Genomic DNA, 288358 nt, shown 5'->3' on the forward strand with positions numbered 1-288358 from the left:
CAGCTTATCTTTGGTACTACCCCCCATGCGCTTCACAAAAGTGGGGCTGTAAAAGCCATGCTCAAAGCACTAACTGTAGAAAAACATGGGACACGTCAGCACTGTTACAATTTCACTTGTGAGCAGAGGGGCTGTTCTACCAGTCGTTAATGGAGTCTCCAACAACGCCCAGGAGATATAAATGTAAAGCACTTACAGGGACTGATCAGTGGAAAACAAAATGCCTGTGTATGCATTTTGGGCCAGATCCTCAGCTGATATTAACGAGCATGGCTCTATCAGGGATGCTCATTAACAGCAGATGAAGATCTCCACCTTTGAGTCTTAACACAGGTGGACAATTCATTCCAAGGCTGCAAACTTGGTCTCTGCTAAAATTTTCCGAGGCATGCATTGGTGCTATTTTTTCTCCCTCCCTCATTATAAATGCAAGGGGTACCTGTGGAGATGGTAAGGGCAACAGTTTATATGTATATTATCATGGTGTGCTGCTGGTTGCAATATCCATAATAAAAACTGTTCCCTTTCAGGCCAAAAACTACGCACCCCCCTCCCGAATGCCCAGGGAAAGTGAGTGAAGATAGGGCAGCAGAGTGGAGATACATGAGCCCGGACAGGTCTGAACAGCAGTGAAGGACTACACTACACAAGTATTAGCTCGGTTTCCCCCAAGCGGGAACTAAAGATGAAAAAGGGGGGAAACAAAATAGCAATACAATGGCCAGAAAAAGTCAACAATGGTAACTGTGCCAGGGCATGGCCAAGAGAGATAGGGCAGGAGGGTGCCGCCTAGGAAGGGAGGCTGGGCCATTCATCTACTGCATTGTAGATTCCAAAAAAACATGACGAACTACTCTCTCAGTCCCTCAAATCCACCCTAAGGCAGCAGCAGGCTGAAAAATGGTGGAGACATCATAGTCAGCCATGCTTGTGGGGGGCAAAGTCATGGAAAGAAACGTGGGGTGTACGCAGATGGGTTCATATGATCAATGCCGTGGAGAGAGAACTGCCCATCTCCATGTACGGCCAGAGAGTCTGGGCTGAGCGTGCACCATCCATTCCAGCCGCCGCACAAGCGGCCAAGCAGGTTCCTTTGAGAGAAATTGCTCTGAGGCTTCAAATGTGCCCAGTGGAAGGACGGCATGAGCCCGAGATGAAAGCACGCAGGCCTGGTTCCGCTCGCAGCTTGGAAGGAAGAGGCGGGGTGAGGCCAGTAGCGGATAACTACGCTGTGGGCAAGAGCCGCTCGTTCCGCGACAATGAGACAGCGAGGCGGGGTGATGAACACTTTTATTTACAAATATAATTAAAAGCTCTGACAGTTCCTCATGCTCTTCCTTGGAAGCTGAAAAATGGTTTTTTGTTGTTTTTGTTTTTTTAAAGTGCATGCAAAAGAAGGTAAAGCGTTTTTTTTTTTACTGCTTTTTATTGTAAGAAAATACACAGTTTGAAAGTGTGACTAATGCAGTATTTATGACTGAGATTCTGGGGAGGGAGGTGGGGGGGGGGGGGCGGGACAAAACAAGAAAAGAAAGATCAGGATGATCTGACCAAGAGACAGTGCTGAACTCCAACTACTGAACTGGAAAGTCAGGGGTGGGACGGCTGGGGATGGGGAGAGGGGAGAGGAAAGGAGTAAAAAAATTCTGATCAGAGAAACAGTTAAAATACAATATGAAAATAAGTAAAAGCTCTCCTTAAATTCCTTCTATACACAAAATACACGATTTGACAAAGCCCAATTTGTGCTACTGGGATCCTGTGGGCTCATTTAAGTGTATTCACATTCTCTGCAACAGCAGAAAATGATTATGATACAATCAAGAATATGCCGAAGGCAGAGGCCAAACCCCTACCTCGCCCGGCATGGTTCTTTTAAAAATCACAAGATCTCTTCACCCCGCCCCCTTCCCTTCCCTCCCCTGCCCCCCAAAAAGTAATAATATGTCACCACTGATATGTACATCACGATTAAGATTTTTTTCTGTAAAATGTATCAAATTTCTCAATCTTTAATAAATTTTTTATTTTTTTATTTAATTATTCCTGATGAATAAATACCAAAAAAATAAAAATAAAATAAAATTATGCAGCAGCTAGTTAAGGTAAGGCTGCGGATTTCGTCTCTCTCCCCTTGGGTTTTCATATATAGGGTTGGGGTTTTTTTTTTTTTTTGCTTGTACTTTCATTGATTGGTGGTAAAATGAGTGATTGCTCAAAAGCAACAGACATCCACTTTTGTTTGATTAGTTAAAATTGTCTCCAAAGCTTTCACTGAAACATTTGTCATCATTGCACAGAGACATCAATACTGTGACGTACTATGAAAAGAGACTGCCAGGAGCTGTCCCACACTGGCACTTGACGCAGGGGAAGGGGCCCTGACAGAGTAAGAACGTACAGGCACTAGTCCGACACAATGTCAGTAAGAGACAGAAAGAGAGAGAGCACGCCCGTTAACATGGGGAATGTTGGTTTTTTCATAATTTTGTTTGATTTTTTGAAAATGGCAAAAGAAATTTAATCTCATCTATAGTCCTCCTTGGGATAATCTAATGTGACCGAATTCCCAAAGCCCAGTCGCAGACTCTCCATGTCAAACGTTTCAATCTCTCGCTCTTGCTTTTCCAACAGAATCTTTATCCTCTCGCTGCGTTCCTTCTGGAGGGCAGCCAGCTCCTCTTCAATCTGAAACAAGCACAGTCAACAACCTCTTCAGCCAGCACCTCAAAGCACCCTGGAGCTTGACCAGCTGCCTGGCGTGCACCACTCTAGGGTGACCCCCCTGCTGGCTGATTTAGGAGCAGCATCTGGTCTCCCATATTGAAGTGGGAAACCATGATGTGCAAGATGGAAAGGGGGCTTAAGGACAGGAGAATTGCTAGGGATTCTCCTGGTCCTCCACCTTGGATGGCTTTGGCCTCTCTGGAGGCAGACGTACCCACTATCAGAACAGACAATCCAACTGTTGCCTAGGGACCACCTCACCAGAGCAGCTCAAGGCCTAGTTAGGGAGTTTGGTATCCTGGCTCCAGCACCAACCAGTGCCAGATACTTCAAGCCCTCAACTGCACCTAGCTGTTTAATATTACCATGCAGGGTAGTTTTCTTCCTGACTCCAGCTGGTGTTCAGCCCTGAAGCATGACGACTGATTAACCCCAGACCATAAAATTACAAGGGCTAACTGCAGGTGCTATCCTTCCTTACCCATGTAAATGAGTGATTCTTTAAGAAATCTTACTAGATTATGTGCCTCAACAAATAGGTAAGGTGTTCCACAGGTGAAGTACATGTGCCAGATAAAGCATTTATTTGTATCCATTTTGAAATCTGCCCAAATTTCCTTCAGCACATCCATTCTATTTAACCCTTCAGTTCCTGGCACTCATTTAACTAGTAACAAGGACAGCTCAGATGTTGCTAGCTCCAAGGAGCGATTCACAAGGGAGTGATTCAGATGTTGCCCGTCAGCACAGCTGAAACGTACCTTTTGTTCGAGATGGGCCCTGCGCAGAGACACCCTCTGCTCCAGCTTCTGGAGCTCTCGGTCATGCTGTGCTTCCGTCTGCATCTTGATTTTGCTCTGGTATGCGTTCAGCAGTTCCATCTCCTGCTGGAGCTGCAGCCTCAGGGCTTGGCATTCTGCTTCTTGAGCCTCATCTAGCCGTAGCTGCAAGATCATTCAAAAACAAAACATCAACTCAACCAGTTACTTCCCTGCTTTGGGGCTAGGTGGGCATGGGCTGCTCCTTGCCTAGGCTCACTGATGAGTTTGCACTTAAACCCTACCTAAATCCCAGCATCAAAGGTGCTGATGGCTGGTGGCACGCGACGTCTGCATTAGAAATGTCTGTCTTTCCAGTGGCTTGTGGGAGCAGCCATCAGACTGGAGGTCCCGGTTATACAGACACCTCGGGATTTGTGGGGTTGGGCTGTGTAATGGAAGCGATCCGCTTGCTCACTGGTGGAGGCGTGGTGCTGAAAGCATTACTTTAAAAGCCACTGTTGAGATAGCAGCATTACTGCTAACCCTACCAGCTGGTGAGCAGGAACACTGCTGGCTGGCAAGTGGGGGTCACTGCTGGCTAGAGAACAGGGGCTAGTTGTGTTAACAACAGCTAGGGAAAGTCAGAGAAATACTCTGTGTCTGGGAGCCCCACATGGACTTTGGGCTTTGTCAATGTCTCAATACCTTGGGAAGCAGAGAAAATGAGGAGATCTACTGGCAGACACACCCAGGACAAAAGAAGGAGCAAGGCCCAGAATGAGCTGGGAAAAGTTCTTCCATTAAGTGGATCTCCGAATCACTGCATTTCATTATTCACTTTCGGTAACTCAGGACAGTTACTTGTTGCAAGAGGTTTGCAGCGTCTGCCTCAAACACCCCACTCAACATACAGGTGCTGATCGTGCTAAAAGATGGTCAGTGGCTTCTACCGACTCAGTAAGGCAGGTGGCTAAGTACCACACCTGGATGTAAATGGAGTGAGTGTCTCTCTCTGGACACTGAGGACCTAGGATGTGGGCTGAGCAGCTTGGAGTGAGGAACCCTAGCCACATCCATGCCTTGGGAGAAGGCTTTTGTATTCTTTGTTAAAGGCAAATCCCAGGAAAGGGGTGAATTTGACCTTCACACACTGTGTACATTGTTTGATGAGCAATTTGGGGAAGGTGCCTGCTCTTTCACTGTAAACCTAATATCTGGGCAGCAGAGTGGTGAGGGCAAAGACCATCAGGCAGGAGACATCTGGGGATTTTACTGAGATCAGAAGCAAAACTCGTTTAAGAGTCTTTATTTGCTACTCAATTGACAACGATCCTCACCCTATAAACTACCACAATTTAGCGTGCCAGGAAGACTGAACAGGAGAGGCCCATGACTAGAAAAGCACGGGCCCTTCATGTCAAGCAGGAGGTGCACTGGCAAAGCTGCGTGGGGACCTACAGGTCATGCAGCTTAGGAGCGAGGTGCGCTGGCAAAGATGGAAGGAGAAGCTGTCACAGATGCTGCTCACATTATTGCTGGTTCTATCCCCTCCACTGCACTACGCTAATATTCATGCCCACGGTTCACTGCGGGCATGAATCCTGGCGTATCCCATTCACCAAGGAGATCTGAAGCTCTGGACTTTGCACTTACGGCTTGTGAAGCCATCATTTCATTGATGCTCTGCTCGTACTGCTCTGCCAGGATGGCAAGCTTTCTCGTCTGCTCATCTTTCAGACTCTTTAGGATCGTTTTGTGCTCGCTCTTTGGAGTAACTTCCAGCTGGTGATTCTTCAGCGCTTTATACTGCTTCGTCTGCACTTTGCACGTGTCCTGGAACTGCTTCTTGATTTGCATTTCCATGGCCTGCAGAAAAATGGGAGAACATGAAGATGAAGTGAGAGGTTTGGGTACTGAGAGGGCTGACAGGCAGGGCTATGGTACATCCAAAACAAACATATACAGGAGAGTACCAGCTAGTTATCAGCCAAGACATTACCATGCTCTCCATCATCTTATACCAGGGATCTCAAACTCGAATCACCACAAGGGCCACATGAGGACTAGTACATTGGCCCGAGGTCCACATCACTGACATCCCTCCCCCCAGGCTGCCTCCGGTCCCGCCCCCGCCCCACCCCTTCCATGAGTCCCTGCCCCACCTCTTCCCACCCCTTCTCCACCCCCATTCTAACCCCTTCCCCAAAGTCCCTGCCCCAACTCCACCCCCTCCCTGCCCCTATTTCAACCCCTTCCCCAAATACCCACTCCTGCCCCACCTCTTCACCTCCTCCTCTGAGTGCGTGGCTCCCCGCTCCTCCCACATCCCTCCTGGAAAGTGCTAAGTGCCGTCAAACAGCTGTTTGGCGGCAGGAAGTGCCTGGAGGTAGGCAGACGAGCGGGAACGCGGCGAGCTGGGGGAGAGGGGGAGGGGAGCTTGGTGGCCCGCATATTTGAGACCCCTGCCGTATACCCACTGTCTTACTTGGGTGACTAGCTGATCCACTAATACAAGCAGTATTGTCTTTCTGAGGGAGAAGAGGCTTCTGACTTTAGGCCTCTGTTCAGACAAGCACGTAAGCACATTATCAACTTTAAGTCGCATGGAAGATAATGGAAATTAAGAGTGTGCTTACATGTTTGGCTGAATAGGGGCCTTAACCAGTAGTATCCACTGGAGGCTAGTCAACCTAGAGCATTTTCTCTCTTTTACAATCACTGCTCCATGGGTCAATTGCCATATTCACTGACTTGCCAAGTGCCTTTGCTCCCCAAATCCTCCCCATCTTTCTATCCCACAAATACCTCCACAACCCACTTCCTGCCCCCACGATACGTCCACTGGAAGACTCTAGGATTTGAAAACATGGAAAGGCGCACGCTTGTCACCCACTGCTCCGAAAAGATGAAAGGAAAAGCTCCAGGAATGGCTCAGCAGGTTTTTAACTGTTCTGTAGCTGCATGAGCAGGATGCAGCCAAGGACCAGCCCCACCCACATTTATTTAGTTTTTTTGCCAACGTCAGAAGCAAGGAAACAGGACCAGAACCTTTCACCAATGGATTCAATACCGAGGCTGAAGGAAGGACAGAGCGATAGGAGCAAAATCGCTTGAACGCCTTGTCAGTTGGGAGTATTACTATCGAACATTTCTATAGCTACCTACATCGAAATGGCACTTAAAAAACAGAACCCGCCTTTCCCCTGGCCCAAGTGCTTACAATGTACACCAGACACAGGAGGCCAGCTCAGGGCAGGGAGCTCCTGGGGGATACCAAGTGTCAGGAGGAGAGGCTGCTTGGTGAAGGATGATGGAGGCTGGCCAGGGGGCAGAGAGCAAAGAGGAGGGGATGGGTGCAAACAGCCAACGAATACGAAGCCCCGCAATACCTTCAGATTTTTTGGCTGCTGCCGGAGTTCCATGAAGTGCTTCCTGTGCAGCTCCCTCTCCCTCCGCTTGTTGTACTCCAGCTGGTTCTCGAGCTCTGTCTGGTGCTGCAGACGGATCAGGTCCATCCGCAGCTTCTGCAGCGTATGCAGCTGCCTGTACTCCAGCTCGCGCGTCGACTCGTCGTGCCGAATCAGCATGGCGTGCTCCATTTCTTTCTGGGTCCGCTTTTTGTTCAATTCCTGCATAAGACACGGCGCAACAGAGGCTAGGGGCTGGAAGGGGCAGTCTCAGAAATAGGCAACATTCATTCTCCCTCGGGTTGCAAATCGCTTCCTGCCCAGACACAGCCGATGTGAGCACGTGGCCAGCCATGATAGGTATGGCCAGTCACCCCATTCATTTTGATGGACGTTCTGGAGAGCTGTATGGGCTGTGGGTCCAGAACAAATATGCTCCTAACCCTCTTTGGTCCCAGTTTGCCCCTAACCCCGACCCTGTCACTTTACCAGGCTACTATCACCAAGTATCCAGCAGATGGCGCTGACGGGCAACATGCTTTCTGCAATACTCCAGAGTGCAGGTACATCAGGGGTGGGCAAACTTTTTGGCCGAGGGCCACATCGGGGAATGGAAATTGTATGGCAGGACAAAGCACTGGAGTAAAACTTGCATTAATACAAGTGGGAGCAAAATTAGGCTTATGCGGAGAGCTTTTGAAAATCTTACCCATAGGGAACAATCCTGCCCTGGAGAATGGACCAGGTGACCCAGTAGAGCAATAAAAATCAGACATCATAAAATTTAGCTATGTATAGCACCAGCCCTCCATGGCAGGGTTCCCTCTGGCCCTGGCACAAACCCGCCACCACATGGTCTGGCAAATTTTCTCAGGATATAATCTGTACTAGCAAAAACTTTTCTGTTTTAATTATACCGGTATTGTTAAGAGCTACAATCCATCAGAGTGGAAGCAGCTCACAGACTCATTGACTTTAAGGCCAGAAGGGACCATCGTGATCATGTAGTTTGACCTCCTGCACATTGCAGGCCACAGAACCTTCCCTACCCACTCCTGTGATAGACCCCTAACCTCTGACTGAGTTACTGAAGTCCTCAAATCTTGATTTAAAGACGTCAAGTTCCAGAAAATCCACCATTTACTCCAGTTTAAACCTGCAAGTGACCTGCGCTCCAGGCTGCAGAGGATGGTGAAAACCCCCCAGGGTCTCAACCAATCTGATCTGGAGGAAAATTTGTTCCCGATCCCAAATATGGTGATCAATCAGACCCAGAGCATGTGGGCGAGACCCACCAGCCAGACACCTGAGAAAGAATTCTCTGTAGTAACTCGGAGCCCTCCCCATCCAGTGTCCCATCACCAGCCCTTGGAGATATTTGCTGCTGGCAGTTGCAGATTGGTGACGCCATCATAGGCTGTCCCATCATACCATCCCCTCCATGAACTGATCAAGCTCAGTCTTGAAGCCAGTTAGGATTTTGCACCTACTGCTCCCCTTGGAAGGTGTTCCAGAACTTAAGCCTAAGTTTGTTGATGGCCAGTTTATATCCATTTGTTCTTGTCAGCATTGGCACTTAACTTAAATAACTCCTCTCCCTTCTGGTATTTATCCCTCTGATGTATTTATAGAGAGCAATCATATCTCCCCACAGCTTTCATTTGGTTAGGCTAAGCAAGCCAAGCTCTTTGAGTCAGCTCCTTAAGTCTTCTCTTGTTAGCTAGGTTCTCCTTTCCTCTGATCATACTAGTAGCCCTTCTCTGCACCTGTTCCAGTTTGAATTAATTTCTTAAACATTGGAGACTAGGACTGCACACAGCATTCCAGATGAGGTCTATGCCAGCATAACTCATTCCAGTTCAAAAAGTGAAATAAGCTATACTGGTGAAACTGTTCACTAGGGCATATATACCACTATAACTACATCAGTAAAAAAAAAAAAAAAATCACATCCCTAATGAACACAGGTAAACCAGTCCATAGCGCAGACCCGCCTTTGGGGTAAAGCTGTGACAGCTTTAAGCTAGGAATAGAAAAGCAGGTTCAGAGCCATGGTTCATCTCTGGCAGGGAATCAGTACTGCCAAGTATGCAATGCCTACATTTAACTGAACTGCATCTGATGGCCTAGGTCACTAGCCAGACTCTCTGAGATACTGATGCCCTTTCACCCTCTTATCCAAAGGGATCCAGTGGATTTCAAGCACTCAGTACTTCAGGCCCTGGAATCAGAGATGTTGTGCGTCAAAAATCTGCACCTGGCACCCTCATAAAAGACTCACCAGAAACAAATGGATTGAACCCCTCCCACAGTTCTGGGTTCCAGTGCCAGCCAGTCCAGAATGAAAGGAGATGCCCCATTTTACACACATTGCTTTGCCCTTGCCATGGAACAAAAACCGCACTGATCACGGACGTTCTGTTCAAAGGTAATGGCCAAGCTTTTCAAAAACAAGTCCTGATTTTGGGTGTCCCACAAAGGGGCCTGATTTTCACTAGGGTTTAAGCACTTTCCTTCTGCAGATCAAGCTGTTTTTAAGGCAACTCCTGTGGGACACCCAACAATCAAGGTACCCAAAATTACCAGTCGCTGATGAAAATCCTGGCCTGCATGTGTATCTGTGTAGATACAGATTTGTGTCTCTATGTCTCCCAACCTGTGCGTGACAGCCTGACACTTCCTGTTACAAGAACCTGTTTTTAGTTGCTTATAGTCAACCTTTAGCCACCTGGGCTGAAGTGTTCCATGTCTCACCATTCTGCTGCCAGCAAATACTTGTGAAACCCACTGGCAACCTGTCCCGTTCCCCACTAGTGCCAGTCCACAGAGGAGGACAAGCTACTCCTGCTCTCCGTTACTCGATTAGTCAAGCGGCAGAGGTCTGTGCATGCATCTGCATGCATCTGCATGTTCCAACGCTGCTGCTGATCCATGTCAAGACGCTGCCACACAATGGAATTTGTTTTTTCAGTTGGCTTTTTGAAAACCCGAGGAAATCTCGCACAAGAAATACTCTGTCACAAGAACATCAGGCTTACAAAGTCAGGCACTCAAAAGCTAGGAAATGCTTGTGCAAGCTGAACTCTGCCCACTTGAGCAGCTGCATGATGATACAGTCTTTCATTACATGATGATGTACTATCTTCCATAGGACCCTTCCCTCTTTCAGTGCACAGGATGGACGGTGCTCACTTAATGAGTTTGTCGTCTTGTTGTTCAGTGCGTGGTCCCAGGCCTTATTTACACCACACTATTCAATCCCTGCTCGGAAGGCAGGATTTTTAATTTCCTCATGGGCTTCTCTACGATGCTCAAATGAGTGCTTCACAAACATCAGCCAACCTTCACAAAACCCCCGTGAGAGAAGGAGCCAGTGCTATGGGTCCCTGCATTTTACAGGAGGGGAACTGAGGCATCTACTAACTTTTGGAGATGCCCAGGACCTGATTTTTCGAAGTGCTTTGCATTATATAACACTTCCTACGTTCCAAGCACAGCTTCCCTTCATTTCCGTTGCAGCTGTGAGCTCCACACTTCTGCAAATCAGACCCTCGGGTCTCAAGTCAGGCATCCAGAAAATGAGGAACACACAGTTAATGACCACCTATGAAAAGCTGGGTGTAAGTGACTTGTGCCCAGTATCACATAGGAACTCTCTGGCAGAGGCAGGGATAGAATTAACATCCTCCTTTAGCACAGAATACTGATTAATCCCAGAGCAGGTCCAGTCTGTGCACTGAATGAGGCAGTGGTCCTGTGGAATAAATAGTTTTGAATGACATGATCACATACCATCATATTGCATACGCATGAGGGGGTTACATTAAGGTTGTACAGGCAATCTTAATAGTGCCATTTCTAACTTTTGAGTGCTTGGCTTTGCAGCTTTAATATTCTTTTAATGCTGTCTATGGGAGTAACATCTACTTCTAGCCATTTGACTGTTCATAACAAATCCAACAGAGTGAAAACTGGTCACATGACGCTACCGTGTGTATCACAGACTTCTCCCAGGGATACCCTTAACGAGGCTGGTACACACGGCAGCTGACTCTCTCGGGTCTCCTGCCAGAGAAGCCCAGTGGGGTCACCCAACAAATCCCATGCCAAGGAGACGTCTTCCACCTGAAAGCCTGACGACCAAACTCAGTATCTTCCCTTGGAGCTGCCCGCACCAGCAAGAGGAGCCTTGTTGCCACTACAGCAGTTGCTTACTTGGAACATTAACAGCCAGAACGTTACACGTCTTTTTAGCTCTTTATGCCATTTAGTAATTAGAAACGGGAAAAGCCAGTACCAGGGAACTAGCAAGAGCTCCACGAACCACCAGTCAGCCATACGCCCCCCCCCACTTCTAGAACCACTGCTTTACAGCCCTGAACACCACAGCGAAGAACGAACTAATCAAACAGTCCAGCAAGTGAGAGTGAAACAGCGCCAAACGTTAAAGAGTGACGTACCTCCCGAATGTTCTGCTGCTCCATCTCGTGCCTCTTAATCATGGTTTTCCGCCTGAAGAAGCGGCAGTTTTTGTCGTAGTAGAGCCTCTGCTGGCTGAGTAGATGGGCCTCCTCTTCGGCCTGCGTGTGCTGCAGATTCTCTTTGTGTTTGGAGATTCGCTCTTGCTTCTCCTTTTTCGGTGTGCTGTGGTCCTCGTTCATCTCCTGGGCGCGTGTGCACACACATAAATAATCAAGAAACCAGTCGCTTCTTAGGACCAACCTGCCTATCTAGGTGATGCCCACACGAGCCCTCTGGAGCCAGATGGTAGTGGTACCCTCACATGACTCTGCCCTACCCTTTACCTGCTTAACAACACACTGTACTCCTGTAAGTGCCTTTCAGCCTAGGCAAAGCCCTGGCTGGGATGATTTAGTTGGGGATCGGTCCTGCTTTGAGCAGGGAGTTGGACTAGATGACTTCCTGAGGTCCCTTCCAACCCTGATATTCTAGCATTCTATGATCTCAAAGTGCGTTAAAGACACTAACCCTCACACCCCCACTGAATTCCGTTTTACACAGGAGGATCTAGGGACAAATGACTTGCCCAAAGCCTACATAAGCAAGTCAGTGTGAAAGCCACGAATAGAAGCCAGAAAAGCTTGGATTCCAATTCTGTGCTCTAGCTACTTAGCCGCCAACACCTGAGTTCATGATCAAGGCAGTTCTGTTTATGATTCTTTGATAAGGATACTACCTAGCTTTTATATGGTGCTTGATGCTAAGAAGGACAGAAGAAGGAAATTCTGACTCCCTGAACCAGTTTATAAAGTACAGAAGTGAAACCTGTGTTGAGCTGTTAGCAGCGCAGCACACCCTACTGGGAGGCCATGTTCCTTGTACTGATGAATTGACACCTGGCTTCCTTTATTCCATCTGAACCAGCACCTGCAGCCTGGATAGTTCTTTAAAGCCACCAAGGGTTGGCAGTACCAACATTTTTAATGATTTCAAAAAAAGAACCTCAGGTATGTAGTGAAATGCTCCCCAGTCCAGTCTGGCTTTTCCTCAGGGGGTCGCCCTCACTCTGGGCCCAAATGAAACCATAGGTATTACTAATCCCAGTTTTTTAAATGGTACCAAGTATCCCATCACACGTGAAACTGGGCACTAAGTTGAGAGCCACTGCTTTCATTTGGTAACTACAGCTGGACTGGTTCCCGAGTCATTGCCAGCCTGGCTTGCTTGGAGACCCTTTGGCCGGTTTCTCAAGCACAAATGTATTACAAAGCTCTGTAGCATATGGCAAGAGTGGAACCCTGGGGTTCACAGGATCCCGATGGGTCCCCAGCCCAACCCCTCTCTAGCTGAACTATTATACACTGACTCCAGGGGGATCAGAAAGAGGAAAACTAAAATTACTGGCAGGGCAAACATCTATGGGGTTATAGAGAGCAATGATAAGAACACAATGTGACGGCATCCAAAGGGATTGCTAAAGAGCACTCCAGGAAGAGAATGGGTAGGACTCCTGGGTTCAATTCCCAGCTCTGCGACTGATTTGTCCTGTGACCCTGGGTAAGTCATTTAACCCTTCTATGTCTTAGTTTCCTCAGCTGCAAAATGAAGATGATCTATCTATCTATCCCCTCACCCCCACACACAAGGTTTTTGGTAGCAAGTTTAATAAAGGAAAGGTTTGCAAAGTGCTTTTGATTCCCAACTGCAAGTTGCCATGTAAATGCACATTATGTCATGTACTAAAATAGACTTGCAAGGCAAGCCACAAGAAGAACAGCACAGTTTGGACAGTTAGTGTACTTGCATTAAAGGCTATTTGAGCTGCAGTTTTCAGTGAAACACTTTTTCAAAATACACTTTTTTTTTTTAAGAGTTTCCACTGATTTAATGGTGTAACACCCCTTGAAAAACAGGATATTTGGGGAAGGTTTTTTCTGTTTGAATTTCAACCAAGTGTTACAGCTCAGTGAAGATAGGCTAGATGGGATGGAGACAGGCTAGCCTGCTTGTTCTCAGACACCCCTGAGGGCTGATTAGAGTCACTGTCTGGGCACGGTCCCCCCAAGGAGCGTGACGCGTGTTCAGCTCTGCTAAGAGATGGGGAATAGCAAAACAGTCCTTGTGGCAACACCAGGAACCCAGTCATTTAATGAGCAACATTATAGTGGTGCCAAATGGGCCCCCAGTCCAGGCTGCAGAGCGTGTTGGCCACAGCCTCAAGGGCATCTGGATACAGAATTATACCAGGGGTGTCTCAGGCATTTTTCCTTCCTGGGGGTAGGGACGTAGTTGGTTTATTTTCTGATCAGGAGTAGGCAACTCCCCCTTATACATCAGTCAGTGACTGGGTGGCTGACATGACGTTGTTTAGCCTTAGCATGCAAGGCGGGACGCGGTTCTGGAGATTCCTTGGGTCAGTCAGCTCATCACAGATAAACCATTGCACCTTAAAGGGCATTAATAAGTTGAGGCTGGAAGCAGGACTATGTCAGGCCAGGCTCTTTGGACAGGGAACACTCCGAGGACAACAGTCCTGCTGGCCGCCTTTGGAGCACTGAGGCAAAAGCCTGCTCATTTCTGCAGACTTCTCCTTGTCTGTATTTTCTTAAGCACACATTCAGCAAAGTACTTAAGTACATGCTCAAGTACTTTGCTGATTCACATCCTTAATGAGGCTCTCCTCCTGCTCCTCCTTTGCTATCCTTTTTCTCCCTGCACTTTATGGAAACTGGTCCCTTTGACCTGGTGTGGTGCCTGCCTTTATGCATGTGGTTTGGGGTGGGACTGGCTGTATATATAGGCAGGCCATTTATTGGCTTTGATTTTGTATTGGTAATTGTTGGGCACGCTGATGACGACTGGCAGGTGCCTTATCAATGGTTTAAATAAAGCTGATGGCCACGTGGGTGCTCTGTGATGGATGCCGGTGGGAATTCTCCAGGACCTCTCCTTTTCCCTATGACTTTCAGGGTTAAAGATCCTGCTTTGTGGAGATTCACCTGCCTGTAGTCAGCTGCTGCTACTGAGACTATTAGCAAATCACTCTGGAACACTGCCAGGCTCTCCCAGTTCCTGAAAGCCCAAGGAGTCAGCAATCTGAATTTAGATCGCCGTGTGGTAATGGGCATTAAATCACTGTGCAGGCCCAAATTTATCAAAAGCAAAGCTTGGACCATGCTTGCTCCAAACCTCTTTGAAATGTGGTGGTTCTTACCTCTTTAATTTTTTCCTTGCAAAGCTTGTATTGCTTCTTCTGACTTTCTAAAAAGGTCGCCAAGTCTTTCTTCTGCTGAGCCAAAATCTGTTGCTGGAATTTCTTCTCATCCGCTGCAGTCGCCTTTGCCTGACAGAGAGAGCATGAGCGAGTGAGCGCACAAAGTCTATCACCGAGCAATCTGTAATTGTGCATTCGGCCACTCAAACCCTGCGGAGCAAGGTCCTAGCCCATCAGTATTCAACCACATGGAAGTTTAATTGTAAAAATTTTACCACCCACATACACATTTAGGAATTTCTTCGTGTTTCCTGTCTCCTCCACGAAAATCGAATGTGAAATTGTTCATTCTCAAGGCCAGGACAGTGCAAACTTCTTTACCCTACCCAATTAACATGTATCATCCCATGACCTAGAACCACCACGTCTAGGGCTATGAGGGCAGTTCAGTCTTCAGGGCCAATTCTGGGAATGCCAGCCATGTTACTAGTCACTGCCAACTGGTGATTGGGGACACCCGTCCATTAGGAACTAGACTGAGATCCAGCTGGTTAGGGTAAAAAGCTACCAAAGCACCCTCAGACAGTAGCCACTTGCAGCTCCCAAAGTACATGTTTTAGATATGGTTGAACAGTCTTTCCCTGGAGATCACTTGCAATACTTTCCTGTTCAGTCTCCTGGCCCAGAGAGGTAATTCATTGAATTACTGACCTCCTTCTCCATGATAGCCACTTGCTTCTTGGCCAGCTTCTCCAGCTCAATGGACGAGTTGTTGGCATGGGTCTCCACCTCCTTCTGCAGCTTGAGGCGGTGCTCGTCCATCTCGGCCTTCAACTTGTTCTCCAGGGCGATCAGCTGCTTCTGGTGCTGGCGCCGCATCCGCTTGTAACCTGACATCTGTTCCCGCAACTCGTTCTCCTGCTCATGCTCATGGATCTGTCTTGTAACCTGATGTCATTGAGAAGGAAAAAAGGCATTAGAAGCTCCCTGGGCAGGCAAGTCTCCCCTTCACAGCTACTTACCCGCTAAGCAAACTCCCAGCACCCACACACGGACTCACCGGGAACGCTGCTCCAAGGTTTTACCGCGGCAGCTACTGTCTAACGTCAAACGGCCCGACACCGAGGAGTCCCACAGGCCGGGAACGCCTCTCGCCTCGGGTGCCCAGCCGGATTTTCCCGCATTAGTCAGGGGTTTCAGTGCCCATTCAATAACAGAAAGTGCCCTGTTCCTTGCAGGAAACGCCCAGCCATTTATGCAGGAGAGGGGCAGGCAGCTCGCTGATCAGGTTAGGGAACCCCACAGAGCACTTGGAAACAAAGGCAGCTCTAAGACCTACAGAGTCCCTCTTGGGCAGGGTTCATAAAATGGTCATGACATGGGGGGGAGAAACAAAACTCCTTGGCTTCTATCCCTTATTAAATGCTCCTTTCCTAGGAGGAGCTGCCTCATTCCAGGCTCCCTCCCAGAGCTCTGGAGGGCGGCTCACTTTTATCGTCTACCCCCACCCATCCATTCCCTTCCCCTACCCGCAATCTAACCTAGAGTAACACCAGAACAAACTAGGTCAGCACTTTTCATTATTAAATTGCCCCCACTCTGCGGGTTCACCTTGAGACTGCTGGCCCACAGCCTCCTTTCACTAAAACTCATGGTGGAAACCCTGCATCTGGCCATCTGCATCTTATATGTTACACCTGGTTTCCATCCCATAAGGATTCTCTACCCCTCGATTTTTATCTCCCCCCAGCGACTGCAATAGCCTTACATTCTTCCTTATGGGTTGTTCCTGAACGATGATCAAAAAGTGCTTGCCAGTGTTATTTTCTGCTTCCAGTGGATTCTATTGACAATCCACACACACAGGCAGATCTCCCTGCTCTCAGGTTCCCATGAGTGGCACACACAGAAACGAGGCGCTGGGTACAGCACGCTCTTTAAAGAGTGATCCCGCCCATTGGACCCAGTGTTCCAAACACAAGGGCGCACTGTTCCATAACCGAACAGTATTAACAAGGTGGATCATATGGTCTAAGCAGATTACAAACACTGTTCAGCTGAAAAACTCACAGGGTGCACATTGATTTCTGTGCTCCAAGTGCAGGCGTGTGAAGGAGAGGTAAGAGCTTCAGTTATGCCAGGAATTTTAAGGAGAAAATACCAGTTGCAATGCTCCCAGTTCAAAGGAGACCATTGTCACGCAGACCACAACCATCTTCATCTTGGTCAAAAGACAGGACCATAGGCTTGCCTAACAAAACCACCATCTCACTCCCTGCTGCTATTCACAGGTAGTGGCTAGGGGCGAACGCTAGGCCTGGCATGAATGGCACAAGGGCTACAGTCTCTGATCCCTGCAGTAGGCTTGCACTCCACACTCGCTCCACAGATGGAGCAAGAAGCAAATGGTGCTCAGACCTTTAATGGAGACTACAGAAACTGTACAAAACCACCCTTATTCTCATGCACAATGGCAACTTTCTCTGCAGTTTGGGGGACCCCAGGCTCTGTGGGTAGCTAAGCAGTGACCACAGCATCCACAGAGGGAGAAGTGGAAGGCACTGCATCATCACAGCTGCTAGAAGGTGTTAAGAAGCAACAGCTGAGCACTGACTTAGGATGGGTGTATCATGGGCCATTGGATGGCTTGTATTTTAACAACAGATGCTTTTGGTTATTAAACACTCATTGGCCAGTCCAGCATTTTAAGACAACTAGCTGGCAAGAAGCAGCAATCAACAAAACCATCTAAAGCAATAAAACGGCACAAGTTTGACAAGACAGCTGAGATGCCATTGGGAACAACAGTATTGGCTCTGTAGAGTGAAATCATGGTGGCTGCGTGCTCAAATTCATCCCAGTCAAACCATCTACCAGGGCTGTAGAGTTTTGTTCTGCAGTGGGATATGAAAAGCAGCTCTGGATGGAGGATAGGAAGAGTGCTGAAAGGCCGTTACCCTGTTGTGGGCTGAGAACAGCTAGCAGTATGGAATAATGAACCATCAGTAAAACTGGAGTCAAAGGCCCAGAATAACTGTTGATAAGAACAATGGAATTTATGGCACAAAATGGGCAACCTCTACCAATGCAGGAAAAAAAAAAAAAGAAACATGCAGTTAATTCAGAAGAATGTATCCACCTAGACCATCCATTTTCTGTCTAAATAAGGCTCCACTCCCAGGGAGAACTTGTGGCTGTGTTAAAGCCAACCATGTGCAAGAGAAAGAAACATCTCCTCTTTACATCAAGGATCGAAGGACATTACTCTGAAGTTAACTAGACTGATCATACACTTGCACACCGGCAGTAGGAAGCGAAACCAACTATGGCATGATGAGTGACAGTCTTCAAATGGATACGATGGGGGTGAAGGTCAGTCCGATGTTAATGACACAAAATCATGAGAACAGTGAGGAAGCACTATCACGACATGTTAATGGCGCCCTTGACTATACAAGGACATTAAAGTACTTTATGAACAACAGAATCCCACAGATTATAATGGATAAGGGAAGACGACTGATTTGTTCACGGCAAAATTATTTCCCAGGTGATCAGAAAATGTCAGAATACTTTAAAGCCAAACATACTAGAAGTTGTTAAAGTTCTGTGTTGAAATAAACATACTAAACAGTTAGGACAGCTACAGAATTGAATGGCTGAATAAAATACAACAGCTTTTACCAAGGCTTATTTGTTCCCCATTTTTAGTATGGTTAAGGGATGTGTAACCAGGTGTCTTTTCCAGCCTGCTCCCAACCACTCTACACATTATGCAGAATTCAAACTCATCCTCCCTGAGATTTGGTTTTATTAACCGATATTAACAGTAAGAAAGTTTAGCTCAACCCTCCTCCCCAGCTCTAGCTATTACTTGGATTCCTCCCTACACACTACTCAGCCTGCACACCATATCCTCTCCCCAGAGAGCCATGCCCACATCTCACATCCAGGTGAGATGAGCAACCAGAATCAACATAACCATCTTCCAGAAATATCAGCCCCTGATAGCAAAGGGGTAGAGGGGGTGTTTCAAGAAAAGATGCCCAGTCTTTTACAATGAGAAAAAGGACTATGAGAAGACAATAGTATCAACTGAAGACTTTGTAGGCAGGGGTTGAGGTACTATCAAGTCAGGTGATTCTGTCAAGAGAAACACACACCATGTGGATAGAATGCCATAGATTTTCAACAGACCCAGAGAACAGTATATTAATTAAAATAGACATGTCTGTATTTGGAATCCAACTGGCCTGATGTTATTTCAGTGGGCAGACCCATAGAACACTGCCTTCATGTACCAGATGCCTAAGGACTTTAAGGTCCCAGAGCGAGAATACAAGATTCCCTTGTCTGCATTTTGATTCCAAACAGAATAAGGCAGCCTTCAGTTGAATCCACATTGCTACTGTCACTAACGCTCTAGGATTTTAGGCACCAGAGGCCATCGTCTCAAAAAACCCATATTAAGTGAACAACTATGAAGGTAGGCACCCAAAAGTGTGGTAGGTCCTCAGAAAAAGGGGTTGAGCCCAAATAAATAAATAAAATCAAACAATATTGTTACCGTCATCCAACCCCATCCTGTCTCTAAATGCATGGATTTGACCAACTTCCTTTTCAGGGTGGATGCTGCCTGACCTTTGTGATCAAGATGCAGCATGTCCTGCATTCTTTCCAGGTGAGGGAAACTGGGGTTTTCCAAGCTCCAGAGCAGAGGTTCTTGAATTGTGGCCTGTGGACCACTGGTGATGTGCAAAACATGTGGTTCATTATCTGTGGAGAAGTGGCAGGGCACACAAGGCTGACACCTCCTATATTGCATTAAAATCAACAAAAAGCACATGGAACGCATTCTCCTTGCTGTCCCATGTAAGTGATGGCCCCTGTTGCCACAGGGATGTGACAGAATTGCAAATGGTCTGAATCATAAACAATGAGAAAGAAGGCGGCTCTTGAGATACACTGTTAAATAGCGGTCCACACTATGAACAAATCTGAGAACCTCGGTTCCAGAAGAGGACTAAAATCCTCCTTAAAAGGCACATCACATTCTTGCCTGAATAATTTTTACCTACTATTCTTACAAAAAATACCTAAGATCACTGTCTCTGAAAGAGATTAGAAAAAAAAAAATTCTGTTTTCACAGCTTGTTTCCTTTGTGCCTCCAGCAGCACTTTGTGGGTAGTCCATTTCACTGTTCCTCCTATAAAGTCAGTCAGTTTCTCTATTGTTTGTGTGGTGCTCCCATGCAGAAACAGGGCAAAAAACCACATTTAAAATCAATGGGAAAGTGTGACTGTATAACCATAACATTTATCATGGGTTCAGGGGTAGATGAACTACCTAAAAGGACTTTTAACTAATGTTTGGAAATGGACTACATTTCAAACTGACAGTGCCCTTTTAGAGACACTCATGTCCCCTGAGGGCCTGCACTACAGCAAAGTCAGACCAGGGAGAGCCTGAAGGTTCAGAGATCACAGATATTGTTCCTGAATTCAACCAGCTGGGACAGCGATTCTGCAATACACCCCCCTCCCTCCCCAGAGCAGAATGCATTCTATCTACAGTGCTGTCCATCTGTCAGGCTGGGAGTTTTGAGGGAGTCTCATTGGAAGATGATTTTTCACCCGAACAAAACAACGCGTATTTACACAGATGTTCTCATCCCAAGAGATCACTACTAACATCAGAGCAGTCCATGGCCTTTATGAAATAGTCATTATTTCTCTCACAACTGCATAACTCTTCAGGGGTTGGGGGGCAGAACCCAAAGAAAGCAACTGATGGATAGCAATGGGGAGTGGCCTGGGGTGGGGGGAGCAATCAAATCTGCTCTTATTTTAGAAGATGCCAATGCCATGGGATCTAACGTCCATGTAGGGAAGACAGGATACCTTAAGATACCTTATGGAAGCAACAGAGTGAAAATCAACTAGAAGAATGGAGAACCTTTGAGATCTGAATGGCTGGTTGCAGGGATGCTAGAAATCTCCCACCTGATGCTCACTAAGTAACCAACCCCCTTCTGGCAATTCTGAGCTTTCCCTCTGTACGCGCACCCTAAAACAGATCGGAGTGAGGATGAGTTATGAATCCTCCCAACTCCACAGAATTATTAACTGCAACTGTAGTGGCATATAACCACAAAAGAGTTACATAAATGAGGTCTTTGAAACAAAGGGGGAAAAGCCACTGATATAACCGAACTGAAAGAAAACAAGTATTCCCATTATAAAGTGAAATAAAACATACACAAAAGATTGTAATACCCACACATGCAACTACATCCCCTCTACCCCCGACGGGTTTTTATGGGGAAACCGTTTTAATCTTTTCCTTTGTATTCGGATAAGGGAGGAACAACAAAACCTCCACATGAGCTGCTACTGTATGTTGCTTTCCTGTCATTCCACTTCATTCCTGGCATAAGAAAGGACAGGGAGGTGTTCTCAGATACAGACACTGGAAGCGGAAGGATGGAAGCATATGGATGAAAGAAAATCCCACGCTTCACCTAAGAAGAGAGTGGTGCTGGTTGATATACTGAATGGATTTAACCGGTAGGTATCATCAGTCTCCTATTCACTCTTGCCAGAAGACACCATGGTGCGCATGCACGGCTGCACTCATGTGAACTCCAAACCAGCCCAGCATGACCTCAAACGTACTTTGCCTCAGGAACGTGCTCCGTATAAATGACAGGAAAAAAGAAAGTTCCCTACTCAGCCTCACAACCCCTTTAACTATATGGGGATTTGGTCACGTAGGCAGACAAGCTTTAGCAAATCCAAGTATCCCGAAGACCCAGTGCACACAGTATCAGCCCCAGAGGAGGCTGCCATGAAGTGGGGTTTAGGAGTGACCTTGGGATGTAAGCTGCCCTGAGCACAGGAGTTCAATGGGCTGTCTGGACAAGGCATTTCATCTTCACATGAGCACCCTCTACTGGCTGGCAGATGGCTCTCAAAAATCCTCCATCGCCATGGGATAACTTGTTGATAGCAGAATTCACTGAAGTACTGAGGCAAAGGAATAGAACCCCTGGAGAATTACAAAGCGAAAGAAAACAGGAATTATGCCCTCTGGTGTTGGAGTTAAGGTAGTGAGGAGCCTTCTATGGCGGGTAAAAGATATCAGCCAGCAAGATGCCAGTATATATATGGGGTGTTTTTTTTTTGGCTTGTACCATGACATGTTGAGTAGTTTATCGTTTGTCCCCCGACTCCAACTTGACTGGAAAGAGGGTTTCCTACGAGTTCAGTGCAGACAATTGCTTGGCACTGTACAGTCTACAAAAACAGACAGTCCCCAGCACGAGAATATCAGAGAAAGGGTGTAGGGTATCTCAGGTCCCTGTTGGGTCAGGAATGCTGGTACGAAGACCTCTAATGCACAGGTTTCTAGGTCACCCTTTGAATTTGGGGGGGAACAATCAGAGCGTGTGTTACTCAGAAGCACACCTGGGAAAAGAAACTCACTGCCCTAGATGCAGGCCAAAAACAGGAATGGTAGTGGTCTGAATTCCACTGCTTCATTTTTGGTTTCAGCAGCACAAACAATATTAATATCCCCACTGCCCAGGCTTTAACCTAAGGTTAACACACACACACACACAGGCTGGGGTTGTGGAGGGGAATCATCAAATGGTGGTGATGGGGAAGGGGGAATCATTCAGATACACACTCAAACAAAAAGGGGGAGGGTTACCCATTGTAATTTCTGGGTTGGCCTACGATGATGTCATAATAGGCAGCAAATGCAATTGCCAGACACTGGATACTTTGTAAATCTTCCTACCCATGTGACCTCCAATGTCAGTTCGGCTGAAATATTTAATATTTCAATTTATTTTCAGTTTAGGACCCCGTTTCTTGCTTATGCCATCTCTCTCTCCCTCTCGGAAGGCTGCTGCTGCTGATTTCAGGCTATGTGTATGAGAGAGACAGAGAGATGGTGGAGGAGGCAAGGAAACTAATTCTTCCAGCACACACCCCTTTTGCTACTACAAAGCCATCTACACGATCACATTTGCAATAGTACAAATGCTGCCAGATCCTGTCAACCCCTTCTCCTCTCTTCATAAGCCCACAGGCTGCTGTAAATCCTCATTTATTGGAGCCAGGCGATGTTTATGGGTTTGAATGGGGAAAAAAATGCAGTAAATACAGTTGCTTGAAATAAATAAATCAACGAGCCATATGTAGCCAGCAATTCATCCCTGGGAGATAATGGTCTCATTTTTTAAATGATTAAATATATCAGCACTTGGATTTTTTTTTGTTCAAAAACCAAAACCTATTACCTATACACGTGCAAATAAATATATATGCATGCACACCGATTAGTCTCTTACTAGTAGTCACCACTAACAAAAGAGAGAGATGCAATACAGAAAAAATCAGAGAGGAAATCAACTTCACCCATAAATGTGTTTGATTTTACATAGGCTAGAAACACACCCAGCATGGATTTTTTTTACATTTCTCTCTCTCTCTCTCTCTCTCTCACACACACACACACACACCCCTTTCTGTGCAATATCTAGTTGCTATGCCAACAAAAAGAAAAATGGGCGAGAAGAAAATTCTTAACCCTCTTCCCAACCAAAGAGACAGAGAGGAAGACTGGGGGGGTGGGGGTGGTGGTGTTTGCTTACCAAAGATGCTGATTTGATTGTGGCAAAGCGCTCTCGGTTCCGGTAGTGGAGGGCCTGATTCTGGACTGACTGGGTAGGCCGCAGCTCAGGCCTGTGATCCCTGTGGCCCACCTCATCCCTTATAAATACATGATCCTGCAGAAATGGATAAAAACAAGGAGAAAGTCCAGCTGTGCTCTTTCCTCACCGGCTGCCTCTTTCTCACCCCTCTTTCTGCACAAGCACTGGTGTTTGAAAGGCATAGTTTAGCTCTCTGCTAGCCCCTGCAGCTCCCACAGTCCAAAATGAATAAGCAACACATTGCAGCCTTCAGTTAAGAATGTCAGCTGATCGCTAGTGGGATGCCTTCTGAATCCCTGGCAGAATTTTTTTTTTTTTAACCTCCAGAATTACATATGTGCAAAAAAATGAAGCAAAAGCACAAAGCAATGCAGAGCAATCAGACTCTTCACAAAGGTTTGCTTAAAGCGCTGCAACCAAATAATCCCTTTAAAAATGTGATTTCCATGTCTAGCCAGGAGGATGCCGTTCCCTTTTAACACAGGAGCAAGATTTTGCCTCATTCCCTTTCAAGATTTGCTTTCTCCTTAATTTGATCTTTTTGTCTGCTAGCTGCTCTGAAGAAGGATCATTCTGCCTAAATACATTGCAGGCTTGCAGAGATCAGCTTCCCTATCTTGTGCTGGGAAGACTCAGTGACCACTCAGGGATCCTGCTTTCCAGTCATGATCGTGCACAGTTCTAGCACTTTCTCTCCACAGCCTCGCAAAGGGTTTTTTTTTTTTTTTTTTTTTTTATTATTTAAAGAGACAGCTCATAGGTTTACCACAAATGGTCTTCTCTGAAATCTCTCACTCTCTAGTTGTCAAAGGCTTAAGAACTAGTGATTTTGCAGCTGAAATACCATGCATTTAAGTGTTGTAACAAAAAGCAGCATTCTGTCGATCGCTCAAAATCCATGCCCTCTCCAGACAGGCCTGTGAAAGTCCATGACGGTTGACTTGTTAAGAGAAATGGCTATAAAGGTGACTTCTAAAAGGGAAAAGTATTTGCAAACTGTGTTCCCGGGTCAGCCCAGCCATGTCCAGCGTTCACTGGACATCTTGCCAAAGAATTCCAGCTGCTGCTCTCACCAGTGCAGAGTCAAAGGACCTAGCACAGCTGGAAGCTCTGGAGCAGACAGAGTTGCCAACTCTTGTCCTTTGGTATTTTCTTAAAGCCCCAGCTCCTGAAGTCAATTACATGAGAATCTCTGTTTTCGTTAAAAAAAACAGTTTCTAGACCTTGTGGCTATAGAGTAAAGGTTGAAAACGGGACTCATAAAGGCCCTCATACCAGAAGGCAAATAAAAAGATCCACAAACTAATTTTTAAAAAAAATCTCCTGATTTTCAGAGGCCTGATTCATTATTTTTTGAACACTCGGTAAAGGCAACACTGCAGATGGCCCCTGACTTCATAGCCATCCTGTCCTCTAGACCACGGCTGAACAAGATTAGAAACCACAGTTACTGGCTGGTCTTCACTAGTATTCCCACCAGTGAGTACTACTAGTACGAAACTATGAAAAAACTCTTAGTGCAGACAAGGTGTGTCTTGACATGCTTCTTCCTTGCCTCCTAGGAGCATCTCTCTCACACAGACTTTATTTTAGAACCATATTTATCACCATTTTACCCAAATTCATGGACTTTCTATATTGTGAACAATATGTAGCAGAAAAGTAAAGGATATAGGAAATGGATATAGCCAGATGTGAACCACACACCATTTTAAGGTGCTGAGAGCCAATAGTTTTTCTTGTGTCCCCCATTTTGAGATTTTGCACTCTCCGCTACATCTCACATTTGAGCTTTGGGCAGGGTGGGAGGAATAGCCAGGGTTGTCAAGAAACAGAATTTACAATGGTCCCTGTATTTTTAGCATCTTCCCTCAAGGCAAGAGAGAAGATGCTAAACAACCTGCCACCCCTAAATCAGGTGGGGACAGGGAAGGTTTAAAAATTGGAGAGTGGGCAAAAAGAGAAAGATTAATAAAAGGAAGTCTCTTCTAGAAATGGAAAGTCTGTGGACTGTTAGAAAAATTTTATTTTATTTTGTATTTTTGTCACCCTGATGCTGGACATTTTGTAGGCTTCCGATTACTTTTAACAGAGGCAAACACTCCGTAAGGTTAGAGAGCAGCCATGTTTGAAACTAGTCTGAATTTTAGCTTTCAGCTGTGTGTGCATTAGAGAGGGAGGAGGGTCTAAAATGTATATACATACCTGAATGAAGCTAAAGCTTAGATCCCAGTCTTTACTGAAATATCACGATTAAATATTTAAATTTCAAGAATATTTTTCAGCTAATTAGGTTCTTGTGGGTCTATTGGGGAAATATCAATCTATGAAGCTTTGTAGGATCAGAATGTTCTGGGTGATCAGGGGCTCTGTAAAAGACATTATTGATAGGATAGGCAACAGTGTTCCAAGCAGATGGATGAGCCACTAAAAATAAATCTTCTGGAATCCTAGTATGGAACATTTTTAGAAGTAGATTACGGAGGACTTCTGGAGTTCTCTACACTGCAATGACCAACCTAGGAAAGAGGGACAAGAGTGAGTGGCTGGGGGTGAAACCTCCTTTCCATTTTCCACAAGACAGCCTGAAATGATGCCTTCTCTTTGACACTGTTTCATTAGTTTTAATTTTCCTCCATACAAAATAGGCGGGTGAGACCCCTTGGATTCTCTAAGGGGTTGAGTATCAAGGGTGTGTCCTCACATCTTCATGTGCAACTTCCATTGACTTATGTGCAGCAGCATCTCAGGGCAGCCCAGAGAACAGTCTGCAAGAGGTGAACAACAAAATCTTTCAACAGGGCCTTTTTTGGATGTAGTTGAGGTACGTGGCAGTTAATTTGTAATCAAGCACACAAAAAGAATGGAAAATGTAATGGCTGGAGAACCTGGTGTAGACAAAAGCCCAATGACTGTCCTTGGAATCCCTGAGTCAGGGTTCGGGTCTTCTGCCTCATGCAAAATCTCCAGCAACCCTGGGTAAGCTAACAGGGCAACACACACAGAGAAATTTATCAGGTTGGCCAGAAAAAATATACATCCAATCTTTATAGCTGTCAAGACCAATGGGTGACATTTTTGTAGCAGTGACAGCTAGCACCAAATAGGTAAAAGGAGTTAAGACAAATGAGACATGAGGACCCCATTCTCCCTCTGCCAGTGAAGCATACACTGGGCGGTGAAGCCAACAGCTCCTGAGAGAGAGGTCTAGCTACAAGCACAAAGAATGGGTGTCTGTAGGTTCCATCTATTGCTTCCTTTCTGACAATAGCCTGAGCAACATCTATGAGTTTTCAGCAGACATGGGTCCAATCTGGAACCTGGTTCCAAGCCCCGTTGTATGGGTCTTTGAAGATGTTAGGAGCCAAACTTGGCATCTCAGGCCAACCTCTACAATCAGACCATTGGATCCAAACTCTCCAAAGTTTGGGCAAGTTTGGATCTGGGTCTATCCAGGCCTAAATATTGTTGACTTGGACAGCATAAGGCACATAACTGGGTTCAAACAGGCTCTATCTAGCTATTTATACGGTTCCCATCACCATAGCATCTGCACACCTTATACGCAATGACGACTATTCACGCAGCACACCTGTGAGGCAGTAAGGTACTATCGTCCCCACTTTATAGATTGGAACCTGAAGCACTGAGAGGTGAAGTGACTTGCCCAAGGTCCCACAGGCAGCATAAGGAACTGAATGCCAATCTCCAGAGTCCCAGTCCAGAGCTATCAACCCAAGATCATCCTTCCTCCTCTCTGCTCATTGAAAAACGATCTTTAAAAGCTAACCCACTACACTAGCGCAACATTCTAAGGACATCTCCATATTCACAGCACTCAGATTACTGAGTGTATTGTGCTAATAATATCCCCCCCAAATGCTCTGATCACAAAGTCTGATCAAGTTTTTTCCTGACCACACGCATGAGAATTAGCTTAATTGGGTTTGTTTTTGTTTTTTTTAATAAACTGACCCATGCCCAAGAGCATTAGTCACAGCTGCATGGACCAGGACACACTTTTGAAACAACCTTCGCACACATGCTCAAAATATCTGCAGAGCAGAAGCCAGCAACAGCTGGGGATGAGCAAGTTATAAACAAGGGTGAACTCAACATATTAAGTATATATGGTTTGAGCCTGTTCACATTGAAGTCAATGAGAATTTTGCCTTGGATTTTGATGGGAACATGAGCAGACCCACAGCTTGCCTTAAGTGTTTCAGTACATAAAATCATTGTTGCCCATGCAATTCTGTGAAAGGTGAAGCAGATATATTTAAGTGCAAAGAATCTAGGCAACACAACATTAGAGAAAAGTCTCCATGATCTTAGCTAAGACATTTGATTGGAGAAATTCATATACGTAGAAAAACTGCATCAACACTGATCACATTTGATCAGCAAGAAGCTAAATTCCCAAGCTTTCCTTTGCAAAAGAGCATTCACTGACATTTTGTATCTTGAGTGAGGCTAGGGGAAACAAGCAGTTGCACAGCAAGCAAATTCCCCTCAAACAGTTCAAGAGGACAGATACTACCTGGACAACAGCATCCCATAGACCCGGAGAACTGCCAGCCTTCTAGACACAAATAGGAAAGGGAGTGTTACTGAACTAACCAGGCTTAGGACCCTAAAGGGAACGTACAACAGAACTGTGATAACCTCCTCCATTTCCCAGAATTCAAAGGGGGAAGGAATAACACAATGAACCCCACCCCATTCAGTTGAGCACAACACATTGGATGCATCAACAACCTGCAAGTAGGGTCACAGTTCAACAAGGTTCAGAGGAACAGCCGTGTTAGTCTGTATTCGCAAAAAGAAAAGGAGGACTTGTGGCACCTTAGAGACTAACCAATTTATTTGAGCATGAGCTTTCGTGAGCTACAGCTCACTTCATCGTTGATACCAATGCTTGGAATCATTCAAGGCTGGTGGGCAAGTAACGACATCTTACGCTCCACACGCAGCCAGAGCCTCCAAAAGTCCCCACTCATCCTTCCCAACCAGAAGGAAAATCCCGGAGATCTTACTCGTTCTCCAGGGGTAAATCAGAAACCTCAGCCTGTAGGGCAACATACCCCTATATATCCATCCACTCTACATACACCGGCTGTGCACCCAGTATCCCCCCTCATCACTGGACCCAGCCAGGATGCCACACACACATCATGGAGCATATTTTGTTGTCATTTGTAGGTAATGATTTGGAAAGTTGCAACAGGTAGGTGGACAATGGGCAGAGAAAAGAGGAGTTGATTTGGTTTGTGGGGCTTAACGATGAATGTTCTCCTTTCAGATCTCGTTTTAAAAATGTTTTATACAAATGGGTATTTACAAGCTGACATCCTAAAGGTTTCACCAGACAAATAATATTATGAAGAAACACTAAGTGCTTAATGTTGGTAGCAGCACACCACTAGCAGCTCTTCACTGTGGTTGAACAAAACAACAATGTGGAATGTGATACTTAAAAAAAACAACCCCCCCGCCCCCCAAAGACTACACCTTTATTTGCAGTAAAAATGCTGTTCTCATTACACCCAATCTAGCTGAACTATTGTGATGTAATCTCCCAAGGAAGTGCTCCAAATCCTGTCTCTTGGCATATTTAGCTAGGACAATGTCTACCAAGACACTATAAGACACACGACTGCAGGGTCAGTTTGATGGCGTGGTTGACAATAAGTCATCTATTATGTGTGTAAGCCAAAAAGGAAGGGCGCGGATATGCTGCTGAACAGCACCCTGGTAAATATTAATGTACCAAAAATTTCCCCTTGCTGCTAATGCCGAAAGGGAACACACCATATGCTCTGTCTGGCTATGAAGAGTTACTGCCACAGGCAACATGTTTTATGCTGAAAGTGGCATTTGGAACGTCGTCATGCTTCCTGATGCCATTACTGCAATGGGTTTCAGTGCTTTATGTTTATGATGGCGCCAGCATCTATTCCTCCCTATAAAATAAAGGCAACTGTAACTGCTGATTAAACCCTAAGGCGGCAATTCTCAAATGCCATCCCTAGCTAGCATTATTCAGAAGTCCAAACGAGTAGAAGAGAGCATCTCTGGAGTACCATGCAAATGGTTATGTAGGATGGACAAATCAAACCTGACCAACACTTCGCATTTCTAATGCACACAGCAAAATAGTATCTGGATGCCATAAGGAAGGAAACAACATTCTGTCCTCCAAGCTCCCACTGATGGTATTTGGGCTTTGTTGTTCCTGGGTCATGTGGCTTTAGAAGCATAGAGCGAATTCAGAGTGCAACTGGCACAATTTCTGCCCCCTTCAAGATACAACTGTTTGGTCTGCACTAGAGAGGTCACTTTGCCTGCAATTCGTAACTTGAGTGAGTGACTGAATCCACTTCCAAAGGGAGATGACCAGGGGAATGTAGATCCAAAAGTAACATGATCTTCGGCTAGAGAAGTAGTTACCCAATGCTCTCTCTAAAGAGAGGTTGATCCACGTTTCCGCTAGTAAATTAGTGAGATGCCTCTCCATTACACTAGCCAGATTAACACAGCATACAGAGAGGCAAACACTTGGACAGTCACCCTGGGAAGGAAAGCTCCCAGGTAGCTTGTGGGAGCTGGATGGAGACATGACAGACATCTGGGCTTCTTTTAAGAAATGTGGTGTTGGTCACTAGACCAGCAGACTGGTCCCTCAGGAGGTCCTACAGCTGCAATGTGATTCAGGAAAGGGAGGCTGTGGAAAGCGTGCAGCTGCCTGCCACTCTAGCCCATTTATGTGTCATTGGCTCTGTTGGTACCAGCTGTGACAACTGGCTCAGCGTTGATATGAAGAACTACCCACCCTGTCTCGAGAGAGGCAGCCTTCCCCTACACTCCCATCTACAAACTCAGTCTTGCTCTGCTGGACTTTTAACAGATGAGCTCAAGTGGCCTTTATTCTAAACATAAGCATAGATGCTACTGACAGCCAAGGGCTTTAATTCTCCATCAGAGATTATGTCCCTAGGAAGGGCTTGGGACACACCTTCTCCCTGCAGAGCTTAATTATGTTCACAAATGTTATATGGCGTGAGTGAATTACCCACAAGTACCAAGAGTTACTATAACCAGAGCAGCTAGATGAGAAACACAAGGTCATTTCATTTATTTTTGGCCAGAAAGCATGCTCCATTTCTTCATTTTAAAAAATCTACGACTGTCTAATAGAGGTGAAAATGCCAGTGCAAGGCGTTTGGCCTGCTTCTTATGCTTCACTTAGAATTCAAAATAGCTAGTAACAACTGTGAGGCTTAGAATCTTTGCCAGGGGCACTCAAACTTTGCTCAACCAAGAACTTCATTGGTGTCTTGTCAAGAACCCAAGGCCTGCCTCTAATTTACATAAAATGGAATCAGTTGCAGCTCCTATCCAGACTGGCCTCTCAGATCAGGAAGGAGAACTGCATGATGGGACCTGTAGTTTTCATGACACCACTAAATTATTATAAACTTTTAAGTGGAATGTGTGTGAGAAGAGATTGATAGGTTTATAATATTTTAAGATGGATTTATTTAAAACATTAGCATCCTTATGTAATTTTGCTAGCTTGTGATGTTTTAATAGCTTTCAGATACATAAGATGGCATTATTATTAATAATCATTTACAGAGCATCAAAAATGCACATGGCACTTGTTTTATTTTGATAAGGGTCAAATCCATTGCGTGAAAGCATGTGAGTTAAGTGAGACTAGATGATGGCCAGATCAAGCTCAGAGACTTATTTTAAATCAGTATTTCTTTCTTTTGCTTTAGAAGTTGGTTAAACTGAAGATGAAGACTTCATTTTAACTGGACCTGAGCTCATCATGACTTGTGAGTGGTTAAGGCTCCTGAGTGACACTAACAACCTATTGTTCCCATGGTACTTTTTCAACAGCCAGTAGAAACACAAGTTGGTGTGGAATACTTTAGAGCACAGATTATACAGAGACATGATTAATATGGGCACTAAGCTAACAGGAAGTCTCAAACTTTCACTAGCAAACTTTTCAAAAGGAGGAAACTTTAAGAAACTAAAATGTCTATCTTCAAATACTGTAAATACACACGTATAAAGCCTATTTTAATTTAATTTCTATGTTTTAACCTCTGCAGTTAGCTTTTATTAGCAGGCATGTGCATTTATAACAAAATATAGCTAGATGTGAGAATTGCTATCACCAAACTAATAAAATACTGGTAAAATACATATAAAATATAACTTTAATGTAATATGTTGTACTGCATACCTATATATATATACACTCTGCATTTTCCTGTATACGCAGATATGGTAGAAGACAATAAAAAGTTAACATTTGCCAGATGTTACCAGAGATCTATCATATTGTAAGTATAGGGGGAGAACAGTGATTTTCTCAGAATATGTGCTGTGGTAACTGATGGCAAATGTTGATTTTTTAATGATAACCACTATACAAAAAGGACAATTAGCCTAAGAACACTTATATTTTCAGTGATCTACAAGTGGGCAAGAGTGCCTTAAATCACAAATATGAATGAGTGCCCAGGCCTCCTCCTTCACTTGTAAAGCTCTGAGAAAAGAAACACGCTCAGCTAGTTGGTGTCTCAGATGTTAATTTCATAGAGTGGGAGTGATGTGTACATGCAGAGTGCAACAATGAATTTATGCAAGAATATTCTCCCGGCCAACAAATATACCCATCATATCCACGTCACCAGTAATATACATGTCTTCAGTCATGAGCACTGCATCAACACTGCATGTAAGCCAAGAGGTATAGTGGGAATTTTCAAAAGGTCTAAGGAGTTAGGCACCAAATTCTCATTGGCATTACTTGAGATGGAAGATACTCCGCACCGGACATTGACAGCTGTACACAAATCCTGAAAAACTAGACCATAACCCTACCTATCATCCTGTATTTATACACAGGAATATGAAACTTTATTCTTAAAATGAAGAGCTACTCCATTCCTATAAAATAAATGCAATTCGTGTCTGATAGGAGCTGCACACGTTTTATTTTCATGAGCTGTAGTGACATTTACAAGCCAGTAAAATCATTGTAACTTATGAAAACAAACATCCACATCATCCCCCCTCAAAGTGTATCTTGTATATCTTGGCAATACATACAAATGCATAACAAGAAAGAATAAAAATATTTAATTTCTGAAACCTACATAGAATGAAAGCTCCAGCTACGACCAGGGACAGCATAAAGCCTCTGGAGCATCTTCTTCCCTCCATTAGGGGGAATATGTGAACTGGTGTTTCACACTTAACCTTTTTTAAGGAAACAGCGGTGAACGCTGAAGGTGGGGTTTCCAGCATATTTGAGAAGGTAAATCTGGGAGTACCCTTTAGCTTAGAACTAAATTATGTTACTTCCCTATCAGTACCTTTATAAATATACATTATAATTTATTGCTTGAAGGTCCAACTGAGTGCACACGAGAAAAGTCTTAAATTGCAGGTGCTGTCATTTTCAATGACAAACTGCAGTTTTATTTTTTTAGACAAGCTTGTTTAGAAGAATAAGCATTTAAATGGTTAAAACTAGGCTTTGCTGTTATCGTGCCAGTGAGAAATTCCCCCTTCTACTGTAGCACTGTACTGTGGGATGTTAGCTTCTCTAGCTGCAGAACATCCCCATATATACTTTTACACTCTTTGTACACACAGTTACAGCAACCACCTCGATTGTACTGTCCATCATTTGCGGACACTACCAGGGGTATGGAAAAGTTAACTCTGAATGGCAAGTGCAGGGTTAGCGCCTGGCCTGTATCCAGATGACTTCACCTCTGTAGCTGCCACTCTAATAAGCAGAGCAGATAATCCGTGAAAGAGACAATGAAAGAGCAGGACGGAGTGGAATTTTGCTTCAAAACTTACCTCGCAGGAGTGCTTCAGTGTGCTAAGCTCCCGTCCAGAGGGAGGAGCCAAGTACAACTCAGACTTTGGTCACAGACCATGACTGCTAAGTGGTACCTTAGTAGATGCAGCCACTTCAACCCACAACACACAATGTGGCACGACTGCTCAGAGGAGAATGAGGATCGGAAGCCTAAGAGGTGCTGGAGGCAAGGATGAAGGGGCCCACGCAGAGCTGGGTGAGGAAGCATGCAGGGAACCTACCTGCTCGACGGCTGGCTTTCGACAGTGCCGTCACAGCAACAGCTTTTTACGATTATTTTCAAAGATCATTTAATTGCTAAAGCCAGAAGAGAAACACCACAAAGAGCTCGATCCCACCGGAGTCTGCTGAGCCTCCTGCTCTCGCAGCAGGTTAGCGAGGGCACTCACTACACGCTGCTGGGTTGGGCCTTAAGGAACCTGAACCCACCTGAGGGACAGAAGCGGCTGCCTGAAGCTGCAAAGAGCCCTGGAGAACATACCTTCTTGTGCACCACGGAGGACGTGGAATTAATCGTGCTCTCGTCGTCATGCATCATGACCAGTTCAGGGCTGCTCTCATCCATGACTTCCTGCATGCTGTTCACACTGCTGCTCTGACTGCCTGTGCTCACAGACATACTTGGGATGGAATGGTTGCTGCCCAGACTGTCCATCTTCCGATTCAGGTTTGATCCATGCTCACTGTCCTGCAAAACAAGGGGCACCAGAGTTACAAACACTGCAGGAGATGAACTGCCTCGTGCATATTCCTGCAGTGCCCAACATTGCTCTGCAAGCCTGCAGAGTTACAGGATCTCTGCTGCTCTTTTCCAGCACCTAAATTCCTTGTTGTTCGCATCCTAAAGGCCAAACCAGACATCACCCTAAGGTTACAGAGGCTCTCAGTCAGTTTTCTCTTCTGTGCTCTGCTGCCATAGCATCTCAGGCTGCAAGCCAGTTTTCTCTCAAACTAAGCCAGACACAATTAGCATTTGACTGGGAACCTCCCAGGGGACATCGAGGTGCTGCTGTAAGTCGTGCCAGTGATAGAGAAAGGGGCTCTCTTCCCTCAGAGTCTGTACTGAAACAATGCTCCAGCCTCTACTAGCGGAGGTGCTGTGTATTGGAGATGTAAAAACTGGGGTCCCGACTGTTTGTGATCCCTTAGGAATCCCAAGGCACTTTTCCCAGGAGCAGGGCTTTTAACCTTGATGTCCGGGCCAAACAGAAATCACATTCTGTCAATGTAAATGACGCTTGTAGTTTCTATTAAGATACATCGAGTATCCTAAGCGCTTATGCAGGAGCTGCATACTTTTAAACAGCTAAGTTGCTCTGCAGAAGAGGCTGCACTACAATGGGTGAAAGCATTACATTTAATTACATGATCTCACAATTATTTCTCAAACACCACGATAAAACATGCCCTTTTTTCTACAAACTTAAATGCACAAAAGTAGCATCTTGCAATATTTTTCCTTCGCATGTGCTTGCACCAGTTGGGTAATCATAGTGGGCTAGTCTGACCTGTACTGGCTTACAGAGAAGAGAAGTTATATTAAGCGATCTAAGTCAAAGGGTTATCACCAGAGGAGGTGCCGCTGGCAGGTAATTCTCTATAACGGCCTTGGGGCTCCAGAATGCCCTCCAATCTCTAGTCCACAATAGCCCTGATTGCCAAAATTCAGTGCGTACTGCAGGGCAATCTTGGTCGGGCCTTTGAAGAGAGCTGGGGAGAGAGACTTTATTAGCCAAGGACTAGGCTGTTATCTGTAGTAAGAGCTGCTGTTTGGTAGAAGGGCTTGCTGACTAAAATTTGTATTTAGTTTTGTAATGTTAAGTAATTGGCAGAGCTCTCAGTTTGTGTACGGGTGCTTTTGGATTATACTAAACCAAATTAAAACATCCCATGACAGTGATACACACATACAAGAAAGAACAATTGTACACCAAGCTACACATATGTAGCGAAAGCTGCAGAAGAAACCACATATTATACTGCAACATTTGAGAAACAGTCCATGAGTATGAAATTAAAGAATGCATATGCACAAAGGACAGTGTTGAGGCTGCACATACAACCTGAACTTTCTTCACTTCCTGGCCTGAGTGCCTAAACATGCAACTGTAGCTTTCTCCTGATAGGTTTTGATGGGAGTTCCTTTAGAAAAAAGTTTCAAAGCTCCAAAATGTGGAACTCATTGGATATATACCCAGCGATGTTCACAATAGGGAACACATCTCCTGCACTCCCTAGGAAGCCTACTGGAGGGAACCCTTCCCTCCCTCCCCATCCAGGGTGGGCTTTAGGAGCTAGGCAGCTTTTGCGAACAAGATGAGCAGTGACTGAGGCCAGAGCTTCATTCATTGTGCACCCTCGCTAACGTCCTGTACTGCTAAGTTAGCCATGCATACATGTGCGACATGGCCTCCCTTAGCGACACACTGACAAGCTTAGTGAGAAAACTCAGTGCAACATGTGCTGTGGATTGTAACTCAGTGATATCAAAACCAAATTCTATTGGAATACTCCAAGGCACTTCTTGGTGATGGCTATTATCTTGATACATTTCAGCACTCTAACCCCAGCGCTAGAGCTATTAAACATTAAAATGGGGAAAGTATTCCCCTTCCCCTCTACTTGCTGTCCTTGAAATGATTTTGTTCAGACTTTCCCCGGGGGAAGAAGAGGAGGAGGAAGAGAACACTCCTGGGCAGAGACACAGCCTGGGAATTTCAGTCTGAAAGTGTTGGAAAATTCAGAGTGACTGACAACAGGGGAAATTCCTGCACAGCTCTACCTATCTGCTGCTCCCACTGTATAGTTACCAATCTCCTTCAAAGCAGACAGCCATGGCTCCTCCAACTGGAAGTACAGGCAGGTGTTTCTTCAAAAGTGCTATCAGTGCCATTCTGTATCTCAGCATGGACGCCCCCTCCTCCAAGCCTTTTCGTCCTCCCAAAATAGCACAACTGATCTACATAGGCCCAACAAATTAGCCCCAGCATGCTGAACTTTGGCCTCCCCGCTTCACATCTGCCTGCTGCATTGCTGGAAAAGGATACATGCAGTCAAGGCCACACAATGCCAATGGGCTCAATGGAAAAAGGTTTTTATGCACCAAACCATTAGATATTAGTTTATCCAAATGTGCCCATATCAAGTGACATTAAATAATTTTCCTTTAATATCATTGACAAATCACTGGTTTCCTTCTCTACAGCACAGTTAGTGTCAATTACTGCACACTGATTAATTGGGCTGTTTACAGCTGACGGTTTGAACGGAATCAGATTTTAATTTTATGCCTGGCTTGGCGTACCAAACAGTGGTTTTCATTTTTAGCATTAAAGAACTTTTTAAAAAAAGCATCTCTGCTTATCTGATTTCATTTTCAGTTCGTGAGAGGCCAATTAATTGATAGAAATGTCTCAGCAATTAGAAAAACTTTGCGATGGTGATATCAAACTGGCTTGCCTTTATGTAGAAAATAAGCATCTAGGCCACCAGTCACTGAAGGTAAAGCACATCGTTTTTGAAAGCTCATTCATCTGTACCCTTCACAAGCCCCAGCTGTACATTTCAAGCCACTGAGTGAGACTATGTCTTGGTGGAACTCACTTCCCAGGAAGGGGTGGCTTTCATGTCCCTCAGCTCTCCTTTACTTTCCCTGTGGGTTTCCCAGTTTAATCTCTTCATCCCTAAAAAGAGCTCTCCATAGCAGCTACTCTCTTTGTCAGATGATCAAAACCCATTACTGATGCTCTTTAAATCAGCTGGTGAGATCACTACTGAGTGAGGTCAGCTGGTCTCCTCTTCCACCACTAAGTGCCCATATCAAGCTCTTGGCATCCTTTACAGGATTTAAAACCACACCACTAAAATCTCATTAAACCTGCTGTCCACACAATTATTATTAAATCCAGCTCAATAACAATTATATCATGCCAATAAAATAACCCCATGCCACCCTGATCTCATTCCCTCCACAGGTGAGCTTTGTAGTGTGCCTGAAAGAGCAACAAATCCAGATTCTGGCAGTCTTAGGATGCGGGACAGACACAGTCTAAAGGCAGAATTTCCTCATGTTAAGGACGACAGTGACTTAGATGTATATATTTAATTCCTCACAGAGTTTTCTTGGCATCCATTTGTGAAGTGTGCACACAAACAAATTCTGTTAGGACCCCACTTTGGACTTAAAAATCTTGTGTCCCTGAGATCGGGGGTGGAGGTCTAACAGCATGTAGCAAGGTAAGAGGCCAAGTTGTAAGAGAATGCCTGAACAAACCTGCCCCACAACTGCAGTTTATGGGACTTAGGAAAATTTACTTCCCTCGTTCTAAGTATCTCCGAATCCCTGTTTGGCAAGACAGCTTCATTGCTCCACATTAAAACCTTGCCCATTCCCGCCCTGACCTGGCCTGTGAAGCCACGAACTTCTCATTCAAAATCCTCCTTAAGAGGAGTTTCTTCTGCGGAGCTCACAAGAAAAAAGTTGTTCCTTTGAAAGAAGACCAAAACAAAGCTTTCAAGTCACCAGCACGTGCATATACCTAACCTAATCTGAGAAACTGCCTTCTCTTGGGGCTGTCACCCATATCTGTCCTCACTCCATCTCTGCTGAACCGCAAGGCACACTAACAATTTACAGCCACATGGTGCGTGCTCCTTGGGGCAACAATCACAACATTCCACTTGCCCTGGAAAGCGCCCAGTCAGCTTTCGGATGCTGTCGATGTAATTACAAACAACAGTACCTCCTCCTCCTCCAGAGACTCCGTCAGCGGCCCGTTCCGCGCCTCCTGGAAAAGGATTTTCTTCATTTTCCGGTACTGAAGGTTATCCAGCTCGCGTACAGCATCTTTCGTCCTTTGTATTAGGTCAATTAGGACCCGGGGCGGCCGGTCTCGGCGAACAAAGTCATGCTGATTTTGAGATGAGAGAAGATATGTGGCCTCAGACACAGCACCATATGCGTTTTACGAGACAACATGAGCCATTGTAATTATTACATTAAAAGTCACCTGATATGGACATTTCTTCCCCCATCCTCAACACCATTAGGTACCAAAGCTCCCAAAATTCATTTAGCGCTGATTAGATGCACCGTACCTCAGCCACATCAACATAAGTGAGCAAGCTAGCCATGCGGCAGCCTGACATACAGCATTCAAATGAAATGCTTCATTCAACGCTTATAAAAATCGGCAGGAGTGCAGGACTCTGCCATGCAAAGGATATGGAGAAATATGGTCACTGCTCTACTTGACAAATCAGAGATCAACTCAGAGTGGGGGGGCTAGTGGGTAGGGCACTAGACTATATGCCAGGAGACCTGGGGTCTATTCCCACTCTGCCACTGACCTGCTAGGTGACCCTGGGCAAGTCACTTCACCCCTCTCTGCCCATTTTCCCCTCCCAGCTTTTGGTCTGCCTTGCTTGTTTAAACTATGTGCTCTTTGGGGCAGGGTCTGTCCTGTGCTTAGCACAACAGGGCCTAAATCTTGGGTGGGGCCACTGAGATACTGTCATACAAACAGTAACTGATCTGTTCCCTCCCTGTGTACATACACACAGACACACTCACTCCTCTTTCCCTCTCTTACACACACACACACACACACACACACACACACACACACTCACTAACTAGGTAATCCAAGGAGCAACATAATCAAATTTAAACAGCAGCCAAATTGCAGATTATATACAGTTTAAGTAAAGATGAATATATTAGGTACATAAATAAGTAGATACTCAAGGAGGAAGGAATTCTTACTCCTGTGACTGGAGACTTCCTGCCTACACCTCATGCAAAGATTTATCCTCTAGACCTTTCAGATTCATAAATAGGAATAATGGGAGGACTAAGGGTTTTACTGTGCTCCCAGTAAGTCAAATCAGTGGGAATAGAATCAGGTCTTTACATAGATCCCGGTTCAGAAAAGAACGTCAACACATGGCAGAGTTCATCCCTACTTAGGATAGCACTTAAAACGCATCTTTGAATGTGCTCCCTCCCGCACATAGTCAATAGGGACCATTGATAGAATTTGTGGCTAGCAGCCTTTTGATTGAAACGAAACATTCTGGATGGGTATTCATTTGCCAATATTCTGCACATCCTCCTTACATTAGCCTATGTTGCTTGTAGGCAACACAGTAGGATACATTTTTAAAGTGTTCTAAAGAGCAAGTGTATCCTATATATTTCTTCAGGCAAGGACAATGAAGCAAAGGGAAAAGATTCTGTCACCTGTAACCAGAAGGCCTGATGCAGCAAACACTCACTACTGGGACAGTGCAAAGTATTTTGAAGAGCCCTGTTGACTTCCATGGAACTAGTCACAGTAATAAGAACTACCCTGGGTTCATGATCTGGCCCATATTTGTTCTATTTGCAATATAAATCAAATCGTTACAAGAAATGACGCCAGGCAACATGATATGTGAAGATGAAGCACTCCTCAAGAGAGGAGTCTCATATCCATAAGGGCCATGAGGATCAAATTAACTTGTGTTAATGATCTGTAAACAGATGTATGCCAAAGGCTTATTTTTTAAATTTTTAAATAAATTACAGCTATTGTGCATTTGAGTTTTATTAAAAAAGATGCCCATTCATTTCAGTATCGAAGTGTCTTTTATTATAACTCAAGTTTTGACAGTCATTTCACAGGGAAGAAAACTGAATAATTTCTGTTCCTTTATATGCAGACACTCCAATTTAAGTTTTTTAAAATAATGTAAACACTGGCAAATGAATGAAGTCAACTTGCAGCTAATTGTGGGTGGAGATAAAATTACCATTTTCATCTCACTGTAGAGAATTTTTAAAATAGAAAAAAATGCATTTCAAACCATGTTACTGATTCTGGAAGTGTCAACATTAATCCACGCCAAATGCGCCCGTTCAGCCAAGTACTCAAACACGTGGTTAATTTTAAGCTTATATGAGTAGTCCCAGTGCAATATATGGGACTAATTGAATGCTTAAAGTTAAGCTGGTGTTTTAATACCTTATTGAATCAGGGCCCGAGTTAGACTGCAAGGTACATGCATAAAATGGAAGAGTAAGAAGTCATCCTTATCTAAATTATGATTATCTGTATTATAGTAGTATCTATAAACCCCCAAAAAGATCAAGACCCCACTGAGCCTGGCTCTGCACTCACACATATTAAGAGAGAGTCCTCGCCCCAAAGAGTTACAATCTAAATATAGACATGACAGCTTAAGGGTGGTAAGGGAAATAGAGGCAAAGAGGGGAAAGTGAGTTGCCCAAGGTGACACAGCAAGTCAGTGGCAGAGTCAGGAATAGACTCCTCATCTCCAAGTAACAAATGGTGAAAATCAAGCTAGATTTTAAAATTCCTTCCAGTTTAAAAAAAAAATCTAAGGTGACATATATGGTTATTTGTTTTGGTTTTTAAACTACACTTTAAAATTTAACTGTCCCTTTAACAAAGCTCATACCATATATTGAGCTGACATTGCATTCATCCTCAGAAGCATTTAATTCAACAATCACTTAGTACACTCCCCATAGAAAAATACCACCACAAACATAACCCTACATCCCTTCTTATGTAAAAGAGCCTGGACTGCCCAAAAAATGGCTCGAAAGAAGAAAGTATTGTATGCTGTAAGCTGAAGAACTTTGGGGCTGATGAAGAAGGGAACAAATTTGTGGCACAGCAATCAAAATCTTCCTATAAAGCAATTAAAAGGACAGAAAATGTGCAATCTATGAATGACAACTCAGCTCCAATTGTTTACACAGACTCCTGCCCAAGGTAACCATGAAATCATATCCTTCAATGAACTTGCACTATTACTAGAGAGCCAACGGATTGCCAAGCCACATGAATGAATCATCAAGAAACTAACAACATAAACCTATTAGCTGGTCAAAGGATTATCAATGTGCTGCAAGTGGAACCAGAGAAGAAAACACTGGTCTGTGCTGTACAGCACATACTCAGAGCACAGGGAAAAAATACACCGGGCTCTGAAGAGATTAAAAACGGAGCCTCATTTATCAGCATTTCCATGGAAAACCAAGCCATAGGAGTTAAATATATATACTATATGGTCCAGGTTTACAGCAAAGCCAGAAGAAAGAGCACAAAGCTGACTATGCAGTACAGAGTGTATGGTTTCGATTTCTTACTTCGCGAATCAAGAGGCTCTGATGCATCCATGAGAACACATTTTACTGAGCTGAAAGAGCAACAAGAGAAGCCATAAAACAAAGGCTGAATGGTAGCCTTAGAACAAAAATCAGCATCAAAAGGCTGCAAGGTAAGCACAGAGCAGCGATTTAACCAACTGTGGAAATGAAGCAAAACACACTATGGAGCTAGTGATTCCTCTGCCGAAATATTTAAGGAAAAACTGGGTCCCGTTTACCTGGTGTGGAACAGCAGCATGCCATGCAATTCTCACCAGCAGCCAGGCACTGCAACCAGAGGAATAGCAGGCCACTGATCAATTTTAAAGAAAGGCAATATGTAAAAAAAGCCTGATGGAAAAGGGGCCGGACAATTTTCACACATGGCTACCTTCTAAAGAAATGCTGCTCCTTGAATTTCCCAAAGATAAAGCCCCTGGAGTTACACAAGGCTCCTACACTTCTCAGGTAGGCTGTAGCCAGATGACATACGGAGTTGAATGTCTGATTTAGGATTCACTTCCTATCTGTAACGTCAATAAACTGGGGACATGACCTTCAGTATGTGGTCCCTGGCCTACTTTCATATTATAAACTGTAAACTGCTGCAAAGTAAGTGCAGCAAAGAACCTTTCTTTACTCCCAAAACAAATGGTAATTGATTAGGTTGGGAATGAAAACTGGCAAAAGACCATAAACAAAGGGCAATAATAAATGACAAGGTATCAAGTTTAGGGAAAGACTCTGACCAGTTGCTGTGGGAATTGGTGCTAAGTAAGTTTTAATTTAAGATCTTCATTAATAATACAGAAAAGGGCGTAAAAGGCATGTTAATGGTTAAGTCACAAAGCTTACTACATTGGGAGGAGTTGCTAGCACCAGTCTGGACAGAGAAATAATAGGGAGATGGAGAGATTAGAAACATGGATAGAAAACCAAAGGAGGAGATTCAACTTGAAAAAAATCTAAGACTTAAAAAAAATACTACATGCGAACAATAATGCTAAAAAAGACCTACGGGTAGCAGTTGACAGGAAATTAGACAAGATTTGGCAACAAGACAGGAGCCAAAAAGGCCAATGAAGTTTTGGGCTGTATGCAAAGAAGCATCATCATTACAGAGCAAAGAAGAAACAGCCCTCCATATGGCTCAAGTGTAACCAGACCTGGAACAGTGTTTTCTGCTGCAGGCACATCAATACCAGAAAGACGTGTCAAAATGGAGAGATTTAGAGGAGAAAAAAATGATCAGGAGGGCTGGAAGGACTGACTCAGGAGAAAAGAGCTGCATATCTATCGTTTGGCGAAGAGAAGAGAAAGCAGAACAATCAGGGAAATTGTAGAACACTACAAACATTTGAAAGGTGCAAACACCATGGGTGGAGAAGAAGTGAGCGAGTGCTTCCGGGTGGCATTACTGGGATTAATAGCATGAAATTGGGAAAAGGAAAATTTAGGCTGAAAATCCTCCTGACAGGCTGTGAAACAGTCTCCCTAGGGAAATGGTGGAAGAACCATTGCTGGGGCTTAAGACTAGATTGCTGAAGACTCTAGAGAATGCACCATACAGAATAATCCTGCTCTGGCTGGTAGATGGACCGGCTGACCTAGAAGATCTTTTCCATCCCTAATTTCTGTGATTAATCAGTAACTATCTGCAAAACTTGATTAAGGACTCAGGCCTCCGATCATGCACAATGTAATGCAGTGGTGGATCTTGGAGAACTGGTAGCTCCACATCTCCCAGAAACTCTGTGCAGCTCACTCAAAATCTAAATGCAACTAGTTATACTATCTTTTTAGATCTCCCACCACGCCCACAGAGAAAGCCTGTAGCACCAACCTTACAAATCTACAGTGCAACGCCATGGAATGGGGTAAGAGGAAACTGTCCATCGCACAACAGAAAGGTAACGTTTTCCTTCATGGGAGGATGAGGGAGAAAGAAACTTGGGTTGTATCAGAAGATTAATGGTCCCATGGTTTACAGAGAAGTTTACAGAGAAGTTTGTGTAAAGGCTCCAGGAAGGGCCTTTGTTAAGGAAGGAGATCCATACAGTAACAATGGATGATAGCCAGAGTATGGTTCCAAAAGAGAATGAGTCACTGGGTTACATACATCAGAAGTGGGGGAAAAGGCCTATGCTTTTGGTGAGGAAATCTCAATGGAGAGGAGTTAGTAAGTGAAAAGTGATACCTTGCGCTACCATCTTGCTAGAACACAAACCTCTTGTTGCAAAGACTGGCAGAGCATTGGACAAGGCAGGAACTGAGCTCAAAAGAAACAAGATTAATGTACAGGCAGTTCAGGGAAGTGTAGAAGAGAAGTCTGTGCAAACTGTACAAGGTAAGGGTCCATAAGCAGATCTGGCATCAGTAGAAGGGGAGCGGAACTGCCTCAGAAGAACGTGGATTGAGGTGGTGGAAGAGGTTTGTGGACAACACAGATGGGGAAAGCCCAGGACAAGAGAGGAATGGTGGTGGCTCTGATCAAGTGCAAATAGCAATCTGAGGTAAGAAAATGGTGCGTAAAAGAAAAACAACAACAACAAATCCATTGAGTGTAAATGAAAACAAATACAAAGAAGCAAAGCTAGCTACCAAGCAGGCAGTGAAAGCCAAAGAGTGGCCAAGACGATTTATATGCAAACCTTGTAAATGACCCACAGCTAGCTGGCAAAAATATCTATAGCATTACAAAAATGAGACGCAAAGGGACAGAGGATGGTATTGTAATACCATTAGTAAATGATGACCAGGGATACTACTAGTAACACCTGAACAAGTGAAGGAGAGGGGGAAAAAATACTTTGAGAGGGTCTTAAACGAGGCAAACCCCTTTAGGGTGGAGTGACCAACATGTGACCCGCATGAAGTGCCTAACCCTCACACAGCAGTGGGTGAGGGGAGATATAAAGTTCAGGTAATGAAGAATGGTACGCATCGAGACTCAATGTGACAGCAAACCCGGTGAAAGTCTTGGATGAGTGAGGCATACAATGCATAAGCAGAGAAGTTAAAGTCATAGGGTGAGACAAGACAATTCCTGAAGGCTGGTGCAAGTCTATCCTGGTCCCAAAACTTAAGAAGGGAAGTTTCCATGAATGTGAAAACTATTGAGGGATAAAACTAAGGTTGCATGGGATGAAGATACTGGAACAGACCCTGGGGATGCCAGGATTTGGAGAATGGTGGAACTTCTCCTGGAACAAGAACAGTTCAGCTTTAGGAAAGGACAAGGAACCACAGATGGCACGGCTGTAAATTGGCAAAGGACAGAGAGAAGTGGCTAGAGCACCAACAGGATAGTGTCTGGGCTTTTACAGACCTAGAAAAGGCATACAATAAAGAGGATAGAAGGATGCTCACACTGATGCTGAGGTAATACAGAGTGTCTGAGGATTTAGTAGCTATGGAGAATGCCCTACATAGATCACCTAAAACCGTGATCCAAACATGTTTTGTAACAACAAGTGCATTTGAAGTGAAAGTTGGACTGCACCTGTGGTTGGCCGCAAGTCCACTGCTGTTTACCATATTGATGGACTATATCAGCATGAAGATCCCAGTGGGAAAAGGGGAAAAGCTGCTCTATGCAGATGACACAGCAACCAGGGCACCCTCAAAAGAAGAGGCAGAGGAAACAGTAAGCCAGTGGTATAACCAGATAAGCTGGCATGTTCATGTGGATAACTAGGGGTGCCACAGGAAAACTGGACACAGATTAGTGGAGTGCGACTAAAGCAGACAGACCTGTTCAAGTACCTTGGTGGGTCAGGTGCAGAAAATGGTGAGCTTGAGTGCATTAGACAGTCCAGACTGAGGAGTGCTGGAAGAATGTGGAATAACATCTCAGGGATTACGCATGACAGGTGTATGCCACTAGGACTAAAAGCCCAACTGTATTGAAAAACGGTGGGCCTCACACAGCTGTGTGGTGCAGAAGCATGGGTGACACAGACGGCAGACTCAGTGCCTACAGGTGTTCAAGATGAGAGGTTTTCATGCCATAAGAGGAGTTACACGAAGAGAGATTTCAAAAGGAAAGTATTAGGATGGAAGTCAAAGTCCATGACGTGGCTGACAAAAACCAGGAAGTGCAACTTCACTGGTTCAGATACATGCAAGGGATAAATAAAAGGAGACCTGCTGAAGATAGCATGGCAGGAAAGGGACTCAAGAGGAAAGCCAAGGAAGCAATGGATGGATTGTGTCACAGAAGATGGTCAGCAGGTAGACTTTGGACAGACAAAGATGGAGGGTGTTTGCACAATGACCCAACGCCAGTTGATGGGATAAGGGGAAGATGGAAAAGAATACACACACTAATATCCAATTTCTGATTAACTTTCTTTTCCTCCCCCACTTCTAAGCCTATATACGAGCTCACCCTCCCTCCAGGCTAGAGATGGAGCACTCCTGTAACGCAGAACCCAACTCTGCTTCCTGCGCGCTCCATTGCCACTATACTAGACCAGGAGGCTGGTTTGCCATTTTGAACTAAATCTGGAGTGCAGAAATCCTCTCTCGCCCCTCAAAGCTTTTGAGCACTTACTCTTAAGTCTTGTCTATACAACAGAAACTACCCACTGGATAATTTAACAGTGAATGCCTGCAGCAGGTGCAACTAAACTAATGCTGGTGATGGTTTGTCCTTTCCTATGTTTATAGTTCAACTACATTCAGCGCTTCTGCAGAAATCACAATTAAATCCTTTATCCGCTTGCTGCTGACAGGCCCTTCCTTCAGCTAGGCAGGCTACTACATGAAACATAGCCTCATGAGACTTGCAACTTCCTTCCAGAACTCAAACACGTTCTCTGCAAAGCCCACTGGGGTGCAAGGGGGCAGGAGTCCTGTGACTGCTCCCAAACTAGTTCCTCACAACAGCATGAACCCTTTCCCCATGCAGCTTACCCACAGACCTCTCCAATAGCTTGAACCTCAGAGTTTCCTGTTACAACAGATGCATTTTAACAGGAGCAGAATGAAGTCTGAAAACAGAACATCAAGTGCCCTAATTCTCTAGCAATTCAAACAAACAAGGCCACTAGGCTTTTAAATTTCACACTGGTAGGTTGCAATTTTCTGCAGGAACAATGCAGCCAGATATCAAAAGTGATTCTCAGAACCAGCTGTTTTGCCTATAACAGGGTGGATTTCAAACGAACCATTTACATGAAAGGAGGCTTAAATGTGATGCTGTAGAAAGATGCATCAACAATAGTGGCAGCCAAGGTTGTGCATAAAGGATGAAATTCATCTCTGCGCAGAGGGCCAGTCCAAGGCCACGACAAAACACGCCAGTGCACAAGGGTGAGTTTCGCCCAGGTTAACCACAGCTGTCTGAAGTGCCATCTTATTCCACCCGACATTTGGCATTCCCAATTAGTATTGCAGACCGGCAAGAATCTGGTGGCAAGAGGTAGGGGACCATGAGTTCGTTCATTTATTGTCATGGTGACTTTTAAGGCTGTCTTGCAAAATTCTACTGGCCCAAAGCGAGTTTTAATTTTTGGAACCGACAAGTAAAATATCACCAATTTTCCACTAACATTGAAAAGTAAAAGGGTGGGCAAATGGGTTCAGTGCCTGGACTGGGAAATGAATCCTAGAATATCAGGGTTGGAAGGGACCTCAGGAGGTCATCTAGTCCAACCCCCTGCTTAAAGCAGGACCAATCCCCAACTAAATCATCCCAGCCAGGGCTTTATCAAGCCTGACCTTAAAAACTTCTAAGGAAGGAGATTCCACCACCTCCCTAGGTAACGCATTCCAGTGTCATGGTCATGATACTTTTGCAAAGCTGCTTTAAAAAGACCTTTGCTTAGTTCACCCATCCTTTATCATGTAAGCTGTGGGGAGGGAAACTGTTAAATAGAACAGAAGTGGAAATTACATTTCTAAATGCGACTGCATAGTGATCATAATAAAAAAGGGAGAATTCTCAGGAAAACCAATCCACAGGGTGCAAGTAGTCCTGACCTTGCAGCTCCTATGCCTCCCTGGATACACTAGAAAATGGCCTACTCCACTCTGCCAAGCGACGTGCTGTCCCACCACCAATACTGGTAACATTACTCCACCTCCGACCTCCCTCCCCTCAACTTCTGAAATAGAAAAGTGAAAAGTTACCCGCAACAGGTCTGCTGACGATGGCCTTTCCTGAGGTATTTTCTGCAAGCAGTAATCAACAAATCCCCTAAAGGAGTCCGTCCTGTATATAGAGAAAGATTTAAGGGGGGGGGAATCAATTCAGGGTCCGGAAGGCACACTGGTGACTTTCAAAATTTATCTGTATCAGTAAGAGAAAAAAAAATCTGTATTTCTTTGTTCTTAAGTTGTGGGACACGAGACAAACTGGATTGTTGCCAAGTGTACAGGTTAATTCCCTTGGTTCCTCAATGCAGGGAGAAATGCACAGACACTCACAGTGAGAGGAAAATCAGTGTGCATTGGACAGTAAGATGTTCTGTACTGGAGTTCAAGTCCTTTTACTCTAGTGAAGGTGAAGTTTGCACTAGCAGATGCATCGTCCACGAGAGAGATGCTTTCCTTTTAATACCTTGATGGTCTAGATCTCCATTTTATCCAATCATTACTGACAACGCATCAGCTGTGGCACTTATTCACGTTTCAGGGCCTTGCTCAACTGGGGCTGGTATCTTGAGGGATTCCCTACCTCCCCATGCCCCGGGAAAGAAAAATAGTTCCCTCCCTGCCAATGAAACTCAGACATTAACACATTTCAACAGGAGTAATATTTCTGTATGGACTACACTGATTTCCTTATGTTCTTAGTCTCTATCTGCATTTTTGGTGCCAATGTGAGGACAAAGGACAACAGAAAAGTCCATCACTAACAGGGATATTAATTCATATGCCATATTCACAGCTCTTGATACTCCACAGCAATCTTCCCCTCAATTTCACTAACAAGTCCTTTGGATTCTCTGGTGCTCCAGACCAGCAGATAGAAAGCCTGTGACAGCTTCACACAGATTCTAGTGACTTAGGACAATGAATATTACTCCTGCGTTATTAAATTTAACCTATTTTATTCTGCCTCTAGATTTTTTTTAATTTTCCATATGCTGTACATGAAACACAGTAGTTGCATAATAAACATCGCCAAGACAGAAGCTAGAGGTTTGGGTGGGTAGAAGATCAAGTTTTTGGCACCTCGAAAGGCGTGCAAGGCAGATTGGGATTATGGGACAAGTACATTAGCTGAATGTTTCCATTATGAAATAACTGACGTGACAATTTCAATGGCTACCATTAGGTTTCAGAGTTAACACACGCGCCGATAACAGGGCAAGTTCATACCCCATCTGTGAGCTATTGTTTCAGGCTGTCTGCAGATTGAGGCAACCTCCATTGCCTCAAACTCCACTTTTGGAGGGTTTCTTTTGCAATCATAAAAGAGCAAGACATTTTTAAAAATCAAAGCTTGGATTCTGGAACACAAGTGCGCACGGTGAGGCGTCTGCAGCCACAGAGCCCTGAATATTTGACAAAGCTCCAAAAGTAACTCCCAGAAAAAGCTAATTGAAGCTACCTATCTGCAGCTATCCTTTCTCGCAGTTTTTGCTGCTCAGTTTCACTCACAGTTCCTCCTTCAGCCAAGCACCATTCACACCTGGAAATTCTGTTGACACTGACTTAGGTTGACTTAATACACACACACAAACATTTTACTTCATGCAGTACCGACAGGCGCGTAATTAGTACCTGCACACATCGGACTGCAGGACAGCCGAAGTGACAGCCGGTCAAAGCTAAGCCTACCTACGAGAGAATCTCTGTGCAGCAGCAGACATGGAACTTGACAGCTGACAGTCAATCGCTACACCGGAACAAGCGTTTTCCTGGTCAGATATTTAACCATGTGAACGGTGCTGGAGAGGCCAAGGGTTTTCAGGAAAACAAAAACCAAGAGAGAACGGAGAGTAGCATGCTTACCATTCATTTGACTGTAACGTAGGGGAGTCATTCTGGGCTATATGATATAAGGCACTCATTGCATTCATGTTGAAAAGGGGAGGCTTCCGTTCGGCTGGAAAGACAAGAAAGAAGAGTGATAAAGCAGGCGAAGAAAACGGAGAAAGACAAGGAAGTTCAAGCACGCTAAATCAATAGCTCATTACTGTCGTCATGCCACATAAACCAATTATTTTAATCTCCGAGGTTAGTTCAGGACAGCCCTTTAGGGAAACCTGTTGCTTATCTCAATGCTGGATGGGACAGCTCCCGAGAAAGCAAGTGCAACCCAGTGGATTTTACCTGTAAAAAGGGCTCTAGTATCTTTTACCCTAGTGACATCTTCCCGAGTTTGGCCTGCTACAGTAAATACAGGACAAGAAAAAATTGTCTCCACAAGTGAAGCATGATCACCATCAGCCCTGGAAAAGCTGGGACCCGGCACCTAAAAACGCTGGGTGCTCTGACTGACAACATCTGAGGCTAAAGAAGAAAAGATGCAAGGACACCAAAATTGAAGGTAACTGCAACCAACTGGCAGAAGGACGACAATTTGCCGGCCTACCTGCTTCTTTGCTAAATTCCTCCTCAGCTCCCCTTAGCCATAGTCACCCCTGGGAGTGCACTTCTGAAGGGGTACTCAACTACTGTCTGTCTGTGCTCTCCCCAGAACAGGGCACAACTGCTGATCACAGAAACCAAGGCGGGAGAACAGTTTTCACCCTGGTCCAAGGTCAGACAGACCATGACTCAATGCAGCCAGATTTTTAAGTTCATGTCAGGTCAGAGCAGAGCGGAGCAGCTGCTTGTCCCTGACATGCAATGTGCATACAACTCAGTTTTTTTTTCCAGACAATTTTGCAACTCATTTTGGCTATGCAAGAAATTGGGTCCTCACCATCCTGGGTCAGACAAACACTTGAGAGCCAGGCCCCGGTAGCTGAATAAGAAAACTGGTACTTTCCAAGAGGATTAGCAACAACAAGAAATACTTTGTAAAAAAGCTTTGAGATCCTTGAATGAAAAGCTCCATGGAAGTTCAAATATTAATTCAGCCTCAATGCCCACGGGGGTCTATCGCAATACCCATTTTACAGTGGGGAAAACAATCACAGAGAGGTTAAACGACTAGTTCAAACCCACAAAGCAGGGCTGGGAAGAGAACCCAGGAGCTCTGATTCTCCATTCCTTAATTCTAAAATACAAACTGCATCAGGGTGAAGCTCGTTTTAGCCACTGAAATGCCAACCATCACACAGCATGGGACATGGAACTACCCCCTTTCTGTCGGAAACAACATTTCTCCCCATTCCTGGTCCTCTTTGCCAATCCCCAGGGTCTGCTGCCAGCTGAAGGTTTACCAGAAATTCCATTTTCAGGAAGCTTTCCCTTACAGCAAAGGGAACTTCTGATAGATTGCTACAAACACAGTTTTAAAATGGGTTATTTTTTCTTTGAAAATGATTCACTGAACAAATACAAAGTTAATTTTCAAACTTTAAAATGTGCACAGCCGTTCTACAGAACAGCTCCTGCAGCAACATATGCTAGTGCTAACTAGCCAAGTATTAGTTTCCATTAATTCCTTTTTGACCTATTCTCATTGAAACACTGACTACCCTGGTGTAGTATTCGGTTTATTAAAGCTTTCTTAAAAGCCAACTCTCAAGATACAGACGGTCCCACCATAACAGGGTACTGTCTGAATGCTTAACAACATTTAACAGCTATCACAGTGCAGGGTTTCACTGCTTATGTTTCATGTTTTTCTTATAACCCTTACTTATTTAATTGGCCCTGCACTGAGAATTATTGTGGTAATCGTCACTGAATATAGGGGAGAGGACATGTATTTTACCTGCTGGTGCAGACACTGAAGAAAACACAAGGGGTCCCTGATGAGGAGACTGGGATCAAGAACAGGAGAAAACAGAACAAATATGTCATGGCAGAATGGTGGGGGACAGAGGGAGGGAGGAGGAGTTATCTCCGAGGCCCCATTAAGAGCACAAGAGAATTTTTATCTTTGGGGTTTGTTGCTCATGTGCCATTTCTTGCAACATGCCTCAGCGGTTTTTCTTGCTGGCTGGGGCAGCATTTAGGTTTCAAGTGTGATAGGTTATGCTGCCCTCTCTGAAGATTTTCCAGTGCAGTCAGGAAGTTATCGCACATCATCCCACATTTAGCCATGTTGCCTGTTAATCAGCGTACACAGCATGCTAGGTCTCCCATCCATACAAAGCAGCCTTTGTATACAGAAGGGTGGGGTGCGCAATTCTCACAGAAATAGGCAGCTACTACAGCATTGCGCCAGGTGACCATTCTCTGGATGGTGAGGTGAGAAGCTGCTCGTAAGTTCGGTGTAGATGTTTGTACACTGGAGGAAAGGAACTGGTGCTTCCCTCAGCCTGAGGGAGTCAGTGACCCCACCACCACTAGCAATGGTTAGTAACCCAGCAAGAGCGACTCAGGGTCTGACAACTATTATAAAGAACACAGGACCTGAGTACTTGCGAGATGCCTTACTGCTTTATATTCCACTGAGCCCATGCAGGCTGACAGCACAGAACTGCTGACCACCCCCCCAAGACACCCCAGAGAGCACTGTGAGAGGCAGCATCTTCAAGAGCCCATTGCTGTGGAGCTCCTGTCTCCCACTGCCATATATGAAAGCACACTGGTGGCACCCTCCCTCACATCGAAACTCAAGGCGTGGTTTCCTTTTTTGAGCTTCGTTTCTCTGCCTCTCAAAGTTGGTTCCCACTGTAGCATCTTGTCAGGCCTCTTACCCAGGTCCTATGGTTATCCATCAAGTGCTGTGAACATGCTTGTCCCTCTACACAATATAGAAGAAGATATGGGTCCAGTCCTCCAGGCAGACAATTCAACTGTACGGACAGCGCAGGTCAGACACACAATACACGAGGTGAGCAATTTGAGAGTGGGACAGATAATCCCCTCTCAATGGTATTTTTAAGATGGCTTCTATGGATGAACACTGGAACGGTATCAGGGGAAAATCTGGTTTTAAGAAGGGATTTAAATGGAGCAGGCAGTGAAGCTTGCCGTAAGGGGCGGCAACGAAGAAGTCACAATAAAGAATGGAGGAGGACACATAGTGTGTGGTTAGGTGGTGGCTGGCATTGGGGAACAGGAGTGAGACAGAATGTCAGAAGAAATGAGAGCTATCAAGTATTGCACGCTGTATTTTAGTTTCCTTTAGTTGAGGCTCCCAGAGGCTGTTGGGCATGGGTGTCTGGAATGTAAAGACAACAATAGCAAGGTGCTTCCCAATACGCTTAAGATGCCATTCCACAATGGCTCCACACAGGGACAGGTCCCCAGTGTAGTGTCAGCACCACAGTCATCTCCAGGAGCGATCGTTCTCTGTGATTACGCCTATACTGCAGCGGGGAGCAAGCTTCCCAGCCCTGTTGGACAGACTTGCACTAGCGGGGCTTAAGCCAGCACACTAGAAGTAGCGTGGGCATTGCAGGTCCGGCGGGGACTCAGGATAGCCACCCAAGCTCAGACCCGGGGGTCGGGTGGGCTTGAGAGCCCCAGTCACACTGCTCGACCCACTAGCATAAGGCTCCCAGCTGCAGTCCAGAAAATCCCTCACTGTTGTAGCTTCACAGGCAGCCTGCACAGGGAATCAGCTGGAGTACTTTGATGGCTGAGGCTGAATTATCAACCATGTGTAGGCTCCACTCATCTGCTTGTTCAAGAATAGGATATTCATGCTCTTTCTTGGGCACAGGGTGAGGTTATTCGTTGTGGGTCTAGTGGAGTCATCCTAGGATGATACTGCCGTCGTACTGGGAAACGAGATGGACTGAAACAGCGTAAGAAGTGATGGCTGAGCGAGGAGTTTTCATACAGCAACTCCAACAGTTTGACAGAGTTTAAGGCATCTGTTTTTAAATCTGGGGTTGCAGGAGTTTATCATCTATATGTCCCAACAGGCCCCTTACCTGTAAGTGATTTCAAAAACGCAGGTCGGAATCTTTATTGTTAGCTGTTGGCTCTAGGCCAACTTCAACTCAGAGGACAATTCCCACTAACTTCATTGGAAGCTTCATCTGTGTCTACACCAGCACGGAATTTGTTTCTATATCAGGAACTTGCTACCAAAGGGCTCAGTCCCCTGGATTGTACAGTACCTCAGCTCCTATGGAAATCAACAGGAGTTGCGGGCATAGAGTACCTTCTAGCGACATTCAGCAAGACACAGGATTGGGTTCAATGGAAGGACCTGACAGCGTAAGGAGCAGTTCTCCTGTGAATCTACTGTGGGCTCATCCATGTGTTTCTGCTGGAAGCAAATAGTGAACTCTGGGAATAGGGGATAACTCATTCAGAACTGCAGAACCTCTGACAATTATAACCCACTGTCATCCAGGAGGAAGCTCAATTTCCAAACATAGCAGCCAGCTGAGACACCCAGATCCTACATCTGGATGCTTACACGGGCTTAGGTAGGGATGTAAATGCTCTCTTCCCGTTCCTACAGTAAATGCCAATTTGAGGAACCAAATGTAGGTCTGGGATGGTTGCTTAAGGGGCTCCTGTTTGAAAGCTGGGCCAGCAGAATCACATTTACAGCCTTGTCTTTTGCTTTCCTCTTGAGGAGCCTTGTAGCCAGAGGAACTTCAACATTCTAACTAGCTACAGCAGCTTCAGTGCTTCCTCCTCTACCAGCAACGGAGGATCTGCCCAAATCCAGCTCTGGCTAAACACATTAAAAAAGGCCAACCAAATCCTTTTTGTGCTCAGAGTTGTTATTCCCTGACCACCTCAGGGTAGAATAAAAACAAGCAGTGGTGACAGTTAACTCTTGATCTACCAGAGAGAATGAAGTGTTTGTAGGCAAGCATTTACCTGCAGGGTTTTCTAAGTGTGTCAGGATCTTTTTATTGAAGGAGAAGAATCTTCCAGTCTTTTAGGACACCAGCATAAAATCACAAATTCAGCATGATGGGTACTTGGCAATGGAGCAGAATAACGTATTTACTCACCTAACTCAATGCACGTGATCCCAAGAGACCAAACGTCTACCTTCCCATCATACTGGCCTTCGTCCATAGCCAAGATCACCTCTGGGGCCATCCTACCAAGCACAGCACAAAATACGCGGGTTATGGGGAAAAAAATCAACAGCACAGACCTTCTTAAAAAGACACCTTCATTGTCTTCAGTAGCGCAGCGGCCCCAGAACGTAAAGAATCAGCATGGAGCTGAGTAAAGCCATGCTGAAATAAAACAACGCTTGCCTGCATTAGCAGCTTCTCCAAGAGGCATTTTTAAGGAAAGAAAAGAAAACAAGAGGCCAACCTGGATCGTCTTGCTGTTAGCGCAACATGCTGGCACATGGGAGACCCACACCAATCTCAAAGGCATTGTACCTGGAGTCAGCCAGCAGGGGCTGAAGTGTCGTAAAGGCGTCACTTTCAGTCTCCCCAGAGATGGTGGGTTTTTTCCACTGGCACGCCAGGAGCATTTTCCAGCAGACATGTGCAGCCTGTGAGTGCAGCTATGAAAGGAACAGGGGAATCTGGAACAGAGTGGGGAAATATGGCGGTCCAGAATAAAGGGAGGGGTGAAAAAACAGGGGACCCGGCTTGGGAAAGGTTCAGCCTCTTAACTTGCTACTTCAGAGAGGAAGTAGGCTTCTCACCCCATGTACTTGTGCAGAGGTTGGGCGATCTCTGGCATCAATGCCCTGGAGCGTCTGCCATGAAATAAATGGAGCATAAAGCTATGCTGGGCCACTGGGTTGGGAACATTAATCAACTCAAATGAACATCCAACAAGTTTCTTCAAAACAGAGTCCTAAATTATTTACATGCCTATCCCTGCTGCACAGTCAGACTGTCAGGGCTCTGGCCCCCCTGGCACTAGAGTTTGTCCATCACCAAGGACAAAGATTAATTTGTTACGCTCTTGGCACTATGGTAATTGAAACAGTGACAGTGGCCACATCAAACTGGGCTGCAAAGGCCACCTTTTCTCGTGGGCACTCAGGAGGCAAGAAGAGCTGGGTGGGGAGGTTTTAAAAGGCTGCTCAGTTAATGCTACTGGTTGGAGGTTTTTAATGCCACATATCATTTGTGAAGCACCAAAAGTGAGAGCACGAGGCCCTAGGAAGACTAACGTGTTCCAGCTCTACTTACCAGTAAGGGGTCCCCACAAAGGAGTTGGCAGGAGAGACTATAGACGCAGACCCAAAATCAGCTAGTTTCACCTGACCCGGTTCCGTTAGGAGAATATTTCCCGCTTTAATATCCCTTGGGAACAAAAACGGGAGAAGTGCGGTTTTGGTTACAATTAAAAATGCAGAGACACTACAGTCCATTAGCCTTTCTGCAGAACAACAACGACCCAGCACCGGAGATCTAAAAGCCCCCAAAGAGCGATTATTTACTCATGTTTATGATGATAGTGCATCGGGGCTGCCAAGAATGAGCTCCATTGTGGTAGGCACTTTACAAACACGGGGAATATAGACAGACTCTACCCAAGAGAGACACAGGGTGGAGGAAAGGTTGTCACACACAAGCAGAGTGAACCAGGTCAGGGCAGCAAGTGACATTTGTGCCACTGTTTTAGTTAGGAGGGAATAAGCTAACTGGAGAGAAAAGCCAGGGGAGAGGGGACACTCAAGGGGAGGAGAGGGTAAAAGGGGCAGGTCTGGAGTGAAACTGAAGTAAAGAGACTGGGAGGGAAGGGTGGAGAGGGCTGGAGCAAAAAGCCAATCAGCACAGGGCACAGGAAGTCCAGTCAAAACTGTCTCTGAATGCCCCAGGTCCCTGCTTTGGCTGCTTCTGCGGCTGCTCCTATTGGCTGGAGAAAGGGACTCGGTAATCATGGCTTTCCTGGGAACAGGGAACTGCCAGGCACTAGAAAGGAGAAAAGATTAATGATGACCTTGTGGTTTAGCCGCTGCACTGAGACTTAAGAGATTTGGGTTCAATACTCAGCTCTGCCACCTTGTATGACCTCGGGCATGTCACGGCAGCCATCCCCTGACTCAGTTTCCCCATCTGAATGAGGATTCTACTACTTTCGTATCTCACAGGGGTACAGCGAGGGGAGGATTAATTAGAATTGTAGGGACTCCAATTATGGTTATGACGACCCTGTAAGTAGACAGACACAATGTACAGATATGAAACCATTAATTCTTAAGTGCCAGCAGCAAGGGGGTTACACTCAAACTTGTGAAATATTGCTAAAAGGTTAAAGCCATTCATTCCATGACACTTGGCTAAGTGCCTACACAGAGTTACAGATAACATCACCTAAACATGCTTTGCCCCCAAGCTCAGGACACAGGCAGATCTGTCTAGTCTTTGCTAAACTGGAAATGTTTCTTCTCCCACCTCCTTCTAATATAAAACTAGGAAAAAAAACCAACAACAAAAAGATTGTTTTAGGGCATCCAGCTCTCCTTACATGCTGCTAGCTGAAAGACGCAGTCTAGTAATGTACTGTAAAAACTGAGACAGCACTCGGATAATGAGGGGAAAACAGTACACCAGGGATGTTTTCACATGGCAGCATCTCAGTTATTTGCTTTTTGCAAAAGCAAGCCCCGGTAGAAATGGAAGGTGAGTTAAAAGTCCCAGCTGAGTCAGGCTGTTAACACTGTAGCTAACGGCAATGCCAAGTTCTATTTTTTCAAAAATCATCACAATACACAATAAACCACTTGAAGTCTGCAGTTTTTCCCACTCTGTGGCCCACTACGTATGCCCCCAAACAGCATAACTTTTTACATCATTATTTGTATTACTGCAGCTCCTAGAGACCTAAACATGTTGACGGTCCCACTGCAGTGGGCATGGTCTGAACACTGGCACGAGACAATCCCTACCCAGTAGTTCTCAACCCACAGCATGTGGGTTGCTTGCGGCCCAATCAGTACACAGCTGTGGCCGAGGTGACACCTTCAGGGCCATACAGGTAGTATATATACACTCTGTGGATGCGGCCCAGAAAACACACAGAGAGCTGCACATACAGTCCACAATGGTAAATAGGTTGAGAACCACTGTTCTAGACAGACCAGATGGACAGTGTGGGAGAGAAACAGACACAGAGGTAAAGCGACATGCCTAGGGTCACAGCAAGTTAGAGAATAGAGCTCAGGTCCCCTGACTCCCAGTCCAGAGGTCTATCCACTAGACCAACACTACTTCTCAAACCTGAACCTATAACTATCCCAACAACTTTTCTCTGGTCTTTCCGTACCAGTGTCCCAGTTAAGGGAGCACACTGAAACGTCAGGGTGCGCCTGTCTGTGCACAGAGTTCATTTCTATAGGGTACACCTACCGAGAAGGCATTTTACAAGCCTGTATGTGCAAAGACAGAACCCAGAAAAAGTGCACAATACTCAGGAAGTTCTTTGGACACCATTATGTCCAGTGCTATCTCCAGTTCACTCTAATCTGTGAAAAATTAACAGCCCTATGTCACCAGCAAAAAGCCTTCAATGAGTAACAACGTACTGCCCATATTATAGTTATTCTTTGCAAAGCTAGGACATTGGATTCACGGGGGTAGCAAGTGACAACACGCATAAAGAACTTTGGGTTCAGACAAATATATTTGCTCCTTGCTAGTTTATGGTTTATCCACTATCTGCAATTTAAAAGAAAAATAGCTTCATCCTATTGCATTCCACACAGTTCTGTTGGATGTCCTGTTAGAGAACAGGAGAGGATGCACAATTAGGAAACTGCAGTTCTTTTGTCTCACCACAGGGTGTCCCCCTTATGCCAAGTCGTGCTCAGCTTCTTTGCCTCTCTATGGGGCAGGAAAACAGAAGTTACATGCAGTGTTGGGCCCAGGATATTAGAGAGACAAGATGGGTGATGTAATATCTTCTATTGGACCAACTTCTCTTGCCAACACAAGTTGGTCCAATAAAAGAAGTGACATGGGCAGTCTGGTTTGGTGGTCACTCAGCCATGAGGTGTGTGCCACGAAGCGCTTTTGTAAAAGAAATTTTGCACGGAGCCAGACGAAAGCCAAGCTCAGTGGAGGCCTGCACTTTCCTCCAAGAGAAGCTGCCCTCCAGTTGCATTATTACTTATTACTCATATGACTGTAATGAGTAGAGCACCCACTATGCTGGGTGCTGTAAAAACACAGAACGTACACAGTCCTGGCTCCACAGAGCTTTCCGTGTAAGACAAGAGACAACAGGTGGAAACAGACAGGCAAATACAAGGAAATAATAAGACACTAACCAAGAGACAGATGACTCCATCAACACAATGCTCCTCTCTGTGAGCGAATGAGGCCAACCATATTCCTTTGTCTCCCATAATTTCAGACACTAGTGCAGGGCTGGCCAACCTGGGGCTCCAGAGCCACACGTGGCTCTTCAGAAGTTAATCTGCGGCTCCTTGTCTAGGCACCGATTCCGGGGCTGGAGCTGCAGGCGCCAACTTTCCAGTGTGCTGTGGGTGTTCACTGCTCATCCCCTGGCTCTGCCACAGGCCCTGCCCCCACTCCACCCTTCCCCATAGCCTGCCATGCCCTTGCTCCTCCCTCACAAAGCCTCCTGCATGCCACGAAACAGCTGATCAGGAGGTGCGGGGAGGGTGGGGTGGAGGACGCTGATCAGTGGGGCTGCCCATGGGCAGGAGGCGCTGGGAGCGGCGGGGAGGGGAGCGGAGCTGATGTGGGGGCTGCTGACATATTACTGTGGCTCTTTGGCAATGTACTTTGGTAAATTCTGGCTCCTTCTCAGGCTCCGGTTGGCCACCCCTGCACTAGGGTCCAGCAGAGAACCAGAGCACTCCTCTTGGCTCTCTGCCGAGTGCAGGAGCTGAGCATCCTTGAGGACGGTGCGAAGAGCCGTGGCTGAGAGCATAACAATAGTTCTGCCTCTGCTACTGCAGAACAGAGTCAACAAATTCCAACACAGTGGTTTTCATGAGGTAGCCAGGACGTGTTAACGCACCGGAACGTCCACAGTGTTTCTAAAGGAAACTCCTCATTGTAGCAGCCCCAGGATGTGCTAACGGCCTCTCTGCCAAATATTAATCTTGACACTACGCTATCAACATGGGGAGGATTTGAGCCCAATGACTGGTTTCAAACTGTCTCCGGGAATGGAGAATCTTCACCTTTGCTCACTAATTCTGTGCTAACCCAGATCACCCTGTTTCATAGCAATACCCCAACCTACGGGATTAGGAGTTACCAAAACAAGACCAGACACACAACGTGGGTGAAATCATGTTACGTTTCTGACAAAAGACAGGAGAGTCGGAAATTAAAATGGCCATACACTGGCAAACTTTACATCATGCAGGACAATTTCCCAAAACAGCCCGAGTCCAGTAGCAGGCCTGGGGGCTTCTGTTTGGTGCTTCAGAGGAAGGTGCCTAGTGTGCACACGCTGCTTGTGTGATGCTTTATCCTGGACAAGTGAAGTTTCTTCCTGACCTCTGCAGTGGTCAGCTGATTTCCTGAGGCATGATTTTATCTACGCAGATCTCAGCAAGTACAGTGTAACCGTTACTATTACTGGTCAGAAAGTTAATCAAGCTCTCTTAAATCTGGCTTATGTTTCACTTTACACACCCGTAAACTACCAGGTATCTTTCCTGTATTTCCTTTGTCTTCACTGATTCACCTAACTGCTTCCTCCCTAGGGTGAGCAGATGTCCCGTTTTGGGGGACTTTTTCTTATATAGGCACCTATTACCCCCCACCCCGACCCTTTTTTTCCACAGTTACTATCTGGTCACCCTATTCCTCCCTCACATGCGGCCCGTTTTGCCTGGCAAATTTGTTTGGTGACATTGAGAGTGAAAACCACTATCACAGAAAAAGAAATCAATCATTGGATTGTGGCTTCACTAATGATTGCAGCAAAAGAGCAGGCCCATTAACAAGGGGACCGCTTCTGTTTACAAACATACCCTGTCATCAGCAGTGCTGGGAAAGGGAATACTGAAAGATGACATCAGTGTGTCAGGAAGTTCTGGTTAAATATTACTGTTTTATAAAGGTTACCAGAGTGTAGCAGAGCAATTCTCTAAGGCATTCTCATCAGCCCTCAACCCAGAGCAAGATGAAACATGGCAGTACCGGATGGTACTCTTACCTATGAATCTTAGCATGAGAATGCAGGTAGGCCAGCCCCTGCAAGGCACCATGGGTAATGGCAGCAATCTCCACTTCCTGAAGTGGTTTCTTGTGAACTAAAGGGTTTAAACAACAAGATGAGGTAAGTTAGATTTGTTCCTTGCCAAGGAGTTACATAGCACTGGGATAGGAAGAGTTAGTCACATTCTTGGAACAACAACAACTGACCTTTGCAGGCCATGAGTAGGGTAATACCTATAGACACCTACGTATTTCCTATGGCAAAGAGGTAGGAGGAGGTTCAGGATGAATATAAATTAGAGGTGTCTAAGCAACATTCCATAGAGCCCTCAAATATGACCAGCACATGCCTGTGGCTGACTATATCTTAGATACAGAGGTGTGGCCCATAAAGTATGGCTTTTAGCTAGCTTGGGATGGGTTTCCTCCTCCTCTGTACAGGCACTGTGAATGCCTTGGGGTTTGGTTTTAGTTCTGAGGTCACACTAGCCTCCCGTACTGCAAACCTATCTGCAACTATTCCTTCTAACTGCAGGGCAAGAACAAAGCTGATCATTTGGAGGTTTCCATTATTGCTGAACAGACAACAAGCAGTTCCCATTTATCTATCAAGGAAGATACAAGCCCAAGAAAAAGGCTGCAAGCATTTATTTTTTCATTTTACAACATGTAAATGTGCCAGCTAGGTACAGCCCTTGGGCTCCTGGCAAATTCTCAGTGTGGCCCTTGACATCTTGAAGTTTGGGCAGCCCTGTTATAGATAGGGCCCTATCAAATTCACAGCCATGAAAAACATGTCACGGACCGCACAATCTGGTCTCCCCCTGTGAAATCTGGTCTTTTATGTGCTTTTACCCCCATACTACACAGATTTAATGGGGGAGACCAGCGTTTCTCAAACTGGGGGTCCTGACCCAAAAGGGGACTGCGGGGGAGGGGGGTGGGAGGAGAGGGGAGGGCAGGTCACAACTTTATTTTATTGGGATGTGTCGCGATATTGTCACCCTTACTTCTGCTCTGCCTTCAGAGCTGGGTGGCCGGAGAGCAGCAGCTGTTGGCCAGGCGCCCAGCTCTGAAGGCGGCGCCCAGCTCTGAAGGCAGCACCCTGCCGGCAGCCACGCAGAAGTGTGGCAATACCATACCAGGCCACCCTTACTTCTGCACTGCTGCCTTCAGAGCTGGGTGGACAGAGCGTGGCAGCTGCTGACTGAGGGCCTGGCTCTGCAGGCAGCAGCGCAGAAGGAAGGGTGGCAACACCATACCAGGCCACCCTTCCTTCTGTGCTGCTGCTGGCAGCGGCTCTGCCTTCAGAGCTGGGCTCCCGGCCAGCAGCCGCTGCTCTCCAGCTGCCCAGCTCTGAAGGGAGCACTGTCGCCAGCAGCAGCGCAGAAGTAGGGTAGCCGTACCGCAACCCCCCCCTACAATAACCTTGCGACACCCCCTCCACACAACTCCTGTTGGGTCAAGACCCCTAGAATTACAACACCATGAAATTTCAGATTTAAATCTAACTGAAATCATGAAATTTATGATTTTTAAAATCCTATGACCGTGAAATTAAACAAAATGGACAGTGAATTTGGTAGGGCCCTAGTTATAGAACATATAGGGCTTAGAAGACCCACACAGGACTTGGCCATGACTTAAGGCACTAGCAGGGTTTACTGGAAGTATAGACAGCCTATGACATCTGTGAAATGGTTTCCTGAGCACCCATCTCAGCCAAAAACCACCCCCCTCCAGAAAGTTGTATTCCGAACAAATATGTGGTAGAAATGATACTTCACAGCTTACCTTCTAGCAAATCAGAAGCCGATCCTAAGCAGTATTCCATCACCAACTGCGACAGAAATAAACACAAGCATTAACCATAAGGGAGGTAGAATAATGGTGAAACATGAGACAATCCGGAATGGCTGGGTTTCACACTGGCTCAGCACACCAAGGAATATGGAATCCTAGTGTTAAAGAATGACCCACAAAGGACTGGCATTTCCTCATCTCAGCTCATAACCATGATGTGATAATGCAGAAAGAGAATTTTGTGGGATTTTAAAACAGTTTACACAGGGCACCTCCCCCCGCAATTTGAGCGTATGATGCCATCTGCAGAGCTCTGCAGGAGCCCTGGCTTAATTCACCATCCTAGCTCAGAAAAAACCACAACACCTTTCAGCAAAGCTAAGGGCAGGCCCCTAGACCCTCTCCCATTCTCAGCTCATGGGAAGAGGCCCTAAGCATAGCAGTACAACGAGCCCCTTCCTCAGCCCACCACCTGCACAGTGAACCCTCCTTCCGAGGGCCATCACTGGCCGGAGACAAGGCATCTCCAACATCATCTCTATTTCGCTTCAGGGCCTGAGAAGAGTTGTGAACTAGGTGGTCCAATAATATTTGATTGGCCATGGGAAGGGAATGGGTAGCTTAATCACCTGGCGTTTGTGCTCGTCCATGGCAAGTTCCTGGCCCCTGGGTTGGCAGGAGCTGGGCGTGTGGCAAAAATGGCATATTTAATTTTGGCTAAAGGGGTGACTTGCACTGCTCAATAATTATGGAGCAGCAAGGGGGCTCTGTCCAGTTCGCTGCAACTGAAAGCCTGGTGGCTACAGTGTAAGGCCTTCAGGGGGGTCTCTGAGTGAGAGAGAAAGACACGGAAAGGAATGTCGGGAGGCAGTGTTCCAAGGCTTCTGCTGATTAGTGGAATTTCTGTGCTCTCACCTGCCTCAAGTCACTGAATGAAGGATGTTCTTTCTTAGAGACAAAAACGCAGCAAGGATGGATTCATATTAAATGTAGATCTTACAACTAACTGCATGAATTGCATTGCCTTTTCACTGGACTAAGATTGATTTGCATTGATATTTTGTGTCCAATCAATCTAGGAATAGAAACTAATCTGATTAACCATCTCAGAATTGGTAATTGAAGAGTTTATTGTAGAATGCTTTTTGCTCTGTTCTAGCCCCAAGTTGGTATTTTAAATATTTCATAGCCCAATGCATTTATCTGCTGAAAGCACTTTAAATAAAATAACTAAGACAGAGAGCCAGCTAGCTGTTTTAATATTTGTGAGGAAAATATGCAAAGAGAAATTCATTTTTCGTCTCTCCCCCATAAAATTTAGGATGCTGAGCTGTAAGTGCAGTCAGCAGGATTTCTTTGAGCAAAAAAAGTGAGCCCTAATGTGGATTTTCACAGCTGGAGCACGTTTTAAACATGTCCTGTTTATTCCTCCTCTTAATGAAATGTGAAAATCAAAAGCAGCTTGAAACACTCTTGCATGGAACGCTGAAGGCCATGAACACACTTAGCAGCATCCCCTTAGGGCCGGAGATTTGCACTTATTGCTTATTTGGTATTTCTCCGGCTCCACTATTTCCAATAACCCCATTCAGTCTGCTGGAGACAATGCATCAGCCCCTTTAGTACAGCCGAAGGGCAATGCTTTGCGGTGTCCTTTACTCAGCACACAGTGCAGGCCAGCAACAGCCAGCCAGGTGTGCCTTGGTTAGGGGTGGATGTAGCCTCCCAATTCAACTAATACACTGACTACACTAAACTGCTGAGGGGGCACCAGTCACCTTCACTACCCTTCACTCTGGCACCACAACCTTCACCCTGGCCTGGTGAGGAGGGGAGGCCCTAGGGCGGGGGAAGAGCAGGCTCACCCCACATTCACCCTGCAGTGGTGGCCCCCGCACCAGGTTGCAATGCCACAGAACCACTTAGGTTTCACCAGGCCACCACTCCGTCATAACCATAGTAAGATCGTGTACGTGTTAGATTTCAGAAGGGCTGGTCTAGGGACACACTGTACGTAGTCATGGATCTCAGCATCCACAAGTTTATGAAACCCAGAACCCTGAAGTTTCTTCGCCAGCCCACTAGGACAAATCAATGTAGCTCAATTGGGTCGGTGTCTGTTTTCCTCACCTAATTACACTACACATCGACATTGTTCTCAGTGTTTGTTTTAATTCACTTGATTCAATTCCTGCATGTTTTATATTCAGGCAGAGGCATGAGTTGTAGGATGGAATTGGAGACGTTTGTAGGTTATGGATGGCAAAGAGTTTGCATTTGGTTATAAAACTTGATTTTCAAGCTTCATCAGAGAATAAATGCCTCCTAATGTAACTGGTGCTACCTCAGTGATTGCCCCATTTTTCAGATCTTTAATAATCATAGTAATCACTACCAGGCCTATTACGGAACTTGAAATGTCCTGCTCTTATCAGTCTGCGTTGACGAAAATTACCAATTTATTCCTCCTCTCTTTTTCTCTTAGCCAGTTTTTGATCCATGACAATGTTGCCTCTTGCCCCATGACTATTATGTTTCTGTAGTAACTTCTTGTGAAAGTCCTTGTCAAAGACCTTTTGAAAAGCTAAGTGAATTACCTGGTTCTCCTTCATCCACTATTTTATGGACATGTTCAAAGAGTCCTAATGAGTGAGTGAGAGGAATAGTTTTCCTTTCCAGAGCCATGCCAGTTGGATCCTATCATATTATATTCTTCAAGGCGTTATTTTATTTTTCGTTAGTTATAGTTGCAACTAATATCCCAAGCACAAATGTAAGGATCTGTAATTCACTGGATCACCCCACTGACTTTCGTAAATCTACCACTATAAGCAGTCATTTATATGGAGGTTATTGTTTTAAAGACCCTAAAAAATTGGGCTTTCAGTACTTAGAAACTATAACATGTAAAGGCCTTTGGGCATGGACATCAACAAATTATGGGCTTGATCCAAATTCTACTGAATTCAACAGAAAGACTCGGACTTCAATGAGCTTTGGAGGAGATGCTACATAATCACCATAAAAGAGGTTTGGGCTGAAGGCTGAGAAACTGCAAAGAAACCCTGGGGTTGCAAGAAATACGGTAGGGAGTCAATAAATAAAACACTTCGACAAATTCTACCTTACAGTAGACTTACGAGCTAGATGAGGATTCTGGGATCAGGTTCAAATTACCTACCGACCCTTCGATCACACAGTCAAATCCCAGCAGAGTCAAGCAAACCCTTTGTTCTTCTGAAGCCGATTAGCTAGCTGCCATGATGTTGACTGTGAGGGGATGTTGGAGGAACTCTTATTACAAAACTAAATGCCCTGGCCAATCTGCGTGAACTAACAAGGTACTTTTATATAGAAGTAGGGATCTGCCCCAGTGTCCTTGTCCAAAATTTCCACTCCCCTTGTAAATAACTTTGAGGATCCTTCAAGATAAAAGACTACAAGGAATATTAAGTATTCAGTGTTGTGTGGAAAGACAGGATCATTTACCAGATATTCAGTCACCTACGGGCATGTGGTCCTGCCCGGGAATACAGGGACTTGACAACTGCTGGTGCTGTTACACAGTGCTACCGTGATATGGGTACCTGCCATCGTGCCCGTGCTCACTCTATTCAGATCATGAAGGTTTAGGAGATTGTTGCTAGCAAGTGCCATAGACCTGCAGGCAAGCAGTTCCATGATTCGAAAATCAAGTTCCCTCTGCCACACAGAGTTCTGTGTCGTCAGCACAAACCACGTTTCACCACCAGGAGACCAAATACATACTTCTAAATGCAAGAACCTCCTGTTTGCTCCGTGTTACAATAAAATTCTTATGGGGGAGGGCGGGGGGAGAGAAGGAGAGCTGGAAATGCCACGGGGCTCGCACTCACCCAGGCAGTGTGCTCTTTCAGGTAACAGCCCTTGTACTCTACGGTGTTGGGGTGCTTCAGCTGCCGTAGGAACTGGACTTCCTTGATGATATCCTGCCATTTCTATTGAAAACAAAATGGGAGGTATTCCCTCCTTACGTCAATCCCTCATCCCGCATTCTCCACGACAACCTGCGGCTCCTGCAGCACAGTCAGGTGTTACTGCAGATTTGGGAAGCGACCATGAGACAATTTTACTATTGGAGACGGTCAACAGAACCACCACCCCATTTTCTCTCCTTTTCCCAGCCTCCCAATTAACACCAGCCCTACCTCTCGTTGCTACCATCTCATCGTTCCCTTTCATTGTTTAAATTACTCGCTGGGACGACCAGTCAGTCATATCAGGAGAACTACGGGACCGATGCCAGGAAGTGGACGAAAGCTTTCAAAACCTCCTTGCGAACTCTGAGCTAGATGGGAGGGGGCAATCTAGCTCTGTTCATCTTACACAGAAGCAAAAAAATTCCCCAAAGGTGGTGTCACTTCTAATCACTGACCTTTGAAATCACCCTAGTTCAAATCATGTCAGCTGTTAAGAGATAAAATTAACTCACAATGCATTAAATATAATCAAATTGGTGAAGGGTTTAAATAAACCACACAGGTATCCAGCAACTGGCCAATGACAGGTAGATTTATTTTATCCCTCCATGACTAACTTAGAGATAACCAGTTCAGGGTTTATTTTATACCCTTCTCTCCATATGCCAAAACCTCAAGTACAGTCCCACCCTGAATCAACAGTTGCAAGAACTGATTGTATTGTAGTTGTCGAGGTCCATGTTGTACAAAGACAAGTAAAAAAAGAGTCAGTCAAAAAGAGGAAAACTTAGCTATTAAGGTCAACCTTTGGGTTCCCACCATACTATTGTGAGAGTTATTTTATCTGCAAAAAAACCGCTACTGTTCTACAGGCTATATTTGAAGTGCTAAGTTTTCTCAGATTTATTACGAAACCAGTGCTTCCAAAACCAGACAGCAGTAACTGAAAGCTGCCACGAAGGCTTGTGGTGTGAGAAGTCTGCTGTAACTTTATTAGGTTTTGATTCCTTCTGTAATGTAATAAAAGGCATACTGACATTTGAAATGTCAGAGGTAACAGGTAACACACATGCTGGAGACCAACACAGCAGAGTAGGAAAAACATCTGAAACTGCCTCTTCCTTATTAATAGCACAGAAGCCTGCTCTCTACTGCAAGTCCACCCATTAATCCAGCTAGATAACGTCTACTGAAGTAGCAAGCTTTACAAGAGAAGATCATCCAAGAAAGCAACAACTGAAGTGTTTAAAACCTTTAAAATCTACCATTCATCAGACTTCACACGGACTCATTTTCCTTTCCTATGGAAGTGAGTGACTATTACATGCACTAAAGAATCTGGTTTGCTAAGGCCAAAGGAAATCCCCAGCTAACCTCTCTGTACAGGTTTATATGGCTGCTGCGCACAGAGTTCACGTGAAAAACTAGCTCGATCTATCTTACCTCGTTCGTTTGCTTCCCACTGTAGGACATTTTCTTAACCGCCACCACTTCATTAGTGTGGGAATGTGTGGCCTGGAGCAGGGGAAAGAGAGAAAGAAATTAAATCAGAATTTTTTCCTATGGAGTCAGATGCGTCTTCGGCTGAATCCAGGCTTTCCCTTCTTAACCCACGTACTGGCAAGCTCACATGCTTAGGAGACTCCTTTCCTTTGGACTCTAATTTAGGATACCACCATTTGGACCCCAGCTGCCATATGGGCTCATCCATTTGTCTAATTTCAAGCTATCTCCCTGCCTGCTTCTGGGTATCAGCAACAGCTCTACTACCGTGCAAACCTGGGACCCGACTCTGTGTCTAGTGAGAGCTTTGCTACTGACTCTAGCAGCATCAGGATCAGGCCTCTGGGAACCGCAGAGCAACTTGGCAAAGCACGATGCATGCTGGCCCAGCTGACAACGGCTCTGCCCAGTAGCCACCAGACCCCAGCTAACACAAAGAGAATGAGTAACGGCTCTCCTATTGGATTGACCTAATATTTTATTCTCCCTGGACTCCTTGGGACATCCCCCAACCCCAGCAAATTGCAGATCTGGTAGCTGTTTGACAATATGAAAGCCTTCTCCTGAAGGGTAGCTGATCCCAAAGGCCACCTTCTGGAGAACTTCACTGGTCTAGACAAGGCCAGCAGGCAAGTGTGCCTTTGCAGTGGTTGATATATGGGTATGGAACTTCTGGCACCCATCTCAATCCCTCTATCCCCAGTTTCCAAGAGAACTCTGTTTTTTTCCTGGAAGGCCTGACAATCAAGAGAGATCAACGTTGGCCCAATACGTATTCCCCTTTCCTCCCTCCCACTGTTTCCAGTCCCCTTCACTGGCTTTGTTTTAAACGTTGAGGGAGATTTTATTATGCTTCATTTGTATTATGTATTAGCAGTACTGCACATGACCCTAATGCTTTGGGGTGGGGGCGGGGGAGACGGGGTATTTTAGTACCAACGTAAAGCTTTTTTTAAATGTAAAGGGCTTGGCACCAAAAGATCCCCTAGATTTGGTTCCAGAATCGCAGCAGTTGGAGATGAAAGCTGTATTAGGTTGTTACACCCCGCCCCCTTGGCCAGTGAAGGATCATGCCCTGCCCTATAGTCTTCAACACTTAGTTTAGTTTTAAAAGATTCAAGCAATGGAGCTCTCGTGACTTTCCTTGAAAGACTAACCTGCAGCCCAAGACATTGCACTGTTAGTAAGGAATAGACTCATCACAGATATAATATTATGGGGCAGTTTTACCGCATAAAGAAAAGGAGTACTTGTGGCACCTTAGAGACTAACCAATTTATTTGAGCATAAGCTTTCATGAGCTGCTCACGAAAGCTTATGCTCAAATAAATTGGTTAGTCTCTAAGGTGCCACAAGTACTCCTTTTCTTTATGCGAATACAGACTAACACGGCTGTTACTCTGAAACCTGTCTTTTACCGCATAGTAACCAAGAAATAATAAAGTTTCAGGAACGGTTTTGAAGTAGAGGGAGTAATCTACTTCACTTACCGGATGGGGTCACCCAATTTAGACAGCCTATGTGCACTTGTTTTCTTGACCGCTAACAGGCGCCATATTATGAAGCTGAACCATCTGTATCAGTTCAAGCACAAATGACTATTTCAAAACAGCACAGGGGCTTTGTTTAAAGACACCAAAAAATCCCCCCAGGACAATCAGATTTTAAACAGACCCTGTTAGGCCCCTAAATGTCCCCTACTTCATGCGAAGTGTAAGCCTTCAGACAAGTCTTACAACATTTGATACCCAACCCCAACACACAGAGGTCATCGGGTTTGCTATGAGCCTGAGGGTGCATGGATGTTCCTTGTCACCGTCCCTTTGTGCTATAGGATTGGTTCTCATGAGGCAGGTATTGCTATTTCCAAGAATCCTGTTCTTGGAGAGCTGATCAGAGTGACAGTGTCATTTGCTGGCTTGTGCATCCAAACCAAAGCTGGCAACGATTTTCAGGTCCAACACCCTTCAATTCTCCCTCCTTGCCAGGCCTCATTAAAAGCCTGATCCTGCAAGTTGTCAAGTGCCCTCAGCACCCAGGGAGTTCAGCTTGAGACAGGGATGATCAATATACATTGCAGGATTGGACCCCTAAATAATGAGAGGTGATGCTGAATCTTGGGTGATTTTTATACGTGTGCTACAATATTGTACCTAGGCAGCACAGGGAAGGCTCAGGAGAACACTTCAAAAGTAGCACAAGTTTCCTGCCTTTTGAAAGCGTAGGTTAAATGTTTAATGTTATTTCAAGGGAACAAGCTAGACATTAGACCATGTATTGTGAGCTAACTGCGTATTAAATATTTGTATTATCAAAGCCATTGAGTTTATGAAAATTGTACTTTTCTTTAGCTTGCATAACAAAAGAAGAGTTGACTGAAGCTTGAAAACTCATGGCTCCAGAATAAGTGATCTATTTGCCTGGATTGGCAACAAGCCACCTTGAGCTCTCCAAGAGTGTCAAACACAAAAAGTGAACAATTTAGTCTGAAACATGATTAAATGCTGTTATCTCTGTAACCACTGGAAATTTGAAGAACAAGATTGGCAACAGCTGAAAGCTCAGAATTTGCAATAAGTTAAAAGGGAGGCATAACAAACTTGGTGTTTCACTTGTGTGGACAAGTAATGTCCTTTCACAAATATATTAATCCCCCAAGATGTTTTGTAATGCAGACAGTGTCTTCAAGGGAAAATAGTGCTACACTGGGTCAACATAAATACCAAGAGAATTACTGAAGAGAGTTAATGGATTTAGACTAATGTCTGGCACAATGGAATAGGTAAAATTGTGTTCTGCCGTCAGAAGCATGAAGCCCTCATTGGTGAATTAAGGAAAGCCAGAAGAAACAGCTTTTGGATAAGATGAAAAGCTGTAGCCCTGACCACTTGAGATCCTAATTCACCATTAAAGATCTCAAGCACATTTTGCTTCATTGGAGTTAGCACTGTCATTCTGGAAAAATTTCAAATTAATTCTTTCTACCACCCCCATTATTGGATATGGGTTTCCTGCCCTGACTTGTTGCAAAGTATTGCTGTTCCGTGTTAAACAATGGCCATATTCCATCATAGCAGAGGGAAATTGTTGCATTTAAAGTGCTTTGGAATCCTTCAGACTGAAATAAGCTAGAGTTTTCAAGTGTAAATGACAGAAATACCTACATGTTGAAACATTTTGGGCTGCCTTTAGCAGATCATTTGTGAAGACACTGGCAAATCACAATGGAACACAGCTTTTAATACCCCCTCATTTGCTTTGTCAAATACCATCCACCACTTTGTTTTCATGGTTCAGTGTTTAACTAGCCTAATGTTATTGAGGAAAATGATCTCTGACTGAAAGTATGAAATTGCTTGGTGAAGGTGCATAAACCCCGAAACCTGGTGACAAAATGAGGCCAGAAATATTTTAGCCTTTGTTCAGTCCACTAGGAAAAATACTGATAATAGTGAAAAGTAGCTAGCACAGCAGAATGAAGTAACAAAATTCCTACTTTCCCAAGTATTCTGTTGAAGTTTAGTGCCCATAGTAGGGCTATGAAATTCAGATGCTATCATTATCATAAAAAGGAAGAGATCAATGCCTTTGCTGAATACAGTGGTGTCTGTACCAACTCAGATAAAAAGATCAAACAGAACAAATGCAGCAAACTAGCCAATCAATTGCGCCTAAACACACACACTGCACTAGACAATTATCCTTAAAAACAGAGCACTGCTCAGTAATTTTGCCGTACAGATAATGACGGCTAGAAAGCTCAACAAAAGCACCACCACAGAACTAGTCATACTCTACAGCTGTAAGAAAGTGCATCCAAAATGAAGACACAGATCTCTGTAGCTATTTCCCGCCAAGCTGTCACATTTATCATCCTACATTAATTCTCAGTTATATATGTACACTTCCATGCATTGAGATGTCACCCCAAGTTGTTTCAATGGACAAAACAGCAAAAAGTTGCTAACAGGACTATATAGGGGAGAAAAACTGGGCCAATAAGAGAAAGGCAAACCATTGTCCTTCTATGATTCTAATATGAAGAGTGACAGGCAAAGATGACAAATCTTTGGGGAGATTTTTTGAGAACTGAATGGAAGGGAAACAATTTGCAAGAATAAAACTGTATGCAAGTGGGGTTCCAGAAGGGCATTTCCAAAGGTGAACCCATGTTGTGGGTCCGTAGAATCACAGAAGTTCAAGCTGGAGAACACCTGTTAGAGTCTCTCTCTGCCAATGCAGGATTATTCCCTACTCAGTATATTTTCTACTGTTTTTGTACATTCTAGTTTCAAGCACTAGGTACATAGGTAGTGCCATACCCAAACAGACCATTGGTTCATCTAGTCCAGTACCCTGCCTCTGACAGTGGCCAGTATCAGATCCTTAAGATCTTCAGAACTTTTGGGTGAATCCCATGTAATCCAGGTGACTTGCTGCTATTTTACTTGTTGCAACACCTCAGTCAGTTCCATATTACCAGAAAAGAATGAGTATTTCCCCAGCATAGCCTGGGATGAAGACTAATGCAATGCAAAGACTATTCAGGCTGCTCCCTTTGGTCTGTGCTGGTGGCTTAGCAGACCTACTACTTCCCTCACAAGCTTCCATAGACCTTAATAATTTCCTTTTTATTTGACTTTACATCTTTGGCTACTTGCTCTTCCAACTTTACTTTTCATCTATTCGAGGTTGTGGTCAAGGTTTTCAAAACTGATGAATGATTTTGAAGGCCCAACTTGAGACATCTTAAAGAGGACTAATTTTCAGAGATCAGATGCTCGGCACTTTCTGAAAACTGGGTCCACTTAATGTGTTTCAAGCGTGGCATCCAAAGTCACCCATCACTTCTGAATGCCTTCACTTCTGTTCCTTTCTAATGAAAACGTAGTTCAGCTGAAGCATCCCTGAATGAGGCACCACTGAACCAGGTTTTGCTTGCCTTTTTTGTTGGGGCGACGCATATTTACCAGGAATCTGTTATAAGCTCCCAGGCTTAAATCAAAGGGCAGAGCTTAATTTTTGTGTTTAATTTCACTATCTTCCTTATTTTTTTTAATTCTTGCTTTTTGAAATTCAGCGTTACAGTGCCAAGTTTGGGTACGATTCCTCCCACAAGGATGCTGAACTTAATTTATCATGGGCACCACCACACAGTGATTCAACTTCAGTTGCTTTTTTTTTAAAATTGCTTCTCTAAACTATTACTGCCATGATATTTAATCAGTTAATGTGGATATTTAACATCACCCACGAATACCGTTTCATACAGATTCTGCTATGGTTAAAAGTGCTGCGGTAGGAAGGGAAGCAGGATGACACTTTCAAATGCTCTCAGTGATATGAGCATCTCAATATCTCTAATGTTAGAAGCGGTAGAGAAATGGCACAGAGGACTCCACGTTCTCTTTGTTTTTGCTACTGACTCAGTGAAGATTCTAGGCCAGCAACCATTGGACCAATTTATTACTGAAAATGGCTTTTAGCTTCAGTTGTCTGTTGAATTCATCAATTCCTGGGATCCATGAATTTGCAGACAATTTAGAAACACAGAGCAAATAAGACAGAAAACAAATTCAAGCCACTTATGTTCATTAAAAGAACCCATTATACTTTTCACAATAACAATGATGTTAAAACCTGGTGTTTCTGATAAAAATTAGCTTGCTGGATTATGTTCTGCCTGGCTAAATTTGTCCATCTTCAACCAGATACAGCATTCCCATCTCACCGCGAGCAGCTGTGTCTTAAATGCCTTGCATTGATGCAGTGAGGTTGGGCTTCGCCCAGAGACAGCTGCACTTCAGAGGTGGATTAAGAGATGTCTCTGTCATACATTCATCTCACAGGTGTACTGATAAGAAGCTAGTGTATGTAAGGTCCTCATAACTTTGTATCAGAGTCACTTCTAAAAGTCCCATGTTTTACTATTACTGACAAGTGTTTCTTTGGAGAAATGTGGGTGAACAAATCTACTTACAAAGTAAACTGCTCCAAAACTTCCATGTCCAATTTCATGTAAACCCACAAATATTTCCTCAGGATCATCTTTGTAGAATAGGTCAGCTATCTCTGGGTCCTTCGGCATCCCTTTGCGCATGTTGAACAGTATTATGACCTAGTTCGCGCTTTAAATTCCCAATCAGTTTCTTCCCTCATTGACAAAGTAGTTTGCAGATAACACAGCACCTGGGAGAACAACAACGTTCATCATTTACCAGATACTTTTATGCATGTTTTTGTTCAGACTTTCTACAGTGAAATTAGAGGAAATAACTTCAAAACAACAAGGCTTACCCATTGTTTCCTTCAAGTACTATTAGTCAAATAGAGGAGTATAGATAACTAGGCATTCTGTGCGTAATAGCCATTTACTGGATACCGAACTGAGTACTGCAGTTTGAGGCTATACTAATGTCCATTAGAAGAGGGAAGTTGTTTCGGGATTACGTGAAACATTACGTGATAGAAGTTTATACAAACAGTCTCAATGCAGATCCCCTGATGTGCCAGTTTTTAAAGAAACACATTTTGTTATCCATCCTTTTATAAGTCTCTCTTGTTTGGATATCACTCTCTTTCCACTTGCCAATTGGTGGCCTGCTCTATTTAATTTACAGAGGATAATTTGAACTGATGGGATTTTCAGGAAGTGCCTAAATGCACTAGTCCCATTGGCTTTCAATAGCTCCTAAGTCACAAAGGTGTTTTTGAAAATCCAACCCTACAGCCTGTCAGTGGTTTTCAAACTTTTTTTCTGGGGACCAGGTTGAAGAAAATTGTTGATGCCCGCAACCCAACAGAGCTGGGGATGAGGGCTTTGGGGCTCTGGGCTAGGGGAAGGAGGTTGGGGTGCAGGAGGGGGTCAGAGCTCTGTGGTGGGGGTGGGGATGAAAGGTTTGGGATGCAGGAGAGGCTCCAGGTTTGGGGGGAGCTCAGGGCTGGGGCAGGGGGTGCAGGCTCTGGGGTGGGGCCAGAGATGAGGGGTTTGGGTGCAGGAAGGGGTTCCGGGCTGGGTAGCTCAGGGCTGGGGCAGGGGATTGGGGCACGGACCTACCTTCAGCGGCTCCCAGTCAGCAGCACAGCCGGGGTGCAGAGGCAGGCTTCCTGCCTGTCCTGGCACCACGGACCGCGCTGTGCCTGAAGTGGCCAGCAGTGGCTCCAACGCGGAGGCACGCAAGCGGCTCCGCCCGGCTCTCACCCCCAGCTCCGTAGAGCTGGTGCTCGGGGCAGCGCACGGAACCCCGTGGCCCCCCTGCCTAGAAACCGGGCCCGCTGCTGGCTGCTTCGAGGACACAGCACGGTGTTGAAACAGGTCGGTACTAGCCTGTCTGTCAGCGGTGCTGCCCAGCTAAGGACTTTTAACGTCCCAGTTGGCGGTGCTGACCAGAGCGACCCAGTGCCTGACATGCCGTGACCTGGTACTGGGTCGCGACCCGAACTTTGAAACATATTGGCTTATGTCATCCAACAAGCTCAGTCTTTATTGGAGCTCATCTTTCTTTAGTGTGTGTACCAGCTCACACAGCAAAAACGCTGTACTTAATGGAAGACATAAGACGTTCATTCAGAAAGAAGTTTAATTCCTGAAAATAAAATCAGTAGATTGTTTCTTATTTATAACAAGTTGTCCAGTAGAAGAAAAAAAACACACCATGAAAATATAATACAGGCCCATTTTATATTTCCATTCTCTGGGTCACTTTGGGTTACTGCTCATCAATGTCAACCAAAACACACCAATAAGACAAGGAGGGGGGGAAGAGGAGCAACAACAAACCATGCTCTTACTTGCATCATATTAGTTAATACAGACAACAACAATAAATGGCTCTATGGTATTTGACTTGTTTTGCCAAAAGTGAGGGGAACTAGTCTGAGAATTTGGGGTTTGATGTTTTGAAAACTCCCCGTTAGAAGAGCAAGATGCTCAGAAATCTGCAACATTTAAAAATGCAAGCTGGGCCTGGAATAACAGCCAGAGCCTCCAGTAAAGATTACTTTGCTGTTGAGAAGGAAATGGTTCTGCATTTTCAAATTTACATTGCCATTATTTTTAACCAAAAGCTGAAATGTCGCCACGTTTGTCTGTGGCTTTGTCAAGTTAAGATAATTTTCTACCAGTTGGTCACTGGCTTTTTGAGCAAATTTCTAAACTCTGACATCAGTGCATAAGCACAGAAGCGCACAATGTACCATGTTGCTCTCATGTTAGAAAATAGATCCTAAATGGCAGTAGGACACCTGAGAATGGACTGGTCAAAATACAGCAGCCATAAAATAAACTATACAGCACAACAATGGTAGGCTTGGAGGTACTGGTGGTCTGAAATCTCAAGGTGCCATGATGGTGAACAAATCATGCCACAGCCTGCAATCATGGCCATTCAGACTCTCTGCATCAGGACTTCTAACTAATGGAGCGTAATGCATGACAGATAAATACATGTTAACTAAGAGCATGCAGAATATACTCAACTGAATCATACCTGTTTATCTGTGGCACAAACCACAATCTATGGCTCAGATGCATTTCAGCAGCATCTTTGTGTGTGTTCTCCTGTTGTCTCCCCAAGTTCTGTGCACTCTTTTTTCCTGTAAGGAAAAAACATGTAGAGGAACACTGTATAAATTCTTTGTACATATGCTAATATCTATGTATGCAGATATTCAAGTTAACCAGTAGACTTCCTCTTATCACTGGACCGTGCCGGGGTGCCCCAGGACAAATAATGCCCATTATCAATGCTGTTCTTTCCCTTTCAGGTGAAGAGAATTGACTTTCCCCATGTTCTATAAGTAGGGCCCTACCAAATTTGTGGTCCATTTTGGTCAATTTTGTGGTCAGAGGATTTTAAAAATCATAAATTTCATGATTTCAGCTATTTAAATCTGACATTTCACGGTGCTGTAATTGTAGGGGTCCTGACCCCAAACGGAGTTGTGAGGAGGGGAGGGTTGCAAGGCTATTGTAGGGGAGGTTGTGGTACGGCTACCCTTATTTCTGCACTGCTGCTAGCAGCAGTGCTGCCTACAGAGCTGGGCAGCTGGAGAGCAGCGGCTGCTGGACGGGAGCCCCGCTCTGAAGGCAGAGCTGTCGTCAGCAGCAGCGAGGAAGTAAGAATGGCATGGTATGGTATTGCCACCCTTACTTCTGTGCTGCCTGGCCAACAGCCGCTGCTCTTCGGCCACTTGCCGCTGCTCTTCGGCCACCCAGCTCTGAAGGCAGCGCAGAAGTAAGGGTGGCAATACCGTGACCCCACCTAAAATCACCTTGTGACCCCCCACAACTCCCTTTTGGGTCAGGACCCCCAGTTTGAGAGACGCTAGTCTGCCCTGTGAAATCTGTATAGTCTAGGGTAAAAGCACACAAAAGACCAGATTTCACTGCCCGTGACACGTTTTTCATGACCACGAATTTGGTAGGGCCCTATCTATAAACCTCAGACCTGTGATATATCATAATGTGGGATGCAAGAGAGAGGTCACCAACTTTATCAAAGCTACCACTACCTCAGTCTTGTATCCCACTCCTTAATCTCATTCCTATCCCCCTCAAGTCTTTTCCCTCCATTTCCTGTTTTTGATCCCTATCAAATTTCTGAACCAGCACTTGTATCTGTTTGGTCCCAGACAGGCCCCTCTTTTTGAGCTGTCCATAGCTGGCCGAGCTGGTGAGGCCCTGACTCAATGGCTTCTCTTTGTTTGGATGTAATATGGTAACTTGTGAACCCCTCCAATCAAGTCCATTATTTTAGAGATTGTTCTAGGCATCTATGGGCAGGACCCTGTTGATTTCTGTGAAAAAAATCTGAATACCACTGAGCTTTGGAGCTGGGTTAGCAGACCTGTTAGCTTAAATCAGGTCTCACCTGTCTATAGATCAAAGAACCAGTTGGTGGCAACTATTAGCACCTTCCATCATCAAGGATACCTGCCTATTACCCATCTCCCCTACAGCGTTGAGCACCATGATAACCCTGAACAATTTATCTCCCAGACAGAAACAAGGAATAGTGGGGGAAGGGGAAAACATGGACCCTGCCATGGAGGAACAAGGAAGGAAGGGGGGACATCGGGACACACCTGACGTATAGTGGTGGGGGAAGTTGCAAGGAATCCCTGAAATAGCAGCAGATGGGAGGGGACAAACAGGGAGCTTGTGGGGGGAATGGAGGGATGCAAGGAGCCTCTGGCATGTGCAATGAGCTCAGCCGACAGAAGCCTAGTTCCATAAACATGGTAAGTATTTTGTACGACAAATGGAGACGAAGAAAGCCCTAACTCTTGTAGGGTACTCCACCTGGGTGAACCACGTGTGTTTCAAGGACAAAGCACCCATTGCCATCAAGACGAAAACCTTCTTGTCCTCAGTTTTCAGCTACGATGCCATAAAAACGAGCAATAGTACTTTGCAATGATATCATTTCCACCTGATGCTCTCCAAGCACTTTCAACACATCAGTAAGGTAAGTATTATGCCCCAGGGGAGGGGAGGAACTGAGGCACAGAGAGATGAATACGAAGTCAGGTCTACAAACTTTTGCCAGAGTTGTTGCCCATCGGGGGGTGCAATTTGTGATGGAGATACATGTGCTGGCAAAACCCCTGGTGCAGACACAGTTATACTGGCAAAACTGCGCTTTTGCTGGTAGAGCTTATTTTGCTTAGGGAAGGCTGATGGAGCCACATAGGGAGTGCTTTGCTAGTCTAGTACACCCACATACCACTGCCTTCCCAGGGCAGACCTGGCCCGAGTCAGGCAGAGCTAAGAACAGAAGCGAAGAATCTTGTCTCCCCATTCCCTGCAGTTAACCGTTAGAGGACACTCCCTTGACAGACATTCCTTCTCTTTCATCCAGCTGGCACCAAGAATGGCAGCAATACCATCTCAAAGAAAGACACCTTTGTCCATCCCCCTCAAGAGGGCAATACAGTGAAACATTCGTCCAAATACGCTTCCTAGCAAGATTCCAGGAAGAAATCCTGAAAGGCTACATTAAAAAGAAAGAAGGCTCAAAAATAAACTCTTGACAAAAACCAGATGAATAAAATTATTATTCCTTTGCAGAGGACTGGCCCCACCCAAAGGAGCTATATTTACAGAGAGCCGGCAGGTACGTGCCAAGAATGTGTAACAGGTCTACTGTCCGTTACCCAAGTGAGAAATCCATCTGGGTTTAGAACAATAAAGAAAAGTCGTATTGAGGAAAATACCAGTTTATCCAACTCTCTCTACTTAAATGCACCCTTCCGCTAACCAAGAAATCTGTGCAGTTCAACTACATTGTCTTTGAAAGACTATTGAAAGCAAGAACCATTCTTAATGCCAGGGCCTGGGTGATGCTATCTTCCTGCTAACAGGGAGAGAGACAGAGTCAGGCAAGGAAACTGATGAGTACTCATCACAACCTTATTGACACTTAGTATTTTCCTGTAAAAATTAAAAAAAAAAAAAAAAAAAAAAAAGCAAAACGAACTGCAAGATGTCTGCCTCCCCCCTCACCGCCCAAATCACTATTGCATGTCCAACCGAATTGAACATTTTTGCTGAGTTCCTTTATAGTGCTCCGAAGCACACCTAGCATCTCAGTATAATAGCACAGGATCCTTGCTCGGAAGACCTTAATCTAAGTGACATGGTGCAACCAATAGGGAACAAAACAGAGGAGAAACATTGGGCACAAATCACAAGGTTGCGTTGCTACTGGGCAAAGTCAAGGCTTTTAAAACGAAGGTGTTTGTTTTAGTTTAAGGACAGATTAAAAGTCTTAGAAAACTTTAAATTGAGTTGGATGTCTCACTTCTTGTAGCATTATGGCAGATATGAGTCATAAAGAGGGACAGCTGAACCAGTTCAAATAATGATCGACTGAATATTTGTCTTTGTTAAGCTACTTAATTAGGACAGCCAGAGACAATTTCTACCTAAAAGAGTCTTCTTACAGTCCCAAGCAGCAAACTGAGAAAACACATGTTGTGAAGCAGTGAAACATTGACAGTGCTTCAAACTTGGCCAACACTTTCAAAAGAAAAAAAAAGGGACTTGAGATTTTCAGCACATTCTGCAAATCAGGCCAACTTCCAGAGTTTCTCAAGTTGGGCACCCAAAAACTGACCCACTCATTCACTGGGCACTTTTGAAAACCTCTCAGCCTTAGCCTGGTCAGCTCTTGTTAACTACTACTGACATACAGCAGTGCTGCTAAAAATAAAAGGATCTTCAAATACCCAGGGCAGGGAGATGGGACTAATGTTCGGGAGAAAGTAACCGCTGACAGACACTAAACAATTCCTTTTTCATTGGTAAGAAAGGAGGAGATGAGACAGATTATGGGCCTAGATCATGCTACCACTGAGGACAATAGGAGTTTTGCCACGGACTTCAGATGGAGGTGGAACTGAGCCCTTTGTAAGCAAAGGAAAGGAGAGGAAAAATACCAGAGAAAAAGATATCCTCTACCCTACACCGTCTAATTTAAAATCACACTGATGATCTCCAATATGCAAGAGGTTTCTCAGGTGACATGGGACTGCTGCAGCTTTAAGGACTATCACAAGCATCCTAACCACAAACTGTTACATGAGTCGACCAGTGCTAACTTGTACCAGGATGGTGGCAGAAGCCAGATGGGCAGAGGGGATGACAAAGATTGTCAAACTGTTGGGGTATTCTGGGGACTTTATGGCAGGTCCTTTTTGGAAGCTCTTTAATCATCTAGCATCACTAGAAAGCATCTGTGGCGCTGTTTTCCCTTTTCACACACAGCGGCACTGTGAGTACATATGACTTTTTTAAACAGCTATTTGTATGCTTGCAAGAAATATCAGCAGCACCGTTCCATTTCCAAATCTTTCACTGAGACCCATGATAGAAACATGCAGTTATACACCATAGAACAACAGAGAAAGGATCTCTGGAAGCTTTCTGTTTTTCAAACTGATGGATAAAAGAAAAATTAAATAGAAACAGACTTAGCTTCTGGGAGCTGCCTGAACTGTAAATTCTACCTATCACTATTTACTGAACATCTCAACGAGTCATGGAGTCCGTCTTTTTTTTTTAAAAAACTATTTAGGACATTCTCATACAGGATCGCAACGTATTTCCTTATTAGGAGTCTAGTATATGTAAAATTAGTGGCCAGTAAGAAGAACCTTCAGCGGTGATCGTCTGGCCTATAAGCTTAAAAGGTGCCATAGCTGCCAGCAACTTCTTGTGGGGTTTGAGTCTCATCCCCAAGAAAAGAAAGGGAGTACCTGTGGCACCTTACAGACTAACCAATAGTCTCTAAGGTGCCACAAGTACTCCTTTTCATTTTGCGAATACAGACTAACACGGCTGCTACTCTGATCCCCAAGAAAGAAACTTCCCACAAGCATATCCAAATCTGCAGATTCAAACTCCACCAAATAAAGTTCTAAGACCTCGAGTCTTCGCATCACTCCCTCCCACCCCCAAACGGGGAGTTACAGTACTTTACACGGTTTCTCTTGGACGTTCCCAGAAAAGAAAACAAGGGGAAATGCATTGGATAAAGGCTTCACTGCTACATACAGAAGCCACCACGGTTGTCAGGTAAACTACTTGTGGAGCTGTTGGGATGCTTCTGAGACCTCTTTCCACTCAGCTTCTCAAGAACTCAGTTCGACTCCAGATTTCGTCACTCAGGTATCTTGATCTGGCATACAGCAAAACTACACTGAGTTGATAAGACTCAAGCACAGAGTGGGTATGGGGCGTGCCACACATCCAAAGCTACAAAGAAATCCTCTTCCTTTATATACATTTACACATGGCATCACATGTCTTGGGATTGGCTTGGTTATTCTGAAGGAACCAATCCCTGTTGGGCATGCTCTGCCCATGCACTGTTCATGCATAATCTGACCTCTATTTTATCTGACAGTTAGGCTTGTTTACTAACACCAGGATGTTCCTGCTGATCCTGCATACTGCTTGTTGTGACAACTTAACCTTTCGTTCACCTTCCACATCACGCCTACTAAGAAATGAAGCAAGTTACTTGTGTCAAGTTACGTATGTCAAGCCAGGCCTACTGTAGCATCAGGACAGAACCTATAGTTCCAGTAGTCAACAGGGGCTACAAATGGGGCTCAAGTTGCAACCGTTAGCTATAGCAGTAATAGAACCGAGTCTTCTTAGTCTATGGTTTGTAGAGGGCAACATGATCACATACAGGGTATGGCCATGCTACAGAACTCCCTCAAGTTAGTCAACTCAAGTGACCACACTCATTCTAGGCTAGGCACAATCAATACTGCTAGACACAGATTTCCGAGAGTAAACCACATGGGTCATAGTAACACAGCAAACTGCACCAACATTAAAATTTAAAATGATCTGGACAAACTGGAGAAATGGTCTGAAGTAAATAGGATGAAATTCAATATGGACAAATGCAAAGTACTCCACCGAGGAAGGAACAATCAGTTGCACAAATACAAAATGGGAAATGACTGCCTAGGAAGTACTGCGGAAAGGGATCTGGGGGTCATAGTGGATCACAAGCTAAATATGAGTCAACAGTGTAATGCTGTTGCAAAAAAAGCGAACATCATTCTGGGATGTATTAGCAGGAGTGTTGTAAGCAAGACAAGAGAAGTAATTCTTCTGCTCTACTCTGCGCTAATTAGGCCTCAGCTGGAGTATTGTGTCCAGTTCTGGGTGCCACATTTCAGGAAAGATGTGGACAAATTGGAGAAAGTCCAGAGACGAGCAACAAAAATGATTAATGGTCTACAAAACATGATCTAGGAGGAAAGATTAAACAAACCCAATTTTTTCAGTCTGAAGAAGAGAAGACAGAGGGGACATAACAGTTTTCAAGTACATAAAAGGTTGTTACAAGGAGGAGGGAGAAAAATTGTTGTTCTTTACATCTGAGGATAGGACAAGAAGCAATGGGTTTAAATTGCAGCAGGGACGGTTTAGGCTGGACATTAGGAAAAAATTCCTAACTGTCAGGGTGGTTAAGCACTGGAATAAATTGTCTAGGGAGGTGGTGGAATCTCCAACACTGGGAATTTTTAAGAGCAGGTTGGACAAACACCTGTCAGGGATGGTCTAGATCAGTGATCCTCAACCTTTCTGTGGGAACAACACATTCCTATTCCCAACCAACTGTGGCAGGCGCCAAACACCCCGCTGCCGAAACGCTGCCAAGAAGTGGCAGCGGAAAGAAGCCTCACCACCGAAACACCGCCAAGAAATGGCAACGCTTCTCGGCAGCATTTCAGCGGGTGGTTCTCAGGTGGCTGTGCTCGGCGGCAGCATTTCGGCGGCGCGGTGTTCTGCGGGTGCACACAACTGCCCTGGCGGGCGCCATTGCACCCACAGGCACTGCGTTGGGGACCCCGGTCTAGATAATACTTAGTCCTGCCTTGACTTGAGTGCAGGGGACTGGACTAGATTGACCTCTCAAGGTCCCTTCCAGTCCAATGATTCTGTGAAGAAAAAAGAACCACATGTGGATGCTTTTGCTGCCTAGTGTGGGAGAACTCACCTGTCCCCTCTGGGGATTGTGGATGGAAATGGTGTGCATACACGCACACACTTCTAAAACCATCACATCCAGCATTACCAAGTAGCTTTGGTCAGAAACATACCATCCCTTCAATTGTCAAAATCCCAGTTAGAGAAAGACCTGGGGAACTTATTTAGGTTATTAGCTCATTTCTTGGCAACTAAAATAATTAAATTTAAAGAGCTACTATTTTGTGTGGCACACCAAAACAATGCACAAGTTTCCTCTACTAGTCCAGCCCTAAAAACCTCACAAGTACGCAGAATATGAAGTGATATATGCATTTATTCCATAAGCTCAGTTATTTACGGTTCTTAGATATTGTATATAAAAAAGCAGCTATTTGATTACCTCTTGTTCACCTTTACATAATTTACCACAACTCCAGATTCTCAGAAAAGACCATTTGTGTTTAGAAGAAAAATCTTTGAATTTGTACATCATAATAATGAAATGCAGCCATTTGTAGAGGAGAAAAGAGTTTTTCCAATATTAGAAGATATATTGATAACAGCTGGGCAAATTATGTCAATTTTTTTCTGATTTGGGAAAGGATTTGGGATTTCTGATTAGTCTCTCAGATCAAACATGTGATGTAGCACAGGATAAGCAAGTATGCCCAGCACATTCAATATGATTCTGACAGAATTGTTTTCAACTTTGCTTGGCTTTCTTTACTTTGCAATTCACAGGCCTGTCCAGAAACTTCACCTGAGTTAAACAGACATAAATGAACCACTGCAGTTTGTGTTACAGCAGAAGGCCTTGGGTTCCCTTCAAATATTTCTTTTCCATGAGAGAAATATGAGATTTTTACCTTTCCATGTATTCATCACTGCTATCCATGTATTATAAATTCTTGTATTAAACAAACTTTGATCCATTACTCTGTTAGATTGGGAGTCTAACAATATTACTTGTGCAGGTTAAAAGAAATGGAATCAGTACTTCACCAGGGAATTAAGGAAACTATGTGCACTGTAGCCAAAGCAAATGAAATTAGCCTTAAACCCAGAAGCCTCATTGTAGAAATCCACCTTTACTGCAGCAACAAGAGAGCTGATTTTTAAAGTACACATGATCTTCACTGAGGATCTACAGTTTTACAGGCACACAGTATTACTTCTGTTTGTTCAGCTTGCAACTACTGATGTACTAGTACTTGGTGTCTCAATTAGGAGAGGCAATCGCTCTCGCTAATCAAAGAGAGAGACTAAAAATGATGAGTTTAAATTCCAGAAAGGAACCATTATCGTAAATGGAAGGACAAGTTTTATAAGTATAGGATCAGGGAGAGCAATGGAACATGCTTCCAAAGGAAACAGTTCAGTTGCATCACTGGGAATCTTCAAGGTCACGACAATCAACTAGTGGAAATATTTTAAGGATACTCTGAGTCTTGACCGAATGCAATTTATATAATTTATTAGTATATTTATTAAAGGTCCCTCTGAGCCCAAACGGTCCTGTGGTCATCAGTGTGTAATTGATTTAAATACTAGCAGTATCATGGGGTCCTGCTCCACGACAGAAACTGTAAGGGGAAACATGATCCAGTAAACAGGCCACTGCACTGGACTGAGCTTGAGGACATCGGAGTTCTAATCTTAGCTCTGCCACTGACTGTTGTGACCTTGTGCCAGTCACTTTATTTTGCTTCATTCACCCTCCATAAAATGGAGATATTGGTAGTCATGCTCCTTTGTAAAGCACCATGAGATCTAAAGATGAAAAGCATTATATACGACTAGTATTATAAGGATATTCTGCTCAATTTTCAAAGAGTAATTCTTTACTTCAACTTCTATCACTGAGTTACAGTCTGGGAGCTCAGCATTACATAGCACATGTGAATCTATAGCGAACGCCAAAAAACTTACAGAACAGGGCCCACCACAACCAACTGCAGCCACAGACATGCAAATACCAGACAACTGATTGTGTGGTTTTACTACAGCCGCCAGTGTAACCATCCTGCTAGGATGTGAGCAGAATCAGAAGTTCACAGGATGATGCACTAAGTCATTATGAAGGCAACACCGCACTCCAAACCCTCCTGCATACAGGGGAAGGGCCATCCTCTCTCTGGGCCTGACCCAAAGCCCGTTGAAATCAAAAGAAAAGCTCCCATTAACATCAACGGCAATTAGATCTGCCCTATATTCCTGACAGGACTCTGCTCTCTAGGCCCTCTTTATATATTAAAGTCACTCAAATCAGCTGTCCAGTTTTTTACTAACCAATGGCTAAGCTCATAATAGGAATGGAATTGACTATTACATTTCAGTAGCATGCATTCAGGGCTCAATCCAGAACACCTCAGCATGTGCTTAACCTTAGGCACTTGATTAGCTCCACTGAAGCCTTTAACAGATTCATACCCCATCTTTAACAAAGAGTGCCACGGGGCTGATTTGATTCCAATGCACTGGGAAGAAATGCCACTTAGCAATTCACCAACCTCATCACTTCCCACGGCTCCCAATGTATGTCAGCCGTATTGATTCCCGTTAGCAGGGTGATCTAATGAGTTCGAAGCTCAAGCAAGGCCTTTGACTACACGGTAATAATCAGCACACAACTCTGCTGCACTCCATCACAATGTAAAATGTATTCCCTCCCACCCCAGGAACATCTGCAAAAAGAAATGAACACCAGGCAATCTTTTCCAAAATCCACATACAGTAACTCTAAATTTGTCAAATTACTTAACAAAACACATGCTCTTGACTGTCCTGGTATAGATAGTTTATAGTGTCATTATGAAACTATTTGCAGCTGTTAAGTCACATGATATTTAAATGAGTAAATTGTGAGCCGAGAGGGAAAAATGGGCTTAAACACACAGGAGAATGGGCTTAAGTGTGAAAACATTACCCCCTGCAAAGAGTAAACGTTGAAACAAATACCCTCTTGGAAGGAACATAAGAGCTTTAAATCTTTCCAAGCCCTTCCCAGCAGTAACATTTTAAGACTGCATTAAAAGGTTTAATAATGAACTGAAACAAAAAGGAAGGAGTGTGCTCCTCTGGTTAGAGCAGGGAGCGAAGAGTCTTAACACCTGGATTCTATTCTTGGCTCTCTCATTGGCCATAGGCAAGTCACTTACCCACTCTGTGCCTCAGTAAACTAGGGATAACTATATTTAATGACAGGTTTCAGAGTAGCAGCCGTGTTAGTCCGTATTCGAAAAAAGAAAAGGAGGACTTGTGGCACCTTAGAGACTAACCAATTTATTTGAGCATAAGCTTTCGTGAGCGACAGCTCACTTCATCGGATGCATTCAGTATTGTATTTACTGTATTTTCCACTGAATGCATCCGATGAAGTGAGCTGTCGCTCACGAAAGCTTATGCTCAAATAAATTGGTTAGTCTCTAAGGTGCCACAAGTACTCCTTATATTTAACTACTTAGAGCGGGTCAGAGGCTTAGTGGATGTTTGGAAAACCCTTTAAAATTGTATAAACGAAACTAAGTATTATCATTAATTACTATTCACTAAAAATTGAAGTCCAAGTCCAGTTGAAATGACTAGCCCTTAAGCTTATCTCAGATTAAGTTTTAAAAGGTGGAAATGTATTTCCATTGCTTTATCCAAGACCTTATAAGGCAGCAAACTGTCAGTATGAGAAGTTGGTGTGGCTTCATCTATTGTAAGAAGTCATTTTTCAGTGTAACTGCAGACACTGTTTTTTTTTAAATCTTAAAGGAATTAGTATTTACCCCCATTTTATCTGCATGTAACAGTACTCCATTTCCAGGGCTGGTAGTACTTTTTATGAACACACAAAAATCTAGCAAATTCAGCCGTTTTATTATTTCATGGGCTTCACAAATTTGGCTCATGATTAAGAGGCAATTTTACTTTAGTTAGAAACAGCATGTTCCGTGCCCCATACCATGTGCTTTCATTAATGTTACCGCGCGGCACTCTTGAAATTAATAAACACAATTAAAAATGGGGAAGAAGCTGCGTGGAGTACATACGCATCAGATTTAAAATGTCATTGTCTCTTAAAAGATGTCTAACCCAAATAGTCCTGCACAGAGACAGATAAGAAGTTTCACTAAAATAATCTCAGATTCATGAATTTGAGGACACAGCCTTTTTTACCTCCTGACATTCAGCAGGCTTCTTGTGTAAGGGTTCTTCTGCAGCATTTTTATCCTCCCTCCCTGCCTCTTCAGTGTGCTGATCAAAAGATTAGAAGAATTCTAACAGTTATGCCATGCACAACTCAGAGGAAAAAGTAAGTCACCCAATTTGTTTATAAAAGCTTGGACAGACACCAGCGCACTAAGCGTTTCCTACCTATTGCTGTAACAGTTTTGAAAGACTTGTTTCTATTTCATGCTTTAAAGCTATTTTTAGATGTTTTTAAAGGGTTTATATTGTGACTGACACATAATCAGAAAAAAACCAAAAAAGTCAGCAACAGAGCAAATCTACTCCCAAAGTCAGTGCTGAAAGCTTTGAGCTGCTCCAAACCATCCAAAAGTAAACAATGTTTAGCCTAGTGAGAGATGTGAGGTTTCTAGGTCTTTGTATCCCGTATTACCTTTCTAATTGCAGGAGTGATGCCACAGTTGAGCAAACCTATTAGACTATTAGGCATAACTGCCATAAGGGCAGTTAATAAATCCTAATGCCATCCTGAACATTTTAAATAAAACAATCGCACTTTTCCGTCTGTAAAATCTAATTTGTGCATCACAGAAATCGGACTGGTATTATCCACCTCTAATCTGTCTCCCTGCAATTGTGTTGTAGCTACCTTGATTTCCCCCGAAGAGTCAACTGGTTAGGATAAGCTTCAGGTCTTAAACTGTTGAACACTGGTGGTTAGATGCTGTTGTACTTTTAAGTATGAAGGGAAGAGGTTCTTATGTATGTAAAATTGATACATTGACTTGGGATCCTTTGAGATGAAAGGTGTTCTAGAAAATAAATGCATGACACTGTATGAAATCCTATTTAATTTACCTGTACAAAAGAACAAACAACTTCTGGGTCTTTAAATATTACTCCAGCTGTCTGGGAAAAAGTAATTTTCTGTTAGAAATCTTTTTTACGTTCTTTCCACAAGAGGACTCAATCCAGATGCACTTTTTGGGGGCGTTAGTATTACTGGGAGCACCAGCCAAAGGAAAAGAAAATGACTGATCCAGGTGCGTCTCATGACAAGGCATGGAAACAGATGCTTCCCACACTCACATGCTGAAAGGGAAAAGATGTATTTGGGAAAGAGTCAGTCAAGAAGATCATGTGAAACAGAATCCACAAAACAAAGCAATAATTTATTCTCAATTTTCAGGAGGTTGTGTTGGATGAAGGGAATACAGAAGTTTATTCCTCATGATTGCTAAAACTAAAAATGTACACATTTATTGGAAAAGTTCAAACAGAAATAAAGTCTAAATGATTGTGTAAGGATTTTGGAACGATCCTTTGTTTCGCCTTTGCAGAGCTCAACTCAGGAGAGGCAAGGTCCACTGTCTCTCACTGCTGCTGGATAAAAACGCAGGAAAAGTTGCAGCATTTTATTGTATTTCCTCTAATTCAAACCGATCTTTTCTCTTGTCCTCAACTTTTGTTCCCGCCCCTTTCCCTTGTTTGGCACCCCATGAGCCTCTCCTCACCACAGGTGTCACCTTTTACAGATTCCTTTCCTTTCTGTCTCTCTGCTGGCTGCAGATAAATTGAAATGATCAAAGAGAGAGAGAGAGTTTACTAAAGTGCTACAGTTTTGCTCTGCTCCACCTTCAGTGACTGCTCCACTCCAGCTCACCGGACTCTCTTCCGGACCTAGTTACACACAGGATGGTGGCAGTTAACATATGGAAAAAGGGCATTTGTTCCCCCATGCTTGTATAACTCAGAAATGGCGGAACCAACTTTGCTCAAACATCCCCAAGTTCACTTCTGGACTGAGTCCAAGAGTGAAAAACCTAAGGCCCAAAAAAAAAAAAAAAAGCATTTGAGGAAGTTACAACCAAGTTCAATGGTGAGTGGGGGGAAGGGATGTTCTAATGGAAACTGAATTTAAACCTAACATCACCCAGCATAACTGAGTTGGCGATAAATATTACATGATTTCCTCCTACTGGATAATGCTAAACTTGGGAAGCCAATGTGTATTTTTATTACTGTCCAAAAAAGAATGCACAGAAGAAAAGTACGTATGTTTCCTTTCCAAATGGCTGTCGCTGCTGCCTAACGGTTGTATACAAGGAGGGAGAATCTACCTCCCTGTGTAAGTCGCAGAGCAGCACAAACTATTTAAGAAACAAACCCTACACCTGATGCTCTGAAAATCTGAAATAAAAAGTGTGTTCCCTGGTGACAAACGAATAAAGGATTTACTGAGCTTTTTGCCTATCATAGATGCTAACCTGATTCCAATGTATTTTATGTTCTGAGATAGGACCGGCTGGGCAAGGAGACTGGGACTGGAATGAGGTGCTTCGGTAGTGAGTATGGTGAAACCTAGGACTGAGCAGGGTGTGACAGACAAAAAGGTGGGAGTGGGGAAGAGACTGAGAAGAGAACAGCATCGTCATGACAACTCAGATTTATTCCCACAGCGCCGTCCTGCTTGCTACAGTGCATCAGCCCCGTTTCACAAGAGAGAGAAACAGAGGCTGTCACACTGGAAAACAGTGACAATGTCGAGAACAGACCCTAGATTTCCTGACTCCCAACCCACTGCTTTAACCATATCACCAAGTCCTTTCCTCAGGATACTCACCGGTCATGTCACTCAGTATCATCTGCTGACCATCATGTACCATTGCCACTAGTTAGTCTTTTCCAGGGTGCTCATCACTGTATGGGCTAAACACTTCACAAGCATCAATGGATTTAGCCTTAAAACACTCCTGTAGTCTGAAGAAGACAAGCCAAGGTAATTCCCTCCTGTCCACAAACAAGCTGCCAAGTACTGTACAGCAGCATTGATGCAGACAGACACATTAAGCTAATGGGAAAGGAGTGTCTGAGAAGGCAATGAGAAGCCTCAGTGCTCGCAAAGCCTACCTCCTATCCCACAGGGTGTGGAGCTAATCTCTAAATGACGGAAGGACAAACATCACTGTACGTAAACTAGAAAGTGAGCTATTGTAGCAGACATTCTTTCCTGTCCCAAGTCTGCATTCTCTGGCTTAGCCCGAAGGGCGTGAGAGCTGAATCACAACATGATCAGAGAAGGACTGAAATGTCAGATATTTTTCTCTCTCCCCCCATTACAACTGGTTCATTTTTTACTAGCAAGTTTGTTCCATAACTCTTCTAGGCTCTCTAGGGATTTTTAACAGCTTTGTCTATTTTAGGAACAAATATACATAGCTATTTTTCCTGCCCCTTCTTACAAAGATCATTTAAGGAAAATTACAAATATAGCAATTACCACTGCAGGAAGCTGGGTTTCATTGGCCATTATGTTTTGAAGAGATTTGTGCCGTGAAAACACCACCACCACGACAGCGCTGGAGTCACCGTTCCAGAGTCACAGCTGTGCTAGTGTTTCCATCATAAAATCTTTCCTAGGTATACCAAAGCAGGAAAAAAATTGCTCCAGATTCAAGGAGTCAGCTAATGATCAGAGTTCAAACAAGTACGTTGGTTTAGTAGAGTTTGAGGAACACATAAGGACTGTGCTCAACAAGTGAAGTATTAGTCAGCAAGGACCACTGCCTAGAATTAAATGCCATTTCTTTAGTCATTTCAAATGTTAAGTGAGTTATGGTGTGGGAGAAAGGTATTGACCGACAGCCCTAGGGACTGAAGTCTTGTGTTCAGCCACAAAACAGACACCACACAGGCAGCAGCAACACAATCTTTCCCTAGACTCAAAGCCCTGTCATATGCAAAGCATATGGGATGTGAATTCGGTGGCAGGGATGCTGTAATTATGCAGGAGGGACTCTGGAATTATGTGGCACTCCAAGGCCCTCTGCCCCCACTGTGCCTCCCAATCCCGCCAGATCAATGAGGTATTCCCAATATTTTCTTACTTTACGCTGCCTCCCCCCTTTTTAAATGGTAGAAGCTGGGGGGGGGGGGTGCTGAGGATTTTGAGAACTGGGCTAGAGGACAACTGGGGCTTTGGGAACTCAGGAAGGCATGGGAAACAGCCCAGGAGGTAGTTGAGGCTTTTGGTACTTGGGAAGGGATACACAGTCGTCTCCTCTCTCCAGCATCAAGCAGGGAGAAGTGACTTTAAATGTGTGAGGAAGGAAGTTTGAATTCCTCAGCTCAGCAGCATTTGACAGGAACTATACCCTGCCCCTAAGATCTATCACCACTTCCAACAACGATGTCCTGCCAGACAACTGGGAATTCATCAATTAAATAGAGAGAGAGTAGAAATAGTGTTAAGATCAAGTTATGGAATTATATAAGCCTGTATTGCTAAAGACAGACCAGGAGCTGCTGAGTGGCACAAACCTTGCAGAGACAAAGGAAGGTAATTAGCAATCCCCAAGAAATTTCCTGCAGCAAGGGATCACCTGTCCAAAGGGAGAGGAGGAGGATGCAAAATATTGACCGGCACTATAACGTGTCAACCTTCAACAGGAATACCTGGTGGTGATTAACTAAGGTGGGACAGAAACAGAGTACACCTCTGAGTGCGGGTGTCGCATCCGAGAGAGCAATAAAGCAGAATATCTGCGTAAATATCTTTTAATCAATTATGCTGGATGTAACCCACCCTGTGGCACTTTCAAGATGAAACACTGCACAGAGTATATCAGAGGGGATGGGAGACCGACATGGGAGGAGAGAGCAGCAAGACGTAATGCTGATGGCTGGGAGAATGGAGAAAAGCTCATAATATAAAGCAATACAGTATTTTCTCTTATTTTCCCTGTAATTAAGTCCAATGCACCCATCTAGATCAGCTCCACAAAGTATTCTGGCTAGGTATGTTACATGAGCTACGGCTTTTGTTTACTATAAGATTCTCCACCTCTGCTCTCAACACATCTTGTTTTAATTAGACCATTTTGGCTCTTGGGCCGCTGTGCTGAGCAATTTCTCGTAGACAGCCCCCGCTACCTTCAGACTCAATTCTCGGCCAAGAGGAGCTCCACAGCCTTGGGGGCCCTCCCCCACCAGCGGTGTGAGCGGATGTTGTGGGAGGTGCATGGGGGACCCAAGAGCCATGAAGGAGAACAGGGCTGATGGGAACACAGATTATAAAACACAGGCTTGATGTTTCCACTGCAAAGACAGGCAAGTCATTAATGTTGACATTTCCAGTGCCCCTCAGATGTCAGCGTTGACACCCCACTGAGCTAAATGAGGTAGTATGTACCAGTCTCAGACCTACTGTTTCAGGCTGTTTGCAGACCCAGGCAGGCATGGTTACTGAACTCTGTTTACATTTTGAAGGTTTCTTCACAATCGTAAGAGCCAGACAATCCTCCCTTCACCCTCCCCAAGTTAAAGCTTAGATTCTGGAGCACAGCTCTGCTGCAATTTAACAATAATAATAAAAAATTATGATAAAACTTACACTGCTACTGAATTGCATTACACCAAAGACCCGGCCCGTCACCGTTTTGTGTGTCTCAGTCCTCTGGGAGGCATTCAAACCACCTGAAAGTGTGAAAGGGGAGTTGACAGACTGTAGTCTTGAAGCACCCTTGTTGGAAGTCTCAGGTGTGTCTGCCCAGGCTCATAATCTGGGTTTTAGCCTAACTCTCCCCACCGTCCACACAGAAAACCCCCTGACCTGGGTTTGGAGGTCCTCTAAGCCTGGGCCAGCTGACCCTGCTGGGTGTGCAGATTACAGCCTGAGCTCTACTTTAAATCTGGCACACAGCCTCAATCATTGTCTCTAGCACCCTAGTTGGAAGTCTTGGAATTAGAGCCAGTCGGAGTAATTCAGCGTGAACGCTGACCACCAATAGCAAGGTACAATAGAGTGCTTCTAATACACCTCCGACACCGAGAGTGAGAGTTGCTTTCTCTCCCCATGTAGGTTCTTTCTTAGATGGGTGCTCACTACTGTATACCTGAGCACCTGCCATGAGGAGAAAACAAAACTACTGTCTCTTTCAGCCTTGACAGCTGGAAACAACTTAAGGTTATCACTAGCTGGTTTTAGCTAGCTATTGTTACCACCTTTCGGTATATTTTTACTAGCAAGTTAACACTTACAAAAAATATCCTTCCTGTTACAAGCGTGTTTGATATCCAAGGCTATAACACGTAGCATCGTTCTGAATGCATTAAGGCCAAAATTATCGCAATGTTGAAAATCAGTGGAAAAAAATAATGAAAAGGGAAATGTACAATGACTACCCACCACCACATTCCACAGGAAGAGATAGATTAGAAATAGGGGACAAGGTATTTTACCCGGTCTTGCAGTAGCTGGGCACAATGGAAATCACTACATATTTTAGGGAAAATAGCTAAAAACAAATATATGTTCATTGTATTCATTCCAAAAGCAATTTTCTTCACAGGAAAAAATATAAATAAAAATACTATTTATAGTATACAACTGTTTTGCTTACACTGACAAAAGAAATTTAACTTGAAGACTGAAACCACATCCTTAGTTTAATCTGCTGTGCGACCCACATCATACAAGAACATTCACCACTCCAACACTATCAATATCTGGAGAATGGGTAAGTCAAGGTATGTGATTTCAGCCGTAAGTCTTATTTTCTTGGGATCTGTCAGGTCCAGCCAAGCCCTTAATGTAGCTTTAATGTAGATTTTTGGCATATAGCAGCTTTAAATAAAAAAAAGAGTCCTAACCTAGAACTAGAGGAAAAAAGACCTTTCAAACTGGGCAGTGGAATCTGAGGTTTAAGATTAAATTAACTCTTGAATGCACAGAGATCAGCAGGTCAGTCTGGAGACTTCTGCAGATAATTACTATTTCTGGTCAAATTAAAGGGATTATCATTTATAAGATTGAAAGGGGAACTCTCCCAGAACAGCATAAGCACAACTGTAAATTATCTACTCTTATAAACCACCCTTGCTTGTAACACTGCCAACCAATACGGGTTAATTTATAGGTGGCTGTTTTAAGTCATTATTTACTTAAATTTGTTTTTCATGTGAAACTGGTAATCCAAAATTCTGTATCTGGTTGTGTTTGAAAACAAAAACATTCAGTCTAGGTACAAGTCTCTACTTTAAAGTATTGAATGAAGAGGAGCGGTTTCAGACTGTTCAGCCCTGCTTTTGAGAGAAATTAATCTGTCAATTTTCAGTGCCTCTCTGTACCAGTCCCATCATGGGAAGGGAACAAGACAGACTGAAATGTCAGGCTCCTTTAGGTGGGATCCACCTTCTCACAGGTGGACGAAGCAGAATCAGTCCTTGTGCACCAGGTAGGTCCCTTCAGGAAACGGAGATACCTTTGTAAAGCAGACAAGTGTGGCAATGGGGATTCTATACTAAGAAATATTAATAGCTGGATACGTGCCAACCATGACTACTGTTTGGTGACTTACCTACCAAGTTCAAAAAGTGCCATATGCGTCCATAGATCTAGGAGAACTTCTAGTAAGAGCATGGAAGCAGGCTGTGGCCTTGATAATTATGGATACCAGTTAATTAGGGTATGTGAAAGATCCTGAAAGCTAAATATAGATTACTAAGAAATCTTAAAGGCCTATACAGTAGCTTTCTCTGAAATGCTCTGGTTCCATACACAAGGCTAGACAGACAGTGGGAACTTCCAACATCTCAGTGTGTAGATAAGATACCGTAAAAAGAAGGGTTAAAATTTATTAGACACTGGGGAATGCCTTAGGGAAAGAAGGGACTACTCCAAACCAGACTACTAACATAGAAAATTGATAAAGTTTTGGAAGATAGCTTAGTGTTCCTTGCCACCTGTCAGCTATCTTCTACAGATATCAGCAATACAACATTAATCTTAATCTGTAGTGAAGGATCAGACAAAAGTTAGTACTGAAATGAGGAGGAACAGGTTAAGCTCAGAGGTACGTACCAGAAAACTAACAGGATTTGAAAGAAATAAAAGAAAAACTGCTATGTGCTCAAAAATAAAAATTATAGAGGTCTATACACCAATGTGAGCAGCAAATCCGCAGTGAACTGGAGTGCCAGGCAATGAGAGGGAACCTTAACATAACAGGCATTACTGAAACATTGTGGAATGACCAAAAATAAATTGATGAGAAAACTACACAGGAAAGACAGATAGGGCTGTACCAATGCTTGTGGAAGGGGATATTATTGCGTTCGATTTTTTACTATATTGGTTATTGTTGAGGTGTGGGCGTGGAACAGCCTTCGGGCTTGATTATAGTTGGACTGTTTGTTTATTTTTTGAGAAGGCACTTGCAGTGAGATTATATACTTTTTATATATAATAAATCTAAAAATAAATAGATCTGAGCGAGACTATAGAATCTAATGTGTGTGGGCAAGGGTAAGGCACAGAAGACCAAATTATTTACGATAGTCAAAATCAAAAACAGCCTGTCAGTAATTCTGAAGGGACCTAACCAAGTTAGGTAAATTAGAAACACAATGGCAGATTAAATCAAATGCATGCAACTGCACAGTAATATACATTGCAAGAAATAATCTGAACTATTTCACACACACTGCTGAGTTCTAAATTAATTGTAACCACGTAGGAATAAGTCCTCGGGGTCATTATGGATGGCTCTCTGAAAACATCTGCTCAATGCACAATGGCATTAAAAAAAAACAACTAAATGTTAAGATATGTAAATAGTCATAGAAAATAATACTGAGAATATTAAAATGTCATTACAGAAATGGATGGTACACTTGCACATCAAACATTCTATCCCATTTTGGTCATCATATTTTAAAAAGAGATATAGCAGAAATGGGTGACAAAAAATTATTAGAAACATGGAGAGACTTCCGGATGAGGAGAGACTGAAAACTAACACTTTCGTGAGGAGACAAAGAAAGATCCCTACAGAGAATATAAAATAATGAATGGAAAAAGGAGGTAAGTCCCTCCTTTTTAATCTTCTCTCATAGTGTAGTATGCAGTATGGACAACAGGAGGAGAGGAGCCGACTCCAGTAACTGGGGAAGAGGAGCCACCTTCCCTCACCCTTGGAGAGCACAGCCACTACCCCCAAGAGGAGGAGACAAACCGGGATGGTGGTCGGGGATTCCCTTCTAAGGGGAAGGAGAGGCATCCATCTGCCCACCTGCTTTGACATCCTGGGAGGCGTGCTGCCCATCTCCAAGATGTTACGGGAAGATTGCTGGGGCTCACCCAGCCCTCTGACCACCACCCCATGCTGCTCATCCTCATGGGCACTAATGATAGTGATAGAATGACCCTGAGCACGAATGATAGTATGACTGTGAGCAAATCAGGAGTGACTACAGGTCTCTTGGAACAAGGGTGAAAGAGTAAGAGGCGCAGGTAGTGCTTCCATCCATCGTCCGGACGGAGAGTACGGGGCCAGGCAGGGGCAGATGCATCCTGGAGATTAACGCATGGCTGTGCACACAGTGTCCACGGGAGGGCTTTGGCTTCCTCAGCCATATCGTGCTGTTCTGTGAAGGACTGCTGGAAAGAGATGGATTCCCCCTGACAAGGAAGGTGAAGAGCATCTTGGGACACTGACTTGACAATCGAGTGAAGAGGACTTTAAATAGGTTCAAAGTGGGCAGGTGACAAAAGCCCACAGGTCCGTATAAAAAAAAATGACCTTGACAGAGGACTGGAAGTTGAGGGGAGGGAGGGGAAATGGAAAATTACAACAGCTTCAGTGGAGTAACTAGAGGAAAAACTGGGGAAATACGTTCAGTATCTTAGATGTCTATACACAAATGCAAGAGTATGGAGAATAAACAGGAAGAACTGCAAGTACTAATACACAAGCAAAATCATGATATAACTGGCATCAAAGACTGGGTGGGATAAATCTCATGACTAGAATATTGGTCTAGAGGGGTATAGCTTGTTTAGGAAGTGCAGGCAGGGAAAAAAGGGAGGAGGTCTTGCATTGTACATCAAGAACATATAAAGTTACTCCGAGGTCCAGATGTCGGAGAGAGGCAGACAAGCTGAAAGTCTCTGGGTGAAGAGGAAAAAACAGGGGCGGCCCTGTGGTTGGGGTCTAATACAGACCATCAAATCAGAAGAAGGAGGTGGATGAAGCACTTCTAGAACTAACACATATCCAAAACAAAAGACCTGATAATAATAGGGGATTTTAGCTACCCAGATATCTGTTGGAAAGGTAATACGTCAAAACACAAAAAGCGTCCAATAAGTTCTTGGAATGTGTTGGGAACAACTTCTTGTCTCAGAAGGTGGAGAAAGTAATCAGGGAGGATGCCATGTTAGATCCAATTACAACCAATAGGGAGGAATTAGTTGTGACCGAAAATAAAAGGCAACTTAGGTGAAAGTGATCATGAAATGACTGGCTTTGTGATTCTAAGGAAAGAGAGCAGTGGAATAGAGATAGTGGATTTTACAAAAAAAGCAGACTAACAAACTCAAAGACCTAGTAGGTAAGGTCCCAAAAGAAGAGAATCTCAGGGAAAATGGCATTTACGAGAGCTGGTAACTTCTCAAAGAAACAATATTAAAGCCAGAAAAGGGCAAACATCGTACCTATCTAAAAAGGGGAACAAAGAGGACCCAGGGAATTATAGACCCATCACTTTAATTTTGATACTTGGAAAGATATTGGAATAAATTATTAAATCAAATTGTAAGCACCTAGAGGATAACACAGTTATAAGGAATAGCCAGCATGCATCTTTGGAGAACAAATCATGCCAAACCAATCTTATTTCCTTCTTTAGCATGGATGGGGAGAAGTAGCAGGTGTGATATATCTCGATTTTAGTAAGGCTTTTGACAGTCCCAGGTGACAGTCTCATAAGCAAACTAGGGAAATGAGTTCTAGATACAATTACTGCGAAGGGGGTGCACAATTGGTTGAAAAACCATACTCAGATTGTAGTTATCAATGGTTCGCTGTCAAACTGGGAGGATATATCCAGTGAGGTCCTGTAAGGGTCATTCCACCGTCTGGTACTATTCATCATTTTCATTAACGACTTGGATAACGGCACAGAGAGCATGCTTATACAATCTGAAGATTACACCAAGCTGGGAGGAGTTGCAAATCCTTTGGAGGACAGGATTAGAATTCAAAATGACCTTGACAAATCATAGAATTGGTCTGAAATCAACAAGATGAAATTCAATTAAGGCCAATGCAAAGTACTACACTTAGGAAGGAAAAATCAAATGCACAACCACAAAATGGGGAATAACTGGCTAAGTTATAGTACTGCTGAAAAGAACCTGGGGGTTAGAGTGGATCACAAATTGAATATAAACCAACAAGGTGATGCTGTTGCAAAAAAGGCTAATATCATTCTGGCGTATATCAACAAGAGTGTTGTATGTTAAGACACAACAACTAATTGTCCTGCTTTTCTTAGCACTGGTGAGGCCTCAACAGCAATATTGTGTCCAGTTTTGGGCAACTCACTTCAAGGAGAGATGTGGACAATTTGTAGAGGACCCAGAGGAGAGCAATAAAAATAGTAAAAGATTTTAAAAACCTGACCTATGAAGAAAGGTTAAAAGGCATGTTTTGTCTTGAAAAAAAGAAGAAAACGGAAAGGGGATCTAATAACAGTCTTCAAATATATTAAGGGCTGTTATAAAAGGAAGACAGTGATCAGTTGTTCCCCATGTCCACTGAAGGTAGGACAAGTAGTAATGGGCTTAATCTGCAACAAGGGAGATTTAGATTGATATTAGGAAAAACTTTCTAACTCTAAGGACAGTTAAGTACTGGAATAGGTTACCAAGGGAGATTGCAGAATCCCTGTCCATGAAGGTTTTTAAGAGCAGGTTAGGCAAACACCTGTCAGGGATGGGCTGAAGTATTCATGGTCCTGCCCCAGCACAGGGGAGAGGACTTGATGACCTCATGTGGTCCCTTCCAGCCCTACAGTGCTATGATTCTATAGTATGGAAACAATGGGACATAATGAAAGGAAAAGGCAACACAACTTAAAACTGATGAATTTATATGTACACACGCTATAAAGAGAGAGAGACACACACAGACAGACATACGCATTCTCTTCTACAATTCACCTATGGGTCTCGCTACCCTCTGATATTTTGCACAAGACTAACAGGATTGAAAATGTTTAGACATTTATATGGGTAGTAAGAACATGCAGTTACATCAGATTACATGTTAGATCCATCTCTGTGCTTCAGGTCATAAAGCAACCACTTACTGCCTAGGGTTAGTAAGAATCTTCCTCTATCAGCAGGTTATTTGGGATTTGTCCATTACAGGTGCTCTTGCACTTCATATGAAGCATCCAGCTTTTACCACTGTCCAGACAGGTTATAGGACTAGATGGACCACTGGAATGGCAGTTCCTAATATCTGAGAGTCATAACAGTTCCCCCACAGATTTGCTTAGGGTCCTTTTCCCTCATCCCAGAATTTGGCAGGAAACGGCGTGACTTTCATCATAACTCAAAGCATTTAGTCTCCAAACAGTGGGGTTTTTTTTTGTTTTGTTTTTTAGGATTTCCTCCTTCCTTGGAAGATGTATGCCTGTTTGTACTACCTGGCCCTACACTGCTCAATAAACACAAAGTCTGTATAATGTTAGGTGTTTCTTTTAAATCATCTTTATTCCTTCCTCCTGACAAGAAATGATCTTTGCAAGCCATCAGAGGCCCTACTGCCTCCTACAGTGACTGCCCTAGACAAACTGATTCCAACAACTTTAAGCCCTGAGAGTGAATTATAATTCATGTTGCAAAATGATTTGGGGTCTGGAACACATGACTTATGAGGAGAGGCTGAGGGAACTGGGATTGTTTAGTCTGCAGAAGAGAAGAATGAGGGGGGATTTGATAGCTGCTTTCAACTACGTGAGAGGTGGTTCCAGAGAGGATGGTTCTAGACTATTCTCAGTGGTAGAAGAGGGCAGGACAAGGAGTAATGGTCTCAAGTTGCAGTGGGGGAGGTTTAGGTTGGATATTAGGAAAAACTTTTTCACGAGGAGGGTGGTGAAACACTGCAATGCGTTGCCTAGGGAGGTGGTGGAATCTCCTTCCTTAGAAGTTTTTAAGGTCAGGCTTGACAAAGCCCTGGCTGGGATGATTTAATTGGGGATGGGTCCTGCTTTTGAGCAGGGGGTTGGACTAGATGACCTCCTGAGGTCCCTTCCAACCCTGATATTCTATGATTCTATGACTCATATCAAGCTTCTCATCCACTGTCACCCCTAGGTCCTTTTCTGCAGAACTGCTGCCTAGCCATTCGGTCCCTAGTCTGTAGCGGTGCATTGGGGTCTTCCGTCCTAAGTGCAGGACCTTGCACTTATCCTTACTGAATCTCATCAGATTTCTTTTGGCCCAATCCTCCAATTTGTCTAGGTCCCTCTGTATCCTATCCCTGCCCTCCAGCCTACCTACCACTCCTCCTAGTTTAGTATCATCCGCAAATTTGCTGAGAGTGCAATCCACACCATCCTCCAGATCATTTATGAAGATATTGAACAAAACCGGCCCCAGGACCGACCCCTGGGGCACTCCACTTGACACCGGCTGCCAACTAGACATGGAGCCATTGATCACTACCCGTTGAGCCCGACAATCTAGCCAACTTTCTACCCACCTTGTAGTGCATTCATCCAGCCCATACTTCTTTAACTTGCTGACAAGAATACTGTGGGAGACCGTGTCAAAAGCTTTGCTAAAGTCAAGAAACAATACATCCACTGCTTTCCCTTCATCCACAGAACCAGTAATCTCATCATAGAAGGCGATTAGATTAGTCAGGCATGACCTTCCCTTGGTGAATCCATGCTGACTGTTCCTGATCACTTTCCTCTCATGTAAGTGCTTCAGGATTGATTCCTTGAGGACCTGCTCCATGATTTTTCTGGGGACGGAGGTGAGGCTGACTGGCCTGTAGTTCCCAGGATCCTCCTTCTTCCCTTTTTTAAAGATTGGCACTACATTAGCCTTTTTCCAGTCATCCGGGACTTCCCCCGTTCGCCACGAGTTTTCAAAGATAATGGCCAATGGCTCTGCAGTCACAGCCGCCAATTCCTTTAGCACTCTCGGATGCAACGCGTCCGGCCCCATGGACTTGTGCATGTTCAGCTTTTCTAAATAGTCCCTAACCACCTCTTTCTCCACAGAGGGCTGGCCACATGAATTAGACAGTCACAAGTTTTATTAGACAGATTAGAGGCACGCCCAAGCCATATCAGTCCAGTGCCACATAACCAAGAAACTTTTCTAAGAAATATCAGATTCCTGTCCTTGCTGAATAAAAAGAGTGTAAAGTTCATTCATCAATAGATGCCAGGGTGTCCAATCTGTTAACTGTTTAAACTAGAGACAAAAAGCCTCAGCGGAGACAGAATATAAAGAGTTTTTATCTTAGAATGGTTCAAATGAACTGCTGCAGCAGAGGTTTCATCCCTGGAGACTTATTTGATTGCCGAGAGTATTTTCCTCAGCAGGCAATGTTGCTGGACTCAAATCAGGGAAGATCAGTCATTTGTGTCAGTCTGCTTATGTCCTGCTTCCTCTTAGCAGCAGCCACCAGAATCCTAACCCTTCCATGAGCCCTGGTTAAGGACAGCAACTACATCACTCCTGATTCCATTCCTTCTGACCACATATGGTAACAATGGTCCATGAAGATGGTACCTTTTATGTCCAGGTGCAATTGTGCAGTAACCATACTCCCCACAAAATAGCTCACATCAGAGGTACCTACATCTTTTAGAACCTCCAAAATACGAACTTTCATAGCATTAAAACAGATTCTTTGGAGCTTATTTACTTTTTGCTATAGTAAAATTATCTTCAGTACAGGCACCTGCAGGGCCATCCCTTTTCTGTAACTGCACATTCTCTCCCATAGCATCCATTGTGCAATTCAAGTTGGTAATTTTCATCGTGGGAAATTCAGACCTTCCCAGGAAGGAGGAAAGCATGGTTGTTGAGAGGATGTTTTTTAAAGTTTGTTAATTGAGTTGCTAATTCACAGAATGCGGTAATTCAAAATGGGTCTCCTAGTTTTAGAGCAATTACTGTACTTCTGTTACACTGTCAACAGAACAGAACATGCCCAAAGGATAATGGTTTCCTGCTGCTTGATAAATATTCTGGGGCGCAAAGATATTTATTCAAGGAGGGAGCATGCATGATATGACGACATTTGTTTTGGGACACAACACGGGATTACAGCACAACACAAAATATACGTGGCCTTGCCCTGCAAAATTCTGTTCACTCACTCTCCCAAGGACAGTATTTTTTTCTAGAAGTGAGAGAATCTCATCAGTTTGTGCACAGTAAAGCTAGGGAAATAGATTTTCATAACAATCTTGGAAGGCTGACCCAGCCCATTACCAGGCACTTACCACAAATATGTCCACTTGTTTTTGCATTCAGAACAGCACCACCTCCCTTTACAAACCAGATCTATTTATAAGCACCACAGATGTCATCAAATAGTTACAGTGCTAAGTGAATCAAAGGACAATTCCACATACACACCCTTTAATTCTTTAATGAAAAACAGGAACCAAACTTAGGGTATGTCTTCACTAGCAACGTTAAAGCACTTTAACATGGCTGTGTAGTCACGGCACCAGCGCTGGAGAGCTGTGAAACCCCCCCTCCCCCCAAATATATGCTTTTTCACACCCCGAGCGAGAAAGTTGCAGCGCTGTAAAGTGGCAGTGTAGAGAAGGCCTTACTCAACTCCAACCTCTCTTCTCCTCTCCCTCCATTCTCTCTCAAGCAAGATAACCAACTACTTCTCTGCTCCTGCTAATACCACCTTTCCCTTTTCTAGCAAATTCCATCCAAGAATCTCAAACATTAATTAAGCAAGCCTACTAACAGCTCTCAGGCACGAGCAGAGCTATAAAAAGACTTTGGAACTGAGTGGCTGCAGAGGAGCTGGTAGCTGATCAAATTTTGAAGAGTTACAGTGACTGCATTATGTAGAAGTTAGGAGACAATCAGCTTTTAAAAGCCTTCAGTAATTTTTCAGCATGACTCGGGTATGTATTACTGTCCCTCTTTCACAGATAGGGAAAACAAGGAACAGGGAAGTTAAATAACTTGTCCGAAAAACCACAGAAGCAATCAGTGGCAGAAGTGGAAAGAGGAGCCAGTCTTAAGTCTTCACCAAAGGATCTTGCTCTATATTGCCTGACAATATATATATTTTTTCAGTGTCGTGTATATATATATTTTTACAGACACTGAAAATTTACTGGAAGTTTCTAAAAATAGCTAATTCCACAGTTCATGAGTAATGCAGTGAGTGGAACTCAGGAAAATTTTTATCAAGCAGATTTTTAAGTCCTTTTATTTTGCTATGAGTGTCATTTTAGGCAGGGCTCAGCAAATTGGGTGATCTCGCCTGACTGATGAGGTAAGTTCTATGGGTGGAGGCATGTTACCAACAGGGAAGCTCCCTGAAAACAAAACAATTAAAGATATGAAGAACACAAAGACTTAGCTAATAAAATCAGTATAATTTGACATGGCGTATATATGGTGTTCTGAATCCCAAAGGAGCCCACAGCACATTATTAACTATATGGTGCTCAAACTTATTACATAAAAGAGGGTCACATAAACCTAAGCACAACCTTGGGAGGGCCAAACAGATAGAAACAACCAATCTAAATACATAAGAAACTATGTACAGTATTGTCTGTTTAAAAACAAATGAAGAAATCAATGCATAAAACATGTATGATAGAAAACAGGAAAAAAACAGTATAGAACACAAAACTACAAAACGCTTATGAATCGGCAGTTAGTATATTGTGTGGAAGCAGCCTGTGGGCCTTATGAAATGCTCTGGAGGGCTGTGCACGGCCTGCGGGCTATAGGTTGGGCACCGCTGATATGCGGCATCTGGCAGCGTGCAGAAAGCAGCGAGATCAATCTACCACATACAGTTAAGAGGGGAAATTCTGGCCAAGGAGACTGGGGCAAAGCCCTCCCCCTAAGAATGTAGCGTGGACAGTATCTGCACTGGACTGATAACTCCTGTTCTATAGGTGGCCTTTGAAAGACTTACACAGAAGAAGCTGCATGGAGCTAGCTTTATCAACGTCAAAAAGAACGAAGAGCAGACTCAACCTTACTGGCATATCTATGAGTCTAGGAATGTCAAACCTGATGCTAAAATATTAAGCAGTTCCCTCCACCTGCAACTTCTCCCTACTGCTGTTGTAATACACTCTCCAGTATGGGGCTCTCTTTCACAGTAGAAAAACAGCATAGCGTTGTAGTTCTCTAGCCACATAACTCACAGGACAATACTCAGATCATAGGAAGTACAACACCCTTGTGGGTATTTAGGAGTCTGGAAGAAGTGTACCCCAACCATATACACAAATATGCCACAGAACCCAACATTTCCACTCTGGGTTTATTTTCATTACTTTTGGGGATTTCAGAATTCCACGAATGTAAGTTTACTACACAAAGTGTTGTGCAAAGATCAATATGAACGTGGAAGGGACAAATATAAAGCTTGTAACCATTTGTCAGTGACGCTGCAGATACAAATGTGGTTTAAACTGAAAACGAAGGGGCTTACTTACACCATATCCACACTAGGTGGATTTAACTACAGATAAACCAGTTCAAGTTTCCATAATCTATGCAAGCCCCAGTCAGTACAACTCGTTGAAAAATGAGGGAGAAAGTTGGGGAGGGAAGTGACGTCTTTAATAAAAGTGACACCTCCTGCTCTTCAATAAAAAAAATGTCCACAAATGTTTTCATCCAAATTTTGATCACCTCTGCAGCCTGTGAAAGGACTTCAGAGCAAAGGGCTATAGAAGAATTGTGTTTATACTAAACAGTATCTTCTCTGTGGGTCACAGATGTGTCTCATCATTCCAGATCGAAAGCACACACAGCTCTCATTTAGGTACAGGCAAGAGCTGAGCTCCAGCTAACATCTTTGCATGTAGAAGATGATGAAACACTAAGGAAGCAAAACTCAGCTGTACTCAGTTATTCTTCTGTACTCTGAATACATGTAGTGGGGTAAGTTGTTTTAGCAACTTTTATATCAGTTGCCAAAAGAACTAAGGGCTTCTTAAAAAGTGGGAATTGGACCCCCAAATATCAAGATTATTATCACAGTGAGCATCATTGTGCATTCTCCAGACCCAGTCAGGATTAATATCCAACTGCTGGTCCTTGTCAAAAGCTGGGCGAAGAGGAAACACCATCAGAAAGCGGAAGTGCACCATAATGCTGCTAACTTCAGATTACAACACCAAGGCAGAACAGAGTGCAGCCTTTATAGCTTTCACTTGTGTATGCTACGCAAAGAGCAAGAGAAACAGTGTTGAGTGAGGAGAGGAGTATAATGAAATCACCCTCTGCAGAGACCTTTGGCACCCAGTTATCTTTATGGGGGTTCAAAAGTTTCAGGAACTACCATAAATGTTCCGAAAGCAGGTGGCATCTGTTTCTTCCAGTATGAATCATTAATAAATTCCCTTCAGTATATGCCCTGTCATTTACTATGAACTCATCAGATGGCGAGTGACAGGCTACATTCAGATACTGCATTTACTGTCACAAATCCGCATTTCAGGCTACAGAAGGAAATGTTTTCTTTCAATAAATGCACATATGCTAGTTTCTGACTATGCTGATCACAAATTTCAATTAAGAGAAATTTAATTGCAAACACACAAAACAAAGCATCTTTGGATAATACTGCCCATCTTAACTAAATTTCTGCTACTTAAATAAAGGACTACATTTGAGAATCAAAAGGAATGCAAGAAACAAGAAGGAAATGTAATTAAGTACACCTCATGGATTTAAGCTTACTTTCTTCCCCTTATCTCCAACACAAACATATTGGGGAGAGATCCATCATTCATGGGGGCTAGTTGCATTTTCTAAATGTGTACCATTAACTGGATTGGTGTTAAATATAGTCCCTCATTAAATCCCTCTTCTACAAGCCTAGAAAAAAGTGACAAGGTCAGTTTCAGGAGTCTCTTTTCTCCCCATTCAAACTGTGAGTGATAAACCCCAAGCCATCCTTATCTTCACCCCCAATTTCCATATGCTTACTCCTTTTCCCCCACCCTCCAACACCCGGCATCGCCACAATGTTTTTAACTTGCCCTGCTGCGGAAGGCTAGATATAGCAGAACCTGTCTATTATACTTTTTCCATCAGGTACTTGACAGTGACAGAGAAAGCTCCCAAACACTTTCCCCAAAGACTAAATGTGCAGCCGTAACGGCTTCTGGGCTGGCCAGGGGAGCAAATGCCGTCCTGTCCTGAACTTGAATACACAGCTGCTAGACTGCTGGGGCTGGCCTTTGCTTTTAAGGAGTCTCCCATCACTCCACTATCATGAGCATTTCCTGGCACTTGTGGAGAGCACCATCAGCAACAGATCACCTCGCCTGTGCTCTGGGTGAGACATGCTAATTGGTCAATACAGCTTGGATTTTAAAGTTCAGGTCCACTCAGATAAGCAGGTGACCCTGGAGGGAGGGGCACCCAACCTAACTTTACCAGTACTGTAAACACCATTTTGACAGCAGCAGTAACTGAGACAAATATTTTTTTAGAGAAACAAGGAGGGAGAGGGAATATCTTTTACTGGACCAACTTCTGTCTCTCGCCAACAATCTTTCAAGCTCTATTTCAGGTCTCCGTGTAAGCTTGTCTCTCTCACCAACAAAAGCTGGGCCAGGAAAAGATACTACCTCACCCACCTTGTCTCTCTAATATCCTGGGACCAACACAGCCACAACACTACTGCATATCACTATTCTCTTGTCAGACATCCAACTCCAAGCCATCCCTTGACAAATTATTTTAAATGGTTTTGATTTGCCTGGATGTAGCCACCCACTCTTTGATGATCCTACTGTGGGGAAGATAGGCAGGCAAAATACAGGATACCCATGAACCTGTATAGCCAGAGTTTGCATATGTGCTTTTACAACATTATTGATAATTAACTGCGTAGTATTACTGATTTGAGATCTGAGCTGAGGCAGTTTCTCATGATTCAATAGCCAGTGGTCAAAAACATTCATATGCTAGTGCAAACTTCCCCACATCTTGTGGTAAACCAAGGACAGTGCCAGATGATCCTTTAAGGGGCTAGAATTACTCCGTTGTACTAGCCTCACCGTAAGACAGCATGAGATGGCCTTCTTGAATTACCAAGACTCTGACACAAATCATTGGGTGAATTAGAGAAATTCCAGCTTAGATTTTCAATAACGTATCTCTTGAAGGAACAAGACAGAGTAGGACCCATCTCCATTAGCAACTTCTCTTACAAAAACAGAATTCAATTATAACAGAAGATGACCTACACGGCAACCTATTCCTTGTTTTTCACCCTATGGACAGTGGCAACAGCGACTCAGCACTTGTATTAGAGGCTAAAAGGCCATATCTGCACACACTGGTGCGAACCATGCAGCAAGAGGGGCCCAGCTTCTCTGCACTCCTTGTTTGGAGTAGCTGGGGCAAGACAGCTGGAGATTTCTCCATTCCCTTCCCAATCTAACTCTTGGCAACTTCTCTCCTCTTCCTCCTCTGTACAGTGAGAGGGTGATTGGTCGTACAGTTACAGCACTGGGAGTCAGATACCAGGTTCAATCTTGGCATCACAGACTTCTTGTGTCTCCTTGGGCAAGTCACTAACTCTCCGTGCCTCAGCTTCCCATCTGCACAATGGGAATACTACTTCCCTTCTCTCAACCGATATCTGCCAGCTCTGCGCAGACCGTAAGCTCTTCGGGGCAAGGGCGGTCTCTTACAAATGCGTTTGTAACTTCCAAGAGAATTAGCACCACCGCACGAAGATTCACTGCAAGTAAAAGACATGGGGAGCAATTTGGAACTTTCACAGCACTCTGCTACTTAAAAAGGATTCATATTCAGCATTCGTGGACTTTGCCACATAACCAACTTTGTATTTGCATCAAGGATTTCAGGACACAAGACCAAATGCTAGAATAACTGGTAAACATGACTAGAATACAGATAAAATACAGTTTTATTATGTACACAATATGGGCGTCTTATTCTTTAATACTCAAACTCAGCGATATGGTCAAAGTTTTTCAATGAACTAATCACATCCCATCTTCTCTTTAACACCACACTCCAATCAGGACACTTTCAAAGACATCAGGCTTTGGTGTAAAGTAACTGGAATTCTTTGTAAACACAAGATGAACTAGTTTGTGTGCTGAAGTACCAAATCATTGCAATCAGCAGCATTAACAAAAAGGAGAGAAGCTTGCATTACAGCAAGCTACAGCTGCTTTTAGTTTTGAAGCAGAATATCAATTATAGCAGCTTTTGCCTCTTAAGATTGACTGAATGCTGCTGCTTTGTAATTAGAAGCCACAGGACACCTGACAACAGAGTGATCTTATCTAATTGCTAACTCAGATGTTTAAAACTAAACTCTTAATTATACATCACTGAAAAATGAAAAAAACAACCACCCACAAACATAAGAATTGCCATACTTAATCAGACCATCAATATATCCTGTCTAATCCAATATTCTGCCTCCAAAATTATCAGTGCCACATGTATCAGAGGAAGGCTCAAGACATTCTATAATTATGCAATAATGCTAAGCCACCAAGAGGAACTAGTGAATGCGGGAGCAGTAAACAGGGGAGTCTCAGAGGGAATAAGCACTAATTCTTGGGGTGAGTTGGTGAGCTTGTTTGTGTCTCGTTTTTTTCTTTTGGCTTGCTTAAAGTTTACAGTGTGGTCTGTTGGGGACTGTGTGGAAGTGGGGGCCAGAGGCCTAGTAGCTGCTAGGTGAGTGTGCACTAGCAAAGCTTTAGCCTCCTGTCCTTTGATCATCCTTGTGATCACCCTTCCTCTGTTAGGGTTAGGGATTTAGGAGACAAGGGCGTAAGAGCCAGAGGTTAAGCGATCAAGGGGAGCTAGCAAACAGGGGAGTTTGAGAGGCAGTTTGTAGGAGGGGAACAAGAATAAAATCAGCATGCTTTGGAAAGGCTGCATCGCCAATGCCAACACTGCTCCTGGCTCCTCCACATGCACCTATGTCCAGACAGAGACCCAACCACAGATACCTCTACTCAGCTCTTGGTGTGGCTTTGCAGAGACATTTCCCCATCAGAGAAAGCCAGGCTGGGGAGACCATCCAGTGAAAGAGGTGTCGACTGGCAGAATCTCTCAAGAAGCAGGTGGCTGGGCTGAGGAGTACTCGTGCACACGAGGAATTCATTGAAAACATGACTATGGAGACCTCCAGGACAGAGGAGAAATCCAGCTGGAGAGGACTTCACTAGCACCACCAAGGGAGGAGGGGACAGTTCCTTCACAGGGAGGAAGTTGGCTGTTGGTTACTTTGGCACCATGCAGTGCTCCACCCCTGCCTTAAAAACGGTATGCTGCCCTGGCAATGAGGGATGAGGAATCTCCCCCAACAGGAGAAGCCATGTACCCCCAAGGGCTACCAGGATCACAGTCACCACTCTCAAAAGGAAACAAAGGGTAGTGGTGGTTATTGACTCCATTCTAAGAGGGAAGGAGGCATCTGTTTGCCAGCCTGAGGTGGCATCCCAGGAAGTGTGCTGCATGCCAAGGGCCTGTATCTGAGATGCTACAGAAGGATTGTCAAGGATCATTCGGCCCTGTGACTACTACCCCAGGCTGCTCATCCACATGGGCACAAACGTACTGCAAGGCATGACTCTGAGCAGATCAGAAGTGACTACAGGGCTCTGGGCACCAGGACCATGGGATGCTGTTCCAAGAAGGACTGCTGAGCAGAGATGGGGTGCACCTATCATGGAAGGGGAAGAGTATCTTCGAGACACAGACTGGGTACCCTAGTGAGGCTGGCTTCAAATTAGGTTAGATGGCCAGGAGACAAAAGCCCACAGGTAGGTCCAGAGCATGGAGACCTGGGTGAAGGGTTAGAATCTGGAGGGAACATGGGCAATCAGGGCAAGGACAAAGGAAAGATGAGGGAATATAGAGGGGAAATTTAATGAACATCTTAGATGTCTTTATTTCCCCATACTTCTTTGATTTGTATAAACAGGAATAACTAGAAACACTAACAAATAATCACAATTACAACATAAAAAGCATGACAGAAACTTGGTGGGATAATTCACATGACTGGAATATTGGTACAGAACAGTACACCTTGCTCAGGAAGGACCGGTGGGGGGAAAAGGGAAGAGGTGTTGCCTTTTATATCAAAAATGTATTACACTTGCACTGAGATTGAGACAGAAGTGGGAGGCAGACCTGTTGAAAGTCTGTGTGTAAGGATAAAAGGGGTAAAAAACAAGGGTGGTGTTATGGTAGGGGTCTATTACAGACCACCCAACCAGGAAGCAGAGGTGGATTAGGCTTTTTTTAACAACTACAAAATCATCCAAAACACAGGACTTGGTGGTGATGGGGGACTTCAACTGCCCAGACATCTGTTGGGAAAATAATACAAAGGGGTAGAGATTATCCAATGAATTCTTGGAATGCATTGGAGATAACTTTTTATTACAGAAGGTGAAGAAAGTGACAGGAGGGAAGCTATTCTAGATTAGATTCTGTCTAACAGTGAGGTACTGATTGAGATTTAGAAGGTGGAAGGCAGCTTAGGTGAAAGTGATCATGAAATTATAGAGTTTATGGTTCTAAGGAATAGTAGGAGGGAAAACAGCAAACTTAGAGAATTGGTAGGTAAGATCCCATGGGAAGCAAGTCTAAAAGAAAAAAAAGAGTTCAGAAGAGTTGGTAGTTTTTTAAAGAGACATTAAAGGGCACAAAAACAAACTCTCCCAACGCACAGGAAAGATAGGAAATATGCTAAGAAGCCACGCTGGCTTAACCAGAAGATCTTTAATTACCCGAAACTCAAAAAAAGAGAGTCAAACCAAAACTGGAAATTAGGTCAAATTAAGAAAGACGAATATAAAAAACCAACAACAATCATGTAGGGACAAAATTAGAAAGGCCAAGGCAAAAAAAGAGATTAAACTAGCTAGGGACATAAAGGGTAACAAGAAAACATTTTACAAATACAGTAAATTAGAAGCAAGAGGAAGACCAAGGACAGAGTTGGGAAGAATTACTTCTTGAGTCTTGCTTACAACACTCCTACTAATACATTATTCAATGAGGAGGAAAGACAACAGAAAATGCTGCAATGGCCAAAGTGTTAAATGCCTTTTTTGTTTCAGTTTTCACCAAAAAAGTTATCAGTGAACATCAGTGTAAATAGAACGTAAGGCTAAAAGACAAACAAGTAACGAATTAATTAGGCCAGTGGTTCTCAACCAGGGGTACATATACCCCTGGGGGTACACAGAGGTCTTCCTGGGGGTAGAACAACTTAACTAGATATTTGCGTAGTTTTACAACAGGCTACATTAAAAGCACTAGTGAAGTCAGTACAAGCTAAAATTTCATACAATGACTTGTTTGTACTGCTCTATATACTATACACTGAAGTGTAAGCACAATAGTTATATTGCAATGGATTTATTTTATAATTATATGGTAAAAATAAGTAAGTCAGCAATTTTTCAATAATAGTGTGCTGGATGCTTCTGTATTTTTATGTCTGATTCTGTAAACAAGTAGTTTTTAAATGAGGTGTAACTTGGGGTTCGCAAGACAAATCAGACTCCTGAAAGGGGTACAGTAGTCTGGAAAGGTTTAGAGAAAGATAATGGAGCAAATAATCAAACAATCAATTCGTAAGCACCGTGACCTAGAAGATAATAAGTAACAATCAGCATGGATTTGTCAAGAACAAATCATGTCAAACCAACCTAATCTTCTTCTTTAACAGGGTAACAAGTCTTGTGGGGCAGAGGGAACAGTAGATGTGATATATCTTGACTTTAGTAAGGTTTTGATACAGTCTCACATGACCTTCTCCTAAACAAACTAGAGAAATATAGCCTAGATAACCTACTATAAGGTGGCTGCACAACTGGTTGGAAAAGCATACTCAGAGCATAGTTATCAATGGGTCACAGTCAAGCTGGAAGAGTATATATCAAGTGGGGTCCTGCAGAGAGATCTGTCCTGGGTCCAGTCCTATTCAATATCTTCACCAATGCTTTAGATCAGTGATTCTCAACCAGGGGTCTGGAGACCCCTGGGGGCCCTCAAACAGGCTTCAGGGGGTCTCCCAAGCATTGACTCACTGGGGCCCAGGGCAAAAAGCTGAAGCCCCGCTGCATGGGGCTGAAGCCAAAGCCGGAGCAACTTAGCTTTGCTGGGTCCCCTGTGGCATGGGGCCTTGGGCAATTGCCCTGCTTGCTACACCCTAACGCCAGCCCTGACTTTTATATGCAGAAAACCAGTTGTGACACAGGTGGGCTGTGGACTTTTTAATAGCATGTTTGGGGTGAGGGTGAGGGGCTCAAAAAGGTTGAGGACCCCTGCTTTAGATAACGGCATAGAGAGGACACTTAAAGTTTGCAGCCAATACCAAGCTGGGAGGGGTTGCAAGCGCTTTGGAGGACATGATTGGAATTCAGAAATGATCTTGACAAACTTGAGAAACAGTCTGAAATAAATAGGATTAAATTCAATAATGACAAATGGAAAGTACTGCATTTAGGAAGGAATGATCTTTGGCACAAATACAAAATGGAAAATGAAGGAGTACTGCAGAAACACACCAGGGCTTATACTGGATCACAAACTAAATAGGAGTCAACAACATAATACTGTTGCAAAAAAAAGCGAACAGTTCTGGGATGCGTTAGCAGGAGTGTTGTAATCAAGACACAAGTTGTAATTATTCTACTCTAATCAGCACTGATAAGGCCTCAACTGGAGTATTTCCCCCGGTCTGGGCAACACACTTTGGGAAAGACGTGAACAAACTGGAGCAAGTCCAGAGGAGAGCCACAAAAAATAATTAAAGGTCTAGAAAACAGGATCTACAAGGAGAGATTGAAAATATTGGATTTGTTTAGTCTAGAGAAGTCTGAGGGGGGGACATGATAACAGTCTTCAAGTATGTAAAAGATTGTTATTAAAAGGATGGAGATAAAATTGTTCTCTTTAATCATGGAGGACAGGACAAGAAATAATTAAATTGAAGCAAGGGAGATTTAGGTTAAACATTAGGAAAAACTTCCTAACTGGAAGGATAGCTAAGCATTGGGACAAATTACCGACAGAAGTTGTGAAATCTCCATCATAAGTTGCTCAGGCTTCTGCTTCAGTCCCTGGTGGTGCTGGGCCTTGGGCTTCAGCCCGATGCAGTGGGGCTTCGGCTTTCTGCCCTGGGCCCCAGCGAGTCTAACACTGGTCCTGCTTGGCCGCCCCCTGAAATCTGCTCGTGGCCCCCAGGGGTCCCCAGACCCGTGATTGAGAACCACTGCTCTAGATAATACTTAGTCCTGCCTCAATGCAGAGGACTGGGCTAGATGACCTACCAAGGTCCCTTCCAGTCCTGCATTTCTATGATTCTGTGAATAAACATATCCATAAGTAGCCTCTGGCAGTTAGTGGCTGGCTTAAAAAACTGGACCTCCTCTCCCAAACCTGAAAGCCCAGATCTGGAGGCACAATGGTGGTAAGAAACTGGCTCAGACTGGGGTGAGGTTGGTGAACTGGAAGATACAAAGATCTGCCCTGAATGCACTTGAAGTCATTGCATAACAAACCTCTATTTAAAAAAAAAAAAACAAAAAAAACCAAACAAACAAAAGCACCATGCAGAAAAGAACAGCTGTTTAATAATTGCAGGAGGAACACCTTAGAATCATAAAACCTTCTTTAACTCCAAACTGCTTCACTATGATAGGATTAGTTTCAGAGTAGCAGCCGTGTTAGTCTGTATCCACAAAAAGAAAAGGAGTACTTGTGGCACCTTAGAGACTAACCAATTTATTTGAGCATAAGCTTTCGTGAGCTACAACTCACTTCATCGGATGCATCGTGCTGTAGCTCACGAAAGCTTATGCTCAAATAAATTGGTTAGTCTCTAAGGTGCCACAAGTCCTCTTTTTCTTATTATAGGATTAGCAACAGAGCTAAATGTAGAAACTGAAATGACCAACACCCTTAAAAAAAATAAAAACAGCCTCAACCACATTTGAATCTTTGAAACCTTAGAATTTCTTCAATAAGATCATAGTTCCAAAACACTTGCATGCAACTAACCTGATTTTGCCTCTGATAAAAGTAATGACAGGTTTCAGAGTAGCAGCCGTGTTAGTCTGTATTCACAAAAAGAAAAAGGAGGGCTTGTGGCACCTTAGAGACTAACCAATTTATTTGAGCATAAGCTTTCGTGAGCTATAGCTCACTTCATCGGATGCCACAAGTACTTCTTTTCTTTTTGGTAAAAGTAAAGCATTGGAAACATTAACATATTGTAAGCCAGGCTTCCAAATCAGACAGATTGCTGGCCAGCAATAATTTGCCATTTCATAGAATCATAGAAGGTTAGTGTTGGAAGGGACCTCAGGAGGTCATCTAGTCCAACCCCCTGCTTGAAGCAGGACCAATCCCCAATTTTTGCACCAGGTCCCTAAATGGCCCCCTCAAGGATTGAACTCACAACCCTGGGTTTAGCAGGCCAATGCTCAAACCACTGAGCTATCCCTCCCTCCCAGCAGTGCCACCAAATACAGTACAATAATGGCACTTTTCAGACTTTTCTTTACTCCAAGTGGTTCTTGTCAGGATCATCTGTGTCAACTGCCAAAGCCAGTTCCTCAGAGTAAGATGCTAATGCACATACCATGCAAGGGAAATGAAGCAGACATTCTGAGTTGACTGCTCATGCGAAGGAAATATGGAACCAGGGCACAGCAGAACTGCAGCATCAAATATTGAAATCCCAGTCATTCCTGAAGATCTCCCTAGACTCCCCTGAACAAGGTATAAAGTTGCCCAGCTGCAGAGATGATTTTCTTATACTAACATCTCCTCAGCAATTATCGGTTTTCCCTGATATTAAAAAAAGATAGGAGGGGAAAAAAAATCTCACAAGCTCTCCAGGGTTTTGGTTTGCCAGTATTCATAAAATATACACATTCCTTTGATGCTCAACTAATAATACATGGCAATTTCTATTCTGGAAATAACTCACTTCTTGCCAAATCGGATCCTAAAAGTGTGAGCTAAAACTAACAGAGGAAGCTTCAAGCAGTCACCGTCCACCACAGCTTGACTCAGTGTTTCTGGAGGCAGCAAAGTCTCCAAGCTGGAGGAAGAAGAGGCAGAGCTTCCAGAATTGCTGATTCTGGAATCTTGGCACCATTGAGACCAGTAAGGCTCCTCTCTTTTTAGATAACCACACACCAAGCAGGCCACAGCTGTGTTGCAAAAACCCAGCTACATTCACTTGAAACCCATCAAGCCACATGGCTCTATGTTCCAGTTCTCAACTAAGGTCTTGCCTACACATTGAAATTGTACCATTTCAATTGGAACAGTATTTAAAGCACTACAATGTCTTTAGTGTGGATGCAATTTTACCATTATAGCAGTGCTTATGCTGACATATCTTATTCCCTTTCCCCTCCAGAAATAAGCTATACTGATATAAGCCCCTTTCTACCAGTATCACGGCATCCTTACTAGGGCTTGTACTGGTGTAATAATTTCAATAAAAAGTCACCTCTCTAACCAACAGTTATAATACATCACCAGGCTGAAGACTCACTGGCTATTCTTATGAGATTTCGGAGGTCGTTGGGGGAAAATCTGATTTCTTATGAGATGGCATACTGAATCTTTCCCTTTAGGTCACTGATCTGAATTCAGCCCAGGTTGGATATGACAAACATTAGGGGGCATATGTGAAATGAGCTGGTTGCCTTAATTTAATTCTCAGTTGACAGTATTCATGCCACTGGCCACGTCCATACACCGCGATCTTACTAACTGCATCAGGAAAAGAGCTGAGAACTGATCTGCTCTCACTCCTTACACATGCGCCCTCCAGGTCAGAGATGAGTTACATTGAAGGGGAGGCATGAGAAAGCTTGCACTGCTGTTGGGGGTTCGAGCTATTCCAGAGATGAAAAGGACTTCCAAGTAAGTACCAGTGCAGGCAATCTAGCACAAGCAACAATATCCTCATCAATATGTAGATTGAAAACCCTATTCCCCACAGAGTATGAAATAGTAGCACTAACTACCTCACATGTGCAAAACAGGCAGGCTAATAAAAGCTTATCTTGCAACTCTATTGAGTACTTAAAACAAAATCACTCCAGGCCCAGATCAGTAGCACCTTGGATTATATACTGTTCATGCCTCCTCGATCACTGAATAAATATTACCACTGACTTTATTCCACTGTGGAGCTTTAAATGAATATCTCAGTTATGAAGGGTTAATACACAGAATTTCTACTCCAGTGGGATTCTGGTGGACATTACTGATTCCATGGCATTTTAACAAGAGGAGAGGTTTGCACCCTGTTGCCCAGTTGTGGAGTGTGCATGTTTGTTGTCACCCTCTGATCCCAGAACTCGCTGCATTTCAGTGGTGCTGAGCATCTGAAGCTCCCATTGAAAAATAGGGAAATAGTTTGAGAAGCATTTCTGGATTCTTCCTAGTGAGAGGTACTATATAAAGTAAAAAGCATGGTAAATGTACAGATTTTTAGAACACGGCTAAGGTGGGCATGGTAAGCAACACGGAATAACTCTGCTGCTGGCTGTGTGCATTATTCATTAATGGAATTTAAAATTTTTACTAAAGCTAATGTTAAAAAATTATATAATACACAGGTTAAGAAAAGAGTGTCTGTACATCTGAGTATAGTGCTCAGATTATCCACAAATATAAAAAGTTTGTTTTAAAAGTCATAAGATGCATATAGTACACAATCAGCAATAACCCAAAATTAGGTGAATAAAATTAACCATACAGTCTAGATATTAGCATCCAAGAATTTGGGTACATCACTCATGAAAAGTTTCAGAGTAGGAGCCTTGTTAGTCTTATCCTCAAAAAGAACAGGAGTACTTGTGGCACCTTGGGGACTAAATTTTATTTGAGCATGAAAAGTTATACAGAGTGTTGGTTTTGGAAATCAAATATATCAATGAGTGAAGATTGTCCCTCAGTAATTGAGAATTTAGGGTAGGTTGCCCAAAAGAAAATACAATCCATCAGGGAAGTATTTCAGTTACTTTCCCGACTGCGCTTCTCATCAGACTACAGTGCAAATATGGGCAGGGAAGGTTATGTCAGCAGAGCAGGAAATGACTTCTAATGACTAAACCAATGCCGATATTTGTCTACCAAACTTGAGTTAATACATTGTCTGACATTCTGAGAGAGATCTTCGCCACAGCCTGAGAACAGTGCTAAAAGACCTTTTGTCTTCAGAGGGGGACCAACGCCACAGAATCGCTATAGGAAGTAAAAGCAGCGGGCTATTTCACAGCAGCATAATTAAGATGTGTAACAATTTATTTGTATTAATTTATATAGCACAAATCACTAATGGAACCAAATGCATTGAGCACAGACGAAACCCCTCCCGCCCCCCGATTAAATAAACTACGCTCAAGTGACAGCATTCCAAATGCCACAATCTAAATTCATTTATTGGCACCCATCACCTTAGCAACTGAATGCCTCCTATCCTATCATCCACATGCCATAACACACACATTAATATCAAGTGAGAGAAGCTGTCAAAACAAACATCCGCAAACACCAGCCAAATGTTGAAGAAAATCAATAGGCTTTGCACAGTAACCAGTGTATTCTTCTGAAGATTGTTCTAGATCTGCCAAAGCAGGGACAGACACAGCATACCCATCACACAAACTTTTAGAATGGCATAACCAGTGTGAATAAAGAACACAACTGCATGCAAATGAATCTGAAGCACATTTTAAGTGCCAATCAAAAACTTGTGCCATTATCAAAATGCCACTCAACTATAAGTCATATACGTGTCTTCTAGTACTTAAGAACCACTCAAGACATGCCAGCTTGTAAATAGATCTTATTTGTTTTTAGACATGTTTGTCTCTGGAGGTTTTGGGTTGTTGTTTTTTTAATCTATTCAGCTGCCGGTGTTGGAGGCTCTTTTAATTGACTGCAATAATTTTTAGGATTGAGCAGATACATTTTGTAGCTGCTAAGACAAACCCATCACATAGGTTCAATATTTCTAGTTCAACGATGAAGAGTTCATAGATTTAATTCTGTAAATAAATGATACTGGATGTATTCAACAGAAGTATTAGAAGATCGATGTAAAATATAACAGGGTTTGCCGTCAATGCAATGTGAAATGGATTTCTAACAGATAAGGGATTTCGCTACCATTTAAAATGCCTTTGTTTCTGAGAGACCCAAAGATTGGTACTTGAGTATTGTCTCTCATCTCTACACCTGTATTCAAAACCAGCCCAGCTCAGCGGTAACTGAAAGTTATCACCATGATGTCTTTTCAATGACACACAGCACGTCAAGTGAGCTTGCAGGTCCTCAGCGTACTTCCTAGCAGAACTCACTAAGATATCAAAACCAAACCAACTGTAATCACTGGAACTAGTCTGCTCTCATGTTGGCATCCCTGGCACATAGATCAGAGACTAACTAGGCGGTGGAGAATCAGCTACCCTCTCTGGTTCAGGTGACTCCCTCCAGGTCAGGATGGCGGGGGAGGCACTTTGGAATGGGATGGCTTGGGGGAACTTGCACTGCTGCTACTCACGCTAGACTTGTTGTGTTGACAGGAAACCTTGCTCTGGGCTAGAAGTTAACAGGCTTGGCTTAGCAGTGGTTTTGCCCCCTCCACAGCCAGCCAAATGGAGTCAGCCTGAAAGTTTAAAACAGTACAAAAACTGGCTCAGAAAGCACGGTTTGAACCCAAGTGTGGACAGGGACTATATGCCAATTACCCCAAACTGCCAGGTTTCCTTTCCTGCCAAGTCAGTTCCTCATTGCTTAGTAAAAGCTTATCTTAAGCCACCTCTAATTCAACTCTTTCACTTTTGAAATGAAACTGGTGTTTCATTTCAACAACCTCGCCCCCGCCCTTCAGCTTCCTATCTGTTCAGAGCATCACTGGTTTTAAAAGCTGTTGTGACAGGTCAGCAGACGCTCGGAGCCTTTAGTCTGACAGCTATTCGCTGGCCTTGTGAAGCGAGTTGGTGGTTTCAATCCTCCTCCCAAGAGCAGGTATCCCCCTCACAAAAACCGACCCCACAATGTGCACTCGTGGCAGGCTCAGCAGAGGCCAATGAGACAACTACCCTCTCACCATCAGCAGGTCCAGGCTGAGGCCCGCTAGCAGGGTCCAGCATGCTGCAATGCTGTATGCGTTCTGCCTGGGCTATACCCATTCTGGGGACAGAGGGAGTCCATCTGCAGAGCATCTTTCCATAAACACGGTGTTTTGTTTGGAAAAAAAGAGATTACTAATGCTGCCACAATGCTCATGGCTACTAAAATGTAGCAAACACAAGCCTCCTTCCTCCCACCCCACCCCCAAGTTTTGGGGAACAAAGATAAATTGCACCGTGTTTTCAAAATTGCAAAATTTTCTGTGATGCCTCTTCAAGACTAATGACCCTGAAACAATGGTTAGAACATTTTATTCAGTCAGTGTTCTGATAGCAGAGGAAAAGTTATCAGACTGTGGAGTTTTCTAGGCCAGTACATTGCAACAGACTGACTGATTCCAGAAAGCTCAGCTACTTTGGTGAAAGCAATATTGGAAGGGGCATTTCTCATGTTGCAGAACTTAAAATGGAAACTTTCTATGCATCTCTCCTCATGCCAATCAACTAAAATGAACTAGAAGTCTTAAAAAAAGAAAAGGAGTACTTGTGGCACCTTAGAGACTAACCAATTTATTTGAGCATGAGCTTTCGTGAGCTACAGCTCATTTCATCGGATGTTAAGTCTTAAGCCACTCTGCCAAAGAGAGAAACAAACAGGAACTGATGGAGACCAGTGCCTTTACCTTTTACCTTCTCTGCACACCCATGTGGGTATCAAAACCACATAATGTTGTGTGTCCCTGCACAGAATGAGGAGACAGAAATCACATCCAATTCTCCTAATGAGTGGAAAATGTTAATTCTGCCTTGGTGAATATTCCTGTGACGTTTCTTGGAATAGCACTTGCTACCTCACAGGAAGCATTCAGTACCTCACAGGATCAAAAACTATATGAACAAAATCAGGGTGGTATGAAAAGAACCTGTAAGGGCAGTCAGCAGCCACCCGGTCCGTGCAAAGCCTCCTCGACCACAAAGAAAGATTCACGCTCACAGTGAGATAACTGTAGGAGCTAAAAATAACCAGCCAGCTGCAATTCCCACCTTATGTAGCTGAGCAGAAATGCTTCGTTTCTCCCCCACACACTTCCTTCTGTGTTGCAACATCAGAAGCTCAACTTGGTGCTTACATGCCACAAAGTCCTGCCTAGAATTTCAAGTCACTCCCCAGGAGCGACATAAAATCAACCTTTGGGAACAAGGGGTCAAACTCTGACTCACTCACCTCCAGTTTTACTTTTAATTTCAAGATATTTTAATTGATCAAACAAAACAGGAAGGGTGAAATGTGGGGTTTATTTTATGCTACCCAGATGTTGTATTTAAACTCTACCTAACACAAACGCTTGCTGGGCAAGCCTCCTTCAGCTGCTCTACTTACACAGACAATGCTATCTCCGCTGACCAGATGTGATAACAAGCCATTTGCATTGAGATTTCAGGTCTCAGAAGCAGGAACAGAATATCCTGAAGCCAAACTGCACCTACATGTGCATACAAAGGAAGACAATGCATCAAAACATTATGGCGGGGTCCCACCCTCATCTGGAAAACAGGGGTGCAAAGCAAGGATGCCTGCTTTCTCAGGAACTGGTCCAAGACAGCAGGACAAACTCACCATGGAACTAAAGACTATCACAAACCTCACCACCTTCCACTCCAAATGCAAGGTGTACTTCTCTGATCTGCCTTCTTGAACACACACACAGATAGCAGTATGCATGTATAAAAAAACACCACAACGCTACACACACAACTCTCCTTCTTGGGTCAGGATGAGAAAGAATGAATCATTATGACATACAGTCACACACCATGTAGTACTGGAAGGTGCTCAGATACTACGGTGATGAGGGCAGTATAAGTACAGAAGAACAATATAGGTCCTACTAAGTAATAGATCATTGATCCAGAGGAAAATGAAGCATCACCCACTGGGCCCTGAAGCCTAGACAGGACACACCTCACTATTCAAGATAAGGGTAACTGAAATCTGCCTCATTTAGCAGTAAATGGAGCCTTTGGGCTCCTGGCAAATTTTCAGTCTGGCTTTTAATTGGGCAAAGTGTGAACACCAGGTTCTGAATCCCTGGCTTAATGAAAGCATCTCTGTCCAACCTGGACAGGACCACTGGTGACAGAAAGGGAAGAGAGGGAAGGAAAGCCATCTGTTGCACTAAGTTTAAATTGCGCAATAGTGTAGTTCTTTCATTTAATCCTTTGCCAGTGGGAGGTACGTTCTGCCTTTACACCCCCTTCTACTAACATAGCTAGCATGCACTGGTGGTTCCGCTACGTTAGCGGTCAGCACCAAGAAGTTCCTGCTGCCAGGCACCAAAGAAATAAATGATAATTTTTCACACACACTGTCTGACCTGTTTCTAAATAATCTGTTGAGATCCAGGAATACAAATTGCAGGATACAGAATCACGTGTTTCATCTCGACATTCAGTGGTTCGGTTAAACTTTATTACATGTCCTTTAGCATTCATAAGCTTAAACAAAGAAGCCAGCAGCTTAAATTAAGGCAACCGGGAAGTCAATTTCAGAGATCATAAATATGAAAGTCTTCTAACTTCCTCTGTATACACCCTGGAGATTCTAACCCACAAGTTCACTGACAACAGCTGCAAATGTTCTTTGGATGAGGAGGCTTTGCCACTGAAAGCCAAATGTTCTTTAATTAAAGGTGTTTTATACTTTACACATCTCACCACATAAATTCCCTGGATGGCTCTGAAAGCCAAGTGTGCTTAGAAATGCCTGAAAATGTTTTACAGTATTGCCAACCAAAAAGTGTTCAAAATCCTGAGACAGGCCTCCCAAAATTGCAATTAGTTTAGAAATCACAAGAGATTTTTTTAAAAGTTTAACATTTCGGGGGCTCTGTTTCTTGTCGCCTTGTTTCTGCACCTTTTGGTTACACTCTGGTCACATTTTAAGCTTTGCTCCACAACTATGAGGGCCAGAAATTAATAGTAAAAGCTGAGATTCTCACCTAATCACATGCTTCAAGATCTGGGTCTTTAAGGAAAAAACAATAAATATTGCAAGACTTGAAATAAAATTAAACTGGTTTGGTTTGCTTTCTATCCTTCCCCAGTCATTACCAGAGGTTCATGTTCTGCAACACAAGTGAAAACAAATCTGTAAAGGACACAATCCAAATATATAGACTGTAAGCTCCTTGGGGCAGGGACATGTCTTCCTGTGTGTGGTGTACACCAAGCACGCTGTTGACACTTAAATATTTGTCAATCTCTACAAAACAGTCTCATTGTTTATGATGTACAGCTGGAAGCTTGACACTGGAATTCAAAATTGTCTATGTAAGATAGGTTTCAGAGTAGCAGCCGTGTTAGTCTGTATCCACAAAAAGAACAGGAGGACTTGTGGCACCTTAGAGACTAACAAATTTATTAGAGCATAAGCTTTTGTGGGCTACAGCCCACTTCATCGGATGCATGGAATGGAACATATAGTAAGAAGATATACATACAGAGAAGGTGGAAGTTGCCATACAAACTGTGAGAGGCTAATTAATTAAGAGGAGCTATTATCAGCAGGAGAAAAAAAAACTTTTGTAGTGATAATCAAGGTGGCCTATTTAGACAGAAAGAAAAGGAGGACTTGTGGCACCTTAGAGACTAAAAAATTTATTTGAGCATAAGCTTTCGTGAGCTACAGCTCACTTCATCAACAGCTCACGAAAGCTTATGCTCAAATAAATTGGTTAGTCTCTAAGGTGCCACAAGTCCTCCTTTTCTTTTTGCGGATACAGACTAACATGGCTGCTACTCTGAAACCTGACAAGAAGGTGTGACGATACCTAACTTAGGGAAATAGATTCAATGTGTGTAATGACCCAGCCACCCCCAGTCTCTATTCAAACCCAAGTTAATGGTATCTAGTTTGCATATTAACTCAAGCTCAGCAGTTTCTTGTTGGAGTCTGTTTTTGAAGCTTTGCTGTTGCAAAATTGCCACCCTTAAATCTTTTATTGAGTGGCCAGAGAGGTTGAAGTGTTCTCCTACCGTTTTTTGAATATTATGATTCCTGATGTCAGATGTGTGTCCATTTATTCTTTTGCATAGGGACTGTCCGATTTGGCTAATGTACATGGCAGAGGGGCATTGCTGGCACATGATGGCATATATCACATTGGTAGATGTGCAGGTGAACAAGCCTTATTTAATTAGCCTCTTACAGTCTGTATGTCAACTTCCACCTTCTCTGTATCTATATGTGCATTTGTGTGTGTGTGTATATACATATACACACACACACACACTATTATATACCTTCTTACTATATGTTCCATTCTATGCATCTGATGAAGTGGGCTGTAGCCCACGAAAGCTTATGCTTTAATAAATTTGTTAGTCTCTAAGGTGCCACAAGTACTCCTGTTCTTTTTATGTAAGATAGCTAAAGCCTCAAAATTTGATTCTGGAGCAAAGGTTTTCAAAACCTAACAAATGTTTGTTTGGAATTTTCAATTAACAGATTTTTGTTTGGACTTAAACCTTCCCCTGAAGTGTTCACAACCCAAATGCTGAAGCACTGAGCTAATGCATGAGAAATGGAAAGTGAAACTGTCTGGTTTACTCTCATTAAACTAAGCTAAATGGAGTGCAAAAAGCTAAGAAACAGCATAAAGGTAAACTAATTTACTTGGGTTGCCATTTCACATGATGAATCACAACTCTCACAATACTTGGTGTCCCCAACTCCTGGAATCAGGTGATGACATCAGAATCTGAGCAGTTTAAAAATACAGTATGCTACTTTCCAGCCCTCCTACTTACATAGAAAAAATGGAAAATGTGAAACCAGAAGGCTCAAAAACCTGAAAAGGGCAAATAAAAATAATTCAACATTTATTTTTAAAAATCTTATAATTTTTCAGGCTGTACTATGATTGGGGGGGGGGGCTGAGTCATAATTTTTGACTACTACAGGCTGGCAACACTGGATTCTAAGAAATGTGTTTACCTGAACAACAAAATACACCTCTATATAACGTGCGACAGGAAAATTTTCAAACAAGTACATCAAAGAAAAAAAGGGAGCTTGAGTTTGGAGTCTGTCACACACTGGAGGGGTTGCTTCACTTGATTTATTTATTTGATATTGTATGCTGGCATTTTAGTTTTCTGTGCAAAGAGTTTTAACGCTGTGCACCACTGACAATGTGGAAATAAATCCGATTGGTCAAAACAACATTTAAATAGATCCTGAGTGAGTGCATAGTATTGTTGGCCTGAAGGTGCTAAGGGTTCACTAGTGGCAGACCGTAACCATCACCGCGCTAAGTTGCCAAAATTCCCGGAGAAGGCTAGAACATGACCTGCATGCAAAACCAGCTGTGAAACAGAAATAAAGAGCTCAAGGCTTGCTGAGAAACACACCAAAATCTAATGCATATGCTTTAGTTCTCCACACTGCCGCAAACTCCAGTGCTACAGCAGTATGCCTGCATCAACCCAGGGTAACTGAAAGGGAAAGCCCCAAAGAGTTTTCATCCCAGCATTAACCCATTTGTTAAAAAAATAAGGATAACCAGTTTTACCACTATTTGTGCCTTCATCATCATATAGCACCTTGTGTATTCCTGTTGCACCTTCTATCCAAGGATCCTAAGGTATTTTATCAATAGTACTTAGGCTTCCACATCCTGTGAGGTAGACATGTTTTAGGCATGTTTTATCCCCTTTTACAGATGGAGGAAAGGGAGACAGAAAGCCAGCACAGAGCTGATCTATGGCAGATGCAGGCACAGAATGTAGCTCTCCTGGATTCCAGTGCTATCATTATTAGCCATAGGACTCTCTTTACAAAGATCTGGTTTTATCAATGGGATTTGAATACACTACTTTCTGAAACCTATGTGTGCAAACAGAGCTGACCTTAAGCATAAACAGAGCAAGTGTCATCTTGCAACCCTAGGGCTGATGCAAGCTGTGCAACTGGTAGCAAGTAGGGTTACCAGGTGTTTGGTTTTCAACCGGAATACCCAGTCGAAAAGGGACCCTGGTGACTTCGGTCAGCACTGCTGGCCTGTTCACCAATCCACTAGGTGGATCAGCAGAGACTGCGGTGATTGTTCTTCTTCCTTTCCCCATGCTGGCCAATGATGAGGCTAACTGAGCGAATGGCAGATTTGAGGCATGAAAGCGGCCAAACTGGGGGCTGCCGTGAACCTCTGAGGCGAGCAAATCCGCCCATAAGCGCTTCCTCCCAACCCATAAGCACAGGACCCACCAAGGCAGGGGAGGAACTTTGTCACAGCTGCTAGCAAGAACTAAAAAGGTACCTAGGGCAGGTCTACACTACAGCAAGGATCGACGCTCTGAGATCGATCCACCAGCAGTCGATTTAGTGGGTCTAGTAAAGACCCGCCCAATCGACTGCAGATTGCTCTCCAGTCGACCCCTGTACTCTACCCCGCATGACGGGAAGAGTAAGGTAAGTCGACGGGAGATTTCCTCCCGTTGACCCCCCGTGGTAATTTGACCTAAGGTACGTCGACATAGCCCTAGTTCATGTTAATTAACTCCTCTTCAAACAACACTGCATTAATGTGACCAAGGTACCTTTTAGTTTATGCCTGCTGCAATCACACGGAACAGTCCTGGTGCAGCACGCCAACATCAGCTGCAATTCATGCCTTCATAGTCCAAACCAGGGGGTCATGTAGACAAGCCCTAAATCACTGTATTATACCCAGTTTAATTTGGTGCGGTGGGGAGTCACAATCATTGGTTATAATACAAAAATCTCTCCCCAACCCTTTTACATAGTGGAAGATCTCAGTGTTGCCAATACCCAGTTTTATAGTGAGTAAGGCAATTTTGGCCCCTGCTGCTAGAGACTTTGTTAGAAGATCCAACTGAGATTAGGGCCTCATTGTGCTAGGCACTGTACAAACATATTAAGACAGTTTCAACCATCTGAGATCTTACAGTGTAAGGGAAAGTATAGTGGTGAGTTTGTGACATGGGAGGTAGAACTAAGGGCAAGTCTACAGGAAGATGTCTTTTTTGCACCCCTGAGCGATGTAAGTTACATCGACTTAAGCAGTAGTGTAGACCAGCCCTATGACCCACCAAATTGATCTCATATGGAGGCTAAACATCCATATCCATTAGATGCTAACAATTTAGGGCATGTCTTCACTGGCAAAAACAGAATACCATTTATTTAAATCTTTTTGGTGGTTTTCTACATTTTCAAATACAATTGATTTCAACTACAACACAGAATACAAAGTGCACGGTGCTCGCTTTATATTTATTTTTGATTACAAGTGTTTGAACTGTAAAAATACAAAAGAAATAGTATTTTTCAATTCATCTAATACAAGTACTGTAATGCAATCTCTATCATAAAAGTTGAACTTCAAATTATGTACAAAAATACTGTATTCAAAAATAAAACAATGTAAAATTTTAGAGCTTGCTAGTCCACTCAGTCCTACTTCTTGTTCAGCCAATCGCTCAGACAAACAAGTTTGTTTACATTTGCAGGAGATAATACTGCCCACTTCTTGTTTACAATGCCACCTGAAAGTGAGAACAGGCATTCTCCTGGCATTGTTGTAGCCGGTGTTGCAAGATATTTACTTGTCAGATGCGCATGCTTCAACCACCATTCCAGGGGACACACGTCCATGTTGGTGACTGGTTCTGCTCAAAAACCATCCAAAGCAGTGTGGACTGATGCACATTCATTTTCATTATCTGAGTCAGATGCCACCAGAAGCAGGTTGATTTTCTTTTTTGGTGGTTTGGGTTCTGTAGTTTCCACATCAGAGCGTTGCTCTTTTAAGACTTCTGAAAGTATGCTCCCTACCTCGTCCCTCTCAGTTTTTGGAAGGCACTTCAGATTCTTAAATCTTGGGTCGAGTGCTGCAGTTATTTCTACAAATCTCACATTGTTACCTTCTTTGCATTTTGTCAAATCTGCAGCAAAAGTGTTCTTAAAATGAACAAAAACGTGTATTGGGTCATCATCCGAGACTGCCACAACATGAAATATATGGCAGAATGCGGGTAAAACAGAGGAGACGTCCAATTCTCCCCTAAGGGGTTTAGTCACAATTTAATTAATGCATTTTTTTTTAACGAGCGTCATCAGCATGGAACGATGTCCTCTGGAATGGTGGCTGAAGCATGAAGGGCCATACGAATGTTTAGCATATCTGGCACATAAATACCTTGCAATGCTGGCTACAAAAGTGCCATGCAAATGCCTGTTCTCACTTTTTGGTGACATTGTAAATAAGAAGAGGGCAGCATTATCTCTTGAAAATGTAAACAAACATGTTTGTCTTAGCGATTGGCTGAAGAAGAAGTAGGACTGAGTGGACTTATAGCCTCTGATGTTTTACGTTGTTTTGTTTTTGCGTGCAGTTATGTAACAAAAAAAATCTACATTTCTAAGTTGCACTTTCAGGTCAAAGATACAGTATTTGTATGAGGTGAACTGAAAAACACTATTTCTTCTATCATTTTTACAGGGCAAACATTTGTAATGAAAAAGAATATACACTTTGATTTCAATTACAACACAAAACAATATATATGAAAATGTAGAAAAACAACCAAAATATTTCAGAAATTTCAATTGGTATTCTCTTGTTTAACAGTCCGATTAAAACGGTGATTAAAATTTTTTTATTGAGATTAATTTGAGTTAATCGCATGAGCTAACTGCAATTAATCGACAGCCCTAATTTTTATTTAAATTAAGTTTATTTATTAAACAAAAAAGGAATTTATTTAAAATTAAACATGTAATGATGACAATCAATGTTAAGGCTTAAATTTGGTACAATCTATTGAGGTAATTTACATTAAATAAAGAAATATTCAAACAGTATGTGTTCCTTGCCAAAGTTTTAAAGAAAGGGAAATCACTGAACTGGTGGAAGTTACTGGCTAAGTACCGTTCCTCAGACGTTTTGTCAACTGCTGGAAATGGCCCACCTTGATTATCACTACAAAAGGTCCCCCTCCCCCGCTCTCCTACTGGTAATAGCTCACCTTAAGTGATCACTCTCATTACAGTGTGTACGGTGAAACCCATTATTTCATGTTCTCTATGTATAAAAATCTCCCCACTGTATTTTCCACAGAATGCATCCGATGAAGTGAGCTGTAGCTCATGAAAGCTTACACTCAAATAAATGTTAGTCTCTAAGGTGCCACAAGTCCTCCTTTTCTTTTTGCAAATACAGACTAACACGGCTGCTACTCTGAAACCTGTCAGTGTGCTGAAGTGTTAACCAGCTTTTGACAGCAGTAGCCTCTGCTGCAAGTGCAGAGAGAATACTTTCTTCAGTTTATTCAACTAGTTCAGTTCAATGACTAGTTCATTCAGAGCTGAGAAACTGCCTGGATGCTGAAAAAGCAAGAAAGCTCATTTTCCTCTCCAATCTAAGACTAAAAACAAGGTGAGACGGGATGAGATCTACTTTTTCTAAAATCTCGAAGAACCACCTTGATTATCACTACAAAAGGTTCCCCCCCCCACTCTCCTGCTGGTAATAGCTCACCTTAAGTGATCACTGTCCTTACACTTAAACTTGGAGAGTGGTCAGTTTAGATGAGCTATTACCAGCAGGAGAGTGAGTTTGTGTGTGTATGGGGGTGGGGGGGAAGTGAGAAAACCTGGATCTATGCAGGAAATAGCCCGACTTGATTATGTAAAGAGTTGTCACTTTGGATGGGCTAGCACCAGCAGGAGAGTGAATTTGTGTGGGGGGGTGGAGGGTGAGAAAACCTGGATTTGTGCTGGAAATGGCCCACCTGTTGATCACTTTAGATAAGTTATTACCAGCAGGACAGTGGGGTGGGAGGAGGTATTGTTTCATATTCTCTGTGTGTATATAAAGTCTGCTGCAGTTTCCACGGTACACATCTGATGAAGTGAGCTGTGGCTCACGAAAGCTCATGCTCAAATACATTGGTTAGTCTCTAAGGTGCCACAAGTACTCCTTTTCTTTTTGCGAATACAGACTAACACGGCTGTTCCTCTGAAACCTGTCCTTACAGTGTGTATGGTAACACCCATTGCTTCATGTTCTCTATGTATATAAATCTCCCCACTGTATTTTCCACTGGATGCATCTGATGAAGTGAGCTGTAGCTCACGAAAGCTTATGCTCAAATAAATTTCAGAGTAACAGCCGTGTTGTAAGGAGAGTGATCACTTTACATAAGTGGGGTGAGGGGAGAGAAAACCTTTTGTAGGGATAAACACCCATTTTTTCATGATTTGTGTGTATAAAAACAAACATCTTCTGTATTTTCCTCAGTATGCATCCGACGAAGTGAGCTGTAGCTCATGAAAGCTTATGCTCCAATAAATTGGTTAGTCTCTCAGGTGCCACAAGTCCTCCTTTTCTTTTTACGAATACAGACTAACACGGTTGCTACTCTGAAACTTGAAGAACATGGTGACCAGAAAAATAATTTCACTAACTACAGATAATACTTCCTTTGTTTAGTAAATCGTTTTTAAACGTAACATGTTCTGATAAACTTTTGTTATACATCCTGCACATTTAATGTAATTTTATTCAAGAAAGATTTAAATTGCTTTTGTGCATTTTAACTGAATTCCAATTTCCATCCAAATGCAGCTTGGCAAAATCATGAGCAAAATAATCTTCTAGCAGAGTGGTTTTCAATCTTTTTTTCATTTGCAGACCTCTACAAAATTTTGAATGAAGGGCGGACCCCTTTGGATATCTTAGGCATAGTATGAAGACCCCCCCCAGGATCTGTGAATCACAGGTTGAAAACCACCGTTCTAGTAAATGAGAAATGTATCATTCATCATTTTCTACCATATTAAAAATATATAAACATTTAGAATCTGAATAAGTGTACGTTAAGCTATGTAACCACTTAAATAAATCTACATATGATATATCTTTCCGGTGAGCAAACAGACATACCAAATTCAGTGTAAAGCTCCATGTAGTGGTAACCATTAAAACATGGTGATTTGCAATCAATGAGAATCAAACTCTCTTCAGGAAAATAAAGTATACATGCAAAACAAGATTATAATTGATTTAAATCAAGACACAATGGTGAATAAGTATTTGTCTTGCAGTAGCACCTACGAGCTCCGGTCATGGACCAGGGCCCCATTTTGCTAGGAACCGCACATTAAAAAAAAACCTTCACATATACAAGTAAAAAGAACAGGAGTACTTATGGCACTTTAGAGACTAACAAATTTATTTGAGCATAAGCATCTGATGAAGTGGGCTGTAGCCCACGAAAGCTTATGCTCAAATAAATTTGTTAGTCTCTAAGGTGCCACAAGTACTTCTGTTCTTTTTGTGGATACAGACTAACACGGCTGCTACTCTGAAACACATGCAAGTAAGTAATGGGAAAAAGCTCCTCGAAATGGAAACAGCCATATGCAGAATTTGCTACCAGAATGTACTGTATCTGATACACAGACCAGCAGCAAAGACAATCTACTAAAGCTTTCATCTTAAGCCCAGGCTAAAAAACCCAAATTCCATTTCACTGTATAACATCAAATCAGGGCTCTGTGCTTTTAACATTGTTCAGCAGTACCATATGCTGCATACTAGCATATATTCTATTACAGGGAAGAAAAAACAACATGAATCATCAGTGACTATGTTCTAATCAATCTAGCTTAAAAAGCACTAGAAACGATTGGGGCAGCCCCCAAATAAGCCTCCTGAATTATATTTGCCAGATTCTCAGTGATCGGATTACTTATCACTTTTATTTAGAAGAAAATGATTTAATCTAAAAAGTCAGCATAGTATATCCATCTCTCCAAGAGAATCAGAATCACTACACACAAAATATCAGGTGTATGTTCTTCTATTTCAAGTACTCTTTATGTAATTAAAAAAGACATTCTATGAGCAGACTGATAATGTCTGGCACTTATATAACACCTTTCAGCCACAAGTACTTTACACACTTGAACATGTACACACTATATATGAGGCTCACTCCAACATTTGCTGAAATGCAGCCGCTCTGGGGTGGAACATGGCAGCTGCCCACCTCTATAAAATACTTGGAGAAGTGGTAGCAAAAAAACCATATGCATCTGAAGCCGATGGGGAATTTAGGTAGGAGGAATGTAATTCCCTTTGCTAAAATTTGGCCATGACTCTGGAGTTAACACCTCTACTCTTATGAAAAGTGTTACGAGATTTTTAAAGAACACAAGCAGTTTTACATCTCTCTTCCCAAAAATGCACATCCAACAGCACAGTGGCCCTCTTGCGCTGTATCAATTTTGGTCAGACCGATTCAGAATTAAGAATGCCACCCAATGAAATCAACATCCTTACCTTCTTCAAGGCATTACTTGTTCTACAATCCAACTCTACTGGGAGACGTGAAGCAAGATGCAATTACAGCACAAGGACTGCACGTCAAAGTTAACTTCGGTATCCCAAGTACTAAAGCCATTCAGCCTCCAAAGTTAATTTTACTGGATGACCTACACTTTCTTTAACGTTGCTTTATTAAGCCTGGATGACCCATTTGTGGCCAACTCTACTACTGCTGCGCAGAAAAGACAGACCTGAAGTCAATATAGTGAACAAAATATGACAATTCCTTTGGCTACAAATGGATTTTGGGGTAAGGAGTAAGGTATGCAACTGCATGTTCGCACACAGTTATTGGTTCCACTAAAGTTGAATGAAACCAGGATCTATTTTAACCATAGAAACAGAAAGGGTGGGGAAAAAAGTAAACATCAAGCTATTACCTGTTCAATAGCATAAAGTGCTTATGTTATTAACAAGTCAGACAAACTGGTTGTGTAAGCTCTGTATTAAACCTGCTATTTTCCTACCTCTACAAGTCAAATAACTAACCACTTCCTGACATGGAGGGAGAATCGAAAAGGATAGCCCAGCTACAAGACTAATCACACTAATATTTTAATTCATCTCTCTCTGATAAAGCAGGAAGAACTCTCAAGCTCAGAAATGCTCTACCCCATCTTAAAAAACAAACACCCCACCCCAACACAGGATCAAAGGTCAAAGCAATAATCATGGCATCCTCATCCTGAAAGCAAAAGCTGTTCTTCTCCTGCCACACACACAATGAGGAAGTAAAAATGAGGCATATGGCAGATGTTTACAGTTCCCGCTTTAATAGAAATATTCTTTGCCTAAAATTAACGGTGTGAAACGGGGTTTAAAAAGAGACACAGGGCTTGTCTACACTACCACTTACTTCGGTATAACTTACGTCACTCTGGGTTGTGAATAATCGACACCTCTGAGTGACATAAATTACACCAATCTATACACCGGTGTAGACAGTGTGGAGCTTCTCCCGCCAACACAGTTATCACCTCCCGCGGAGGTGGAATAATTAAATCAACGGGAGAGCTCTCTCCAGTCAGTTTACAGCATCTTCAGCAGCCGCGCTACAGCGACACAGCTGCATCAGTGAAGTTGCGCTCCTGTAGAGCTACTAGCGTAAACTAGCTTTCAGTAAGAGCTGTGCCAGGATCTTAGCTAACGATAACAGAGGCCTGGTCTGCATTAGGATTTTACATTGGCATAGCTGTCTCTCCAAGGGGTGTGACACCCCCCCCCCCCCCCCCGAGAGATATAGCTATTCTGACCTAGCCTGGTGGTAGACGGCACTAGGTCAACAGAAGAATTCTTCTGTCGGCCTAGCTACCACCTCTCAGGAAGGTGGATTACCTGTGCCAACAGGAAAACCCCTTCCACCAACATAGGTAACATCTACACTAAATCCCTACAACGGTGCAGCTGTGTTGCTGAAGCATTTTAAGTGTAGACAAGCTCAGAGGCAAACACTGATCGACTGAATTGAGAATTTGTCAGGACCTTGAGGGCCACACCCAATTAGTGGGCATTAGAGCCAACTGCAGCTATCCTCATTTTTAATAAGGATCTGCGGCTCACAGAGAGTAGTTCCCAGCATGCAATAGGTTTCAGAGTAACAGCCGTGTTAGTCTCTATTCGCAAAAAGAAAAGGAGTACTTGTGGCACCTTAGAGACTACCCAATTTAAATAAATTAAATTGGTTAGTCTCTAAGGTGCCACAAGTACTCCTTTTCTTTCAGCATGCAATACTCCATCTTGATTTAAGTGCGGAGGACTACACTGTAGAACTTCACGAGCTGTGCTTTGGCTGCTCCCGAAGTGCATCTTTTGGCAGATTATTAAAATGTAAGGCAAAAAGTGCATTCCCTGAAGAATATAATGGGACGGGGGTGGGTTTATTTTTACACCCAGGTGACTACAGGTCTGTAGATTTATCAATACTGTATTTTGACACATGTTTTACCTAATAAATTAAAACAATTCTTCTGGAATAATTTGTCTGTGATAAAAAGACTTTTGGGGATTGCACACTGTAATACCTTGCAAAAAAACTAATTAGCAAACAGACATACGGGACAATTTAACAATTGTTATCACCTAGCACTGAGCCAAAAGCAACCAATTCATTCTGTTTTAATTGATGGCCTTTAAATAAAGAAGTCATTTGAAAATGTTACAGTGCACAATATAATCTTTTCTTGCTGGTAGTTTTTTTATAAGGTTTTTTTTTTTAAAAAAAAAAATATGCCCATTAGAAAGGCCAAGGAAGCATCTGAAATTTGGTTACATAAAATCCCTACTTCCTGAGTACCTTATATATTTAACTTTCACTTTTACTCAACTACTACAAATCTTATTGGCAAGTTTTGGACCTTTTGAATTATATAAGTGTATAATGCATACCGTAGTTCTCCCTTTGTAGGCTATCACTGGATCAAATTTGCCCCAAATTTAGTTTCTATGAAAGTAAACTTACAAAACATTTAAAACTAATAATGTATTTCTGTTAAATTAAAATCAAATAGAAATAGATTTTTAAAACAAATCATCCCACCTGTAGCATCCGCATCCCGAACACTTTTTGGAAGCAGGGAAACCCAGAAGTGAAATAAATCAGAAATTGACAAACTGACTAGTCTATTTTCATGGTACACATAACCAGAAATGTAAAAAGTAAGCCAACAGCCTATTGTCAGCTAGTGTGCTAACTCAGGTTTCAGAGTAGCAGCCGTATTTGTCTGTATTCGCAAAAAAGAAAAGGAGGACTTGTGGTACCTTAGAGACTAACAAATTTATTTGAGCATAAGCTTTCGTGAGCTACAGCTCACTCAAGGTGCCACAAGTACTCCTTTTCTTTGTGCTAACTCACTAGCTAATGCATCCAAGAGCACTAAACAGCCACATGATTTTGATCCCTTCCTCCAGGGCCTGAGTTTTATTTCTCCAAATAAGAGAGTTTTTCATAAATTTCACATATGAAACATGCCCTTTCCTCTGACCCAGGATCTCCTGCAATAACTTCTATAGTTCCCACAGGTCTCACACACCAGGCCATCTGCCTGGGAGCCACATGTAAACAAGTGTCTTTCCCCTGACCTAGGGACTCCCGCAGGAGCCTACTTGCTCTCTGACAGGTTTCAGAGGAATAGCCGTGTTAGTCTGTATTCGCAAAAAGAAAAGGAGTACTTGTGGCACCTTAGAGACTAACCAATTTATTTGAGCATGAGCTTTCGTGAGCTACAGATGAAGTGAGCTGTAGCTCACGAAAGCTCATGCTCAAATAAATTGGTTAGTCTCTAAGGTGCCACAAGTACTCCTTTTCTACTTGCTCTCTGTAGATCTCACAACCAACTGTGCTGCTTGCTGGACTTATCTCACCACCTGGAAGGCAGCTAATTAGCTACAAGAGGGGGTATCAAGCAAAGCTCCCTTATAGGACCTTCCAGCCACTGCCACATAATAATGTAATTTACTTTTCATTAACCATCTTTCTTTTTTTAAGAACAGAGAATGCTTATTTATAACTCAGGTAAAGAAAAATAGCTCTTTTTTAAAAGATATTTAACTTGGCCGTGTCCCTTTAACTCACAATACCACGGAGATGTAATGAACAGGAATTGCCATATTCTGTCTAAGTGAACAGCCACATGAGACTATTTTGTGCACTAAGATCCTGATGCTGAGAAGGAGGTGAGTTTCTCATCCGATGAAGTGAGCTGTAGCTCACGAAAGCTTATGCTCAAATAAATTTGTTAGTCTCCTTTTCTTTTTGCGAATACAGACTAACACAACTGCTACTCTGAAACCTCTCTTAGGACTGAGCCCCACAGGAAATTACATATTTGATTTGTAGAACAATTCACAAATATGAAGACAACAGTAACGCAAATATGAACAGTTTATTGAAGCTCCTAGCATTGTTCCATGTGTATGCTACACCAAGCAGTGTGAAGGACTAGAAACCTAGTAAATGATTTTAGTCTAAAAAGAAAAAACTAAACAAATATTCCTGTCTACCCATCTCAAATGATTTCTGTATTAAGTTACTGAGTTTTCAGAGTAGTGTATCAACTGGCTACCACAGATAAAAAAAAGTTTGAGAGAGAAACAAGAGGAGAGGAAGAGGGCGGTTTAGATGTAAAACTGGGTTCTATTAACAACTCCACCACTGACTTCTCGGGCTGGGCACTTAATCTCTCTATACCTCAGTTTCCTTATCTGTAACATTGAGCTCATACTTATTGTACCCGTCAGGGTTGTTTAGAAGCTTAATTGCAACTGATAAAGCTTCAAGTAGAAGCAGCTATGTGTATGCAAAGACTACTATAAAGAGAAGGGTAACACCAAGTGGTATGCCTGACAGCAAGCAAAATGTAGTTGTCCGCTGAATTAATATGCAAACCAGATACCATTAACTTGGGTTTGAATAGAGACGGGAGTGGCTGGGTCATTACACATATTGAACCTATTTCCCTAAATTAAGTATCCTCACACCTTCTTGTCAACTGTCTAAATGGGCCATCTTGATTATCACTACAAAAGTTTTTTTTCTCCTGCTGATAATAGCTCATCTTAACTAATTTGCCTCTCACAGTTTGTATGGCAACTTCCAACTTATCTGTGTGTATATATATAATCTTCTTACTATATGTTCCATTCCATGCATCCAATTAAGTGGGCTGTAGCCCACAAAAGCTTATGCTCTAATAAATTGGTTAGTCTCTAAGGTGCCACAAGTACACCTGTTCTTTTTGTGGATACAAACTAACATGGCTGCTACTCTGAAAACTTTTTAAAAAGTGCAACCTTTCCTAAATAGGACCAGGTTCTGCAGTTATGCCACACGAAAATCTCCCAATGATTTCAAAGGCAATTTTACATAGAACAACTGCAACACAGAACCCTAAATTCAATTATTCCTCCATATTCCACCCAATACCAAAGAGCTAGTACCCGCCTGCAGAACATATGGTTCCCTCCTCCCTGTTGCTTCTCCTCATCCTCACACCCATGCAACCACCACTAGTTATGCTAGTTTAGTCTGCAGCAGTTACATTAAAAGCTTTCTGAACTTTGCTTCCTTCTCTCCCATAGGGAAGATTTAAGATTTCATTTAATGAAGTGTACTTAATTTCTATTCCATTCAAAGACAACTAGTATGACAATGAAGCTCCCCGCCTTCTCTTGAATTTCGTTAGGTCAATGTTTGTAATATAATTTAGCAACAACACATGGAAATATTTAATATAAAGTAAAACCTTCACAATCTGAACTTCCTTTATCCAAAACCTGGTCATGACCTCAATTTTCAGGTAAGCGTAACTTAGTTAATTGTTTCCCCCACAGCTGCTCCAGTTCTTCACCCACACTTTCCACCTCAGGCATCTTCTCTTCCACTTGAAGTAACCCCATCTGTGGAGTTCCTGAGCAAGACATATGAGCTGAGGACAGTTCACCATATAAAGACCGACATGCTGAAGTCCTGCAAAAGCTCCACAACTTTCTCAAGGCTAGCTGATATCTCTGGGCAGTGACCAGGGTTCTTTTAATAAGAAAGTTGGTACTTAAGTATATGTCTGTAGGTGCGTAAGCATGGTATCTGGCCAGGAAGTTTGGAAGGCTACACACAGATTAAGAAACCATGGGTGCACAACTCAAAATCTGTTAAGTCAACTATTCCAATTACCTAATACTTTCAGGTGTCCCTGAAGACTAGGTAAGCAAGGTTCTGCAGTGTTTTCTGTCACTGAAATTAGTGTGGTGGTGGTGGGGTTGTCTAGAAATATGGACTTTTGACCAAATTTTGTAACAAACCCTAAATGCTGTTGATTATTTTTTGATCTGTGGATACTGGAAGATGCTTTGTTTTGTTAAGAAAAATACAAACAGAATTCTGTCACTTCAGATGTGGTCAGCACCAGAAAGCTGTTATGTCTGAAAAGCTACAGAGCTGCTGCTACCTATTACCAAAACGTTATATCACTGAGGCAGAGAACCAGCTGAGAAGGATATGCAACAATAATTTTCTGAATTGTACAAGACTATGTACTGCATAGCTTTCCTGTATCTCTGCTTCACTGCCTCTCATCTCCTCAAATCTCAGCTGAAAACACACAGATTATCTCCCTTGGTTTTGATATTCAGTTTCTCTCCTTCTCGGTTACTGTTTAACCCTAACTATATTACTTAACTTCACAGCATACTGGAGAATACACCTTCTGCAAAAGACACTATATCTAAAGTTACATTGGATTTGATGGGAGGAGAGGGGGTTATTCTTTAAGAGCCCTTTCTCCGCATAACACCTTTCTTTTAGTACCAGCAGTGACCTGTACTTCCACCCTTTCAACATACATAATAAAAAGGCTAAGAAAAAGGCTAAGTTAAAAGCCAAGTGAATGCTTCTTTGTGCACTACCATTCTGAAATATATATATTTATTTGGTAGCCCATATATAAGAAAGAGAGAGAGAGAGAGAATTTCTAAAGAATAAGTCTTTTATAGATCTTGAGCTATTTTACAAAGGACGAAGAATTAGTCTTCACAACACCCTTGAGAAACAGGTATTTGTCTCGTTAAACATACGTGGAAACTGAGACACAAACAACTTCCTTAAGGTCACGCAGCAGCCTAGACAGTGTCACAGCCCGGACCCAGATCTCCGGATCCCCAGTCCCCTTCGTTCATCCACAACACAATTCTTCGTCCTTAAGAATGGGACCTCCGTAATCCTCGGCTTTGGATTTTAACACACAGCTAACCCCCCCTACCTGCTGTATTCCTTTCCTCGCCGTCACTACTTCATCATCCAGCCTGCCAGGGACAAGAGGTGGCCCAAAGCGCTGGCCCGAGGGACCACGCTCCGCCACCCCAGGAGCAGCAGGGACGAGCGTCTGACGGTGGTTTCCGGAGTCGTTTCTTCGGACGGCACTCTTCCCCTCCCGCCGCGCCAGGCGGTGACAGCGCCGAGAGAGGGGCCGCGTACCGCCCCGCACCCAAGCGCCACACGTGCCTTCCCGGGCAGCGGCAGCGCAGAGCAAACCCGCCGCGGGGCCCCCGTGACTTCCCACGCGGCGGGGGTTAGCGACGCGCACGTCCCGGCCGGCTCGGCGGGCCCGGGGCTGGGCACTGGAGCTACGCCGGTGCCTGCCGGTGCCTGCCCGGGGCTCTCCAGGCGGCCCGGCCCGCACACGGCGGGGCAGCGCCGGCCCCCGCCCGGCTCGGTGGCGGGGCCCGCCGGCTCCTGCCCCCCGCCCCGAGCACCCCGGCGCGTCCCGGGGCTGCCCTCGCTCAGCCCCGCGGGCGGCGGCGGGGGCTCGGGGCACTGGGTCCCCTCCGGGCCGCCCCCTGCCCGGCTGGGAGCGCGTCCCGTACCGCCCCCTGGGACAGCCGGGGGCGAGAGGCGGCGGCGGCCGCCCCCAGCCGCGCCGCTTCCCCTCCCCGAGCGCGCTCGTGGCCAGGGCGCCTCCCTCTCACCTGGCACCAGGGGCCGTGCGGCCGCCGTAGCTCGGCGCTGTCCGGCGGCTGGGTCCGTCCTGGGGCCCCGCTCCCTCCGCTCCACTTCCTGCCACGGACCCCGCTGCTGCCGCTGACCGAGGTGCGGCTCCTGCGAGGCGCGGCCAATCACTCGGCTGCCTCGGCGCTCAGCTCTTAAGTCTGGTCAGTCACTTAGGCGAGCCGGGAGATCGGCGCTCGACTACGCAGCCTGCCCACTCAGACCAACAAGGGCCGATGGGGGCGGGGAATGGATCGGCGTCTGACGAACCAGCGGCTTCCACAGACCGAGGGGGGTGGGGATTGGCGCTCCACTACGCGACCTCAATCGACCAGATCTGTGGGACTGACCCGGGAGGTTTTTGGAGGAAACGGATCGGAGATCGATTCATAAACCTGTCGCTTCAAGCTATAGGGCCGGCGTACCTGGTTCCGCGCTTGATTAAGCACCCTGATCACTCAGCGCAGCTCGGGCCCTGACTGGTCGAGGAGGGATCGGCGCTCGATTGGAATCACTCTGGGGCAGCGGGAGGCGGTTAACCCTTTGTGGGGAGAGTGTCTCTCCCTTCCCAGGCGGGACTCGAATGGGGGGCGGGGGGTCAGTTCCCCCGGGCGGAGCTCGCATGGGGGGCGGGCCGTTTAAAGGGGGCGCGTCCTAGCCCTCCTCCGCCGGCTGGGCTTACACCGGGGGAAGGCGGGGTCTCCGCTTCACCCACCCTTTCCATGGCTGGCTGCGTCCCAGCCGGGAGGATGAGCCGCGTCTGCCGCCCGGCTGCCCCGCTGCCCCGCCGGGGTTCGCGCCCGCACGCACGGGTCAGGCCTGCCGGGGCCGTCCCGGGCCCCCTGGGTTTCCCCCCACATCGCTTTCAGGAGCGGCGGCGCGTCACTGGCGTTGAAAGCCACCCGGCAACCCACCTGGCCGCCGTGGCTGAACCAGGCTATTGAAAGAAGAGATCTCAGAGTGGGGGTTTCCTCAGGGAGGCGTGTGACTACAAACCAGCCCTTTCCAGCACCCGTCCTAGGCGTTCAGGGGCTGTACTGGCTGCAGTCGGACTCGCAGCCGGGACAGCTGAACTGGTGATAGCCCTGGTGAGAATTTTCCCTAAAATTCCCTTTAAGTGACCAGGCCAATGGGCAAACTGTGACTTTTACGGCAGACTTGCAACTTGTTGACACCATTATTTTAAAAAAAGAAAAGGAGGACTTGTGGCACCTTAGAGACGAACCAATTTATTTGAGCATAAGCTTTCGTGAGCTACAGCTCACTTCATTGGATACTGACTGCATCCGATGAAGTGAGCTGTAGCTCACGAAAGCGCATGCTCAAATAAATTGGTTCGTCTCTAAGGTGCCACAAGTCCTCCTTTTCTTTTTGCGAATACAGACTAACACGGCTGCCACTCTGAAACCTGTCATTATTTTAAAATGTTTATAGGCCACCTCTGTTGAAGAATTTGGATCCCAAACTAAAACCACATTGCTCTAAATCACTTTAACCAGTTTAAGTGCCTCTGCATTAGGAGTTTGCACCTGTATAGCTAGGTCAGTTTTTTAGTTACACTATTAGTGCTTTCTAATACACACAAGGTTTAACACAAATGTATATGAAAAACTGGAAATAGGTCAGGTGAGGGAGGAGGGATTAGTGACATAACAAGGGGGAGAGAAACTGCTTGGAAAGGTGGATTAGAAGGCTGAGTTCACAGGATAAGGACAGAGAGTCTTCCAAGTATAAAAAGGGGTGTGGTAGAAGGTGCACAGTCAAGGGTGGTAAAGGAGACAAAAGAAACAATAGATCTGATAGGATTATGATGAGTAGAAGTACCATAGTGCAGGTAGAAGTGGGAGTAAGATGGAGATTCACAACATCATTTCTATTTCTCAGTTACAGAATTTTTTTCATAGCTCTTTCAGTAGGATCGGTATATAGCCTTTCATTCTTCCTGGCTGTAAAGGTCCACAGTAGTTCCAAGCAATCTCTGTCACTGGTCTCTGTCCACAGCTCTACTCAGGCTCCTTTCCCAGACAAGACCTGATAACTACAGTTGTCCCTCACCCCACCTACCCACCATCACACCCCCACGGTACAAAAATTCCATACCACCCTTATCTCACTCACTACTATGGTGCTTTGGCTTTTACATCCTGTGTCTTCTCCCAGCAGGCTTTGCTCTCAGCCTAGCATCACCTGGTCCTTTGGGACTAGAAGTCCCAGGATGCCTGACCAACAGCAGGCTACAATGGTGTGCCAGGCATTTGAGAGCCAGAACGGTATGTTACAGATTTTCTGCTTACAACCATTTCATTCATACGACAAATGTATAGAATCCATCTCTGTTCATAATCCTGGCTTCAACCTTGACAGGTTGTTTTGGTTTTTTTTAGTGCCAACATGTTGATTTTTTTTACATGCTGTGAGCATGAGTTCTGTATCATGGCTACTCTGACTGATAATAGCTGATATTGAGAAGGCAGAACAAAGAAATCTTTCATCAAATAAAGGAATGTGCATATACAAAGTAAATGAGCCTGTGATGGGGGAAAAGACCTTTGATAGAAACGTGGGCTATGTGCAGTAGTTTGAGTAAGAGGCATGAAAGCTCTTGGGGCGTGGACAGTTAAGCTGCTGCATCTGCAAGGAAAACATAGCATTCCGTAAAGCTAACCCTCCTCCCTTGGGTTCCTACTGAATGCCTGAGAGATGAGAGCATGGGGTGTCTCCACAAGACTAATGCTAAACATGAGCAGTCTGGCATAGAGGGAGCACTACAGCAAGTGAGAGTTGGGTTTTGATCACTGAAAACTTTTGCCTCAGCAATTATACTGAGTACACTACAAAGAAATGTGTGTGATGTTGTATTGGTAAATATAACCAGAACTTTGTAGGACATGTAAAAAGACAACTTCCCTTCACGGAAAGAAGAACCAATCTGCCTCAGACAAAGGGCAGTTGTTGGAGTGTGTCACAGGGTGACTGGCCCTTTCAGGAGTCCTGCTTTCAGCCTCACTTGTGTCTAGTTTACCTCTCAGTCCAGGAGTCAAGTGATGGGGGGCATGTGACTAAAAACAAGGCTTGCTGGGGGATATAAGGGCACCCTGAGTTGTCTTAAGGGATATACTTAAAGAAGATGGTTGGTTGTATGACTTGCTCCTTACAGAAGATGCGGGGAATGTAAGTTTGTACGAGGTATGAGTGGTGGAGCATGTGCCTACCAGCCAGCCAAGATAAAGGTCTCAGTAGGGACTGCGTTAAGAATACAAGTACTCCTTTTCTTTTTATATCTAGGGCTGTGTCCCAGCAGGAAGCTAGGTGGAAGTGATCTTGCTTTGAAGTTTATCAGACTCCCAGAAAGGGAGGATTATTGTGAACCCCTACAAAGTGAAGTTTGATTAATTGGAGAAGGGAAACTGAGGTAGTAAAGGTACCCAGAGACAGAGTGGGTAAAGTATCTGTTACACATAAGATGTCACAAAGATGTTGAAGAGGGACAATGAATCAGAGAGAGGCAAGAAGTCTGACTCCTGGGAAGTCGGAAGGCATTTCAAGCATTAGGAAGGTGGTGTAATTCTATTAATAACTCCTAAAATAGTAATATTTACAGGGGTGTTTTCACATAAGACTCTCATAGTACTTTCATGTACAGTACTACAGGCATACATCACCACTGAAATATGGCCACCTCTTGGTTGGAATGCAACAACCAGGTAGTGCACAGAATGCTGTGAAACACTGGAGAGAGGGAAGCTTTGGCCAAGACACAAAACCGCACGGAATCTCCCAAAGATACATAAAGCTGAAAAGATCTGTTTTTAAGGTCTCGTATAAAAGAGCCACATGTGCTAAACTGTACAGTATTCCATTTCTCTACTGCAGAAGAACCAAAGGTGAGCTACTGTTGCTGAATGTTATGGAGAAATGCCACAGAGCTGAGTGTAGGACCTTGCAAGCTCAGTCAATAATATTTACTTACATTCATTCTCAAGTGTGCAAGTCAACATTTGTTAATGTTTGCAAGGAGAGAAAATCCTTGGCTTGAATGTGTAATAAAAGGGTAAAGCATTACACATATTCAATTGTTATACTCATTCTGTTCATAATAATGGGAAGAACGTGATGACCTTGATGGCTTGTCAGAACCCAGGTTTACTAGTTTTGGCTCACTCTGCAAGGCTTTTGTGTGTCATCATTCCTTTAATTTTAGTATTCCTTCTCCTGGTTGGAGGTTTACACTAGGTGGGACACTGATGTTTCAGTGACTCAACATCCAGTGACTTTGGGGGAACATATTGTGACAAATGTGGTAAGTGCTCAGTTGCAGATCTGCTAGGTACCATACAAGACAATCAATTCTGTTTAGGAGTTTTGTTCTCACATAAAAGGACTAAACCAGATTAAATCTTGTTTTTATCATACTCATGCTAATTGGGGGTCAAAGCATCACATCTTTAATCCTGCAGTTAGCTCTGTGCAGACCAAAGTGCCTGTCTCTGTGGATGTGATAGCTGGGTCTGTGGGAAGGGTATTTGGAATATTCAGAAATTAGAAAACTGATATGCTCTGAAAGATGCTAATGATTTATAATGGATTAAACCCACTCCTGCCTTGTATTTATGGAAGCTGTTATTCGTAGGAATGATGTAGCTATGTCAGTTAATGGATGTGACATCCCAACACAGTGACAGCTTGTCAATGACACAGGAGGGTGAGTGTGTGATAAGTAGACAGGAAAAGGAGGAAAGAATGGGAGAGATGCCCTGCCCTTTCATTTCAGTCCTCATTCCTATAACACCCTGCTCAGTCCATGATCCTGAGTCGCTGATGATGAGCAGAACCAGATCATCAAAATCATTGTGGTTTGTGCCACAGATGTTAAAACAACCACAAGAGTGAATGAGGGAATCATGCTCATTTTCCATGGGGCCAGAGAGGAGGTGAATCCATCCCTCTAGATCTGAGAAGCCCGGCAGAGACCTTCTCCCCAGCTGAAAAGTAAATCTCCTGGGGCAGGAGCATTGCAACCCGTGGACAAGGGAAGTGTCTGAATCTGAAGTATGTAACAATGCGTGTTTTATTCACTGGAAGAAAAACAAGCCACAGCTGAACCGCTTTACACAAGCTGTTAGGAAGTACGAGGCAAGAGGATCCTTGACAGCTCTTATGCGCCCTCTGTTGTCTCCCTCCAAGCAGTATGGGAGATTTTACTTTTATGTGGCAGGTGCTCTCACTGTAGATCCCAAAGCATTTTAAGAACCAGGCCTTAGTGCCCTACAAAAACTGCTCCTGTTTAAAAGTGTTTTTTTTAAAATCACATTTAAATGGTGCAAACCCCCTTGTGAACACAATTAAATTGCTATAAGCCAGTTACAAACAGATCTAGCTTAAGTTGGTCAGTTACCAAATTAAGCTAAATTGATAGTTGTATACATACAGACACTGAATGCAGCTCCCTCCGAGGTACCAGTCTCCTGCTGCAGTCTTAGCTTCCTCCCATGACATTTTGATAGCTTTTTCAATTCTGCTTCTGTTGTGCACTTCCATGTTAACCTTGGTCTACCTCATTGCCTCTTGCCCCGGGGGGTTCCTGTCCAATGCCTGTCTTGCTGTTATTCAGGTCTTTACTCCATGTGTGTCCTAGCCATCTCCATTTTATTTCCATAATTTCCTGCCCTACCAGTTTGTTTCATACATAATTCTTTGTCATTTTATTTTCTAGCCATCTGATACCGAGGACTTTCTGAGGCAGCTATTTATGAAAACTTGGAGTTTAGATAGTAAGATCTTAATAAGCCTCCAAGTTTCAGTGCCATATAGTAATAACTTTACAACATAAAAATATTTGAAGTGTAGTTTGGAGGCAGGATTTCTGTTTCTCCAGATCAGCTACAGAGGAATGTCAGGCTTCTGCTAAAAGTCTGTTTTATTAATCTCTCCACATATGGCAGCGATTCCATACCCCTAATCATTTTTGTTGCCCTTTTCTGAACCTTTTCCAATTCTAATATATCTTTTTTGAGATGGAGCGACCACATCTGTACACAGTATTCAAGATGTGGGCGTATCATGGATTTAGGGTATGTCTACACTACGGAATAAGGTCGAATTTATAGAAGTCGGTTTTTTAGAAATCGGTTTTATAAATTCGAGTGTGTGTGTCCCCACAGAAAATGCTCTAAGTGCATTAAGTGCATTAACTCGGCGGAGCGCTTCCACAGTACCGAGGCAAGCGTCGACTTCCGGAGCGTTGCACTGTGGGTAGCTATCCCACAGTTCCCGCAGTCTCCGCTGCCCATTGGAATTCTGGGTTGAGATCCCAATGCCTGATGGGGCTAAAACATTGTCGCGGGTGGTTCTGGGTACATATCGTCAGCCTCCCGTTCCCTCCCTCCCCCCGTGAAAGCAAGGGCAGACAATCATTTCGCGCCTTTTTTCCTGAGTTACCTGTGCAGACGCCATACCACAGCAAGCATGGAGCCCGCTCAGGTAACCGTCACCCTATGTCTCCTGGGTGCTGGCAGACGCGGTACGGCTTTGCTGCACAGTAGCAGTAACCCCTTGCCTTCTGGCAGCAGACGGTGCAATACGACTGGTAGTCGTCCTCATCGTGTCCGAGGTGCTCCTGGCCGCGTCGGCTGGGAGCGCCTGGGCAGACATGGGCGCAGGGACTACATTTGGAGTGACTTGACCAGGTCATTCTCTTTAGTCCTGCAGTCAGTCCTATTGAACCGTCTTATGGTGAGCAGGCAGGCGATACGGACTGCTAGCAGTCGTACTGTACCATCTTCTGCCAGGCAGGCAAGAGATGAGGATTGCTAGCAGTCGTATTGCACCATCTTCTGCCAGGCAGGCAAGAGATGGGGATGGCTAGCAGGCGTACTGTACCATCTTCTGCCGAGCAGCCATGAGATGTGGATGGCATGCAGTCCTTCTGCACCGTCTGCTGCCAGCCAAAGATGTAAAAGATAGATGGAGTGGGTCAAAACAAGAAATAGACCAGATTTGTTTTGTACTCATTTGCCTCCTCCCCTGTCTAGGGGACTCATTCCTCTAGGTCACACTGCAGTCACTCACAGAGAAGGTGCAGCGAGGTAAATCTAGCCATGTATCAATCAGAGGCCAGGCTAACCTCCTTGTTCCAATAACAACGATAACTTAGGTGCACCATTTCTTATTGGAACCCTCCGTGCAGTCCTGCCTGAAATACTCCTTGATGTACAGGCACCCCCTTTGTTGATTTTAGCTCCCTGAAGCCAACCCTGTAAGCCGTGTCGTCAGTCGCCCCTCCCTCCGTCAGAGCAACGGCAGACAATCGTTCCGCGCCTTTTTTCTGTGCGGACGCCATACCACGGCAAGCATGGAGCCCGCTCAGCTCACTTTGGCAATTAGGAGCACATTAACCACCACACGCATTATTCAGCAGTATATGCAGCACCAGAACATGGCAACGCGATACCGGGCGAGGAGGCGACGTCAGCGCGGTCCCGTGAGTGATCAGGACATGGACACAGATTTCTCTGAAAGCATGGGCCCTGACAATGCATGCATCATGGTGCTAATGGGGCAGGTTCATGCTGTGGAACGCCGATTCTGGGCTCGGGAAACAAGCACAGACTGGTGGGACCGCATAGTGTTGCAGGTCTGGGACGATTCCCAGTGGCTACGAAACTTTCGCATGCGTAAGGGCACTTTCATGGAACTTTGTGACTTGCTTTCCCCTGTCCTGAAGCGCATGAATACCAAGATGAGAGCAGCCCTCACAGTTGAGAAGCGAGTGGCGATAGCCCTGTGGAAGCTTGCAACGCCAGACAGCTACCGGTCAGTTGGGAATCAATTTGGAGTGGGCAAATCTACTGTGGGGGCTGCTGTGATGCAAGTAGCCCACGCAATCAAAGATCTGCTGATATCAAGGGTAGTGACCCTGGGAAATGTGCAGGTCATAGTGGATGGCTTTGCTGCAATGGGATTCCCTAACTGTGGTGGGGCTATAGATGGAACCCATATCCCTATCTTGGCACCGGAGCACCAAGCCGCCGAGTACATAAACCGCAAGGGGTACTTTTCGATAGTGCTGCAAGCTCTGGTGGATCACAAGGGACGTTTCACCAACATCAACGTGGGATGGCCGGGAAAGGTGCATGATGCTCGCATCTTCAGGAACTCTGGTCTGTTTCAAAAGCTGCAGGAAGGGACTTTATTCCCAGACCAGAAAATAACTGTTGGGGATGTTGAAATGCCTATATGTATCCTTGGGGACCCAGCCTACCCCTTAATGCCATGGCTCATGAAGCCGTACACAGGCAGCCTGGACAGTGGTCAGGAGCTGTTCAACTACAGGCTGAGCAAGTGCAGAATGGTGGTAGAATGTGCATTTGGACGTTTAAAGGCGCGCTGGCGCAGTTTATTGACTCGCTTAGACCTCAGCGAAACCAATATTCCCACTGTTATTACTGCTTGCTGTGTGCTCCACAATATCTGTGAGAGTAAGGGGGAGACGTTTATGGCGGGGTGGGAGGTTGAGGCAAATCGCCTGGCTGCTGGTTACGCGCAGCCAGACACCAGGGCGGTTAGAAGAGCACAGGAGGGCGCGGTACGCATCAGAGAAGCTTTGAAAAACAGTTTCATGACTGGCCAGGCTACAGTGTGAAAGTTCTGTTTGTTTCTCCTTGATGAACCCCCCCGCCCCTTGGTTCACTCTACTTCCCTGTAAGCTAACCACCCTCCCCTCCTCCCTTTAATCATTGCTTGCAGAGCCAATAAAGTCATTGCTGCTTCACAGTCATGCATTCGTTATTCATTCATCACACAAATAGGGGGATGACTACCAAGGTATCCCAGGAGGGGTGGTGGAGGAGGGAAGGAAAATGCCACACAGCACTTTAAGCACAGCACTTTAAAAGTTTACAACTTTAAAATTTATTGAATGACAGCCTTCTTTTTTTTGGGCAATCCTCTGTGGGGGAATGGCTGGTTGGCCGGAGGCCTCCCCACCGTGTTCTTGGGCGTCTGGGTGTGGAGGCTATGGAACTTGGGGAGGAGGGCGGTTGGTTACAGAGGGGCTGCAGTGGCAGTCTGTGCTCCAGCTGCCTTTGCTGCAGCTCAACCATACACTGGAGCATACTGGTTTGGTCCTGCAGCAGCCTCAGCATTGAATCCTGCCTCCTCTCATCACGCTGCCGCCACATTTGAGCTTCAGCCCTGTCTTCAGCCCGCCACTTACTCTCTTCAGCCCGCCACTTACTCTCTTCAGCCCTCCACCTCTCCTCCCGGTCATTTTGTGCTTTCCTGCACTCTGACATTATTTGCCTCCACGCATTCGTCTGTGCTCTGTCAGTGTGGGAGGACAGCATGAGCTCGGAGAACATTTCATCGCGAGTGCGTTTTTTTTTCTTTCTAAGCTTCACTAGCCTCTGGGAAGGAGAAGATCCTGTGATCATTGAAACACATGCAGCTGGTGGAGAAAAAAAAAGGGACAGCGGTATTTAAAAAGACACATTTTATAAAACAGTGGCTACACTCTTTCAGGGTAAACCTTGAAAGTTAACATTACATACATAGCACATGTGCTTTCGTTACAAGGTCGCATTTTGCCTCCTCCCACCGCGTGAACGGATTTTGGTTGAATGCCAGCAAACATACACTGCAATGCTTTGTTCTACAGTGATTCCCCAGTACGTGTTGCTGGCCTGGAGTGGTAAAGTGTCCTACCATGAAGGACGAAATAAGGCTGCCCTCCCCAGAAACCTTTTGCAAAGGCAGAACCGCAAATGCCAGGGCAAAGTAATCCTTTCACATGCTTGCTTTTAAACCATGTATAGCATTTTAAAAGGTACACTCACCAGAGGTCCCTTCTCCGCCTGCTGAGTCCAGGAGGCAGCCTTGGGTGGGTTCGGGGGGTACTGGCTCCAGGTCTAGGGTGAGAAACAGTTCCTGGCTGTCGGGAAAACCGGTTTCTCCGCTTGCTTGCTGTGAGCTATCTACAACCTCCTCCTCATCATCTTCTTCGTCCCCAAAACCTACTTCTGTATTGCCTCCATCTCCATTGAAGGAGTCAAACAACACGGCTGGGGTAGTGGTGGCTGAACCCCCTAAAATGGCATGCAGCTCATCATAGAAGCGGCATGTTTGGGGCTCTGACCCAGAGCGGCCGTTCGCCTCTCTGGTTTTCTGGTAGGCTTGCCTCAGCTCCTTCAGTTTCACGCGGCACTGCTTCGGGTCCCTGTTATGGCCTCTGTCCTTCATGCCCTGGGAGATTTTCAGAAAGGTTTTGGCATTTCGAAAACTGGAACGGAGTTCTGATAGCACGGATTCCTCTCCCCAAACAGCGATCAGATCCCGTACCTCCCGTTCAGTCCATGCTGGAGCTCTTTTGCGATTCTGGGACTCCATCATGGTCACCTCTGCTGATGAGCTCTGCATGGTCACCTGCAGCTTGCCACGCTGGCCAAACAGGAAATGAGATTCAAAAGTTCGCGGTTCTTTTCCTGTCTACCTGGCCAGTGCATCTGAGTTGAGAGCGCTGTCCAGAGCGGTCAGAATGGAGCACTCTGGGATAGCTCCCGGAGGCCAATACCATCGAATTGTGTCCACAGTACCCCAAATTCGAGCCGGCAACGTCGATTTAAGCGCTAATCCACTTGTCAGGGGTGGAGTAAGGAAATCGATTTTAAGAGCCCTTTAAGTCGAAATAAAGGGCTTCATTGTGTGGACGGGTGCAGGTTTAAATCGATTTAACGCTGCTAAATTCGATCTAAAGTCCTAGTGTAGACCAGGGCTTATATAGATGCAGTAGGATATTTTCTATCTTACTTCTATCCCTTTCTTAATGATTTCCAACATTCTGGTCGCTTTTTTGACAGCTGCTGTACATTGAGTGGATGTTTTCAGAGAACTATCCACAGTGACTCCAAGATCTCTTTCTTGAGTGGTAACAGCTAATTTAGACCCCATCATTTTATAGGTATAGTTGGGATTATGTTTTCCAATGTGCATTGCTTTGCATTTATCAACATTGACTTTCATCTGCCATTTTGTTGTCCAGTCACCCAGTTTTGAGAGATCTTTTTCTAGCTCTTCGCAGTCTGCCTGGGACTTAACTATCTTGATTAGTTTTGTATCATCTGCAAATGTTGCCACCTCACTGTTTAACCCTTTTTCCAGATCATTTAGGAATACGTTGAACCATACTGATCCCAGTACAGACCCCCTGGGGGACACCACTGTTTACCTCTCTCCATTCTGAAAACTGACCATTTATACCTACCCTTTGTTTCCTATCTTTTAACCAGTGACTTTGATCCAGGAGAGCACCTTCCCTCTTATCCAACAACAGCTTACTTTGCTTAAGAGCCTTTGGGGAGGGGCCTTGTCAAAGGCTTTCTTAAAATCTACGTACGCTACAGCCACTTTTCAGAGTTAGCAGCCGTGTTAGTCTCTATCCACAAAAAGAACAGGAGGACTTGTGGCACCTTCGAGACTAACAAATTTATTTGAGCATCAGCTTCGGTGGGCTACAGCCCACTTCATCACCGGACCCCAAATCACATTCATCCACCGGTCTGACAGGTCTGCTCTTTACTAGGTTCAACCACTTTGCCGGGCACTGAAGTCAGGCTTGCTGGATCCGCCTCAGACTCAGTCCGGCCCTCCACCCGCCCAGTCGCTACCCGACCCTGGATCCAGACCCGGCCCGGGATCTGCCCCCTCCCCTGACTGGGGCCCGCCCAGGTTTCGAATCTGCCGCTCCCAAAGCGAGGGGCCCAGAGCTCGGCCCCGCCCCCTCCCGCCCAGCCGGAGCACCTGACTCCTCCCATTTCTCCCCGGATGTAGGAGTCCTGCGCATCCGCCTGCGCGAGGCCCCGCCTAGGCAGCCCCTGGGACCCGGAAGTGGCGCGCTGAGGTCCTCGGCCAGCTGCCGCGGAGCCCGAGTCCCGGCTGAGGCGGCGGGAGCAGGAGAGTCCGAGTTCCGGCCGGGCCGCGTCGCGTCCCGCCGCTATGAGCGCGGCCGGGCTGGTGTCTCCCGCGCCCCCGGCCCCTGTCCCGGCGGGGCTGCCCCCCGCCGCGCTGCCCCCCGGCCCCGAGTACTACGAGGAGGAGGAGCTGGAGAGCGCCGAGGAGGAGGACGGCGAGCGCAGCGGCCGGGCCCGGGACTCCGACGAGGGTGAGTGGCTCCCCCCGCCCTCCTCACAGCGGGCAGAGGGAGGCGGGGGGAGGGTCGGGGCGCAGGGGGGAGGGCGAAGTGGGGGAAGGGGGTGGGGTGTACCAGGAGATGGGGTTCAGGTAGTTTGACGGCTTGGCAGGTGGCTAAGCTGCCCGAGGTGGGGAGAGGGTGCCTGGGTGATCCTGGGGAGTAGGAATGTGTGGCAGAGGAAATCCAGGGAGTTACTGCAATAGTGGGAGAGGAGGAAGTTTGGGTGAGGAATTGATTTAACAGCTTGGTGGAGAAGGGAATGAGTTCAGGTGAACTGGGATAAAAAAGGCAGTAGAGAGTGTTTTGGAGAGGAATTTGGAGACTCAGGGGCATGGGTGAGATGAGTTAGATGGAGAAAATGATCCAGGACAAGAGGAAGCTAGCTGCGTTATTGGGATAATGAGATGGGAAAAGAGAAATAGAGAAGTGATGGAAAAGAGAATTGGAAGAGGGACTCCAATATGATCAGAAAAGATACTGGGGTAGAGGAGGGGTTTAATGGGGCACACAGAAGAGGTGCTTGGGGGGAGAGGGATAGTGAAAGGACAAAGTAAGAACATGGCAGTTGGGGTGGCATTTGGCTTTGTTTCAGTGGTATAAAAGTAACAAAAGAAGAGATGGTGCTCCAGGGGTTGGGAAGAAAGGGTATGGGTGGGGGTACAGAAGGATGAAATTAGGGAGTATAATAAGAGAAATGGGTCATAGAAGGTTAGGGGAGGGACTCTTGGTAGATACAAGGGGAAGAAGAAGGAGGAAGAAATGAGCCATGCACAATGTTGAGAGACACTCTTGGGGTGACAGGGAGGAGATGATGCTGTGAAAGGGAATCATCTGCTTTGTGCTCTCATTTTTTCATATTTCAGTGTAAGGCGAGTTGCTTTAAGCATCTTTTTGTGGCATATCATGAAAGCATTAGTGCGTTCAAGGCTTTTCTGAAGTCTTGATATCCTGGGGTGGGGAAGGTGAGGGTGTTTTTAAGGACTCTTCATCTTCTCTGAATAGTCCTTCCCTTTTGATGTTTAGAGTTGTCATAAATCATTTTAAACGCACCCAGTGTGGCTAAAATTTATTGTGATGTGTTTGAATTAAAATACCAAGGCTTCCTCAGTTTATCTTAGCAGATGTGGCCCTCTCTAGCATGGTTTGCTGTAGCTATCTCTTTGACTGATACCTTATTTGATACATTGAGTTTTATCTTAACACAAGGAACCTGAAGTGTTTGGTATTTTAAGGAAGAAATCTGAGAAGGGCAGATGGAATTAGAGACTGAAGTTCCAAGTCCACACAATAGCTAATGTACTGGCAGTGCAGGCTTTCCAGCTCTACCCTTCCAATGTGTCTAATCCCTGACTTGACCAGATGAGCTCGAGGAGTGAGACGGTAGTTAACTGTTCCCATTCAGTCTTTAAAGGAGGAGATGTAGAGGAGCTGCAGAGAATTTGTAATGCAGCATTAACCTGTTTTATCAATGTCCGACAAATCTGTGGTAATAGTCTTTCTTATATGTAGATACTGGAGTACACATCTGAGAAGACTAGGTGAAATAACATTACTTTAATTATATCTTCAGTGGGCCCCTTGTTTCTGTTGCAAACTACTGCGGAACTTAGTATAATTATCACTCTGCTTTGTAAAAAGAAAAGGAGTACTTGTGGCACCTTAGAGACTAACCAATTTATTTGAGCATAAGCTTTCGTGAGCTACAGCTCACTTCGTCGATGAAGTGAGCTGTAGCTCACGAAAGCTCATGCTCAAATAAATTGGTTAGTCTCTAAGGTGTCACAAGTACTCCTTTTCTTTTTGCGAATACAGACTACTACGGCTGCTACTCTGAAACTCTGCTTTGTAGTGCTGTAGATCAAGATAAAGGTGTATTGATACAGTTATATGGGAGTTAAGGATGGAAGCAGCAGGTCAGGGTTAAAGCTATAAGGAGGAAGCCTGCAAAGCACTGTTGGTGCTATGCCTGGTTCAATTAATGATGTCAAGCCCTTGCATTTAAAAGTGCTAAAATAACTTGATTTCATCCAAAAAATGAAATGGAGTGGAGTGGGTGGGAGGAAATCGCAGGGGTATCCTATGTCAAAAACTGATTCTTTTTGATATACTACCAAGGTTCCTTTTAAATGTTTGAGCGCCCATCTTGAACAGCTTATATGTGTAGGAAATGCGTACGATGGTTTGAATCATCTCCAAAATTGGAAATGTCAAAATATATCCTTTCTTTGGCTGCACTAAATTAATTTGGAATAACTGCACGTGTGCCACAATCACTCATTTCTTTAAAAATGATTTGATTTGTTTGGTGTTATCAAATTTCTCTTCCCCTTGTTCAGATACTGAGGATGCTAGTGAAACTGACTTGGCAAAGCATGATGAAGAGGACTATGTAGAAATGAAAGAACAGTAAGTAAGGTCCCCCTTCCTCCTCAACCAAAAACATTTTCTGGCGTCCAAGAGGCTGGTCTACATTACAAAGTTAAGTTGGCTTAAGTACATCACTTGGCTGTGAAAAATTTCATGCCCTGTGTGATGTAATTAAGCCGCCCTAAGCCCTGGTGTAATCGTTGCTATGTCAGTGGAAGAATTCTTCTCTTGATCTAGCTACTGCCTCTTGGAGAGGTGGATTTACTACCATGACGGAAAACCCCTTCCGTCACTGTAGTAAGTATCTACACTACAGCACTACAACGGCGCAGCTGTGCCCACTGTAACATTTCTAGTGTACACATATCCTGAGATTTTTTAACTCTAAGATAGAGGCTGACATTCTGATTGCATAGTGCCTCGCCCAACGGGGATAGGTAACTATATTGGACTCATTAGGATTCTCCTTTGCCCCACATAAAAACTGCTTAACCTGTTCAAGAACCTGCGCACTGGCTGCTCTCCTTCTGGACAAAAAGAGGTGGATGTGACTTTCCTGGAGACATCCAACTATGATCCCTATATTGTCCAGAAGGCCATACTTGGTACCTCCCAAACAAAGAAGACACCCACTTCATGTTCTTGCATAGTACAGTACCAACAACGATAGCCCAGTAAGCCAGACTTTTTGGACTCTCAGAGCCTAGTAAAATAGCTTTTCTTGATCTTTAAATGCAGTGTAGCATTCAGTAGTCTCTCACTTGTTGACAAAGATGTTTTATGCTTGGCAGGAAGGATGAACTTAGGTTAAAACCACAGATCTTCGAGGCAGGAGATTAAAGTTCTGTTCGTGGCTTTGCCACAGTTTTACTCTTAACTTCTGTTGCATAGGTCTTGGAGAAGACTTACTCTAAAGCCAAGACTCAGAAGGCATGGAAGTAGCCCCTTCCTACAGATGGGGAACTGGGGAACAAAGATTGAGACTTGCCAGAAGTTAAGATGGCAAAATGATTCTGTGGTACTGTTCTTAATATCAGTGGAGCAAAACATCTTGCAACAATTATTTCTGAGGTTCCCAGCATAACCTTTTTTGGTTTATTTTATAATTAAGTGGCAGTACAGATTTTAAATTGAACAATACTCCCTCTTGTAAAAGTCTTTTCAGGAGGACCTCTTTACTTGGTGAGAAAATGAAATGGATTTATTCACCTAAGCAGGTGGTGAAACAAACAGTGTGGTTGACCTGTTTATGTAATATTGCCCTCTCTTTGCAGGATGTATCAGGACAAACTGGCATCTCTTAAGAGGCAGTTACAGCAATTGCAGGAAGGTAGGGTTTAAAATTAGTAGGTTTTTTTCTGACCATAAAATTTTCAGTTTCTAAAAAGTGTCTAAGTGGAAGCGAGAAATGACCGTAGTAATGTCCTGAAAGTGTTGTCCATAGAAGATGGACACACTGTTTTGTTCTGTGTGCAGTAGAATGAGGGCTTGAAATCATGTTTACATTTTAGTGAAAAAGTCCCTTTCTTCAATACTTTCACTTGTGAGATGGTTTTGCAATTAAATGAGGTGTCGGAAATGTGAGGGCTTGTGTTTCACCTAATTGTGGTAGGGTTTTTAAATGAGATGTACCTCATAGCCCTCTAGAAAAATGTCTCTTGAGACAGTGACCATGAGGAAAAGTTGCTGTTAGAGCTCATGGGTCTTCTCACACAACTTCATTCTTCACTGTTATAGTCCATACTTCCTATGTATCTCCCTTTCTGTATGTGATGTGCCTTTGGCAGCTTCCCACCTTTGAGAGACTGCAGGATACCTCTCACACACTTATGACTCTACTTACAAAACAAATTCAGCCATCTCCTGCCATGCACACAAAGTGGATGGTGCTGCTACATAAATATTCTGGCTGGTTTTTGGGAAGCAGGGTAGCAGTCTTCTCTTTAGGCTTTTTTTCCTCAATAAATGTATACTTTATCTGAAATGCTAAATTTACCTAGAGAGTATGGACTATCTAAGATTCAGTATTAGAAAACAATATGACCTTATGGCAATCTGCAATTTATTTCAATTAGGTACTTTGCAAGAATATCAAAAAAGAATGAAAAAACTGGATCAGCAATACAAGGAACGGATACGGAATGCAGGTGAGCTGGATTTTTGTTTTAAAAAAAATGCATGCAAAGAACCTTTGACTTATGTAGGTGCCTCACAGATGAGAATCACACCCAAGAAACATGACATGGATTCAATCCTAGGAGAACAGGGTTGGCAGGAGCCAAAGATTCTCCAGTCTTTCATTCTTTTTGGTGATGCTAAATGGCTTCTTTGCTGAGTATGCGTAAGGCATAACAGAATCCATCATGCTTTTCTGCAGGTGTATTGGCTAACTATAATATGTTTATCAGTAAACAGCAGTTTTGACTAGGCACTTGTATGCCTACAGTTCAAGTAATAAGATCTCATAGTCTAATATGACCTCTTGTAAATTATAGTATTTAACTTCTTTTAATTGTTCTTTCAATCACCTTCTTTCAAGCCTGCTGCTGTAGTGATTCCTTCCAACAAGAGGGGCATGCAATGGGGGCTAGACAGCTTCCTGAAGAGTTCACTGCTTGTCCTTTGGAATTGGTTAGAGACTTTGCTCTAGGGCAGCTTTGTCCTACGTGACTGTGGGGGCTGGGCTTGCTGCTTGTTAATCACACCACAGCTTACTGGCCTAGGATCAAAGGACCGAATTAGTCTCCAGGTATCTACTGCTTGACCACGAGGCCAGTAGCCGTGCTACTTTAATTGTGAAGCTGTTGATAGGACGCTCAGTAAATCTTTGTATGTAAAACTTCGTGTATCAAAGCCTGTTAATGTAATTCAAAATTCCCCATAGCGGTTATGGGAAGTTGTCAGGGAAACAGGCTGCCGTACGGTCTTCCAGTGTGTGCTTCTAGAGTGAGTAGTTCAGAAATTAAATTAGCTCTTGTTCACTCATTCCTATGTAGCTTTTTATCTTCCACTTAATTAGAGATCCCTTCTCAGAAGGGAATGTGTGGGAGTCAGAAATGAAAATGTAGCAGTGTTCTTCCACCCTTCAGCAGTGAGGGATAAAACCTTGTAATGCTGTACAGATACCTAGGCCATTTTGCACTGCAGCGTGTTTATACTGTGGGTTCTGATATCACTGTTTAAAAGCCACTAACAAATCTCAAGAGAACACTGACCATCATATGAATGGTGCACTACCAATGTTTCTAGGACTGTATTTGTCCCCTCAAAGAATTTGCCAGTGAAACTTGAACTGGACTGATCTCTTCCTTGTGCTCTCTGCAGGAATTTGTCTTCAAGCATAGAAGATGAATTTGATGTAGTTTAGAATTGGACTCCAGTACTATTTTTGTGTTTTTTGTCATCTGTTAACGTCAGACTAAACTGCAGTGTGTACCCTGGGCTGGCAGGGATCAATGAGATCTTTGCTGCAGTGGCAGAGTTCTTCCATTGGGGGACAGATGGTGTTAATTTTCACGCTTGTGGTAAAACTCCTACTGCCAACTACAGCAATATTGGGAAGGGTGGCAACTGAAATTGTGTTCTTGCCCTGTCTGCATTTTTATTTGTCTCTGTCTAATATGTACAAAATTCTCAATTCTTTGGACTTGCTTTTTTTTTTTATTATTTCTGTAAAAGAAGCATTCGTTCCTTATCTAAGCTTTCATTGCAAAGCCCTTAAGAAATCAAGACTGGCCTTAATTGTACAGTTGTCATTTCTGGCCTTGAAACAAATTTTTGTATGCCATCTTGATGTGGCTTCCTGATGCATATAAATTCTTACCTAAAATAGATCACAAATATAATTCTTTAATGCACCTGTTCTGTTCAGAACTTACCTATTGTTCCTAGCTCTTGCTGCTTGCCAGAGGTTGAAGATCACAATTATCAATATTTGATACAGTGAAGTAAGGACTGATCAAGAGCCTTAGTTTACTTTAAGAAAAGGAGTACTTGTGGCACCTTAGAGACTAACCAATTTATTTGAGCATGAGCATGAGCATCTGATGAAGTGAGCTGTAGCTCACGAAAGCTCATGCTCAAATAAATTGGTTAGTCTCTAAGGTGCCACAAGTACTCCTTTTCTTTTTGCGAATACAGACTAACACGGCTGTTCCTCTGAAACCTTAGTTTACTTTGAATTTGTTATCACAGTCTTGAGTAAAATCCTCATTTTGGGACGCACATCCTCCAGTAATCCTGCTCAGTTTGAAGTTGTTGAGAATTTTGCCACTGATTTCATTAAGAGCAGGACTGCTGCACTTATGGGCAATACTCTTCCCTGGCCTCAATGTATGAACTGAATTATGTAATTGAGACAGGATATAGTTTGCTTTATGTGGTGCATTAATATGCTCCTCATCTGCTGTGGGGCAGTTAACCTCATGTCTGTTAACTCAAATTGATGAAAGGGCTTTTCTGCCAAAGAAGTGCTGCTGAAGCAATGACAGCTGGGCCTAGTGAAATCTGTTTAAACCATGGTTCTTTGCAGAACATTCATCTGGCATTGTCAGCTGCATCTTTCAAGTTTTCATTTAATCTGGAAAGCTAAATCTAGTGCCAACTTTTTAAATAGCATCTTAAGCTAGAAAAAATTCCAACTGCCTTTTAAATGCCATTAAACATGGCAGCTTGGCCCAACAGAAATGGATCAGAAATAGGACACTGCTCTACCACCTGTGGTTTAAATGCACCTACAAAATGTCAGCCTATAATATACTTTTACAGAAATTTTGGCACATGTATGCTGGAATCAACAATGTAGAACTATGAAATGTGCATCAGAATGGGATAGGTATGTACCCTGTTTACTCCACCTTTTTTGGCTGCAAAACCGAGTTACTTAGTAAGGCAAGTTGTTGTTGTGTGTCTTGTAAGGATAATAAAGTGATGCTAACTAGACCTGTATTTTTTGTCTTTCAGAACTTTTCCTCCAGCTAGAAGTAAGTGTTCATGTGTTCTTAGCTTCTAGAAATAAAATATCAGTCTGTTTTTTAAGCCTAGTATCTTATCACATGGTAGCTCATGTTCATTTTTTATTCCAGGAAATCTATGTAGAGGTTTTCTTTATTTAAAATTGATTACCATAGCTGAGATATAGCATAAACTGCCATCAATACCACTACTCAAGTAACTGCTGAAGATGGTTTAAAAAAAAATTAAACAGTCACTAAAAATAGCCATTTGTGGGATTTTTTTTTTTTACATTAGGTATGTATTTTGGTAAATCACTTAACTTGTCTTCCTTCATTTAACCTACCTGCAAAATGGATAAATTATACTAATTGTATAATATTGGGGATTGCTCTGTTAAAGAACTTTGTGATATTTGAGTTAGGTGTTATGAAGCATTACAAAAGAAGATTTATTTAATATGAGTAGCACAACTATTGCCAGTGTAGTCATTTGCTTTATTGTTCATTTTCTTAAGCATTTTTCAACTGGTCATAGAAATGTTGATATACCTTTTAAAATGTAAGCTGACTATGGCTGCTCTACTCCAAAACTAATCAGTCCTTGTTAGCATTAGTTCCCCTTTCCACTTGTAGCGTACATCCTGGTCATTAGGCTTCTCTTCCTTAATCCTCTGTTTCTTTTTGGCTTGCATTAGACAGAGCAGGTGGAGAGAAATTATATCAAAGAGAAGAAGGCAGCAGTGAAGGAGTTCGAAGATAAGAAAATTGAGTTGAAGGAAAATCTGATTGCTGAATTAGAAGAGAAGAAGAAGATGATTGAAAATGAAAAGCTAACCATGGAGCTAACAGGAGGTAAAACAAGATAAGCATCTGTCTCTTCTCTCTCCAAAAATGAGACCTAAGCACAGGGGTTCTCAATCTGGGAGTTGGGACCCTCTCAGGGGGTTGTGAGGTTATTACATGGGGGGTCGTGAGCTGTCAGCCTCCACCCGAAACCCCGCTTTGCCTCCAGCATTTCTAATGGTGTTATAAATTAAAAACACTTTTTTAATATATTTAAGGGGGGGGTCACACTCAGCAGCTTGCTATATGAAAGGGGTCACCAGTACACAAGTTTGAGAACCACTGCCTAAGCACTTTTCAGAAAACTTAAGTTTTCTTTCAGTCTCTGATCGGCAATAGGATTCAAAACCTAATTCGTTTCTGAATGCTCAAACTAATGGATCAATATAGTTAAATTTGAGGGCTTTTATAGAGTTTTGTAGAATTATTTGATTGTTTCATGATTTATCTAGAATTGCATTGACTTTGTTCTTGTTTAGCAGAACACGTTGCAAAATTTGACGTGTGGTGTTACACTGCTCTTGCTACACTACCATTCCACAGCTTGGATACCTTGTAACTTGATCTGAATGGAGCTTTACTTTGTTTTAGGTAGAGTCTAGGGGTTATTTAACAGAAAATTTAAAAAATCTGGATACTTACAGGGAGAGAATTACAGTTCCTTGTAGCATTTGGTCTACTAGAATGACCAAAGCTATTAAGTTACAAGAGTGACCAGAGCCTATATGGTTCTGCATCTCGTCTGTGTCTCTATTTCTGTATCTAGGGTAAGGTGTGGTTTTTTTTATGTTGTTTTGGGGCAGTGCAGCACTTCTGTAGCTGCCTGGTGAGAATTCTTTCTTGACTATGGAATTCCAGTGATCACCCGCTCTGAAAGGAGCATGTAAAACTTCATAGTTTTATTTCTGTATTGGAACTGGAGCCAGAGACTGGGACTAAGTTTGAGACTTATGGAGAAAAGGGGTGACTGTTTTCCACATGCAACCAGTAGTGTGGTGTAATGCTCAAAAAGGGTAACATTTTTTTCCCCCCTGTAAACTAAAAAACTCCAGTTTGATAGAAAATCTTTTTGCCCAGAATGTGCCACAGTATCCATTTATCCCTTTCTGAGGCTCCTCCCTTTTATTAGTGTAAAGGGCAGATGAGAAATTTTGTTGCACATTATTTGATTTGACAAACTTTCTGCTTATTGGGATGTATGTGAGTGGACTACGACTTCCTTATTAGAATATTTATATTACCATAGCATTCAACTGCTGTCAAGCAGGACCATGTGACTCAGCCAGTAGCAAAACTTCAGCAGTAGTGTCAGCAGCCAGCTGGCTTCTATAGAAAAAAGCCAAGTTGTTGAAAGGCTCAGTACCTAGAGAAGAAACTTTAATAGGTACTTACAAGATCAAGTTTAACCAGAAATAAATGGGACCGAGGTATAAGAGAGGGAAGTTGGCTCCTTTTAACTTAATTTTTTGCACCTATAAACACTGATGCCTTTGGGCTTCAACATGTAGAAAGGGGAAAACTGCCTGGTTGATTTTGTAGGATTCCTTTGGAACCATGGAATGGTGGACACTAATTCACACTTTGTCTGAAGAGTGAGTCCCTGTGGTTGGCTTTTCAACTTTAATAGCAGCACAGCTTTAAGCTATAGGTCTTAAGTGTCTTTTTTGCATGTTTAAGATGTGTTTGATCTGGAATAATGGCAACTTATCTGTAAACCTAGTAAAGACCTCATGTATATCCCCGTAGCTTCTCTCATCATTTGCCTGTAGCGTGGTGACAATTGGAGCTAATGCATTAAAACCATCTTTGTTACTGAACTCTTCTAGCGAACACACACCAGATGTTCATGGGTTTTTTCATTAGGCCACTGGGAAATGTCATCTCACGACCTCCCACTCCATCTGCGGGGAAGGGACTACTTCAGTACCTGAAGTCTGGCTGTTCAGCAATGTGGCACATCTCAACAGTTTCTCTATCCAGTCATGCCAGGATTTAATCTGGGTTCTGAGTTCTTTAGTAACAGATGCTAAAGAGGCAAACAATAAAGGTTGAAAAAGGCCATATGAAGCCAGTAAAATAGATAAGGGGAAAATTTCATTTGTGTTCAGACTCTGGAAAATGGGCATTAAGTGGACAGATTTTTTTTTTTTCATAAAACCAATTGGTATCCTTGATGTAGAAAACATTGCCAAGGCAATAACTGACACAAATGAAGGTAGGTAGAAGGATAATTAGCCTATTTCACAGATGGTGCTATGAGATTGTACCAATGCTCTGGTCTTGCTTTTCTAATGAAGAGCAACTCCGTCACTTTATGGTGTGTCTGAGACAATATTGTGTTAAAAGGTGTCCTTTACAGACCTCCCATCATAGTTTCTGCCCAAGTTTGCAGACGTACGATTTTATTATTGTTTAGGACTAAGAAATGAAGTCTGTGTGGATAGATCTGATGGCTTTGTGTGACCTGCTCAATCTAACATTGGCCATAAGACCACTTTGTGTCTCATGGTATTTTACTTATTAACTAAATGTCTGGATAAAGATCCAAAGTAAGAGAAGCATTTAGACCATAATGCATTTTAAAATTGTTTACCGAAAGACGACACTTTGCTGCTGCTTATACTGTGTGGAAATTCTTTAATTTCCATGCAGCATCTGCTTTGTGTGCTAAGGGTTCCCTTCGTCTCCTATTTGAGTTAGCTTGGTGAATGGTCTAGCTGTAGCATACAGGGAGTGACTCTTACAGCTAAGAAGTTTAGAAAGGATATTGACTTAGCTAGAGGGAAGAGAGGGGAAACTCCTTTTCTAGCTGATCTGGTAAAAGGACCCATGCACATTAGTGTTACCATTAACTGGAAGATTTCATTAATTGTTTTCCCGCTATAATGTAAATTAATTATAATTAAAGAGCTGAATGGATCCCACTCAATAGTAGTAACTTTCTCATGCTTTTAGATTAATATAATCCGTGCCTCAGTGTCCTTTTTAGCTTTTAGTGTTAATACTTGCTAAATTCAGCTTTCAGTCATGGAGATTTCCTTTTGCCATCAACTCGTCAGTGAATGGTACTTTGTATTTTTAGCTTTTATCACAATATTCGTTTCCTTCATGTGCAGCATGGTGACACTCACTGATTTGAGATGAGGGGAGGTTTGATCCCTGTTTTGAACATGCGTAACTGCTCTAAGAGTTCGCATCCTGAGGTAGTCTGGCTTTCAGAGATGGACAGGCAAGCTCTAAGCTGAATATAGCTGTAGGCATATTTAAAGACATGCCTAAATTCTCAGTATATTGAAAGAGCTCTGTATCTGAAAAACGGTTAATAGCTTAAGAACATGTACAAAAAACTTAGCCTGATCCCTTAAACTGTTGAGCTTCTCTCTCCTCTTTAGATTGTCTTGCCGTCCATGTGCTCTCGTGATTGTATTAGACACCCAAGTTATGCAGTGTGAAACCGTATGTCCTTTGGACATTTGAAGGCAGGCAGCATGGACTGTATGGACTGTCTGCCCTTTAGAAGATGGGTTTACATGTCACTTGATACATTTCTCCATTGTTGCACAAACTTTTCACTTTTAGGTTCATTAGCCTAAGTAGACCAAGGAAGTTTTTTTCTTTCTTTCTTTCTTTTTCTTTCTGTGATGTGGTTGAGCACCGGGTTCCAATAGGAGTGTCTTTGTAACAGCAATGGTAACTGGATCTGCATGAACATCTGTGCAGTTCATCTGCTTACATATAATTGGTCAACGTTTGCATGTGGTGAAAACAAGTGAGCAGTTTGGTACCATACCATGCTCCTGTCCCATCCCAGAGTTTGTTGCGCAGTATTTGAAATCTTAAGTACTACTGCTAGGCACTTTGGTGTCCCTAGCTTCTGTTATGGTGTCCCTAGCCTCTGTTTGCCAGAAGCTGGGGTTGGGTGACAAGGCATGGATCACTTGATGATAACCTGTCTGTTCATTCCCTTTGGGGCACCTGCCATTGGTCACTGTCAGAAGACAGGATACTGGGCTTGATGGACCTTGGTCTGACCCAGTATGGCTGTTCTTATGTTCTTGGCTGAGCTTTTCAGAGATGACTAGGGGATTTTGCACCACAGTTCTCATGAATGTTAATGAAATGGTGGTTAAATCCTCTAGTTGGTTTTGAAAACCTTAGCCTCTATGTTGAAAACTGCTTAGTACTTAACAAAAGAATTAGACGTGTTGGATTAGAGTTTGAGAGATTTGTTAATGTTTTAACTTGATTTTTCCCAACCCTTTCCCTTTTATTTTGTGTATTTTGCTATCCAATAATAGGCTGACATACTCATTACTTTGATTTAAGAATAAAAGTGGGCTGTCATTTTACTTAGTTTTTATTGCGCTTCTATTTCAGAGGCAATAGTATGGACTCTTTTCCCGTTTGAATATGTCTGTCCTTGGGCTGAAGTTTTAGCATGTTAATTTCAGCTTTATATGCTTATGGGCTGTGTAATTGGATTCCGTTTTTAGAGACACTGTCTAGGTACACCAGAGAGCACTGAATGTGGAGTAGTCTGCTTTTTGTGTGGGCTGCACAGTGTATTTTGTGGTTGGTGAGAGATCTCACTCAGTACAAAATACTTGTGTAAATTTTTTTTTTTTTCCGTTTGGGTGGGTTGGGGATGAAAAGGAGCCTCACTTCCACCTTGGTATGCTGAGGGCTTTTCTGTTCTTTCTGCTTTGCTGACTTCAACCTTTGTTACTAATTTGGAATTGTAAGTACCATTTTCCAGTAAGAGAACTGGCTGAGTTTCCATTTAGAAACAGTCAACATCAGCCATTAATTGGCAAAACAAACCGCTCTTAAAATCCTTCAGCAATATAGCCTTTCTCAGGAGGGAAGTTTATTTCTCTATTACATTCTCCTTTGTTCTGACTTGGGGCATCTTTATAAAATGACTTCTGTGTGGGGTCGTCTGGATTCAACAGATCAACAAAGAATAGTCGTGGACTCAGCCACATCTCAGCTCAAGTAGTTACTCAGCTACCTAAAATTCTCCTTGCCGTTTCAATTGGGTATGGGTGTTTTTTCCAACTTTTTGTGCTAAAATGGTTCTGTTCCATTGCCGTGTGCTGTTAAACAGCTGCTATGACTCACTCGAGGTGGCTGCTCGAGTGAGATGAAGAAAACTTTGTATATAGTTTGTGATCCTCTGGGATTAAATGTGTTCTGTGAATTTAAGACCAATTCAGTAGAAATTTGGCTCAATCAGTAGAGTTGCGGCACTAAAAAGCTACATTATAGCAGCCTCTCATATACTGCATCTCTTTACATCTCCAATATACCTTAGTGGTAAAAATTGTTATTGGCAAAGTGACTTGTCTGTATTTGAGGCTGATGGCTTGCAAACTTGTGTTTTTAAAAAAAATCTACCAGGCTTTATTGTTAGTGCAAAAATATTTATAAACCAAACCCTTTATACATTCCAGTTAAATCTGGACAAACAGATGTTTGATATTAATATCTCCAGAACGTATATATGTGCTGAGACTTTAAAGTAGCATCTTTCTGTAATTAGCTGTAAAACCCTGAAAATATGGTTGTATCACGTGGAGGTGGCATAGCCGTATCCTGACATCCATAATGCTGTATTTAACTCAGTAATCAAGAATTTTGGGTTTTTTTTTAATTCACTGCCACCAGTTTCAGCGTTTGCCAGTGCTGGTAACTAATGTTGAAAAATATAGTTCTCTATGTGAAGAAAGAAAGATGATTCTTCCTGCTGCCTTTCTCATCTCCCCATCATTCTTCAAAATCTTCTGTGGTCTTATCAGCTGTCCAACTTCATTATTCTGCAGATTCCATGGAAGTGAAACCTATCATGACAAGGAAATTGAGAAGGAGGCCAAATGACCCTGTTCCGATCCCGGATAAGAGACGAAAACCTGCCCCTGATATCCTTTTTACACAATCAGTCAAGTGCTATTTTACGAGTCTAGATTATTGCACATAGGGTACAGTATGTCAATAGTGCAGCACCCAGGAAAGAAAATTATAAACAAGGTATAAGGACCTGACTTAATCTGTCAGTCTAAGACATTTGGCAACGTAATCTGTCATGTCTAACCAGTGTTGGAGTAAGTAAACTCGGTATTTTGAGGTCACTTAACAGAAGACTATAACGAAAACCAGTTCTTAGGCCCAGTTTTTGAGCGTGGTGGCTTGACTACTTCGGGTTTTGTCAATAAAGATTGGGTTGTGAATTTCTGAAGTGGATTTGTTTTCAAAAGTAACCATCTCATGCCCTTAGAGTATGTCTACACTTGGGGTGATGTTCCCATCTCACACGGACATACTTGCTGCCTGTCCTATTGTGGCTATGCTGCTATGTTTAGTGCCCTAGCTCTCATGTATGGGAGCTGGGACTCTCACCCCCAGCTCATAGTGTAGACATAGCCTTAAAGTAAGTAATCCCATAGACAGGACATGGTTTAAGATGGGAGGAAGGGCTTTAACTCAAATAACTGACAAAATAGTTGAGAGGAAATTCAACTGTTCTTCCCCTTCATTTGATGTCTGAGAACTGCCATTCCACATCTCTAGTCATCTAAGGAGATGTGTAGCGAAAACAAGGAATGCAAGACTTGCTACTGTAACTAAAATTGGAGAAAATCTTTCATGCCTTCATACAGCACAAAGGAGGGGAAAATACACAATCTTTATTCCCTTCAGAAGTCAGCTTTAATAGTCGGGTACCATCGCCTGTTTAAGTGTTTGCATGGTTCCCCTGCAGGTATGACTACTTTTTTGAACCTTATATTTAACTGGAAAGTAAGCCAGGCACATCTATTTTTCAGAAGACCAATAGAAAGAACCCCAAGCTTATTATTTAAATGGATTTTTTTTTAACCCATATCATGACTTTTGGGAGTGACTCATGATTTCTGCATGCTTGTTCTAATTGAATATAACTGCAGGGGTCTCCTGCTTTGTTTGAACTACTCCTGCTAGATGTGTGTTTTTTATTTTATTTTTATTTATTTATTTTTTTAAAGAAGAGTAGATAGCATCCCTTATTTGCCATCATTCAGGGAAATCTGTCACAGACTTAATATTTTTCCCTGCTGCTGTGGAAATCACACTCTCATCTATAAAACTGTGGCTGCCAGCTTGGTTCCATATCTTGTCTAAGTTAAGCACTGCCTGCCTTCCTCACTGGGGAAGGGTTAATGCTAGCTGTACGCAGAAAGGTCAAAGTTTGTTTTTTGACTGGGTCCTGGATGCTACTGCACTAAAGCAGGGATGCAGCAAGTAGCCCATCAAAATGAGCATCCTGGAAGTGATGCCTCCTGTTTTGTGGTTTTTTTTTTTTTCCCTTTTTGAATGGACAAGTCAATTTAAAAATTGACACTTCTGTCCAAGTGTTCTTACTTCTCAGTGTTAGAAGTAATGTGTAAATCACAGCTGGAAAAGCTAGGGAAATTTTTCCTGTTTCTTCACTTATTTTTGGTTACACAGACTGTGTATTTAGGTATTTTATAGATTCAGTTTTGTTTCTCATATACAGTTAGGTTCCCCTATTTTGTAATACCTCCATGCAGAGGGGAGCAATACACTAGAAAAGAAAGAGGAAGATGTCATTGTAAAACCAGAAAAACTGGCACTGGAAACTTGGAGTGCATGTAATGCTCTGAAATGCTTCTAATTGTATTTAATAATTGACTAGATTTCAGGTTGACGGTACTCCTTTTTATCTTCCTATCAGTTTTATTTTGTTTTGCCCCAAGATGCACTGGAGGTTCATATTTTCTATGCCTCTGCTCACACCCAGTGGACGAGCAGAACACTGAACTCAGCTCTTCATGAAATGTGAGGTGACAATGGGATCTTCTTGCAGCTCAAGTATTAGCTGGTGGTATTCTCTTACAGTGCAGGTCAGAAAAGATTGTTAAAATGTTACCGGTTGATGCCTTCACAGAGTAAATGTCAAGTGTTGGGTTTTTTTAAGCATTTTTTATTGATGAATTTGGTTAAAATGGTATGTTCTAGAACGTATGCAGTGTTGTAGCCCTGTCAGTCCCAGGATATTAGAGAGACAAAGTGAGTAAGTAATATTTTTTACTGGACCAACTTCTGTTGGTGTGAGAGAGGCAAACTTTTGAGCTTACACAGAGCTCTTCTTCACGTCTGGGAACTGTCTCAGGGTGCAAGTTTCTGAGACTTGAAGAAGAGCCCTGTGTAAGCTCGAAAGTCTGGGAAACTTACACCCTGAGACAGTTCCCAGACATGAAGAAGAGCTCTGTGTCAGCTCGGAAGCTTGTCTCTCTTGCCAACAGAAGTTGGTCCACTAAAATGTTACCTCACCCACCTTTTGTGTCTAATGTGCTAGAATAATTTTTGCAACAGAACTGTCAGTTGGCTACAGACTACATGAAGCCTTGAAGATGGCTGTGTAATAAATAGGTTTGTTTTTTTGATAGGACTCTTTGAGTATTAAGTTTTAGATGACTTTCTTCTAAAGTTCTGAGTTTGTGTTCTGGTCAAGTGAGAGGGAGGCCACTGGGGTGTTTGGTTTCCACCTTTGCTTGCCAAAAGTGTCTTGGTTACATGTACCTTAATTCTGAATACCTCAGTTAAATTATCTGCTGACAGATGAACAGATAATGGAGGATTTGAGGACATTGAATAAGGTAGGTAATAGCCGCCTTCTTTTCAATGCTGAGAATTAAGTTTCTCTAGATCAAGCTATCTCCATATCTGGCTAATGAGTTGCTCCTTTTCATAATGCTGGGAAATTGTCACTTATGTAGCTATCCCATCCAAAGTAAGCTTTCTAGTCTGTACTCCACTGCTTAAGATACCCAGGCTTATCAAGATGGTGGTTCCTTCCCCCCGCATCCCATTCCAACAGGTTAGAATTAACCTTAATGCATCCGATGAAGTGAGCTGTAGCTCACGAAAGCTTATGCTCAGATAAATTGGTTAGTCTGTAAGGTGCCACAAGTCCTCCTTTTCTTTTTGCGAATACAGACTAACACGGCTGTTACTCTGAAACCTGTCCTTAATGAAATGGTATATATTTGATGTACTATTTGCACAAAACGCAGTATATCTGATCCTAATAAAGTAGGAGGAATCGGAAGCGTTTTTCCTCCATCTGGATTTACAGACACTGACACAAACTCCTGTCAGATCTCAGATCTTAAAACAGAAGTCACGTGTTTCCCTCTTTCTCTGTAATGCATCTCAGCTGTTTCATGTCATAGGATGCTGGCTGGGTGAGGTGGGAAGGTGTACCTCTGTATATAAAAGGTTTGTCTCTTCCAGACCTGTTATCTGTTTTGCCAGATCTCCATCAGGGTCCCCATATGGGCTTGTTAAAGCTATGCAAGATGATGGAGTGAGTTTTCAGTGTTCTCATCAATGAAGCCTATTTTAGAACAGTTTACTCCAAGCCTGAACAGAACACCCTGAAGATGAGGGGAGGGTGTGAAATGGAGTTTGGTTTTTGGTTTGTTTGTTTTGGTGAATTACTGGAAGTGAGAGGAGAACTTCATTTTCCAGATTTTGTCTCATGATGCTGATGATCTGTGTCGAGCTTCTTTACTGTTCGTGATTTAATGTTCTGGATTCTAGTTATAACTAATAACATTACTTACAATTTTACATTCCAGTTCTTTTTGAATCTTGCTTTTCATTTGTCACAATTCCTTTTTCAGACTAATGCTTTTATGATACCACAAGTTGCATTTCAAATGTCTAAAATTGCTTTGTTCCTCTCTTTTCTGGTAGCTTAAATCACCCAAGAGACCAGGTAAGTGCATGATGATATTAATATTGGGGTATAAATCATGTTCTCTCAAGCATACATGAATCTTGTTGGAGACTTGTAGCAGTCTTTAAATTGGAACTTCTTTTAATCTCTGTGGTTAGCCATCCAATGAGAATTACTGGCAGTTCTGCTGCTTCCAAACTGCCACCTTACTTTTTTATAAAACGAGCATTATGAATAGTGAAATATGATTGTGCAGGTGTCTGCCTGTTTAAATGTAGGATTCAGGAATCGACCAAAATGCTTTTGTAAGAGGGGTTTCATCTTCACTACATAGTGTATTGAGATGGCTCACCGAATTTTCTCGGGTGGGTGGGGCCACTTGACTTTCAGACTTGTGCTACACAATTCACCAGTGGGGTCTGGATATTTCTCTTGTGTTTATAGGTGGCTTTATTTCTGTGTTTTGGGTTTAGTTATATAACAAGAGTCAGTTAGAAGCTAATACAAGGGTCATTCTGTCTGTCTGCTACTTTTAACACTTTTCAAGCTCTTTGAGAGAAGCCTGGCAACAGCACTTTTACGTGAAAAGAGACGAGCACAGAGGTGAAATGACTAGCCCAAACAGAAGGCATTTATGTCAAAGCGGAAGTAAATTAGAGTGCCTCTGTTCATACCACACCTCTTTAGTCAGTGAAATTGCATTAACACCTCTGAAGCTAAGACTTATGCCTATAGTCAGTTTTCCTGTTGCATGTATATATGCTGATGTGCACATGCTAGTCTATATATACAATTTATTTCTTTTTCAGCGTCTCCTTCGTCTCCAGAACACCTGCCAGCCGCACCTGCAGAGTCTCCAGCACAGCGGTTTGAAGCTCGGATTGAAGATGGCAAACTCTACTATGATAAAAGATGGTAGGTTTAGATGGAATATGTGGCAGCTGCTGCTGTTAGTCTGAGCTCTGTAGCAACAAAAGAATGCAAAGAGAACTTGCTTTGGAAAAAGCATTTTAGAGGCAAAATGTGTTTCTGAGCAGGAGCTAGCCACTTATTACCTGTGCTGAGTGAATTAAAAGTGGCTATAGTTCTATACTGCAGGAGTGCTGACAGAAGTCTGAGTAATGGTTTGCTTCCCGCTCTGACTTTAGTGGAAGGTATTTATGGCTATGTAAGCTGCTGTCCTTGGGGCCCTGTTTTGTGCTACAACACTGAGGAAGTATTTTTATTAAAACTAACATTAAAAAAAGTAGTCACCATTAAATGCAGGCTACAATTGCAAATCCATTAAACTATTACCCAAATGTACTGGTGCTGATGCAGCGCTCTTCACGACATCGGCAGTTCTTAATTCAGCTTTATGGTACATTAGAATGTTACGCCACAAGGTGGCAGAATGTAGTAAAATATTATGAACCTGCAGAGTAGAATGAAAAATGTTTCTAATAACTAAAACCAAATAACCTTTAAAGATCAAACCCCCACACAAGAACCAACTTCAGAAATGATGATCAGATTTATCTCTGTAATTTTTATGGGTATATAGCTACTGAAGCCTCACGATACATCAGGGAAGATGTTCATTTTGTACAAAACTTATTTCCCTGGGTCTTCCCTTTTAAGCTTAATCCTATGAAATATGCAAGAGTGAGCAATCAAGGACGCAATCTAGTCCTTTAAAAATAGCAAGCAATTTATATGACTCTTCTAATATATGTATTACTTTGACTGTTGAGCCGTGTGTTGTAGATTAGTTTGGTGTAATGATAGCTCAGAAAACCAAGGGAAGTTGCTGTAACCTTCTCACTGAATGGGTGCCATGTGAAATGAGTTCTGCTCAAGATGAGCACCTAGAAGGTAGGTCATTTTCTCATCAGATTTACTGCCTGTTCTTTTTTTTAGCTATTAAGCAGAAGGCTTTAACTAAAAGTTCATAACCTAGCACAGCAGCAATTTTGCTGAGTTTGTTAAAGCAATTTTCCTGTTACCAATCCTCTGGTAGTGAAATTTCACTAAAGGTTTGGTATGTATGGTGGCAGTTAGCAATAGAAAGGAGCTTGAACTTGTGTGTGGCTGAAACTAGGTTTCAACAGACTGAGTCTTTTCACAAGTGTATTACGTTCTTTTTTTTTTCTCTTTGTTTAAAACTACTATCCTTCCCTGTTTTTTCTGAAACCAGGATAAACTATAGGTATTAAACTCCACTCCCTAAAATTTCAAGCACACGGACACATCTGTAAAAGGTGTATGTCCTCCCTCTTAGAAACAGAGGCTGCTCTTGCATCTCTTAGTCAAGCAAAATTCCCACCAAATTCAAACTAAGGAATACACAGTTGGACCCCAGATGAGCTTCACAAAAGCATGAAAGGACTCTATAAAATCATATGTGGTTAGGACATATGGCATTGTAGCATAAATATTTTTCTCACCACATTCCATTGTCATGGGGTTTCATTGTCAAGGATTGTAGTCATTGCCTTTTCCTGAGTTTTGTACTACTTTGTTTTACATTTTGCTAGAATAATTCTGCTCACATTTTGATTGATAGTAATAATGCCTCTGCAAAGTAGCTGATATTTTAAAATAACAAAGTAGCTTATGGTGGTGGGAGGGTAATTTTTTTTTTTTTTTTTTTTTTGAAACGCATATTAAACTGAAGCTGCTTGTGTGCACCAAAAATAACGAACTCTGACAGCTCAGGAATGACTACATTTTATTCCTTCTGACTGGAGACATAAAGGACAGTCCTCTCAAAATAGTTAATGTTTAAGGCTAGAAATGGACTCCTTGAGGTTTTTGTAGCTACATTTGGCAAACTTATTTCACAAAATGGAGACTTAATAATAGGAATCCCAGCTGGATGTGGAATTAGTCTATTTTTTCCCTCGGCCATTTTGCCCCAATGCCTAAAACACTTGCTTGCAGCAAAAACACTTTTTTTTTTCTTCTGTAATTTTAACTTTAGATGTGCATAGTATAATAAGTGAGAGAATTTCATAGCAGGGAATGGGAGAGGCTTCCATTATTGGCCACCAGTCTGAAGTCCAGTGTGCATCTCTGAGGCATTGGTTTGTATTCCATTTGTCCCTCAGACAGGAATCCCTTTGTCTTATTGAAAAACTTACTCACGAGAACAAGCTGAGACACTTCAGAATTTGAGTTAAATATTTCCTAGCAGAAGATGAAGTTTCAGCCAGCCTCAATGTGTGCTAGCTTTTATGGCAGTTTATTTTACCTAATAGAAAGGAAGAGTTCGCCCATTAGAACTATTTTCCTTCTCCCCTAGAAGCCAGCTTAAAAAATTCCCAGGTAAATTTTTTCCTAGTCCACCTTTCCCCTTCTATTTTTATCCCTTGTTCTCAATGGCTGTCTGACCACTTTGAGCGACATAGTCCTCTTCATCAACAAACAGGCAGCAGTAGTGCCTGGTTCCCCTTGCCACCCTGCTAGTCTCCATTAGGTCTGCTGTCTACCTAGTTTAAGGTTTTCTATAGTACCCATAGTTATGGGTCTTTGCCAGTGAGTGACCGCCTCTATTGATTAAAAGGTAGGTCATTCTCCAGACCCACTTCTTATCTTGGCAATAAGGGTGCCAATTGCAATGGTGTTTTTTGTGATGTGGAAGTGTGTACGTTAATTATACTAAGACACCAACGCACTTCATATAGACAATGAAGAGCTGTCAGATTGTAACTTCTGGTTACTACCAACCTGATAGTGAGGGTTATTCAGACCCTAGCACTGTGTTTTCAAGCAGGTGGTGGGGTCTGGGTTGTAATAACTTGAGTGCTTCCTGTTTACAAGTTGACTGTGCTGAATAAATGGTTACTATTAAGTTACCAAGGAACCAGCTGAAGTCCCTCCCTGAAAATGGGGATAGAGGTCTGAGATGTTTAACATTTTAAAATTAATTAATTTCCCTGTCTTTGTTTTGTTAACCCAATGTCTTCTGTTTTTAGCTGTTAAATACACTTTGGCATTTATTTTTCCCATCTGAAGGGCGTAAAGCTGAGACTAGAATCTTCTTTGCTGCAAACAACCTGAAAATGCTGAGTATGGGAGCCAATCAGAACAGATTATAGAAGATTGTTGGAGATTTTCATATTTTATACTATGGCTATTGTGGAAATAACAGATTATGCAAATTATCGTACTCTAATGGCTATCAGCCAGTCAGAGTACAGAAAGTTGCATACTGAACAGTTGCTGGGGAAATAACTGCAATGATTCTGCAGCTCAGACACTGGATCTAAATGTCAGGCATGTCATAATAGGGGCAGAGGTGGAAATATAACAATGCTTCAGTAACTGTAGAGCATCTCTGTACTCCTGGCTAAAATTGTTCACTTAATTATACTGAAACAGATTATTTGCAGGTGATTCCTGCTTATGGGATAATAAAGAGACCTAGCATACTTTAACTACAGCATTAACAAGGAGAATCCTTAAGTGTGTGACATGCAGAAAGCTAACATTCAGGCTATGAAACCAAACACTCGAAAGCACTGCATTATCCTTTGGCATATGCCTTAGACAAAATAAGATAAGACCATATTTTATCTCATGTAATTTAAACAAAGCAACTTGTACAAGCTGGATTCAGCACATGTCATGTGGGATCCTATGGCTTCCTACTTATAATACAGACTTTGTCTGTAATTGACAACTTTGGTGGCATGAGAACTTAGGAAATGAGAAATCGAATATTAGACTTCAATAAATGTAATTTTCTTCCTGACTTCCTAAAACAGTCCCCTTTTTTCCAAGAGTCTGCTTTTTTTTCTTGTCCGCTCAGTGCCTATAGGGCAAGTGAGTATTTGTGTTTCATGGTAGTGACTGGCAGACTGTGTGGGAAGAGGGAACTTACAAACTGCTATCTTTGTTAGGTTGTCCAAGTGATTTTTTTAAATCAATGCACTAACTAAAAAATCAAACTAAATCCATACCAACCTCAATCACATGTTTTACCATCCAGACATAACACCCAAACACTCATCACCTCTACAGTGTCATTTCTAACACATGATCACCCATTATGCACATATCTAGTTCTGCAAAATCACACTTCACAACTTTAATTCCACCCTTAGCAAGATTAAGCTGTTCTATCAAAACATAATAGAATGTCCCTGGTTTCTTTACTATCCACAGGAATCTGAGGTCGGTTTTTATTCTTGGGGAATTACATGTACTGAGATGTGTCTGTATCATGACAGGTGGAGGAGAAGCCATGTGAATTATGGTTGGCTTGGATTAATATTGATGTGTTGCCTGACTTGTTGTTAACTGCATTGATAGGTTGCTCAAATGCATTTCCTTAACTCCAAGTTAAAGCTTTTTGTGTAGCAATTTCCCTGTATCTTTTCCAGCATCAAGTTTAAATGTGATTAGAGTATCAGGTTTCCAGGATAGTAGCTCTGACTGACCTTATGACCCCTAATGTATGGGGGCTATCTTCCTGAATCCCTCTGCATGTTTTTGGGTGGGGAAGGTGAAAGTTAAGGGAAGATCTTGAAATAAGGGGTATTATGAAATGGGGAAGGGAGAGGCTTTTACACATGTTTAACTTGAAATTGTACCCCTTGCAGCACGGACAAAACTCCCTGTTTTGGTGTCTTTTACCCTCTTCCTCTTCCCCCCCCCCCCCCCCCCCGCTTCCATATCCATCCCTATCAACTGCAGACCCCCTTCTAAACCTCTGGACCTAGGCATCTTTTGCGTCCCTGGTTCTCCTGACCCTGTTTGACCCCTTTCATGTGGCTGTACATCCTAAACCACTGCAGCCTTCTGCTTGCCCCTAGGTCTAATCTCTATTTGCCAGTTTGCTACACCCGTTTTATGCCTCCTGCTTTTTATTTCATGTGTAATGTTTTTCTCAAAAAACGTTAAGTGATGGGGGCAGGGGACTAAGCATGCAGTGAAGTGGGAGCATGGGACCTTGTGCAATCCTGAACATACAGGCAATGAATCTGCGGGCTTGATGTGCTACCAGTGGTCACTCGATTACAGACCTAAAAGTGGCAATTCTTCAACAAAAATACTTCAGAAGCAGACTCCAACGAGAGACTGCTGAATTGGAATTAATCTGCAAACTGGATACAATTAACTTAGGCTTGAATAGAGACTGGGAGTGGATGGGTCATTACACAAAGTAAAACTATTTCCCCATGTTTATTTCCCCCCCTCCACCCCCCACTGTTCCTCAGATGTTCTTGTCAACTGCTGGAAATGGCCCACCTTGATTATCACTACAAAAGGTGTCCCGTCCCCGTCCCCCCCCCGCTAGTAATAGCTCACCTTAAGTGGAAAGAGAAAAGGAGTACTTGTGGCACCTTAGAGACTAACCAATTTATTTGAGCATAAGCTTTCGTGAGCTACAGCTCACTTCATCGGATGCATCGTGAGCTGTAGCTCACGAAAGCTTATGCTCAAATAAATTGGTTAGTCTCTAAGGTGCCACAAGTCCTCCTTTTCTTTTTGTGTATACAGACTAACATGGCTGCTACTCTGAAACCAGTCAGCAATTAATCCATCTGTAGGACCAATGAGGTGGTTTAGCACATAGATTCACTGGCAAGTCTCAGGAGCTCCAATGATGTTGCAAGTCACCCTTGTTGCTTAGTCAAGGTAGCAGGGGGCAAGAAGAGGGAGAGATTTGCAGTGTCACAGCAATTCCTAATGTTTGCCAGAATGGAGTTGCACCGAGTCTCCCTCTGATCAACCTCGGGTGTGGGTGCGGCGGGGTGAAGGGATTTGAGTTCTGGGCTAGGTACTACACTTGTAGCACAGAGGACTAACGGGGGCTGAGATCCTGACAGAGAAATGAGCTGGGTCTTGATTACAAAACTGGCAGTGAAACCCTGATGCTTCAGCACTTCCCTACCTGCGTAAGGTACAAGTTGCGTTAGTGAAAAAGCACGGTCTTTTTGGTTTCATTGGGTGTAAATGCAAGCAGTTGTGACGCAGTGTTAATAACATTAGTTTTTTTTAAATGGCATATCTGATACATTTCCTAGAATTCCCTACAGTCCAGCCATTTATTAGTCTGTATACTTCAGATCATTTTAGATGAGTTTGTTTTAATACTCTATAGCTATTGAAAGATGGAAGCAAATCAGTTGCAGGGAAAAAAAGCACTCTGCCCTAAGAGTAAATATTTGTCAACTTTTGGTGTTACACATTTTTATGTAAGTAAGAAATCCTATTAGAACCTTAAATATACAATTACTGACAACTCCCTATAATTAGAGTGGGGTTGGGGGAATCTGCAGTTTTCAGCTTATTGTGTTTGTAATGTTTGAGTGCAGTGGTGGGGAGAGAAATGGGTTTAAATTCTTAGCTATGTAATGATGTGAATATGCTGAGAAAAGCGAGAATCCTTTGTTACTTTCCTCATGCATATAGAATCCGTGTGGTTCATAAATCAAGCTACTCATGACTTTCTAAATCTTCAGAAGAGTAGATGGGATCTCCTGGGCAGCTAACAGATTAATGCTTTGCTTTTTGCAGGTACCACAAGAGCCAGGCTATTTACCTGGAGTCAAAAGAGAACACTAAGATCAGCTGTGTGATCAGCTCTGTAGGAGCCAACGAGGTAATGGGTTTCTTTAAGTTTTGGTCAGAATGAGAGAATGACAAGGGTCAGTGCAGGCAAGCAAGCAAACTTGTGTCTGTCAACTGGGCTTAAAAACTCATAATCACAATACAAATAACTTGGCAGAGTAGCAGCCTCTTCCTTTGGGGAAAGATGTGGTCATGTGGTATTTCAGAAGCTAAATCTGAGGTGCAGCTGAATTACTGTTTGATTCAAAATCTTCATAATTGTGCTGCCAGTGATGCTTGCTCTGCAGTGTTAGTGGGTTTTAATACTTGTAACTTTAATAGTGTGGATTGATCTCTTATTGACGCACACATCTTTAAACGAATTGATTTTCACATATCCCTCTTCTGTGTTGCTCACAGATGATTTTTGGTGCACAGTCAACCTGTTAAAATTGGATTATGATATACTCTAGTCCTCTGATTTCCTCCTGGCTACCTTCAGTGACCATTCCCTCAAGAAATAACTGCAGAATGAAAAGTTTATTGACTGAGGGTTTGAGGTGAGCCTCCTAGTGGGAAAAGAAGTTCAGTTCACCTTTGGCTCCAGAGCCAACTCTGTCTTAAGCTCCTAGGTGGAATGAATATTAATGGTCTTGGATCAGTCTTGATGGCCAAGAATCCACATTACAGAACCGTTGCACATAATTGGTTGTCTCTGCTAAGGAGATGCAAATGATTGACCTGGTGGGAGACTTAAATACCTTTCACATGTAGATATGGTGGTCTTGACCTGCCCAAGCTACTCAGTTGACAGGGCATCAGCAGGGATATTTGCATTGTATTTCCCTAGCTGTGGATTGAAAATAATTTCCATTACTTCTAGTCTCTAAACTTTCCAGGAACAAATATTTACTCTCATTTGACATAAAACACTAGGGACCCAGAAGAGGATGAATTAAAGGCTCGTCGCTAAGTTTAGGTGTAGGTAGGGTAGTCCAACCTTACTGCTAACCTCGTTATATATGTTACAGGATCTCTAGGCTGCCCATTAAATTAAACCAAGATCCTAAGTCGTCTTTTAAAAGAAAACAGCAGGCACAATCTCCTGGAAGTTCACTTGCTGGGAAGCATTTATCTCAAACTTTGGGCTGCATCTGACAGTGACTGAAATTGGCATTTTGGAGCTTGCCTTGTACAGACATCTCATGGTATCAGCAAAATGTGGGTGGTGATTGAGACTAACCTGTTACCCTACCAATAAGAAAGCAGGCTAGTAACTTCTCAAAAGTTAGTCAGTTTTTGCAGCAACAGGATGAACGCTGATGGTAAACCAGACACTGGTTCCTCATACAGCAGCTGTCTGTACAGCAGCATGGTGACTGCCAGCTGGTGGGTAGTTGCCAATTTGAAATGACTACTGGCTTAAGACACAATTAAGGGCCAAAGTTGAGCAACTTCTTAAATGTTCTCCTGGTTTTATCAATGTAAATTGGGTTTAAAATTACTGGCTGTTAGTAACTATACATACATGCCTGTTCATGTGTCCTACTCTTTGGCTGCTATAGATACAAAGTTTTTTATGTGTTTGGATAAGTTTGGCTTCAGGTTCCATGGAGCATAGAAAATTCCTTCCTCTGGCTCAGAAAAATGGTTGTCTTTAGCAGGTGTGAGTAGATTGTTGATGATAATTAATGCCTTCCACAATCTAATGGGCTGAAAGGAGGGCAGTGTATGTTGGGGATAAAGTCAACAGTGTTCACAAGTCACTTAGGTACTAGAAAAAGGCAAGTCATTTGGCTAATGCTACTTGATTTGCTGATGAGGAGTTGGGATGAGGTTAGTGGGGGTTAAGAGGCATGTGCATCTAGGATTGATATGAATCAAAACCTAAAACAAACTAGGTATTTAAGCAATGCCAATAGGAGAATTGTGCAAAGAAAAACAATTGGCAAGCAACATGAAAACTAACTTTTCAATAAAATAGATAATGGAGCTGGGATTTCTTAAATTCAGTAGCCTCCGTGAACCAAAAAAGTACCTCTAGTGTGGGTATTAAAGGGAAAATATTTCATCAATAAAGTAAATTTACTATATGGGAAATGCTCTCTTATAACCGTGAGCCATAGTCATGGAGCAATCGTTTGGCTCTATGGTTGATTATTTAAATGAACTTGTAACAAAATGCCAACAGATGTATTATAACACATACAGAAATGGCTAATTTGATTAAGGTTATTACAGTTAACATTAAGGATCTTAATGTTGTAAATGATAAAAGGCTTGAGCTGAAATTAAAGAAAATCTCTTGCAAAAGGATAATACAGACTTGCATTTTCTTAAAGTGGAACAAGAGCGTTCTTTCAGAGGCAGCTGGCTTCAGCACTGGATTAGAAGAAAGAGGGAAATGGATTGATTTTTTTTTTCCCTCCAGTGTGGCATTTCAACTGCAAACAATGGAAAGGCAAGGAAGGTACTTCTGAAAGGAACCCTAATGGGAAAAATGTGTGTACTCGAATCTAGATATACTCTTAATCCGGAGCAGATAGAATTCTTTAAGGGCTTAGAGAAGGTGAACTTGTAAAACTGACAAGTGTGATAACGTTTCTATGGAAAGCTGAATTTTTGGAAGTAAATTCACCAGTTATAAAGTTAAAACACTTAAATGTTAGTGGAGATGTTGGAGACACTCCCCCAGTGAAAGGAATAATGTAATCTAGTATACAACAACCACCTTGTGGCTGGTGGAAGTCAATGGCTAAGAAGATACCTATACCTGAAAGTCAACACTAAAATGTGAATTGGTCAAGACTAAATTTACAAACCTTTGTAATGGAAAATATTGTACTCTAGTCATAATTGCAGCAATATTAAGATTTTTTAACAAGTTTCATTCTTACTGAAAACACATTTAAAAAAAAAAAAGTTAAAATGATAAAACCAGGCGGACATTTGCTCAGATTCAGTTTTTAAAGGCATCTGATCTGGGTTCCAGAATCCTTGATAATGACTTTGATTTTAAAGACTTTATTTTCCAAATGGCTATTTCTGTAGATGCAATTTGTAGTCCTTTTAAATAGATTATATATCTGTAGTAGTAAGAATTTTTCAGTGTAGGTGTTTAAAAAGCAAGCCCTTTTATCTCCAGATACAACTTATAATTGAATAGTGTGAGAAATGCTTCACTGAACAATATCAGGGCAAGCTTTTCATTTGACTAATAGTTACTTGTCTGAGCAAATCCCAGGACAAGTAATTTTATGATCTGTGGCTCTAGAGAGACTTATTTTTGATTAGGTAAAACCAAATGCAAGCTTTCTGTTATGAGCTGTCGCAGTAGAGAATTTCACCTGCCTGATGCTTAGGAGGAGCAATTACTTTTTCTGATAGAGAGTTGAAAGCAGAGAGAGGGATAAAGCCGGTGATTGGATACATTATACTGAGGTGGCTTTTAAAAAGCCATGTTTTCTATTCTTCCTAAGAAAGCAGGGAGAGCTGCAGAAAGCAACTTTTATGGCAGACGTTAAGGATCCCTGAAAGATTTTCTCCAGTATTTCTAATCTTGGCGGGTCTCCGTCTTCTCTCTCTCTCTCATGCAGATTTGGGTGAGGAAGACCAGTGACAGCACAAAAATGAGGATCTATCTGGGACAGCTACAGCGAGGGGTTTTTGTGATCCGCCGGCGATCAGCTGCATGACTGTCTGACTCTCTTCCTTGATCTTTTTTAAAAAAGAACCCTCTTACAGGGAATAGCAGTCTATCCACCCAGCCATAGCAACAGAGATGCTGTTATGGCCGCCTGAGAGACCGTTTGTGGCTGGCCACATCATCCCAATAGTCCTTAAGTCTCTAGTGACACTCAAGCACTGCCCTGGAGCCCTGGACTTCTTCTGGAGTTTTCCATAAAGCTTCTCCAAGCTTTTTTCATATTTCAGGAGACTATATTTAAGAAGACTCTGCATCATATTTTTCTCATCTTTATATCTTTGTACCGTGAAGCGTGTGTGTACATTGAAAACAACATAACTTAAGTTTTGAATCGGGGGGGAAAAACCAGTTATTTTCCTTGTTGAAAGCTAGTTCTGTTTCTTCTGCAAAGCTTAGGGTGCTGAGCAGGAGGAGACTAATCCAACTAGCTTTCTCTATAACAACATGACATCGATTCTTTTGGATGAGCTGTTGAAAGATTTGCCCGTGCAATGAGGATTTTTTTAGGAAAGTGTGAAAAGTGTTCTGGAAACCTGTAACATGCTGATATTCCGGTTGATTTTGACCTGGTTAAACACAGTCTAACTTGGTGAATCCAAAGCTTCCTTTCTTGTCACATTAAAAACCCTTCAGATGAACAAACTGTGTGTGTCTATACTGCTACACTACATTTCCATACGTAGATGAGTATAACCCAAAGGATTAACTGGACTATGCATGAGGCAGTGAGATTATATGAACAGCACAGTATAAACACTGATAATTTTACCTTTCAGTACTGTACATAAGTTCCTTGAAATTGATGACTCGACTAATTAATGGGTCATACTGGAACAGTTGATGGTAACTTAGATATTAGATCTTTGCTCTCGAAAGGGCCTGATACAAAATGAAAAGCTGCATTGCTAGGCCTTGACAGTGTACATGAAGCCTAAATTCCCCAAATGTAATACAAAAGTTTCTCTTTCAAGGGTGTTGTAGTTGATAGAAACCAAGATGAGTCTCTACAGTGTCCTCTTTGGAAGTGCTGTAATTCTACAATATTTAACTGACAGTGGCATCCATTCAAGTGTGTGTAAACCACTTGGGTTCCTGGTAGCTATTTTCTAAAAATACTTGATTCACAAGTGGGCACTGATGGCCAGAGACCACCATGAAATGTGTTGATGCATCAACATGAACTATACAACAGATAGGAAAGAGTATCAAATTTCTGCCCTCGAAATGAATGAAACTGAGGTCTCCACCTGAAAATGTTGGGCAATGAGTTATAGTATGCTCCTTTTGTCAGTGTCTGTCACTTGGGGGTGGGAGAATTGGGGGGGAGGGGTCTTTAGTCTTGCTTTTAAAATGCCTTCTTGTTCATGATTAGGTTTGTATTTCCTTCATATCTGGGTAAATGAAATATTTCAAATTACCTTTCTCCATTCCTTTTGTTTACTACAGTTGGGTGGGAGTGAAGTCCCAGTAATGAATCTGTGCATACACACTTGGGTCTTGGGTCCATGGTGGAATCTTAAGGCATGCCTACACTTACCAGTAAATCGACACTGCTGCAGTCGATGCAGCGAGTGTGGATTTAGCGGGTCTGGTGAAGACTCGCTAACTTGATGGGAGAGCACTCTCCCATTGATGTGTGTACTCCACCTCCCCAAGAAGCGTAAGGGAAGTCGACAGGAGGCACTCTCCCGTCAACACAGCACAGTGTAGGCACCACGGTAAGTGCATCTAACTATATCAACTTCAGTTACATTATTCTGATGATATGTCTGGGGGGAGAAAGCAGAAGGAGACTCCGCTGGTTGGAAGGCATGAGATGCACTGTCCTGAGATGGGGGGTTCCACGACCACCACTCCCAAGAGAAGGAGGCGGGTGGTGGTGGTCGGGGACTCTCCCCTCCGGGGGACTGAGTCATCTATCTGCCGCCCTGACCGGGAAAACCGAGAAGTCTGCTGCTTGCCGGGGGCTAAGATTTGCGATGTGACGGAGAGACTGCCGAGACTCATCAAGCCCCTCGGATCGCTACCCCTTCCTGCTTCTCCACGTGGGCACCAATGATACTGCCAAGAATGACCTTGAGCGGATCACTGCAGACTACGTGGCTCTGGGAAGAAGGATAAAGGAGTTTGAGGCGCAAGTGGTGTTCTCGTCCATCCTCCCCGTGGAAGGAAAAGGCCTGGGTAGGGACCGTCGAATCGTGGAAGTCAACGAATGGCTACGCAGGTGGTGTCAGAGAGAAGGCTTTGGATTCTTTGACCATGGGATGGTCTTCCATGAAGGAGGAGTGCTGGGCAGAGACGGGCTCCACCTTACGAAGAGAGGGAAGAGCATCTTTGCGAGCAGGCTGGCTAACCTAGTGAGGAGGGCTTTAAACTAGGTTCACCGGGGGAAGGAGACCAAAGCCCTGAGGTAAGTGGGAAAGCGGGATACCGGGAGGAAGCACAGGCAGGAACATCTGTGAGGGGGGGGGCTCCTGCCTCATACTGAGAATGAGGGGCGATCAGCAGGTTATCTCAAGTGCTTATATACGAATGCACAAAGCCTTGGAAACAAGCAGGGAGAACTGGAGGTCCTGGTGATGTCAAGGAATTATGACGTGATTGGAATAACAGAGACTTGGTGGGATAACTCACATGACTGTAGTACTGTCATGGATGGTTATAAATTGTTCAGGAAGGACAGGCAGGGCAGAAAAGGTGGGGGAGTAACACTGTATGTAAGGGAGCAGTATGACTGCTCAGAGCTCCGGTATGAAACTGCAGAAAAACCTGAGTGTCTCTGGATTAAGTTTAGAAGTGTGAGCAACAAGAGTGATGTAGTGGTGGGAGTCTGCTATAGACCACCGGACCAGGGGGATGAGGTGGATGAGGCTTTCTTCCGGCAGCTCGCAGAAGCTACTAGATCGCACGCCCTGGTTCTCATGGGTGACTTTAATTTTCCTGATATCTGCTGGGAGAGCAATACAGCGGTGCATAGACAATCCAGGAAGTTTTTGGAAAGCGTAGGGGACAATTTCCTGGTGCAAGTGCTAGAGGAGTCAAATGGGGGGGAGCTTTTCTTGACCTGCTGCTCACAAACCGGGAAGAATTAGTGGGGGAAGCAAAAGTGGATGGGAATCTGGGAGGCAGTGACCATGAGTTGGTTGAGTTCAGGATCCTGACACAGGGAAGAAGGGTAAGCAGCAGGATACGGACCCTGGACTTCAGGAAAGCAGACTTCGACTCCCTCAGGGAACGGATGGGTAGGATCCCCTGGGGGACTAACTTGAAGGGGAAAGGAGTCCAGGAGAGCTGGCTGTATTTCAAGGAATCCCTGTTGAGGTTACAGGGACAAACCATCCCGATGTGTCGAAAGAATAGTAAATATGGCAGGCTACCAGCTTGGCTTAACGGTGAAATCCTAGCGGATCTTAAACATAAAAAAGAAGCTTACAAGAAGTGGAAGGTTGGACATATGACCAGGGAAGAGTATAAAAATATTGCTCGGGCATGTAGGAATGAAATCAGGAGGGCCAAATCGCACCTGGAGCTGCAGCTAGCGAGCGATGTCAAGAGTAACAAGAAGGGTTTCTTCAGGTATGTTGGCAACAAGAAGAAAGCCAAGGAAAGTGTGGGCCCCTTACTGAATGAGGGAGGCAACCTAGTGACAGAGGATGTGGAAAAAGCTAATGTACTGAATGCTTTTTTTGCCTCTGTCTTCACTAACAAAGTCAGCTTCCAGACTGCTGCACTGGGCATCACAACATGGGGAATAGATGGCCAGCCCTCTGTGGAGAAAGAGGTGGTTAGGGTCTATTTAGAAAAACTGGACGTGCACAAGTCCATAGGGCCGGACGAGTTGCATCCGAGAGTGCTGAAGGAATTGGCGGCTGTGATTGCAGAGCCATTGGCCATTATCTTTGAAAACTCATGGCGAACGGGGGAAGTCCCGGATGACTGGAAAAAGGCTAATGTAGTGCCAATATTTAAAAAAGGGAAGAAGGAGGATCCTGGGAACTACAGGCCAGTCAGCCTCACCTCATTCCACGGAAAAATCATGGAGCAGGTCCTCAAAGAATCAATCCTGAAGCACTTACATGAGAGGAAAGCGATCAGGAACAGTCAGCATGGATTCACCAAGGGAAGGTCATGCCTGACTAATCTAATCACCTTCTATGATGAGATTACTGGTTTTGTGGATGAAGGGAAAGCAGTGCATGTATTGTTTCTTAACTTTAGCAAAGCTTTTGACACGGTCTCCCACAGTATTCTTGTCAGCAAGTTAAAGAAGTATGGGCTGGATGGATGCACTATAAGGTGGGTAGAAAGTTGGCTAGATTGTCGGGCTCAACGGGTAGTGATCAATGGCTCCATGTCTAGTTGGCAGCCGGTGTCAAGTGGAGTGCCCCAGGGGTCGGTCCTGGGGCCGGTTTTGTTCAATATCTTCATAAATGATCTGGAGGATGGTGTGGATTGCACTCTCAGCAAATTTGCGGATGATACTAAACTGGGAGGAGTGGTAGGCTGGAGGGCAGGGATAGGATACAGAGGGACCTAGACAAATTGGAGGATTGGGCCAAAAGAAATCTGATGAGGTTCAATAAGGATAAGTGCAGGGTCCTGCACTTAGGACGGAAGAACACAATGCACAGCTACAGACTAGGGACTGAATGGCTAGGCAGCAGTTCTGCGGAAAAGGACCTAGGGGTGACAGTGGACGAGAAGCTGGATATGAGTCAGCAGTGTGCCCTTGTTGCCAAGAAGGCCAATGGCATTTTGGGATGTATAAGTAGGGGCATAGCGAGCAGATCGAGGGACGTGATCGTCCCCCTCTATTCGAGATTGGTGAGGCCTCATCTGGAGTACTGTGTCCAGTTTTGGGCCCCACACTACAAGAAGGATGTGGATAAATTGGAGAGAGTCCAGCGAAGGGCAACAAAAATGATTAGGGGTCTGGAACACATGACTTATGAGGAGAGGCTGAGGGAACTGGGATTGTTTAGTCTGCGGAAGAGAAGAATGAGGGGGGATTTGATAGCTGCTTTCAACTACCTGAGAGGTGGTTCCAGAAAGATGGTTCTAGACTATTCTCAGTGGTAGAAGAGGGCAGGACAAGGAGTAATGGTCTCAAGTTGCAGTGGGGGAGGTTTAGGTTGGATATTAGGAAAAACTTTTTCACTAGGAGGGTGGTGAAACACTGGAATGCGTTACCTAGGGAGGTGGTAGAATCTCCTTCCTTAGAAGTTTTTAAGGTCAGGCTTGACAAAGTCCTGGCTGGGATGATTTAATTGGGGATTGGTCCTGCTTTGAGCAGGGGGTTGGACTAGATGACCTCCTGAGGTCCCTTCCAACCCTGATATTCTATGATTCTATTCACGTAACTGAAGTTGCGTAAGTTAGATCGATTTACTGCAGTAGTGTAGACTAGCCCTTAGAGATGAGCATCTGATAACTAGCTGTGAGACTGAGTCATTTTACGTGTTATGTTTGGAGTCTCTGCCACCTCTGCACCTTTCCCAAGGTGAGAATGGGAGGAAGTCTCTTGCCCACTTCTCGAAGGTGTGCTATCCTCACTGCAAACGCAGTCAGATGGAAAGCAGCAGGCTCTTTGAATTCAGTTAACAGCATGCTTAATGCAATGCTCTGCTTCTGAGAGACAGGTTTTTATAAGTTGATGTACCAAACAGGATTTGTCACTGAGCCTTAAAACATGAATATCATGGTTCTTATAAATAAAATAATATTGCGTAAATAGGATTCCCTACGGAATGAATTGTGTGTTTCTGAATCAATTGTGTGTGGAGGAGGCAGATGGGGACCTGGGATCAACAAAGGGCAGGAATCCTGTCAGTCCATTAGTATCAGATGTCCTAGATGTACATAGAAGGAAGCCATCACTAAACACTTTTGGTGATGTTTTTTGTTCCACACTTATGCAAGTATCGGATACTATCTAAGCCAGGCACAATGTGGACATGGGGTTGTAGAAGCCTCAGTGCACAGCTTTGACTGTGCACCTCATCTTGATCAGCAACCTCCCCTTCTGTTGTAATCCTGGGTTTTGCTTGACCAGTGGCTGCTGTAATGATCTTCCCACCAACCTCCATCCTTCCGCCTTGCGGAGGAGGAGGGAAACTGATGTCTGACTTAGTACTCATGTTCCGATTAGGTCATGTTTAATGGATTAACCTAACACATTCTCCCCCTCCTGTGTGTTCAGTGTTACTGGAATGTTAAAGATGCCCTGTAACATTCTCGCTAGCTTGATGGCAATATTTTGAGCTATTGTGGCTGATGTGAGGGAGTAGCTGGAGAAGATAATCTTAAGTATAGTAAGTATTAACGGAGGGTAAGTGAACAAAGTGGGGGAGGAAGTAAACTTAGTATGTGTGCCTTGAAGGAGAGGTTGCTCCTCTCAGTGGGCAAGGAGAAGGGTTTGATGGGATGTTCTCCATAGCTCATCAGTGCTGCCATCATGGCAAATAAGGGTCAAAACTTGGTCTCAACCTCATCCCATGTGCACATGCTGGTCTTGGATCCCTAAAATGGCCATATATATCTAATACTGAGACACGAAAACCTGTGTCGAATGCTTACAGCAGCATTGGAATACTGTCACTCTGTGCTCTTCCAGGTATTTGCCCCCAAGTTCTAATATTCCCTTTGGCTTTTGCCTGAGTTCCTTCTAAACCCTGTCCTATTCCACAGCTGCCTTTGAATTTCAGTCCTTCCTGATTTTGACCATTTGGAGTAGCGCCAGTGTGCAGCAGTCTTTTCTAGTGAGATTTTTACAAGGTTCTAATGAAAATGTCCCCTCCCATTATGTTCTGGCAATTTTCCTTTTCTGCTTCATTTGTGACGTGGGAGAACTTTTCTTGCCTACCCTGGCCATCGCACAAATTAGACACCCCACCCCAAAAAAGGCCTGTGGGAAAACTATTTTTCAAACAACTTGTCCTATGGTGGGCTGCATGTATTTGTTGTCTCTGGTCTTATATTCATGAAACACCTTGTACTTGGGAGGTACTAAGCTTTTAATACTAAAAGAGGATTGTACTTCAAAATGTTTTATGGTTGGGATAAAGAGACACTGTGGAGAATAGGCTTGGAGAAAAATACAGTCCAGTTCACTTTTTCTAACCTGTCATTTTGTAAGTTTTCCTTCTCCCTTCCCAAAGGGGGCACATTAGGGTTCTGATGCAACTTTTAAATCGGAGCTGGGATCTCCATAAAATGACACTTTCCACTATAACATCACTTGGAAGGTTCAAACCCTAAATGAATAGACTAGGGCTGTCAAGCGATTACAAAGTTCACTGTGGGATTGCACTGTTAAATAATAATAGAAATCCAAGATATTTAAATAAATGGTTTTCTACATTTTCAAATATTTTTATTTCAATTACCACACAGAATACAAAGTGTACAGTGCTCACTTTATTTTTGATTGCAAATATTTGTATTGTAAAGTATTTTTCAATTCACTTAGTACAAGTACTGTAGTGCAATCTCTTTATTATGAAAGTTGAACTTACAAATGTAGAATTATGTACAAAAAAACTGCATTCAAAAACAAAACAATGTAAACTTTAGAGCCTAGAAAGTCCACTTAGTCCTCTTACTTGTTCAGCCAATCACTCAGGGTTTGTTTACACTTACTGGGGGATCCACAAGCGGCTATCGATACATCAGCGGTCAATTTAGGGGGTCTAGAAGATCCGTTAAATCGACAGCAGATTGCTCTCCCATCGTCTCCTGTACTCCACCAGATCGAGAAGAATAGGGTGAGTCGATAGGAGAGCATCTCCCATCAATATTGCATAGTGTGGACCCCGCATAAAGTAGATCTAAGCTATGTTGATTTGAGTGACGCTATTCATGTAACTCAAATTGCGTAGCTTAGACTCCCTACCCCCCCCCCCCGCAGTGTAAACAAGGCCTCAGATAAACAAGTTTGTTTATATTTGCAGGAGATAATGCTCCCCACTTCTTATTCACAATGGCATCTGAAGGTGAGAACAGGCATTCATATGGCACTGTTATCGCCAGCATCACAAGATATTTACGTGCCAGATGTGCTAAAGATTCATATGTCCCTTCATGCTTCAAACACCATTCTAGGGGACATGCATCCATGCTGATGACGGGTTCTGCTAGATAACGATCCAAAGCAGTGCAGACGGACACATGTTCATTTTCATCATCTGAGTCAGATGCCACCAGCAGAAGGTTGATTTTCCTTTTTGGTAGTTCAGGTTCTGTAATTTCCACATCAGTGTGTTGCGCTTCTAAAACTTCTGGAAGCGTGCTCCACACTTCGTCCCTCTAAGATTTTGGAAGGCACTTCAGATTCTTAAACCTTGGGTTGAGTGCTGTAGCTATCTTTAGAAATTTCACATTGGTACCTTCTTAATGTTTTGTCAAATCTGCAGTGAAAGTGTTCTTAAAATGAACAACATGCTGGGTCATCACCCAACGGTGCTATAACATGAAATCTACGGCAGAATGCAGGTAAAACAGCAGGAAACATACAATTCTCCCCCAAGGAGTTCAGTCGTAAATTTAATTAATGCATTATTTTTTTAATGAGCGTTGTCAGTGTGGAAGCATGTCCTCTAGAATGGTAGCCGAAGCATGAAGAGGCATACGAATGTTTAGCATATTTGGCATGTAAATACCTTGCAATGCCAGCTACAAAAGTGCCATGCGAATGCCTGTTCTCACTTTCAGGTGACATTGTAAATAACAAGCGGGCAGCATTGTCTCCCATAAATGTAAACAAACTTGTTTTTCTTAGTGATTGGCTGAACAAGGAGTAGGACTGAGTGGACTTGTAGGCTTGTAAAAACTTGTAAAGTTTTACATTGTTTTGTTTTTGAATGCAGTTATGTAACAAAAAAATCTACATTTGTAAGTTTCACTTTCACAATAAGGAGATTGCACTACAGTACTTGTATGAGGTGAATTGAAAAATACTATTTATTTTATCATTTCTATAGTGCAAATATTTGAAATAAAAAATAATATAAAGTGAGCACTGTATACTTTGTACTCTGTGTTGTAATTGAAATCAATATATTTGAAAATGTGGAAAAACATCCCAAAATATTTAAATTTCAATTGGTATTCCATTGTTTAACTGTGCGATTAAAACTGTAATTAATCAGGTTTTTTTGAGTTAATGGCATGGGTTAACTGCAATAGAGAGACAGCTCTAGAATAGACAAAACAAATGTTTGCTACATGTCTGAGAAATATTTAACTTATTATGAATACTAGCATAAAATTATTAATTTGACCTGGTTTTGAAAGGTGAATGTAGAAAGGGTGGTCCTCATTCCAAAAATAAACACTCTTCAGGAAGACTAAACTGCAGTCTATTATAGACTCATGTAAGGCATTTGTTTCCCGTTCCTTTTTAAAGGAGGTGTGACTGCAAAGACCTCAGTTTTCATCTTAAGGATTTATTGAACAATTTTAATAATTCAAATATATTGGAGCACAAAAACTTCCTTTTATTGAAGGGGGGTTAACCATGATCAAGTGAATCCACTTTCTATGGGATTTGGCTGCTTAACTCCCTTAGGATCCTCCAAAACTCCACATCAAAAGATCTGCATTGGAAGATTACAAAATAGGCCAAATACAAGAGGAAACAAGATTTTCAGGCTCAAGCACTTAGGCTGGGATATTTTTAGTGCCTAGGTTATTTTAGGAGCACAAATTATTAACTTCCACTGGAATTGGTTTGCAGGTCACTTTTTTTCCAGATCTGAAGAAGAGCATTGTGTAGTTTGAAAGCTTGTCTCTACGTGTGTCTCGGGTCACCAAGGTACTTCTCAAAATCCCACATTAAGTGCATAAAGTATTCTATAGCAAAAGAACACTGTGTACTGACAGCTTAAAGATCATGTCAGTTCCTAGCTGCTTTTGTTAACTGGATAATTGACACTCCACTGTATTTAAAATGGTAGGGACCAATTGTCTTTCCATTTGCCATTGTTCCAGGAGAGCAAAAAGATCAACCTTTACAGGAAGAATGAAACTTATAAGGGATTTGTAGTATTGTGGTGTTTGGAGTCAGTCTGGATCAGGGCTTCATAGTGTGTCTAATATTTGTACTTCATGGTTCTATCAAACATCCATCCAGACCTCTTATCCTTCAGAATAATCCTGCTTTATTTCCACCTTCTCTGAGCAACAGCATGGATAAAAATATTTTTTTAATTTTTATTTACATTACCTTTCTCTTTAAAAAATACATTTAAATTCAAATTTAAATTAAAATTATGTTGAAGCCTAAACTTCAATCTATTAAAACCCTTTAACTAAAAAAAAAAAAAAAAAAAAAGCCACATCAACAAACCCTCACATTTCAATGAGTTAAAGGGTAAGGTTTTTAATGTTACCCATAAAAGCAGGCATGGGAGGAGACATCTTAACTTTTTTGAGGTCAACTCAAGCTTTAAAAGGGTCACAATGTCATATACCACATTAGGCATCTGTAACGATGCTGGTTCTGGCGGGACCCAACTGAGAGTGGCAATTCAGGACAAATTGCTTAAAGCAGGGCAGTTACAGCCCAAGGCTGGGGTTTCTGTGCACACCAAGACAAACCAAACCAGCCAAACAGAGAAGACTTTGGTTTTACCCCACTGGCTAACCATAAGTCACACAAGCAATTCCCTTAAATGCCCCAGTTTCCCAGTATCACAACCAGTGCCACTCGTTATGGGGACAGATGGTTATTAAAACCAATACCCCAGCAAAAGAAAAAAGGTTCTCCTGATCCCAAAGGACCAAGCCCCAGACCCAGGTCAATATACAAATCAGATCTTACCCACAAATCACATTGTTGCCAATCCTTTAGAATCTAAAATCTAAAGGTTTATTCATAAAAGGAAAAGATCTAGATGGGAGCTAGAATTGGATAAATGGAATCAATGACATACAGTAATGGCAAAGTTCTTGGATCAGGCTTGCAGCAGTGATGGAATAAACTGCAGGTTCAAATCAAGTCTCTGGAGAACATCCACAGCTGCGATGGGTCATTCAGTCCTTGGTTCAAAGCTTCAGTGTAACAAAGTTCCTCCAGAGCTAAGAACCAGGACTGAAGATCAGATGGAGGAGCTGCAGCAGGTTTTTATAGTCTCTTGCCGTGTGGTCTCTGCTTTCTTTGTACCAAAGACAAGCTGTCCATCACATGGCCTGGAAAAACCTCAGAGTCCTGTCCATAGGCAGGTCCCTGCATGCCTTGCTGAGTCACAAGGCGTGTCTGCCTTCTCTCAATGGATCAGTTGTATAGCTGATGGTCCTTAATGGGCCATCAAGCAGGCTAGGCAGAGCTGACACCAACTGGTCTGGGGTGTCACCCAGAAGCACAGCATAAGTTTGAAATACAGACAGTATAGAGCCAATATTCATAACTTCAACTACAAAATTGATACACACATATAGACAGCATAATCATAACCAGCAAACCATAACCTTGTCTGAGACACCTTATTTGACCCCCTTTATACAAGATTTGGTGCCACTACAGGACCTTGGTTGCAACCATGTTCTATATGGTCCCAGTTCAAGTAAATAACGTGACAGCATCTATTTTCAAAAAGAAAAGGAGGACTTGTGGCACCTTAGAGACTAACAAATTTATTTGAGCACAAGCTTTCGTGAGCTACAGCTCATGCAGTGGAAAGTGGACTTTATTTTCCACTGCATGCATCCGATGAAGTGAGCTGTAGCTCACGAAAGCTTATGCTCAAATAAATTTGTTAGTCTCTAAGGTGCCAAAAGTCCTCCTTTTCTTTTTGCGGATACAGACTAACACGGCTGCTACTCTGAAACCCATCTATTTTCAGTCTTTACAAGAAAGCAAATGCTGGTATTCATATTTTTTCAAAGTGTATTTGTTGTGGACAATATATTTTGCCTTATGTACTTTTTGATTTCAGTTTAGCAGGTGCAGAGAGAATATAGTCTTCATTTTGGACTAGTTCATTCAAAGTTGAGAAATCAATTGGGAGCTGAAAAACAGGAAAGCTTATTTTCCTCTTCCACTCTATGAATGAAAACCACGTTGGAGAGGATGAGATCAACTAATTTTTAAAAACCTGAAAGAAGGGGGACCCAGATTTTGACAATCTGACCCATAAGGCAAAGAAACAACGGTAAAATGCTGTTTTTGTATGCTTCTAATTTATTCCATTTTCCTTCTAAACACTGCGTGACACAAATCAAGGGTAAAAAAAAAATCTAGTAAATGCATCATTCACATTTTCTAACACTAGAAAATAAGAATCTGAATAAATGTATGTTAAGCTAGATAATTGTTTAAACATGGTTAGATATAAAGTATGCTCCTGGTTACCAAAAAGAAACCAATTTAGGTTAATTTGCAAACATATTGCACTGGGCAGCACAGCATAGGGAGCAGGTGGCCAGCCCTCTGTGGAGAAAGAAGTGGTTCGGGACTATTTAGAAAAGCTGGACATGCACAAGTCGATGGAGCCGAATGCGCTGCATCCGAGAGTGCTAAAGGAGCTGGCGGATGTGATTGCAGAGCCATTGGCCATTTATCTTTGAAAACTCATGGCGATCGGGGGAAGTCCCGGAAGACTGGAAAAAGGCTAATGTAGTGCCAATCTTTAAAAAAGGGAAGGAGGAGGATCCTGGGAACTACAGGCCAGTCAGCCTCACCTCAGTCCCTGGAAAAATCATGGAACAGGTCCTCAAGGAATCAATTCTGAAGCACTTAGACGAGAGGAAAGCGATCAGGAACAGTCAGCATGGATTCACCAAGGGAAAGTCATGCCTGACTAATCTAATTGCCTTCTATGATGAGATTACTGGTTCTGTGGATGAAGGGAAAGCAGTGGACATGTTATTCCTTGACTTTAGCAAAGCTTTTGACACGGTCTCCCACAGTATTCTTATCAGCAAGTTAAAGAAGTATGGGCTGGATGGATACACTACAAGGTGGGTAGAAAGTTGGCTAGATTGTCGGATTCAACGGGTAGTGATCAATGGCTCCATGACTAGTTGGCAGCTGGTATCTAGTGGAGTGCCCCCAAGGGTCGGTCCTGGGGCCGGTTTTGTTCAATATCTTCATTAATGATCTGGAGGATGGTGTCGATTGCACCCTCAGCAAGTTTGCGGATGACACTAAACTGGGAGGAGTGGTAGATACGCTGAAGGGTAGGGATAGGATACAGAGGGACCTAGACAAATTGGAGGATTGGGCCAAAAGAAATCTGATGAGGTTCAACAAGGACAAGTGCAGAGTCCTGCACTTAGGACGGAAGAATCCCATGCACCATTACAGACTAGGGACCAAGCGACTAGGCAGCAGTTCTGCAGAAAAGGACCTAGGGGTTACAGTGGACAAGAAGTTGGATATGAGTCAACAGTGTGCCCTTGTTGCCAAGAAGGCCAATGGCATTTTGGGGTGTATAAGTAGGGGCATTGCCAGCAGATCGAGGGACATGATCGTCCCCCTCTATTCGACATTGGTGAGGCCTCATCTGGAGTACTGTGTCCAGTTTTGGGCCCCACACTACAAGAAGGATGTGGAGAAATTGGAGAGAGTCCAGTGAAGGGCAATAAAAATGGTTAGGGGTCTGGAACACATGACTTATGAGGAGAGGCTGAGGGAACTGGGATTGTTTAGTCTACAGAAGAGAAGAATGAGGGGGGATTTGACAGCTGCTTTTAACTACCTGAAAGGTGGATCCAAAGAGGATGGATCTAGAGTATTCTCAGTGATAGCAGATGACTGGACAAGGAGTAATGGTCTCAAGTTGTAGTGGGGGAGATTTAGGTTAGATATTAGGAAAAACTTTTTCACTAGGAGGGTGGTGAAACACTGGAATGCGTTACCTAGGAAGGTGGTGGAATCCCCTTTCTTAGAAGTTTTTAAGGTCAGGCTTGACAAAGCCCTGGCCGGGATGATTTAGTTGGGATTGGTCCTGCTCTGGGCAGGAGGTGAGACTAGATGGCCTCCAGAGGTCCCTTCCAACTCTGATATTTTATGATTCTGTGATTTTATACTGTTTTAATTGTTATACCAACCAATGAGAATGAAGTCTTGAAAAATAACTAGAAAGTACGAAAGCAAAACACAATTGAGTGGGGTGGTTTAAAGTGAAGGTTCCCGCTTTTACCCATGATTAAAGTCCTTGCTTTTAATCAGTTCTCCCTGCTGTCCAGAGGAGTTGGGGAAAGGCTGGAACAAAACACTGTGGACAAAGCTGCATTTCCAGTGTGCTAATGTAATGAAAGCGTATGTAAAGAAGTTCAAGCTGCTTTAGGGAGAAGCTACCTCCACCCATAGTGCACTTGAACAGTTATTCAGTACGATGTCATCGACAGGAATCAGTGCCTTTCTGATCACGAACCGCCAGTTATACTTGTAATGTGGATGGGCCTAACAAGGGAACTACGAAAGGCAAAAACCATTCTCTGAGGGAGAAGCTTTTGAATCAAAGCCTCTTTTGCACATATGCACAACAGAAAATTCTCCCTCATGCCTCCAGCGGTAGAGAGGGAAACGGTGCTTAACATTCATATGGACACAGTGTCCTGATACGATGTATTAACTTCAGTATGACAGTTCCCAAAGCGGCAAGCAGCTGTGAAGATATAGAATGCTAGTTGATAACACCGAGTCAGGTGGAGTCAATGCACAAAGATCAGCATAAACATAGGTGGAAAACATACTCTGCCAAAAAGGACTCCCACGGTGTTAAAACCTTATTTCTAAAATAGAGACTCTATACCCTAGTGATTTTACAAATTAAGGTTTATAACGTGTACTGCAAAAAAAAAAAAAAAAAAAAAAAGCCTTACCCATAATTTTAAAAGAGCATTTATTAAAACCCAGGAATAGGTCTACGCACACAGAGCAATGGTTTCTAAAAATATTAATTCAATAGTGTAGCTTATCGCTACTGAGGATGGTAAATCAGCCTTGCAAAACGGACGTGAATAATTACCAGCGCTGGCATGATCTACTAGGCCTGCCCTTTACTAGAACAATGAAAAAACATATTCCCTCCCTTCCTCTATTAAAGTAGGTTGGGAGAGAAGAACTGGGCAGGTCTGAAGTGAAATACAAAGGCATACCACTTAATGACTCTTCCTGCTTTCTGCCTGAAGAAGTTAGGAGAAATAGCCTATTGAGGAAAATGTTGTGGTATGCTACTTAATCCTGCCTCATGTAACTGCTTAAATTCCCCCTCCCTTTGCAGGTGCTTTGCTGTCATGTCCTCTCTTCTCCCTGGAGAGATAACAGGGATTCCCAGTCCTTCCCAAGCCTTGTGGGAATGGAGCACTTGGCTCAGTCATTCTCTCTGTCTTGTGTGTCCCGTTGCTGGGAGGTGACAGACATTCTGGGTTGCAAACCCCATTGATGCTCGGTTCTCTTCTTTCCAGCAGACCTGGAGGGTGTTGGTGTCCTGACTCTTTTGGTGCCTGGCCCAGGGCGGGAGGGGCTGAGATGAAAACGAGGTGGCTGAGCTGATTTCAGATAAGAGAGATGGTGCTGTGAAAGGGAGGCCTGGAGATGATTTAGCAGGGCTTGTTGGCTTTGTCTTGAGGGTGCTTGTGCCCTCACTTTGCCACAGTGAGCCGTCTAGATGTTCAGGGTTCAAATCTGCTACTGATTCCCAGCGAGCAGCAAGGCTGGTCCTTTTCACTGTCTGTGTTCAGGAGGCTGTGACCTCTTCTGAAGTCGGCATCGCCACAGCTTTCCATGCCTCTCACTTCTAGGCAAGGTGTACTGTAACAGGCTCTGCAAAGGGTTACCCTCAGCCACCCAAGAGCTGCGGGTCTGACAGAACATGACAACCTGCTTGCTTAGTGTTTGGGGTGAGCTGGGCTCCGTAAGCATAGTGAACTTCACTATTACACCTGGGCTCCATAAAGTGCACTAGCTTCTTATTTGTGGCTTGCTACAATTCAAAGTACCAGTATTAATCTGCAAAGCCCCTATAGGGCCTATGTCCTGACTATCTAAAGTAACCTACAGTATTTACTTTCTCTCTGTTCCTGAGATGAGTTGAGCTGTTTCTGTTAACAAGCCCTAGATCTGAATTATATGGACAAAAGGCAGGCTAGTTTTGGTGAATGTTGTTCACATCTAGAGCTCTCTCCCCTTCACAAATCACCACGCCTTGACCATCAGGGCAGTGCAGGGCTTGTCTGTCTGTCCAGACTTTCACTGGATGTAGAAGTCTGTGCCATTGTCGTTTCTGTTGCATCAGGCTGCCAATGTAATATGCTGTTTAAATGTTGAGTGTATTGATGCAAATATACCTGGAGCCTCAGGGAATGGATCATATTTTTATAAATACACAAGTGCTTTATTCCAGTAAACCTTTACGGTGCTTCTGGCTTTCAATATCTCATGTTATCTATCTTATTATCCCGTAAAGACAATACACGCAATGCTTCACATAAGGGCCAGCCTTTGGTCACCTGGAAGGATGAAATGTATTGTTGTTCATGCTCAGTATAATTTGACTATAATATACATGCCAGGCATCATATCCTAGGAGAGAACATTATTTCATATCCTAGTCTGCTGTCAACCTGGGGTACAATGCACAGAGTCCAAGAACTAAACACAGTGTGCTCTTTTTATTGCTCTCAGGACAGCACACCAGTACTGTTCTGCAACAAACTGCTTTTTATTTAGTATTTGAACATTGCAAGAGCAGGGACCTCTTGGCTAGAGGCCAAGCAGAGCAGGGACCTCTTGTGCTAGGCAGGGCACAGTTGCATTGTAACTGACAGGCCCTGTCACAGTTTACAATCTGAAAGATGAGACATGAGGTGTATGAGACAGACAAGTGGGTTGGGGTGGGAGGAGGAGGAGAGAAGATAGCATAAATTATTGGCTGTGCATTGCTCTCAGTTGATTGAGAGCAGAAATGACAGCTCACCACCTGCCTAACCTTTACCAGATTCTCTCTCCCTGGTGATGCGGGGATGCTTTGCAAGTCTGCCTCAGTCTGTTCCTCAAAATAAATAAATAAATAAAATAAACCAGCTGCATTTCCAAAGGCAGATGAACGAATCACAGGAATAAAATGATGCTTAACAGTTGGGTGGGGGGTGGGGGTGTTTTATTTATTTTTCTTCCCAGGATAAAGTTTCTGCAAAAAGAGCTTTGTGTGAGAAGGTTGACCTTTGGGATGAGTACTGGGGTGCAGCTGTAACAAATAGGGAAGATGTTCTCAGAAGAAGCAGCCGTGCAAGACAGGAGCATGTTGCCCATTCTTAACTGCTCATGGTGCACTCAGCATAGCCACCAGCTTCATCAGACAAGGGGAAAGGCCTCACATGTTTAACTAAACACAAAGCTCACCTCACTTGGTATGGATGATTTCCCCACTATGGCAGTGGAACCTCAGAGTCACGAACTGACGAGTCACCCACACACCGCATTTGGAACTGGAAGTACACAATCAGGCAGCAGCAGAGACAAAAAATAAAGCAAATACAGGACCGTACTGTGTTAAACGTAAACTACTAAAGAAATAAAGGGAAAGCAGCATTTTTCTTCTACATAGTAAAGTTTCAAAGCTGGATTAAGTCAATGTTCAGTTGTAAACTTTTGAAAGAACAACCGTAACGTTTTGTTCCATTTCGAACAACCTCCATTCCCGAGGTGTTCGTAACTCTGAGGTTCTACTGTACCACCATTGGCAGAGGGTCCAAAAGCCGAATGGCCACGTGAGACCGCACTGGTCTCTCAAGAGGGAGGCTGACATACATTGGCAGTTCAGGGTGGGGAAAGTTTGCCCTGCGGTCACTTGTCTCGTATGTGGCCTGAATAGTCAATACATCTGACCTTCATGCTGTCCCTGAGGGCTTTATTTTTGTGGTGCCGTATCTTTAGTTGATTTCTGGGCTATCTAACTCCTCCCTTGTCTAAGGGGGGCAGGCCTTAAGGGGGCTCCACCCAGTTGCCAACCTTCCGCCCAGAATTCCAATAGACTGACACCCTTCTCCAGCACTAATTTCACATGCAGTCTTAAAGCAGCAATCAGATGTGTTCTGCAGTTTTAGCCCTAAACAGAAGTAAATTTTTGGCTGTCCTCTTTACCAGTAATTTGCACTGCATTTAAGCTAATAACCATGAAATTGAATATTTAGAGGAAAAGATTTCTACCATGTGATACATGGAGTTGATTAGGGTTAAAATTCTGTCTTGCCACAATCTTTCAATCTGCAACTCATTCAGCTTAATCCCCCTGCATATTTAACCTCTCCTCACCCCTTTTATTTTGCTCTCAGTTCAGTGTGACGGAGGCTGCCAGGCGTTCATATTTCCAGTTTCATATTGGCATGCTTTTGACAGTATTTGTAAATTAATTCTCATGGCACTCCAGTAAAGAGCAACCAAATACATTCCAGTGAAACTTTTTTTTTTACTCAGCCTCCCTTGTATAAAGAAAAGGAGGACTTGTGGCATCTTAGAGAGTAACAAATTTATTTGAGCATAAGCTTTCGTGAGCTACAGCTCACTTCATCGGATGCACTTTTTGCGAGTACAGACTAACACGGCTGCTACTCTGAAACCTCTCCCTTGTATGTTTTTGTTTTCCTTATCACTTGGCCATCTGATCTGCCACTAAAGGAAAAGGGACCAAATTAGCAGGAGCAAATTATGGAGTGAGTCCAACAGCAGACTGCTTCCCTGCTTGCTCAGTGCTGTCAAGGACTCTCTTTGCCAGAAAGGAGTCTGTTATCCTTAGCAGCAATCTTTACTTGGTATTAGTATAGCACTCAATCTGTAGATCTCAAAGCTTTTTACAAAGGGAGGTAAATGTGATTTCCCTCCCACCCGAATCCTTAAGTTGGGGAAACTGAGGCACAGGGTTAAAGTAACTTGCCGAAGGTCACACAGTGAGTCAGTGGGCACAGTTGGGAACACAACCCTGGTCTCTTGCTTTATCCACTGGCCCAAGTCACCCGTTTAGTTATTTTTAATTCTACTTAAGGTTTTGCTTCATGTCTAAAGTAGCGGTGTCTTCCAGAGTGTGTGTACATGCACAAGCATGATGTACATCAATGAATTTCGACTTTTGCTTCATTCTCTCCCACCCAGTTCGTGGGAAGTAAGTTAAGCAGTGTCTGTGTAAGTGCTATTAGGCGATGAGTTGCTTTGTGGAAAACCAACGTGGAAGAGGTGAGCTTTGTATTGGGATCTGAAAGCAGGTGAGATTTATAGTCAGTCCTTGCTTCTGCAAGAGAGGATTTCAGTCTCTGGCCAGCTAACAACTCCTATGCATGCAAGCATCACCCTTGAGGTAAACGATCGATCAGTCCTGTGGAGCAGAGCCATGGGCGAGCTGGTAACTTGCATCTCCTGGAGATTGTTAGTCTATTGAGAGCTTTGAAAGAGGAACCAATACCCACAACTTAATCCTGTGTTTGAGAAACGTGAGTAGCATAGAGGGATGATGTGCTCTTGGGAGCCTACATTGCTGAGGAGACAAGTGTTTGTATTTTGGGCCAGATGTAGCTTTTTCCAAGCTGCCCTTTTGAAGCCAAGATGCACGTTTACGCTCCCTACTCACTGTCTGGTCTCAACATACTTCCTCCCTGTGAAAGGGTGTACGGGGCCAGGAGCAGTGGAAGTACCCTAAAAGTGTGGGGGACACAAGCGCCTGAAGTGTGGCCCTGCCCTCCTGCACCATCCCCTGAGGCCCCACCCTGCCCCGCACCTCCCCAAGCCCCCACCCTCACACTGCCCCTTCCCCCAAGACCCTACCCCCACATCGCCTCTTCCCCCCAAGTTCCTGCACCACTCTGTCCTCTCTGCCCACTGTCCCCATTGCTCGCCCTTATGGCTGGTAAAAAGTGGGGGGGAAGCATGGTCCCCTGGCCCCCCTTGTTCTGGTGCCCCTCTACCTGGCACTCCCTGCTGAAGGCCCCGCAGTCCTACCGCACCCCGCGGGAGGGAGGAGCAGCGAAGGTGGGTGCCCCAGGCCTGCCTAGAGAGGCTGCACTGAAGCAGCCAATCAGAGCCCAGCAGGCTGAGGTAAAAGGAGCTGCAGGGCCGGAGCCGGAGCCAGTCCCTGGCTGGGGCCAGAGGGGTGAGGAAAGGGGCTCTGCTCTGGTTACAGAAGCTTGGCCCTGGGGGAGAGAGGCCCTGAGAACTGTAACCCTGAGGCACCGAGCGAAGATAAAGGGACTGGATGGGAAGAGGCCCAGGGAAAAGAACAGCAACTAATTAAAGGAAGCAGCAGGTGGCCGCTGTGGATACGGTCCCTGCGTCTGGGACCCGGAGCAGTGGACAGGCCCGGGAACTCCCTCCGGAAAAGAGGCCTAAGCCTTGAGGAGGGGACAAGGCTCCTTTAGAAGCCCACGTGAAAGGCAGAATTTAAAGGGCCCACAAATGGGGCTGAAAACCCTGGTGAGGCTGACAGCTTGTTGAACTCGTTGCTACCCCGGAAAGGGTTCATCCATTATTGGCTATATGACTTGGTCGGAGGGCTGAGCCAACGAAGACCTGTCTAGCGAGGCCAGCAAGCTACAGGGGGCGCCAGGAGCGGGACGAGAGATCACAACACCACACCCTGCTGATAGGAGATGAGTATCCCCCTTCACATTCCCATCTGGCCAACAGCTGAGGTAAGGCAACCATCCATCCTAGGTCTTTATATGCTCCTCTCCCTGAAAACTCAAACCCCTTATCTTCAAAGGTGCCTGTTATCAGGCAGGGGTGGAGTGTGAGTGTGTATCATGTGGTGGTATGGCTGAAGAGATCATTCAATCTTAACCGCTTCTCTGGATTCAGGTACTTGCCCTGTAATTTAAAAAAAAAAAAAAAAAAAAAATCTCCCTCTGTACTGAGAATTTGTCAGGCTTGTTCTTGGCAGGTAAGTTAGTTTTGATGCGACCGTTTGATGTAATTCCACATGGCTGTGCCGGTGTTCATTTTTACCGAGAAAGGGAGGGATGTGTTCTTCCCCATTCTGAAACTTAAGCTCTGCACGTTTGCTTAGGGAAAGCTAGCTTGGTGCTTCTCTTTAGAACTTCCTGCTTGTCAGGGACCAGGATCTCACTGAAGACAAGTGTTTTTGACATGTTTGAAGATGTTTCACTTAGGAGTAATGAAGTTCTCAGCCTTTGTGCAGCACATACTAATGAAAGTGAAGAGGTGTGAAGCTCAGAATAGAGATGTGCCAGGCACACATTGAAATGCAATCTATTGCCAGCTTTCTGACCTTCCCCCTCACTTCAGCCAATCAAATGGATTATCCCTGCTCTAAAATGGTATCACAAAGATAGGGAGCATTGGTGTGAAATTTAATTCCTTTTTTTTTTTGGTGGTGGTGGGGCGTAATTTTATACTTGTGGAGTCTGATAAAACTAGGCCATGCAGTTCTGGGTGAGATGGGATTCTGGGCTTGGATTTTAAATTGAAAGGACTTCAGGGCAGGGAACAGAACTCCTCTGCTTTGTAAATCATTGGACACACTTATAGTGCTATAGGAATGATGCAGAATAATTGAAAAAGGTGTGGTATTTCTTGGAGTGCAATTGCATGCAGCTTCCAGTCTTGTAGCACTGGCTGTCAAATGTGTCTAATCTGCAAACTCCTCTTTTTCACTTTTCCCTCCCTCTGCAAAAAGCTTGCTGAGAATGCCTTGTTTTGGAGAACTTCAGTGTTTGGTTCTTCGTGTGTGTGTGTGTGTGTGTGTGTGTTCGTGTTTGTGCGCATGTGGGTTGAATTGTTCCCTTGCATAGACAAAGGGAACCAAAAACTAGAGCCCTGAAATTTGAGAACAGGGACAGGAGTCTTTCCTCTACACTCCCTCCGAAGTAGCCAAACCAAATTAGATGACAACTGCATTTTGAGCATCTCTCTGTAATCCAAGCTGCCTAAGAGAAAAAATTTACACTGCTTCTGGCTGAATGAAATTCTTTCCACACTTTATTTCTCCTCATTCCATGAACCTGGTTTTCAATTCAAAGAATTCCTAAGATGCTTAGCACATATCTAGTGCTTTTCATCTGAGCATCTCAAAGCATTTTACTTATGTGGGGCACCATCCACATATGTACAGTGGGGGACACTGAGGCAGAGGGCTTAACATGAGTTACCCAAGCCCACATGCAGGGTATTTTCAGAGACTGAGAAACAGAAACCAGGAGCCTTGACTCCAGTCAGTTGCACTTACCACTATAAGCCTTCAAACAAGGAGGTGAAATCTTTTGTTTCATTTCCCCCACTAAATTCTATTTCTTTTAATATGTTTACCATTGTTGATTGGATAGACACGTGAGCACGGATTCAAAGCTCTCTTCCATTGTGGCCTGCCTCAAAAGACAGTATGTATAATCTGCTGCGTGTGTATTGTTTTGTTTCTAAGGCCAAAGTGTAAAGCATTCCTTGTGTTTGCTTTGTTCTTATGTGGCTTTCTCCTGTCATCTCAGCCTTGAATTCCTCTCCACTGGTCACCCTCGTAATGAGATTTTTTGTCAGACTTCAAGGAGGTTTTCTAATTCAAAAAGCTTCATTTTCAGTGGGATCTGTATTGTATCTCTAAAGTCTCCTGCCAAGGGCCCTTGCGCGCTATACAAACAATCCTAACAACTGGCAGATAAAAACATTTAATTTAAACATAAAATACCTGAGCATGGTTGAATTATGAAATGCAGTTGGAAAATGTCCTTGGATGAGTATTTCTCCCTCCACCCCACACAAGGGAACAGACTTTGCCTGAAATGCCCCACCCAGGTTTCAGGAGCTTATCCTGCTGGAAAGGAGTCAAGGGGGGGGGGTGTCCTGCTGGCTCATTACCCCTCCTGGCTTTAAAGGAGATGGGAATATCTGGGGATAGAGAGGATGAAGGGTGTGAGCTGAACAGTTTTGTGGGGAGGAATTGTAGGACTGGTCAAACATGGGGAGAAGGTGTGACCTGATTTTTGATCTGTGGCTATGGAACCCATGCTAAAAATTTGTCTCCCTCTCAGAGCTAGACAACATGGGTGGTTTGAGTCAGCTACTTCCTCTGAGCTAAAGGACTGGGACCTTTTGATCTTGCAAAGAGACTAGTGGTTTTAGGCCCAGTCCGTTCAGTGGACCCAACAAGGGGCATGGTTAGTTACATGTATTTACAGAGCCAACTTCCAGGGAAGACAATGAGTTTGTATAGCAGGTTGGCAAGGTGCCTGTTCTCTCAACTGTTGTTGCATGAGTGGCAGTAAGCTGAGAAATTTCATTTGCTTAAAGTTGCATCTTGCTGCTAGAGAGAGGACCTGATCTCTATTCCCCACCAGTCATTTTATGCTTCTCATTTGGATTGCAAGGCCTGGACCTTCCCCTGTGAGTATGAGACAAAAAGGGGATCTTTATAATCACAGAGTCACAAAAAGCAGAGTCAAGCTGATTTCCATGTATTTGCTAGGAGAAACTGACAGTGGTTGCAAAAGTGACTCCTCTGTCATGTGGCAACAGAAATACAGCAGGAGCCTCTCTTCTAATGCTCATTTTCTCTGGCACCAATCAACAGGGCTGAACTGGAAAGAGGAAATGCTGTTCTTGCCTCAGAAGTGCAGTGATTCAGAGCAGAACGGGGGCTGCCTGTGCAGGTGGGCGGCACTGCCGTGGCTGACTTTGCTAAGGACAGGCCCAGGGAGAAAGCACTAAGGGAAGGAAGGGGAAGGAGGTGGACTAAGCACTGGAGATGTAGAGAGAATAACCAAGGTGAAGAGACTGAGCTGGTGGGTGTACTGTGTGAGGATCATAGAGGAGCGCTCCTTTAAAATAGCAGGGCAGTGCATGCATGCTCCCTGGCTCTGGCCGCTTCTTCCTTTGTTGCTAAAAAAGCAGCAGCTGAAATCTGGGGAAGTATCTCCCTTACAGAGAGGAAGGATGGTCCAGTGGTTAGTGGGATACCCATGTCTCCTGATTCTCAGGCTTCAATTCCCTTCTCTACCACATTCGCTCCCTGTAATGGTCTTGGGCAAGTCACTCTCTCCACACCTCCATTGTTCATCTGCGGAATGGGCATAGGAGCACTTCCCTCCCTCACAGGGGTGCTGTGAGGATAATTGCATTACAGATCATGAGACACTTTGGCTGCTACAGCACTGTCCATAGAAGTGTATTAGAGACAAAGCTTTAGCCCAGTGGCCCCAACCCTTTTGTGTCCAATCACACAGTCATGTCTTCAGAAGAGTGTGGCGGGCGTCAATGTTTTTCAAAGCTTATTTTGTATTTGTACATTAAATAATACGAAAACCATCATATTTAATATTACATAATATATGACTCCATAAGATGATAAAGGTAATTTTACATGAAAAAGGTATTAATTATTTGGCAATTACTCTTTCACCATACCGTGTGAATTTGCTCTTTTTTATCTACCTGTAAGAAAAATTCAGGAGTTTTTACTGAATAAATATCATAAACAGTTTTCATCTTTTATATTTTAAAAAAGTAAAATTATTTTTTGATTGGACAGTTTTTTGGAAAAATTTAGACTAACTGTAGCAGAAAGTAAGGCTAGTAATATTTCAGTCCTATATATAAAACATTGTTGAACTGCTGGTCCAAATATATTTATTGTTCTTACTTTACCATAGATAGCCAGTTATGGTTAATTAAAAAAATTCTTTGTATTGTTACTTGTATCTGGATTTCAATCAGTAAACAAACAAATATGAAAAAAAGTTAAACACAAGTTAATCATACGCACTCATCAGCACTTAATGGAAAATAGGTATCATTAATTCCTGTGGTTTTTCTAATAAAGTCAGAGTGATTTTTGGCACTGCATTTCTTCAGCCAATTTTTCGTAGTTGGGAAAGAAGGATGATATACCCGTTCGTAAGCAATCATCAAGATGGGCATCTGTAAGCCGAGATCTGTATTTTGATTTTATGATGTTCATTGTTGAAAACAGAACTTTGCATAGATAAGTGGAACTGAATAAGATTTTGTTTTGTATTCTATATTTTTTAAGGCAGGAAACTTTTTTCAGTCAATCAGATTCCAAAAGTTTTCATCTGTTGTGCAGAATTTTAGACCAATATCATTTTGAAGGTCCAAAATCTCCAGTTCCACGTCTTCTGTTCTTTCTTGAATGAGACTCTCAATTGATGTGGCCATTTCTGTTACCTCTATTTGGCAAGTAAAAGGATTCACAAGAAAGGCAGCTACAGGCTCAATGATGGTGAACTGTTGAAGTCTCTTTTCAAATTGTTCCAGAAGTGTTTGAATGTGGATAACAAATGGTGATGGGTTAAAATCACTGTCACATACCATTTTCTTCATACTTGGGAAAAGTACGAGAGACTTCATCTTCATACGTGACATCCACAAGATCAGTTTTGCTTTGAATGATTTTGCAGAACCTATCATTTGAGCCACGTTTGTCTTTTCCCTGGAGTTCAAGATTTAAAATGTTCAATTTGTCAGTGATGTTGACAAGAAAAGCCAAGTCCATTAACCAGCTGGAGTCTTCTTGTTGCTCGAAGTTCTGATCCGTGGACTTCAGAAATTCTTTGACCTCTTCAATTCGGCTTAAAAAACATGCAAGAACTTTACCTTTGCTCAACCATCGTACTTCTGGGTGAAAGATAAGATCAGATTGTTTATCATCAACATCTTTCAACAGGGCCTTAAAAAGTTGGTGTTGCAAAGGTTTCACTCTAATAGAGTTAATTATTTTAATAACGACATTCATGACGTGTCAAAGAAAGAACTTTGACGCACAAAGTTTCTTGGTGGATAATGCAATGATAAGACAAAGTTTGGAAAGGATTCATTCTTCTTGCAGAGTGCAATGAATCCATTGGCGCTGCCCATCGTTGGTGCCCCATCAGTGGTGATTGCAGACAGCTTGTGTAGTGGCATACTAATTGATGTTGCGTATGATTTGAATAAATTATAGATGTCCTCACCCTTTGTTCGCCCTTTCATAGGCAATACTTTTAGTAACTCTTCTTTTATGGTGAAGTCACTAAATACCATCCTCACCATAACTGCCAACTGCGCTGTATCCGATATATCTGTCGACTCATCGAACTGCAGTGAAAACCAGTCACATATTTCCAAGTCATCCTTTAGCTGAGTTTGCATGTCACTTGAAATTGCATGTATCCTCCTCGTAACTGTGTTGTCTGATAACTGCAAGTCTTGTATTGCCGACAGAATCTCACACTTGATAGGACATCCTTGAAACAGGCAATCCGCACCAGTCAAAAATGCTTCCTTCAACAATTCACCATCTTGAAAGGGTTTTTTCTTTGCGAGCAGATGAGCAATTTTAAAGGAAGGAATAGTAGCAATAAAACAACAGGATCCTTCCCACTCTGCATTGGGGGGAGGGATAGCTCAGTGGTTTGAGCATTGGCCTGCTAAACCCAGGGTTGTGAGTTCAATCCTTGTGGGGGCCATTTGGGATCTGGGGCAAAAATTGGGGGATGGGTCCTGCTTTGAGCAAGGGGTTGGACTAGATGACCTCCTGAGGTCCCTTCCATCCCTGGAATTCTGTGAAATAATACGTACATTGTCTTTTATTTGAACCACTCATTTTGGGGCAAAATGTTAAAGTAATAAATTGCAAAGCATGAGAAAACAGCAGTCTCAGTGCAGCAGAAGAGTACTCACATACAGGGCCGGCTCCAGGCACCAGCGGAGCAAGCACGTGCCTGGGGCATCCCGTGTGAAGGGGCTGCGTTCCATCCATTCTTGGGGCGGCAGAGTCCAAGCTTTGGCAGTTCAGACGGGGTTTTGGGGTTTTTATGCACTTTGGCAGCTCAGGCAGTGGCAGTCTGAGCCGCTTTTTTTTTTTTTTTTGGTGGCAGTTCTGGGCAGCGTGGAGAGAAGCCGGAGAGAAGCCTGCAGCGCTGGAGTTCTCTGTCCCTGGCAGGTGCAGGGCCGTGGCTTCTCTCCCCTGGTGGGTGCTACTTTTCACACATAAATGCCCCGGCGGGTGCCATGGTGCCCCAGGCACTGCGTTGGGGACCACTGCGTTAGCCTCTGGGGCACTCTGAGCAGGACTCAGACAGCACCTGCCATGTAGCTTCAGTCCCCTATCGAGTGCAACAAGTCACCAGCACCTTGGACAGTGACTGCCATGGAACTGCAGTCCCTGGTTGGGAGTGCTGCAGGGTGACTCTGTCTGCATAGAAGTCACAGGTCTGGGGCTGTAGGAGCTTTTCCTCCCCTCCCCCAGTCCCTGAGAGGAAGAGTAATACGGCTTGGGTGCTGCAGGGTGTTTCTGTAGCTCCTCTGCCTTCTTCTCTGGAAACCACCATCCTCCAGCTCCCCCTACTCTCTGAACACTGAGCCTGGGATACGGATCCTGGTCTATGTGGGTGGGATGCTTGCCTGGGAGGGGTGGAAATATGGAGAGGAAGCCATAGGTTTTCTAGCAGGCTGGATATGCGGCAGCTGAGGATTGGGAAGGTTCTGGGTCTGGTGTTTGGTGATGAAGATGGGGAGAGAACGGACAGACCAGGAACAGAGTAATTCTGCTTTGGATTAACTGAGGCAGTGGCAGGTGAAAGAGAACAGGGGGCTGTGAGTTGAAGGAATGACTGAGTAGTTCTCAGTGCAGATGTCATGGAAGCTGCTGATGAGGTGCCCTAAGGCCTGAAGGGGAAGAAGGAGGCCAATGGGGAAGGGGCAAAGGAGTTACCCAAGAGGCTGAGGGGTCTGCAAGGAGGCACCCATGGGACAGCTGCAGGAAGAAGAGGGAGCAATCACTGGGGCTTGAAGGCAGCAGCCAGATGGAGTAAATAAAACCAGAGGGCCCTCATAGGGTTTGCTACAGGGAGCTTTCTAGTGACGTTGGTGAGGCCATAAACCAGGCTGGAACAGTTCTAGATGGGCCCAGCGAGTCTGCCATTTTGTAGAGCTGAGCCAAGAAGATGGGGCTTTCAGTGTGTCGTGGAGGTGATACAGCCCTTGTGGAAGGGAGCTCTGTTGCCCCAAGGCCAGGTGAGAGGAGAGCTCTCCTTGGCTACTGCTACTTTCCTCTTAGGGTACATCTACACCGGGCTGATAAACCCGTGGCTGGCCCAGATCAGCTGACTCAGGGTTGTGGGGCTTGGGCTCCGGGGTTCAAAAATTGCTGTGTACAATTTGGGGTTGAGCTGGTACCTGAGCACTGGGGTCCTGTGAGCGGGGAGAGTCCCAGAGCTAGGGCTTCATCCCAAACTCAAATGTCTACACAGCAGTTTTTAGCCCCAGATTCAGAGCCCCTCAAGACTGAGCTGTACCATGGGTCTTTTATCCCTGTGTAGATGTACCCTCAGCAGCCACCACTTCCATCATCCCAGATGAGCCCGGTTGTCACAGCAAGGCTTGAGTATTAGGGGGCTTATTCCTTCACCCACTTACTTCCCTGGTCCTTCTCGCATGAACAGAGAGCAACAATACCCAAAGTCCAAAGGTGCAAACAATTCGATGTTTATTGGGGTGAACTTCCAGCAAGCATGATTCCAGTTTCCTTCCTTAGTGTCCTCCTTCCCAGCTCTGACACCACAGAGCCTTGCACCTGTGTCCCTGTTCCCATTCCTACCCTTAGCCAAACATGATTCCAACTTCCTTACTCCCATTCCCTGTTCCCATTTCCCCCTTTAGCAAAACATGATTCCAATTTTCTTACCCCCATTCCCATCTCCCCCACCCACACACCCACCCTCACTCCCACTTCCTGATTACTGCAGACTATATAGTAAAACTTGAGTTCTGCTTTGCTATACCTTAACGAATCATTTTCCTGAAATTTAACTAACCAATCCTAATTGTCCTTATTTTGTTCTATAGTCAGGTTAGTGAATTACTCCACTCACTGGTCATTTATGAAATTCATGAGGTGGTATACCTCAGTTTCCCCTCTTGTGCAACAGACCATGTTTGCAATAGTTTCTCTGCTGTACCAAGCATTAAGTTTATTCTCAGGTAATAGCTGAGAGACAGCTTCAGATTTTAGCACTGTACACACACACGCACCCCTTAAGATTAACCTGTCCCCCTTATTTTCAGGCTTGACTTGTTTTTTCAGCTCCCTTTCCTGGAGGGCCATAATCTGAGTCTTCTAGTAGCTTGTTTGCTGACCGGATGTATTCATTATTTGCAGCTCCTTTGTGCCCATCAGCTAGGTAATTTGCATTTACACAGAGGCTTACTAGCTTGCTTCTGGATCCGAAGCTGTTAGCAGCTCAGACACTGTCTTAAAAGGGAAGCATTTTACTTCCACCAGAGTTCTGATTACTTTCATCTCCTACTCCAAATCACACAGAGATCTGAAAAAGAAAGCACAACCTATTGTGGCCCCTTTTGGAGCCCTAATAGAATTCTAATTAAGTACCATGTTTTATTTGCCTTTCTTTTACCCCTTCTCCAATAGACACTCCACACGTCCTGGGAAAATGCACATTTCTTCCATATAGTTTAACCTCTATAACATTATATTAGCCATATTAATTTTACACAAGGTGTAACTGCCTCCCCCATGCCCACAGAGTTTTCATGCACACCCACCAAAGCAACAATCTGATCCCCCCAGAGCCACCCCAAGGCTCAGTGTTCCCATCATTCCTCCCCTTTTCCTTTTACCACACAATTCTCTTTTGCCTAACATTTCTTGCACTGTGATTACTCTTTTACACAACTGTACCCCGATTACCCTGCCATCTTGTACAACTAGACACAACCAGGGCAGCCAAGTTAAGTTCCAATAGAAACCCCTTACATCCTTTAGTGGTTTTGATTACATTACCCAATAGTCTAATAATTTTGCTCAGATTCTCTCTCTGCCTGCTGCCTGCAGCAGCCCCATATAGACCATTTCTGTGGGAAAAGGATCCATTTTCCCTCAGAATAGCTGTAAAGGCTTCTGGGGACAGAAGCATAGTGGTGGTAGTAGCCACTCTACCTGACCCCCTTGGAAAATTTAATTACCAAGCTTCCATCCAATGTGACTGCACAGAGCTGCACATACAGTTACATTTATATAACTGGGTTTTATCATTAAACAAAAACTTCCTTGACATCTCACATAAGTATCCAAAGTACCCTCCATTAAAACAAGAGAGTGTGGAAAGGCAGGTTGCACTTTGAAACTTTTTTTTTCCCCTTCTTTCTCTCCACTCCCCCAGGACCAAGTCCCAGATCCGGTCTCTAAAGGTAGTCTGTTAACTCTGCTTTTGACTTGAAACCCTTTTGTATCACATCATCTTTCACTACCCCTAACTAATTTACAACCCTTCAGCAGCCCTTGCTGAAGAAGCACCAAACTTGAAAGATTCCTGGCAGCTTCCCATAATGCTGCCCTTACTTCAAACCTCTCACAAGGGGACGGAAGTGCCTCCTTTCCCTGGAAGGCATTCAGTCCCCATGGGCAGGGACCTTCCACTACCCATATACCAAGGAGGGTGGGCTCCTCAGCCATGCCCCATCCCTCTAGGTCCCCTAACACTTCCTTCATTTCCTTTTTAATCTCATCCCAGGTTGACCCCTGCACCTGGTATGGCCCCTGGTTCTTCCTTATCCACTCCCATTCCCTGTTCCCATTTCCCTCTTTAGCAAAACATGATTCCAATTTTCTTATCCCCATTCCCTGTTCCCATCTCCCCCACCCCCACCCCCACCCCCACTCCCACTTCCTGATTGACTGCAGACTATATAGTAAAACTTGACAGGTTTCAGAGTAACAGCCGTGTTAGTCTGTATTCGCAAAAAGAAGAGGAGTACTTGTGGCACCTTAGAGACTAACCAATTTATTTGAGCATAGGCTTTCGTGAGCTACAGCTCACTTCATCGGATGCGCATCTGGTTGCTGGTGAATGCCTGGTTACAACAGATCTCTCTGCAAGCTGACTTAGTGCAGCTGCTGCTTCATGGTCCAGGCAGAAAAATTCTATTGGACCCGAGTCGGATGTGGCGTGTCTGCCAGGAAGAGGTACAGTTCTGGTGCATGGCTGTGTGTGAGCTCTTTAAAATTCCAGTACAACTTCTGGATGAAGCCTGGAGGGACACCTGTTTTCACTGTTAAGCTAGAAGTAAACATCGTGAGTAGGGCCTGGAATTAAGACTACAAACTGCAGTGGCTCTGTCAGGAGGTAGAGAGTCTGTCCCGTCCAGTCCATGCTCACTAGGTAGGGGCTTTAGATTGATAACCGATTTCAGTGATGTTAAGTGCATAATAATGACGCTTTGTCATACTCACACTTGTCAGCACTGCTTGCCTGAGCCCCCACATCAGTACAGCCCATGCATTAATGCTATTATCCCTGGAGAGTCACGTTCATCTCCTAGATGTCTGCAATCCTGTTGTGAATAACAGCTGTTATCATGTGGAAAGTAAACATTCCATTTACCCTGTAATTGCACTGACCCTTCTCAAACATTTATTTTGCAATTGGGCAGCTCATTGACTCATTACATGCACATGTTAAGTTAGTGGGAAAATGCAGGCCCAGGTGAAACCAATGTGTGGCTGAACTTGGAAGCACCTGACTAATAAGCCTTGTCTATGCTCTGTTTTGTCTTAATGTCCCTGCCAGTCGTGGCAATGGCGGGAGGGCTAGTGCGGCGCGCCATCCGTACTCTCACACCAGCACTATCTAATCGTGCTGTCCTAGTCCATTCTGTGTTCTCTATCTGTCCTTCTCCTGTCCTCATTGGTGTAGTGTCTAAACACCTTCCACTGGTGTATTGGTGCTTGGCTAACGGTTTAAACAGTGGTAGGTGGTTAATGCTAGCAGCCACGCCAGCCCAGCCCTCCCGTAGCAATGATGGTAAGCTTTAGGAGCAGGCTGTAGTGGCTTCCTAGAAAAGGGACTACTGGAAACCCTTTTGCTTCCTGGCTTTCATTTTCCGATTTAGAATATTTCATAGCCAATGCTGCTTTCCCTCTGTGTAAAGAGTTGCATGGGATTTATAGCAAGACGCTGCAGCAATGCTGTTCCCATTTGTACAAATGTGTGGAGTGTGGTATAGACTGTTTAGAGTTAAGGAATTGCTGAGGGTTTTTTGGCATTTGAGAAATGAAAGGGCCTTTATGGTCAGAAAACGGCCCATACTACTCAACAGATCAGCTTATTGGGTGTATTCAGACTCCAGTCTGCTTTAGTGAGGGGAAAATGGGGTTTCATTCTCCTAGCTCTCTAGGGCTCTCAGGAGGAAACTGGATTCTATTCTATTTATGCAGCCTTCACTGGGGTTATTAATGATCGTCCAGTTGCAGAATCTTTTACTGTGCAGCTGGGGAGAACCCATTGTGACCTTCAGTTTGGAGGGAGTTTGCAGGGCTGGAAGCTATGGAAATCATTTTTTCATTTGCAAACAGTCACACAGTGGCAGAGCTGAGAATAGAACCCAGGTGTTCTGATTCCTAATGAGGTGTGGTGGCCAAGTGACTAAGGTGCTTGACTCGGATCATGGGTTCAAGTCTCGCTTGATCTCATGGAAAGGCTGCCTCCAGTTTACCACGCTGCCAAGTGGGCACCTGATCCATAGGGTTGGGAAGTCAAAGGCAGCTGGTCATGATGCTAGCCAAGTCGCTCCCTTGTATACTGAGGGCTGTGAAAACTGAGACACCTTTTTAAAAAAAACAACAACATCTTTGCCATCTCTGGCTTGGTTTGACTTTTTTGTCCTGATTCCCAGTCCCGTTCTAACAAAACCTTTACCTTCCATTTCAGCTGCAGCTTTTTGGATATTAAGGGGTTATTTTAGTACTGGGCTGGGGTAAGAAGGCTATGTAGGGGAAAACTAGCCTAGTCCTATGAAATGTTTTAAACTTTGATCAAAAGCATATTGTAGAATTCTTACAAACTGGCTTCCATGTTTGGCCATGGGGCGGTGCTAATGAGGAATACAAAGTATTCTATCTTGTGCCACTCTCAAGTGCTTCACCTGCCCAGTACTGCCAATCCCTGCATCCCAGTCAGAAGTTGGGTCTCTATCGTTGAGACCATGTCTCTGGCTTGGCAGCACAGGGTGTTATCTGCACTGCTGGCGGGGCTCATTGTGATCGCTCTTTATTACTCTGTAACATTCCCTTCTGTAGTACCCAGGATCCTGCTGCCTCCCAGTGCTTGGGGATTACTGCTTCAACCATCATAAGAACATAGATTTAAAGGATCCTGCAGCAGCAGGGGTTTCATGCTAAATTTCAAGGTGTCAGGAGTCCTTGGAGAAGATGCTGTGACAATTCAATCCCCATGTTATTAACTGGTCTGTGCGGTAGGCCCCCTGCAGCACAGGGCATAAGGCTATGGCCCAACAGGTTTCCTTCTTTATTAAGTAGCCTAGCACTGAGGACAGAGGTTTTCTCCACTGTGCCTGCAGATTATTCCTCTTTGCATCACCGAGGCTCGCTTGCTGGGCTTGAACTTCAGTACCTTTTACTTGCCACCAGGAGGAGCCATTACCTGGAAATCCCTTCCCACCACCCTGCGCTGGAATGCGTGTTGGCCAAAAACATTTTGATGGGCCCCTGGGACATCATGCTTAGTCTCACAGGCTGTGCATTCCTTCCCAGTGGTGCACAGCTGGGACTGCCTCATCAGCAGAGGGAAATCCCTCCACCCATTCTAGATGTGGTGGGCAGGTAGCAAAGTTAATGAGGGAGGAGGAGATAAAATGATCCACAATACTGGCCTTGGGTGAGGTACGCCTTACTTATGACACCTAGGATCCCAGAGAGATTAAAGGGGGGAATATTATTCTCTGATGGGCTGTTTTCTCTGACAGTGCAGGGGGAAGCAGTGAAACTAGCTAGACTTCAAAGGCTGCAAACTGCTCAGCCCCTTCCCCCTGTTCTTCTTTCCCCGGGGGGAGGCGTGAGGAACTTTTTAAAAATCAGACATATGTAACCCTGTAAACACTGGCAGAGGAAGGTGGGAACAGGTGTGGTACCTAAAGAGGCTTCTGATTAAACTTCAGGATGACAGTGTCCCTTTTAGGTTTCTTTGAGCTCCCCCCAGGTGAACGAATGGTGCTAGGGAAAGGCAGAAGCTGCTCTACTGAGTTCAGGAGCTGCAGTTCCATGGCCTTCCTCATTTGCAATCTGGCATGCATGGACCTCTAAAAGATAGTCCCCAGACAAGCCAGAGCTCTCTAGGGTTGAAAGGGCCAATCAGTCATTTTGAAATATAAAGCAACATTCCAGAGTATGAGGTGGAACCCCTATAACTCAGGTGGGCAGATGTTGCAAACAGCACTTGGGATGTCCAACTGCATAGGTGCTAAGCAATCTCCAGCACCAAACCCCTTCTCAACCCATGTGGGCTCCTGAGAGAGAGCGATATCAAGCCACAGACGGCAAGGTTATTTATTGCTGGGTGTCTATTTGAAGTTGAGTGGACAGGAATCATATTTCAAAGCCATCAGAGTGGCTGTCTCTCTTTCTCCGGAATAGCAACAGCTTCACAACAAGCCAGAGGATGTCAGGGTGAATCTGTTTCGCTGACAATAAGATGGTTCTGTCTAGACTGGGAGTGCTGTTTAACTGAGTGAGTCTGCAGAATAAATTAAAACCAAAATACTTTCTAGGCAGTCGGTTTAAAAGAAAAACAAAGCTGAGACACTGCTTCACCTACTGCTTGAGGGAGAGCTGTCCTGAGGCTTCAGATGGTGGCTGGATCCCTGGGGGAAGTGGAGACTGCAGGGCTTTGGGGCATCAGGTGACAGATGCCAGCCACCTGTGTGTAGCATGCAGAGATCAGCTTGTGACCTTGTGGCTGCTGAATTGTAGCCTTTCCCCAAACGAGCTGCATTTCCTTGCTTGCTGGCCTGTGAATGTTGTCATTTGACACTCTCCTGGTTGGGTTTAGTGACGGACAATTCAGGGCAAATAGCCACAATCCACATTCAGAGTAAAATATGTGCGGAATGCTCTGTATCTTCTTTGAATAAGGGAGAGAGTGTGGTCTAGTGGTTACAACCCAGAACTTGGCGTCAGGAGACTTGACCTCTATTCCCAGCTGTGTCAGACTTGCTTTGTGATCTCGGTCCTGTCACTTAACTTCCCTGTGCCTCTATTTTCCCCCATGTAAAAGGGGTAAATACTGTCGCCTCCATCTCCTCTTTGCAAAGTGCTTTGAGATCCCTAGATGAAAGAGCCTAGAGAAGTATATGAAGGTGGCATTCCTCCATCTCCATGTCTTTGTACAAGCAAGTCCCAGGATTCTTTCCCACAGGCCTGGAATCCCTTTCCCAACAGTGTTCTCTTACAGGGCATGAAGGAATATTTCTGGTGCCCCACAGCATGAAATGGGGGTTCCATGAAGATTGCCTGTCCACTGCTCCCTGCATAAACTCCTCCAATGCTACAGAACTGGGATGGGGACACCTCTCAAGTCATTTAGGTCCAACTGTCTTGTCCCAGTGTAGGACTGTTCCCTATGGGGCTTTGATCAGCCTAGAATTAATTTCACCCCAGCCCTCTGACTGGTCTCAACAGCCTCTCCCCTTCCCTCCACTGCTCCCATCCAATCAGGGACAGCGGAGTCCTCTCTGGCTGCCAATGTCGGCCCTGAACGTTATCATCAAGGCATGAGGAAGAAGAAGGTTCCTGGTTCTGCCACAGACTCACTGCGTGACCTGGGGAAAGTCCATGTCACCTTGCTGTGCCTCAGTGCTGTAGTTGTAGAAGAGGGGGTGTCTTGTTTCTTTTCTGCCACCTTTTGTCTTATCTAGTTAGATTGTTAACTCTTCAGGGCGGAGAACATCTCTTATAATGTGGGGGTACAGCCCTTAGTACAATGGGGCCCTGCTTTTGGTTGGGCCCTTCAGGTAAGTAGTATCTCACACCCGATGGTAAGGTGCTGCCATCATACAGATAACTGCAAAGCAGCAAAAATGCAGGCAAAGAAGGCCATGCAGTCAGTCGCTGATGACGCCCAGGAAAGCACTGTCGGCCCCTGATTTGGTATTTCCCAATCCCTGCTGAGACTATCTGAGATGTCAGAGCGCCTCCCAAAAAACAGCCCCCAAGCTTGCCAGTGCTTGGATATATTTTTAAGATAGGATCATGTTTGCTGGGAGTGTTTTCCACCCAAAGCAAATGTGTCTTCTCCTTCTCCACAGTTGGATCTGGACAGGTTGGACAGGATGCAGCTCATGGTCCACTGAGGCCTGAAGTGTCCTGATGAGAATATCTTTGTGTTCCTTGCTTTCTCTGATGTGATTAGGTCGTCCCTGGACTGTGTAAGGGGAGGAGGGATCTGACAGTTAGACGTTGAATAGGCATCTAAGAACACAAGTACAAGGGAGGTGATTCTCCTTGGCATTTGCACCTGTGCACATTACTACTTACCTTTGTAATAGGGTAGGAAACGTGCCTCACATTTCCTACCCTATTACAGCTGAGGGTACAACATGATGCAGGGACACTCCGAAGGTCACATGGCAGAACTGAAATTTGAACCCAGCTCTCCTGACTCTCAATCATTCTGGCTTATCCTGCCTCTAGCTCTTCGTCTTCAGCTTGCCTATAACCCTCGCTGTGTGGGGAGGAGGGAAGGATATATGAGTGTTAGCTGAGCACGAGGGCATCTCTAATCCTGAGCCCTCTCTGGAGTTAGACTGCGATGCCACTTTCTGGTTTTCTGTCTCCCATCCCCACCTGTGTCATCCCCAAAAGAACCATGTGATTAATTATACTGCTCCAGGGCCTCAGACAATTTATTTGTGGTTGGATGTTTTTGCTGCTGCTTACGCAATGGCAAATCTGCTGTGGCAGCATCCCAAGCAGGTGGCAGCTAATAGGTCAATAAAGTGAAACACATCATTACAGCAGTCAAGGCTGGGCTGCTGGGAGCAGAGGGGGCAGATATAGGGGAAAGCTGGTCCCCATGGAGGAGCCAAAATAGATTTGGGTTAGAAAGAACATGCCCCTTCCACTTCTGATACAGGGGGCTGGGTTGCAGGAAATAGCTTGCTGTATGTACCATATTTATTTCTTTAATAGGTCAAAAAGAAAAGGAGTACTTGTGGCACCTTAGAGACTAACCAATGTATTTGAGCATGAGCTTTCGTGAGCTACAGCTCACTTCATCAGATGCATACCGTGGAAACTGCAGCAGACTTTATATACACACAGAGAATATGAAACAATACCTCCTCCCACCCCACTGTCCTGCTGGTAATAGCTTATCTAAAGTGATCAACAGGTGGGCCATTTCCAGCACAAATCCAGGTTTTCTCACCCTCCACCCCCCCACACAAATTCACTCTCCTGCTGGTGCTAGCCCATCCAAAGTGATGGACTAGCACCAGCAGGAGAGTGAATTTGTGTGGGGGGGTGGAGGGTGAGAAAACCTGGATTTGTGCTGGAAATGGCCCACCTGTTGATCACTTTAGATAAGCTATTACCAGCAGGACAGTGGGGTGGGAGGAGGTATTGTTTCATATTCTCTGTGTGTATATAAAGTCTGCTGCAGTTTCCACGGTATGCATCTGATGAAGTGAGCTGTAGCTCACGAAAGCTCATGCTCAAATACATTGGTTAGTCTCTAAGGTGCCACAAGTACTCCTTTTCTTTTTGCGAATACAGACTAACACGGCTGTTCCTCTGAAACCTTTAATAGGTCAGTGATTCCACTGCCGTTTATCTGCCTTGGAGTTTTCCTTCCCTCCGCCGCTCCTGAATCTCTTAGAAATCGACTGACCTAATAGGGCTTTTCCAGCTTTAAGGTATTTATCTTAACAGGGCTGCATTGTGTTTTCCCCCCAGCACATGCTGTTGGGCCGGGGGTGGGGGTGGGGGGGGGAGTACTGATTAGGCTAGAAGCAAACTGAAAAGTTGTTTTAAAAAAAGCAAACACAAATCATTCAAGATTTCAAATCATGAACAGTAAAACCTGTGTGCTTAGACATGACCCTGGCATTCTTTTGAACATCATGCTTGGTTACTCTGTAGCTTGAGGACGCTCACACGGTCTGCAAACATTCTGTTAAGACTCTTCCCTCCATTGCAAGCAGATAAATATGGCCAGCCCTCTTTTATAGATGGGGAAAATGAGGCACCAATTCACCAGTGGCCGCACAGCAAAATTATGGAAGAGCCAGGACCTCTCAGCTCCCAGTCCTGTCCCTGAGCTTTCATGCCTGCCTCTCTAGGTGAGCAGAAATTATCTTTATGTGCCCCTGAGGTTCTGTGTTCCTCTTGCAGCAGTTAATAATAGCGATACGTAGGTCTTTTCATCAGCAGATCTCAAAGTGCTTGCCAAAGGAGGTCAGTATCAGTATCCACACTTTACAGATGGGGAAACTGAGGCACAGAGTGGGGGGGGGATGACTTGTTCAATCACCAGCAGGCCAGGGGCAGAGCCATGAATAGAACACAGGTTTTCCACAGTCAATTCCTTATCCACTAGGCAACACTGCCTCCCCAATGTTGGCATCACTCCCAGAGCAGAGAGCTGCAATCTTTGCACTGCTTCAGGTGCTGCAGATGACATCGGCTGCAGCAATGGAAATGCAGAACCCCTGGGCACTGGCTTGGGTAGGGAAATGGAAGTTGTATCCCAGTCTTGGTCCCCCCCATGCTCTGTAAATACACCACAGTCCTGACCTGCAAGCAGAAGCAATCAGATTCTGTTTGGCTGGGGTGTTCCTGCATATCTCGGAGACCTAGGCTGGGGCCATTGTGCTGACCCCTCGCTTGTGTGATCTGAGCAATGCCCCGTGGGGTAAAGAATGTGGGAGGTTGGGGCAGTGACTGTTCTCATCCACTCTGCCCTTTTCCTCCTGGTTGGACTCTTCCTCTTAGAAGAAACTCGCTTGTTGTCTGAAACACTGCTCTCTCTGAAATCACTGGCAAGACTCCCCCTTTCCTTTTCTGGGACCATGATCTGCCCAGTGGTTTACCCCAGTATTCTATGGTGCTTCTCTCCGCAGAGGCAGAACATCTGGCCAAGCGCCTCGACTCCCTAACACTGGAGATTCAGTGGGAAAATACCTAAACAGACGCTTGCCAAAGTCGCTTGTGTATCCCCTTCCTCCCATCCCTGTTTTCAGAGAAAACAGCTGCCAACTGTGAACCATGTGTAAAGATGCTAGTCCAGAGCCTCACTGCCACTTTCCATGTTATACCAGGGAGCCAGAAACCTGTCATACACATGGCAGCATGAGCTCACAGTGGCGAGCATGGTAAGCCCCCAGAGCTTCTCCCAGCTGTAGGGAAACTGCTGTTATCCACACGTTTCCTTGCTATCAGCACAGAGGCTCACGCTGCCAGCCCTCTGTGTGCTGTACAGCACATCCCAAGCATCTCCAAGCGCTTTACTAAAGCTTTCCAGCCCTGCCTATGGGGTAGGTCAGCATCCTTCTCCTTTTACAGAGAGGGGAAAACAGAGGCCCAGAGAAGTTAAGGCCTCAGCTTGCAAAAGTATCCACTAATGCTGGAAGCCAACAGAGGCTGGGGAGCCTGACTTTCAGACCTGATGAGCAGTCAGCTGCCAGTGACTTCTCCTCGAGCTGTGTACGTGTACAGCACTTCTGGAAATCGGGACCTTCTGGAATAGAGTAGGGCAAATATTAATGGCCCTTCTTGAGGACTCTGACCTAAGCAACTTGTCCTAGGTCACCAAGAACAAGTCAGGAAGGCAACTCAGGAACCCTGACTCCCTGTCTTGTTCTCTAACCTTCCCAGCCACTTCTTTATTTTAAGAGCTGTTGGGAGGTTGCTTATATGGAATGAAACTGTGGCATTTTGTGTTATTTCTTTCTAGGTACCTTAATACCTGGTCTCGCCTGTCTGTCACCTGACACGTCAAAGCAGAGAACAATTTAGTAATGTGTGTGTGACCTGTGTAGCCTCCCTCTTCTGATTCAAATCCTTCCTTAAAACTTGTTCCATCTGTGAAGCCCGTCACTCTTCCACCCCTGTCAGCAGGAGATTTCAGTAGCATCCCATTTACCACAATCAGATACCACGAGTGAGGAGCTGCCAGTACTGACAGAAAATAAGATAGAAAATATCGTATTATCTCTTTATAAATCCATGGTGTACCCACATCTTGAATACTGCATGCAGATGTGATCGCCCCATCTCAAAGGTATGTTGGAATTGGAAAAGGTTCAGAGGAGCAACAAAAATGATTAGGGGTATGGAACGGCTTCCAAATGAGGAGAGATTAATAAGACTGGGACTTTTCAGCTTGGCAAAGAGACAACAAAGGGAGGGTATGATAGAGGTCTATAAAATCATGACTGGTGTGGCGAAAGTAAATAAGGAAGTGTTATTTACTCCTTCTCATAACACAAGAACTAGGGGCCACCAAATGAAATTAATAGGCAGCAGGTTTAAAACAAACAAAAGGAAGTATTTATTTGCCTTCGGGTTGGTGAACCAGGAGGGGTCACATTTTCCAAGCTTTTCTTCACAGCAACATTCATTTTTAACAATGAAAGATGAGATTCTCCTGTAATCACTCATCTCCAAGCACTGGGTTAAACATCAGATATCTTGAGATACTAGATAAAATCGCAAGATTTGGCACCACAATTCAGTGTATAACAACTTTATTGACCCCACTAACTTATGAACAATACTACATATTCTTATCTGCCAGTAGATGGCGCTCCTTATATTAAACAAACACACCTGGCTTTGCTATACCTCTCCCGGATCATAATGCTCCAAACAGAACCGCTGCAGGCAGGCAGTGTGGGGGGTTTGCCTTTCTGTTCAGCCTGTAAGCTCCTGGAGGCAGGGATTACATCTTCCTCCGTGTAGAGTGGCGAGATAAGTGCACTGTTGGTGCTGAGCAAATATTAAATAGCACTACTCAGTCACCGGCAATATCTAAAGGGGGATTAGCTCTCCATCCAAGTTCTGACTCTGCACAGCTTCTGCAATCCAGTTCCTAGATGGGATGACAGCAAGCTGTTCTACAAATAGCACTGCAGAAATTCTCCCGTTCTCTGGTTTCCTTTAGAAAGCTGGTGAATTTGCTGGTTGCCTCAATGTCCGTTGAGAAGCAAGCCAGAGAGTAATGGCCCCGCGGATTGGTGTATTGGCTGCTGTTTGATTCTCTCAGACTGGAACAGTTTGGTTTCCTTGGTACAGTTTGTGAAGCCATTACTTGGTGTAACCGTTCAGAACCAAAATGCGAGTCTCTTGCTCTTTGTCTGCCTTGTCTAGCAGACGGTGAGCTCTCTGGGGCAGGAGCGGTCTCTCACTGGGTTTACACAGTGCCTAGCACATTGGGACCTGTATGTGCTACCGTAATACACGTGATCCTGGGGAGAGGTGAGAACGGAACAGGAAAAGAAGAGAACAAAAAGATGATTAAGGGCCACCAACCTCTTCTGAGGCCACAGTACTTGGCGGAGAAGGTGACCTTTGTATCAAATAAAAGGCAGCAATTTCCTTTTGGTGTGAGTGCTATGGAAATAAATAGCATAAAGAGATGAAAGCCTTTTGCTTAGGTAACACAGCTTCTCACAGCCTGGAGGTAAGCCTACCTTGCGGTGGGGTATGTCCCTCTTGAGACGTGCCATGTGCTTTTGAAGACGATGTTTTAGGATACAAAGGAGAAGAAAGAAAGAAAGCTTAATATATCAGCGGGCACAAATGGTCTGTTTTAACTTGTCAGAACAGCTTTCGCTCTTGCAATACCTCTTTCAAGCGATGGCAGGGAATTTTATTCCTTCCTTCATGGCCTGCTCCTTTTCTGTCTGCTGAATCTACCTGGAGATATTCACCTTTGCTTTTAATACTCGTCTGAGTCCCCAAACCCTTGTATCTGCAGCCCTGAGCAACGATCTTAATGCAGGCTCCAAGATGCATTGGCTTCTTTACAGGGGAGTGATCCCATAATGCATCTGTGTATAAATCTGACGGTGTAGACTAATCAACCTAAGAATTTCAACCAGTGAGCAGCAAGGCATGGGGAAGGAGAGCAGGTTTTGTCTTCAAGCAAAGGTAACTGTGGGCTAGTTTTCAAGTACAGAGTTCTGAGCTGGGCATTGCAGTTCTGCATGACCTCGCACTTCACATGCCCAAGGGCCAATCTGAGTGTATATATTCCCTATTATGGCTCCAATTGGAACCAACGGGAAAATAAAACCCCGAATTTTCACACAAACCAAGACGGGCTCTTCCCCTCGCTGTGCTTTTGCTGCCCTTGGTTCTAACCCATGTGGACACCTCCTGGGCCAAAACTTGTCAGCCCTATCACGCTCCCTCAGATCAATCTGCCTGTGAAAGGCAGGGAGGGGGGGGAAAACGGCCACAATTTTCCCATCCCAGGCATCTGCTTTTCATTTCTAAAGGCATGTACATAGTCAACAGACTTCAAGGCCCCAAACCTGCTGAGAAGCTTCAGTGCAGTCCTTGGTTTCAAGCTTTGCTGGAGCATTGCTGGCTGCAGCATGACTGGACCTGTTCTCTGACATTCTCTCCCTCCTGGGAGACTTGGCTCTCTTCAGAAACACTGCCATCTGCCCAGATCTGCTTTGCTTTCTTTTTCCTCCTCCTTGGATGAGGCTAGTGAAATGCCTGGCATTGATTTCCCCCATCAAAGGGGTTTGCTTGCTCCTGGCTCTGTAGCTTTAACTCTTGCCCATGTACCTTTCGTTCTTTCATGGAGCGTTAGAGGATTTTGAAATCATCTGTGCCTGGCAGAGCCAAGAGGGAGGCAGCAGCCATTCTACAACAGACTGCAGAGAGGGGTTTGGGCAGCCTGGCCTGCTGGAATTGCCTGCTTTAAGACTGAATGGGAGTTGGGGTCATGCTGCTAACCAACTCCCAGTCACAGAAGGTGCAGCCTTGCAGCCCGAATTCAGCTCTGGCGGAAGTGAGCCCAGTTCTGTTAGCATCGCTGGAGCTGTAGGTATTTACACGGAGATGAAGGTTCTATATCCCTGGTTGAACTGGGCGCAGTGAGGTCTGGCATCTTGGACTTAGATTGCAGTGCATCCTGTGAAGATGTGGAATCACATTTAAACTATTTAAAAAACTACCCATCCCCAGTCAAGCTGCCATCGTCTTTGTAGCAATACAGATACAGCTTCCATTTTAATGATTTTCACCCCAAGTGTTTCCTAAAGCACTTTATAAACTGATACAAACTTCTTCTATCACTGAAATGCGGCTGACTCTCAGGTGGAATACAGCAGTTCAGCATGGGGAAGGCCAAGGAATGCTGTATCCAATTGAAATTGCAGGGGGGATTCATCACTGCCTCGGCTGGTGTCCTGCAGGAACCACACCATGTTGTAAATCCTCCTTCTGATTCCACAATAACACTTCTCCTCTACAGAGACTGGAATAATCTGCTGCCTGACTCCATCAATGCTGCCATCCTTCACTGCATCCCCAGTGCCACCAAATGGGGCATTTGAGTCCTGCTGGCATCTGCTCCATTTGCTCTCCAGGAAGTCCCCTCTCCAGGCGGTCAGGAAGGGGCTGGGGAAATGGGATGCAGTGAGATGCAGAGAGAGATATCCTTGTTGATGGAGTGCAGGCGCAGGCTGTTTCTGGGGAAATTCTCAGCAACACAGTTGCAAACACTGGTGCTGATTATTCCGTGTGTTTTACAAAGGGTGGGGGGTAAGCGCTCTGATCCCCATCTTACAGGTGAGGTGACTGAGGAATAGCTGGGTTAAGTGACTTGGCACAGCAGGGCAGTAGCAGAGCTGGGGACAGAGCCCAGATCTCCCGTACTCAAACTACTGACCCATACCGTCTCCTGATAGAAAGAGGAAAATGCATGGCTTCCCCTGCATCAGCCCTTCTGACAAGTCCCGGAGCAGCATGGGGAGGTGGGGGCAGGCTTTTGAAGGGCAGGCCCAGGTAGCTGGCACCAGCCAGGCAGAAGCATGATCAATAGGACTGGAGGCCTGTCCTGGGTGTGTGTGCATGGAGCAGCTCTTCCAGAGAACAACCCTTGCCTCCTACAGGAAGATCTGGAAAGAGTTCTTTTTCTCTTACTACGTATCTTGGAACTTTTAACAAGTTTACAAATCCTTGCCATGTAAATATCAGAAACAAAACAATTATTAAAACAGGTAGGTTTTGTTCAAAGAGACATCATACAGGAATGTAGCCATCCGATTTCTATTTAACGGGGTGTTGCTATACTACAGAGTGAGCATCATTACAGCCCCCATGTTTCTAGTGATTGTATTAAAATTGAGTGAAATCTCTATATACACGCTTAACAGGCCAGTTATGTCTGTCAAATGTTGTTAATCAAAAAAAGTGGATAGGTGCACATTTTTGTTTGTTTTTTTTGGCAAGTGAATGTTCTTTGTCTGAGTATTGAATAAAAGGTAACCAAAGGTTTAATTATCTATCTATTCTGCTGGGTACGTAACTGGTGTGTTAATTGGAAAGAGATTTCTAAAGGACATTAGACTGGCACAAAGGGGCAGACTGCTCCAGCTGCAATATACTGCCTCGTGGCCCTTTCATCTCACGTAGCACCAGCTCCCTTAAAGTGTGGAGTCCAGCAAGGCCTATATTTAGACTCTGTATATGAGCTTTATTTCGCCACTCTATTTACACCACATCCTGGCCTCAGAGAGAGCTAACCTCAGGGGACCTGCAAGTCCCCGACACCCCTCCCTGATTAGCATTATACCCAGAGAGTGCTACCTTCACAGCAGGGCTAATATAAAGTGCCAGGAGCTGCCCTTTGAAGTCCAGGAATGCTGCTCTTCCATAGGTGTGAGAGGATGATGCCAAGGGAAGTTCTCCCTTCCTAACCCCCCTTCCCTTTGAGAGCCTCGGGGAGTGACACACACACACTCAGTGCTCACAGCCTCTGCTAGAGGTTGAGTTGGAGGGGCTGGCGTCTCTTACCCACATGCTAAGTGCAAGGGGGCTGGCAGTCTCAAAGCAGTCCTGGAGCGGGGAAGAAAAGGAAGGGCCAGGCAGGGAAGGAGTGGGACAGGGGATGAGGGAGGGCAAAACGTGGGCACCTGGCAGTGCTAATTGTATGCAGAGAATTTATCTCGAAGCCGAAGGGAGTGTATAGAGAACATCTCAGCTACTCAAGTGAGAAATCAAATTAAACTTTGCATCACATCGTGGAGCTGTTCTGTGCTAGGAGTTCTGTCAAATTCATTAACGGGTTCTGCACCCTGGCCACAAGAAGGTGGGGGAGGGAAAAGCCTGCATTCTGCCGGGGCGGGGGGGGGGGGGGCGGGGAGCTGTGTTTTCCTGCTTACCTGGGTCTGTTAGTGATGTAGCATGTGGGGTGGGGGGGAGCGTAGGTTTAACTACCGAGAGGCCTGTGTACAGTGCATGAGCCAGAAGGCATCGGGCAGCACTGCAGCATTCCTGTTGATTTCCATGGGTTGCCACTGGCAGATGGGGGCAGGTACCCATGCAGCTTTCTTGGGGTGATGGGCAGAGGTAAAAAACTTGAGTCTTTAAGTCTGACAACACCTCTGAGCGGTAAAGAGGGCCGTATCGCCATTTAACAGACAGGGAAACTGAGGCACAGAGGTGTAGTGACTTGTTCAAGGCCATAGGAGCTGGGAGTAATCTAGGGAGTTGCTGGCTCCCAGGCCTGTGCTTAGGTAGCTAGCCCAGGCTGCCTGTCATGGAGCCTGAGCCCAGGATCACTGCTGTCAGAGGGCAGACTCCAGCAGGAACTGCATGTGGTCTTGATGGGGAAGGAAGGCTTCCTGGAGGCTGGGGCAGGGCAGAGGGAAGTAAGAGGCCAGTGTTGGGATTAAGCTGGGCATAGGAAGGGGGGCTGGGAGCGACCTCACATCCTGACTGGTCACAGGGCAGGAGCAGTGAGGGCTCAGCACTGGCCGAGTTGGAGAGAGAAAGCCCATTGGGCTGATTCAGGGAAGCAAGAAACTGACTGAACCTGCCGGGAAGGCCTGGGAGGTTGGGGGGCACTTGTAGAACCAAGAGGGTGAGATGGCAACAAGCCTGAATAAACAAAAGTAGCTTTAGCCAGCAGCCAGAGCCAGCCCAGTCCACCAGTGACAGACTGGGGCAGGGGTGCTCTCCTTTTTCACCAGTATGAATCTGGAGTCACTCCAGTGACTATGCTGGTGGTTCTGTGGGTGTGGCTGAGATCAGAGCCTGGCCCAGCATCTCAAACCAAGAGAAGGTCCTCCCCAGGGATCCAGAGTCTGTACCGGAGAGGCCCAAAAGACTTTCATGTCAGCAGGGAAGCAATGGAGCAGGTGCAGCGCAGCCAGCCCATTGGTTCCACCATGGGGGACTCTGCCCCTATGCACAGGTGCTTTGATAGAGCGCCCTCATTTATCTCTGAGCTCCCAGATTTCCCTCCTGGTTGCTGAGTATCACTCACCCAAGGCTGCTCATTGTCCACCTTTCTCATGATGACTTCCTCCCCAGAGCTTAGCGTAGGTCAGCCCTAAAGGACATACAGACCTTGCTAGAAGTTTCTATTACTTTTTGAAATTTAAGATTGTAACTCACTTGTGTGTGTGTTTATCTGCTTGAACATTATAAATAACTCGCGTGTCCTTTTCCTAGTTAATAAATCTTTAGATAGTTTATTATAGGATTGACTACAAGCATTGTCTTTGGTGTGAGATTTAAACTGCAGCTGACATGGAGTAAGGGACTGGGCGTAGCCTAAATATTGCTGTGATGTTTGGTGTAGGGGACCATCTATCACAAAGGCAGGTTTCTCTGGTTGATGAGACAGATCTGAGTACCCAAGGGGACTGTTTGTGACTCTGTGTTAAGGCTGTTATCATGCCTGAGGAATTTACGCCTTATATTTGGTTGGTGAAATCTAAGTATAGAACTCTCAGCCAATTTGGGATTTGTGTCTTGATTTTTAACAGTCTACCCAGAGGCTGATGCTCCTGCTCTTGAGCCACTGCAGGACAGCGTGACGCATGTGTGATGGGTTGGACCCCCCCAGTCCGGGATGCCACCTGATGTACTGGGGTTTCACTGAGCCTCTTCTGCTCCACCAGCCTGGATTCTCTCTCCCTGCTTTGCTGAATTAGGCTTTCTGGCCTCTTGCAGCACACACAGTTAGGGCCATACCCCTGCTGGACAAGCTGGACACCTTCCAGTCTGGGCTCAACTCTTCTCCCTGCAGTTCAGTTCTGTGCGTCTTTGGGTGGGGAGGCAGAGGAGAACCATGATGATGTCACTCCCCTGCCTTATATAGCTTTTGTGTATGGCGGAAACCCTTTGTCTTCCAGTGGAAAAACATTGGTATTCCAAGGGGGTGGGGGTCCAGTACCAGGTGACTCTGACCCCTGTATCTGCAGCGTTGTAGCAGCCATTACGTGCAGGTAGTCTGGAGTGTCCACAGGAAGACTAAGCTCTTTCACAGTCCATTGTCTTTGCTGATGGGCCATCAGCACTGTCTGGCTTTTCATTGTTGTACATGAAGGGCTAGTTGGGGGTTTCAGCCAAAGTAGCACATTAGGAATACTGACCATGTATCTGTATTTCAAAACTGCAGATACAGAAATGATACAGGTGTACAAATTGGATAATCACATTCAGTAAATCAGATCCTTTCCACTGATATCTTACATGAGCCATCTTGCATAAAGTATATCTCGGTTATGTCATATCCATATCATAAGCATATTTCCATGAAGAATATGGAGTGTGACATTGCAACATGCCCCCTCCCCTCCAAAATAGTGCAGATATGGCAGGATCCTTGCCTCCTTGTGTTTAGTGGGTTAACTCATCTACCTTGGTTTGGATAAGATCTCTTATCCTCGTGGTATCTGAGCTCCTACATTCATAGTTTGGCACTTTATCAACATGCCACCTAGAATTCAGATCTGGAATTGTCTTGTTCCTCTTCTTAATGACTAACCCCAGGATGCTCCATGAAAAGTTAAATAGCCCCTCCTAATCCAGCCTACCTGGGCATTTAAACATACCTCCTCAGCTGTCCTCATGTTGTGACTTGCTGCTGGAAGCCTAAAACACTTGTCTGGGATGCTGTACAGACAAAGCTCCAGTGAAAGTCACGCATAGCGGCACTTCTGGAGCCTGGAAGGAAGGCAGATGATCTGAAGCACTATTGCCAAATTGTCCTGATCAGCGTTACTTTTAAGCTGCTTGTGAGATTAGTACTTAAACAACAGTTGCCTTTTGTCAACCCACAGTTACCTCATTACTGGGCAGGGTTCCGACCAGGCTGCATAGCTGAGGATCAAGTGGTTAGATTGACATCCTTTACTGAGGATGCCTTTAGAAAGGACAGGAGTTGTCACGGTGGTTGTTGACCTTTCATTGGCATACAACACAGTTTGGCACCATGGACTAGTCTTAACATTATTCTCTGGGGCCCCAGACAAGAAACTTGTAAAGTTTATTGTGCAAATGATTTCTAGCAGAACAGTGATCGTTGGGCATGCAGACAGTTCAAGTCACCCACGTCGATAAACAACGCATTTCCCCAGGAATCTGTACTCACTCTGATGCTCTTTAATAGACACACAGCTGACACTGCTGCCCACTTTGGTAACTAAGTTCGTGTATGCTGATGACATCTGCCTGGCAGTAGCCAGAAGGCAATTTGAGGAGCTGGAGTCCTGCCTGTCGTCTGAACTTGACATCCTGACCAGTTGTGACTTAAACTAAATGCACTAAAGACAGTGTTATCTTGTCCCATCTCGCCAACCTGTTAGCTCATCGACAGCGGCAAGCCCTTCTGATCAATCAGCCAGTCATTTTTGAACCATACCCTTCTTATGGTCGAGTTCAGGATCTTGACACAAGGAAGAAAGGAAAGCAGGAGAATACGGACCCTGGACTTCAGAAAAGCAGACTTTGACTCCCTCAGGGAACTGATGGGCAAGATCCCCTGGGAGAATAACATGAGGGGGAAAGGAGTCCAGAAGAGCTGGCTGCATTTTAAAGAATCCTTATTGAGGTTACAGGGACAAACCATCCTGATGTGTAGAAAGAATAGTAAATATGGCAGGAGAGCAGCTTGGCTTAACAGTGAAATCCTTGCTGATCTTAAATACAAAAAAGAAGCTTACAAGAAGTGGAAGATTGGACAAATGACCAGGGAGGAGTATAAGAATATTGCTCGGGCATGCAGGAGTGAAATCAGGAAGGCCAAATCACACCTGGAGTTGCAGCTAGCAAGCCATGTTAAGAGTAACAAGAAGGGTTTCTTCAGGTATGTTAGCAACAAGAAGAAAGTCAAGGAAAGTGTGAGCCCCTTACTGAATGAGGGAGGCAACCTAGTGACAGAGGATGTGGAAAAAGCTAATGTACTCAATGCTCTGTCTTCATGAACAAGGTCAGCTCCCAGACTGCTGCACTGGGCAGCACAGCACGGGGAGGAGGTGACCAGCCCTCTGTGGAGAAAGAAGTGGTTCAGGACTATTTAGAAAAGCTGGACAAGACCATGGGGCCGGATGCGTTGCATCCGAGAGTGCTAAAGGAGTTGGTGGATGTGATTGCAGAGCCATTGGCCATTATCCTTGAAAACTCATGGCGATCCGGGAAGTCCCGGACGACTGGAAAAAGGCTAATGTAGTGCCCATCTTTAAAAAAGGGAAGGAGGAGCATCCTGGGAACTACAGGCCAGTCAGCCTCATCTCAGTCCCTGCAAAAATCATGGAGCAGGTCCTCAAGGAATCAATTCTGAAGCACTTAGAGGAGAGGAAAGTGATCAGGAACAGTCAGCATGGATTCACCAAGGGCAAGTCATGCCTGACTGATCTAATTGCCTTCTATGATGAGAACTGGCTCTGTGGATGAAGAGAAAGCAGTGGACATGTTGTTCCTTGACTTTAGCAAAGCTTTTGACATGGTCTCCCACAGTATTCTTGCCAGCAAGTTAAAGTATGGGCTGGATGAATGGACTGTAAGGTGGATAGAAAGCTGGCTAGATTGTCAAGCTCAATGGGTAGTGATCAATGGCTCCGTGTCTAGTTGGCAGCCAGTATCAAGTGGAGTGCCCCAAGGGTCGATCCTGGGGCCAGTTTTGTTCAATATCTTCATAGATGATCTGGAGGATGGTGTGGATTGCACCCTCAGCAAGTTTGCAGATGACACTAAACTGGGAGGAGAGGTAGATATGCTGGAGTGTAGGGATAGGATACAGAGGGACCTAGACAAATTGGAGCATTGGGCCAAAAGAAATCTGATGAGGTTCAACAAGGATAAGTGCAGAGTCCTGCACTTAGGATGGAAGAATCCAATGCACCGCTACAGGCTAGGGACCGAATGGCTAGGCAGCAGTTCTGCAGAAAAGGACCTAGGGGTTACAGTGGACGAGAAGTTGGATATGAGTCAACAGTGTGCCCTTGTTGCCAAGAAGGCCAATGGCATTTTGGGATGTATATGTAGGGGTATTGCCAGCAGATCGAGGGACGTGATCGTTCCCCTCTATTCGACACTGGTGAGGCCTCATCTGGAGTACTGTGTCCAGTTTTGGTCCCTACACTACAAGAAGGATGTGGAAAAATTGAAGAGTCCAGCGGAGGGCAACAAAAATGATTAGGGGACTGGAACACATGAGTTATGAGGAGAGGCTGAGGGAACTGGGGATGTTTAGTCTACGGAGGAAGAATGAGGGGGGATTTGATAGCTGCTTCCAACTACCTGAAAGGGGGTTCCAAAGAGGATGGCTCTAGACTGTTCTCAGTGGTAGCTGATGACAGAACAAGGAGTAATGGTCTCAAGTTGCCGTGGGGGAGGTTTAGGTTGGATATTAGGAAAAACTTTTTCACTAGGAGGGTGGTGAAACACTGGAATGCGTTGCCTAGGGAGGTGGTGGAATCTCCTTCCTTAGAAGTTTTTAAGGTCAGGCTTGACAAAGCCCTGGCTGGGATGATTTAGTTGGGGATTGGTCCTGCTTTGAGCAGGGGGTTGGACTAGATGACCTCCTGAGGTCCCTTCCAACCCTGATATTCTATGATTTGGAGATAGAGCATGACCACTTTCTGTCCTTTCCGCAACACATTGAGAAGATGAGGTAAAATCCAGCCGAGAGCCTCACTCCTCTGCAGGGTTAACTCATGGGGTGCCAGCACTGCAGCCTTATGGACACTTACCAATGCCCTAATTGTGGCCCCTGCTGAATACTGTGCAGCAGCATGGGGCTCCACTCATCACTGTGCAGCAGCATGGGGCTCCACTCATCACTGTGGCAAGTGGCCTCAACAATCAGCTCTGCCCTTTTTATCATCCCTGGTGCAACTTGGATATCTCCAGTTTCAACTTTTTGGTCCTGGGTGGCTTTGCTCCTCTGGCAATTAGGTGTGAAGCCAGGGCCCTAGCCGCATTCCTGCAAGACAGCTTACTTCAGAATTTCATCTCAATGCCACATCAAAAACGCCAGCTAATGTCAAGATGCCCCTTTTCTGAAACAGCTGAGCCTCTCACACAGCAGATCAGACATGCCGTTTCTAAGGAACAGCAGCCACAGGTGGTGTGAGACTATATTTTGGATCGATGGCACGTTTCTTTGGCAGGTAAACAACTCAGATCTGTATCCCCTAGTCTCTCTGCATGCCTCTCAGAACAATCACACGAACCAAAAGATTGTTCTTCGTTACAACAGCATGCATGGCTGTCACGGGTGGGTTCGCTTACATTTTTATTGCTGGGGCTGCCCACGCTCTCCATCCCGCCCCTGTGAAGCTCAGGAACAAACAGCATGCTGTCTGGTTATGGACTGCCCTCTTTATCATCTTGATGGTGGATGGATGCTCTCTGATGTGTCCAGATGCTGTTGCCATGATAGAGTGGTCACATCTCTTATCCAATATCTAATTTATTGTTTGCGCCATCAGAAGCCATACACCAGAAGAAGACTATAGTGGCCAAGTGCCCTTATGACTGATCAAGCTGTTCACCCTGCCTTTGAGACTATGGACCTCAGGTCAAACCCAGATAGGGATTGCCGGAAAGGTAACTGAGTCAAACTGCTGGAAACCCAGTCTGCCTAGGTGAAGAGTCCAGTTCAGAACCTGTGCTCCTGATTAGTATGTGGCTGGCCAGTTTTAACCAGAGCGTGTGCACAGTTCTGTTTTTCTTCACTTGACAGGCCATTCCCCAGGTGCTGTGTATTGACTTGGGTTGTTTGCAGCAGCACTGTTGTGTTAATTGGAGAAATCAGCTCTCACCTGGGTTATTCTGGATGCACGAAGGGTATGACATGAAGCTGGGGGTCCTGGCATGGGTGATGGTAGGCTTGTAGGGGTATCTCGCCTAGCAGCTAGCTGCCATAGGGGATCAGTGCTCTTCACACAGCTGAGAGAGTGGCAAACAAATGTACTACCTTTTTAGCAGACTTGCTGGAATTTTACAAATTAAAGGCTCTAAACTCCAATTAGGCAGCGCTTATTAATTTCTAGAATGTAATTTATTTACACTGCATGTTCCCATTTGCAGCAGGGAGCTCCACTGCTAATTGCTGTATTTGGTACTCAGGCCTAGGATTCCAGAACCCATGAATGGCGTTTTGGTTTCCAAGCAGTGACGAAGACTCCGGGGGCTAGACTCTTCCACCAGAGGAGATGGGCCCTAAATCACTAAGGGACCCATTGTGCCACTCTGTGCTCTCAAAGAGCATGCCTTATTCTGCCAGTAGACTCATAGTGTCTGCTGCTTCCCCTGCCACTGGCTCCATTGCCCTGACACTATGGTAGCCCTTGCCCCGTGGTTCTGACCTCACTGGTCCCCTCATTCCCAATGGCTGCTTAGGATGTGCCCTTGCTCCCACGGTTCCCAGCCCCCTGTCTCTGGTGCCCTCAGCCACTATGTGGTGTGGATGTCCATGCTCCATGCCTGACTCCCACATCATCACCATGGAACATCATCCATGCCCTCGTGCTTCATTTTCACACAGGGCGATCCCCTATCTCCCCACCCCCCAGGGTGTTTGATTCTTATCCTCCCACGCTTGCCCCGATTTCCAAGTTTCATTTGTGCAGGGAAATGCTTTTTAAGGTGGGGAAGAGGCTAGTCAATAAACCTAAATAGAGATTGGCTTCCACATGGGTTTCCCTCTCCATTCAGCTCCTCACGAGGGGCTCAGGATGATCAGTGAGCTGATCACTGTGGCCTATCACAGATCAATCTGCTGGACTGACAGGTGGACTGCTATTTGTTTTCTCCATCTCTGCTGCCAGAGCTCCAGGAAAGGAGCTGTGTTTAGGGCTGGTAAGGTGCTGTGCTGGAGTCTTGCTGACACACTAAGCCCCATGCCTAATACCCACAAAGGGATTCCTCCAGAATGCACCATGTCATTTCACCCTGAGTCCCCTGTACTGGGTGAGACGTCCTCTGCCCATGTCATTTCCCAAGCCCCGGGGCAAGCAGAAGCCCTGTCAGGGCACAGTCCATGGAGCTAGGCTGCAGCGTTAGAGAATGCCCTGAAAAGAGAGGGAGAAATTTCTATGCTGACAATTCCACTTCCTATTTACATCCAATCTCTGAAAGATGAGTGTTGGGGAAGGCAGAAAGGGGGATTGAGTAGGAGGCAGAAACAAAAATCAGAGCCCTGCTTTAAAGAGACATGAGCATCGATCTAGTCTCCTTGGCCTGCCTGTCTTCTGTGGTACATCCAGTACATTTCTAGTGTCTCCCTGGCTGGGTTCCTTTCCCTCTCCTGGAAAATCTCTCTGGCAGCCCTTTGGAGGGAGGAGATGAAGACAACCTTCCCATCCAGCACTGATCCCAACTGCTCCACCTGGCTGTGGTTCCCAGTGACAATTATACATGTACAGAGCACCTCCTGCTCCCCTCACTGGGGTGCACAGGACCTGGTGACTCCTCCCCAAGTTCCCGTGGCAGGGTGCTCTCCTGAGGCTGTGCCCTGGTGTGCTGGGACTCCAATAACCCTCTGCCTAGGCCTAAGGCAGCTATTCTAGGCATTAGGTAGGTTTAGGGCTCTTCACTGAGGTCACTGCAGCGCCTCAACACCCAAGGGGTCTCTTAGGACTCGTGGACACAAACTGGATCCTTATCACCCCTTTTCTTCCCCTGGTGGAGACCAGGAGTGACTCCAGTGAAGTTAATGGGATTACAACAGCATAAAATAGGCATGGGGGGGGGGAGGGAATCTTTGATTTTACCTGGATCAGTGCTTGGGAGAGGCAGGTAGTGAGAGCACGGAGCACAGGCCCATCGGCTCTGCAGCACTCCCTGTGTTCCTGCACAGGATTTGCGGGTGCAGAGAACAGGGAGTGGCAGGTTTGTGACACACACAGACCTCCTGGGCTAGAATGCCAGGCTGGGTTAAACTGCACAGGGGCCATGGGGGGAAGGGACCCCATGTTATGTATATTCATGTATGTAGCAGCAATCACATGTGGCTGCTCTCCTGTTGTGACTGGTGGCCAGGTGTCTGATGAACCCAAAATCTGACCGACACAAGCAGTAGTTCCCCTTCTCTCGATTCCTTGCCATCCCTGTCGTATCAGGCACACAAAGCACCAGATTTCCACACCCCGTCCGGTATCCCAACACTGCTGCTTCCTCTGCCCCAGGATAGTACAGATTGTCCACTGGGGTGTATAAAGCTGTGGACACTTTAGTGCACACAGCCAAAGGGGTGACCTGGAGCTCTGACGGAAGCATTGATCTTTCTGTCATTCTCGCCTCTCTCCTTCTGATTAGATTGAAATGAGAGCCAGGTTCAGATCACCGGAGCTGGGTATTCTGCTGGGAAATCCTGCGGATCACAGGACGCTTTGAGTTACATGAACTTCATGCTCCCTATTGCATCTGATTTTTCATTTAATAAATCTCCATAATGAATACTAATCGACACATATTTATCCATTTTAATTTTGTGCCTTCATTTCACCACCAGGAATTAGATGTGCGGGGGGAATACTATGCTGCTTTTTCTGAATAAGGAATACACCTCTCAGCTGCCTCGAAATGTATCGTGTCACACAAGTGCAAACGTTGTTGTTCATTATTATTACTACAGGTAAAGATGGACCCAAGTTGCCAAGTTCAGATTCTGATTCCTGATCTGGATTTCATAATTTTTAACCCCAGAAAGGACCATTCTGATCATCTGGTCTCACCTTCTGTATATTATAGATTGGAGGATTTCACCCAGCCATTCCTGCATCCAGCCCAGTAACTGGTGGTTGGACTAAAGCATCTGTCTTAGAAAGGCAGCTGGTCTTGATTTAAAGACTCCAAACAATGGCAAGTTTACCACTTTGCTTGCTAATCTGTTCCAATGGTTGAGTAACCTGTTAATGCTCTGTGCCTTATTTCAAAACACCCCTGTAGGTAGGGCACAGTTTGGGAACGTTGAGGTGGGGGGATTTGGTTTGGCCTGTTAGAGGGGGATCAGTTATGAAATTCCCCATCTGCATTTGGCTTCTGAACGCACTCAGATTTGGGCTTGTGTGTGGGATTCAGAGGCTTGGTTCAGATCCATCACTGTTTAATGGAAATGGCAGCATATGTGCTGTCAAACATAGGTAAACACAGAGTTAAGCAATCCAAGGTGCTCTTCCCAAGGCTGTTCCAGTAGTCGGTCAGCTGGCAGGTATTCAGTGGGCGAAGATGAGTATGGTGGGCTGGCATCCTTGTGCTTGGTACCTGGGATGCTACAATGACAGTTGTCTCACGTCCAGTCTCTTGAGTGAAGCAGGGTTCATTCTCAGTTTCCTAGCTGGGGAAAAGGCAAATAGAGTGAGTGTGAGGAGCTGCTTCTAATTAATCTGCTGCCTTACGCAGTGTCTGACTGCTGGGCTGACTTTCTCTTTGTCTCATTCAATTAAGGGCTACACAAAGGAGCATTTGGAACTGAAGTGACACTGTGACCAGACAGAGGTCTCTGCTTGGATGTAGCAGAGTCCCTGCTAACCTGCACTTGGCCCCTTCCTTCTGGTTCCTAGCACCAAGCTGTGTGTCACAACAGTGACAGGGAGAGTGTCTGTCCCAGCTGCAGAATCTGGAGATTACCACCTACCAATACCCAAGGCTCTGCCATCCTGACTCGCTCTTTGCTAATGCCGGGGGTGTTCAGTGAGACATAGATATATGATGGCACTGGCAGCATCTACCTCTCGAGGTAATTAGACCTTGGGTAATTAATTATTCCTCCTTTTGATGCCAAAACAAATACTCGCACCACTACTGGAATGTATTGATCCCAGCTGGGGAAAGATGCATTGACTGCAGTAGAAGACAGCAGCCACTGGCCTTCTTTTTCTAGATGCTAGCCCAGGCACAGAAATAATGGGCCTATTCCAATGGTTCCCAAACTTTAACAGTGCGCGAACCCCTTTCACTAAATTGTGAAATCTCGTGAGCCCCTTCCTAAAAATGAACATTTCCAGGGATTTAAGTTTAAATTTCCTCTGTGCTCCATGGGGCTCCTGCTGCTGGACCCCGTTGACCACCCCGGTCAATCAAGCTCCACTAAGCTCAGGCTGTAGGTCCCGCTGACCTCCAGAGCTCGGGCTGCCAGCCCCAACTGCCCGGCCCCGCTGTCCCTGGGGCTTGGATTGTCAGCCCTGCGCGGAGCGCTGGAGTTCGAGCTGCTGGCTCCCCCGCTCACGGAGGCAGGGCTTGGGCTGCCAGCACTGTGCAGAGCGCTGGGGTTTGAGCTGCTGGCTCCCCCGCTCACGGGGGCAGGGCTTGGGCTGCCAGCCCTGCGCGGAGCGCTGGGGTTCGAGCAGCTGGCTCCCCCGCTCACGGAGGCAGGGCTCGGGCTGCCCGCCCCAACTGCCCTGCCCTGCTCTCCCTGGGGCTCGGGCCGTCTGCCCTGCAACCGGGTCCCACCTGCTGCCTCCAATGCCCGGAGTCCTCTGGCTGCCCTTAGTGAAATTTTTCTGGTGAACCCCCTGTAATGTTCTGCAAACCCCCAGGGGTTCGCGAACCCCAGTTTGGGAACCACTGGCCTATTCTGATCTCACTTGGCTATAGGTCTTAAGCATTAAGTGTTATGAGTGAGGCCTACAAGTTAGCGATACATAGCTTGTGATAGTTTGTCAATGCATCTTGTGATGAATAGGAACAGATGGTAGCATCTTTGGGGCATTTTGTAATAAGAGCTAACTGCGCTGATGTATCAAAACTATTTGGCAAAGGACTGATGCAAATGATTGGCTTAACGATTGGAAAAGTAATTGTGGTCAACCGCAATACCACATTTGGACAGCCAGCACTCTAAAATTGGTCTCCTGGAATACCAGATATGAATAGAAGGGCGAGAGTTGATCAGGTATGCTCCCAGATGCATGTGGGTGGAATGGAAAAAGGTGTATGAAAGGTTGTCAAAGTTGGGACACCAGGGATGATCAAATGATGGAAGCCCGAGTACGAATAAGCCCTCTTGAGGTGATCTCCACTTACTTTTTCTTCTATCTTCACTATTACTAGTATTCACAAGGTTGTAAGTATGTCAACATTTATCTGGTGCCAGCCTAAGGCTGTAAGTATGCACAGTGCAGGGGGTGACTTGTTTATATGTATCTGTTTTTGTATAATTTTGCTTATATTTATTTGGATTTTTGTGTGTTTCACCAATCTCCTAATTAGTAGTATGTAGCTGCAAGGGTGAAGAACCTGTTACCTGTGACTGGTGCACTTTGCACCTTAGATTAATCCCAGGCTACAGGGTTGTCAACTACTCAGGCCAGGGATTGTCTCACTGTGTGTTTGCTTAATGCCCAGCACAGTGGGGCGCAATCTTGGCCAGGTTCTCTAGGGGCTACTATAGCAAACATTTAATGCTAAGCTGGAGTATAACTAGTATGCAATAACTTGTCCATTTTGTCATGCTGTCAAGATATGGCATTGTTCTCTCTATCTGTCCTCTGATGAAGCAATTGTTCTAAACAGTGGGTTATCCGCAAGGCCAAGTTTAGCTTGTTCTACAACATATGTTTATAGGTACTGGACGTTTTTAATGGATCCATGTGCTAACTGTGCTCTAAGTCTCGGTTAGAGATCTGGCCTCCAGCTAGGCCGAGAACCTTGCAGAGCCCTGAATTACGGCAGGGCTGGGCTGACATAGTAACATTTTATGATACCGTGGACTCTCCAAGCAGCGAGGATGGACAAACTGGACACTGGGGATGGATCGGAGTGACTCATCGAGTGGCCAATAGGGAGGGAGGGAGCCCTAAGCCTTCCCTTGCAGAGGTGGATGAGCACTGGCCACATCACCTTGTCACACTGTCTCCACTGAATGCACGCAGTGACAGCCTTCCTTCTCTTGGTACACAGGATCCCCCAACCTGTTTCCACTATCTCCCAAGCTAATGACATGCTTGTCCGGCTGGGTCCAACCTGTGAATGGCCACATGGGAGACCATCTCTGACTCCTGAGCCCAGCCAGCCAGGACTGCAGGGCTGGTGTGCACCATGCCAAGGAGCCAGGAGCATCTCCTCTTGTCACTTAGCAGCAGCCCAGGGGGCAACATAGAGGTGGTCCTGGGATTGGGCATGACACCAAGGCCTGTGCTTAGTAACCACAGCGTGTGGCCTCAGGGAGGGAGAAGGGGTGAAAGTGAAGAAAAACTAAGGAGACGCCCTGCAGGAGGCTGCTGATTCATAACCCACAAAAGCCTCCTCTACCTGGGAGGGAAACGAATTCTGGCGGCTGCTGCTGCTGCTGCTTTGGCATTCTCCCGCCATGTTCTTCAGGCAGTGTGGCCAGAAACCAATGAGATAAAGGAATGCAATTTCCTCAGCTTGTTCGGCAAGCTCTTCCGACCTCTCATTATGCATTTCCATGAAGCAAAAGGAACGGAAAACAACCCGCAGACCTCAGCCTCTTGACAATACGGCATTGCAATTGTTGTGCAAATGTGATAACTCTGCCAGCCCGCACGAAGGCCAGGTCCATCCTCAGCAGGCCAGCATCACGTCGGGGAGGATTACCCAGCTGATAGGAAAGTGGGCTTTCTGACTTCAAGCCAGGTGTGTTATTGTTCCACTGCCTCCTGGACCATAGAGCCAATCAAGAAGCAATGATTGCTGATGCGCATGAATTGGCTGGGAAATCACACTGGATGGCACGGCCTCGTAGGGAGCTGTGAAACAGGATTTTTTTCAGTTATTGCCTGCATAAGTGACAGGAGCATTCTCTCCTGCGAAATGGATGGAGGGCTGTAGGGGAAATCTGTTCATCACATGAACCATCTCTGAGCCGCACGGCGACAGCCACGATTATTTATTTTACACAATGGGGAGGAGAGGGGGGAGATGGATCTCTTACTCATCTGGCCAAATGTGCCCCTGACCAATGAGAGCTTTTTCGGTGATTTAGGGTTGGACCCTTGATGTTCAGAGATGAAGAACTAGGCTATGCACATCACTCTGTGGGCAGAGAGCTACCTAACTCCCTCTCACTCATTCCCTTCTTCCTACCTGCGGGCTGTGAGGCCCGCCTCAGCCTGAGCCGCAGGCTAATTCTGACGTGTTTTGAATGGAGGATCTGAGCCCTGGCCCGCCCCCTTGCCCAGGAACCACAGAAGGCTCTGTGGCCGCCCTGTGGTTGCAGTAACTTTTGAAGCCAGCAAGACTGGCAGTAGTGGTGCAGGGCCACTTTTACATGGCCTCCCCACCCCCACCAAGCTGCTCCAACTTCCAGCTAGAGGGACTTGGATTTTCTTGCTATTTCTTCTTAACACCATGCTGAGCCGTCCCATTGGACGGGGCTGTACAGTCCATGGCTGCCTACAGCTCATGTGCCCCAGAAGGATTTTAGGGGGAGAACTCCTGAGTATCTCTGTAACTTGATTCTCCTAGCTATTCTCCTCAACATGAGACGTCCAATCAGCCCTAAGCCAGCGGTATTTTGCACTAACATACCCCCTCAGGGATTCTCCGTGCCCTTTATTAACCATTAATTCTCACAACACGTCTCACAGATGGGGGGGAAATGAGGCACAGAGAGGTTAAATGACCTGCCCAAGCACTCATGCAGCAAGTCAGTGGTAAATCCTGACCCCTCATGCCCTATTCTAACATCAGTCCTCCCTCCATGTGCTTACTACCCTCTTCAAAAGACCAGACTGGAGCAGATCTGAGGTCCCAGCTAACCCTTTCTCCGACAGTCAGAGGCTCAGGCAGAAAATGGCTAAGCAGTACAGAACAGGCATGGTGACTTTTAAGGGGTGTATTGTCTACCAGCCTGCAGAAGAGTTTGGCTAGGGAAGAGGTGCTTACTTCTCATGAGGGGCACTCATCCTGTGGTGCTAGGTGACTAAGGGCACGTCTACACTGCAAAAAACACCTGCTGCAGTGAGTCTCAGAGCTCGGCGCAACTGACTTAGGCTCACGGCACTAAAATTAGCAGCTTAGACGTTCCTGCTCAGGCTGGAGCCTGGGCTTCGAGATCCAGTCCCCCTTGCTGCCTTTCAGAGTCTGGGCCCCAGCCTGTGCAGGAATGTCGACACTGCTCATTTTAGCCCTGGGACTGGAGTCATTTGAGCTGGTCTCTGAGACTTGCTGCTGCGCTATGTATATTTTTCAGTGTAGGTGTAGCCCTAGTTCAAACCTAGGTGAACAGCGGAAGCTCCTGCTTTTGGGGATAGTGGGAATGTGATGGAGCAAATTACTCACCGGTTGCTTTTAATCTCTAGCTTCCATGTTTCTGAGATTCTTAAACTTCTCAGTTGACCCACTGAAATTGGGTCAGGTGACTATGAATAACAAAACATGAAAGAATAGAATTGGCAAAAGTTTACTGAAGGTAAATTGAGAGCACCAGTGTGGCTCATTCCTATCAGTTCTGTCCCGTGTGGTATTTGACTGATGGTTTGTTCCTCCAGGAGTTTTACTTCCAAAAGGATCTGAGGCTCCTCAGGGAGATTGCCTTGTGCTTGCTTGTGAATTCTCACCTGGTGGGAAAACTGTTCTTGATGTTGCTAACGTGATAGAAAGGCCACATATATGAGTAGAAAGTCCAATGACTGATTTACAGTAGCGTCCCACTGGTCTTATTATTGGCTCAGTCATTTGTGGATGTTAATATGATCTGAAAACTACACCAGTAGCGTGAAAATCATTAGCACCTTCAACCTTGGCAAGGCTGCCCAATAAACAAGTGTACTGATGTCCTTCTAATGTGCTAGGCTGGGACAGATGGCACCTGCAGATTTCCTTTTCAGGATATGTAGATGAGAACTGCTCCTCCACGTTGTTAACATTTCTCATGTCATGGATATTATCTAGACCAGGGGTCTCCAAACTCAAATGACCACGAGGGCCACATGAGGACTACTGCATTGGCCCGAGGGTCGCATCACTGACACCTCCCATCGCTGCCCCCGGCCCCACCCCCACTCCACCCCTTCCCTGCTCCCATTCCATTCCCTTCCCCGAAGTCCCCACCGCAACTCTGCCCCCAGGGGGTGCAGGAGGGGTGCAGGGTGTAGGGTGTAGCGGGAGCTCAGGGCAGGGAGTTGAGGTGCAGGAGGTGTGCAGGGTACGGCAGGGGGTTCAGGGCAGGGAGTTGGGGTGAGGGGTACAGCAGGGGGTCAGGGTGCGGCAGGGGGCTCAGGGCAGGGAGTTGGGGTGCAGGGTGTGGCGTGCGGCAGGGGGCTCAGGGAGTTGGGGTACAGGGTGTAGCAGGGGGCTCAGGGCAGGGATTTGGGGTGCAGGAGGGGTGTGGAATGTGGCAGGGAGTTGGGGTGCAGGAGGGGTTCGGGGTGCAGGCTCTGGCCCAGCACCTCTTACCTAGAGCAGCTCCGGGGTGGCAGCAGTGCGCACGGGGGCCAGGGCAAGCTCCCTGCCTGCCCTGGCCGCTGGCCCCGCTCCGCTCTGCTCCGCTCCAGGAAGCAGCCAGAACCAGGTCCCCGCGGAGGGGGCGGGGGAAGAGGGCTCCACATTGCTCTTGCTTCCAGGTACCTCCCCTGAAGCTCCCATTGGCCGTGGTTACCCGTTCCCGGCCAATGGGAGCTGCGGTTGGCAGTGCCTGGACGTGAGAGCAACGCATGGAGTCCTCTGGCCCCTCTGGCTCTGGAGGTAGGCAGAGGGGGCGCAGGGAGTTTGATGGGCCACACAAAAGAACCTTGCGGGCTGCATGTTTGAGATCCCTGATCTAGACCTAGGATGAGGGAGCGTAACGAGCCTGAGCTCATGGTCTCTGCTCTTCCACACGTGCAGCTCTTGGATACCGAATTCATGCCGAGATGAAAGCTGAACCTTATTCAGATAACTTCTACAGAGCTCACTCACAGCTCGAGACAGGCAGGGGAGGACCCTAATTTCTATGTCCCATCAGTGCTGTCCTTGGGTACAGCCATGCATCGTTTTATTAATGACAAAACTATCTTTACTGAGAGGGGTCAGCAATCTGGTGTGGTGGTACAGTGGTGGGATGCCGTGGTGATGTCGAGAGGTAGATGAGGAGCAGGGGAATTGAGTATGGCCAGGATCTGATGTACAGACAAAGCGGTAAAGAGACGGAGTAAACAGAAGCTGCGCAGCACAGCAAGCACCATCCTGCATCATCTTTGAATGGTGTGTAAGGGGGATAATGCTCTCATCAGAAGGGGGCCAGGACTGTCATACCTTTGAGAACAACCCTCTGCTCACAAGCAGCTGCTCTGCACTGGAAGTCACCACACGTCTGACTTACCCCACAGAGAAGTGGCAGACTCAACTTCTTATAAAAGAGAGCCCATGCAAAGAAGTGTGCGTGTGTGTGCACACACCAGGTATAACCCAGATTAGAGCCAGATTCACTTTTTGTCTTGTTTAGTGATAAAGGGCATAGAAGTACCTGGATAGATTCCTAGATTTTAAGGCCATAGGGGATCACTGTGATCATCTGGTCTGCCCTCCTGCGTAACAGGACAGAGTATTTCACCCTATTGTTCCTGCGACACATCCAACAATTTGTGCTTTAATTAGAGCTTCTCTCTTAAAGAATCCAGCCTTGATTTAGAGACCCCAGATGATGGAGAATTTCCCACAGCCCTTGGTGATCTGTCCCAATGCTAATTTTAAAAATTGCAGCTTATTTCCAGAGTGAACTTTGCTTACTCAGTTTCCAGCTGCTGAGCAGCCAGCTTGCCCTGCTCTGCCGAAGAGTAACCATTTACCACAGGCCTGGCTACTTATCTTTTCATTGGTTTTTCTCCATCTCCTTAGAACCATCCTAGTTCTCCTGATATGAAGCTTTAAATTGTACTTAAATTCAATTTAAAAAAATCCCATCTTCTCCTTCCCCACGGGGAGCGGTTTGACTCTTCCATCCCCACCCCCCAGAAGCATGGCTGTTTTGAGGGGTGGCATTTCCAAAGACCTGTGGCTTGCCGTGGTCCTGTGAGTGGGAATATTTATGGTGGTTCTAACATTGCCCATGGGAGGTACCTCTCTGTGGACCTGTTGCTTGAGGAACCTCTGTTTTTTGTCCTCCACATCTCTTTTTTGGGGTAGTTCCGTGGTGCTCAATGAGTGCACATATCTGGTCTGAAATAACCCAGAACTGGTGGCCTTCAGGGCACACTGCTGATCTCCTCTTCCCTCCCCACATCCAAACATTAAAAACCAGGGGGTGAATTGTTGGAGGGAGAGGTTAGCTGAACCCTGACAGTGCTGGCTTACTGCTCGAGGGCTGTCTTGACTTGTATTGCTCACTCTATGTATGCATTTTTCTCTATTTTTAAACTATATCAAGGGCTCCCAGAGCACAGGGGTAAGCAATCTCCTTTTCTTAGTGACTGTGCTAATGTAAATAACACAGTTGTGGCGAGAGTTGACTGTTCACGTAGCTTGGGCCCTATCCTGTTATAGGGCTTGAAGATCAGTACAGGGAGTCTGACATTGACAGGGTGCTGGATAGGGAGCCAGTAGAACACTGGGATGACCCTAGTTATTTGGTAGACACATTGAAGCATGATGGACTATTCAGAACTTCCTTAAGGCTGTTTGGTTTGTCCTTAGGTATGTTGGCTGGCAAGAGCTAAGGCAGGAGGTCATGTATGTATGGATGACAGGCAGAGATCTAGCCTCAATCAGGCTGAGGCATGGGCTCCTAGAAAACCGTAGATGGGAAAAGGTGTTTTCAGCAACTGTTGCTATCTCCATGCCTAACAGTAAAGAGGAGGCTAGGAGGAGCTAGAAGCTATGCACTTTCATGACAATGAGGTGGATGCTCTATACTAAATTATGTGTTGGTCTTGGCCAGTTCTTTGAAATATTTCCCCCCTTGCTGCCAAGATCACCTCTGTAAGTGTCAGCAGCTCTTTGTCCAGGCGCTAATTTCACTCAGGCATTGGGATGTTTGGGCAATAGCATAGGAGATGTAGAGCTGGAGACTATGTGCATACTGATGGCCTTCAGACCAAGAACCTAATTGCCATGGCCAATGGTCCATCTAGCCCAGTATCCCATCTTCCAACAGAGGCCAATGCCAGACGCTTCAGAGGGAATTAACAGAACGGGCAATTCTCAAGTGATCCATCCCCTGTCGTCCAGTCCCAGCATCTGGCAGTCAGAGGCGTCACTTCTCAATCACTACTAGTGGCTTTACGTGGAAGCTGAGCAGTGTGTGAAGAAAGGACTATGCCAGGGGTTCTCAAAGTTTTGTACTTGTGACCCCTTTTACACAGAAAGCCTCTGAGTGCAACCCCCCCTTATAAATTAAACATGTTTTTATCTATTTCACACCGTTATAAATGCTGGAGGCAAAGTGGGGTTTGGGGTGGAAGCTGACAGCTTGTGACCCCCTGAGGGGTCCCAACCCCCAGTTTGAGAACCCCTGGACTATGCCCTGTGGGACTTCATGTGCGTGTGGAGGTGCTCTTATGGGGGAGTGGTCTGATAGGCAGGATCAGAGCTGGCTCAACCCTTCCACATCGCCAATCACCAATTGATCAGCAGCACTGAACACTGCCATTTCTGAGCCCTTTACCCGTCACCTGCTCCACAAAGCGTGATAAATAAACCTGGTTAAGGCGTTGTGGCGCTCTGAACCCAGGGTGCTCCTGAACTGGCTTTTATTGCTTTTGTTAAAGTGCAATATCTGGAAATTGTCTGGAGTGCTGAGGAACTCTGCTTTTGTGACTCGCACATGTTTCAGATAAATTGTTTTCACTGACTTGTTATATATAATTCACGTCCATATGGATGTTGGCGGGATACATAATGCACTGCCCTAATGATTTATTCATCGGGGAAGTGGAGCTCTGTTCCCTCGTGCTCTGCCTGGCCTCTCACATGGTGGTGTTTCTTCTTGTGGCAAAAGCTGGCTCAGGGATGGGGATGAGTGAATTTGCTGCTGAGCTTGCTTCGGTACAAACCCCTCTCCCTCCCAGCTCTGAGACCAAAGTATGTGTGTGTATGTGTGAAGGATTCAAACGCCCTGGTGCTATAAGGTGCACTGAGTTTGATAGGTCAGTGTAGCTTGTCATTGCATAAGAGGGGGGTTGGCAGGCAAAGCCTTGAGAGGCATGAGTCCCACAACCTCTCTAAGATATGGTGTGACTGGAGTGCTTTGCCTTCAGAATGTGGCACATAAGGAAATGATGACACGGCTGTCCTGGCCAGCCAATTAGAGGTTTCCAGTAGAGCTGACAATGTTAGGTATGACTGGGCCAAAGGAAGATGTTGTGTTAAGTGGGTGCAGTGGGTAAACTGAGGCCAAGTGTAAGTGGGTGACATCAGTGGAATTGCTCCTTGTTACTGCAGGTCTGCATTTGGCTCAATATCAGGAAACCTTACCGAAGGGCAAGCTCTGTTACAGCACACAGCCTCCTGCAGGCAGCGGGGGATGCTCCATTGCTTGCATTACGGATCCTCACCTAGACAAAGCACTCAAGAATACACAGCTGGGAACACTCCTGCGGTGACCCCATGGCTGTCTTCCAGCTCCACTTTCTAGGATTCTTTTGTGCTTCCAGGAATGCTGGTTCCCCACAAGGGCCGTAGGGTTGCATGGGTGGAACTGGGAGCAGAATATGGCCCCATATATGGCTTACAGAGATGTAAAGAAAATAAAGTGGGGAGGAAGAGGAGGGCGCCTAGTTAAAAAAGCAATGGTAGCAGGTCTGGACTGTGATGCTGAAATATCTTGTCAGGCTCAAAGATCATCATTACTGAGAGAAATACTGTTGTGACCTGAAGTCAGGGATATAGCTAGCAATTTGAAACTGGTACCATACTGCTTGCTTGTGATTCTCTGCAGCTTACCCCTAATCTCCCACAATGGACCTGCCATTATTACAAATAAGATGCTCTCCGGCTCGGCAGGGGCACATAGATGTAGAGATATATTGAAGTGTTAATACAAGGCTTAATGTGTAGCAAAGGAAATCCTGCCAGGCTGGGGACCTAGCTATGCCAATCCAGTCTAACGAACCTGGCATGCACTCAAATAGTGTACTGATGTGTACCGGTACAAAACCCTGAAGCAGTCCACATCAGAAATACAAGGGTCTTAAGAAGTGCATGCCACAGTGTACATGGTTTTTTTCTTTCTAAAGTACTTTGAGGTCAAAAAGGAATCCTTCATACATCTATGTGTGCATCTTCCATAAAACTATGTTAAAAGAATATTAAGCAAACTCAAGCACCCAAAGGTAAGGAAATGCCAGGATTTAAGTCGCCTTTGTGGTTTTATTTAACACCTCCCCCATCCAAATCCTGCACTGAATATAGGATTGACATTTTCCCCAGGTGCTTTCTACAATGCTGTCGTCATCGTATCCAAGTGCTTCACAAACGCGAATGAATAGCTCTTCACAGTACCTCTGCGAGATGAGGTGGTATTGCTGTCCCTATTTTACAGCCGGGGAAGTGAGGCACAGAGAGATTAAAGCCAAAATTGTCAAAAGTATGCACTAAATTTGAATGCTCAGCTTGTGATGCCTATGGCATGATTTTCTACAGTACTTAGCATTTTCATAGCACTTTATAATTCAGAGCAGTTTCCATTGACTTCAGGTGCAGCTGTCAGTGCTCAACACTTCTGCAGATCTGATCCCAGATGTCCCAGAGTACCCAAAAAATGAGGCATGGACAATTATGGACCAACTGTGAATATTTTGCTTCATGTGACTTAGCAAGGCAAGCAGAATCCCATTCTCTTGGGTGGCATCCAATAGTCTGAACCATGAGACCATCTTTTCTCTTCCTACAGGTCCCTGCCTCGTTCACTGCACACCTTCCAACTTCTGTAACAAAGCCAGGGTCCTGCAGACAACTGTGCCCTTCACTAGACAACCCTGATTCCTCCCCAGAGCAGGTCCATCCTGTGCATTGAATGAGGCAAGGGTCCTCAATAATGTGTTCATGTAATTAAAGACTATTTCATAATGCATATGCAAAAGGGGGTGAATTAAAATTGCATAGACAACCTTAATTCTGGCATTTCCTAACTTCTGAGTGCTTGACTTTGCAATTGAGATTATTCTTTTAACATAGATTTTTGGATGTAGTTTCCTCCATTTTTTTTTAAAAGAAACTGGAAAACAAATTCCATCATGTATGATATTGACAGCCACCGGGGTCTTTCGTCCATAGGGTTTGGATTGTTAGATCCACAGCACACACCTCTGCCACTTGAGTTAATGGAGTAACTGATAGCTGTATTAGGTTGTCATCCTCTCTGTGGACCGCCTACTAGAGGGAAATGAGCCACACGCTTTGTCAGTGGGTTTCACAGATACTTGCTGACAACAGAGGAATGTAGAGATTGAGGCCTTTGGGTTCAATTGCATATTCTGGAGGGAAGCATGATCTAGTGGTGTTAGATCATATTGCCCATATGCCCCACTCCCCAAACCCAGCTCCTGATCCTCTGTCTCCACTGCATTTGAAACAAGTTCTTCCTCCTCCTTCTTAAGAGGGTGGCCTGGGTGTCAGCAAGGGAAGCATCAAGAGGTCATCTCCGTGCTTGCATTTCCTCTGCGTAGCTCCACACGAGTCCCCAGCAGTTTGTAGAGCAATTGCAGGAAAAGTCTGGTAGCCCCTGCGTCCCAGAGATGCAACCTGCTCGGTTGCTCTGTGGGGATGGCATAGGTACAGTCTGGTGTCACTAGCACCTGTGAGGGGCTGGAGCATGCTTGGCGCAAATGGAATGTTTAGAGAATTTAGCTGCTGAACTCTAACAAGTGTCTACTGAGTGTGCATGAAGTGAAATTTTTCAAAGGCTTATAACTTGGCCAACTTTGGGCAGATTTTCACAGGGATGATATAAGGCACATCCCTAATACCAGGGTGACCTCCTTACCAAATTTCAAGTCTCTGCTCCAAAGCATGGAGGCGCGAGAACTTTTCCACAAAACAGTTGTGAGAATCTATCATAGGAAAAATGTTTTTTCTAATCTTGTTCTGAGAAATTCCAGAACCATTTTAGCTTAAACTGTCCCAAAATATTCAACATGAGGCAGGCACCAGGTAATGAGAAATTTCAACCCAAATGGTTAACATTTGGTAAAGTTATAAGCAGCTGAAAAGGATCGGATGATGGAAAGTATATATCGAAAGGCACAAAACCTCGAGCAATTTGGATTCTTCTTGGCTCTGTGCTTGCACCATTTCTGCTGATTTCTTATTGTTTATTGAAGAATTTCAGCTCAAAGACCTTTCCTCCCCCCTGTCCCTTTCTCTCTTTCACTAAATTGGCTTTTAGAAAAGAATGCATTTACGAGAGCATGGAAGCCTTTAAACCAATTTATTTTCTGCTCTGTGATATTCACTTTGCCACAGGCAGCAGTAACAGGCTGGGCTCTCTGGTGGCTGGAACGGTAATAGGTTTGTATTCATTGTCCCATTGCTTGGTGACTGTTTGGTGTGCACGTATCCATGATTTCACTGCCCCTCCTTGCATTATCATTGCACCTCTCGGGGGAGGCTGCTGACACCCCATGAGCCTGACTCAGAACAGGGTAGGATGCACTTTTCCCGCCTATCCTCAGGGGCCTCCACTCACCCCTCCATGCAATGTCACGGCATGTGGTTTCGAGCTCCGCTGGCTAGATATCCTTGGGTGTTGACTGGTCCCTCTTACTGTATGTGAAAGGTGCTTCTGGCTGGTTTCTGGTGCATACTGCACCCTGTTAATGCCTGGTAACATTCTGTTGTAGTAACACATGACGCTACATCTCAGATACCACTATCGGCAAGTTTTCCCACATGCAGTAAGGGAGTACCATGTGAATTCAGGGCCTTCAGCTTCAAGCCCCCCCCCCCCCCCCCCAGTCCCTCCCATCCTACCCATGAAGTCGTTCTGCTCTGTTCTCCCCAAGGATTTCCATATGTGTGACAATGACAGACTAGAAAGTAGAAGTAGGATCTGGGGCCTGAGTCTGCCTCTCTTGTGGAAGAGACTCCAGGGGTGACTCTGGCACTGGGGAGGAAATATTGCCGAGCTGGGAGTACAAATGGTGGAATTGGGCCTTGCTTTTGTTAATATAAATATATTTTCTGTCACTGTGGGTTTACTATCCAGCATTTCTAATGCCAATCAATTGCAGTCATAATAAGCATGATAAGAAGGTGTGTGCAACATTGGGGTGAATGGAGGGGATCTAAAAATATTAGGATATCTTGTGATCCAGTCACTCAGTTAGTGACTTCAGCATAGCCCTGTGATTCTTCGATAGACAGCAGCCTCTTGTCCAGCAGAATGTTCTCCAAGTTACACCCTGTCTGGCAACAGCTACTGCAGAGGAGAAACTCTTCTGGCAGCTGTAGTAGTAGGTTGTATCTTCCAGCCACTGGAAACCAATACACTTACTAACACATAATCAAGGCTTAAATTCCCTCCGGCAGAGAGCAGTCATTCTCTCTCAACCCACCCACCCCCATACCAGCCTGCTTTGCAGCACAGCTCAGGCCCAGATATGAGGATTTAGCCCAAAGAGGGCAGTGCAGTGCTGTCTCCTAGCTAGTATTTCTTTGATTTTTTTAAAATTTTTTTTTATTATTTTTTTTAAGAGAGCAGTTTCTCTACAGTTCGGCCTATTGGCTTCCTAGTATTTTAGTGAAGGCTTTTCCCCTCCCTACCCTGCTTGACAAGGACAGGGAATCGCAAGGATTTCCTGAGGGAAAAATCTTCTAGATTCAGAGAGTGAGGTTTCTTTTCCCAGCTCGAACAATTACCCTGAAACAAACAAACCTTAACTAAAATACTCGTCGCCTTGCTGCCTGGATTGAAGATAAACCCTCTCCTCCCTCTCTCAGGTTAAAGAGCCTGTGTTCTTCAAATGCTTGTGTCACTGCTAACATGTCCAACTGTTCACACTGCAAGCATTTTAAATCTAATTTTCTCTCTGCTGATGCTTTTTCTTTTTTTAACCCTCTCAGCTTGGCCAATAACAATAGATTATTTTAAGCCAGCTTCTCAGCTGGTATAAACCGGCATCCTTCCAGTGAAGCCGGTAGCTCGACAGCAGAATTACAGCAGTTGAATATTGGTACCCAGTCAGCTTAGTTTAGGTCTCTAGTTGGTTTTACTTTGCACTCCTCATGCACAAGCACAGGGCTTGGGTTGCAGACCCTTCAGGGGAATGACTTTGTTTTAAAATATTGTTTCCCTTGGAGACCATCAGGTCACTATTTCTATTGGCCTGGACGCTGGTGTGAGCAAGAGGAGAATTGGGCCTTTTATGTCCCTTTTTGGGTGCTGGAAGATTAAACTCATCTGGAACCTGAGATGATGTCAGTTAGAGGGAGAGGTGTGTGTGTGTGTTCCCAGGCCCTGCTCTGCTGTAACACACCCGCAGTCATGTTGTCCTGTCCCTGCAGGCAGGGGTGTATTGAGGACTAAAGTGAAGGGCAGCTATTTCTAGTGTATACCTCGCAAGTTTTTAGCTGAATCAAACAAATGTTCAATGTAGCCGGGCGTGTCCAGCTCATCCCCATCAAATCTTGCCCCTTCCTTGGGTAGGTTCTAACTGGCTGAATGGAGCGAGTCATTCTGCGAGCTCAGTGTGGCTCTGACTAGGCTATGAGCAAGGGCTGTGATTCCCCTGCTCTCACGGAGCTCGCGCACGTAGGAAATAGCAGCATAGCCGCTGGTAGCATGGGGAGCGGCCACGGGGGCCCAGCTGTTTCAGGTGGGTTTGTGCTTCTTAGCCAGACCTCCGCTGCTGTTGCCCCTGCTGGTATTCCTGCTCACAGGAGTTCGAGGAGAGCTAGCCCAGGTAGGGGCATGTGAGTGGGGAACCACCCCCTGGCTTGCAGTGGAGACGTAGCCTGTGAAGAGGGGCAGGCCTCTGGACTTCCTTACCAGCCACAGGGTCAGGTTCTGCTCTGGTGTAAGCCGGGGGTATCTGTGTGACTTCGATGGGAGTTACTCTGGGTTTGCCCCAGTGCAAATGGAACAGACCTTGGCCCTTAGACTGTATTGAATCATTATTACCTGAATGCAAAGGGCTGTGCTCCAGAGACCAATGAAGGGTGAGGAGCAGGGGATATCTAGGCTGCTGCCTTCCTCTGCGGGCAGGAAGCCTCCCAATGGTCAATGAGCTCACTTCGTTCCATGTCCAGGGGATGGCTCTCTGGGTGTTGGAGCATGGCTTGAACGCTCCAGACGGGACCAAACCATTGTCTTTCTCAAGGGGTTCACAGCTGCAGTTCTCTGGCCTCATTCTCCACTTCACAGGAGAAGTTCTTGTTCTCTTTAAACAGACTCCTGATGTCTTACCAGGCAGGAGTTCAACTAAGCGAGGCTTGCTGTTTTCATCCTCCATGAGAGAATGGCTCTTGAGGTGCTGGGGAAAGAGGTTGGTGACTAAATGTCCCCCTCCTCCACTCATCCCAAGCCATTTAGTCTGATCTAGAAACACCTGCTAGCAGAACCCTTTTGGGAGACAGTCCCTCTTGAGTTACTTTCCTGCACCTTTAAATCCGCTCTTGTGTTAGCTGCAAAGTGGGTAAAATGAATGGTGGTTCCTGTCCGGCAGTTATAAAAGGGGAAATGTGTCAAACGTTGCTCAGCAATTACGTTATTTATCTATGTGGGCTGACGGACAGCAGTGTAATGAGGTGTTGTGACTGAGTGGTTAAGACACTTGATGACAATTGTGGCAGGTGTGGGTTTGAGTCTTGCTTGATCTCACTCTGAAAAGCTGACTCCAGTTCTCCCAGATACAAAGTGGGTCTCTGATCCATAGGGTTAGGGAAGTGAAAGGCAGCTGGATGTGGATCATTCCCATGTGTACTGTTGGCTATGGAAACTGACATGCCTTAAACTGTGTCAGCCTGATGAGCCATCTGCATGTTGGGGTGGACTGTGATTTTATTTCTGAGAGCAGCATAACAGGGCTGACATTCCCTGACTGTTAAAAAAGGCAATACAAAAATCATTACATAATAAAAATGCACATTCCCCCAGCCCCAGCCCTGCATACAATCATCAGTCAGTGCACCATACCAGAGCTTGTCTCCCACATTCCCTAATAACTCCCCACCCAAACTGCTTTAGTCCTTACTCCGAATGTCAGCTTGGACAAGTGGGCTCTACAGCTTGCCTCAATGGTCAACAGATTTGGGCTATTTCAGACCAAGGGAGAGGGAAAGTGAATTTAAAAGCCAAACAAGAAACTGCTGTTGGCAGCTAACGGCAATCCTATAGCCATGGTTGCATGTGAATGAACATTGAGACTGTCCTTTTGCCCAGAGAGGGTGGTGCTGACAGGTCTGCCTAGGGCAAATGATCTGTTTTTGAAGCCGTGTTTGAAGCATTGAATAGAACTGTCTGAGAAAGCTCCTGGCCGTGCAGGAGTGTAGCTCCCGCATGCTCTCTGGACCTATTTCAGCTGGGGAAGGAATTCAGGAACAGCGAGTCAATCGCATAATTAAAGGCTAGAAAAGCCTTCAGATTTCTGTGGGCTGAGCTGGATGGGGAAGAGCTGAGCAGCTACAGGAAACGTTATCAAACTGCCTCCTACAGAGAGAGCGGCTGGAGGGGACTGTGCTCCGAGGTGGCTGAACATCAGTTTCTCAGCATTTCCTCCCCTAACCCTGGTGAGTCGCAGCCCAGACAGTAACAATATTTGGTAACTCTGCCAACCCTAAGCTTGTGTTCTAGCCTGATCTGGGGAGACAAACATCTGTCCCTAGTGCTTTAAGCAGGACCTTGGTTATGCTACTAAGGCAAAATCTGCCCATTCTGAGAGATGGTCCATGCAGTATTTTGGCCATATTCTCTAACCCAGGAAGAGACAGCTCACATAATGGTAGGCCAGGTAGCATCTGCAAATGATTTTGTAGGGAAGTGTGACCTGAACCAGACACACCCTGGGAGCCGACTACTTTAATTCATTTAAATTTCTTGGCAGTTTCTCCTCTAGGTTGTCTTGACTTTGAGCTAAGAACTCGATCAGACCAGCAGCCGCCCTGTCCAGGATCCTGTCTCTAACAGTGGCCAGTCCTAGGTCTTTCAGAGGAAAGTGCAGGAATCCCTGTAGCAGGTGTCAAGCTGTCCTGCAGTGACTCGAGTTTGGGTACTAATCTCCGGGCAGACTGTTAAGGACCGGGCACAAACCCCAAATTGTCCGTGAGTTCTAAACTTAGATATCACCAACCAAGTATCAAGTCTGAACTCCTAGAGAACTATAACACTCTTGGACACTCTGGTCTGCCTTGCCACCCAGGTAAGCCTGCCCTTGTGATAGATGGTCCCTTGCACCAACCATCACAGCAATATTCAGGTTACTTCCAGTCCGAAAGGACAGTCGCTTACCCCAGGTCAATACACCTTAGATCTCACACCAAAGACAACACTTGTAGTCAACCCTATAATAAACTGTCTACAGATTTATTAATAAGAAAAGGAAACAAGAGTTATTTACAAGATTAAAGCAGATAAAGTATATAGACACAAATGAGTTCCAATCTTAAGTTTCAAAAGGTAATAGAATTTTTTTAGGAAAAAAACAAGCTCTATATGTCCTTCAGAGCTAAGCAGCTGGGGGTCCCTTGCTTATGCTTAGAAAACCTTGTCACCCAGAGTCCAAGCAGCACAGATAGCCAGTTCCTTCTTGTTAAGGGTTTTTATTCCCTCCCCATGGCCCATGTGCTCTGAGCTGTAAACTCAGCTGATAGGAGGAATTCACTTGCAAGATTTATCTCCATGGGGCGGAATAGCCAAACAACAAAGTCTTTTGTCCTTTTTAATGTCCCACAATAGTCTGTCTGGTGTTGACAGTCTTTTCCTGTTGGGCAGGACATAACTTCTGTTGGGGACCAGCACTTCACACTAGTTAATCTCTCTCTCCTGTCTGGGGATTTACACAGTCACAGAGACGTACAATACCAATGCTCAAATATTACGTTGCACTATAGGATACAGATGTGGGAAGTGAGATTAATGCATGCATTCTGGCTACCTTACCCACATGCCTACCCTTCCTCTCTGAGTGGGTGTAGACACCCAGGTGGCTGATCTGGCTTTGTCTGGAATATATCCCTCTTGCATGGAGAATATTTAACAGTATCAGTTCCAGTATTTCTCCTTCCCCTACCACCTCCAAGCCCTGGCACCCCTACATGCTGGTCTTAATCCTCCTGCTACTGAATACCTGGGACTGTTCAGCTTCATTTACCAACTTCATTGCAAAGGATTCCCTGAGCAAAATACTAGCTTCCTTAATGCTGGCTGCCTGATGTTACGTTGCATGTACTTCTGGTGCCAGGCGTCTGTTCACAGCATATGTTGTGCTGCTCTAAAGAGCTAGCCCACACTATTTTGGTGCTGAGCAACATGTGCTAGAAACAGACTTCTCTACTAGGGGCTTACGTGAGAGCTTGGAAGTAGCTGGCATGTTTCATTGCCTCCTTCCCTGCTAACAATCTCTTCCCTCTGGCAGAATCAACTCAATTTGCGATGTGTAGTGGGGGCTGAAGTGGCGTCTACCCAGCAGCAGTGTCGCTTTAGGCGTTTAGTTTGCCTATCAGCAGTGGCAAGGGAGCCTGAGACAGGCCAGGCAAAGCACTCCACCAGACCACCAACCTGCTAGGAACACCCCCAGTCTATGCAGCATTGTGCAGATTGCCCAGATTCTGAGCGGTTTGCTTCTTTCTCAGTGATGCCTCTGTACTAGCTGCCCACATAGCAATTGCCAGACTGGATTAGACCCTAGTCCAGTGTCCTGTCTCTGACAGTGGCAAGTTCCAGGTGCATCAGAGGAATGTGCAAGAACCCCAGACATGGGTTACTCCAGACATGGGGTAAACGGACATGGGAGACTCCTAATCCCTAACAGCCACAGACTGTCTTAAATCCCGAAGCATGAGGTTTGATAGCTGTTCCCAAATAGTGTTAGCGTTTAGTTCTTGTTATCCATATGCATGCCCAATCTCTTTTTGAATCTTCCTAAATCCAGAGTCAGGAGTTCCACGGTTGAATTACGTGTTGTGTGCTAAAGTAGCTCCTTTTATCAGTTTTGAATTTGCCACCCTTTCATTCTCATTGAAGGTCCTTTGTTCTTATGCTATGGGCCAGGGAGAACCGAAGCTCCTGATCTACACTCTCTAGAACATTGTCTCCAGCAATCCCAGTCTTTCCAGTCTGTCTTATGAAATACATCTCTCTCATATACTTCTGCAGAGTTGCTTTTTCCTAGAAAATACTGGGGACTAAAACTGCAGGCAGGGAGGCCATCACAACTGGGAGTGGCTTCCTGGTTCTCACTAGGACCTATTCATTGATGCTAGGAGTTGATTGAGCCCTGTGACCTGCTGCTAGCTGGATGTGATGATATGGTGCCCATTGCTCCCCTTGCTAGGCTGATGAGGACCCTTCATCATCCCATCTAGAGATCACGCAGGATGAAAAGCTAGAGAGAGACCAGGGAGTCCTCTCAGTGTCATGAACTCCTGCTTTGGAATCTTTCACTGCAATCAATTTCACATTCGAGACAGAGTTGAGAGAGAGGAGCAGAGTGTTGCCTTTTTGGTTTGCTCAAGTACAAAGATGGAGAGTGCCCATCAGGGGACCTCATCCAAGGTCATGACAGCTGCTCTGTCAGCACCATCTCCACCATGACGCTCGTTGGGGCTCGCAGCTAGCGAGGGCTGCATCGCCACAGCTGCAGGTAATAGTTTGAAAGATCATAATGATCCTCTGCTTTACATGTTGCCCCCACTAAGTGTCCCTGCATTTCTGATGCATGGCTCTAGGCATTCCCATCATCCTCTTATACTCTGGAATCTCTCTCCTTGACTGTTGTGTTTCATGTACCATGTGCAAGAAAATAACAGGAGAGCACTCCATACTTATAAAACTAAAGTGGTTCTTTATTAAGAGAACTATCTACAGAGGTGCTCCAATTGCAGCTAGCATTCCAGCCATGTGCACACAGACCAGCTTCCTAGTGTCCTCCCTAAACTCTTCCCTCCTGCAGCCTGTGTTCCTCCTCCTTCCAAGTTTGATGCAGGTTGCTACACCGTCTCTCCTGCTACATTGCAAATGTTGTCCTGCTGAACCTCTTCCCCAGAGCTCTTTGAGGGCTATCTTGGTTCCACAGTAGCATCTTCTACTTTCCAAACTGATGAATCCCATATGGCAAAACTTCGAAGACTAAATTTCCCTTTCAGAGTGAAGAACTGAAGATCATCCCTTTGACATGCTGGTGAGCTGCTCGCTTGTAGGAAAAGGCACGTTCAACTCCCCCTGCCAGCACATGGGAATAGTCAGTGCGTGAGAAACAAGTGATTGTGAGAAGCACTCTCTTTATGTTCATGATTAGGTAGGAGGTACGAATGCCTGCCCCCTTATGTGATTCAAGTGAAGATTGCTCTGATCAGCAAGCTGCCAGGTTACTCAGCCTGACGCATTGCTTGTCTGGTTCTAACTTGCAAACTTTAGCAATTACAGCATTTACCTTCCAACTAAACTATCTGCAGCAGGAAGGATGGTCTTGTGGTTAGGCCACTGCATTGACCTGGGTTCAATTCCTGGCTCTGACGGAGGCCCTTAATCTCTCTCCCTCAGTTTCCCCCTTTTATATAATTGGAGAAACAATTCTTCTCTAGCTCCTGGGCATGTTACGAGGATTAATTCATTAATATGAGAGGTGCTTAAACATAAGTGCCATATTAATCCTATCTACCTAGACAGTGACTTTTTTTTTCCCTACAGGAGCACACGTGATCAGTATCTGGTCACATTCTGAAGCTCCTTGACTGTTACCCTCTTGTTTGAAACTAACTTGCTCCTTTAATCCCCCTGCTGAGGAGAAAGAAAACTGCTGGTGTGTAAGGATACCAGATCCCCCTCTGACACAAATGATGTGTATGGCTCTGCAAGAGAAGCAAGTAGCAGATGACTTGGAATATGAACCAAAGAAACAAACCATCAGCACTAGCCCAGTGGGCAGCACCTCTGGAAATGGAGTATGCTAGAATTGTTCCAGACCTTGAGTTACACCTTTACCCCAGTCAACGGCACTAACTCAGCTTCCAGGTCCAGCTTCCTTGGAAGGAATGTTTTTCCATATGGGATTCATCAATTTGGAACGTAGTGACTCTGCCCCCTTTGGATTCAAGGGCTTTGTAAACATAAGAACATAAGAAAGGCTATACTGGGTCAGACCAAAGGTCCATCTAGCCCAGCATCTTGTCCTCTGACAAAAAGAAAAGGAGTACCTGGGGCACCTTAGAGACTAACAAAATTTATTTGAGCATAAGCTTTCGTGAGCTACTGCTCACTTCATCGGATGCATGTAGTGCACGAAAGCTTATGCTCAAATAAATTTGTTAGTCTCTAAAGTGCCCCAAGTCCTCCTTTTCTTTTTGAGGATACAGCCTAACAAGGCTGCTACTCTGAAACCTGTCCTCTGACAGTAGGCAATGGCAGATGCCCCTGAGGGAATGAACAGAACAGGTAATCATCAAATGATCCAGGCCCTGTCACCCAATCCCAGCTTCTGGCAAACAGAGGTTAGGGACACCATTCCTGCCCATCCTGGCTAATAGCCATTGATGGACCTATCATCCATGAATCTATCTAGCTCCCTTTTGAACCCTGTTATAGTACTGGGCTTCATAACACCCTCTGGCAAGGAGTTCCAGAGGTTGATAGTGCGTTGTGTGAAAAAATACTTTTTTGTGTTTGTTTTAAACCTGCTACTTCTTAATTTAATTTGGTAGCCCCTTGTTCTTGTATTATGAGAAGGAGTAAATAACACTTCCTTATTTACTTTCTCTATACCACTCATCTCTATACCTCTATCATATCCCCCCCTTAGTCACCTCTTTTCCAAGCTTAAAAGTACCAGTCTTACTAATGTCTCCTCATACGGAAGCCGTTCTGTACCCCTAATCATTTTAATTGCCCTTTTCCAATTCCAATATATCTTTTTTGAGATGGGGCGACCACATCTGCATGCAGTATTCAAGGTATGGGTGTACCATGGATTTATACAGAGGCAATATGATATTTTCTGTCTTATTCTTGATCCCTTTCTTGATGAGTCCCAACATTCTGTTCACTTTTTTGACTGCCGCTGCACATTGAGAGATGATTTCAGAGAACGATCCACAAACTTGGGCTTTCACCATCCACCTGCTGGGCTGCCCCCTGAGGGAATAGCTGCCAAGCTCCACAGCCGTGCTCAGCTGAGGAGGGGGTAACTGGGGTAGATACTGACTCGTGTCACCTCCTGCAAATGGTTGGAGGTCCCAGGCATCAAACACAGCCCGGCTGTGGGGGCATGGTCTTAGCACAGCTGGCTCCTGGAAGCACACACAAGCCATGGTGCCTGCATGCACCAGGACTTGCAAATGGAGGTAAATAGGGGCTGTTGTCTTCTCCTGGCAGAGTGGGCGGGCTGCTGGCTCTTGCATATTAGTGACGTTCAATGTCTGTCATGGCTGTAGCCTAACAGGATCCCAAAGCTCTTTAGAAATGCCCTGTGCAGGGAGGGAACAAGGTGTAAAAGTCCACAAGTGCTGCTATGAGTGAGGGGGAGAGATGCAGTCTCAGACGCATGATGCCATGATTGTTCATTCATTCCCCAGCTGGCAGCAAAGGCTAATCAAGCCAATGGGAAACAATACAGGGTGGAAATGCACCAGAAAAAAAGGCAGACTATCAGACTACCCGAATAGCACTGATAACTTCTCTCCACCTACTACTAGCTTCCTGAGCCTGGTCTTTCTCCAGGAGCTCCAACGGCAGTCTGACCAGGAAAGAGCCGCAAGGTTAAATCTGTCCTGGCTAGTCATGGAGACGATGCTACCTGGGTCCTTCTCATCTTGTCTCAGGGCTAGCAGGAAAAAGGCGCGCTAGTAGACCTCTAGCTCCTCATGCTGGTGGCAGCAGTAGGGACAGCCCAGCAGTGTGATGGTAGGTCTCTGGGTCCCACTTTGCAGTGCTGGTGCTAATGAAGCCCCAGTCTCCTTGCCGTGATTGTAATGCTGTCTAGGGGGTTGTTGGTGGCAGGGGTTGAACCTGGGACCACTGGATCTAAAACCTCTGGCCCCAAACCGTTATTGGCTGAGCTAAAAGACCTGTCTCTGTTACCAAAGGCTGTGGCAGGCTTGTGAATCTCTATGTGTGGCCCCCACCACCATTAGAGGAGGACAGAATGCCACCCTGAGTGGCTCACCCAGTCCAAACTCACTGCCTTGCGGGACTGTGTGAACTGCCAAGCGCTCCTCGGAAATGAAATAATCAATAAGGGCAGCAAAGTTGTGCCATTCAAACTGCCCAGTCAACATGTATTTCCAGTGGTCTATCAATGCATGCCCACTCCCTCACATCCTGGCATCATCCTGGCCTGGTGCTGTAACAATTCTGACTTTACCAGGCACGGCGGTAGGGTTGCCAGCTGTCCGGTTTTCGACCGGAACACCCAGTTGAAAAGGGACCCTGATCGCTCCGGTCAGCATTGCTGACCAGGCCATTAAAAGTCCGGTTGGCGGTGCAGCAAGGCTCAGGCAAGCTCCCTGCCTTCCCTGGCTCCACATGGCTCCCGGAAGCGGCAGGCATGTCTCTGTGGCCCCTCCTCGCGCTGCCCCTGCCTCGAGCACCAGCTCTGTAGCTCCCAGTTGGTCAGGAACTGCAGCTAATGGGAGATGCCATGGCAGCACCTGCAGACAGGGGCAAGGTGCAGAGCCACCTGGCTGCCCCTGTGCCTCGGAGCCGGACATGCCAGACGCTTCCGGGAGGCATCTGAAGTAACTGCTGCCCAGAGACCATGCCCCCTCCCACACTCCAACCCCCTGTCCCAGCCCTGAGCCCTCTCCCTCACCCAAACTTCCTCCCGGAGCCCACACCCTGCACCCCTTCCCGTACCCCAACCCTCTGTCCCAGCCCAGAGCCCACTCCTGCACTCTGAACCCCTCTGACCCAGCCCGGAGCCCCCTCCTGCACTCTGAACCTCTCGGCCCCAGCCCAGAGCCCCTTCTGCACCCCAACCCTCACCCCCTCCTGCACCCCAACCCCCTGCACCAGCCTGGTGAAAATGAGCAAGTGAGCAAGGGTGGGGGCGAGCGAGCGACAGAGGGAGGGTGGATGGAGTGAGCGGGGGCGGGGCCTCAGAGAAGGGGCAGGGAGGGGTGGGGCGGGGCCACAGGGAAGGGGTCAGGGCAGGATTGTTCAGTTTTCTGCAAATAGAAAGTTGGCAACCCCACGCAGTGGAGACCCTTGATCTACAATACTTGCAGTTCAGACAAACTCACTTCCCGCCATTCCTTTGCTGCCTCTTGTGTGACTCCTATCAACTGCAATTGCACACAGCACATGAATAGACCCATCAACCCATCCTGCCACTTTTTGCAAGCAAGGCCTTCTCCCCAGGGAAGGTTTCAAACTAACACACCTTCCCACCTCTTCCACCTGCCCCACTTCCTGACCATCCTGCCTTTGTGAGAAGAGTCTGCACTGATCTCGCTTCCCATTCAATTTGTTTTGGTTCAAGTTACAGTCAAGGATAAAGTCACTGATATTTCAGCGCTGAGATAGGATCTCCCCAGCTGGCCTGCCTTTAATAAGATCCCAGGCATTTGAGCAGCCTGATTTCCTTATCTCCCCTCTGCAGATGTGCATTACCAAACGCTCTCTGAAAGAAAGCCAGCTTCCTGGAAACCAGGTCCAACTCCACCTGCTCCTTCCCACTGAAAAATGTTTAGCAAGGTGGCCATAGGAAGAGCCTGGGTGCAGTTATTTCCACCTGTACTAAGTGTGTGCAAAATGCTGCCATACTGATTAGGAAGCATTTCATGCCCGCTCTGTTTGGCACAGGTGACAATGACTGAAACGGGGGGAAATAATGGATTATTCGGTTGTTGGCAATTTCGAAAAGCGGGAGAAAAAATTGTTGCCGGTTGGACTGACCGTGACATTTTTTGCAATTTTGGGTGAATTGAAAAGTCAGAAAAAATGTCTGTTTCGGGTTGAACTAAACGTCTTAGTTTTGATTTGGAGCATTTTTTTAAATGGTTGAATTTTTAAAAAGAAAAAGAAAGGAAATTTCAAAATCAAAAGTCATTTTGACCTGAAAAATTGAAACATTGTGTTTAGGAAAGGTCAGGACAAAATGGTTTGATTTTTTTTTTCAGAATGGTTTGGAGTTTTTCCCCCCCTCGACATGAACAATTCAGCAAAACCGACACAAATTCATGGAATGTTTCAGTGTTGCCAGATTTGCATTTGTCACTGAATGGTTGAAAGGTTTTGGTTGAAAAATTTCACCCAGCTCTAGACATGACTCTACAAGGTGCAGAGCAGTGGAGAATGGGGACAGAATCCGAGGAGGGACTGAGAGGAACAGCCCCTTTGTGTGCATAGATTGCTGATTAATCGCTGTGCTCTGGGCCCCTTTTTGCCAGCTGCACCACAAAGCTAGCAGATTCATCCAGTAGAACTTTTCCGCTGCTGCTAATCCCTTGGGTTTCTCCCCCAGCTGAGTTCTTAAGGAGTTTCCCTCCCTTTCCACACTGGGGAGAGGGCTTCTCACCCACCCTTGGAACCTGGAGACACTTCAGATGAGGACTGTCATCTCCTGAGGTTTTCCAGTGTGCATTTCTCAGAGCTGTAGTGGGATGAGAATGTACTCAGGGAGATGCCTTAGGCTCTGGTGCCGGGATCTGGCTAGTCTGTGGTTGGTGTAGGACATGGGGTGGCAGCAGTAGGGACTTTGTCATCTCTGTAGCTTCCTGATTTGGGGGCTGGTTTGGTCCCTAGTGTAAACTGGAAAAGGTTCTAGGCTGCTGTCCCTTATGCCCAGCTCCCTCCAGCCACAAGAGGTAACCCCTGTGATGTGGGTTGGGAGGGACTGTGGCAGCCTGCATTCTCAAGGGAGGCTTTGCCAGCCTGCCGATCCTCTTGGCTTCATGTCCCCTTTGTGTTGGCAGAACACTGCAAAGGGGCTGTAAAGCAGAGAACTGGGTCTCTGGGCTTGTCCCGGAAAATGGAGCCTGAACTGCTGACGTGTGCTTCTCCCAGCACACATGGACGGACAGGTGGGCTTGCTCCCTGGCTGCTGGGGGTTCAGCATTTAGCATGGGGGTGGCTGAGGATTGGCCTGGGTTGGTGTAGCGCTGACCCAAACGTTCCCCTGCCTGAATGCAGTGTTCCTAAGCCAGATCCCCAGAGAGGAGGCAGCTGGAGGTTGCCATTCGTTTGGTTTCCCTGCTAATGGTTGTACTACCATTATCTGAAGACCCTCCACATGAGAGTAGCAGGTGGTGCCTGCAATGGGGGCAGCGTCCATGCTCTCTCGCTCCAGTGGGAAAGCAGTGGGTTATCTAACATCATTCTAGCCTCTCTCCCCTTCTCCCCTGGCCTGGGCATAATTTCTCCAGCGCTATGCCAAGTGCTTCCGGAGAGGGGGGTGCCTTTTGTTCCAGATGTTCTGCCCCCAGAAGTGCCTGGATTGGTCGCCTCCATGTCTGATGCTCCTCCCACTTGCCCACCTTTTGGCCTCACATTCATCACTGAAATGACGTTGGCAAAAGGGTAAATTCCTGCAGTAACTCCTCTCCCTCCCGGGGCGTTGGTGTCACTGTCATTGCAGCGCCTGGCTCTTTGCTAGCTGGAGGTGTCAGGAACAGCTGATGCACTCCTGACTGTCTGACCAGAGGGCTTTACAGAAAAGGAGCCTACCCTACAGTGACGTGCTGCCCATTGCCACAAGGCCCGCATCTCGGGGGGATGCCTGAAAACACCTCTGGCCTGTAAAGAGCTAACGGGGAGACTCCAACACTGAAGCAATTCATAATCTTCCACCCTCACCTCCTTTGATAACCCCCCAGGACCCTTAGAAGGGGTGTGATGCAAATGGGAGTTTCCACAGCCAAATGCGTGAGCCCAAAGCATATGCTGCGCTGAGTTCCCGCTCCCACAGCCATCCTAGAAGATAACGTTGTCTGGGACATTCAGTGCAGCCCTAGGGAGTTAGGTACACATCTCCCATTAACTTCAGTGGGATTTGGGTACCAAATTCCCTTAGGGTCCTTTGAAAATCCCAGCTTAAAAAACTAACTCTGTGCAGAGAGAATTCTGCTGCTAGACCATTGTTTTCCTGTATTTATTTGCCCTAATTACCGATGATGCTACCTAGAGAGAAATGTGATCTAGCAGTCTGAATACAGGCTTGCTGCAATCCCATGAAGCCCTCCTTCAGTGACCTTGGTGGAGTCTCTCCACTGTCTGTGCCTCAGTTTCCCAGTCTGGAAAACAGGTTCAGGAGACTTGCCCACCTTTCTGAGGTGCTGTGAGATTTAATCAGGTGAAGTCTGCAGAGAGGAGCTAAGTATTTAACTACTAGGGACATGTTAGATTATGTCAACTATAATTTTCAAGTTGACGTCCTTGTCTTCGCATTTAGCTGTGAAGCACCCGATACAATTTTTCTGCTAGATAAATAACTAGATATTTAGTTGCACCACAAAACATTACCATCGCATGAAAGCAGCTTCTTTGTTTCTTAAAGATCTAAAGAACTCATTGACCCATCTTGCTGCCGCTGCTTCCTTATCCACGTCCAGTGGGCTGTTTTTCATCTTCCCCCGTAGTCCCTCTGCAGCTTGGGATGAAGCCCCTCTCGTCTAGGCTATGGTGCCTTTAAGAGAAGCCAGTTGTGATAGCAATGGAGCTGCCTTGCAATAATTCATGAATGCTGTGTGTCACCCTGCTTATTGCGATGGTGTTTACTCTATGGCGATATTGAGTTACCTCAATCTCCGGCTGTCTGGGTACATGCAGGAATGAAACGAATGGCTCAGGATGGTCACCTATCAGCAGAAATTTAAGACTTGTTGAGGGCCAGCATTGTTCAGGGTGAAAAAGAACGGTCTTTGCCAATGCCAGAACTGTTAGATTTGATTTTTGCAGGCCCAAAGACAGAATACTAGTTTGCCTAGGTATGGCCAAAGGCCCCTAGAAGAACACAGAATTTAGGTTTAAAAAGGACTCTCTCTCTCAGGGAGAGGGTGAGCAAAAGAGGGCACAAGACAGGAGCCTGCCGGGGATGTCTGGAGAAGCTAGGTCTTCCTAGATGACTATCAGGGGACAGTAGGACAGTGGTGAAGAAGACATGCGCATGGACTTGTTTTAAAATCCTTTTTCTCTAGAGCTTTGCTCCTACTGCTAAATGAACAGTACTGTTGTTTTACAAAGGGTGTTGATTGCTGTTTATCTCTGATCACAGACTGAAGGGAGAAACGGGATGTGCCTGAACCCCAACGGACCTGCAGGGTAGTAAGGGCTTGGCAGAGATGGGTTTCTATATCCAGTCCCAGTCTAAGAATGGCAGACTTGCAACGTTCCCCCCCGAAGCAGGTGGAAGCACAAGGCCTAACTCCTGTGGCCTAACTCTCCTCCTCTGAGACCAGAGAGGGGACAGATGCGCAAGCAGCCCCGTAACTGTGACCCCAGTAGAAGTGCCTTCCTGTAGGAATCAGTCATAGGCAGCTACTCCGCCCTGGTGGGCAGCATATGCTGCTTAGAACCTTCTGCCAGTCCCACCAGGGAAGCACTCCCCTCAAGCTCTTCACGCTGACTAGTAGCTGTGGTTCCTCCCCCGAGGGGAGTGCTGCTCAGGGTTAACAGAGAGGCCTTTGGTTGTCTTGTGTCAGGTATAGCCTGACCTTCACTCGCTGCTATAAATTGGCTCTGAGAATACCTGGGGAGGGGGGACACCTTTGCCTTCCACATTCAGCTCTGCTGTGCCGGGCTGTGGGGACCCCTGCCCGGCCAGTCTGACCTTGCTAGCACTGGGCGAGCCCCGGACAGATGTTCCACAAATGTTTGTCTGAGTGTGAGAAACCAATTGAAACTCAGCCACCTTCCTGCCCTTTCTTTGGCTGCAATGCACAAACTCCAGAGCCAGCAAGCTTCACCCATAGCCCCTCAGAGCAGCCACATTGGATTGACATGGAGAATTTGGACCTGTTAGTCTGTGTGCAGCAAGTGCTGGGGCAGCCCCTCTGTTGCACAGAGGGCTCTTTGAGTGCCTGTCTCTCAAAACGATGCAGACGAACCTGCCGCTAATTGCTTTAAAAAATCCCTGTTGCCATGACAACTCAATGGGCTTGATGCCAGCAAGCGCTCGCTCTCCCTGCCTGGGTGTAGCGTGTGTGACAGGGCTTTGTCCCTCTCCCAGAGCTCTTTATAATCTACTCTGAATGCTTGTGGAAGCCTCTGAAAGCAGGTGCAGAGGGTTTTTTGGAAAGAACTCGTCCTGGGGTGAGCAAGAGGCCAATGGCCATCCACCCTCCTCCTGTTGGCTCAGCTTAGCTCCTGCCTGGGACAATGAATCAGCAAATCAGTGACAGCACACCTGTATATCAATAATACACCCAAGGCTCTGGCACCAACTCTGTGTTATTCTATAGAATAATACTTAGCCTGGGTATGGGGTTCTTCACTGGAGGATCTCAGACATTAATGACTTATCATCTATCTATCTATCTATCTATCTATCTATCTATCTATCTTTAGATGGCCTCCATTACCATAGTATTTGTGCACCTCCCAATCTTTAATGTAGTTATCCTCACAATACCCCTGAGAGGCAGGGCTGTGCTTTTATCCCCCTTGTACAGGTGGGGAACTGAAGCACAGAGAGGCTAGGCGACTTGAAGGCTGTGAACTTGAATCAAGGTCTCCCAAATCTTACAGCTCTAAGCCCTGGCCTATTCTTCCTCAACCACTGGGCGGTACGGGGGTAGCATTATCCCTGTCATGCAGTAGTTATTTAGTAGCAACACTGTATACCGGTTCAGGACAGGAAGTGAAGATTGTCTTGCCCTGTTGAATCAACAGGAGGATTCAAGGGAGGCAGAATTTGCTTCCCAGAGCAGGAACGTGACCAGGACGCTGGGGTTAGCACTTCCCTGCTCTGGCAAAATGCTGCATGGGATCTTTAAGCATCTCATGCAGCTAGTGCCTTGGGTTTTCATGTTGCCAACCACACGGCCCTTGCTAGCACCCTGGAGGGATACTGGTCCAGTACTGAGGCCTTGTCTATACAGGACTTTCCATGAGTGTTAGCAACCTTGGAAGCACTAGTGTAGACAGGCCCCCAACAATCACTAGCATTTTAACCACCATGTCATCTAGCGCTGCTCCAAACCATGGGTAGATGAGGTGGGGGTTGACATGTGGCCCGTCTACACTCCATGCCCCCCCCCCACCACATTGCCACCGCTGGTAGAGCTGCACGGATGGTAGCAAGCGTGGGGAATCTGCAGCAAGCAGCATAGTGCTGATACCGCCTCAGAGGGAAGAGATCTGGCGGCTGATGCACCAATGTCACTCCAGGCAGCACCGGACTTTTTATTCCCTGACCTGCTCCCGTCCAAATACGGAGCTCACCCCACCTTGTTCCATTTGTGAGCTGTACTGGGAGCACAGGAAGTAGGACTGTTACTGTAGTCCACAGCACTGCAATGTAAGGGTTGCGGATCTTTATAAACACACACGTAGAAGACCACACTGTAACCACCATCTGCAGCATGAGATGCAGGCTTCCATGGACTGAGGCTGCACTAAGACAGCGGGACTCCTCTGGCACGTGCACGGTGGGGTCTTCTGTCACAGCTAGACAGTGGTCTAGCAGGCTCTCTAGGTGGCCTTACAACAGCCATTTGAACGTAAAACCTGACAGCAAAGTCACTGCTGGCACCTGACAGTGTCTCTTCTCATTCGATCCCACTGAGTGTGTTGTACATAATTTGTTTCCCGGAATGAAATGTGTTACGGAGGCAGCATTTAATCACCTTGTGAAAAAGGGATGAACATTATCTGCCTCCCGGGGCTAAGAAATAGCTAAAAGGGAAACCAAAAATAGACTGCACTATGTACCTTGCAGAGTTAGCTGCCTTGGGGTCCTCCTAGGAGCCTAGTATTAGTGCTGTAAAATTGCTGTGGCCCAGGGATGAGAAAGCGGGGGAACAAAGATAAAATATCCGGCATGGAAGATACTGCGTAGGAGGCATAAGAAATAACACTGGCCCAAATCCCCTGCATCTGTAGGCCAATGCCACCCTGTTGGTTTCAGTGGAGCTGCCCTTCTCACCCCAGGTGAGTTTTATTGAAGTTTTATTGAAGAATGAAGGCCATGAGCTTGTCTACACAGGGGCATCCAGGAAAATTAATCCAAATGAACTAAGGGTGTGAATTTGAAGTGGATTAGTTAAACTGAATTAAAGCCACTTTAATTCTCATTACCATTGTCCACACAGGGTTTTAATGTAGTTTAACAAATCCACTTCAAATTCACACCCTTCTTTAATTTGGATTAACTTTCCTGGCTGTCCCCATGTAGACAAGCCCCCTGTAATCAGGTGACACGTCGTCTGATTTTTTTCAGAGTGCTGAGCATCATGGGCAATGGGAGCTGCAGGTGTTCAACGCCTCTGAAAATCAAGCCCATAACGAACACTTTAAATACGGTGCTTCCTTTGGGTTCTTCCATCAGCCCCTGCCCAGCTTTTGGTGGATGTGTCCGATGGCTTCCTCCCTTTCACAGCTAGCTATTTGCCCACTGATTATGTGGCTAGTCCAGCCAAGCTTGCTCTCCACCCTGCAGGAGCATCAGCAGCATCATGGAAAGCAACACTGGGCATCTGGGAGAGATTTCCCTCACCTCCCTACAGGAAGAGATGCACCTTCCCCAAATAAGCTTCTCCAAGCACACGCTGTTTTTTTCTTGAGTAGCACATGCCTCCATTTTGTTTAATGGCTGCTTGTGTCTTGAGCCCCTTTGGGGCTGCTGGAGATAAATCAGCCACCTGGTTGCACTGGACAGTGAAGGACAAAGTGAGTGATGGGCATCAGTTATCCTGTGTCAGAGGAGGCTCCCGGGTTGGTATGGTAACAACAAACAGCCCGTTGCTGTGTGTGCACAAAGGCTGCCTTGCGTGGTGGTGGCAGAGAGCCGCAGCCAGAGTCATTTTTTATTCCAGCAGGCAAAGGATGGAAAAATCAAAATAATGGGAGTGGAGGCGGCTTCCACTTGACTTTTTTGTGCCTGCGCTGAGAGTGATTAATTTAGATAGGGCACAGCAGCCAAGCGATGCCACAAGGTTACACAGCCCTCAGCTAGCGTGCTCTGCGAGCTGGGGGATCAGGCTGCCCCAGCACAGCCGTGTGGTGGATTTTCTCCCCACGTTGCCTTTGATCTGCTGCTGTGAGTGGAATTTTGTTACCTGTTCTCAGGGCTGGTTCAGCTGCAGCTGGCAGAGCTGAGGGGGACCCAGCATTGCTCAGGAGTTGTTTACTGCTCACTGTCCGATTTTGTGTTAGCTGCTTCACGCTGCATGAGATGTGGGGTCATAAAGTGACCCTGGGAATCAGGATGGCCTTCGTCTTTATGCTGGGCATGTCACAGGCTCTCCCTTCCCCTTTCTAACAGAAAACCTCCCGCCAGCATTCCCTCATCGGCCTCCACAAGCACTCCCATTCTGGATGCACTGGGGCTGGTCCTGCTCTCCTTCACTTTGGTGTAAATCAGGATTGGCTCTGATTTTTTTAATGGAGTAACGCTGGTGTCGAGATCAGACTCAGGCCATGACCTAACGTGTGGATGCTGCACATCAGGGCGGTGAGATGCACTGTTGGAGGCTTGAGACGGACTTAGCAGGGGGTAGTGTGGTTAGTCTCAAGTGCATTCGTAGCATGTCGGAAGCTTGCACAGCACCTCCGTGTAGCATTGCACCGTCTGTCCAGTACTGAAGTCTCTCCACACACGCAAAAGGAACAACGCCCCTCCCCACCAAAAGAGAAGGAAGGAACAGAGTGGAAGCTGAGCCTGGTTTTGTTACAGCTGTTTGCTGCGAAAGACAGTCAATCAGTAGTTTTGACGGCCCTTTATAGTTCATGTTAATACAGGTTTATTAAGGATCCATGTGCAAATCCCCTAGAAAAGAAATGAAATCTTGGGCATCCCGCTCTGGGAATGTGACCTTTCTATCACACAGGTGCGTGCACACCCACAGACCTGTAGGAGGAATGCTATTCTCGGCCACACATTTCCCCCAGTCTTTAGTTTGAGGAGCTGTGATGGGTGAAGCCGTGTAGAGTTTGATTAGGGGATGGATGTCAGGCTCTCCTCATTATTTATTGTGCTATAAACTTCAAGGTAATGTACATCCATAAATGCTTCTAAGAGTTTTGCACATGACAGCTGTGCATGTTTTATGGAACAGACACTCTTCTGAGACAAGGGGCTTTACAAATGGAGCCTTGGGTGATTAAAGTCACAGCCTTCAGCTGGGTGCTGTCTCAGTTAATTTCCCACAGTGCCTTGCAAATTTATATTGCTCACCTGCTGGGAGCCAGGCGGCCAGTGGAAAAGGTCTGTATTTCCTTTCTGGAAGTCACTCTTAGGAGCTGGATTTCCTAGTAAAACTTCACCCATGGAAAAGGGGAGAGAAGGGTCCCAGGCAAAGGCCAGCTCTGCTCTTGGCAGCTGGCTCCTTATTCTTGAACAGGCACAAGTAGAAAGGTGGAAGCGAGCACCCCAAAACTCTGGGATAACTTCTGATCTGATTGTCACAGCACTGGCTTCATCTCTTGAAGGGCTGAGGGGAGGGAAAGCTCAGTGCTCAGAACGTTTGCAGTACCATGCGCTCACGGGCTGTGTACTGTGCACGAAGGGAGGAGTTCTGCTTTCTCTGAGTCCTCAGTGGGGGCGGAGGGCCCTGGACCAGGGTGTGCTGAGTCAGGAGCTGTCTCTCTAACACCCACCAGTAGATATTAATTGATGCTTAATTAGAAGACAGGTAATTGACAGAGTTGTCAATTAAGGGAATGGAGCTACAGCTGAAGGGCTTATTGAAGGGGCAGCAAGCCCAGCCCGGGTGGGGGTTATGTATATTGACAGGAGGAACAGTTGGGAGCCAGTAGGAAGGACAGGCTGCTGCTGCTGCTACTGCTGTCCCTTCCGCAGAAACAAGTGGGGAAACTGGCAACTCATTGTAACAATGCACTACAGCCGGGCCCAGTGGTGGTGAATGAGGCCTGGAGTGGTTGTGGCCTGGTGTCAAGGCCTGAAGAGACTCACAGGGAGTCACCCTGTGACAGGCCCTTGTGCCCCTGGCAGCAGACCCAGTGTACACATGGAGGAAGCGAATCAACATGTCTGGTGGCTGCACAGAACCGACTAAACCACCCCCGGGCAGAGGCCCAGTGTGAGGCCTGTGCACCACTTACGTCCCATTGACACTCTGAGGGTGAAAGGCGTTCACAAGCCTGGGGCCCTCTGGCCAAGGGTGAATGTCACCTGAGGTGGGTACCCCCTGTGCAGCGTGGAGCTCAGTATGCAGGGCTCAGAGGCGGTGGGGCAAGGATCTGTTGCTCTGCATATCCCTCCCCTTCCTACCTTGGCATCTCCCCAGAGCATGGCCCAGCTATTTAGGCTGGGCACGTGGGAGTGGATTTGGCCCCATGTGCATGGCATTATGCCCCCTTTTAAACAAACAATAGTTCCAGCTTTCCCAGCTGATCTTTCTCCCCGCTTTTGCTCTCTGGCTGGTGCTGGGCCGGGAGGAAGCAGAGAGCAGCAAGAATCCGCAGCCAAGGTGCCCACTGAATCCTCCACATGGGGGATGAACGTGAGCTCCTCAGCCTTTCCCCTGCATAGCAGGCACCTCCCAGAACACATCAGTCTTTGCCTGGTTCATTAACCTAAGCTGCTTTGAAGTCCAAGGACTGAAAAATCACAGTTCCAAGTCAGACCTGAGCTCCATCTCCTCCAATATCTCATCTCCAGCTATGTCCCGTACCAGCTGCCTCAGAGGAAGGGGTGAGTTTGGAGAGATGGGAGGAAGGGGCTGGGGGTTTGATAGACCTAAAGAGCCCTGACTATCTTAGCCACTCCCAACAAGCAGTTTTGTCTTGTCCATGACCCACACTACTTGAATGCCTCACTTCCAATCAGTGGCCGTGCTGCTTTACGGCCCCCTTCATAGGCAGCCAGGACACATGCTGGTTTCTAAAACAAATACCCAGTTAGACAGCTAGCACCCTGACTGCAATCGGTCCCCTGTGTACCTCCCAGGACTGGGCCCCATGGTTCCATATGTCAGGAGACATGAAGCTGGTGTGTCTCCCTATACCCACGTTGCCTGCCCAGATCATGGAATTAGAGCACAAATTGTCACACTTTGTGTCAGAGATGTTTATGAAGCAAACCAATTCCAGGGTGCACATTTTTGGCTCGTGCAAACAAGGGGAGAAAGGAAGCTGCCGTCTCTATGGGGACTTAGCGTGTTTGGCTGCTTTACAGCAAATCTTCCAACCTTTCAACTTTGAGTTTCTGATACTTGAAAAGTCAGCCTTGAATTTCCTGGTTTCAATCTCTTTTTCAGAAAAATTTCCACGTTTTTGACTGGGGAAATGTGCTCAGACCACTGAGAGGTGCCCATAACCTCGACATCAACTTATCAAAGCCATTTGTGTGGGAATCTATAGAATCAGTTAATCCTTTCCTGAAGGATCAGGGTCAAACCACTTACCCTTCCTGACCCCACAGGTTCAGTGCCCTTCAGAGGTGAATGAACTGAGTTCTGTGAAGTGCTGCTGTGTTTGGTTCCTGCCTGCCTTCTTCTGAGTCAGATCTCCCAAGCTTCACCTGTTGAGCTCACTGTTGGGTCAGCTTGCACCAGCTCACTTCCAGACTCCATTGGAGAAGGCTAATGGGCAGGCCGCAGTTTTACTGCCCATAGGGTTAATGGCAATGCATCTCTTTCGCATGCAGGAGGTCGCAGAGGGAGGTGGTTTGGCTCATTGAATCTGTACAGACAGAGACTCCTGGCATCTCTCAAGATGGTGGGTGTGTGGCAGGCTGGAACTGCAGATCCATCATCTGGAGTCATACGTCCTTGTGGTTTTGCCCTTTACAATGGTGAAGCAACAAACAGTTTCCCTTGTATTTTCAAGGTAAGCAGAGTGAGAGAGAAGAAGTCCATTGATTTGACTTGAAGGAGTGCTATAAACAACCCAGCCACCTTTCCCCACAGTAGAGCCATCCTTTAACACCTGCTCCTGTTTCCTGTTGACACAAGAGCCTTTTATCCAAAGATCTCAAGTGCAGTCATTGGTTACTTATGCGTCACAGCCCATTTACATGGGCACTGGAGTATTCGCTCCATCTCCATGATGGGGAAACTGAGGCACAGAAGATGTGACTTGCCCACTGTCAACCTGTGACAGAGCTAGTTGTAGAGCCCACAAGTTCCCTGGCCACTAGATAGCCCAATCCGTCCCCCACACCGTGAAGTGACGTTTTTACGGATAGGAGGCCTGATTTTCTCCTCACTTATCCCCACTTTACACTGGTGTCACTCCCTTCATGCCAATGGAATTAGTTCTGATTTACACGGGTGCAAGTCCCAGAGATATCAGAGCCAGACTTTTCTTGGAGACAGCCGCTGCAGAATGCTGATCACTAGATTTTCTTTTTCTTTCCCTTTCCTACTTCTGTGAGCAATTTCTTCCTCTTCCTTTTTTTTGTAGCATCACAAATTTAGGAAGGGGACCAGCTGCCTGTGTGATTAATGGCTCATCTCCAAAAAAGCAACAGAGACAAATATTCTTCTGAATGCTGCAAAGAGAAATGAAGAAACAGGCGGCTAATTTTCAGCCATTATTTTGGAGCCTGAACTCCTTCCCAGTATCAATTTAGCTATTATTTCAAAAACTAATTAATCTTCACTCAGGCAGCTCCAAGGGACCTGTGTTTAGATAATTAACAGCCCATGGATTATGAAAAGTCTTGCTTTCAGATTCTGCTACAGTGCTTGGCTTTAAGAACACTTATGCTCTCGTTCTGCTGAAAACCTCCTTTCATCAATCCATCTTTTTTGACAATTAAGAGCAAATAATTAGCCATGATGGATTTTGCTTGCTTTCTTGCAGCTCAGATCCATTTTTTTAAATTTTTGGTTCTTAAATGTTTTCCATCTGTGCAATTTTTTGGTGGCTTTGCTGCTAATTACAGGAGAGCAGGTAACACAGCTTCTGCCATGATTATCTGGAGAAAGGGTATTTTATTGCTTTTGTGGAGAATTTCATGCAAGAGGGACTCAGAAGACCGATTCCCAGTGTTGGTGGGGACCTGATATTTTCCATTCTTAGGCTGGGATTTCCAAAGAAGTCTAAGGGAGTTAGGCACCCAAACCCCATTGGTTTTCATTCTAACTCCCTTAGGCCAGCCTTAAAGTCCAGCTGCTCACAGAACATGCATGCATAGTGTTGTGATGGAGCGTAAAAGCTGCATCCTGCCACAGTCCCTATGGGTATGTCTAACCTGTGATAAAAGGCCCGCAACATGGTGGCAGCTAGCTCGGGTCAGCTGACTTGGGCTTGGGGGCTCAGGCTGTGGGGCTACAAAATTGCAGTGTAGGCATTTGGGGTCAGGCTGAACCCTCTGAGCCCGCGCTCCGGAGCTGGAACCTCCAGGGACAAAGCACTGAAATGAGTTGCTCTGTGAGAGGAGTGGGGGAGGCAGATGAGGGTCGGAAGGAGCCCTGGGAAGCCACAATTAATCTGAGGGAGTCAGTCAGTAGCTATTGAGTACAGGGGCCTGGCTGGGAACCCAGAGGAGAGGGAAGGCCTGGGTGCCCCTAACCTGACAGCAGGAAAAGGGATGTAAAGCCCTCCTGACAAACAAGGACTGTTGAGCCCAGGGTTGGACTGTACCTCCCCTGCAAGGGGTGGGCACTGTGAGCTTCCTGGCCAGGGGGCTGACTCAGGGGAAGGGGCAGATGATTGCAAGCTCAGAGGGTGTCAGAGTCAAAGAGGCCGCTGCACCACACCTGGCCACGAAGGGGTGCTCTGCCCGGAGAGTGACCCCTCCACAAGTATGTTTCCTTTTCTGAATGGGCACACTGAGCCGCTGCCCTCTCCCCTCACAAAACCTGGGGCGAGTGCAAATTGGCATCCACATCGGGGTTCAAATGTTATGAGTCCAGCCTATGATGGGCCAGATCCTGAGCTGGTGAAGCACCTTGGGCTTCAATGGAGTGATGCAGATTTATACCAGCTCAAGAGCATCCCTGTGTTCAGAACTGGGCATTCAATCAGTCCTGAATGTTAGGGAAGCCTGTGCTGGCCTCTTGTCTGTCTGTCTCCCTCTTGTAGAAGTCATATACAGTCCCTACCAGCAGAACAACAGCACAGAGCTGTCCACGTAGGCCTTGCTGCCATTCCAGGACAGTGGAAACCCTGCTGAGGACAGCTTTTTCCAGTCAGCTGCGGCCTCCTGTAGCTATTTTACTTTGCAAGCAAATTTACTCACCTGCCCCCGGCTCCACCAGGGTTTATGTCTGTGTGTCATCGTAAGTAGGAATCCATTAATATTGGCTATTGTGGGAGAGAGATTTGGGAAAGGGCAGCAAGGCTAGTGCAGAGACTCAGCATTTAATTAATTTGAACTCCAGAAGCAGATTAAGGCACTCTGCCTGATAAGCCCTCTTAGCGACAAGATTGTTTATTAAGTTGCCTAGAGTTCACTATGTCGTCGGCATTTATGAAGTTTGTGGAGTTGCATTAGAAATGAATCTGGCCAATCATGTTGCTCCAGCAGATCTGTGGGGCCTTTTTTGGTGCATCTTAACTTGGGACAAAGTTCTACCCTTACTTATGCGCTGTGCAGCCTCAGTGAATCAGTACGGTAGTGCAGGGAGGGCAGGGTGTAGCTCAGACTCGAGCCTGGGGATCGATACAAGATTGTGCAGGTCAGAGCTGGTCCCCGTGCTTTCCATCAGGGAGAGGGTGCAATGTAAGGTGGTAAACAGAGAGGCAATTGACACATCAGGTGTGTGGGCTGCCGGAAGAGGATCTTTAGGAAGTCAGCGAGCTTACAAGAGCCAGCAGGAACCTTAAGAAGAAAATGTAATACTACCTCATGTGTATCTGGTCTCATTAGATCCGACTGAGTGTGTGACATGTGATTTGCTCCTTGGAATAAAATGCACCATAAATGTGGCATTTAATCACCTTGTAGGAACTGATAAAAATTTCCCCAGTTTGAGTGACAAAGGGGGAAAAGACTCTGAGAGAGAGAGAGAGAGAGAGAGATGCCCTTAGTCCCCTGCAGTGTTAAATGTGTCTGTGAGAACTGACATTGGCCTGTCTTTACTGGGTACTGTGGAATTAGTGTGTGGGGGAAGTGGGCTGACTTTGGGGTGGAGAGGACCCATGAAACTGGACAAATATGTGCATTTTTCCAGGTTCTATGACATTAGCTGAGATGCATCCAAAATAGTTCAGTGTCTCAGGGGATGGATACAAACTCGCTCAGCTTGATGCAGTGAAGGTCGGAGTTTTCCTCTACCATGTACTGGGGTTTCAGCTGCTTAAATGTCCATGATTTCTGAAATACAGACTCGTGTTACAGTTTAATGTTTACTGACTTATAAAGCAGCAAATGTTTCCCTCTCTTAACAGGTATTCTGGACCAGATTTCCTTGGGCTCCAACTTGTTACTATTCCACTCCTGCAGCCTGATCACCTTTTGCTAGGGTCTCATTAGGTTTCACCAGCTAAGCAGCATCAGCTTGGGTTAATGTTTGACTGTGAGATTTTCAATTAAAGTCCATGATGGAATCTAGGAAGTGAGGTAGGTGGCATCCTTCCATCCAAATCAGTAGTGAGCCAATGACCTAACATGGTGTTTGGGGAACATGTTGTGTTGGAGGCCTGTGTGATGCTTAAGTCTTGGCTGGAGGGATTAAGTGGGATTCAGATGTGTCAGCTCATTGTGCTGGGGTGCATTTCACCTGTGGAGTGGTCCATCGAGAGCCTCGTCCTCCCCATCCTGGTTCTAGCAGCTTTGCTCACTATGGCTATAAATCTCTTTCATTGGTGTAATGTGTTTTAGGTTACTGCAGAAAGGCTTTGCAAGATGGGGAGTTTTGCAACATGCTCCCTAAGTCTCCAGGTTTTAGCTCTGCCTTCTCTTCCAGTGAAGAGGGGAAATGCCTGGACATGCCTTTTCTCTGGTTCTCTCAGACCAAGGGACTGTAGCTGTGTGATTGGGGAAGTGATTTTTGAGAGGTAGTTGGGTCCCCCAACCCATTAGCGCTCTTGCCATGGCCAAATTCTGACTAGGGAATAGAGTTCTGCCTACCAAAATCTCCCTGGAGATTTTTATTAATACACTCTTTGTCTTTACTTCCTGGCCTACACTGTTGTGCTAGATCATTGCTGAGTGTTGTCAACCAGAGGTGTCTGCACTTCCCTGGTAGGTAAAGTGGTATGTGTGTGAACATGCAGGCTGAGTTAAGCCTTGGAATTCCTCTTGATGAAAGGGTCTGTATAGAGAGAGGCTCAAAGCTCTGTCCGAGGTCCTGAAAAACTTGATTTGGTAAACCAGACAGGTTCCTTGAGATGAATGATCACATTGATGGATGACTCTCATGAACTGGCTTTATTGCCCTACAACTGAAAAATGAGTGAAAAATTTAATGGATTTTGTCATGGTTAAGCAGTTTGCAGAGTTGAAAAATAAATATAAAACCAGAAAGACAGACAGTGCTTAATTTGTAATGAAAGAGGTGCCAGGGCTCAAGCAATGATTTAATTTTAAAATGTAAACTGGTTATGCCTTTGAACGTATGGCAGTATTATTGTCATTACCAGTGACAAGAATATCACCACACATTCAGTCACAAGTTTATTTGAAAGAGTAGTCTACTGTCCGCACTAGTGTTAGATGTTTACAAGCATGTATTCTACATCATATACAAAGTAGTAGCTTGTGCAGAAAAATAATTTAAAATCAACTGCAGAAAAAAATAAATAAAAAAGTCTGAATATATTCTCTAGCTACAGACCAAGCTGCCTTTGCTCTGGCTTTCTCCCCAGGGCCCGCTGCCATAATAGCGGGAGTGAGATAGAAATTCAACAAACAGGGTTGGACGGTTGCAGGATTTTAAAAATAGTCTCCCTGTGCTTCAGACATCATGTCCCATCCCGCAGCCGCCACTCACCAGCCACCCACTCTGAAGGTGGCACTGCCCTGGCACAAACTAAGCACTGCATACAGACCGTATTGGGGTGTTGTGAGAGGGGTGAAGGAGATTACTGGGCAAATTCGACACATGGATTATATGACCCATTCTGGTAAAGTGATTCTCTGTCAAGTCAAAGACTCTGAGCTTGATTTCCCTCTTGTTTCAGGGCTGGGAGTAGCTCTATTGCAGTCCATTGAGTTACAGTGTTTTAAAACAGGGGGAAGTGGATTCAGGCCCACTGTTATTTTCAAATCTAAGGAAATACTTCCTTTTTAAGCTGCTTAGTTCCTTGAACAAATTATATTTATGTGCAATAAATCTCTGAGGGTGAAAGCAACTCCTTGGCCTGACTGCTAATTATATATTACCAAGGTGGCAATCTGCCCCGCTGGGAGAAATATCGTTCTTTCCTCTGCATGGGACTTACTTCCTTTCTAACGCTGGAGCTTGAGTTTGAGGAGATCCATTTAAAGGCTTTCCCAGTAAAACAGATGGAAAAGTAATTCTCTCCCCCACCACCTCCCAACCAGCCACACATGCTTTCTCTTTCACTCTTAATTTTTTTCCTATGAATAAAATTTTGCTGGAGGGTCCAGGAGCTCCTGCTTCACTAAAAGCAAAGGACTTTCTCCTGATGAAGCTGGAAATCTCTCAGTGAGATGGGAAGTCATCTTTAAAAGTAGAAAGGTAATCAAGGACTGGAGGGAGCTGTAGATACAGATTCCCCCAGCAGATAGCAACCTGCCTTCTTGAAAATACAGTCTGTGTTGGATGAGGGTTGTGGGAGGAGAGAGAAGAGCTATGAGATTGCTGTTAGGCAATTGCTGCAACACAGGTGAGAAGCAGAGAAAGGAGCCTAAGTGAGACTAATTCAGTTTTGAAGGTGCTGAACTCAGCAGCGGGGGCTGCTTGTGCTTCTCAGCTGATCACTCATCAGAGAGAGTGAGAGAGCAGCAAAGGTATCTCTGGTATCCATAGCTAGGTTTGCTTAGTGTGAACGATAGTCCCTCCATGCACCCTGGACTGGGACTTAGGCAGTCTGGGTTTGATTCCTAGCTGTGCTCCAGATTCCTGGAGCGATCCCAAGGCAAGTCACTTAATCTCTCTGGGTCTTACTTTTCCACATGTGCAATGGAGGGAATAATCCTTCTTTCCTCCCAGCCTTTAGCTGCCTGGTCTGTTTAGATGGTAAAGTCTCTGGGGCGGGGCTCTATGACTCTCTGTGTACAGCAGCATCTACCTCAAAGGGGCCTGGACCTCACTAGTATCAATATGAATGATTTCTAAATAGTGCGTGCTGGGTGTCTTCAGCGACCTCCCCCATGGGCAATTTTGATTCTCCACCTGTCTGGAAGGAGCGTCCTTTCCAAGGCTCTTTAGTAGTGATGTGTTTCATTTTGTAAAGGAACATTAGGTCTTTTTATTCTAGGGAAGCAGCCAGGCTGCGTCCCGCGTCTGCCTTTGTTCATTTAATTCTTGGAGGTGCAGGCTCTGGGAGAGAGCGGGGTTAGCTGAACTCATGAATAGGCATGAGTTCCACCTTGGAGATCTGGAGCTGGTGCCGTGGGTTTGACCTTTTGCTTTCCCTGAAACAAACACTTCCGCAACTTGCGCTCCCTTGCCAAGGCAGAGTCACGCTGGCAGCCCTCAGACCAGATGCTGCTGATCCAATCCTGCTGCCAATTAGGAGGAGTTTGTTACTCCCAGGATTGTGACTAGAGTTGGCTGGTAATGATAGAGGGTTAGGTTTCTATAGCATCTGCCATCTCCAAAGGATCCCGGACTACTATGATCCAGTCTCAAGCAGCTGCCAGTGGAAGTCAGACCCACCCAACACTGCTCAGCTGTATGGCCTCCCTGGGATCTGGGCCCAAGCCTGGGGAGAGAGACGGCTCCATGGGGCTCCCCTTGCTGGTCCCTTCATACCCCTCAGGCAAGTGGGTAAGGAGCAGTGAGAGAACTGACTGAGTCTTGGCCCTCTCCCTCCGCAGACCAGAACAGTAGGTTGTAATCCAGACCTGATACACGCCAGTTGCAGATCATTCCACGCAACCCCCAGAGCTAGCAGGCAGCAGGGAGGAAATTGGGAGTGAGTCCCTTAGACAGAGCTCTGCCTGAAGGCACGCTGAAATGCAGCCACCTCTGGGGAGAAGCACAGAAAGCGTTTAACAGTGCCTAGCAGTCTTACACACTGTCTGAAGACAGGAAGTGAAGCCTGATGCTGTATCCAACTGAATAGAACTGGGGTGAACAGAGCAGGATGGAGTATAATTATGAGAATTGGAATCTGGCCAAGACTTGGCGCTAGCGGGATTGTACTTGCAAAAAGGTATTTTTAACAGCCAGAATGGTCAGGACTTGGGTGATGAGAGTGCCTGTCCAGTAGTGCATTGCCCTAACACAGTGCCAAGGTGTTGGTTAAATACTAACCTGGGGCAGCAAGACCCCCGGTGTGATCACAGGTCAAGGGCTTTTGAAAGGTTAAGGAGCAACCAAGGAGCATCTCTGCTTGGCTGGAAAATGTCAGTTTATTCTGTATATTGTAGCAGTTACCCAGCAGGTTGGAAGGATGAAATCTGCCCATATAGACACAGAGCCAAGCAGCAGATGTGTCAGAAGATACACATCTCTCACACGTGTGCTTTCGAAGATTTGGGAGCTCTTCAGCTTCCCCTGCCAGTGGCACACAGCTAGTACAGGATCAAAGGAGCAGCATGTTTGCCAGACAGTACTGGAACATCAGCCTACCAAGACAGGTATCCTGTCTCAGCAACTAATACTTGATGCTTCAGCATAAGGCAAAACCCACCAGAATGCAATGGGTCAGTTGTGCAGTGCCATACATTGGGGAGAGGAGATTCCTGCTCGATCCACAGGAGTCTGTTTACAATGAGACCTCATGCCTAAACATAGATGAATTGCCTTCTGTCTGGGGTCAAATTCATCCTTGGCATGACTCTGCTGGAGCCAACTGGGGAACGAATTTGGCCCACTGTGTACCCTGTGCATAAGTATCAGTTGCTGCCACTTGGCAGAACGCTTACAGATAAGTCTAAAGTCCAAGGTACCTTCACCCAGTGAGCTAACTCTCCAACTGGCTGGAGATTTATTCCAACATGCTTTCCGTCTCCTTGTAATTCTCTGTGGCTGGAGCTTTGCCTATCTCAAGGGGAGGGCAGAGCATATTAATTGCAGCCTATTTCCTGTTAAACAGAATCCACATGCTACTCTTAGTACTAGGGGATGCTTTGGCCTTCAGAACCATGGCCAGTCTAGGAGTCAGCAGAAGAGAGGTGTGCTTCCTACATGTAGATACTTTGGTGCCCTAGAACTATTTTAGATATAGATATTTTGTGCAGTTCACTCAAGCTCTGAAGAGATGGAACTAGGCTTCCACGGGGAAATGGAAAGGACTTTCCCCTAGATCCGGTGGGCTCTAGGAGCAAGGGTTAGGGTGGACGATAAGTAGCCCCTCACTCTTTCTTCCCCTGTCTGTGCTTCAGCCAGTTTTAATTATGCAAACCCCTTGACAAAATCCCCTTCACCATTGGCTACATTGATCACACGTATGTTGGGCCAGGAATTAGGTCAGTGGAAATCCAAGGTCAGCTACCAATTGTTTTGCTGCTTCTCGGCTTTCAAATGAAACCTAAGCCTGAATAACCAAGGATGCGACAGCAGTGTCTGGTACATTGCTGATTAGCTGTGCAGTCCATAAAGTATCAGGCATGCAGAGTCCGCCCCTCCCCTGCAGGGGAACAGAACATCTCTGGAAATTCCTTGCACAGGAAGGAGCTTCAGCTGGAAGAAATTGGTCTGAATTCAAGGGTAATTGTCATACCTGATTTCCAGCTGGGGGTTCCCATCCAGATTCGTGACTTATTTGCTGGCCTAACAGTGGCGGTGCTCTGTGGGCTAAAAATCCCCAGCAGCTACTTGCTTAGGGAACTGGTTACGTGGGTTTCACTTCGGAGATGGTTCTCCATATTAAAGCTGGGTTGTTTCATTCAGTTGCCACTTTGCACAACACTGTATCAAATATTAAATACTAGTAAATATTAATAAAACTATAACTGTCAGATTAAATCAGCTAAGTGTGTTTGGGAGTTGGGATTTTATAGGTAGTTAATGCACCAGGGCTAGATGAAAATATACTGGCAGTGTCTGTTAAAGTGCCCAGACAGGCACATGGCAAAGAATCACATTACTATTGTTACCAGCTGCAGGTGTAATTGTTGCTCTTATCTGTATTTCTTGCTGCCTATATTCAGCTACATATAGACCTGCTTGTATTTATCAGCTGGTTCCCTTTTCCATTCTGCCTGCCTCTGCCAGTTAAGCCCTGCTCTTGGTGTTACAATGTAGGGTGGTGGTTAATAACGTGATGAACTGACACTTGACACGCTGGGCTGGAGAGTTGCTGGATATCCAGGGGAATGTAGGAAACATCCAGATCAGGGTCATATGGGTCCAGGGGTGGGAAGGGCTCAATGTATCAGAGGTATTCCAGGGACTCCTTCAGAAGAATCCTCATTTGGTTTGGAGCTGCAGAGGGCCTTGGGATGGGGTGCATGTTCCCTGTCCCCACCAAAGGGCGGGAGGGGTTAATACCCTTTCCTGGAAGGCAGGATTGCATGAGCTGCCTGGAACTCCCTAAGCAAGGGGTGAGTTTGGGCTGTGGGAAGTAGGGCTCGGGCCTCAGCCCAGCCCTATTCAGCAAAGCACGGAGGCACACCTTTAAGTGCTCATGCGAGGGGCCCCCGTGCTGAGCAACATGTGGAAGGTCCCAGGACCCTGACCCCGGTGTTCCCTAGAGCTCCAGGGCTGCTGTGTGGCATGAGACATGTTTAAGACTGTCCATGGTGTGGTGCACCGGGGCTGACCAAGGCAATGCTGCTAGGGCAGCTGCTGGCCTCTGACACATGTAGCGTTGTTGCATCCTAGCTGGTTCAATAGATGGCGCCTTCTGTCGTTCTCACCCTTCAGCGGCGTCCTACAGCGCAGAGAAGACAGAGGGGTCCTGCTGCTCCATTGCTAACCTATATGTCCCACGCTTCATAGGCTTATATCCAGTCAAATCTCTCCCTATTGCTGGGGATCTGTCCATCCCTGCAGTGGCAGGGGCAGGTGAGAGACAGTAAGTGGGCATGTCTGCTCTGATTTCAGAATGAGAGACTGGGGAGAAGGGAGGGCTTCAGGTGACTGCGATACTGGTGGATGCCAACAGACAGCTGATCTACTCAAGCTGCATCTGCAAGAACGTCAAGAGAAATCCGCTGGCTCTAAGGCAGTGCTGCTGCTAAGAAAAGCTCAGCACAGTTCCCCCTAGTTTGGGTCTGGGTCACAGCTGGGTTTGCCAGAGCCAACAGACCATGAAAGATGATCCTGAGAATTGGATGCTATATCAGGCAGGTCACAGAACATCGCCTGAGTAGCTGGCAGCTGATTAGCAAATACTGTAGCTAGGCCAGGGGTATTTCTGAAGGGAAGCTCAGTCAGATGGCTGCTTATTTCAGGTTCTGGATTACAGTTCACAGCCGGGTGGGGGATATGGATTTGTAGCTATATTCTGTGTTGGGCCCATTAATCAGAGGCAAGAGGAACTGAGCAGATGGTATCTTAAAGACTTAAAGTGACTGGGCTGTAGGCAGATAGTGCTAAAGGATCTAAGGAAGCATAATGATTACCAGTGTAAGAACCACAGTGTTCGTGCAGACTGCAACAGACCCACTTGCGATTTTAGCAGATGCCTGTGTGATGGGTCACAACCTGCACATGTGTGCTTGACTTGGAACCTGTTGACAGGCCAGCTTGTTTCCATCGTTTTCCCTTTTGGTGCAGAGGGAGTCTCTTTACACAGACTTACTCCCTTCGTGCTTTCGAGCCTGCTGAAAAACACATGGTAATAAGATTTGCCTTCTGTTGGGGAGCTCTTTGAGATCTAGGTATGGAAAGCCATAGGTCAGAGTTAAGTAGGATGATGATGAAACAGTCTACACAGGGAAGTGGTGGATTCGGCATCTCTTGATGTCTTCAAATCCAGGCTGGATGCCTTTCTGGCAGATGAGTTATGCTTTAATCAAACACAAGTAATTGGGCTCAATCCAGGGGTAACTGGGTGAAATTCTCTGACCTGTGATGTACAGGAAGTCAGGATAGATGATCTAATGATCCCTTCTGGCGATAAACTCTCTGAATCTATGGAAGTTCACCCCCCCTCCCCTACTTTAAATGAGAGTCTGCCTATAACCAGAAAATGCATCTCCCTTGCTCTGGCTCCTTAGCCTGCCTGAGTTTATCTCTTTCCAATTAAATAAGTACAGATAGTGTTTTTAATAAGGCCCTGAGTATGAAAGATTACTAATGATTTCATTTCCAACATGCCATGAATTACTAGGCGACCTACGAAACAAAGCCATTCTGGGACTAGCCGCTGAGCTAATTAGCTGCCACTACTGCTAGCCTGCTGCCGAATTGTTTCCTCCACCTGACTGTATTTTGCTGGTTGTCTTGCTTAATTTGCAGATTTACTTGGCACCCAGGCTTTCTTCAAGTTTATTAATGAAAACCTTAATCTGTCTGTGCAGATAATGCCAGAAATAATTAGCATTCACTGAGATTTGTCAGCATACTTAAGAGTACTTCCCCCCCCGCCCCCACCCTCTTTCCCGATATTTACAATATTCCTGGGTCTGTGTCAGGCACCAAGCAGCTTTTAATTGTGCAATCTTTGTTTTCTTGCTCGGTGAATTTTGGCTGTGGCATGGCTGGCTGCTTTCTGTCTACCTGTCTCCATGGCCCTCATTGCTGTTGTATGTGGATGCTTCAGACACATTAATGAATAGTAAAGCATTAAACTCTAATGATGGTTAAAGTCAAGGTGTGTGTGTGTGTGTGTGTGTGTGTTCAAACAAATTGTGTTCAATTAATTCCAGGCATCGTTCTGGTGCACCTAGGGGATATGCACCAGGTATGATTTTCGCCCATTATCTTTTCACTAAGTGAGGTTTAAGAACCACTCCAGCCGTGTAAGTACTCTGGCAGGCAGGCTGCTAGATTAAATGTATATGTAATGATGCCCCTGGATGGGTCATTAGTGGGCACTGAACCCATCATGACTGGAGGTTAAAGTACGAGGGATGGTCTACACTAGAAAGTTAGGTTGGCCCAACTACACTGACCCACACTTCTGAGATATATAGTCAAGCTGACCTAACCCCCAGCGTAGAGAGTGCTAGGGTGATGGAGGAAATCCGTTGGCCTAGCTACTGCCTCTTGAGGAGGTGGATTTACTCCTTCTGGCACTGTAGTAAGTGTCTGGGCTACAGCTTCTGCAGCTGTAGTGTTCCTAATGTAGACATAGCCCGAGTCTCTTCTTCTTCAGGCTGAGCTAAAGACCAGCTGGGAGCCATCAGCAACTTGTAAACCTCTTTACATGGTCCAGCCACTAGTAACTTCTTGAAAGTCTCAGGCCCCAATCTCACAAACACATCTGCCCAGACAGAGCTCTTTGCCTGCATGGAGCCCCCCTGACTACTGGGGTTCTGGGCAGATGCAAGGGGCTGCTCTAAATCTGTATGGTCCTGGAGCCTTGGAAGCAGCGGTGTGGACCCCTGTGGGGGAAGCAAGAACTCACCTTCTGACAAACTGTCCTGAACAGAAGCCACACCCCAAGGAGCCGGCATAGGTAGGACTGTGTTTAAAGACCATTCACAGCCTGTCAGAATCCAGGGGTCATGAGTGGAGACAGTAGCTCCAGCCTGAACTCATGGTCATGTTGTGTCTTTATGGGTCCCAACCATCTGGGGTGTGTGAATTCAAAGCCCTTAGAGAGTCCGCCTGCACTTTGATTCCTTTGCTCTCCATTTGTTTGTGCCAGGCCCTTAACAATAGTCACAGGCAGGATTTCGCTTTTTGTGCCTAGTGAGAAAAGATTCTGATCAGGAAATTGTCTTAATATGTCTGGAGACAGGGGCTGGCAGGCTCCATTCCTGGGTTCTGAGGGGTCATTTTTAGCAGGGCCTGTGAATACTGAACACTGTTGTCTAGTGGTCAAAGTGGGGGATGGAGAGCCAGGACTCCTGGGTTCTGTTTTCATCTGTGATACTGACTTGCTGTGTAGCCTTGGGCACATCACTCCAAGTTTGTCTGCCTCTTTAGAATGAGGCTGCTCACTCTGATCTGGTGCTTCAGGGACTCTGTGTGTTGGGGAGCAGAAGGGGCTATGAAGTTACTTGGTGTTTGCAAAGCACATTGGGGTTTTCGTTGTGGGGACGCATGGCCTGCACATCCCCATGCCCTCTCCTTTAGTTGAGGACTAACTGCTCAGCTGCTGCACCACTCCGTGTCTGATGCTGCGTGACAGCGGAGACACTCTGAGGGGGGCATATTACTCTCCTTCCTGCCAGGGATGTGTTTAGCCACACTCCTGACAGAACTGTGTGACTTCACAGTGACTTCCCTGAGAGAGAGAGACTGGGAGTACGCCCCTGACATTGATGGCTAAGACAAGAATGCCCCGCTGTGGCTTTGCAGCAGCTTCCATCCCCCACTGAAAACCTGCTGCATGGCCGTGATTGAGATACGTGCAGCACAGGGGCAGAGAGGTGAAAGGGGAAGTGATGACACATCCCATCTGATTGGGGCCAGCCGTCTCACCTGTCTGGGACCTCCGGGCCATCCCGCAGGGTAACCATTTCCTTAAATAGAAAGGAATCCTACAATTGCACAGGAACGAGCAAACAGTATGGCACTGTATAAAGCAATGGCAGTGTGAGGGGGGTGTACCCTGTGTGATGCTGGCAGACAAGGGGCTTGCTCATCCTAGAGCCGTAGGCCAATTCACTTGTGTGTTAGTGTAGAATAGATCAAAGTGATTGTTAAATGTGTAGGAATGTATTTGATGTTTAAACTTCATGAAAAGTAACAGGATGCTGCATGCATTGTGTTCACTTATCCGTATCCTGTTATAATGCAGTAACAAACATTTACATTGTATAGCCCCTGTAACTAAACAATCCATCAAACAAGAAAGAAGCCTCATGTAATGTGAATGAAGAACTTTAACCGGAAAGTGCTAATTTGAAGGCAAGTGGTCACTGTGTGTGATGATCAGAGATCAAAGACTCAAACTGCACTCCTCTCTCCCCACCAATCAAAGAAAGAGCCATGTGGGTGGATGTCAGCTTGTGTTCTCGAGAAGAAGCTATAAATATGGGTTCAGGGAAAGATCCTGCATCTCTGGAGTATTTGGGCTCTTAGGGTATGTCTACACAGCAAAGAAAAACCCATGGCTGGCCCGAGCCAGCCGACTCAGGCTCAGGGGGCTCAGGCTGTGGGGCTGTTTCATTGCCGTGTAGAGTTCTGAGCTCTGGGACTCTCCTACCTTGCAGGGCTAGAACCTGAGCTTCAGCCTGAGCTCAGATATCTACACGGTAATGAAACAGCCCTGCAGCCAACTGCGAGTATCTAGTTTCTGTGTAGACATATCCTTACAGGGAAGGGTACCGGATGCAAAGCGGAGATCCCCAATCTGGGTACCCTGAAAAGACTTTTGGAAGACTGGCAATTTATTACATCACTGCCACCATTTGGAATTACAAACTGTGACTCACCTGTACATCTGTTTTACCTGCTTAAACCTCTCAAAAACTCTCATTTCCTTTTCTTAGCTAATAAAGCTTTTGTTAGTTTACCACAGAATTGGCTACCAGCCTTGTCTTTGGTGTGAGATCTATCATGCAACTTGACCTGGGTGAGTGACTGGTTTCTTGGGACTGGGAGTAACTTGGATATTTGAGATTTCTGGTGTGACCATTTATCACTGAGTCCAGTTTGTCTGGATGCCAAGATAGACTGGAGATCTAAGGGGACTGTCTGTGACTCCAATGTAAGACTTGCATACTGATCCAGGAGTCACATTTGGTACTGGCATGGTGAAAGCTAATTATAGACACACCACCAGTTCGGGGAGTCTGCCCTGCTTTTGACAGTCTGCCCCTGAGGTAGGTACTCACGGTCGTGAGCCATGTCACACTGAGTGACACTCCAGGCAGGCTCCAAAGGGTTTAAGGTGGGTCTGAGAGGCCAATTAACTTACCTGGCCACACCTGAGGAGTGACGCAGCCCCAGTTACTGATGACTCTCAGCTAAGGGAGGAGCCAGGATTAGCGTGAACACTTCAAGGCAGAAGGGGGCTGCAGGGACATGG

At 44.9% G+C, this 288358-nt stretch overlaps 2 protein-coding genes across 5 annotated transcripts; one reads left to right on the forward strand and one right to left on the reverse strand.

Annotated features, from left to right (window-relative positions):
• Positions 1-1273: 1273 nt before the first annotated feature.
• On the reverse strand, positions 1274-139701 carry TAOK3 (TAO kinase 3). Of its 3 annotated transcripts, none has more exons than XM_048820876.2 (21): positions 139520-139701; positions 76234-76339; positions 73725-73933; positions 67685-67756; positions 66158-66259; positions 62274-62319; positions 60478-60574; positions 55524-55637; positions 54369-54460; positions 49333-49426; positions 47503-47584; positions 37952-38119; positions 33691-33897; positions 23234-23368; positions 15282-15518; positions 14571-14699; positions 11356-11559; positions 6878-7117; positions 5142-5354; positions 3489-3671; positions 1274-2688 (listed from the first exon to the last, which is right to left on the reverse strand). In XM_048820876.2, exons 3-21 carry the CDS (start codon positions 73842-73844, stop codon positions 2527-2529), a joined length of 2697 nt encoding a protein of 898 aa, XP_048676833.1. In that variant the 5' UTR covers positions 73845-73933; positions 76234-76339; positions 139520-139701; the 3' UTR covers positions 1274-2526. The 3 variants fall into 3 exon arrangements, with proteins under 3 accessions (XP_048676833.1, XP_048676834.1, XP_048676840.1); XM_048820877.2 differs by lacking the exon at positions 139520-139701 and adding an exon at positions 138814-138964; XM_048820883.2 differs by lacking the exons at positions 23234-23368; positions 33691-33897; positions 37952-38119; ... (9 more) ...; positions 76234-76339; positions 139520-139701 and adding an exon at positions 16339-16466.
• An 11701-nt stretch (positions 139702-151402) lies between these two features.
• On the forward strand, positions 151403-181513 carry SUDS3 (SIN3A corepressor complex component SDS3). Of its 2 annotated transcripts, XR_007352848.2 has the most exons (13): positions 151403-151692; positions 154059-154128; positions 155364-155419; positions 156165-156236; positions 159052-159071; positions 159740-159896; positions 165710-165805; positions 168480-168541; positions 169644-169665; positions 170436-170541; positions 177133-177217; positions 177586-177725; positions 180762-180839. XR_007352848.2 is itself a non-coding variant. In XM_048821537.2 (12 exons), exons 1-12 carry the CDS (start codon positions 151527-151529, stop codon positions 180858-180860), a joined length of 1011 nt encoding a protein of 336 aa, XP_048677494.1. In that variant the 5' UTR covers positions 151408-151526; the 3' UTR covers positions 180861-181513. The 2 variants fall into 2 exon arrangements, 1 of the variants encoding a protein (XP_048677494.1); XM_048821537.2 differs by lacking the exon at positions 177586-177725 and having other exon boundaries at positions 151408-151692; positions 180762-181513.
• The last annotated feature ends 106845 nt before the right edge of the window (positions 181514-288358 follow it).

The sequence above is a fragment of the Caretta caretta genome, chromosome 15 (assembly GCF_965140235.1).
Source record: "Caretta caretta isolate rCarCar2 chromosome 15, rCarCar1.hap1, whole genome shotgun sequence".
Lineage (NCBI taxonomy): Eukaryota > Metazoa > Chordata > Testudines > Cheloniidae > Caretta > Caretta caretta.

What these genes read in the sequence shown, in the direction of transcription:
- SUDS3 (XM_048821537.2), top strand. Translation starts at nt 151,527, where the DNA reads ATGAGCGCGGCCGGGCTGGTGTCTCCCGCGCCCCCGGCCCCTGTCCCG. An exon ending in GTTACAGCAATTGCAGGAAG is followed by an intron (nt 155,420 to 156,164) that starts GTAGGGTTTAAA and finishes TATTTCAATTAG; the next exon opens with GTACTTTGCAAGAATATCAA. An exon ending in TAAATCACCCAAGAGACCAG is followed by an intron (nt 169,666 to 170,435) that starts GTAAGTGCATGA and finishes TTTCTTTTTCAG; the next exon opens with CGTCTCCTTCGTCTCCAGAA.
- TAOK3 (XM_048820876.2), bottom strand. Translation starts at nt 73,844, where the DNA reads ATGCGCAAAGGGATGCCGAAGGACCCAGAGATAGCTGACCTATTCTAC. An exon ending in ACGTTACAGTCAAATGAATG is followed by an intron (nt 47,585 to 49,332) that starts GTAAGCATGCTA and finishes CTCTATATACAG; the next exon opens with GACGGACTCCTTTAGGGGAT. An exon ending in AGCAGCCAAAAAATCTGAAG is followed by an intron (nt 5,355 to 6,877) that starts GTATTGCGGGGC and finishes ATTTTTCTGCAG; the next exon opens with GCCATGGAAATGCAAATCAA.